This window comes from Myotis yumanensis, unplaced genomic scaffold (genome assembly GCF_028538775.1).
Source record: "Myotis yumanensis isolate MYYU_CA2020_CCGP unplaced genomic scaffold, mMyoYum1.0.hap1 SCAF_1, whole genome shotgun sequence".
NCBI classification, from domain to species: Eukaryota; Metazoa; Chordata; class Mammalia; order Chiroptera; family Vespertilionidae; genus Myotis; species Myotis yumanensis.
Genome location: NW_027223752.1, coordinates 68478542 through 68719422, shown reverse-complemented (window position 1 = coordinate 68719422; position 240881 = coordinate 68478542). Strand labels below are relative to the sequence as shown.

The 240881-nt window shown below is 42.3% G+C and overlaps 6 protein-coding genes, 1 long non-coding RNA gene, 1 other non-coding gene and 4 pseudogenes across 9 annotated transcripts; 7 read left to right on the top strand and 5 right to left on the bottom strand.

Annotated features, from left to right (window-relative positions):
• The first annotated feature begins 3011 nt into the window (after positions 1-3011).
• On the top strand, positions 3012-28264 carry EIF3J (eukaryotic translation initiation factor 3 subunit J). Its single transcript, XM_070423538.1, has 8 exons — positions 3012-3121; positions 3196-3299; positions 16190-16244; positions 16738-16829; positions 20754-20868; positions 23238-23399; positions 26771-26844; positions 27203-28264. The coding sequence occupies exons 1-8, from the start codon at positions 3082-3084 to the stop codon at positions 27332-27334; spliced, it is 774 nt and encodes a 257-aa protein (XP_070279639.1). The 5' UTR covers positions 3012-3081; the 3' UTR covers positions 27335-28264.
• Positions 5484-6089, bottom strand: LOC139003234 (large ribosomal subunit protein eL21-like; annotated as a pseudogene).
• Positions 6150-7231, top strand: LOC139018665 (protein S100-A10 pseudogene; annotated as a pseudogene).
• On the bottom strand, positions 16845-129136 carry SPG11 (SPG11 vesicle trafficking associated, spatacsin). The gene is made up of 41 exons (XM_070423533.1): positions 128884-129136; positions 124492-124676; positions 122962-123186; positions 121374-121575; positions 116721-116858; positions 116120-116568; positions 115433-115578; positions 111587-111719; positions 106857-107012; positions 106287-106462; positions 97810-97986; positions 96175-96246; positions 95764-95891; positions 95270-95445; positions 94358-94571; positions 88620-88823; positions 82245-82351; positions 79916-80061; positions 78078-78239; positions 75506-75572; positions 71297-71462; positions 68958-69163; positions 68588-68696; positions 64402-64561; positions 62501-62773; positions 61672-61872; positions 60485-60592; positions 53477-53639; positions 51485-51699; positions 49609-50362; positions 38103-38242; positions 37021-37219; positions 36489-36626; positions 34124-34257; positions 33446-33553; positions 31805-31973; positions 31274-31362; positions 30923-31078; positions 30097-30248; positions 29306-29481; positions 16845-17544 (listed from the first exon to the last, which is right to left on the bottom strand). The coding sequence occupies exons 1-41, from the start codon at positions 129075-129077 to the stop codon at positions 17528-17530; spliced, it is 7290 nt and encodes a 2429-aa protein (XP_070279634.1). The 5' UTR covers positions 129078-129136; the 3' UTR covers positions 16845-17527.
• LOC139000061 (U6 spliceosomal RNA) lies at positions 39022-39128 on the top strand. The gene has a single exon (XR_011469516.1). It is a non-coding gene; the product is annotated as a U6 spliceosomal RNA (small nuclear RNA).
• LOC139016018 (uncharacterized) lies at positions 128903-130330 on the top strand. The gene is made up of 3 exons (XR_011472587.1): positions 128903-129154; positions 129462-129693; positions 130078-130330. It is a non-coding gene; the product is annotated as an uncharacterized lncRNA (long non-coding RNA).
• A 1316-nt stretch (positions 130331-131646) lies between these two features.
• Positions 131647-142066, bottom strand: PATL2 (PAT1 homolog 2). Its single transcript, XM_070404820.1, has 16 exons — positions 142033-142066; positions 141654-141735; positions 140590-140804; positions 139449-139529; positions 138568-138710; positions 138016-138093; positions 137673-137814; positions 135849-135969; positions 135670-135767; positions 135402-135455; positions 135167-135300; positions 134880-135039; positions 134263-134403; positions 133148-133245; positions 132424-132573; positions 131647-131752 (listed from the first exon to the last, which is right to left on the bottom strand). The coding sequence occupies exons 2-16, from the start codon at positions 141667-141669 to the stop codon at positions 131734-131736; spliced, it is 1650 nt and encodes a 549-aa protein (XP_070260921.1). The 5' UTR covers positions 141670-141735; positions 142033-142066; the 3' UTR covers positions 131647-131733.
• A 9308-nt stretch (positions 142067-151374) lies between these two features.
• On the bottom strand, positions 151375-152890 carry LOC139003221 (tripartite motif-containing protein 60-like). Its single transcript, XM_070404807.1, has one exon. It carries the CDS (start codon positions 152888-152890, stop codon positions 151523-151525), a length of 1368 nt encoding a protein of 455 aa, XP_070260908.1. The 3' UTR covers positions 151375-151522.
• A 9030-nt stretch (positions 152891-161920) lies between these two features.
• B2M (beta-2-microglobulin) lies at positions 161921-167999 on the top strand. 2 transcript variants are annotated; one of them, XM_070423531.1, is made up of 4 exons: positions 161921-162029; positions 165845-166120; positions 166675-166702; positions 167671-167999. In XM_070423531.1, exons 1-3 carry the CDS (start codon positions 161963-161965, stop codon positions 166686-166688), a joined length of 357 nt encoding a protein of 118 aa, XP_070279632.1. In that variant the 5' UTR covers positions 161921-161962; the 3' UTR covers positions 166689-166702; positions 167671-167999. The 2 variants fall into 2 exon arrangements, with proteins under 2 accessions (XP_070279632.1, XP_070279628.1); XM_070423527.1 differs by lacking the exons at positions 166675-166702; positions 167671-167999 and having other exon boundaries at positions 165845-166167.
• A 7622-nt stretch (positions 168000-175621) lies between these two features.
• Positions 175622-179932, top strand: LOC139015963 (E3 ubiquitin-protein ligase RNF4 pseudogene; annotated as a pseudogene).
• A 10059-nt stretch (positions 179933-189991) lies between these two features.
• Positions 189992-212703, bottom strand: LOC139003837 (DNA damage-regulated autophagy modulator protein 2 pseudogene; annotated as a pseudogene).
• A 2313-nt stretch (positions 212704-215016) lies between these two features.
• Positions 215017-226854, top strand: TRIM69 (tripartite motif containing 69). Its single transcript, XM_070406097.1, has 7 exons — positions 215017-215112; positions 217279-217755; positions 218580-218675; positions 220775-221008; positions 222446-222468; positions 222553-222677; positions 226313-226854. Exons 1-7 carry the CDS (start codon positions 215017-215019, stop codon positions 226852-226854), a joined length of 1593 nt encoding a protein of 530 aa, XP_070262198.1.
• The last annotated feature ends 14027 nt before the right edge of the window (positions 226855-240881 follow it).

Below are 240881 nucleotides of genomic sequence, written 5' to 3'. Positions count from 1 at the left end.
TCGAACCTAGGACCCTTCAGTCTGCAGGCCAATGCTCTAACCACTGAGCCAAACCGGTTAGGGCTCTTTAAAATCTTACTCTATCCTCTCCATACCTTTTCCCTCTGGTTGCTCCTTAAATGTTGATATCCTTCAAGGTTTCTTCTCATTCTATTGGGAAAGCTTGGATTAAGGCAGTAGCAAGACATATGGGGGTAATTAAATGACTTCAAGATTAATATTGAAAGTAAATCACAGAACGTAGTGATGGATTGAATTTAGGGGGTGAGAGAAAGAAAGCAAGGATAGTTTCCAGTTTTTGACTGGAGCACCTATAGTTGGGTGTCACTACCACTCATTCCATCTCCAAAGGCATTATCCTCTACTACTTTTCCCACCAACTCCATATCCAATCAGTCACTGGATTAGTCAGAATTATCCATAGAAACAGGACCAGTATGATGTGTGTATTATTTAGAAATTTATTTTAAGGAATGGCTCACGATATTTTGGAGCTGGCTAGTCTAAAACCTGCAGGGCAGGCCAGCAGGCTGGAGACCCAGGGAATACCTGATGCTGCGGAGTCCAAAAGCAGTCTGGAGACAGAATTCCTTTTTTCCTCAGTGTTTTCTTTTAAAATATATTTCTTTATTGGTTTCAGAGAGGAAGGAAGAGGGAGAGATAGAAACATCAATGATGAAAGAGAACCATCGATCAGCTGCCTCCTGCACGCCCCCTACTGGGGATGGAGCTGGCAACCCAGGTATGTGCCCTTGGCTGGAATCGAATCTGGGACCCTTCAGTCTGCAGGCCAACGCTCTGTCCACTGAGCCAAACAGGTTAGGGCTCCTCAGTGTTTTTTCTTTTTCTTTTTTAAAATATATTTTATTGATTTTTTTACAGAGAGGAAGGGAGAGGGATAGAGAGTCGAAAATATCGATGAGAAACATCGATCAGCTGCCTCCTGCACAACCCCTACTGGGGATGTGCCCGCAACCAAGGTACATGCCCTTGACCGGAACCGAACCTGAGACCCTTGAGTCCGCAGGCCGACGCTCCATCCACTGAGCCAAACCGGTCAGGGCTCAGTGTTTTCTTAAGGCCTTCAACCAACTGGATGAGAACCATCCATATTATGCAGGGTAATCTACTGTACTCAGTCTACTTAATTGTTAATAATATATAACAAATACAGCAAAAACCAGACTAGTGTTTGACTAAAAACTAGGTACCATGGACTAGCCAAGATGACACAAAAAATTAACCATCACAGCCATTAAATTGTGTATCTTCATCTTTCAATATTTCTCAGATTGGTTCCTTCTTTTGTTACCATTGCCTTATTTGAGGCTTGTGTTATTCTCACTTAATTAAAAAATATTTAACTATGTATTACACACTGTGCCAAATGCTGGAGATACAACTGTGAATAAAAGATAGATTGTGCTCTAGGGACTTTACATTCCAGCCTTTCCTTGCCGTCTTCTGTCTTGCCTCCTCCCAATACATCTTTGCAAATGGATGTCTGTGATCACTGCCTCTCTCATTTTAATGTGCTGAGTCACCTGAGGGACTTGTTAAAAGGCAGCTTCTGATGCATTAGGTCTGGGACGGCTTGAGATTTTGCATTTCTATCAAGCTTCCCAGGTGTTGCTGCTGGATTAGGAACAAACTTAGAGTAACTGGACTGTAGAGTATCTCTCCAAAGAGATCACCTTTTTAAAATGTGTATCTGTACACTCTCTGAAAAGACACACAAGAAATGGGAAACAATAGTTACCACTGGAAAGAACAGAACGGCCGACAATTGTACATTCCCTTTTATAACCCGAATGATGCACTCAGTCTGTGTGCTACATATTCAAAAACAAATTAAGAAGACAGCAAAAACAAAATAAAGTATCTCCAACTGTTCGCTTTTAAAAACCCTGCCGTGGAGCCCAGCGACCCACAGGTCGGAACGCAGCTTAGCCTCTCCGAAGCCCTTCATTAGGAACAGTTTACCTGCTGAGTTTATCTCCAATTCACCCCTCGGTCAGGCCAGGCACCGCTGGTGTCCTCTCCACCGGAAATGCACCTGAGCAAACTTCACTGGATATTTCCAAACCCCAGCTTCCGCAGCGCTCCTCTCCCGCCTCCTCCCCACTGCCCCCACGGCTAATGTCGCCTGTTTATATGCATTAACCTCACAATGCTGCTGTCTGCCTCAGTCAGCACACTGAGCCAGAACTTATTTACGCGTCTATCTTAGCTCCTTGACTGTGCGGCCCTTGAGGACAAGGCCAGAGCGCACGCCGGGCGCAGACCGCGTCCCGAGGTTATCCTGCGAGAGAATGAGTCCCGCGCCGGCCGCCGGGGGCTCGCAGGAAGGGGCGATCCCCGAGCACCGTGCTCGCTCCGACCCCTGCGAGACCCCGGCCGGGCCGATCTGCCAGGCGCGGAGTCCGCGCACCCGGCAGGGAAGGCGGCCAGGGGCCCCGCCCTCGGCGCTCGCTCCTTCCCGGGCGCGCCGCGCACTCCGGCTTCCAGGCCCAGGGCCCCTGGCCCGGCGCACGGCGGCGCCCTCCGGGGGTTGGGGAGGCCGGTCCACCGTCCCCGTCCCCACAGGCGGACATGGCGTTCAGAGCCCGGTTCCGAGCGTGGGGGTCTTCTTGGCGTCCGCCACCTGCCACCTGCGGCGATCAAAGGGACCGACCGGCCGGGGCGGGGGTGGGAAAGGCCGGGAAGGGAGGCGAGGACCGGCCAGGGCCGGGCGAGAGGCAGCGCTGCTAACTTTCCTGCACTCACGCTCCTTCCGCGGGGCCCAGGCTGGCCGGGCGGCCTCCACGCCGCCTCCTCTCTCCCGCCCCGCGTCGCTGGGCACCGAGTGCCCCGCCACGCCCTCCCGAGCTCTCCGCGGCGCCGCCAGCCACGTCCCACGCCCCCTTCCCGCCCGCGCGCGTGTCGCCGCCGCCAGAGGGGGCGGGGCCGGGCCCGGGCGTCCAGTCAGCCACGGTCCCAGCGTGCCCTGCGCGGGCCAACGAGAGCGAATCCAGTGACTCACCCCCGCCGCGCTCGCTGCTCGCTGGCTCTCCCCTCGCACACGCTCACGCCCGGCTCGACATGGCGGCGGCGGCGGCGGCGGGGGACTCGGACTCCTGGGGTGAGGGGAAGTTCCGGGGCCGGGCGCGGGCCCTCGCCCCGGCTGGCACTAACGCGGCTCGCTCTCTTCCGTAGATGCGGACACGTTCTCCGTGGAAGACCCGGTGCGGAAGGTGGGGGCCGGCGGTACGGCCGGCGGGGACCGCTGGGAAGGCGAGGACGAGGACGAGGACGTCAAGGTGGGTGCGGGCCGGGGCTGCGGGCTGCGCCGTCGCGGGCGGGAGTTGCCCACCGCTGAGCGGGCGGGCGGACTCTGGGCCCAGGGGCGCCGCCCGGGCCTGCGAGCCCTGGGTCGGGCGCGAGCTTAGGGCCCGACGCTGCCCTCTCTCCCTCCGCTCGCCGGCTGTGTGGCCGGGACGGGCAGCGTGGCCTTTCGGATTTCCTCAGCGAGGCGGCGGCCCTGCCCCAGCCCCAGCCCCAGCCCCGGCCCTTTGTCGGTCCGCGCCCCGGCCTGCATCCCACCCGCCAACTGGCGACGGGAGGTGACAGCAGCGGCGGGGCGGCCCACGTGCAAACTTCGTGGTCCGGAGCCTCTGGCCGCGATGAGGCTGGCGACGCGGGGATGGAGCCCCGGCTGGTCCCATATGGGACACCTCGCCACGCGCCCGCCTGTTCGAGCGCCTGTCTCCCCAGAGCCAGTCATTCATTCAGGTCCCCGAAGGCCCGGTTGTAGAGTTGGTACAATTAGACAAGGGAACTATTGTGGCTTAAGTCTAACTTTTTCACGCAAGAGAAAGAGAAATAGTTAAGCGAAATAACTTTTCGCCTCCCTGCCCCACACCCTGTGGTGAAAGGGTGCACTGAGTGCTGAAAGGGCCGGCAGTTACTGACCAGAACCTGGGGAGTCCGCAGCGACCGGAAACCGTGAAGTTGACAGAGTGACATTCATCTTCGCACGAGAGATGGGAGATTTGGAGGCTGGATTGGAGAGGGGCCAGGGCATCCTCTCAGGTGTGACCCAGATTTACCCTCCTGGTTCACTGGTGAGCACCCCTGGGGGCTTAGCATACGGCTTCAGAAACACGACTATGGCGTTTTTAAAAAGTAGCTTCAGAAGTCTCAAGCCCATCGTGTGAAGACTCTTATTCATAAAGTTCTCAAAATTTTTAAATATTTGTGCAGATTAAGTTTTGTATGAATTGGAAAATGGTATTTCGTGGTTTGGGGTTCATTTAGTGAATGTTTCACTCCCAACTTCTACTCGTTGGCATATACTTAATTCTACAAGTCCTTCTGCTTGGGTTGAAAAATTTTAAGCTAGAAAATGACTATTAACTTAATACTTAGTACTGCTTTCTCCTGAGTCTGATGAGGTGAATGTACAATTTCTTGAACAACCTGAGGTTCAGAAATGATGGGAGCTTTACACACATTGGTGTTAATAAATGAGTGTTGTTGTTGTGAAAGTACTTAGACATGGGAATGGATTATGTTAACCCCTTCGTTGCAAGATATAAGTTACTTCCCTACATTGTAGAACATTTTCTGTTTGGAGCATTTAGTTCAGATTTGCCCTTTTAATTTTTCTATGTATACTTGGATGCAGCAGTTAAGATACCTGTTAATGAATATTGGAAATAAATTACCAAATGAGGAGAAAATATTAGAGAAATCTGGACAAAAATATCAGAAAATGAGGTTTGAATGGAGTAATCTGGGCTGATATCATGAAGTAAACTGCCTGAGATTATTGGATCTGTGGTATTAATCCTGATAAATGTAATTCTAATTCTGACCACTTGGAATTAATTTTGGAGATTTACGAATTTAAAGGACTATAAAAGTCATCTCACCAATTCACTCTTTCAATGCAGAATTTCTTTCTTTTATACAAATAGCTTATTTATTTTACATAAACTTTGAAGTTGATCTTGGAGAAGAAAGCTGAACTTGTCTGTTTTATTTCCAAGTTTAAATGTTGGATTATTTGTTGAGTTTCTTCAAGATTCTCATGATAATGATATCCACAGAATAGTTTGACTCCTGGACTCTAGAATGGACAGACCTGGGTTGATATTGTTGCCTTGACATTTTTTATATTTGTGGTCATAAGCAAGTGTTTGATCTTTGTTTTAGTTTTCAATCTGTAACTTGTCATTATGGGAGCTACCTCAGGGGTTAATTTACATTTTAAATGAGATGGCAGGGGAAGCATTAAGCAGAATTGCCTGATACATGGTAGGCACTCAGTAAATGTTAATTGTCTCTTTAAGATACTGTCTTTTTCTGGCTAATGGAATGTATGCTTAGGCTGTTTAGATCTAGTATTGGGGTTTATTTTGTACCACATTTTTTATTTCCTAAGCTCAGAAGGATTAAGTTCTCGCCATAGTGGCAGTTTACTGTGAATTTTATGGGTTGTTTTTTTTTTAAGGTCACAAAGTTTTCTTTAATTATTCTTTGGGGGAAGGGACACCACACTTCTGCTCAATTAAGAGAAACATTTTTATCAGCACAGAAGTCATCTTTATTTTTTCTACTTACAATGCCATGAATTCATAGGGAATGGGTTCCAGCAGCTCAGGCTCCTTCCCATTGGCTCTCACAGAGTGTGCTTCTCTGGGTGGAGCAGGCTGACGCTTCAGTTGAACCCAGGTACCTTTCTCGTTGGCTTCCTTCTTTTTCTGATCATTTTCCTTCACATGTTTCAGGAAGCTATCTTGGCTCTTAGAGTGCCGAATATGCTCAATACGTACATTAATTCTCTTGGCAAGAATCTTGCCCTTAACTTACTTGTTCACAAAAAAGCCAACTGCATGCTGGGTGACATTGTTCACTCTTCCAGTTTTGCCAGGGGAACATTTGTGGGGCACTCCTTTTTGAACAGCACTCATTCCCGTGATGTCCACATTATCACCTTTCTTGTAGATTTGCATATGTGTGGCCAAAGGAACAATTCCATCTTTTCTGAAAGGCCTAGAGAACATATAGCAGGTGCCTCTCCTCTTTCCCTTTGTGTTAGTCACTTTGGCAAATTACTGGAAGATGGCAGTTCCGGCCGAAAGGCTGAATTTTATATTTTGAATGGAATGACCAAGTTTATCAAGCAAGGTTTTGCTTGCTCAAATTTTACCAATCAAAGTTGAATTTTCTCTCCTTGGATGGTAGTAATACCACATATCTGAATTCTAATGTTATAGTACCTAATCCTTTCCTAAGGAGATGCAAACAAGGCTTAGTTTCCATGAGATTGAGTAATCACCGTCCTTAATACAATATGTGAATTTTAAAAAATGTTTTCATTGATTTCAGAGAGAGGAAGGAAGAGAGAGAGAAACATCGATCGGCTGCCTCCTGCATGCCCCCAACTGGTGATTGAGTCTGAAACCTGGGCATATGCCTGACTGGGAATTGAACCATGACCTCCTGGTTCATAGGTCATCCCTCAACCACTGAGCCACACCAGCCAATATGTGACTTTTTTAAAGTCTTCAGAAGATATGGAGAAACAGTAAGTTTTCAGTTTATATCAGTATCTAGTGTTTAACCTTTAAGAATATAGATTTAGACTGGCTGCGCTTCCCAGCAGCCGACGATCCTGCTATGCCTCCCGCCAAGACCTCACCAAAATACTGTCTCAAATGGAACACGCTATGGAAACCATGATGTTCACGTTTCATAAGTTTACTGGGGATAAAGGCTACTTAACAAAGGAGGACCTAAGAGTACTCATGGAAAAGGAGTTCCCTGGATTTTTGGAAAATCAAAAAAACCCTCTGGCTGTAGACAGAATAATGAAGGACCTGGACCAGTGCTGAGACGGCAGAGTGGGCTTCCAGAGCTTCTTTTCGCTAATCGCTGGACTCACCATCACATGCAATGACTATTTCGTAGTACACATGAAACAGAAGGGAAGGAAGTGAGCAGTTATTTTGCCCTGATAAGAGTTCTCCCAATGTGCCCCACAGCTTTCCCCTATATAAGAATTTCATGAACAGATTGGGACCCTTAAAAAAATGTACAAATAAAATCCCACCCCATTGACCAAGAGAAAGAAAAGCCAATAAAGCCAGATAAACTTTTGATTTTTATATTGCTTGTATCCTCTTGCCCCCCAATAAACAAGTTTCTTTTAAAAAAGTATATATAGATTTAATGACATCTGTAATGTCCTGAGGAATGAAAGGAAAACAGGTCTTTGTTACAGTAATTTACTCCAGTAGTTTACTATCTTTTAGTAGACATTATAGCATTTTGCTGCGCTTGACTTTTAAAATAGCTGTCTGACAAATGCAGAAGTGGTTTAGGTAAAACTATGGAATTGTTAATATTAGTGGAGGGAAAGCCTATGTTTCTTCCACTTAAAAAGGTTAGAACCAGGGAGCATACTTTCCTGTTACACTGGCTTTATTTTACTTTTCTTACTGTACTGATGTTATACAGAGGTTGTGGGAGGAATTGTTCGTTTGGTACATATTGCTGGACTCCTTCCCTGTTGCTGGAATGATATGTGGGCTGTGTTGACAAGAAGGCAGTGAGTACCTACCCACTGCAAGCTGGGATAGTACAACTTTTACTGCATTTTACTAGTCTCCCAGCATTTCAGTAGAACAATTAGAAGCTAGATTTATTCAAAGAGTGTACAGTTTGTTTTGAGAAAACTGCTTCTGATTGTGTTCAGCGTCTCAGGCATTTGCTTCTATAACGTTATAGAATTTCTTATGAAGATCCTAGAGTTGAAAACTGCCTGCATCGTCCTACCCATTGAACCATCTGTTAGGATCCTTTATGGGTTGGTAGCTTAAATCTGTCACAGTAAGGACATTTTTCAAGCATTGGAAATAGCACTTCTGAAGCAGGGGATCTATGTTTAGAGAAATGGGAAATTGTTGGGAAATATTCAGAAGGTGAGCATTTTGCCAGGAAATGGGTATCTTGAAGTATGTGTGTAACTTATGAAAAATTCCAAACATATACAGAAGTAGAAAGAAAAGTTTAATAAATTCATGGCCAATCTTCTTTCTTCTATATCCCCACTTACAGCTCTCCTACCCCAACCAGATTTTTTTTCCCCTGACTTGAGGATATTTTTCCATTGATTTTTAGGGAGTGGGACAGAGAGGGAAAGACAGAGAGAAACATCTATGTGAGACAAACACATTGATTGGTTGCCTCCTGATTGAGCCCCGACCAGGGCCTGGGCAGGAGAGGATCCTGCAACCGAGGTATGTGCCCTTGACCGGAATTGAACCCGGGACCCTTTGGCCCACAGGCTGATGCTCTATCCATTGAGCCAAACCTGCTAGGGCCCAACCAGATTATTTTGAAGAAAATCCCAATTAAATCATTTCAATACCCTGGCATTTTTTTAAAAAAAGAATATGTTTATTGATTTTAGAGAGAGAGGAACAGAGGGAAACATAGATCGGCTACCTCCTGCACACCTCCTACTGGGGATTGAGCCCACAACCCTGGCATGTGCCCTGACTGGGAATCGAACCAGCAACCTTTTGGTACATGGGACAACACTCAATCAACTCAACCACACCGGCCAGAGCAATACCCTGACAGGTTTTATAAATGAAAGTTTTTAGTTAGGAAGCATGTTTGCTATTGAAAAATACTTACATACTGTTATTGTAGTGCTGGAACACTGAAAATAATTAAGCTACTTGGTTAGAGTTCAGTGTCTTGATCTAGATCTTGGTTAGCCAGGAATTTAAAGTAGTATTGATTGATAACAGTTCAAAATATTAGACAGGCACTGAGATGGAATTCAGCTGAGTGCTAAACTATGCATGATAGGATGTTAAAAACTTAATGAAATTAAATTAAATGAATGATTTGGTTTCCAGAGACCAGTATAGCTCTAAGATGATGGAAGAATCTTTGAACTTCTTTTAAAAACTGAACTTGGCTGGGAAGTCCAGCCTTGACAGGGGCCATTACAGAGTTCTGAGGCCTCTCAGAGCAGGTTAGAATAGCTTAACAAAACACTAGGTAGGCCCTAGCTGGTTTTGCATTTTATCTGAATTTATTGTCGACATAGGCCTGCAGACTGAAGGGTTGCGGGTTCAATTCCGGTCAAGGGCACGGACCTCATACCTTGGTTGCCGGCTTGATCCCTGCCCCAGTCGGATGTGTGCAGGCAACAATCGATGTCTCTCACATTGGTGTTTCTCTGTCTCTCTCCCTTCCACTTTCTCTGAAAATCAGTGGAGAAAATATTCTCTGGTGAGGATTAATAACAACAAAACACCGGCCAGTGAAAGGCTCTTTTCCTGCAAGAGGTTATGCTTTAATCCAAACTGAAGAAAAGGGGGGAAGAAGTATATGTTAGTGGGCTATGGCTATGGGGCAGAAAAATTTTACTGCTCTTGAAGCTACTTCTGTTTGACGATCTATAAATATATCTTGCTTAAGTTGGAAAGCATTTTCGGCCCTAAATGTGTTCTCTAATTGCATGTGACATTCTGTAGTTGTACATTATAAAAATGACAGACCAACCAACTACTGGCCGAATTGTTATAAATAAAAAGAAAGCAGGGCTTAAAATTTTTGTTTTGTTTTCAGTTCTTAGTTCAATTGGAAGCAGTTTTTAAACTTGAAAAGCAGCCATATCTCTCAGAGAAATGGCTCAAATGATGTTGGGTGTGTGTCTGTAGGAGAAGAGTATAGATAAGCTAGTTGTAGTTTATAAACAGCCTCTGTTCTGAGGAAGCTAGCCATTTTAGGAGATAAATTGTATGTAATAGTTGGAAGATGTATTGGCTACCTAAAATAACTTGGTAAGGAATTTAATTGGATATTGATAGGTAGTCTCTTGAAGCAAATAACCATTTAAGGCTTACTAAATTATAGACTTACTCCCTATTTTAAGTGTTAATTTTTTAGGTCTCTAGGAATCTTTTCTGCATTTTATCTGAATTTATTGTCAGCATTTACAAAGTCCTAATGTTTACAGAAAATTGGGCAGATTTAGACAATTCTACCTTACATTTACTTTTAGAGCACCTGCATATTTTATAACTAGGGAAACAAAAACTCTTTTTAAGTTCCTGGGGAAAGCTACCTGGCCTTTTGCTTCGGGGATTATATCTATTTGGAAATGTGACCAGTTTCCTTTTTTTTTTTTTTTTTTTTTAAGGAAAGCAAGCAAGAATTTATTGACCACAGCAAAAACTCAGGGTAGTGACACAACGAAGGGCATAGAAGGAGCAATAGTGCCTAGGCTGGGCTGCTCTGGCTCACCTGGAAGTCAGAGAAAAGGGGGCCTTGGGGACAGGTTCAGGGGGTTAGCCTGGGACGAGCTGCTGCTGCCCATTGCTCCCCTGGTTGCAAGTCTCATGGGGTCCCTTACGGGTTGCCGTGGTCGGCAAACTGCGGCTCACGAGCCACATGCGGTTCTTTGCCCCCTTGAGTGTGGCTCTTCCACAAAATACCACGTGCGGGCGCGCACATACAGTGCGATTGAAACTTCGTGGCCCATCCGCAGAAGTCGGTTTTCAGCCGGGGCGAGTCTATTTTGAAGAAGTGCTGTTGATATTTGGCTCTGTTGACTAATGAGTTTGCTGACCACTGGGTTAAGAGATACTTGCCTGTGGGGGAAGGGAATGTGGAATTCTGTGTAGTCTTACTATGTCTGGCTGATGAGACAGTTTAACTTGACTGTCTGAGGGAGCAGTGATATGGTAGGGTGGGGATGATGTTTTAATGGGAAAGGGAATCAGCATTGGAAAAAATGCTTTGTTGCATGTTTTTCTCTATTTCGTAGTTATTGGAGTGAGGAACTGCTCATTTTTCAGCCATACTTCTTCCTTCTTAGCCTTTCAGTACCCGAGATGCTAGACTAGTTTCTTAAAATTAGTATAAAATCATCACAGGTAATTTGAGATGGGTAACTTATGTAGTTGTAGCTGGGCATACTTTCTTTGTAGGAACCATACCCTTCTCTTTGAGGAGATTCCAGGGGAGCTCATTCATAACTGATTGAAAGAACAAATTTTGGTGGGGAGGGACCTAGTTCCCAGATAGTTATTTTATATTTCATGACATAGGTTAGAAGTCATGTTTACCATGACACTTTAAAGGAACTTTGGTCCATTCAGAACATGTTCCTTCATTATTTTTCACTGAGATTGTGGGGTAGCTATTTCTGTCTTTGTAAAATGGGGATAACACCATCTTACAGGGCTTTCGTGAGGGTTACTGTGTTACATATTAAGTCTTTGTACAGTGCCTGGTGTGAAGTAAGCACTTAGTAAATGCTACTATTATTATTATTATTATTACTATCATCATCACTATTAGAGTTGTGAATATACACTTCCTGGAAATAAGCAAATGGTCCTCTTATCTGAAGCACTGCCTAAGCAGCATGCCACTCACAGACCCAGCTCTCCTGTATTCTGTGAAGATTAAAGCAACAACATGTCTGGTAGTTAACTTTTATTTTTAGTTCGCTGGTTCCTTTCGTCTTATGGTGTATTGATATAAGGACCTAAGTAAACCAGAAAGGTAATGCAAACATTTGCTCTCTATTTTCTAACTCTGTTATCTCAGATGTCCCAACAATGATTAGCTGGTTTTCTTTTTTTTTAAACCAATAACACAGGTTTAATATTTTATTTTTCAATTACAGCTTACTTTTAGTATTACTTTGTATTGGTTTCAGGTGTACAAACAGTGATTAGACAGTCATATATTTTGCAAAGTGTTCTCCCCAGTATTTCCAGTGCCCCTCTGGTACCATACATAGTTATCAAAATTTTCTTGGCTATATTTGTCTATGCTGTACTTTACATCCCTGTGACTATTTTGTAACTACCAATTTGTACTCCTTCCCCCTCTCCCAAATATATTTTTTCTTGATTTCAGAGGGGAAGAGAGAGGGAGAAAGAGAGAGAGAAATATCAGTGATGAGAAAGAATCATTGATCAGCTGCCTCCTGCACACCCCACACTGGGAATCAAGTTCGCAACCTGGTCATGTGCCCTGACCTGGCTCATAGGTTGATGCCCAACCACTTAGCCACACTGGCCGGGCCCAATTTGTTCTTCTTAATCCCTTCACCTTTTTCACCCAGTCCCCCCAACCCCTAATCTGCTCTTGGTTTGCTTTCATTCTGTGAACTGAGCTATGGGTTAAATTGCCAAGGTAAAGTGATTATAAAAATATTTTTACTTTTATACAAGTTCTTTCTACTGTGCTGCAGACCTCATGGCAACCTTAATTGGGACTTTTTGTTTCTTTGGTGGACATACAGATTTTTATTGAAAATCAAGGCTTGTGAAAAGAAAAAAAAGAAAGAAAGAAGGCTTGGTTGGCTCTACGGCCACCATGTGGTCACAAGCTGGCTGCCCCCATGTGGTCACAAGATGGCTGGCAGGGGAGGGCAGTTGCGGGGGGGACCAGGCCTGCAGGGGAGGGCAGTTAAGAGCGACCAGGCCAGCAGGGGAGGGTAGTTGGGGGCAATCGGGCCGGCAGGGAGCAGTTAGGTATTGATCAGGCTGGCAGGGGCGTGGTTAGGGGCGATCAGGCAGGCGAGTGGTTGGGAGCCAGCAGTCCTGGATTGTGATCAGGGCCTAAATCGGCAGTTGGACATCCCCCCGTGGGAACCTAGATTGGAGAGGGTGCAGGCTGGCCTGAGGCACACACCCCTCCCCCCAGTGCATGAATTTCATGCACCAAGCCTCCAGTATTTAATAAAATAAAAATAAAAATCAAGTTTTGCCCTGGCTAGTGTGGCTCAGTTCAAGCCCTGAAGGGTTGCCGGGTCAATTTCTGGTCAGAGCACTTGCCTGGGTTGTGGAGCTAGATCCCCAGTGGGGGGAATGTGGGAGGTAGCTTATCAGTGTTTTGCTCTCACATCGATGTTTCTCTTTCCATCTCCCTTCCTATCTGTCTAAAAACCAATAAAAAATCTTAAGAAAGAATCAAGGCTTGGTCAGTTTATATATCTAGACTGATTTAGATTTTATGATCTGTCTTGTTATAAAACCAGAAGCGCAGTGTCATATTTAAAGCACATTAGTCAGCCTTTGCATCTTTTAGTAGCGTCAGGACTGCTTGCTCTGAATCTGCCATCCTATGGCTCAAATTCAAATCGTGTGTCATAGTGTGCCTGGTGGTTGCTTAGACAATGTCCAAGCTACCTATATATTAAAGCCCTATTTAAACACAGGGCTGTGTCTATCCTTATTAAACTTAAACCTTCTGAATTCTTTGGAGCCTTTAGAAAATTGTTTGATAATTGGTTTCTTTTTAGCTCAACGACTGTTATAGGTAGAAAAGACAGAATATAGATCTACCTTAAAGTGTCCCACTCAAGTTAGGGAGTGTGTTCCATGAAGCTGTTTATCAGTTCTCGACTCCTCTTAAATATTGAGTATGCAAAAGAGTTCTTGTATTATTTATTTATTGTATTATTTTCCATACTAACAGCTATGAATCTAGTTTTGCCCAACCTTGCACTGTATTTAATTCAGTAACCAGGGTTGTGCTATATGGAATACTGCTTGAAATAATTGAGCCAATGGTTAGAATGTTGGATGTTTTTACATATGGGAAAGTAAGAAGGATAAAGTACTTACATTTTTATTTTAAAACTATGAATTTGTAATGGGAGGGATGAGGACACATTTGTAATACCTTAACTAATAAAGAATTAAAGATTAAAAACACACACAAAACTATGAATTTAAGAGAGGGTTTTAGTTTTGGTTTGGTTGTCCTGTATGATGTTTTTCACTTTTATTTAGTGATGGGGGGGGGGGGAGGGTGGGAGAGGGAGAGAAGGGGGGGAGAGGGAGAGGGAGAGAAGAGAGATAAACACTGATTTGTTGTTCCACTTATTTATGCATTCATTGGTTGATTTTTTTTATGTGCTCTGACCTGGGATTAAACTCGAAACCTTGGCAAATTGGGATGATGCTTTAACCAACTGAGTTACCTGGCCAGGCTTGTGTTTTAATTGTTAATGGAAAAGCTTTTTTTATGGAATTAGACAATTTGATAAGTTAATATGGAAAAAAAAACATGCAAGAATGGCAGGAAAACACTAAAAAATCTACAAGAGGAGACTAGCCCTAGCTTACATAAGAACATACTATAAAGTCTATGTAATTAATTAATGCAGTCTGGTACTGGTGTATGAAGAAACAATAGGTTAATGGGTTAGTATAGAAAGCAGATATAGACCAGATACTATGAAAATATAGTATATTGTAAATGACGGGGCAAAGATGGACTTTTTAATAAATGATGCTGTGACAACTAGGTAACCATTTGGAAAAAGATAAAATAGGTCATATTTCACATCATACAAAAGAAACTTCAAATGGATCAGATATCTAAATGAAAAAAAGAATGAAATCATACACGTTCTAGAAGGAAATTCCTTGCTGTAAGAAAACCAAGAGGCAATAAAAGATTGATAAATTTTAGTGCATAAATGTGGTGGGGTTCATAGCACCTTAAAGAAGATCAAGGCAGTGATACCCATTATCTCTCCTGCTATTCACATTGTGCTCTAGGGGTTTAGCCAGTACAGTTAGATAAAATGAATCAGTTGTGGAGACATAGAATTGGTAAAGAAGAATTAAAGGTATAATAGCTCTTGTTTGCAGATGATATGATAGTATACTTTAAGAACCCTAGAGAATCAATGATAAAACTAAGTGGTAAATTAGTATGGTAGGCTATAAAATTAACATAGCTAACCAGTGTCACCTCAATAAATTCAATTAAAACGTTTTAAAAAAACAAAACCACAAACAAAAACCTACTCTAGCCAGGTAGCTCAGTTGTTTAGAGCATTTGTCCCCACACGCCAAGGGTGCAGGTTCAACCTCCAGTCAAAGCATATACAAAAAACAACCAATCCTATATAATAAAAGGGTAATATGCAAATAGACCAAATGGCAGAACAACCAAACAATCAGAGCGTAATATGCTAATGATATGCTAAGGCTGCTCAACCACTCCCTATGATGTGCACTGATGACCAGGGGGCAGATGCTCTGACCGGTAGGTCAGCTTGCTGCTGGGGTCTGGCTGACTGGGACTGAGCGAGATGGGCCAGACACGCCCTGGAGCCCTCCCTCAGTCCCTCCCTGGCTTGATCGTGCTCCGGTGGGGTCCCTCAGCCTTGGCTGTGCCCTCTCGCAATCTGGGACTCCTTGGGGGATGTTGGAGAGCTGGTTTCAGCCGGATCCCACAGGCCACTCCCCTTGGGAGGGCACCAGACGCAGGACTGATTGGGCGAGAGTCCATGGCAGGCACAGTGGGGCCAGGATGAGCAGGAGCGGCAGGTAGGAGCTGCAGGTGGCGTTGAATTGCAGGTGGGTGTTGAACTGCAGGTTTCGGCCCAATCTTCAGGCCACCCAGAGGGACCCCACCCATGTATGAATTCATGCACTGGGCCTCTAGTGAATGTATAAACAAGTAGAACAACAAAATCAGTGTCCTTCTCACTCCCTTTCTCTTTAAAATAAAAACCAAAACCAAAAACTAATAGTTTTTCTATACACAAATAACCAGTTAGAGGACATAAAAGGGAAAAAAACACAGCCCTATTTATAGTAGTAACATGGAAGATGAAATGCTTGAGAAATGTGCAAAAATAAAATAAAAGGAGAAATGTGCAAAGCCTAAAAGATAAACTTTAAACCAATCCTTGAAAGATACAGAGGTCAACTTGAACAAATGGAAAGATAGTCCTTTTTCTTGGCGAGAACAGCTTAACATAAGATGACAGTTCTCCACTATCAATTTATAATTTTTTAAAAATATTTTTATTGATTTTTTTACAGAGGAAGGGAGAGGGATAGAGAGTTAGAAACATTGATGAGAGAGAAACAGCGATTAGCTGCCTCCTGCAGCCCCCCCACCGGGGATGTTCCCACAACCAAGGTACATGCCCTTGACCGGAATCTAACCTGGGACCCTTTAGTCCCCAGGCCAACGCTCTTTCCACTGAGCCATACCGGCCAGGGCTTAATTTATAAATTTAATGCAGGACCAAAAAAATACCAACAAGCATGTTTCTGTGGAGTTAGACAAGTTGATAATAAAGTTCACATGGAAAAGTAAAAATGCAAGAGTTATTAATGGAAGTTCTTTTCTTTAGGATAATTGGGATGATGAGGAGGAGGAAAAAAAAGAGGAAGCAGAAGTAAAACCAGGTGAGCCACTGGGGTTTCTACATTTTTGGTTTTATGTCTTGGTGAGTATCTGGTACTTAGGTTAAGACAAATGACAAAAAACTCACGAAACTGAAAATTTTGGTATTTAGAAACCAAACATCCTTTCATTCCCACATTATTCTCTTCTCCCTGCATCTCTTCTCTCATCTCAAAACATAATTAGATTAGATACATGCTTTTTTTTTTAATATTATGAGAGAGTAAAGGGTGTGGTATCATGGTTGAATGATCTAAGTCCTGCCTAAAGGACTATGGGAAAATATGAAGGCAGGTGTGTGGATCTTAGGGGTCAGGTTAGAGAGGAAAAGGGGAGAGTTCCAGAACTTTGCCATCCTTATTTGCCAAGAAATCACCATATGAAATTGAAGCTGGGAGAGGGTTGGCTTCTTGAAGTATATAAGTATCATGTCTGTCTCATCCATAAACTGGAAAATATTCAAAATAATTGATTTAAAAATTTCTTTACTTTTAGAAGTAAAAATTTCAGAAAAGAAAAAAATAACAGAGAAGATAAAAGAAAAAGAACGGCAACAGAAGAAAAGGCAAGAAGAAATTAAAAAGAGGGTAAGTACTATTGATTGTCTAAAATATAGAACTCTCACATCAGTAGTAGTACAGTGTCTTAACAGGCAACAGATACTACCTTGCAATTTGAGGGGCTTTGTAAAGACGTTAAATGTACACCATCAATAAGTTAATCCCAAAACTGAATTTGTGGTTTTTACAAAAACCAAACCTAGAAACTTTATGTATTAGAATGCCTTTTAAGTTTTCACAAACATTCGGGAACAGTTATAATTGTGTAATGACCACAGTCATATAAAAAGTGTCCGTTTCTCTGCCAGGTACTGTATGTTTATTTATTTATTTATTTATTTTATTTTTTTAAATTTCTTTATTGATTAAGTTATTATATATGTGTCCTTATCCCCAAATTACCCCTCAAACCCCCCACTCATGCCCTCACCCCCATTGTCTGTGTCCATTGATTAGGCCTATATACCTGCATTGTAAGTCCTTCGGTTGATCTCTCCACCTTACCCCCACCCTCCCCTACCTTCCCTCTGAGGTTTGACGGTCTGATCGATGCTTCTCTGTCTCTGGATCTGTTTTTGTTTATCATTTTGTTGTTCATTATATTCCATAAATGAGTGAGATCATGTGATATTTATCTTTCTCTGACTGGCTTATTTCACTTAGCATAATGCTCTCCAGTTCCATCCATGCTGTTGGAAGTGCTTCTTATTGTTTTGATTTTTGAATCATTTAAATGTGTTTTCTATTTAAAAAAAAAAACAACACAAATTAATACAAGATTCCTGATCTTGTTCCAAATATTCAACAACAAAAACACATAGTTATCAATAGCATGATGAATAATCATACACCTCACAGTTGTTAATATTTCGCCATATTTGCTTCATCTATTTTTTGCCAAAATAAGATAAATATCACACATTATGCATTTTACAATACTTCAGAGCAGCGGTTGCCCACCGGTGGTCTGCAGACCACTGGTGGTCCATGAGGTCCAAAAGGTTGGCGAATGCTGCTGTAGAGGTAATGCTGTGTGCTTCATATTGCTTCACATCACATCAGTAGTCATGTAATGTCTGTCCTATTATTAGTGATGCTAAAATTGATCACTGGGTTAAAGTTGAGACAGCCTGATCCTTCTCATAAAATTAGGTATTTCTTCTGGCAAATAATCCAATTTCACGTTAGCTTCTCACCCAATAGTTTTGTATCACTGATGATCATTGCCTAATTATTTCATTAGATATTACAGAATAGTGATTTTTCTCATTGTGACTTAGCTTCCCTTTTTTTTTGTCTGGCTTTTTTTTCTTCTTTTGCTATTTGGTTCCTTTGGATATGGTTTGTACTAGAAAGAGTAAAAGCTTAATTCTTTTCCTTTTAATTATAAATTTTCACAGTAAAGAGGGATATAATAACTTCATGTGGTGAAAAATGAAGGATTTTGTGGATTTTGAGTAAATTTATGGACTTGGAGATTTTTATAAATTCATTGTGTTTTACTAACATAACAGTAGTTTTTTTGATGGTCAAACTGTCCCAACTTTGGCCAGTAGGAGTCCCTTTAAGTAGTTTCTAACTTTATCCTTTTGACAGGGACCCCATTAGTCTTTGAAAGCTTCCTTGTTTCTGATACAATAAGAAGTGCCAGCCTTACCCGATAAACATTCTTCATTAAGCCTGGAATTAGCTACTCCTCTGAGGTTTCTTTTAGTGGAAAATAATATATAGAGGCCAAATCTAGATGCCTGTAGTACTTAGTGTTACTGTGATAGCCTACACCCCTTTTCGTGGATTAATAAGCTAGGAAAGTAAGGTGTGTATGTGTGATCATTAGTTCATATGATATTTTTTCTTATTCTGACAACACTTTTTTATTATTTCTTTTACAATACCAATATTACTAACAAGGTAGAGCTACTGAATGAATTTTAGGATTTCCTTGCAGTTCATTTTGAGCTTTGAATATGTCCTGCTAAGGATGTATATTTGTCCTGGGTTCTAAAGTCATTTGAATTCTCTTCCCAGTGGCATTATGTCTAGTTTGGTACACTTTTTTGTTTGTTTGTTTTCAGTTTTAAGATATTTATTTATTTATTTATTTAATTCTCACCTGGGAATCAAACCCACAGCCTTTTGGTATATGGGACGACTCTCCAACCAACTGAGCTGGCTATGGCTTAACTTTATTTATTATTTCTTTAAATATATTTTTATTGATTTCAGAGACAAAGGGAGAGGGAGAGAAAGAGATAGAAACATCAATGATGAGGATCATTGATGGGCTGCCTCCTGCATGCCCCACACTGGGGATTGAGCCGCTCCAGCATGTGCCCTGGCCAGGAATGGAACCATGACCTCCTGGTTCATAGGTTGACCCTCAACCACTGTGCCATACTGGCCTCCCATCTATTTTTTCTAATTTTTTAAAATTGTTTAAATTATTACATATGTCTCCTTTTTCCCTGATTAACCCCCCCCCCCCCCCCGCCTCCCGTTGCTACTCCCCACCCCCCAGGGCAAGCCCCCACCACCCCAGTGTCTGTGTCCATTGGTTATGCTAATATGCATGCATACAAGTCCTTTGGTAGATCTCTAACCCCTACTCCCCTGCCATAAATCTTTATTGTTAAAAGTATTACATATGTTCCCTTTTCCCCCTCATTGACCCCTTCCAGCCCGCCCCTCCATCCCAGGCCTTCACCACCCTATTGTCTTTGTCCATGGGTACATACAAATCTAACATAAACCTTACTTTGAATGTACTCAGTTTATCTTAGGCCAGGTATTGAGTTAATATATATTTAGCTTTGATGCAGGAAATACTTGATGTCAACACTTAACTGTTAGACAAATAAGTCAAGATACTTCCCGAAAAGTGTTTGAGATTTCCTAACTTGGCATAATGCACTTTCTCATTTCATCTTCTCCATGAGAAATAAAATGATTATTTCAGAAGTGGACTTCTGAATCAAAATCCTCAAACTGCATAGGCATGGATAATTATGAATGACACAAATTCCCTTCACTTTTCCCACTTGGATAAATATTGTCGCAGATTTCCCCTTATTATAGTAAAAGCAGTGTGTGTGTGTTGTAGAAAATTGTATCATAGCATATAGAAATGTTAACTGTCATCTCAGTGGTGTGTGATTGGGAAATAAGTGTTTTTATGTCTGCATATTATTATCATATGGATATGCCATACTTTATTTAACCATTTGGCTATTGAACATTCAAGTTGGTTCTAAATTTAGTTGAAATTATAAATAAAGACTTGATACTTATTACCAAGTTGCCCTAGGAAGATTGTTTCAGTATACAGTGTTAGCAGCAGAATGTGAGTGCCATTTTCACTCTGTCTACAATCTCAAATCTTTTTTTTTTTTTTTTACAATTTCAATTCTTTAAAAAATATATATATATATTTTTATTCATTTCATAGAGAAAGGGAGAGGGTGAGGGAGAGAGAGAGAGAGAGGGAAACATCAATGATGAGAGAATCATTGATTGGCTGTCTCCTGCACGCCCCCTACTAGGGATAGAGCCCGCAACCCAGGCATGTGCCCTTGACTGGAACTAAACCCAGGACCCTATCCACTGAGCCAAACCAGCTAGGGCTCAATTCTTTATTTTTAGAAAAGGTTGTAGAAATAAGCTCAGTCTTCCTGGATTCGAATCTCAGCTCTTTCCCATTACAAGCTGTGTTAACCTGTTACCATGGGCAAGTTGCTTAACCTCTCTGTGCCTCAGGTTTTTTCCCTTTAATATTAGGATAAGAATATCTAAAATGTTTAGAAGAATGCCAAAATGCAGTATGTATATACTTTTAAGTGTTTGCTATTATTTATGATTACGTGTGCTTATAAAAAAATTCATAGAAAATAGATGTACTAGGTCCACCTATCATGATTCCAGCCCTTTTAAAACTTCACTTCTGTATCATTTTAGTTAGAAGAACCTGAAGAAACAAAAGTACTAACACCAGAAGAACAATTAGCAGATAAACTGCGGCTAAAGAAATTACAGGAAGAAGCAGACCTTGAATTAGCAAAAGAAACTTTTGGTAAGTGGGAGATACTGAAGTTTCAAGTAATTATTGTGAAAATCTTAGTAGTTATGAAAGTTTAGAAAACATCTTTTTTGAAGAAACATATTACTGGCTAATTTAGGTATTAGCAGTTTTTATTCTCTTTATATTTGAGGTTTCAAATGAATTATGGTAGAGTGAGACACATATTTAGATTTTTGAATAATTATGTTTTGAGTATTAAATAAAATATATTTTTCTAAACTATGTTTTCAATTGATTTTTTTTAGAGAGGAAGGGAAAGAGAGAGATAAAAACATCAGTGAGAGAGAAACATTGATCTGCTGCTTCCTGCATGCACACCACCAGGGATCAAGCCCATAACCCAGGCATGTGCCCTGACTGGGAATCGAACTGGCAACCTCTTGGTTCATGGGTTGATGTTTAACCACTGAGCCATACCAGCCACGCCAAATAAAAGATTATTAAGATAAAAGTCATTGGACCCAAATAAAGTCTACCACTTTGTAAAATATATTTATCAACGGTGTGAAATTCGGATGGAATGTGAGGTCTGTAGCTTTGAGATTTAAATACCAAACTACCTGTAGGGCTGTCCTGTTGTCTTAATTAAGTCTGAATAAGACTTAGTATTGCATGCTAGTGCTGGGAGAGAGGGGTGGTGGTGAGAGGGTAGTATTCCACTTTGATTGTGCCTTCTTGTGCTCAGAGTAATTTCTTTCTGCAACCCTTCTTGGCCCTCACCATGCCCTATCTCTACCAGTGGTTCTCAACCTTCCTAATGCCGCGACCCTTTAATACAGTCCCTCTTGTTGTGGTGACCCCCAATCATAAAATTATTTTTGTTGCTACTTCATAACTGTAATTTTGCTACTGTTATGAATCGTAATGTAAATATCTGATATGCAGGATGTGTTTTCAGGGGTCGTGACCCACAGGTTGAGGACCGCTGCAGACGGCTTCCATTCTGTGCGCCATACCTGCAGCTATGGTTAGTGCATGAGATAAAAGACATGTTCAAGGTCCTGTAAATAGATAAGTTCAGAGTGTCCCAGGAGGAGAGTTACATGGCACAGAGGGTAAAAGAAAGGAACATGCCCAGAGAAAGTAAAAGCTCTCATTTTAACCAAGTTTATTGTTGTCAGCTATTGAGTACTTTGTAGAGTAGAAGATCATATTGAAACAAATAACTGGAAATTGAAACCTAGAGCCAAAAACAATCTAGTTTTCCCCTCATTCCTTTTCTTTAAAACAATCAGGCTGACTGTAGTAATCATTTCCTTTTTATGGGAAGTGTGACCTTATCTTTCACTGGGCCACTAGTAATCTCAAGAGATGCTGTTGATGCTCCTGTCTGCTGGAATGTGCTTGCAATGTCTTAACTGCACTCATCTCATCACAGAGGGCACTCAGCCATTCTCTTGTGTCTTCAAGGATGGTAAAAGCTGCCCATGTGTTTATTAAAGAGAAGGGTTTATGTGGTACCCATAAATCCTAATATAGGACACCAATTACAGATTAAAAGGCCAAAACATGCATACATACAGTCATTGTTTGGTTAATAGGATTTCAGTGTTGTGTTTTTCATATTAAAATACTGAATCAGTGGCATTGTTAACAACTAATTTAGACTACTGAGGACACAAAAGTGTACCGACATATTAATTTTTCTATTGGGATTTAACACATGGTTTGCTCCTGCTTAGCTTCTAGAGTTAGTTAGCTGGATACTTTCACAGAAACCATCGTTTTCTTTGCTTTTTTCCTTCTCTCCCCACTTCACTCTGGGCTGTTCTTGGACAGATGCCTTAAGAGCACTCTTTTGTGCTAGGGACTCCTTTGGCATGGCAGTCTGCCAAAGCCTGTGGGCCCCTTTTTAATCTCATGTTTTTAAATGCATAAAACAAAACACACAGGACTTTACTTACAAAATAAATCTTTTGAAATAAATATTGAAATAGCTCTCAAAATATTAAAATAACTTTTGATACAATAATTACATGGTTCTTTAATATATTGAGTAAGACCTAGAGCAGGTCTAATAACTAATGTAATTTTAAAGTAATAATGACTGAATAATGTTTCACGATATCTGAGACAACTGTAATGTGAAAGGAAAGTATCTGATCTCTGTTGGTAACAGTCAGGTTTTGCGTCTGTGATTTGTTGCTGATAATCAAAATGGAAGGAAACTAGAGGTTAGTAAAAATGAAAGCTATAATTTTTTTCTCATCCAAATTCACAGGCCCCTTGAATTCTGTTCAAGGTCCCAGGTTAAGAATTTCTGCTTTAGAATGATGTAGCAGGGTTGTTCAGGTATCTCATTGGTTTATAAACTTTAAAAATATCTTTCTGATATTTGCAGTGCTCCCTTTCTATTACAGGTGTTACTAATACAGTTTTTGGAATAGATGCTATGAACCCATCTTCGAGAGAGGACTTCACAGAGTTTGGAAAGCTACTAAAAGATAAAATTACACAATATGAAAAGTCATTATATTATGCCAGTTTTTTAGAAGCCTTAGTTCGAGATGTGTGTATTTCATGTAAGTAATTCTAATCTCTAGCCCCTGCGGGTGGATTTTAGTAAGGGCACACTCAAGAAGATGGAGGTTGACTTTTTGCGGGGCTGCGAGGAGGAATGCTATAATATACAGACTTAGTATTTACTTTTTATTTTTTTTTAATTAATTTATTTTTTTTTAAATATATTTTATTGATTTTTTACAGAGAGGAAGGGAGAGAGATAGAGAGTTAGAAACATGGATGAGAGAGAAACATCAATCAGCTGCCTCCTGCACATCTCCTACTGGGGATGTGCCTGCAACCCAGGTACATGCCCTTGACCGGAATCGAACCTGGGACCTTTCAGTCCGCAGGCTGATGCTCTATCCACTGAGCCAAACCGGTTTCGGCACTAGCTTATTCTTTTATCTAATTATATCTTGAAAGGGGCTAGGAAGTGTCTTTTGGGGAAAATGCTCTCTGGGCATATAAGATTTTAGAGCTGAGATCACAGCAATTGTATGTTCCTTTTATAAATGAAGAAGCCTGTGACCAGGTGCAAGTCGCTCAACAGAGCTAGCACCTATTCTCTGGGTCCATGGGTGTGGTGCTGTGCCCTGAGAGAGGAGTCAGTCACACATTTCAGAGGCTGGGTGTGGGAGTGACAACCAGGGGTGGTGTAGCACCAATACAGTAAGGGACTGGTTCTGCTAGTATTTACTGTTTTTAACACATTGCGTACCGCATAGAAATCTCTAAGACATACGCCAGGGACCGCACGTTTTTGGGCAAACTGCACGTTTTTTAAATCATCATAATGCACTTTAGGTGTTGTTTTTCAATAATTATAACATTTTTATTTACGAAAACAATTAAACAATTAAAGTTCCTAGTACTTTTTTAACGTATGGTACTGTGTAAAGTATTTTCCTCTATGAAGAGGGACCAAACAAAATTTACATAAGTATCTAGATTCGCTCCTTTTTCCATGGGCGTGAAAAACGAGAACACTCGTGAGCAGTCCTTAACAGATGGCGCGCAAAACACGAGAAAACTCCTGAGCGGTATGAAATGTGTTAAGATTGGGGAAAAGGAATTTTACATAATGGATTTTAAATTGGGTTTTGAGAAATTATTACTAAGTTGGGGGTTATTTGATGAGTTCTATCCCCAGAGTTGGTCTTTTCTGCATATACTATTTTTCCTGTTTTTGAAGGAGCTCCCTAATCAAAACTAGATACTTTTTTGGTAGCTAAAAACTGTTTTCAGCTTAATATTTTTATAAAGATAGGAGGATATATTGTTGTTCACTAAAAGATGTTGTCTCCTGGTAGGACACAGATTTCTGAGATAGCTACTACTTTCATTCTAGTTCCTGTGCTAGAAAATGGAGACTCCAGGAGGTGGGGAGTTGTCATCTGTAGGTTTAAGAATTATTATTCCATGTTCATTCACTGAGCATCAAGGATGTTATGGAAGGGCATGGTTATCTGTATGTTTGGTGGGGAAAGGAGAATAGGAGGGAACACTGAGCTGTAAAGGCACTTAGTTTCTCTTTGGTTAGCATTGGTGTCTTGGTGATAATAGGTCATTATAAAGATAAATTTTTGTTGCTGAGTTTGCCATTTTATTCTATACTAGAGGCCCCACACACAAAATTGTGCAGGGAGGGTCCTAGGGCCTAGCCTCCTGTGATCAGGGCCATCTTCTGCCTGTTTAGCAGTCCCAAGGCCGAACACCACCTCTGCTGCCGGCCGGTCAGACTGTTGGGATCACTAGCTCATCCCGGCTGCTCAGGGGCTCAGGCCTCTGGAAAAGCAGGCGCTGGCGACTTCACCTCCATGTGCGTGCACTGGGCCGGCTGCTGATGGAACACGCTGCCCACTTGGGGCCGCTCATGCGGGCGCCGCCGCTGCTGCCGGGCTTGAAGTCCTGACGGAAGCTGCAGGGCACACCCACGACCTACCCGCCTAGGCCTGAGCGGGCAGTGCGTTCCCTCAGCGGCTGGCCCGGCACACGCGCATGGAGGTGAAGTTGCTGGCGCCTGCTTTTCCGCAGGCCTGAGCCCCCGAGCAGCCGGGGATGAGCTGGTGATCCCAATGGCCTGACAGCCAGCCCAGTCCTCCCGCCACCCACCCCGATTCCCCTGTTCACCATCGCTGATCCATCGGAGCCTGTGGGCCAGGGGCAGGGACCAAGAGGTCAGCCATTCTGCCTGTTCACCAGTCCGTAGTCCCGCCCTGCCCTGCTCACGAGTGGGAGGGTGAGTGGGGGGAGGGACCATCTCATGGTGACCGGTCATTTGGTCGTCACAGACACTGGCTTTATATATATATATATATATATATATATATATATATATATATATATCCTATATAATAAAAGCCTAATATGCAAATTGACTGAATGGCAGAACGACCGGTTGCTATGGTGCACACTGACCACCAGGGGGCAGATACTCAACGCAGGAGCTGCCCCCAGGCCCCAGGCCAGCCAAGGTGGGTACGAGCTGGGGGCCCTCCCCCCAAACCCCCCTCCCCTCCCCTCCCAGCGCCCTACCAGTCAGCCCACAGAGGGAGGTGGGGGGTGGGGCCAGCAAATGGGCAGTGCCAGGCCAGCCAAGGCAGGTGCCAGCGGGACCCCCCCCCCCCCCCCAATCGCCCTGCAGAGGAAGGCGACTGGTGGCGGAGGGCAGGGCCAGTGAGTGGGCGGGGCCAGGCTGGCCAAAGTGGGTGTGAGAGGGGGGCCCTGATCACCCTGCTGGTTACCCCACAGATCGGCCCTGATTGCCGGCCAGGCCTAGGGACCCTACCTGTACACAAATTTTGTGCACCGCCTCTAGTATATGTGATAAAAGCCTAATATGCTAAGTGTCCGGTCGGCCGTTCAACCAATCAAAGTGTAATATGCTAATGATATGCTAAGGCCACACAACAGCTCGCTCTGACGTGCACTGACCACCAGGGAGCAGACACTCCAACTGGTAGGTTAGTTTGCTGCTGGGTTCCGGCCCATCGGGACTGAGGAAGATGGGCCGGACACGCCCTGGAGCCCTCCTGCATCTCTCCTTGACCCCGATTGCGCACCAGTGGGGTCCCTTGGCCTGGCCTGTGCCCTCTTGCAATCCAGGATCCCTAGGGGGATGTTGGAGAGCTGGTTTTGGCCCGATCCCACAGGCCAGGCCAAGGGACCCCACTGCTGCACAAATTCGTGCAACGGGCCTCTAGTTTTTAATAGTTCTGATTTGTATACCTGGCCATATGTCAAACAGGAGAATTACAACCTTTTCAAAGATACTGAAGTTCATGATAGACAAATTAGATTTCTCATAGCACATGGGAAGAATGTATATTTTGCCTTTACTTATTCCCCAAAATGATTAAAAGTTAGTGGCATACTTTTTCTTTTATAGTGGAAATTGATGACTTGAAAAAGATCACCAATTCACTGACTGTGCTTTGTAGTGAGAAACAGAAGCAAGAAAAGGTAAGAGCAAGATGTGTGGGGTGATGTGTATTTCATGAGGATGGTGGTGCAGGCATAACATTCTTGACAAGCCTGGGAAACTTAAAGGTCAAGCAGTTTACCAATACCATTTAAATTGGAATAGAACAGTGTGAGTGTGAGTGACTTTTACTTTTTTTTTTTTTTTCCAAACAAACATGTTCACAGTTTTGGTTTCTGAATTAATAGTAGAAATTGCCCTGGGTTGTCTGGGAATCTCCCTTAGAGAATTGAAGTTTTTCTGTGACCAGAGACTTTGGTGTCTCTTTGAGGGTTGCTATCCCAGATAAGAAACACTTGGTAGATCAAGTCTCATGAATTGACTCTCTTTTATCTTTAGCAAAGCAAAGCCAAAAAGAAGAAGAAAGGTGTGGTTCCTGGAGGGGGATTAAAGGCCACCATGAAAGACGATCTGGCAGATTATGGTGGTTATGATGGAGGATATGTACAAGACTTTGAAGATTTCATGTGACATTTTATCTTCTCTGGTGTCTTCTTTCTGTTGCCCACAATCCCTTCAACATGTAGCACAACTTCCTTTCCTTTCAGTTCTGCCAAATGCTACAATCAGAAGTGCAGTATCTTTTGTGCTGGTTACTTAACCCCTTGACACTTAGGTGCTAATGTGCAAATGAGGGAACTTGGATCTTGCTGCCAAGGGGTTAAAATTGGGAACCTCAGTTGCTACTAAATCATAGTTTTAAAAAACACACAAACTTAATAATGTTGTCATTGTTGCTATCTGATTCTATAGCAGCAGTCACTAAATTGGAAACAAAGGTTGCAACATGACAAGAAATTGTGTAGTATTGACCAGCACCAGTCAGTAATACAGCCTTAACCATACCTCCTTGAACTACTTCATAACTTGTCAAGAAAAGCAGTTTGCAGCAAGGGCATGTGGTGTGCACCTAGTATTAAAATTGCTTTGTCTTAAAATTGAGCGTGAGGATATTAAACATACATTGTGAAGAAGACTGCTTTTGTCAGAGTGAAGATACAGCGGCTGAAAACTACTAGTTTGATACTTAAAAATTGACCAAAACCCTCCACTTTGAAGCTGAAGAAGGTAAACCTCTCCGTTACTGTATTACAAGTTGTGGAATCTCTCGAGTGCACACTATCAGCCTGTTCTACTGATGAATTGCTTCAGATGGGGGAGGGGAACCCTATCTGCTTTATTTGCCTGATTGAAGTGTCTGAGGAACAAATCTCCTTTGTTCTTCTGGGCTGCAATGGAATAACTTTAAACAGGGTTTTGGCATTTCCTTTCCTTTATAAAACATGCTCAGCAAGCTGCACCAGTTAACTAGTTTGGTAAATTGTTATGTTAACAATTATGACATCTGCAATGTTTTATAAAGCAACTAATTTAATAAAATCACTATTGTGAGGACTTAAATTTTGTCTTATCTCCCAAGAGATATTTTTGGAGAGTATAGAGCACAGCTCTTGGGACTAGAGTTCTCTATATACTTAACAAAGCTTAATAAATGCTTGATGAGTAGTTAATAGCTTTAAAACAAAAATGATTTGTCAGGCCCTTAACAGGGTCACCTTAGAGCAACAAAGGTATAGGGCTGCCTTCCTCATTTTATTTATTTGGGGAAAAATTATTGGGTGGTTTAGTTACTATAGAAAGGCAATTTGTATGTAAGGTCTAAGATATCTAGAACTATTTATTGGAGTAATTGAGCTTATAACTCAGGTATGGCTGTGAGCATAGATTGAGTCATCTTTATTACATATATATTTTTAAGCAATTTAACCAAATTTGTTAAATGTTTAAAACTGTCACAGACTCAAAAGTAGGGACAGAACAAAATTTTTTTTAATTTCTCTTACATACAAAGGGGAGGGTCTCAATCAAAACTCTGTAGAGCATTAAGTGGAAGACAGGACCATCCAAATAATTTGAGAAATTAACAAAGCAGTGACTACACAGCAATAATTACAGCCAATAAAAAATTGTTTTAAGGCAGACAAGGGCTAAGATTTCCTTAGCAGTTAATAATGACATGCACTGAATTTAAAATCTATTTTATTATAGAGATCAGTTTCTAACTAATGGAAATGTATCATCTGTTCCTTAACTGTGTAAATAATATTAAATTCCTTTGAAACTGGAATCTGCAGGCACAGGTATTCTTTAATCAATATTATATCATGTCCTAAAGTAAAAGCCATCCTGAGGAAGATGGGAGTTTTGAACTTAATACCAATATCTATATAAAATGGTACAGAGAAACATCACTTTTAAAATAGGAATTTCCTTGTGAAAACTCTCTCATTCTTGACCCACAGAGGACTGGTATGATCAGTTCTGGATTTTATAACTTGGACAACAAAGCTCCCAATGCATTATTCTACTGTAATCACAAACATCTGACAGTACCTCGTTGCAGTATAAGAAAACAGGCATCTGTATCAGAACCCATCTAACCTGCTAGCATGTCCTTTAGACAGCAGCCTGTCTGAGGGTCCTTCAGAAGCATATTCACAACATCATAAAGTTTATGTTCGTATGCCAGCTTGTAATACAAGTAGATATCTTCACAATATGTGAGTAACTTCTTCAGGTTTTTCACAGTCATATCAGTAGGCTGGTGTTGTTTATATCTAGACAAAGAAACAGGAATGTACAGGTTAAGATACTGTATGTATCTTGAGCGAGGGCTATCAGCTCTGACACAATTACCTACAGTGGAAGACTGACATTATTTCTTAAAAACGAGTGCCTTACTGCTTACCTTAATTAGAATAAGTTAATACTCCAAAGTGGACCTCTTGATGTTTAGGATTTTTGGCACCTCAGGCTAGCTGAGTAACTGTCCTCCCATTTTAAGTACAGAGCACCATAAGCAAAGTGTTTTCACTCATCTTTTTGCAAAAAGATCTTCCTGGGGATTCTTGACATTTCTTTGTCATCTCAAGCACAGGGATGGCATGTTATACTTAGCCATAAAATTATTACCCATGCCTTATCCAAATTAGGCATTTTAATACTTTTTTTTAAAAAATATATTTTATTGATTTTTTACAGAGAGGAAGGGAGAGAGATAGTTGGAAACATCGATGAGAGAGAAACATCGATCAGCTGCCTCCTGCACATCTCCTACTGGGGATGTGCCCGCAACCCAGGTACATGCCCTTGACCGGAATCGAACCTGGGACCTTTCAGTCCTCAGGCCGCCACTCTATCCACTGAGCCAAACCGGTTTTGGCAATACTTACTTTTTTGAAATCTCTTCAAATATACTGGTTCTTAATAACCTTTGCTGCTTAAATTCTTCCAAGTAATGAAAGTCTCCTTTAAGAATCACATGTTGGTATAGAATTTCAGCCCAATCAGGAACAAAGTCATAGGCCTCAGCCACAATAGAAGCCTTAAAAGAATGGAGGGAAGAACACCATTAGAGCCTATCTGATGTAAAGTTGAAGGCAGATAGTTCTAGAAAACTTAATGCTGCACACTCATACACTGACTGATCATTATCAATCATACTAAAAGGCTCCGTCTATCAGAATTGGTGTCAGTTTGACATTTTGCTTCCCCTAAAGTCCCAAAACACCGTCTTTTCTTCAGTGGATTAATACTAGTAAAACTGCTGAAAAACATCTTTTTCATACTAAACTGTATAAGAAACAGTGAAAGGGCCAATTTCCTGAAACCATCTCTCATTACAGGACTGAAACCAGGCCCCGAATAGCCCTGATTCCTTGTGCTAACCCCAGTGCACCATTCCATAAAACACTGCGGATAAGAGGTGCTTGCTGAACCCCTAGCAGGGATGTTCCTCTGAACATCAACTAAGGGGCGAAAGTGTCTGCCTCCCTGCTGGCCTAACAATGTGTCTCACCATTCTCCAACCTTTGTCCAAACATGCTAGCAAAAATACTACAAAAAAAGGCAATTTGTATGTCAGACAGCTAAGTCAGGAAAGCTGAACTGTCCTGGTTCTGACACTAACCCTGAGCCTAGACAAGACAATCTTAGCCCCATTAGGTAGCAGGAGAGAGGATGCTGGCAGTGCTGGCTAGATTTTTCTTTCGTGCTTACCTGGTAGAACCGAGGTAGGGACATGATGCAGTCCGTCAGCCTGTGGCGACCTAGGTTGATAAGCATTGTGTTTTGGCCAGTGTTCAGAAAGTGAATCTGCAGTGTTAGCAACTTGGTGAGCCTGTGACAGTGCAGGGCCTGTCGCACGCAGGAATCCTGAGGGACAGGGTGGAGGGATGCAAAAGTGAACTTTTGCCATCATCTCCCAGTGAAGCCTCCAACCACTGAGCCCCCCTCCCCCTTCTGCCAATTGCCCCATGACTCCCTCCCCCTTCACTTGGGAGAGCCCAGGGACAAAATTTCCAAAGGTACCAAGCTGCAAACCAGCCTAAACTAAGGCTCCATGGTTACCTTTGCATAACTCTCGGCGGCATCCAGCATGAGAGTCAGGGCCTTCAGTAGCAGCTGCTTCAGTTGGTGCCCATTCTTGATGCTATCCTCTGCAAAGGAGTAAAAGAAATGGGAGTGTGCCTGACTCCCAAGGCTGGCTACTCCACCGCATCAGAGTGATCACCGGCTGGACTAGAAATATCCCAGCTCGTGTTCAAGGGAGCAGATATGTCTCACTCAGTTAAAGGGTATTGGGCCAGAAGTACACAGTCTAGAATAGAATTTAGTGCCCCATCTAGTTCTTCATTTCTTTCTGAAACATCAAGGCAGGCTTACATGGCATCAGCATACACATTGGTTCCTGACAGATGACCTGGACACTCAGACTACAGGGCAGACAATGCCTTCCAAATCCCCTTATCACTTACCTGCCCAGGTGGGGCAGCATTCAGTAGCTGCTAAACTGAGGTGGGTTTTAGTCAATACAATGAGCTCCTTCCCTTTTAAGCCCTAAGAACCATCCCTGAGGGTGCTACTGTGACCTGTGCTCACCCCAGGGCTGAGACTCAATCAGTTTCAGCTGGATGCAGGCAGCTGCCTCATGGTTCTCCCCGATTTCCCTGCACATGCTGAAGCACAGGGCAATCATGTTGTGCTTCTCACTGTCCCCAGGGCGGCAGCGTTTGATGTAGTCAAGTAGGGCTGTCTTCAGGGTACCACTCTGCCCAGAAAAAAAGGAAACACCAAGGTCTCAACTAGGGACTGCAAGGCAGGCAGGCCTGGCTGAGTCCCTTGGTTCTTAAAGTTCCTTAAACACCCAAGAAAAAGGAAAAGACAAAAATTAATATAAAAGTTTATGCTATCCTGAATATAAGGAAACAGGTACATCCTCTTTGCTGTTGGGAGTATGAATAGTAAAACCTGTCAGAAGAGGGAAGCCTTAAAAATGCACACGTGTTATTCTAACAACTCCATTTCTAGATCCATCCCTAAAGAAATAAGCAGGCAGAAGTGCTAAGATGGATGTAACAAGGATATATAATGGCAAACAATTAAAAATAATGCAGATGTTCAAAATAAGGGCTAAGAAAATACCTTGTAGCCATTTAAATGATGTTGATTTGGGAAATATAACATGTTTATCAAGTGAGAAAGGCAGACTCATATTTGGACAGCATGAAAAAGGCTTTATTTAAAAAAATTAAGTATGTATGTTTATATGTTTGTGAGTATGTATGCAAAGGAAGGGCCTATACTGAAATGTTAGCAGTGGCTATCTCCACATGGTAGACACAGAGGGCTTTTTTCTGTGTTCTGTTTTCCAAGTGTTTTAACTTTGAATATGCATTACTTTTGTAATAAGAAAGTTATTAAAAGAATATTTAAATGTAGAAACAAAAATGCCTCAAAAACAATTTAAATACCCTTTGGGAGATCCTAAAGGTGTTCAGGACTTGTCTCCTGATGACTAGCTGGTCTGTCCTGAAACTCCGCACTGAGGAGAATTTTTCTGCTTTGTCTCTTAATCCTGCGAGTTCCCAGAAGCCAAAAGTGTACTGTGGTTTTTAAATCCTCAGAGGTGAAATGGGCTGAAGCAATGACTCAGCCAAATAAGTGACTTGAAAACAGGCTCTGAGTGACCTGCTGGGCGTCACATAAGCATGCAGAGGACAGACAAGTGCCCAGAGTCCAAAGGCCTGGCAAATCTGGCCTTTGCTTCCAAGCCTCCTTTCTGGTCACCATCATAAACAGCTCCACAGCTCCCAGGCCCAGGCCTTGGCATTCACTTCCTAATAGCTCTCAGCAACACACTCTTTTATGGTCCCCTGAGAACTCCACTGTAAAATTAGCCCTCAGACATGGCCTTCCGAGGTGGTCAATCCATTTCTGCATGGCTCAGAAAAGGTTTTTGCCCCTGTCAGAGCAGACACTAGATAGCAGAGGCAGGTGATAGCTGAGGTGAATATGCACAAACTTATTTTCTTCGCTAGTTAGCATCTGTTACCACATTCACTATCTGGTCTGAAATCTGTAACCTTACACTACTGGTTACAGTATAAATCCTAGGGAGGCCCTTAATTCCCTCCCTGCATATCCCAGGGGTCTACTCTGATTGGGGTTATTTCTGAGAAAGTGTAAGACTCCTGAAAGTCAGTACATATCATCCTGGAGCTCAAAATACCATGCACCTACCGGATCCAACTTCTTCCTCATCAGCACTTCGAAGTAGTGCTTTTTATGCAGCAATTCAAAAATGTATGTCATCTCATTGTACCTTCCAATGCCAGTGAGGAGACGCACCTGAAAAGGAAGAAGGCAGCTTCCATCAGCATCATTTGCAATTCTCTGAGCCAGCCCACTGCCTTCATCAATTGTTTGCAGATGCCAAGCTCCAGGGGTAGAAGGGCTAATGGCCAGGCTGCCTTGCTGAGCTCCCTCTCCCTTGTACCCAACCAAGAGCCGCTTCTGGGGGATTCAGAAACCCTAGTCACACCACTTGCTGCTCTCTCCTCTATTGCCTTTAAAAGTGACTATTTGGGGAGGCATAGGAGGCTTGTGTTGTCAGCTTACTTCAATTCAGAGGTAAGAGGTAGGTCTGAGCCTTGTTTTGGGGAAAATACAGCTGTCTTAGCCTCTGGCAAGGGGGATGACACCCTGGAACATGGTAGGGAACCTCTCGATTTCTCCTTTGGAACAATCTGATTCTGACAGAACTTAGAGCGTGGAGCAGAGGGCTGCCCAGCTGGCTACCAAGTAGGTAGTGGTATCCAGAGCGAATTCCGTAAGAATCAGCCCTGGACTGGCCCCTAGCCTACCTGCTCTCTCAAAGGTTTCCCTAGGATGGAAGGTGGGGATGAGGGATTTACTTACCACCAGCCCATACTCCTCGTTGGGGGCCAAGTGGTTGTCTGTGAGCAGCCGAGCAGCCTGCAGAACTCGGATGATGCCCTCCATGTGGCATGTCAGCGTGAAGCAGTGATGGGCCAGAATCAGCAGCTCTGTAGCTGATTAGGTGGGGTACTGGTCAGATAAGATTGTGAACCCTGGCCACCCACCTACACACAGCCTGGAGAAAGCTCTTCACCAGTCCTCTGAGATCTCTGGCCGCACCAGCTCCAGCTCTGGGACAACTCCCACCCCCCAGGTGATGTCTAAATTCTTCTCGGTGACAGTACAATCTCTCCCCAAAGACAGTCATGTAGTGACTGCACAGTGACATTTTGAGGCCCAGGCACATGAGAACAAGGAATCCTTGACTTCTAATGATGGAGACACTCTGGAGACAAACTGATGGAGTTTATGCCAACATGAACCCGAACCCGAGGGCAGTTTCTATCTCAGTGAAGAGTCCTGGGGCCTAATCAAGAGCCACATGACGTTCTGCACTTCCTCTGAGAGGAAGAGAGAAGGAAACACCCATCTCCTGCATGCATGCTAAACGGGTCGAATCTGCAACCTGGGTATGTGCTCTGACTGGCAATCGAACCCTCCACCTTTGGTGCACGGGTGACACTCCAACCAACTGTGCCATACTGGCCAGGGCAATATTCTGCACTTCTGATGGCTTTCTAGATTAACGAAAGATTTGACTACATACAAATTCCAAACTATTACACATAATCACTGTAAGCGAATTAAAAAGCCAACTGGGGAAAATGTTTGCAATGTTGGAGACAGCAACAGGGTTCCCAGCCTTAATACATGTGCCTTTTGGGTCTTGGTACCTGTGGAACCCTCCCCAAACCTGACTACTGAGCAATCTTGACTACTAATCCTTCAGGCCTTGGTTTGGGCATTTCCTCCAAAAACATTTCTTGACCCTCGTCAGTCTAGCTCTTACTGTGTCACACCCCTAGTCTGGGCTCCAGGGACTGCTGCTTTATGTTCACCACATCCCTGGTTTTTAGAGTACTTAGCACACAGCTGGTACTCTGTACATACTGTTGAACTGGACTGAGAAGAGAAATAGAAAGCTATTTTTAAAGTAAAATTGTTCAACCTTTAAAAACTTATATTTTTATATTTATTTGTTCACTAAAGATCATTAAAATGCCCTTTTTGGGTCTATCAAATTTGCAAAGTGGAATGGGTTCCAGGAAATACTACTTTCACCTCTGCTTAAGTGGGAGTAAGAAGTGAACTTTTTTTCTGGAGTAAAAGTTGACAATATATATACAAGCTTTAAAAACATCATGGAAAGATGTTGATGACAGCACACTTTTGAATCACAGTTCATCTTAGGGAAATAATCATGGGTGTGCACACAGATTTGCTTATAAGGATGTTTGCCAGTATATTAAGACAGAAAATTGGAAATAATATAAAGTCCCACAATAGGGTCTACAATTTTTTTAAAAATTGAGTTTAGAGAGAGGAAGGGAGAGGGAAAGAGAGAAACATCGATGAGAGACAAATGTTGATTGGCTGCCTCCTGCACACCCCTACTGGGGATCAAGCCCGCAACCCAGGCACATGCCCTGACCAGAAATTGAACCGTGACCTCCTGGTTCATAGGTTGATCTTCAACTACTGAGCACACCAGCTGGGGCAGGGTCTACAATTTTTAATTACATATAAGAGAAATACTGTGTAACCATTAAATATGATATAGGATATCCTCGGAAGAGGATACACAACAAGAAATAAATTTTAAAAAATCAGTGTTTTAAAAATGATATAGGAGAATATTCAATGGAAAGATGTTAATGACAGCATATTCATAAATTAATTATAAACAATATGCAAAACTCATTTTTGAAAAATAAAAGCCTATTGATTTGCATAGAAAAAGTTCAGAGGGACACATATTTCTGAATGCCTGTAATGAACTAGACATTGTGGAAAGTGAGTGAGCTTTTAAATCACACAGACTGGGTTCAAATACCAGTTCTGCCATTTAATAGTTAATCAATTTCTCTAAGCTTCAGTCTCCTTCTAAAGTGGGGACAATAATATCCACTTCGTAAGGTAATTTAAGAGTGAAATAAGATAAATATGCCAAATGTTAAAGGTTTACCTTTGTGTGATTTTAAATTTGGGGCTGCTTTTCCATACATACCTTCTAAACTTTCTTTAATGAACTTATGGCTTTCTGCCAAGAACTTATAAACTATTCTGGAGGAGTAGGGGTGAGAGCAGGAAGGATCCAAATTGAGTTTTGGGAAGACTAGCTCTAGAAGACTTCTTGAAGACCTGCTTGGGCCCAAAACATGTGAGAAAATGGCCAAGAACTTACTGCAGGACAATTCCCCATGGGGAACGGAGGAAATCTTTTCCAACAACTTCATGCCTACCAACGTGCGGTCTTGACACAAAGTGGTTAGCTGAAGAAATGCCTGACTTTCTTCTGCTGGGGTGACCATCTGCTTCTGTCCTGTACAGAAAGACATGGAGAAAGGGACTGGTTTACCTGGAGACAGTTGAGAGAAAGGTAAGAGCCCCATGCTGCCCTGGCCTGGGCACCAGGAAGTAATGCTGAAGGAGTTCCCAGTGCAGCTCTTCTCTTGGCCTAGTGGTCAGCTGACACAACAGCAGGAGTTCATTAGCTCAGAGGAAGGCACAGCTACTCTAAGCATAATTGTAAAACAATGAATGAACAAAAAGTGATTACAACAAAATAAACGCAATGCATTCTCCTCTTATGAGTGCAGCAACCTGGCAACTTGAGAGGGCAACATGCAGGACATATGAGCATAACATCCAAATCCTTAACACTAGGTACTTGTGAGAGTTGTCTGAAAAGCTGAGGAAGCCTGAAGGGAGGGTACCTGCTCCCTCTGATGGGGACAGTAGCTCCCGGGTCACCTCTTCGGCCACAAGGTCAGCCACCCTGTCTGGCTCCAGGCCCTGAGTGCTGATGAAGGCTTGGGCTCGCTTGCATCGGTCAGACTGCGGAGAGGCCAAGATTGCTCGGAGTATGGCCTCACCATCCTGAGCAGCAACATCTGTGTAGGAACAGCCCAACTCCTGAAAAGAAGACAAGTCAGTCAAAGCTACTGTTAGGAGCCAGGAAAAAGCTAGCCCCTTCTGAATTCTGATGTGGACAGGCTGCATTGCTTGCCATGAGCAGGAACCTTAAAAGAAGCAAGCACTGTATTCCAGTTCTTTCCACCACTTCACCAATGAGCTGGATCCAAGGAAGAGAGTCTTGTCTTCAAAAAGCATCAGGTAACTTATCTTGTATTGAACCCTGAGTTTTTCAGATGTTATACAATGTGAGAAAGTTGAATAAAAGGCAAGAGCCCCTTCCGTGTTGTTCCCACAACAGCTACATAAGCCTCAATTTCCAAGGAAGCCTCTGAACCTTACCCAAGGCGAATGGCATTACTGCTCCACTCTGTCTCCCGTGCTCGTCCCACTGCACTTAGCATCTACTGTTTTTCTCCTTCAGTCAGCACAAAGCCACAAACAGTTCCTGGCTGCACCACTCCTGTCTTTAGGGTCATCATATTCCATTTTATTTTATTCTAAACTTATTTTGGGCTCCCCCTGACAAGGAAAGCTCCTGAAGCAAGACCTAAGATATTAGGGTCAGAAGGGACTCTCGTGGTCAAGTCACTTATAGATCAAGAACTAGGGTTTAAAGAAGTGAAATGTCTGGCTCTAATTTCTGGTTGGCTAAGCGGTAGCCAGGACTCAAGTCACCATGGCACTTGGGTGGGCATCCTCCCCATTATTTCCAAGAAATGGTTTATATCCTGACAAGAGCTCTACTCCCAGGTCACGATCATCACCTAATGGGCTGACTTGGCAATGTGCAAAATCTCCCTCGAGCTTCACGCTTCCCTCCCTCTCAGAGGGAGGTTCCTGTGGAGCCCCCCTCCCCCCCCCTTTCCCCCTTTGGCACTACCTTGGAAAGTTCATACAGACAGAGGACCCGTCGGCAGTAGTTCTTCCCATGGAGGCATTTGTGTGTCAGAGTTTCCAGATTAGTCACCATTTCATCACTGGGGGGCAGCATCACAAATGACTGACTCTCCAAACTTGAAGCTAGAAGCAAATACAGATGGAAGGTGGTGGGTAGGCGGTGGTGGTGACTAAGCTGGTAAGTTAAGGCCTCTCCTCAGCCCACTATGGCTCTGCCTCTCTGCCCACAACTTACTGCACTGTACCCCCATCAGTCCCCCTGGGTCTGGGTCCACTTGAACTTCTTTCATTGCCTTCTTCCGAGGAATTCCAGGCTGAAATACCTCACAGGCCTCATAGGCTACAAAAGACTCAAAGCCACCTAACGAGCACTCTAGAGATGGTCACCAAACTTGACTGATAGACTCTCCTCCACACCCTCTCCTCCTAATTTCCCTTATCAAATAAGTCACCAGGTCTAGCTGACTGTATCTCCAAAACACCTCTCCATCGCCACCTTAGTTCCAGCCTTCAGCACCCGGCATCTATGAGGCTGTCACTGGTCCCTGCTGCCAGCCTCCCCTTGTCCCCAGGTCAATCTTCCACATACTCATCAGGGTCTTTCTTAAAATGCAAATCATACAAAAAAAGGATCATCTGGATAGATACCTTAAGGGAATAGTAAAATTAAAATCCACTCCTGATTAAAAACAAACAACAAATAAATGCTCTTAGTCTGAAATAGAAGAAAGCTTTCTTATTTTGATCAAGTGTTTCTATTAGGTAAAAAAGTAGATTATTTATATAACACTATTTCTAATCGCAAAAACAAAATTGAAAATTTAAATCTGTATCAATAAAGCATTGTTAAATAGTAGTATATCTGCATAGAATACTCTGCGGCCATTAAAAAGAATGAGGCCGTCCTCACTTTGGCAGCACATATACTAAAATTGGAACAACACAGAGAAGATTAGCATGGCCCCTGCACAAGGATGCCATGAAAAAAAAAAAAGAAAAAAAGAATGAGATCAATCTGTGAACTGAAAAAAAATGTAGAACAATGTAATTTTATTTTTGTAAGAAAGAAATAGTGTGTGTGTGTGTGTGTGTGCATGCGCACTGGCACACACAAGCCCACAAGTAGAAAACAATGCATGCCAAGCAAGTAAATACTTATTTTAGGGAATTTGGTGGGGGTGGTGTTGAATGGGTAAATGATTTCACTTTATGCATTTATGTATTGTGTTATTTGCTACACTACACATGTAATACTTTTGCATTTAAGACATTATCCATTAAAAAAAATACACTGTAGCCCTAGCCACTCTGGCTCAGTAGACAGAGAGTCAGCCTGCAGACTGAAAGGTCCCAGGTTCGATTCTAGTCAAAGGCACATGCCCAGGTTGTGGGCTCGATCCTCAGAAGGGGGCGTGCAAGAGGTAGCCAATCAATGATTCTCTGTCATCATTGATGTTTCTAGCTCTCTCTTCCTCTCACTTCCTCTCTGAAATCAATAAAAGTATATTTTTAAAAATACACTTTAAAGACCAAAGTAAAAAGCAACTCAGACCATGTTATTCCCCTATTTAAAATCCTTCTTCGGGGGTTCCAGTTCTAGGTAAGGAGATCACTCCACCCTTCTCTCCCACTGAACTCAACATAAAACCTGGACACTGCATGCAGCACCATACAAGGACTCTGAAATGGAAACAGTAGCCGGTGGGATGCAGATAACCAGAATTACCACTTTCTTCCCGTCTAGTAACCGCCAGCCTGAAGGCAGTGCCACCTAAAACCCAGAACTGAGCATTAAGGCTCACAGAGAGAGTGTGCTCCCCAGGAAAAGCCCTCTAGTATGGGCGCAAGGAGTAGGAACAGGAACTCCTAATGCTCATTCTCTCTCATCTCAGCTCCTAAGCAACCCTTTGGCCTTGGTGACAGAGGCTGACGCAGCAGGTGGCAAGAACCAAAACTCAGAAAGGAACCTTTGAGGATCAGAGGAGCTCTGGTCTCAAGAGGGTGGAGTGATCCTGTTCCTTTTTGCATTAGCCGCCCCCCCCCCCCCGCCCCCCTAAGGTGGCCCTGGATGTAGTCAAATTCAGGGAAGTGCATGGCAGAATGGGGTAACTAAATTCCAGCTTTTGGCCAGAGGACTGAAAAGGGAAGGCTCAGAAAACCAGAAAGCACTTGGGAGAGAGATTCAGGAAAGCAACATGAAGGTGTTTATAAAACTGAATTAACAGATAAACCACTGCCCAGGTCATAGACCAGGGGTGGGCAAACTTTTTGACTTGAGGGCCACAATGGGTTCTTAAACTGGACCGGAGGGCCGGAACAAAAGCATGGATGGAGTGTTTGTGTGAACTAATATAAATTCAAAGTAAACATCATTACATAAAAGGGTACGGTCTTTTTTTTTTTTAGTTTTATTCATTTCAAACGGGCCGGATCCGGCCCGCGGGCCGTAGTTTGCCCACGGCTGTCATAGATTGACCTGAGGATCGTACACACATGGATGGATCTGAATAGTATCACAAAGAATTTGAAAAGTGCACTGGGTTGGCCCACAGAAAGTGGGTCGGAACCTGTAGCCTAAACCTAACCAGGTCAAATGCCTGCTAAAAAAATATCAAAATTCTTCATAGGATTTAAATTAAGACTCAGAGTCTCATATCATACTATTCAAAATGTTTAAATGCAACACAAAATTACTCAACATACAAATATACAGGAAAATCTCAACTCATGTGAGAAAAGACAACAGATGACAGAGTACTAAAATGACACAAATGTTGAAATTGTCTGATTAAGATTAAAGCAACTAGCCCGGCTGGTGTGGCTCAGTGGTTGAGCATCAACCTAAGAACCAGGAGGTCATGGTTCGATTCCCAGTCAGGGCACATGCCTGGGTTGTGGGCTTGATCACCAGTGCGGTGTATGCAGGAGGCAGTCGATCAATGATTCTCTTTCATCATTGATGTTTCTCTCTTTCTCTCTCTCTCTCTCTCTCTCTCTCTCTCTCTCTCTCTCTCTCTCTTTCTCTCTCCCTTCCTATCTGAAATCAATTCAAAAACAAAAAGATTAAAGCAGCCACTATACAAATGTCCCAACAAGCAATTATGACTGCTCTATGATAAACAGAAAAACAAAGTCTCAGCAAATAAATAGAAGGTGTAAAGAATAAAATGGAAATTTAACACTGAACAATAACTGAAATTTAAAAATCACAGAAATGAAAACACTTAATAGCAGAATAAAAATGCCAGAGAAGTCTGGCTTGCTGGTGTTGCTCAGTGGTTGGGTGTTGACCCATGAACCAGGTCATGGTTCGATCCCCAGTAGTGTGGGAGGCAGCCGATAGATGATTCTCTCTCATCATTGATGTTTCTATCCCTCTCCCATCCTCTCTCTGAAGTCAATAAAAACATTTTTTAAATGCTAGAGAAAACAGTCAGTGAAACTGAAGACAGATGAACAGAAATTATCCAATCTGAACAATAGAGAGAGAAAAAAGAAAAACTGAACAAAGCCTCAGGGACTTGTGAGACACTAATAAAAGTTCTAAGATTCATGTCCCAAAAGGATAGGAGTAAGAGCATGGTGCGAAAAAAGTATTTGAAAAGATAATGTCTTAAAACAACCTAAATTTGGTGGAACTCACAAAACTACATGTTCAAGAAGCTTAGTGAACCCCAAATCAGATAAATACTAAGAAATACATGCCCAGCCACATGATAATCTAACTGCTGAATACCAAAGACAGAAAAACATCTTGAAAGCAACCAGAGAAAAATGCATTATTTATATGGGAAAAAAATAATTCAAATCACTGCACATTATTCATCAGATACCATGGAAGTCAAAAGGAAGTGGTACAAAAGATGGTAGTATAGGTAAACGCTGGTACTCGCTGCCTCCCACAACCACATCAAAATTACAACTAAAATACAGAACAACTATCATTCAGAATTGCCTGAAAGCTGGCTGAATGGAAGTCCTACCACTAGAGGGAAAAAAACAGAAGTCCTGCCCTAACCAGTTTGGCTCAGTGGATGGAGCAACAGCCTGCAGATTGAAGGGTCCCAGGTTCGATACCAGTTAAGGGCATGTACCTGGGTTGCGGGCACATCCCCAGTAGGGGGCATGCAGGAGGCAGCTGATGGATGTTTCTCTCTCATAGATGTTTCTAACTCTCTATCCCTCTCCCTTTCACTCTGTAAAAAAATCAATAAAATATATTTTAAAAAAAGAAAAGAGAGATTTTTTTTTTTTAAAGAAGCCCTACAACTAGACTGGTACGAAGGGTGGAGAGGTGGAATAGGCTGATTTGGCACCCATATGGGCCATTTTTTTAATCCAGAGGGAGATTGTCCCTGCTGAGGCCACCAAGAGGAGCAAGGGGTCCCAGCCCTACACCAGACCCCCAGCCCAGGGTCCCAGAACTAGGAAGAGAAATCCCCGTAACTTCAGGCTGTAAAAACCAGTGAGGATTTTGGCTGCAGGACACGGAGGCTGCTGGAGACCCAGGTGTCCCTCTTAAAGGGCCAGGCACAAATTTACTCAGACTCACTTCCTCTGAGATCTAGGGCCCTGAGTCACTGGGGAACCCAGACACATAGGAGGAGGAACTGGATTGTCTGGCATCAGGACAGGAACTTGGGGGCGGCCTTCTACCAGATGGAGATGCTCGCAGGGGTCATTGTTCCTATGCTGAGACCTCCCCTGTCCCAAGGCTGACTGGCAACCATATCTGAGTCGCCATCAACCTGGAGAACACTGTTTGCTCTACTATGGTGATTCTCTGAGACCCCGCCCCATTCAATTTGCAACCCCACCCAAGCTGTTTGCAGCAGCTTTTCCACATAAATTGCCTGTCCTGGCTCAGACTTCAGACTTTGCTAAATCTCTCAAACAAGCTGCAGCTGGTGTGAGGGTGCCCCAAATCTATCAATAAAAGGCCCAAGACCTGGCACTAGTACCAGCCTACCTTGCTTCACAGCTGGGCCTCACCTGGGCACTTCTTAGCCCAATACAAACAGCAGCCATCTGCAGATCTCTCTGTAGCTCCTGCTGGGTGGCCCTCGGAAGTGACTAACTTTGCACCTCCCTGAAGGCCCTCGAGCCAGTGTACCCAGTGGACAGCTTCAGACATAACAGATTACAACTCTATATATTCACAAGCAACACAACCAAGGGGCAGACTCAGTGAGTACCAAAGCCCTACTGAAGGAAGTCCTGCTCCATAAGGGTGTTTCCTGCATAGCAGCTCTCCCACTGAAGCCACAGCTGGTCCTCACAGCCAATTGTCCTGGAAGTAAATTCCTCCCAGTGATGCCAACAGCAATCAAAGCTCAATTACAAGACTGCACACAGCCCACAGAAGTACATCTAGAGGGCCCAGCTCAGGTGCCTGGAGAGACTGAGACCCTGGGCACTACAGGACACCTACTACACAAGGCCACTCTACCAATTCCAGGAGACATAGCAGCTCTACCCAAACAAACACAGGGAAGCAGCCAAAATGCAGAGACAAAGAAACATAACACAAATGAAAGTAATGGAAGAAAGCAAACTACTGGATACAGAGTTCAAAACCATGGTTATAAGGTTACTCAAGGATCTTCAAGGAACTTAGACTTTCAAGGATCTTAGTGAGAATTCCAAAGACATGGAAAAGGACCATTCAGAAATTAAGCATACACTAATTGAAACAAAGAATAATTTACAGGGATTCAACAGTAGAGTAGAGGATTCAAATCAACAATATGAAATATGAGGAAGCAAAAAACACCCAATCAGAAGAGAAAAAAAAAAGAAAAGAATCCAAAAATATGAAGAGAGTGTAAGGAGCCTCTGGGACAACTTCAAGCATAGCAACATTCGCATTATGGGGGTGCCAGAAGAGAGAGAGAGCAAGATATTGAAAACCTATTTGAAGAAATAATGACAGAAAACTTCCCCTACCTGGTGAAAAAAATAGACTTACAAGTCCAGGAAACTCAGAGAGGCCCAAACTAGAGGAACCCAAAGAGGACCACACCAAGACACATCATAATTAAAATGCCAAGGGCTAAAGACAAAGACAGAATTCTAAAAGCAGCAAGAGAAAGAGAGCGCCCTTGTCAGTTAATTTCTCAACAGAAACTATACAGGCCAGAAGGAAGTGGCAAGAAATATTTAAAGTGATGAATAGCAAGGACCTACAACCAAGATACTCTACCCAGCAAAGCTATCATTTAGAATTGAAGGTCAGATAAAGAGATTCATAGAAAGAAAAAGCTAAAGGAGTTTATCTCCACCAAGCCAGTATTACATGAAAAGTTGAAGGGTATTCTTTAAGAAGAGGAAGAAGAAGAAAAAGATAAAAAATATGAACAATAGCCCTAACCGGTTTGGCTCAGTGGATAGAGTGTTGGCCTGCGGACTCAAGGGTCCCAGGTTCAATTCTGGTCAAGGGCATGTACCTTGGTTGTGGGCACATACCCAGTAGGGAGTGTGCACAAGGCAGCAGATTGATGATTCTCTCTCATCGATGTTTCTAACTATCCCTCTCCCTTCCTCTCCATAAAAAATCAGTAAAATATATATATAAAAAACATGAACAATAAAATGGCAAGAAATACATATCTATCAACAATTGAATCTAAAAATTCAAAATAAACAAATAAGAAATCGATTGAACAGAATAAATTGGTGAATAAAATAGAATCAGGCATGGAAAAGGAACAGACTGACAATTCTCAGAGGGAAAGGGGGTAGGGTGTGGGAAGAGATTGAACAAAGATCTTATGTGTATCTATGCATTACCTATGAACAGACAATGGGGTGGCAAAGGCCTGGGGTGGGGCAGGAACTGGGTGGAGAGGGGAAAAAAAGAGGGACATCTGTAATACTCTCAATAATAAGGATTTAGAAAAAAAAGGAAGTGGTACAGCCCTAGCTGGTTTGGCTCAGTGGATAGAGCACTGGCTCACAGACTAAAGGGTCCTGGGTTTGATTCTAGTCAACGGCATGTACCTTGGTTACAAGCTAGATACCCAGCCCTGGTTGGGGCACATGTGGGAGGCAACCAATTGATGTGTCTCTCTCACGTTGATATTTCTCTCATTCTGTCTCTCCACCTTGCTTCCACTCTCTCTAAAGATCAATGGAAAAATGTCCTCAGATGAGGATTGGGGTGGAGGGGGGGAAGGAACTGGTAAAACATTATTAGGTGCTGAAAAAAATAATGAATTTAAAAATATATATATATCTTATTGATTTTTTACAGAGAGGAAGGGAGAGGGATAGTTAGAAACATCGATGAGAGAGAAACATCTATCAGTGCCTCCTGCACACTCCCTACTGGGTATGTGCCCACAACCGAGGTACATGCCCTTGACCAGAATCAAACCTGGGACCCTTGAGTCCGCAGGCCGACGCTCTATCCACTGAGCCAAACCAGTTAGGGCAGTGGTCGGCAAACTGTGGCTCATGAGCCACATGCAACTCTTTGGCCCCTTGAGTGTGGCTCTTCCACAAAATACCGATTTCTATGCATGGGCCATGAAGTTTCAATCACACTTTACGTGTGTGCCCGCACGTGGTATTTTGTGGAAGAGCCACACTCAAGGGGCCAAAGAGCCGCATGTGGCTTGTGAGCCGCAGTTTGCCGATCATGGGGTTAGGGCAATGAATTTTCTATATCCAGCAAAAAACCATCCATCAGAAATGAAAGTGAAATAGAGACATCCTCCTATATAATAAAAGAGTAATATGAAAATTGACCAAACAGCAGAACGGTCGCTATGACACGCACTGATCACCATGGGGCAGATGCTCAATGCAGGAGTTGCCCCCTGGTGGTCAGTGGGCTCCCACAGGGGGAGCGCTGCTCAGCCAGAAGCCGGGCTCACGGCTGGTGAGCGCAGCAGTGGTGGCAGGAGCCTCTTCCGCCTCTGTGGCAGTGCTAAGGATGTCTGACTGACGGCTTAGGCCCGCTCCTGGTGAGCGGGCCTAAGCCGTCAGTCAGACATCCTCCAAGGGCTCCCGGACTGTGAGAGGGCACAGGCCAGGCTGAGGGACCCACTCCCCCAGAGTGCACAAATTTCATGCACCGGGCCTCCAGTTCTTATATGAAGAAAAACTAATGAAGAAAATCGAAGAGAATCTGTCACTAACAGACAACTCTAAAAGAATTACTAAGAGAACTCCTTTAAACAGAAGAAAAAAGAAATCAGAAGGAAACTTGAAACATCAGGAACGAGGGAAGAACAACGAAAGTAGTAAATATCGCCCTAACCGGTTTGGCTCAATGGATAGAGCGTCGGCCTGTGGACTGAAAGGTCCCAGGTTTGATTCCGGTCAAGGGCATGTACCTTGGTTGCGGGCATATCCCTAGTAGGAGTTGTGTAGGAGGCAGCTGATCGATGTTTCTCTCTCATCGATGTTTCTAACTCTCTATCCCTCTCCCTTCCTCTCTGTAAAAAAATCAAATATATATATATATATATGGTAGTAAATATCTTAGTAAATATAATAAATTATTTTCTCCTTGAGTTTTTAAAATATACTTTTTGGTTGAAAGCAAAATTTATAGAATTGTTTCATGAGTTTCCAATGTATGTAGATATACAATTAGGATATAAAGGGAGAGAAATAAAGTGATCTACATGTGGTAAAGTTTCTGCATTCCAGCTGAAGTGGTAAAATACCAACTTTAGCCAAATATATGGTGAAGGAAGATGATTTGACTTTGGATTGTGGGTACACAATACAATATACAGATGATATATCATAGAAATGTACACTTGACACCTATATGATCCTATTAACTAATGTTGCCCCAATATATCTAATAAAAAATACTGACTTTAAGTAGACTGGAACGTTAAAAATGTATAATGTAATCCCTAAAGCAAACAATTTAAAAGACTATGCAAAAATATAAAGTTACAATAACTAAAATGGAAGACTAAATTTTAAAAAAATGTTTATAATTAAAAATCTTTCAAAACGGAAATTTTAAGGTACAGACTGTTTTACTGGTAAATTCTATTGAACATTTAAAGAAGAAATAACACCAATTCTACACAATGTTTTCCAAAAAATAGAAGAGTTGGAAGAACTTTCCAACTCATGAAACTAGCATTGCCCTGATACAGAAATGAAACAGTAAGAAAAGGTACAGATTAATATTGCTCATAAACATAAATACAAAAATTCCCAAATAGCAAACTGATTCCATTAATATATATCAAAAAGAATAATGCACCTGATCAATTGGGGTTTATCCTGGGAATGCACAGCTAGTTCAATATGAAAAAAATCAATTAATGTAATCCACCATATTAATAGTCTAAAGAAGAAAACATGTGATCATATCAATGGATGCAGAACAAACATGACAAAATTCAACACTGATTCAAAACTCTCAGCAAACTAGGATTAGAAGGAAACATATTCAACATAACAAAGCACATCTTCAAAACATCTACAGCTACTATCATCTACACTAATAAAAGAGAAACATGGTAATTGGCGTACGACCGCTACCCTTCTGATTGGCTAATCAGCGTTTCCTTATGCAAATTAACTGTCAGCCAAGATGGCGGCCGGCAGCCATGCACTGAAGCGAGCAGGGAGGCTTCCTTGCTTCAGTGACTGCAGACTGCAACGTTCCTCGCCTCACTTGCAGGCCTCTGAGCTGGCAGTTTGAAACATTCTAACAAATATAGCCGGCTGGGATCTCAGAGCTGAAGTTATACATTGTTTCGATTATAGAACGGCAAACAAACCAGCAGTGGAAGCCTCAGAGCTAGAGCCAGAGCTAAAGCTGCCCAGAAGAAAAAAAAAAAAGAAAAAAAGGAGTGGTTGGGAGCTTCCCGCCAGCCTGAAAGCAGCCCTCAGCCCCTCACCCAGACTGGCCAGGCACCCCAGTGGGGACCCCCACCCTGAAGGGTGTGTGACCAGATGCAAATAGCCCTCAGCCCCTCATCCAGGCTGGCCAGGCACCCCAGTGGGGACCCCCACCCTGATCCAGGACACCCTTCAGGGCAAACCAGCCGGCCCCCAGGCCTCTATCCTATATAGTAAAAGGGTAATATGCCTCCCAGCACCGGGATCAGCGGAGCAGTGAGGCCTCCTGGCACCAGATCAGCGTGACAGGGGGCAGCGCCCAAACCCCCTGATCGCCCTGCGGCTCTGTGTGTGACAGGGGGTGGAGCCCCAATCCCCTGATGGGCCCTGCTCTGTGTGTGACAGGGGGTGGTGCCCAAACCCCCTCCCCCCCCCTCCACGGGCCCTGCTCTGTGTGTGACGGGGTAGAGCCATAACCTCCCCACTGGCCCTGCCCTGAGTGTGACAGTGGTGGTGCCCAAACCCCCTGATCCGCCCTGCTCTGTGTGTGACAGGGGGTGGTGCCCCAACTCCCCTATTGGCCCTACTCTGTGCGTGACAGGGAGGAGCTCCCCAACCCCCTGATGGGCCCTGCTCTGTGCGTGATGGGGGGGCGAGGGGGGGGCAGTGTCCCAACCCCCTGATTGGCCCTGCTCTGTGAGTGACAGGGGGCAGCGCCCCATCCTCCTGATTGGCCCTGCCCTGTGCGTGACAGGGGGTGGCACCACAACCTCCCCATCGACCCTGCCTTGAGTGTGACAGGGGGCGGTGCCCCAACCCCCCAATCAGCCCTACCCTGAGCGTGACTGAGGGTGGCATCGCAACCTCCCAATCCGCCCTGCCCTGTGCATGACGGGGCGGCGCCCCAACTCCCCAATCAGCCCTGCTCTGAGCCCGACCAGGGGCTGCACTTAGGGATTGGGCCTGCCCTCTGCCACCCGGGAGCAGGCCTAAGCCAGCAGGTCGTTATCTCCCGAGGGGTCCCAGACTGCGAGAGGGCACAGGCCGGGCTGAGGGACCCCCCCTTCCCCCCCGAGTGCACAAATTTTTGTGCACCGGGCCTCTAGTACTTAATAATGAAAGACTGAATGCTTTTTCCCTAGATCAGTAGCAAGGCAAGAATATTCACTCTCACCACTTCTATCCAACATACTGGAAGTCCTAGCCAGTAAAATAAAGCAAGAAAAAGAAACAAAAGGCATACAGATTGGAAAGGAAGAAATAAAATGGTCTCTATTTCATGACATGATTATCTCTTAGAAAATCCCAAGGAATCCAAGTAAACCCCTAAAGCAAGCAAGTTTAGCAAGGTTGCAGGATATAAGGTTAACATAAAAGTTAACCATATTTCTATACACTATCAATGTACAACTGGAAACATGATTATTGTATAGAATAAAGTTCAATGAACTAATTACAAGTCAGATGGAGTCCCTCTAATTTTGATACACAGCTAGTTAAAAGACATAAGTGTTTCTACTTCATCAACTAGTTAATTAACTAGCCTATGGATTACCTAGAAAAGAGTTGTTTAACAGTGTAAATGTTATCTCAAAAGAGACCCTTTGCTTTCTGGAAAGAGTGCCAACACACTGGTTAGGACTGAGGGCAGTTTGATCTCCTTTACTTACTGCTTGAGACTTTCCTTAGAGGAATGCGAGGTTCTTTTTCTTCCTCCAGCAGCTCAGCACTTTGTAGGAGAGCATGGATCTCTGGCTGTAGGTCATCCACACTAGCTTCCCCTGAAGCCAGTGCTCTGCAGTGCAGTACCAAGGCAACATCTTGGTTATAGAAGTGGAAGTACCGGCATACTCGACTGGCTTCATGCACACAGCCATCATCCAATAGGCGCCCAATCAAAAAGATTAGTGACTCCTGCTCCTTCCAATCTAGTCTGTTCTCACAAGTCTCTTTGGATGGAAGGCCATTAAGTGCTAAATATTTTGATGTGTTCAGGGCAGCCAACTTGGAGAATGAAAACTCACTGGCTAAGCTGTCAAAGGAAAGTTCACCACTAGCTGAGATCTGCTGAGAAAATGTGGGCTCTCTTTCCTCCTGGTTTCCTCTGAGGGTGTGCTGGGTGATACGGCAGAGCCAGATCTGCTTCTCCAGCTCCTCCAGCTCCTCCACAGGGACCAGGTCCTCCTGAGCAAGCCAATGCCCTGCCAGGGTGAGCAGCAGATGGCACTCCTCAGTGCTGCTCTGTCCCTCCTCAGTAGGGTACTCACGCGCCACAAGGGCCTGGGCTGTGAAAAAGGAAGAAGCTGCTTTGCTTGAAATGGAATTTTTCTTAAAATTCTCATGGCATTTTTTCCAGAAGTCAATTCTTGTTTGTTTCAGGGACCACTGGTCAATGTGTTTTAAGTTCTGCATTTCCTGTGTTACCTGTGAAATTTAAAAAGTATCATAAATGCTACTGTTCCCTAATTACACCATACTTTTTAAACCCAAGTCAAAGAATATGAGGCATGGCTACAGATGTTCCTGGGTATTTTATCTGGAAAGTTAAGGTATGGAAAACAATTTTAAATTTATCCAACTGAATGGGGTTCAAGGAGAAGCCACCTAAGCTAACCTTATATTTAAAGTATACATTCTTGCCCAGCCAGTGTGGCTCAGTGGTTGAGCATCGACCTATGAACCAGGAGGTCATGGTTCAATTTCTGGTCAGGGCACATGTCCAGGTATCAGGCTTAATCCCCAGTTGGGGGTGTGCAGGAGGCAACCGATCAGTGGTTCTCTCTCATCATTGATGTTTCTATTGCTCTCTCCCTCTCCCTTCCTCTCTGAAATCAATAACAATAGGTTTAAAAAAAAAAAAAAAAAAGAAGAAGTCATTGATGAAATAGTTAAAAAAAAAATAAAATAAAGCATACATTCTTCACCCTGGCCGGTATAGCTGTTGGTTGAGCGTCATCCCATGCCCCAAAGGGTTGCTGGTTCAATTCTCAGTCAGGGCACATATTCAGCTTGTGGGTTCAATCCCCAGTCAGGGTGCATACGGGAGGCAACTGATCGATGTTTCTCTCTCTCCCTCTCCCTTCCTATCTCTCTAAAATCAATAAAAACAATAATAAAGCATACAATATTCAAAAATGGGAATTCTAGGCTCATCCATTTCTGAAACTAATGTGTATCAGAAGTGAAAAAGCCTCATCTCCTATAAATTGCATATCTCATTTGATTTTTGGTTTAATGATGGTTCAAAAAGCTAAGATTTTTTGTTGTTAATCCTCACCCAAGAATATTTTTTCCATTGATTTAGAGAGTAGAAGGGAGGGGGAGAGACAGAGAGAGAGAAACATCGATGAGAGACACATTAACTGGTTGCCTGCTGTGTGCGCCCCAAACAGGGCCAGGGATCGAGCCTCCAACCAAGGTACATACTCTTGACAGGAATCAAACCCATGAACCTTCAGTCCACAGGCCAATGCTCTAACCATTGAGCAACTGGCTAGGGCAAAAAGCCAAGACTTTAAATAACTTAAAAGACTTATGTTACCTCACCTCTTCAATAACCAAGTTGTCCACAGGTAACTCAGCTAATTCTGCTACCCTCTTAGCCAAAGCAAACTGTCCATTTGTCTCCAGTTTTTCCAAAATAGATTTACATTCCTGCTGAAAATTCTGAAGGCTATAGCTGGTAATAATCACATTATTAATGGCTATGGATGTATCCTTCAAAATGTGGCTAAGGATACACAGCTTCTTTACATCTGGACCTGTACCAAAGAGAAAAGGATATAAACACTTCATTAAAAAAAATGCCACTATGGCATTTTTAATTAAATATCAGGAAGGGAAATATGTATATTTAAAATAATAATGTGGTTAAAGGAAAAAAGACCACCTCTTTTTCTAGCTTGGTTGATGAGCAGAGGAAGCCATAGGCAGCTCCTTTATAGTAAGACCTATTAGAGGTTGGCACACGGACTCATCCACACATCTGGCTTTAAACGCAGAGCAGAGGTTGGTGGTCTACTATGCAGTAGCAACTCAAGTCAATCTTGGGAAGATTTGGCCATTCATTCAGGTCAGTCCCATCTCTTTCTGGGTTTTTCTCCTACCTTGAACAAATTTGTTTTTATGATTGTTCACTTGTTCATTCAATGTGGTGTCATGGGTATTAAGACACAGACTTGTAGAGTAGCTGAAACTGCAGCTGGCCAGTAGCACACTGTCTTCAGAATGGACATCACTTGCTCCTCTGGATATCTATCTACTTAACCCAGTGAGACCCAGCTGAGCTCTTCCTGATGTCCTGGGAAATTCTTATCCGCAGTCACATTAAGGATCCTCTGCCAACAACTTATGTGGCTGGGTTTGCCCCCACTCCCAAATAATCTGAGAACCCTATGTGTGCCCTACCATAGGGGAAGAGCATGAAACGCATTCTATAGGAGCCTACTCCAATGTCACCTGCTGGGCTGTGGTCTGATTCAGAGACAGTGAGACATCCTGCACAATAAACACCAGTGTGAGCATGCTGCGTTTCTTTTCTGGCATCATATAAAACACAGATTAAAAAATTTTTTTTTTTCTCTAAGCGTGCGCGCGCGCACACACACACACACACACACACACTATAAAAATAGAAATAAATTAAATTATATGAATAAAAGCATTATAGTAATGTTAACAATCTAAACAATCCTTTTAATTTTTTAAGGATAGAGTAACTCTAGCAAGAAAACAGGAAATTCATTTCTGAAAACAAAATTATTACCGATCAATGAAAACACCAATATGTTAAAAGGATCTATTCTTTTGTCTACAAAGTCATCTTCTATGCCCTACATTTAGGAAACAGGCCTTTCTTCTCCCCGTCATCAGCCCCACAGCCAGCAACAATGGCACTGAGCCCAGCATTCTCTGTGTTCTGTGCAACTCTGAGCTCTCCAGCTGAACATATGTAAGTTTAAATGTGATAAAATAACCCTAAGTAGTGAAAACGTCAGAATCTAGTGTAAAAGAATAACATTATTATTCAACAAAAACTTGAAATTATCACAAGTAGAAAGAAGTTAAGGCAATACTGGTTTTTTCACTAATCAACAGGCTTAGAGACTACCAATTTCTGGAAACACCTGCAAAAAATAAGCGTAATTTGTCTGAGAACTTCAAAACGAATTAGACATTCCTGAAACAAGCCTGTGACTCTGAGCAGTGATGATATGCTAAGCTGACTTGTAAGAGAAAGGCATGACAGTGACAGGGTAATGCAGAGGCTAGCCAGGGGGAACTGGGGCTACTTGACAACTGCTTAGGATGAGTAGATAGTCCTATTACTTCTGTTATATCCTATTGTGCTTTGTTTTAAATGTTTTAACCATGATTGAAGTTTCATAACCGCTCCTTCATATCCTGTTATGAACTTTAAATGTAATGTTATATATATATGTCATATGCATTTTAATTCCCAGAATGCCCTTCTAAAATACTTTCAAGATTAAGACAGCTAACTTCTTAACAGCAACTTAACTGTAAGGACTGTCTTACCCTCAGAGAAGAGATGCTCTATCCCAACAAACAGCTGTAAAAGCTTTCCCAGCTCGTACTGGGTCCTGCACTGCTGCAGCATAAGCTTCAAAAGAAAACACACTTGCTCCTTCAGCCATGGGACAGGGATGGCAGCGTGGACCTTTATGGCTGCTGTTTCAAGCTATAAAAAAAGACATGGTCAGGGAAAGTGGTTTCACAGGGACAACTCAAAACCTCCAAATGTGCCATCCAAAGTGATGATCTGTCACGAAGCAGATGCTTCTTCAGGTCCTCTCGATGGCAGGAAGCAGCAGTGTGCCTCTTTGTGGGGCATCTCAGTGTAGAGAACTGTGTGTGTGAAAGTCAAAGATGGGAAAGAGACCCAGGACTACTTTGGAGTGAACTGATGCAAATACGCCCCCTTACTGACTAACAGCCCTGTGAGTTGCTGTGAAATTAAGCAGACATGTTTCACTTAAAAGCTTCTTCAGAGGATACAGGCTGCCCTTAAATCCAGAAGTTGGGCAATTCACATATGAAAGAACACCTCTTAGGAAGACTTGCTTAACACTGCTGAGCTGGTTCTAATAGTTAGCTTATCCTATATAATGAAAGGCCAATATGCAAATAGACCGAATGGCAGAACAACCGGAACAACTGAACAACTGGTCGCTATGACGTGTGCTGTCCACCAGGGGGCGTGTATGGAACATGGCGGGCGTTGGCCACGATGGGATGGTGGAGCAGGTGAGCCCGGCGAGCCTCTGGTGGTTACTGAAAATTCTTTGCTCCCTTGCGCTGCAGTCCCACCTGCCGCTTGCACCCGTTGCTGGCGCTGGCCCCAATCACTCCACACCGCCAGCAGGTGTGAGCAGGGCTGGTGCCATCAGCGTGTGGGAGTGGTGGCGGCAGGAATGAGGCTGCCCGCAGACAGGGGATGGGGGTGGGGTGCAGCGGGAGGGGCCGGGCAGGGGTGCGGAGGATGGGCTGAGACCTGCCCCTGTGCCTACTGCAGCCTCGTGGCCCACAGTTCCTTTCAAGGTGCACGACTTTGCACTGGGTCCCTAGTCCTATATAATAAAGAGGTAATATGCAAATTAACCCTCACACCCTCACAAGATGGCTGCCTATGACCAGGCCAGCAGGGGGGTTAGTGAGGGACGACCAAACGACTGAACAAGCAGGCTGTGCCGGGCGACCAGGCCGGCAGGGGGGTTAGTGAGGGACAACCAAACAACTGAACAAGCAGGCTGTGTGGGGTGACCAGGCCAGTGGGAGGAGTGTGAGGGGTGACCAGGCCGGCAGGGGGGGCAGTTGGGGGCGACCAGGCAGGCAGGCAGGCAGGTGAGTGATTAGGAGCCAGCAGTCCAGGATTGCGAGATCGGGCCTAAATTGGCAGTCAGACATCCCCCAAGGGGTCCTGGATTGGAGAGGGTGCAGGCCGGGTTAAGGAGACCCCCACACCCTGTGCACAAATTTCATGCACCAGGCCTCTAGTACAGCAGTTCTCAACCTGTGGGTCACGCACGACCCCTTTGGGGGTCGAATGACCCTTTCATAGGGGTAGCCTAAGACCATCGGAAAACACATATATAATTACATATTGTTTTTGTGATTAATCACTATGCTTTAATTATGTTCAATTTGTAACAATGAAATTGGGGGTCACACAACATGAGGAACTATATTAAAGAGTCACAGCATTAGGAAGATTGAGAACCACTGCTCTAGTAGTTTATAATACCACTAGAGAAGATTCTCAATTAAGAAGGTTCTCAGTTATCGTATTTCAAGGAAATCATAAAAAATATTAACAGGAAAATGACCCCAAGTAGCAGGCCTCATTAGTTTGAATTAGAACATGATTTCTTAGTCTTTATTTCTGGTTTACTTACCTCTGTTGCCCTAAGAAGAGAAACTACAGCAGGCAGATGATGGAACTGGTTAAGGAACAAATACATGGGAATAAAGGGTTGAGGCAAGGATGGAGCAGCTGCATTGCCCCTTTGCAAAAGGCTGCAGCAGGAGAAGTCAGGCAAGAATAAGAAGATACCTGGGAAGACCTAAACGTAAAACTCAAACTGATAAGCTGAGCTCATTAAAATTAAAAACTCTCTCTAAAAATCAATGGAAAATGTCCTTAGGTGAGGATTAACAACAACAAAATAGAAGGTTCAACACAGCAAGAAAATATGACAATTATAAACATGTACACACCTAATGACAGACCACCAAATATATGAAGCAAAACCTGATGAAACTGAAGGGAGAAACAGACAGTTCTACAATAACTGTTGGAGACTTTACTACCCCACTCATAATAATGGACAGAATAACCAGACAGAAGAAAACAATGACAAGAAACACATTCTTCTCAAATGCACATGAAATGTTTCAGAACAGACCATATATTAGGATACAAATTAAGTCTCAATAGATTTTAAAAGACAGATATCATACAAAGTATCTTCTCTGACCACAGTGGGATGAAGTTAGAAGTCAGTAACAAAAGGAAACTGGAAAATTCACAAAACTTTAGAAATTAAACAATATACTTTTAACAAGAGAGAAGACTCAAATTACTAAAATCAGAAATGAAAGTGGGGACATCACTACTGATTCTACAGAAAATAAAAAGGATTGTAAGAGAGTATTGTGAAAAAATTATACGCCAAAAAAATGGATAACCTAGATGAAATTGATAAATTCCCAGAAACACAAAACCTACCAAAACTAAATCACAAAGAAATATATCATCTGAATAGACTTATGACTAGTAAAGAGAGTGAATCATCAATCAAAAATCTCCCAACAAAGAAAAGTCTGGACCTGATAGCTTTACTGGCAAATCACACATTTAAAGCACTAATACCAATCCTTCTCAAACTTCTCCAAAAAATTAAAGAGGAGGGAACACTGCCTACCTTATTCTATGAAACCAACATAAGGTTGACACCAAAGACAAAGAAAACTACATACTGATATCCTTTATGAGCACTGATGCAAAAATCTTTAACAAAATACTAGCAAACTGCCCTGACCAGTGTGGCTCAGTTGGTTGGGCATCATCCGGTGCACCAAAAGGTTGCCACTTCAATTCCCAGTCAGAGCATATGCTAGGTTGAGGGCTTGATTCCCGGTAGGAGGCATGCAGGAGACAGCTAACCGATGTCTTGCTCTCACATCGATATTTCCCTCATTTTCCCTTCCTCTCTCTCTAAAAATCAATTTAAAAAATCATTTAAAAAATACTAATAGCCTTAGCCCATTTGGCTCTGTGGTTGGAGCATTGATTCTCAGATAAAAGGGTCCCAGGTCTGATTCCAGTCAAGGGCACATACTTCATCGAAGGCTTAATCCCTGGCACTGGTCAGGGAGCACGTGAGGAGGCAACCAATCAATGTGTCTTTAACACATCGATGTCTCTCTCTCTTTGTCTCTCCCCCTCCCTTCCACTCTCTTTAAAAATCAATGAAAAAAACATATCCTCAGGTAAGGATTAACAACAAAAAAATACTAATAAACTGAATTCAGCAGCATATTAAAAAGATTATACACCATTACAAAATAGGATTTATTCCTGGAATGCAAAAATAATTCAACATACAAAAATCAATCAATGTATATACCACATCAATAGGACAAAAGAAAACACCACATGATCATCTCAATGCAGAAAAAGTATCTGACAAAATTCAACACCATTTCATGATAAAAACACTCCACAAACGAGGAACAGAAGGAAACTACCTCCATATAATAAAATCCATATGTGAAAAGCCACAGTGAACATCAAACTCAATGGCAAAAGACTGAAAACACAACTCTAAGATCAGGAAAAGGCAAGGATTCCCACTTTCAACTCTTCTTTTCCACATAGTCCTGGAAGTTCTAGCCAGAGCATTTTGGGGGAAGAAGAGGGGGGGAAAAGTGATCCAAGTTGAAAAAAAAAGAAGTAAAATTATTTCTATTCAGATGATATAATTTTATATGTAGAAAACTCTAAAGATCCCACACACAAAAACTCAGAATAAATGAATTCAACAAAGTAACAGGAGAGAAAAAGTCACCACACAAAAACCAGTTTCATTCCTATAAACAATTAACAATCTGAAAAGGAAATTATGAAAATAATTCTATTTCTAACAGTATCAAAAAGAATAAAATATTTAAGACATTAATTAACCAAGGAGGTAAAAGATTTGTACAATGAAACTACAAAATGCTGCTGAAAGAAATTAAAGATATAAAAGATGGGAACACATCCCATGTTCCTGGAATGGAAGTCTAATTGTAAATATTATCCAAAGCAATCTACAGAGTCAATGAGATCCCTATTAAAATCCCAATGATGCTTTCACAGAAACAGAAAAACCCATCTTAAAATCATATGGAATCCCAAGGGACCCCAAAGAGCCAAAACAATCTTTTTTTTTAATTTTTATTTTTTATTTTAGAGAGGAAAGGAGAGGGAGATAGAGATAGAAACATCAATGATGAGAATCACTGATCAGCTGCCTCCTGCACACCCCTATTGGGAATCAAGCCCGCAACTTGGGCATGTGTCCTTGACCAGAATCGAATCTGGGACGCTCTATTCCACTGAGACAAACCGGCTAGGGCCCAAAACAATTTTGAAAAAGAACAAACTCATACTTTCTGATTTTAAAACGTATTACAAAGCTACAGTAATCAAAATTGTGTGGCATTGGGATAAAGACAGACATATAGACCAGGGGTCCTCAAACTTTTTAAACAGGGGGCCAGTTCACTGTCCCTCAGACCGTTGGAGGGCTGGACTATAATTAAAAAAAAAAACTATGAACAAATTCCTATACACACTGCACATATCTTATTTTGAAGTAAAAAAACAAAACAGGAACAAATACAATATTTGTATTTGCATGTAGCCCATGGGCCGTAGTTTGAGGACCCCTGAATAGACCAATGGAATAGAAAAGAAAGCCCAGAAATAAATCCTTGCATATATGGTCAAATGATTTTTGACAAGGGTGTCAAGACAATTCAATGAGGAAAGCACAGTCTTTTCAACAAATGGTGCTGGGAAAACTGACTATCCACATGTAAAAAAATAAAGTTGAACACCTACCTAACAAGATATACAAAAATTAACTCCAAATGGACAAAAGACCTAAATGTAAGACCTAAAACAATAAAACTAGAAGAAAACATAGGACAAAACCTTTATAACACTGGATTTGGCAATGATTTCTTAGCAATGACACCAAAGGCATAGATAACAAAAGAAAAAATATACAAATTGGATCTCATGAAAATGTAACAATTTTGTGTATAAAAAGATACTATGAAAAGAGCAAAACAGCAACTCACACAATGGGAGAAAATATTTGCAAATCATATATCTGATGTGGGATTAATACCCAGAATATGTAGAGAATTCCTGAAACTCAACAATAAAAAAACACAACCCAATTTAAAAAAGGGGCTGGGTGGATAGGAGCAAAGGGGAAGAAAATGGGGGACATCTGCATACTGTCAACAATAAAAATAATGGGTAAAGGGCTTAGATAGACATTTCTCCAAAGAAGATACACAAATGGCAAATAAGCACATGAAAAGATGCTCAACATTACTAATCATTAGGGAAATACAAATCAAAACTACAATGAGACACCACCTCACACCCGTTAGTATGATTACTATTAAAAAAACAGAGACCAAGTATTGGTGAGGATGTAAAGAAATAGGAACCCTTATGTAATACTGTTAGGAATGTAAAATGGTAGTCACTGTGAAAAATAGTATGGTATTCCTCAAAATATTAAAAGTATAATTACCATATCATCAAGCAATTCTACTTCTGAGTAAACACCCAAAAGAAGTGAAAGCAGGATCTCAAAGAACTGTTTGTATACCATGTCATAACAGCATCATTCACAATAGCTAAAACGTGGAAGCAACCCAAACGCCCATCGATGAATGAATGGACTAGCAAAATGTGGTGTATACACACAATGCGATATTATTCAGCATTAAAAAGGAAGGAAATCCTGGCATATGCTATGGATGAACTCTGAGGACGTTATGCTAAGTGAGATAAGCTAGATGAAAAGACAACTATTATACAGTTCCACTTATGAGATACTTAAAGTAGTAAAAATCATAAGGACAGAAAACAGAATGATGGTTGCCCGGGGCTAGGGATAGGGGAAGAATGAAGAGTTATTGTTTAATGGGTATAGCTTCAGTTTTACAAGATGAAAAGAGTTATTTTGGAGGTGGATGGTGGTGATGGTTACACAATAATGAGAATGTATTTAATACAACTGTACACTTAAAAATGGCTAAGATGGTAAATGTTATGTATATTTGACCACAAATAACAAAAGAAGATACCTATTAGGGTGCCAAGTCATGGAGAGTTATAGACCAAGGAAATTAATGTCCCTATTTTCTGTGATTTAGAAAACTCAGGCATATTTGAATAACTGATTCTGTATTTTCAAATAATAATCTTCATTACAGTGAAGACTAATGTGATTTGAGAGCAAAAGCCTATACTGAGGTTCCACTGATATAAATTTGTTGTGTAAAATCAGTAAATAGTTTTGTCTTATTTATCATAGAGCTCTTTTGTGGTAGAGAAGGCAAAAGTGCCAAAACTCCAGGCAGGATTGAGGTATATTTCTTTTGAACAGGCTATCTTGAATTGTTAGAATGTGGCCCATTTATCACCATACTCTTCTCTAGCATCCATAGCAGATACCATGAATTCCTTTCCCACTGAGCTTGGCTGCCGCATCAGGATACTGATCACAGTTAGCACATTAGATAAAACCTGTCATCCTTGGCAACTGAGGTGATTTATAAGCAAGGCCACTGACACTCCTACCCTGACTCGCTATCTCTGGCACAGTACAAATGATTTCATTTGAATTACACCACATAACAGCTGTTCACCTACTGTCACATCCCAACTACTAGCAGACAGCAGGCCACTCTAACAAATTTCACATCAGTAAGAAAGAACATATTCTAACTTACAGTTTCAAGGCTCTTCTGGAACTCCAGTAGTTTAGCTTTGGCTTCCTTATAATTCTTGAAGAACATACAGAGTTCATACATCTCCAACATCAGTAGTAATGGGGAATCCTTTGAAGAAGAGTTTGAAAGAAATTACAAAATCCTGCCCGGCTGGCATGGCTCAGTGGTTGAACCTTGACTTATGAACCAGGAGGTCACGGTTTGATTCCAGTCAAGGGCACATGCCCAGGTTTCAGGCTCGATCCCCAGTAGGGGATGTGCAAGAGGCAGCTGATCAATGACTCTCTATGATCACTGATGTTTCCATTCCTCTCTCCATCTCCCTTCCTCTCTCTAAAGTCAATAAAAAGATATTTTTTTTAAAAAGACAAAATCCTGAACTTAATACTATTTTCTCATGAATAATGGCAATATAAGAGAAGGTTAAAGTAAAAGACAAATGTTATTAATAGCAGCTTCATAGAATTAAATTACGTATGTTAAAAAGAAAGGCAGTTACATCTACTCAAAGGTCGGTCCATTTTCTGTCTATCCTATACTTGGTCCAACACACAAGAGCAGGACATAGTCCACTAGATGGTGCTAGGAAACCTTTACATACACTCCCTGATAAAGGGCTCCAGTGACCTGCCAACCTGCCTGTGGCATCAATCCATACAGTTCCATCACTTCAGTGGGAGCTTTCCAGTCAGAGCACAGGAGTCTGGGAATTAGAAAGTATGGATCTGAACTGTAAGTACTCTGCTCACTAAATTACTGTGAGATCCTGCGCATGTTACTTAAGTTCTGTAAACCTTGGTTTATTACTCTGTAAAATGAGGATAAGACCACTTCATAATATCCTAACACAATATTACCTTTTGGGGATTATTGTGTGAATTGACTAAAATAATGTATAGAAAGCACTCTGCTAAATAAATGGTAGTTCTATTATCATTATTTGTTATGGGCTACAAAATAGATTTAGCCGGCTGGTGTGGCTCAGTGGTTGAATGTTGACCCATGAAGCAAGAGGTCACAGTTTGATTCCCAGTCAGGGCACATGCCTGGATTGTAGGTTTATCCCCAGTAGGGGCATGCAGGAAGCAGCAGATCAATGATTCTCTCTCATCATTGATATTTCTATCCCGCTCTTCCTTCCTCTCTCTGAAATCAATAAAAGCATATTTAAATAAATAAATAAATACCTTAAAGAAAAGCTGGAAACCTCTGATGAGAGTTTTGCTCTTCTGCCTTGTTAATAATGTTCTCCAGATGACTGAGAAGTCCTCAAGGTCCCATGTATGGCCCTCCAATGAGTCCTGAATGTGTCCCATTGCTTCAGCTGCAATACTGTCCTCCACAGAAGCGATGATCCAAACACAGAGACAAGAAATAGCACTGGCATCCTACCATTGAATAAAAATTTTTCAAAATAAAATAACAACTGGGCTTGGATTATCTGACAGAGGAAGTTTCCAGCAATGCTACAACTACAGATGGCTATTTCCTGTTCAGGAAAAATCACCTCACTAAATTGGTTAAAATGGCTTGAAAATCCTTCAAAGGTGAAACAAACTCTAATGAACAACCAAGGGACTTTTATAAGCCATCCTGTAGGGTATGGCAGGTGAAAAGGCCAAGAGACTGAGAGGATATATGTGAAAGTCAGGGAAGTACTAGGTATAAGAAAACACACAGAACTGCTGACCAAGGGACTGTCTGGAGTATCCTTCTTCCCTGCTCAGAGGCAATGGTGGTCAGTCCACCAAAGCATCCTTCTCTGTGACTGCCAACCAGGAACCAAGGCTCTGACCACTTAAGCTATTATATGTCAAGGCACAAAGAAGTGCACTGGATGGCCATGCTGGAGAAGCATAAAGAGTTGCAGTGACCTTGGAAACATGCTAGGCTCTAGCAGCTAGAGCCTCAATATCATCATTCTCCCCACACCCTCTGATTATCAGCCTTTCCTGTCCCTCCCCACTTCTTCTATTACTCTCTGGTTCCTTAATTTAGGCTTCTCATGATTCTCACCTGCAGACATGAGGCTAGGACACTAAGAATAGGGGCCTGTTGTTTCACTGCTTCAGCCAGGAGCCAGCACCAGGAGTTTGGCTCCTCTGAGCACCGGAGCAGAATTTCGAAGAAATCAGTTCTCTCTTCTTTGCTTTTCTGGAGTTCCTGGGGGGACTTGTTGCAGACTTGATCACTATCCATTCTGGAGTTGGACACTGAGGGCAAGTTCTCAAAAGCTAGCCTTAAGTGGTCTTGAAGGACAGGGTTGAAATACTGGAGAAGAGATTTCACCTGGAAAACACATTAGATGATTAAAACAGACGACCAAGTTATTTTTATTTCTCAATTATAGTTGACATTCAATATTATTTTATACTAGAGGCCCGGTGCATGAAATTCATGCACAGGTAGGGTCCCTAGACCTGGCCAGTGATCAGGGCCAATCTGTGGGGAGACCAGCAGGGTGATCGGGGGATGGGGAGCCCCCACTGGCACCCGCCTTGGCTGGCCTGGGGCCTGCGAGCTTGCAGGAAGCTCCTGCATTGAGCGTCTGCCCCCTGGTGGTCAGTGCACATCATAGCGACCGGTCATTCAGCTGGTTGTTCTGCCATTTGGTCGATTTCCATATTAGGCTTTTATTATATAGGATTAGTTTCAGTTGTACAGCATAGTGGTTAGACAATCACATACTTTATGAAGTGACCCCCCAATAAATAGTTCCCACCTGGCACCATACGTAGTTACTACAATATTATTTACTATATTCCCTAGGATATGCTTTACATCTCCATGACTATTTTGTAGCTACCAATCTGCACTTCTTAATCCTTTCACCTTTTCACCCAGTTCCCAAACCCTACCCATCTGGCAACCCTCAGTTTGTTCTCTGTCTCTATGAGTCCATTTCTGTTTTATTTATTTTGTTCTTTAGTATCACATATAAGGGAAATCATATAGTATTTGTCTTTCTCTGTCTGATTTATTTCACTTAGCATAATTACCCCTTGGTCCATCCATGTTGTCTAAAATGGTAAGATATTCTTTTATGGCTGAGTAATATTCCACTGTATATATGTGTCACATCTCTTTTTTTTTAAAATATATTTTTATTGATATCAGAGAGGAAGGAAGAGGGAGAGAGAGAGAGAAATCAATGATGAGAGAGAATCATTGATCAGCTGCCTCCTGTACACTCCACACTGGGGATCAAACCCACAACCTGGCCATGTGCCCTGACCAGGATTTGAACCGTGACCTCCTGGTTCTTAGGTTGATACTCAACCACTGAGGCACACCAACCGGGTGTGCCACATCGTTTTTATTCAATTGTCTATTGATGGGATTGGATTGTTTCCATATCTTGGCTATTGTAAATAATGCTGCATTGAACAAAGGGGTGCATATATCTTTTTGAATTTTGTTTGAGATTTCTTCAGATAAATACCCAGAAGTGGAATTGTTGGTTCATAAGATAGTTCTATTTTTAATTTTTTGAGTAACCTCTATACTGTTTTCCGTAGGGGCCACACCAATTTGCAATGCCACCAACAATGCACAAGGCAGATAACCAAGTCTCAATTTCAGCTGGAGCTGAAAATGTTAGAAAAAAGCATAAGCAAAATTGTTCTTTCTCAACCTGAACCTTGTCAGAGGTGACCATATAATTTTACAAAGTTGTTTGCTGCTTTTGAGTGAATTTCCATTTGCAATCTGGAGTCACAAAGTTTTCCTTCATCTCTTTAGTAATAATGACTAGTCCTTTGTCTGAAGCCAACCCACTGAAATTTTAGTAAAAATAATAGTAACATATATTAAAAAAAAAAAAAAAGCCTATGTGTTCACAACAGAAAGGACAATATTTTCACTCTAAGAAGTGTTCCAATATCCTCTTGCATAACTAGCAACAATCAGTGGCTTACCTCATCTGGGTGGTAATTATGGAGCTGGCTGTGAATAATGAACTGTAACCAATCATTTGCTTTGGCACATTCTCTAAGGTAAGACGTGCTCAGTTTTATATTGTGGAGCCTGCAGAACTGTACCACCAATGCCCACTGGATGCTAGATTCGCTGTATAACCTGTAATTGGGGGTGGGAGTGGTAGAGAGAAAAACTTGTTAAAATATTGCTTTAGTTTTAAACTGAAAAATTAAATGAATTTAATTACAGTATATTCTCTAAAAAGCTTTTCAAGCTCAGCTGGTGTAGTTCAGTGGTTGAGTGTTGACCAATGAACCAGGAGGTCGAGGTTCAATTCCTGGTCAGGGTACATGCCCAGATTGTGGGCTTGATCCCCAGTAGGGGGCATGCAGGAGGTAGCTGATCAATGATTCTCTTTCATTGATGTTTCTATCTCCCTCTTCCTTCCTCTCTGAAATCAATAAAAATATATTTTAAAAAATAAAAAGCTTTTCAAAAAATACCAAATATTTATTAGATTGTTTTGAAAAAAACAAAAAAGAACTGTTAACACACAATAGCTTTCTGAAAATAATACAATAAAATTCAAGGATAAATTGTTTCACACTCATAACTGTAAACCTACTTCTGCCCCACTCTGTAAAAGGAGAGGAGCTTTTGTGGATAGAGGATCACCTCAAATTCCAATATCAACTGACATATCAGCAAGAAAACATTAAAGATATCAGAGTCAAATTTTCTGATACCCACCCCACATGTTCTGAAATGATTTCAACATGTAAAATTGAATAGACTTCCTGACCAGTAGGGCAGTGGAGGGGGCAAAGCTCCTCTCCATCTCTTGGAAACTCCATCTCTTAAGAGGGAATCATGACAAGATTAAAAATGGTGGCAGAGTAGGAGGATGCTGCATGGACATGCTCCCAGGAACAAGCTGGAATTACAAGTGAAATACGGAAAGGCTTCCTGAATAATCAACGGAAAACTCACAGGAGAGAACCCTGATACCCAAAGACTGAAGATGGAGACCGCATAGAGACTGGTAGGAGGGGTGGAGGTGTGAAAGGGCTGGCCGGGCACCCACAGACGGCAACTGAAGTCCTGGAAAGTTATCTCAGCTGTGGCGGGGAGCCACTGAGAGCTCTGGGATCTAATCCCAAAGCTGGGCTCCCCAGCAGAGAGCACCAACATGAGGAGGGTACCCACATAACATCTGGCTGTGAAAAGCAGTGGGGTGCTGTCTGCCAGGGAGTGGCAGCTGAAAGTTCGGGCACCCTCTTAAAGGGCCAACACACAAAAATTCCCTGTGGAGCCACCCACCTTGTACTCTGACAGAGAGAGGGTGAAGTGGACTGGAGCTATGAGAACAGAACCCAGGACTGGGGTCTTGGGGGGTAGAGCTCAGAAGGTAGACACCCCAAGTTTCCTGGGCTGAGTCATTCCCTCACACAGCAGAGGACATCTTTCCCACATAGACATCTACCTTGCCTGGGGGGAAGACAGTCAACACATCCTATTGGAAAACACCTTGCCCTGAGTCTACTTAAGACAGTGGTTGGCAAACTCATTAGTCAACAGAGCCAAATATCAACAGTACAACGATTGAAATTTCTTTTGAGAGCTAAATTTTTTAAACTTAAACTATATAGGTAGGTACATTGTTATTAACTTACTTAGGGTACTCCTAAGCAGGCCTTTGCTAAAAACATCCTCAAGCTGATTGAGGTACGTTCGCTGAGGTTGACCCCTTCCAATTCTCCCATCCACACTTAACTTGTGCATGAATTGCGCGCGCCTCCCCCGCGCTGCGTATCCCATGGCCTGCTCTGTGTCTCCCGTCGCCTGACCAACCGACACCCCCCACTTCTTCAAACGCTACTCCTTCAAAATAGACTCGCCCAAGCCAAAAACTGACTTCTGTGCATGGGCCATGAAGTTTCAATTGCACTGTACGTGCACACCCGCACGTGGTATTTTGTGGAAGAGCCACACTCAAGGGGCCAAAGAGCCGCATGTGGCTCGCAAGCCGGGGTTTGCCAACCACTGACTTAAGAGATTAAAAGTAACAATTAGCCCCCGGGCAGAAGCAACTGCCCCACCCTGTTGAAAAAACTCTCACCACACCTGAGGATGATTGCCTGGGGGCAATTCAAGTTGGAATCCTATTAGTCTATAGACAGAGGCGGTTTCTAGAGGCTTTGAGTCTTTGCCTGATCCAATTAGTCAGAAACAGCCTTTAAATCTGTCCTGCACTAGAGATTGAGAGGTGTAGAGGATCTACCTAATACATAGTCACAAACCCAAACAGACAACCAAAATGAGGAAACAAAGGAACCCCAAATGAAAGCATTAGCAAATTCTCCAGAAGAGATAAATGAAGCAGAGACAAGAAATTTATCTGAAACAGAGTTCAGAGTAATGATGTTAAAAATGCTCAACAGTATGAAAAAAGATATAGTAACTATGAAAAAAGAACAGTCTGAAATAAAGAATGACATAACACAAATAAAGAACACACTGGAAGGAATACACAGCAGATTAGGGGAAGCGGAGGATTGAATCAGTGAATTAGAAGACAGAGTTGAAAATATCACTCAATTAGAGAACCAAAAAGGACAAACAATTAAAAAACAGGAGGACAGCTTAAGGGAGCTGTGGGACAATGTGGTGAAATGTAACAATATTAGAATAGTAGGTGTGCCAGAAGAGGCAGAAAGAGAGAAAGGAATAGAAGAAGGTGTTTGAAGAAATAATGGTAAAAAACTTCCCTAACCTGGTAAAGGAAAAAGTCACATAAGTTCAGGAGGCAAAGAGAACCCCAAACAAGAAGAATCCAAATAGACCCACGCCCAGATACATCATAATTAAAATGCCAAAAATTAAAGACAAAGAGAGAATCTTAAAGGCATCAAGAGAAAAGAAAACTGTTACCTACAAACGAGTTCCCATAAGGTTGAGACCTGATTTCTCATCAGAAACTCTATAGGCCAGAAGGGAATGGCATGAAGTACTCAAAGTAATGGAAAGCAAGGATCTGAGACCAAAATTACTATATCCAGCAAGGTTATCATTCAAAATAGACGGTCAAATAAAGAGCTTCCCCGACAAAAAAAAAGGCTAAAGGAGTTCATCACCACCAAGCCAGCATTCCAAGAAATGCTAAAGGAATTGCTGTAAGGGATTGCTGAGAAGAAGAAACAGAGAGAGAAACCTAGCCATACAGAATTAAAATGGCTATAAATAAGTACCCCTCAATGATAACCCTAAATGTAAATGGATTAAAAGCCCCAGTCAAAAGGTGTAGGGTAGCTGAATAGATACAAAAACATGACCCAACTATATGCTGTCTACAAGAGACCCACCTCAAAACAAAAGGCACACAGAGGATGAAAGTGAAGGGATGGAAAAAAATTTTTCATGCAAATAGAAAAGAAAAAAAAAGCTGGAGTAGCAATATTCATATCCGACAGAATAGACTTTAAAAGCATCATGCTAAGCGAAATAAGCCAGTCAGAGAAAGATAAATATATGATCTCACTCATTTTTGGAATATAATGAACAACATAAACTGATGAACAAAAATAGAGACACGGGGGGTGGAGTGGGGGGGTATATTCTAGTATATAATATAAGTAATCCTGTTATTTGCAGATTTTTAATATTTCCTACAACTTTTGTGATATACTATGTCAGTACAGTTTTGGTAATATTATTATAATTAAAATCCTTTTATTCTTGAAATATTAATGTTTATTGCATGTAATATTATATGTAAGATCATTTTTCTTGAATTGTTTATTGCATTTAACATTGTCATATTTAAAATCGTTTTTCTTGAGATATTAATGTTTATTGCATGTAACATTATTATATTTAAGATCATTTTTCTTGAAATATTAAGGTTTACTGCATGTAACATTATATTTAAAATCATTTTTCTTGAAATAAAAAAAAACTGAAAGAAAAAAAAAAGAGGGAATCATTATCTTCACCTTCCTTTTACTGATGGTAAGATGTGATTAAAACCAATATCCATTTACTGAGTATCTGCTGTATGTTGGAGAAATAAGAAGATAAGGTCTGGGGGGTTGGTGAAAACACCTGAGGTACTGGTGGAAAGACTAGGCACACACACTGAGACAATAAAACTTGCTGGAAAAGAGGCTGCGATTGCAACTCACAAACCTTTTTATTTCCTGTTGTTGAATACTGTTCCATATGGCTTCCTCTAAGAGAACAAGCAATTCTTCTGTGGTTGTTTTTTCACCCCCAGCCACTTTAGACAGCTTTTCAGCTATAAGAAATACAAACAACCAATTTGGTCAAGAGAAAGTGTTAAGGAACTGGGCATTTCTGTTTGAAGAGTATAGTTCAGAGCCATTTCAGTATCCAATTAAAAGGCCCAACAAAGTGAGGCAAAGAACAAGCACTGAAGGAAAGGGATGAAACGGGAAGGTAACTGTTTCTTCCCCAACAACTCACAATTCAGTGCCTTAGACCTAATTCATCCTGTGTCCTTTAAACAAACCAACCCACAGAAAGAAAGGTGCTGTACCTAGAGACTCTCTGATAAAGCTGTACTGAGCGTCCTCATTTGCACACCTGTAGCTCAGAATTATATTGGCCACTTTCATATCAACTCTGAGCCTGAGGCTGTCGAGCCCAAGCAATTCTAAGAAACAAACACAGGCAGCTCCTATTGAAGGTATGTGGAAGGAAGAGAGGCCTAAAACATAGGCTTCATTGCCTACTTGCTGGATCCTGAAAGAAAGCAAAATCACATCAGCACATGAAACTATCTCATCATCAGGAAAAACAGATCAGTGATACATGGAGTGTCAGACGAATGTGATTTTTGGCTTCCTCCCCATTCCCTTTTTGTGACCTTTGCTCATATTCATTTAGGTTCTGTAGGTTGGAGGAGTAGGAAGATACGGTCTGGGGGTTGGTGAAAACACCTGAGGCACTGGAAGAAAGACTAGGCACACACACTGGGACAACAAAAACTTGCTGGAAAAGAGGCTGGGATTGCAACTCACAAACCTTTTTATTTCCTGTTGTTGAATACTGTTCCATAAGCCTTCCTCTAAGACAGTGGTTCTCAACCTTCTGGTCCTTTAAATACAGTTCCTCATGCTGTGACCCAACCATAACATTATTTTCGTTGCTACTTCATAACTGTAATGTTACACTGTTATGAATCGTAATGTAAATATTTGATATGCAGGATGGTCTTAGGCGACCCCTGTGAAAGGGTCGTTCGACCCCCAAAGGGGTCGAGACTCACAGGTTGAGAACCGCTGCTCTAAGAGAACAGCAATTCTTCTGTGGTTGCCTTTTCACCCCCCCCCCCCCCCATTTCTTTATATTGGATGTTTCCAAAAAATGTATACACACTTTAACAGCTTATAAGTCACTTGACTTTCACTCCTTTTCAGGTTTAACTGATTTGAAAAAATGGGTGGAGCCAGACTAAGCTTTGAACAAAGGAAATATATCGTAAAGTGCCACTAGACTTGTTTTATAGGGGTACATAAAAGATAAAGTTTATGGTATAAAATCTTCAACAGTCAATGATTGAGGGTGCACAAATACCAAATGAAATGGTTCTTGATGTTTTTAATTCTGTTGCTTTGCGTTTTCAGCAGGGCCTGGACCAGATCAGGTATCAGTTTAAAAACAGGCATTGACCCCCCCAAATTATTCATTTATGTAGATTCTTTTACATTTTGAAAATGAACTGTATGCTAATAAGACTGACTTTATAATAATATAAGTACATATATATATTTTTTGAACGCCCCGTATTTTACCTTCTCCTAAAACACCTACTCACAATCTAAATTATTCTGCTTCCAATTTCATCTAGGGAACAGGGAGTAGAATTTCCAAAAGACTGCCAACTTGTGATCTTGTCAATTACATGTACACAAACTACCAAGAAAATTAATGCCACTTAAAGTTTGATGTCATAAAGCACATACATTTTAAAGGACTCATATGTACTCTTAAATGAAAATTTTTGAGGAAAGACACACAAGAATTTACTATGTAGAATGAGGCTAGAAGACTGAGGGACTTTTTAAAAAATTTATCTTTATTGTTGAAAGTATTACAGATGTCCTCCCCCCTCTTTTCCCCCCATTGACCCCCCTAGAGGGACTTCTATATTTTCATTTTTCATCCTTCTGAGCTACTTGAATATTTTACCAATAAAATGCATTACTTTGTTAATTATAAAACAAACCAATAAAGCAAACCTAACAAAGATCTTAAATACAGAATTCACATCTCATTATAGAACTCTCTCTTTAGCATAATGGCTAACATTTGGCAAGCTCCTGGATCATTTTTTTAAAATATGATTTTAAAAGTTATTTAAAATCTTTTTTTGTTTCCCCCAAACCAGTGTGGCTCAGCAGTTGAGCGCCAGTCCAGGAACCAAGAGGCCACTGGTTCAATTCCTGGTCAGGGCACATGCCCAGATTATGGGCTCGATCCCTGGTGGGGGCCTTGTAAGAGGTAAGCCAATCGATGATGTTCCTCTCTCATCGATGATTCTCTCTCTCTATCCCTCTCCTTTCCTCTCTCTAAAAAAAAATCAATTAAAAATACATTTAAAATATATATACACACACATATATAAAATATATATATATATACACACACACATATATATATATATATACTTTTAATCTTTTTTTCTATTAACAAAAGTAACACACACTATGCCAAAAACTGAGGCTACACAGAAAAACACAAATGGAAAAAAAAATCACCATCCAAATAGAATCACTGTTAACTCTTATACATGTTTTCAGTACATTTTTTAAATGTACAGGTAAAATACACAGATATACCTTTTATTAACAGTATAAATTGTACTTTACTCACAGCTGCTTGGGGGTCTTGCTCTTAGTTAATTCCTGGACCAGAAAAGTACCAAATGCAAATGATGGCCGTCCGTGATATAAATAATAAGCAAAATTCAGACGTTCCACTATAGCATATTTATTAACCAGATCAGGGCTAGAGAAATGTGGGAGATGACTCGATACATCTGGGGGAAAAGTGAAGCGATATTAATGCCCTACACCTCATCATGATTAACTGCAGATCTGTACATGGAAAACGTAAGTCTACAATGGTAAAAGAAAACCGGTTGCTATAATCATTTTGTACCATTATGTGTCACTTTGAACCACCAAAATGTAATAGTTTTATTTTAATGTGGAGAGATGGCCCTCATTTAAGCAAAAATGTGTATCTGAGAAGCTGCATGAAAACTTATAAATTGTGCTTTCCCCCCATGGAACTTACTTATAATTTTATATATTTTAATTCTATATCTCACTTCACAATAGCAATAACCTTTGGACTACAAAATCTCTGCCAAAGATCTGCAAAAACTTTTAATTCATTCATGAAGCTCATTATGCAATAAAATCTCTACCTAATATATTTATGTGTTCTCTATTCACCAAGGCCAGGTCACTGTACCATGCTAATAAATACTTTGAGAAGAACATCTTTTTCTCCATATTAATACCCTCCTCTACTCTCCTTATCACTAGCTGTATTTTCTGATGTTGTATGCACAGAGCACCTTATTATTATCTACATGTTGGTACCATCTTTCCAGCAGAATGATTCCGTTTAAATTTCCAGCCCTAGCCGGTTTGGCTCAGTGGATGGAGCGTCGGCCTGCGGACTGAAGGGTCCCAGGTTTGATTCCGGCCAAGGGCACACGCCTGGGTTGTGGGCTCGATCCCCAGTAGGCGGCGTGCAGGAGGCAGCTGATCAATGATTCTCTCTCATCATTGATGTTTCCATCTCTCTCTATCCCTCTCCCTTCCTCTTTAAAATCAATAAAGAAATATATATATAAAAAAAGATGAATCTTAAAAAATAAAGTTCCTCTGTGCCCATGAAAATAAATAGCCAAGAAGTTTTTTTCTCTCTTTTCAGAGAAATTTAAAGTCAGAAGATACTTGGATGTGAGAAGTTAGTATGCAATAACCACTCCTGTCAAGCCCTAATATTTGACTCTTAACCATTTATTATCTACTAGAGGCCTGATGGACGAAGATTTGTGCAAGAATGGGTCTTCCTGCCCTAGCCGGCTTGGCTCAGTGGATAGAGCCTCAGCCTGTGGATTGAAGGGTCCCAGGTTCGATTCTGGCCAAGGGCACATGCCTGGGTTGCGGTCTTGATCCCCAGTGGGGGGTGTGCAGGAGGCAGCCGGTCGATGATTCTCTCTCATCATTGATGTTTCTCTCTCTCTCTCTGTCTCCCCTCCTCTCTGAAATCAATAAAGAAATATATTTTTAAAAAAAAGAAAGAAAGAAAGAAAAACAAAAAAAACAAAGGGCCTTCCTTCCCCTGGCTGCCAGCACCGCTTCGCTCTGGCCAGAGCCGCCTTTCCGCCTTCCCATGCTGCCCAGAGGCCCGGAGCGGCTGGGGCAGTGTGGAACACCTGCATTGTCGCCATGGCGACGATGCAAGCATCCCGCCCCACCCCTGGCTGTTTGGTGCTTGCGTATGCAAATTAACCCATCTTTGTTGGGTTAATTTGAATAGTCACTCCTGATTGGCTGGTGGGTGTCACAAAGATATGGTCAATTTGCATCTTTATTATTAGTGTAGATTTTTTAAAAGGTGAGCTAACATTCTGAACTGTTAAGAAACCAATTCTGGAAAACAGTGTATGTGTTCTCATTTTCAAAGTTCAAAGCTTATTTCTGAAATAAAGTTTTATCCTCCCATGGAATTATAAAGACTTCTTATATTGTGACTTGGCTCCCACAAAAGAAGACAAAGATCTTAATGGAGTCTCATCATCTTACAAAACTATTACTTAAAAGTACATCCTCTTTGTGATTAAAAAGTAGTCACATGCATTATCTGTATGCTTTGTGAGAGCAGAGTAACTTTGGTCACTTATAATTTCACATAAAACTATTCATTCATTTTTTAAATATTTACTGAGTACATGTCAAGTATATGGTACTTCCAGGTGCCAAATGAGTAAACTTAAGTTTTTTATTAAAATAAGACTCTGATTTTTTGGCAGTTGGGTGATAGTGTTGGAGATTGTGTGTAAGAGAAAATTCTACCCAAATGGAAAATTTTCTCTGACTTGCCATGGAAACAAAGTCAACATGCAGTCGCTTTATATCCCCTTTCAGTGGTAAAACCATGTGAAAAAGTTAGTAAACACTTTAACTAAATATAGCCCTCCAATTTTATAAATCTGTATTATTGTCTTCATAATTGTTTCATTTACATTGTGCTTTAGTTGCTCAAGAAGTTTTAAATGTCTAAAAACCCAGCAGGGAACATGCCTTCAATGTCCTTTTTCTCTACTGTGTACCTACTAGAATGCTCGATCTCCAAGAGGGAGACCAAGACCCTGGCTACAAGATGGAGGTGGAGGTAGAAGAACAGGACAGGGGTTCTGTCTAGTCTCTAGTAACTTTACTGAGATTAAAACACGTGTTTTCATTTGAAAATACAATAAGCACTACTTTTTCAGCACTCAATAAATATTTATTGAACATCTATTATAGGCCTGTAATGGGCTCTGGACACTAGGTAAATTCAATAAATTAAAATGTGAACTTATAAAACTGACACATTAGAAAATTCATTTTTATGTATGTCAGTAAAGAGTCACAGGTTGTATATTTTTTTTTTTAAATATATTTTATTGATTTTTTACAGAGAGGAAGGGAGAGAGATAGAGAGTTAGAAACATCGATCAGCTGCCTCCTGCACATCTCCCACTGGGGATGTGCCCGCAACCCAGGTACATGCCCTTGACCGGAATCGAACCTGGGACCTTTCAGTCCGCAGGCTGACGCTCTATCCACCGAGCCAAACCGGTTTCGGCTCAGGTTGTATATTATGTGCTAAGTACTCTAAGTAGTAATTTGAAGCCAACTTTAGAGTCACTTAGGCAGAGACACCACAGGTTACATGATATTAAAGGCTAACGCTAAATTTAATAATTAAAAAGATAGAAAAAGCAGTGTTTAAGAATAGCATATGTATGTTAACTATACTTTTAAAAAGGCGTGCGCGCGCGCGCACACACACACACACACACACAGAAACAAAACAGAAATTCTTGTAATCTAGAGAGGAAGACAATGTGTGTGTAACTGGTGCTGACTGTGTTAGTAACTGTGTCAGGAACTGTGAGAGGTTGTTAAGTGCCTTTCATTGTCTCCTTTCATTCTCAATGTAACATGTGAGGTGGGCACTATTATTAAACTTATTTTATATGGAATTTAAGGTCCTTGCCCAAGGTCCTACAACTATTACATGGTAGAGCTAGGATTTACCTAATACCAACACTTACACTCTTAACCTTTATAATACTACTAGAGGTCCGCTGCACAAAATTCGTGCACGGGGGTGGGGGGTACCTTAGTCCGGCCTACACCCTCTCCAATCTGGAGCCCCTCGGGGATGTCCACTGCTGGTTTAGGCCCGATCCCACAGGGACCGCTGGCTCCTAACCACTCACCTGCCTGCCTGCCTGATTGCCCCTAACCGCCTCTGCCTGCCAGCCTAATGTCCCTAACTGCTCCCCTGCTGGCCTGATCGCCACCTACTGCTCCCCTGCCAGCCTGGAGGCCCCCTAACTGCTCCCTTGCTGGCCTGATCACCCCTAACTGCCCTCCCCTGCCGGCCTGGCCTCCCCTAACTGCCCTCCCCTGCTGGTCTAACTGCCCTAACTGCCCTCCCCTGCCAGCCTGACTGCCCCTAACTGCCTCTGCCTTGGCCCCTGCCACCATGGCTTTGTCCAGAAGACATCCAGTCTAATTAGCATATCACCCTTTTATCAGCATAGATACTGCTAACAAAGGGATTTTTGGAAAAGAAGAAATGTAAGCAGATAAATACATACTATATTTCCCAGCAAGTACAGCACTAGTGACCTAATACAATATGTTTTTAATTCACTGGAATATACCTTTATTTTTAAAGTAGAAAGCAGTAAAAAAAAACTGGGTTGGCTTTTACATAAATCAACTTCTCCTATAGATCAACATTGTTGAAATGCTTCCAAAGCAAGAAGTACCCATAATGACTTACCTCCTATAGCCAGTGTGTTGGCAGACTGCCAGCCAAACAATCTGCTAGGATCAAAAGGCAATAATGACTGTAAAAGGGGAAAAGTTAAATCAGAGTTAAAAATTAATTGATTCTAACAGCCCTTTGGAGCTCAACCCATAAGCAGCACACTTCAACCAACTACATAATATCCCTAAAAATTTGTTCAGACTCTGCAGATCCCAAAATAAAACTAAAATTAACATGGGAAATCGTGCTTTCAAGGCCTGCAACTCCCAGTCCCCATTAAATACTTCTGTAGATATCCAATAAATAGGAAACTTTTACTTGCAAGCACTTATAGAAATGGGAAGATTTAACTAGAGGTGATATGGACTTAAGATGGCCAAAATGAAACTCTTTTGACACCTAAATCAAATTTTTGCATGCAAAATTAGAAAAAGCCACCTCTAAAATTAAACTGAATGAATGGGAAACTCATCTTGATTGGAAATTAGAAGTTTCTGAGAGGAGCACAGATAAATTCTCTTCTCCACAGGAAGTTAATAAGAACTTGTAGAGCCCATCTCTGAACTAAGGAAGGCTCCTGAAGCTGCTCAATGCCAATGCCCTACTTTTCCCTCTTCTCCAACTGCCCTGCTGTACCCTTTACTTCACTGTCTGGACTTAACTCTCCTTTCCTCCTCCCTCTTCTTTCTCTTCTTACCTCCTCCACCTCAGCTCCCTATGCAGCTCTCTACTGACCTAGGGGACACTCAGAAAACCAGAAAAGCCAGTCTCAGGCAGAGGAAAACCAGTGATTGTACAGAATTAAGGAATTTACCTAAAGATTTCCATGACTTTCTCCAAAAGGAATTTAACTGTTAGAACATGTGATCATGACTATACTGATCTATTTCAATCAGTATATCTACTGATTTGTGGAGCAAAGCAACAGAATTACTAATTAAGAACTGCTGGGAAACTCCTGTTTATTGCAAAAAGCCAGATCACCTTAAGAAGGGTTATAGAAAACTGAAATGGGATTCAGAAAGAGAAAAGAAGCAAGCATAGGCTTGCTCCAAGGACTATGAGAGGGTGTTTCCCCTTTTTACTACTTGTTTAGGAGAAACTGAAAGAAAGGAAATTACTAAGACCCTTGTAGATACTGGGGCTACTTTATCTTTTCTTAACCACACCCAAGGAGGTTGCTTTTTCCCTCCGAGTAAAGCTTCTGTACAAATGGTAGGGGTATCTAATCAACCAAGGCCTGTTTTGATATCAGAACCTGTTCCCTGCCAACTAGGGAATGCTATGGCATAATATAAATTTTTTGCTAATAAAATCTGCCCCAACTTACCTGATAGAACAGGATTTCCTTAAAATCAGTGACACCCACATAACTATTTTCTATATTCATTTAGAACAAAATGAATTTGATTATTAAACCAATTGGGAAAATGATTATTTTAAAGGAATCTCCACAAAAGGAAACTAATCTTGAGGCTGACTGTTTGCTAACCATCTTTTCTTCATTATTAACTTCCATGAGAGCCTCAGGAATGCCTTAACAGGGACCCTGCCTTCCCTCCTAGGGGCAGTGGCCCTCTCCCACCTAGGCCTCTTAAAGGGGAAGGGAGGGGGGAGTAAATTGATTCTAAAGTAAGTAAACAAAATTATATAAAAGGACTTCACAGGCAGTCTGCTTCCCTTCTCCAGGGCAACTAAAAATCTTATCTTTCTGGACATAAATCCTTTGAACATAGCTGAACACAAAAAAGAATGTATGAGACACTTTGCTATTTTAATAAAAATAGAACTGGCTGTGTTCCTTTTAAAGACTCTCTTCACTTCAAATTATGTGTGCAGAGTGCACTCTCTTTTGGTAGAAGCAGCATTAATTATAATGTAAAATGGACTTTAGAAATGTTTTTGGAATCAAAAGGCAAGAGGACTAAGAGGCTAGAATATATTACCACGTAAACTTGACAAGGTAAGCTAAGGCAGATCAGGAAAGGAAGAGTAAGACAATCAGATCAAGAGTTAAAGAAATGTATGTGCCCAGCCAGCGTGGCTCAGTGGTTGAGCGTTGACCCATGAACCAGGATGTCACAGTTTGATTCCCGGTCAGGGCACATGGCCAGGTTGTGGGCTCGATCCCCAGTGGGAGGTGTATGCAGAAGGCAGCTGATCAATGATTCTCTCTCATCATTGATGCCTCTATCTGTCTCTCCTTTTCTCTCTGAAATCAATAAAAATATATTTTTAAAAAATGTATGTGATGATCAAAACATGAACAACAAAGAAAAAAACAGACTAAGGTCAAGTCAGTCAGAAAATTGAGAGCAGGGAGCAGTGGCTGTTTGAAATCTGTCTAGGCCAAAGGTTCAGCAAAGACTATAAACACATGGTGGGAGGAATACAGGAGAAAACAGAACCATTAAGTCAACATTTAGATGTCTAAGGAAAGAGCAGCTTTGATTTTAAATCAAGGGAAAATTTGTGGTCTGTACATTAACTGTTCTCTATTTGAAAGACCCAGAGTGGTTTCTGTTTTCCTGGTTGAATCCTGTCTGATACTCCCAAATACCAGCCACCTAAATAAATACTGTACCTGAATAAGGTGGTAGAGTGTAATATCCGGTGGTAGGACACTAGGGGCAGTGTACTGTGGGAAGAGAGCAGTTTTTAGCTTGGGATAAGGAGTTAATGCCATCTTCAGTAGCTGAGGATCTACTTTTTTCAAACAGTTCTCATTTTCTTCATTCTGAACAACCTAAATAAAAAGACAGATAACATGGTATACAGTAATGTTCTTTTCTTCTCCAAATTTGCTCTTTTGTCACAAAAACCTGTGAAACAAGATTAGCTTGAGAGTACATGGTGGTGAAAATAACATTGGTCAAGGAGTCAGAAGCCACCCAGCCTGTGTGGCTCAGTGGTTGAGCGTGGACCTATGAACCAAGAGGTTGCTGCTTCGATTCCCGATCAGGGCACATACCCAGAGGGTGTGCAAGAGGCAGCCGAAACGTGTTTCTCTTTTAACAATGTTTCTATCTCTCTCTCCCTTTCCCCTTCTCTCTAAAAATCAATAAAAAAAAATTTTTTTTAAAAAGGAGTCAGAGAACAATAGATCTTGTTCTGGTTCTAAGACAAACTACCATGTAATCTCGGGCTAGATATTTAACATTAGGCTTTAGATTCTTCACCTACAAAATTAGGAACTTCAGCTCGATCAGTGGTTTCAAACTGTGTGGAAAAGCTGTTTGAAAAAGGACTGTTACTATATTACTTAAAATATTAAATATTGAATTAGATATTAAATAGTAAATATTTTAAAAGAAAAATAACTACTAGACTAGATGATGCTTGTTCAGCTTTCATGTTACTCTATGACTAATTTCTGAAAGGTGATTAAGAACAGAGAAGTAAATAACCATATAAGTTAAGGTATATTGCAACAATCTAAAAGAGAAATCTTTGAAGATAAAATGTTTAAAAGCATTCTTATGTTCCCTCTAACCAGGCACACTATAATTTTCAAAAATGCAGAGATGGGCAAATTTCTATTGGGTCCCTCAAAAGAGTTTACATAGCTAAAAATTATGACTTCCCTTTTACCTAAGAGGGCAAATAGTACAAAATAATTCCCAAGTCACAGATCTAAAGTATACTTACTCCCAGAAACAATCAGATCCTAATTCAATCCTGAAAATGAACCTAGGACATTAGAAAACAAATAAAAGGGAAAAATAATCTCTCTACAACATATTAGTTCCCTTTCAATTTAAGAGGATATAAAATTTCAAAATTCATCCTTGTTGTATGCTCTTTTAATCTAATAAAATACTTATGAGTGGATATATATATATATATATATATATTGCATGGAATTTCTCTGTTTTAAAATAAAATACTGCTATTGTGGACACCATCCATTAGGGTGACCAGTGTCCCTTTTCTTATTTATTTATCTTTTATGTCTCCTTTTTCCCCAATTGACTCCCCCTGCCCCCCAGTCATTCCCACCCCAGGCAAGCCCCCACCGCCCCAGTGTCTGTGTCCATTGGTTATGCTAATATGCATGCATACAAGTCCTTTGGTTGCTCTCTAATCCCCCCACCCCTACCATCTGTCGCTGGATCTATTCTTGTTCATCAAATTATATTGATCATTATATCCCTCATGAGTGAGATCATGTGATATTTATCTTTGTCCGACTGGCTTATTTCGCTTAGCATAATGCTCTCCAGTTCCAACCATGCTGTTGCAAATGGTAAAAGTTCCTTCTTTTTTATAGCGGCATAGTATTCCATTGTGTAGACATACCACGGTTTTTTAATATGAGTGGTTATATTTGAATACAACTTATTTCTAGAAAATCCATAGATATTTCTGCTAAATTTAAAATCAGTCCTATTTCGCCATAATAGGTAGAGGTACTGTCCATACCTGGCTGACACCACCAGGAGCATACATTGTGGTAGCAAGGGCCAGGAGGGTATGTCCTTCCAACAGCATACTGCTTACACTGGCCTGGTTGCTGGGAATCAGTATTTGAGCATTTGCAAGGCTAGCCTGGAAGATCAGTTTAGGATCTGGAAAATAAAAGAGTATGTTTTTCTCCTTAATGTAAATTAAGAATTATATAATTCTGAGAAAAAAAATTAATTTTAACTCTCTCCAGAGGAAGGACTCTCTAAATTTAAAAGCAATAGGAAAATATCACAAAGAGAAAAATGAAAGATTTGTCTATGTAAAAACAAAACTTATATTAAAAAACTGAAGGGTAGTAATGAACTAGGGGGGAAATTAACAACAGATGACAACCTAAGGATTAATGTCTTTAGCCAAGAGCTTCTACAAAACAATGCCCCAAATACTAACAAATAAATGTACAAAAGAAATAACCATTTTACAAAAGAGAAACTATAAATGTCCAACCATAAAAATATGTAATTCACTAACAATACAGAAATGCACATTAAAATAATTAGATGCCACATATCACCTATCAAAACAGCAATGATTTTAAAAAATAACCATCGTCAATCAGAGAGCTGGACAGGGTGTGTAGAATAGCTGGGACTTATGGTACAAACCCCTTAGAAAGCAATCTGGTCTTATAGCAAGAACATTCAAAGTGTGCATAACCTTTGACCCAGTAATTTCATATCCAAAAACCTATCTAAAGAAATAATCTGGCCCTGGAAGATTTGGCTTAGTGGATAAAGCATTGGCCTGTGGACCAAAGGGTCCTGGGTTTGATTCTGGTCAAAGGCACATACCTTGGTTACAGGTTCCTCCCCAGCCCAGGCCCTGGTCAGGGCACAAGCAGGAGGCAACCAATTGATGTGTTTCTCTCACATCAATATTTCTCTCTGTCTTTCCTTCTCTCTTCCACTCTCTCTGAAATTCAATGGAAAAATATCCTCGGGTGAAGATAACAAAAAAAAAAAAAAAAGAAAGAAAAAATCTGAAACAAGACAAAAATTTCATGTTCAAATATACTTAAGACTATTATTTACAGGAGAAAAAAAGCAGTCTCAATGCTAATAAATGAGAGTAGTAAATTAAGTGACTATATGCATACAAAGAAATATTATGTAAACATAAAATGGTCATTGTTTCCAGGAACACAGGAAACTTCTTATAATTACTATATGGGGGAAAAACAGTATACAAATACACAAACATTTCTTTTTTTAAAAATATATATTTTATTGATTTTTTTACAGAGAGGAAGAGAGAGGGATAGAGAGTTAGAAACATTGATCAGCTGCCTCCTGCACACCTCCTACTGGGGATGTGCCCACAATCAAGGTACATGCCCTTGACTGGAATTGAACCTGGGACCTTTCAATCCACAGGCCGATGCTCTATCCACTGAGCCAAACCAGTTAGGGCCACAAATATTTCTTGTATCCCTAGCATTTACAGACTGTTGAAAGGTAGGAGCTCAATAAATATTTGTTAGATGAATGAAATACTATAGACCAAAAAGAGCATGGAGACAATAACTAGAACAAAATACATTACAATATATCAAGAGCTACCTATAATCTTCCTATCTCCCTAGGCTATCTACCCATGGACATGTTATCTTCTCAATAGTTTCTGTGGCTTCCAATTATTTATTTTTTTACAATGAACATATATTACTTTGTAATCAGCACCAAAAATAACAAACAAAACAAAACAAAAGAACACATTAGGAAAAAATTCTTCATTTGGAAAGAAACCGGACATTACATAAAAGTGAAAGACTGGCTGTTGACATTCCTTGCCCTTTCCCTGGAATAATACCCTCAGGGCTCACAGGGCGGTTCTATCTGATTATAATTAGAGCAATGTTCTCTGTCAGCAGCTCTGCCACAGAAGACGCAAGCCCACACATACTGTGCCTATCTTTTCACTCCATCTGGAGTTCCTTCCTAAGAGACAGACCACTTCTTCATTGGAAAAGGGTGCCAATTTGCCGGAGAGCAGGAATTCAGCCTATAATAAACTGGTAGGAAGAGAGATAGCCAAAGAAAATAGAGCAGGAGAATGAGAGGAAAAGAAAACAACTATATACTGTCTGCTCTGCCTGGTTTTTCTTGGCTCGGGAGAGGTTAACAGTTTTGATCTTCTGCTTCTTAAACAAAGCTTGAGACTAGATTATAGCCAGATATTTGTCTACAGCCAAATGATTTATTTAAAAAAGTTCACAAGTTAAATGCCACTCAATAGACCAGTTACTTATTCAAAGAAATTTTTGTATTTAATACAGTACCCATACCTGTTAAGTTACTAGAAACTTCTCGACACTGAACTAAAAATTCAAACCAAGGGTGAGTTTCATGTAATTCTTTTTTTCCCAAAAAGGAACAATTTGGAGGACTAAGCCTGTATATAAAACAAAAGAAAACAAATTCTCTGATTAACATGCAAGATAAGACAGATAATTACAACCATGTTTGCTCAGGTAATAACTAGCTTTAAAAAAAAGAATCTCAGAATTAAAAAGTAAATATAATATATGTACTCCCATTTGTGTTGTGTTTTACATATTTCTTATGATCTGGAAATAGAGGAAAATTTTAGAGACAGAAATAATAATATTTAAACTGTGTTTACTACCATAATACAATATTACCAGCTTTGTATAAGATTAACAGATAACTTGTACTTTAAAATACTTTGTATTTTGCCGAAACCGGTTTGGCTCAGTGGATAGAGCGTCAGCCTGTGGGCTGAAAGGTCCCAGGTTCGATTCCGGTCAAGGGCATGTACCTGGGTTGCGGGCACATCCCCAGTGGGAGATGTGCAGGAGGCAGCTGATCGATGTTTCTCTCTCATCGATGTTTCTAACTCTCTCTCTCTCTCCCTTCCTCTCTGTAAAAAATCAATAAAATATATTTTTTAAAAAATACTTTGTATTTTATTATCCTATATAATAAAAGAGAAACATGCAAATTAGCCATCCCTCTGCTATGCTGAAGCCACACCCACAAGCCAATCCGAGTGACTATGCAAATTATCTGACAAAGATGGTGGCTAATTTGCATACGCAGGTGTCAAGCGCCCCAGGAGGCGATGGTGACTGTGGCTGCTGGCTCCCGGGACTTTCACCGGCCCCGGGAGGCGAGGCCGTAGCCACGCCTGTGGGCTCCCAGGACTTTTGCCAGTTGGGGAGCCATGGCCACCTGCGCCTAGCCACGCCCACGGGCTCCCAGGACCTTGCCAGCAGAGAGCGGGAGATTTGGAGGACTTGGCAGAGCAGGAGACCGCTGGACATAGAGCAGAGCAAGAGAGAGGGCGGCTTGGAGGGCACAGCTCCCTCTGTCACCCCAGCTTCCTCATCACAGCTGTGGAAACTGACAGCAGGGAGGAGGAAGTCCTACTCCCACAGAATCAGCCAGAATCAGCCATTGGTCAGATAGCTCTCAGCGGCCTGATAGCCAGGACTCTCATTCACCTGCATCTCAGACCATGACAGTAGAGAGGTGGGACTATGTCTAAAGAACAACTGTTGCTATAACATAGCTTTGCAGCCAAAAGATGCCGGCGTTATCGACAGAAAGTGTCTGCAGAGCAGCATGCGTCTGACCTTGAAAGAAGGCGGCGCCTGCAACAAGATGTATCTGAACACCTGCTACTGGAAAAACGTCGCTCTGATGCCGAAAAACACCAGCGTTATCAACAGAAAATGTCTAAAGACCAACGTGCCTTTGAAGTTGAAAGAAGGTGGTGGCGACGACAGAATATGTTGAGAGAACAGTCATCAACAAGTCCTACCAATACTGGTAGGAACTGCCTTCTCAGCGAAAATGGAGTACATGACGATGCAATCCTCGAACATAGTTGTGGTGGAATGACTGTTCAATGTGAATTTTGCCTATTACTCAGTTTCTCGGATGAAAAACCATCCGATGGGAAATTTACTCGATGTTGTAGCAAAGGGAAAGTCTGTCCAAATGATATACATTTTCCAGATTACCTGGCATATTTAAAAAGATTAATGACAAACGAAGATTCTGACAGTAAAAATTTCATGGAAAATATTTGTTCCATAAATAGTTCTTCTGCTTTTGCTTCCATGGGTGCAAATATTGCATCGCCATCAGGATATGGCCATACTGTTTTAGAATACACAGACAAGTTTATCACCGTACTGGAACTTTACATCCTTCGGGTGGTGTTTCTCGGAAGTTTGCTCAACTCTATATTTTGGATACAGCCGAAGCTACAAGTAAAAGATTAGCAATGCCAGAAAACCAGGGCTGCTCAGAAAGACTCATGATCAACATCAACAACCTCATGCATGAAATAAATGAATTAACAAAATCATACAAGATGCTACATGAGGTAGAAAAGGAAGCCCAATCTGAAGCAGCAGCAAAAGGTATTGCTCCCACAGAAGTAACAATGGCGATTAAATACGATTGCAACAGTGACCCAGGTAGATATAATTCTCCCCGTGTAACTGAGGTTGCTGTCATATTCAGAAACGAAGATGGAGAACCTCCTTTTGAAAGGGACTTGCTCATTCATTGTAAACCAGATCCCAATAATCCAAATGCCACTAAAATGAAACAAATCAATATCCTGTTTCCTACATTAGATGCAATGACATATCTTATTCTTTTTCCACATGATGAACAAGGCTAGGGAACAGATATTGCATTAAGACTCAGAGGCAACAGTGTAATCGACAATAATACTAGACAAAATGTAAGGACACAAGTCACACAAATGCAGTATTATGGATTTCATCTCTCTGTGCAGGACACGTTCAATCCTATTTTAAATGCAGGAAAATTAACTCAACAGTTTATCGTGGATTCGTATTAAAAAATGGAGGCCAATCGGATAAATTTCATCAAAGCAAACAAATCTAAGTTGAGAATTGAAAAATATAGTGGTTTGACGGATTATCTCAAATCTAGATCTGAAAAGGACAATGTGCCGATTGGTAAAATGATAATACTTCCATCTTCTGAGGGTAGTCCCAGAAATATGCAGCAGTGATATCAGGATGCTGTGGCAATTGTAACGAGCCCAATTTATTCATAACCATGTAAATATGGCAAGCCCAATTTATTCATAACCATGACATGCAACCCCAAATGGGCAGATAATGCAAACAATTTACAACGCTGGCAAAAAGTTGAAAACAGACCTGACTTGGTAGCCAGAGTTTTTAATATTAAGCTGAATGCTCTTTTAAATGATATCTGTAAATTCCATTTATTTGGCAAAGTAATAGTTAAAATTCATGTCATTGAATTTCAGAAACACGGACTGCCTCATGCTCACATATTATTGATATTAGTGAGTCCAAATTACATTCCTCTAATTAATTCCCTTTCAATGTGCACGAATTTCGTGCACTGGGCTACTAGTTTTTACAATAAAAACTCTCTAACATTTTCAAACTTAAGAGGTTTTTAAAACCCTTTACAGAACTACAGAGAAGCTAGGACTAAGGAGTTAAGGCTCAGAATAGGTCCTTTGAAAATATGGCTTTTAAATCATCTCTTGCCAGTAGCTTTGGGAAAAACATCTCTGTGTGTAATTAAGCCTCAATGATATGAACCAGAAATATACCCGTTTGAATTTCTAGCTTTTACTACACACATTTAAATGTTCTCATTAGCATACTGAAAGTGGGCTCTAGAATCAAACATAAGTAGAGTTAAATCTGACTTTGCCATTTACTAGGTGTGTGCCATAGTGGGACACTTAATCTCACTTGAAGCTTCAGTTTCCTCATCTGTCAAAAAGTAACCATTCATAAGGTTTTTGTGAAGATTAGTAAGATAATCTAAGTGCCAAGAACGTTGTAAGCATTCATATATTAGAGATTACTACTATTATTATTACTGACCCAATAGCAATGAACACTGGCCACAGATATGATTCTGCAAGTTAATCTTAAGTAGGTATATGTTGGTGCATGTCTGTATATCTATTGATCAATCCACCCACCCATCCATCCAAATGTAAATTTTAGAACATATCTAACCTGCAGTGGCTATGAATTCAAAGTTGTTTAACATTTGCCTGGTAATGAACGTATCAAAGAATTCCCAAGTTAACCTTTAGTCTCTTCCTCTCTTTTTAACTTTTTTTTTTTTTAAATTAAATTTTTATTGTTCAGATTACATTTGTTCCTCTTCCCCCCCCCCCCATAACTCCCCTCCTTCCAGTTCCCGCCCCACCCTCCGCCCTCACTCCCCACCCACTGTCCTCATCCATAGGTGCACGATTTTTGTCCAGTCTCTTCCCGAATCTCCCATTCCCCTTACCCCCCCAAAAATAGTCAGTCCATTCCCTTTCTATGTCCCTGATTCATTATAATCACCAGTTCATTCTGTACATCAGACTATTTATTCACTTGATTCTTAGATTCACTTGTTGATAGATGCATGTTTGTTGTTCACAATTTGTATCTTTACCTTTTTCTTCTTCCTCTTCTTAAAGGATACCTTTCAGTATTTCGTATAATACTGGTTTAGTGGTGATGAACTCCTTTAGCTTTTCCTTGTCTGTGAAGCTCTTTATCTGACCTTCAGTTCTGAATGATAGCTTTGCTGGATAAAGTAATCTTGGTTGTAGGTTCTTGGTATTCAGCACTTTGAATATTTCTTGCCATTCCCTTCTGGCCTGCAAAGTTTCTGTTGAGAAATCAGCTGACAGTCGTATGGGTATTCCCTTGTAGGTAATTGAGTCTCTTTCTCTTGCTGCTTTTAAGATTCTCTCTTTGTCTTTTGCTCTTGGCATTTTAATGATGATGTGTCTTGGTGTGGTCCTCTTTGGATTCCTTTTGTTTGGGGTTCTCTGCGCTTCTTGGACCTGTAAGTCCATTTCTTTCACCAGGTGGGGGAAGTTTTCTGCCATTATTTCTTGAAATAGGTTTTCAGTATCTTGCTGTCTTTCATCTTCTGGCACCCCTATTATTCTGATGTTGGTACGCTTGAAACTGTCCCAGAGGCTCCTTACACTATCTTCACACTTTCGGATTCGTTTTTCATTTTGCTTTTCCAGTTGGGTGTTTTTTGTCAAATCTTTGGTTTGATTCTTGTGCTCCTCTGGTCTGCTATTGGGTATAATATTCTTTATTTCAGTCCGTGTATGCTTACTTTCTAATTTCTTTATCGTAGCATCGAGGGTCTCATTAGTTTTCGTGAGGCTCTGCACAAATTTATGGCAAGCCCTCAAAATTGCGATTCTTAGCTCCATATCCTCCATTTCTGTCATGTTTTTTTGTCTCCGCATCTTTTATGCTTTCTTGGTGCACCCCCTTGTGGTCTTTGTGCGCAGTCTTGTTCTAGCCAAGCCTTAATTGTTGTAGTTAACACTAGAGGGATTTGACCACCAGGCCGACTGGCTGCAGGAAACAGCTGTGTGGAAAACGTCTGCCTTCTGGGGAGGCGCTAATCCAGCCTTTGCCTGAGGCGATCGGCAAATGGCTGTGCGCAGGGTTTGGGCGGGGCGGGATCCACAGGGCGGGCAGAGGGAGCAGTTATGGCCGCTCTCAGTCCCGTTCCCAGAGGCTCTGCTTCTCAGAACCCCGGCAGCCGCTGCAAACCTCGGAGAGAAAGCTGCCCTCAGGTTCCAACTGATGCCGGATAATCCCGCTTCTCCCATTTGAGTCTGAGTCCCTAGAGACTCGCCCGGATCTGGAGCCCAGAGTCTGAGACTCCCTCCCGACTGAAAACGACAACCGCGCCCTCAGCCACCAGCCCGCTTTGCACGCACACCTCGGTACCTTTGTATTTTCCACACTGCGCCGCCTCTGAGCCTCGGTTTGCTGTTCTCTTTCCTTCTAGTTGTAGAGTCTCTCTTCAGCCAGCTTTCCTGTGGTTCTGGGTGATGTCCGTTCCGTCTTTTAGTTGTATTTTTGAAATGGTTGTTTGCGGCAGCGGTCTCCGGTGTTTACCTACGCCGCCATCTTGGTCTCTCTCAATACTTTGATGTTGTCAAAACAAGTCATGGCCCTACTTGCTGGTCTTCTTGCCCTCGGGAGGTGGGAGATTTGATGGGGGAAGATTCGTCTGTACCTAAGGAGGGTCCTCCAAATTTTACAACCGTAACTTCTGGGCTCTTCCTTGGCATTAGGGAGACTTTGTAGAGGATGGTGTTATGCCCAAAGACTAGATTACGGTTGACCAAGTATCTCCAGGAGATCATTTCTTCTATGGCAGATTCTTTTCTTTCTCCCACATTGTCCACTCTTCTCACCTCCAGTGGCCGGATGTGCACTCTATGATTGCATCTGGCTTGTGGCATAGGGATTTTCCACCAAGAATCAGCAATGGAATTTGTTTTCTTACCTAACAGAGCATAGATGCCTTGTATCCCCAATAGGATGTCCTCTCTTTTTAACTTTTAAAGCATTTCTTTCACTTCATTCTAATCTCTAATTATTTAAAAGGTTAACAGAGAGCTTACAGATTTAACATCACCAAAAAACAAAACACATGGTAAGCATTTAGTTGAATGTAGCATGAAACTAAAAGATGTACCAAGTGCTGCAGTGAGGGAACTACTTCAGGAAGATCAGTATTCCTCCAGTGAATGCTCAATATTTTGTTCTTGTCACATACAAGTATAAGTGGAAAAGGAAACATGAAGACCTGCTCAAGGACAAATCACTCTCAGTACTTACTTGTAACAGTCGAGATAGACATAAAGAAGATACTGCAGACTGTGTTCCAAACAATAAAGAATGAAGTGAGAATGGAAATCCCAACCTTCTTTGGACTTGTAGTTGTGAACAGGGAGGGTATCTTGCATCACACCCCCAATACGGTTCAGTCTTAGGAGGAAGAGTTCAAAGTCTTCTAGTTCAGATCTAAGAAAAATCCCATTCCTAAAGGGCAGGTTTAAGAGATGGAAAATTTAAGAAGTTGCTAGATTCAGAGCACACCAAACCACTTCCATGAATTTAAGTCTCAGCTACAGAAGTTCCTCACATAATGTTCTTTTGTTTCTCTCAATGCCATTTTGTCATAACTTATAATATTGATGAAATGCCAATGTAACTTAACTCTTGTTTTTATCAAGTAGTCTGTGGTAAAACTGTTTTATTATACGTCGTTTCACTTAAAGTCACAAAACCTATCGACAACGTTAAGTAAGGACTTATTGTATTATTTTTTTAAAAAAGTATTTAAAAATTAAGACTGCCAATTTTTACTCTATAAGTACATTATGAGTCATATTTTGCTGGTTTCCAACAAAGGTTTCTGAATCACTTAGTATTTAAAGGTGGTAATGACAGTCTTGAGTTATCTTAAATATTTCAAAAACCTAAACTAAGCTATCTACATTTTTTTTTGGTTTTGGCTGGAACTATACAATCCAGTATGCAACAGTGGTTAGCTTTTGAAGCTAGATGTTTTAAGCACTGAGAAATTCACCAAAATATACAAACAAAATGATGGAGAAACTGAAGCAGACTAATTTAAATAAACCAACTACCAAACAGTAGAAATTTGCATTGAAATATTACTTTTTACAAATTTACTATTAAAAACATCATATACACCATATAAAGGAATACAGAAAATATATTATATGACCCAGCCGGTGTGGCTCAGTGGTTGAGCGTCAACCTATGAACCAGGAGGTCATGGTTCAACTCCCGGTCAGGGCACATGCCCAGGCTGTGGACTCCATCCCGGGAGGGGGCATGTAGGAGGTAGCCAATCGACATTTCCACCTCTCTGTCCCTCTTCCTTCCTCTTTCTCTAAAACCAATGCAAACATATTAATATATATATATATATATATATATATATATATATATATATTATATGGAGTTTAAAGAAATACCATGTTGCCCTAGCCAGTTTGGTTCAGTGGCTAGAGCGGCCTGCGGACTGAAAGGTCCCGGGTTCAATTCTGGTCAAGGGCTTATGCCTGGATTGCAGGCTCAGTCCCCAGTAGGGGGTGTGCAGGAGGTAGCCAATCAATGATTCTCTCTCATCATTGATGTTTCTCTCCCTCTATGAAATCAATTAAAAATATATACATATATGTATATGTATATATATATATATATATATATATATATATATATACATATACATATATATATATTTTTTAAAGATAAAAACCAAGAGGTTTTAAAAAGATAAAAACCAAAGGTAAAAGCTAATGGCTTTTATCATAAATAGAAGTAAAAAAAAAAAAAAAAGAAAAACCATGTAACCACCACCCAGATTATAGCACCTTCTCCACTGCATCTCCTTTGCTACCTTGACTTTTGTGATAACTATTCCCTTAGTTTTAGTCATAGTTTTAGCATTCATATATGTAATCTCAAATAATATATGGTTTGGTTTTGCCTATTTTAAACTTTATTTAGAAATAAAACATTTGCAAGGTTTGCATGGCTCAGTTAGTTGAGTATTGTCCTGTGCACCAAAAGGTTGCCAGTTCAATTCCCGGTTAGGACACATACCTTGGTTGTGGGTTTGATCCCTGGTTGGGGGCATGTATGGAAGGCAACCAGTCGATGTTTCTCTTTCACATCAATGTTTCTCTCTCCCCTCCTTTCTCTAAGCATGTCCTCAGGTGAGGATTAAAAAACAAACAAAACAAACACATTCTGGTACATTATGGAACATTCTTCTGCTCTACATTATGAAATATAACTATGTTGATACCTGTGGCTACAGTTTGTTAGTCTTGTTATATATTACACTGTATGATTATAATACACTAGAGGCCCGGTGCACGAAATTCATGCACTGGCGGCGGGGGGGGGGGGGGGGGGGGGGGTTTGTCCCTCAGCCTGGCCTGTGCCCTCTCGCAGTCCAGGAGCCCTCAGGGGATGTCCAACTGCTGCTGAGACAGGAGAGGCTCCCACCACCGCTGCTGCATACACCATCTGTGAGCCTGTAGGAGCACACTGACCACCGGGGGAAGCTCCTGCGTTGACTGTCTGTGTGCATCATAGCAACCGGTCATTCCACTGTTGGGCCAAAACTGGCTCTCCAACATCCCCCAAGGAGTCCCGGATTGCAAGAGGGCACAGGCCAGGCTGAGGGACCCCACCGGTGCATGATTGGGGCAGGGAGGGACATGGGAGGTTGGCCAGTCAGGGAGGGACCACAGGAGGGCTCCAGGGCATGTCTGGCGCATCTCACTCAGTCCCAATGGGCCAGACCCCAGCAGCAATCTCACCTACCAGTCAGAGCGTCTGCCCCCTGGTGATCAGTGCACATCATAGTGACTGGTCGACAGGTCGACTGTCTGCCCCCTGGTGGTCAGTGCACGTCATAGTGAGCGGTTGAGTGGCCTTAGCATATCATTAGCATATTACGCTTTGATTGGTTGAACACCCGACTGGCTGCCTGGACACTTAGCATACTAGGCTTTTATTATATAGGATTTTATTTATCTACTCTACCTTTGATGGTCACTGCAGTTGTTCCTAGATTTTTTTGTAAAATAAATTCATGTTCCCATGACTATAAATGAGGAAGAGCACCTTTTTACATGTTTATTGGCTATTTTTGCTTCCTCTTTATGAAATGCCTAATTGTGGGGTATCTTCCCCTTCAGATCCAAGCTCTACTCTTCTCCTGCTCTGTGTCCTTGAAAGCTCACCTGTATCGGTTGCTCAAGAAGACTCCAGTGCCCTCAGGCTTCTGTTTTGGTTTGCCCTAAGGGAGACTCCTACCAGGAGATAAGAGTCAGAAAAAGACGGGGTGGGGATGCCTTAGCTCTCTCTGTGCTGGGTGACTGACACTGTGCAGGTTGGCTGACACTCTCCTCTAAGAGACCCAATTCCTGCCAGGCAGCTCTCTTGATCTCACTAATTGTTCTCTTCCTTTGCCCCTTCAGGCCTTTTAGAAAGCATATACTACTCCCACGGTCATGAACATATTCTTCTGTATCTTCTAAAAGCTTTATAGTTTTACATTTGATATTTAAGTTTAAAAATCTACCTGGAATTGACTTTATGCATGATATAGGCAGAGGGTTCAATTTAACTTTCCCCCATAAAACTATCTTCCAGTCACCCCAGGCCCATTTGGTGAAAAGACTATTCATTCCCCACTGTTCTGTGGTGTTCCCTTTGTCATATATAAAGTGAACATATATAAGTCTGTTTCTATGCTCACTCTTCTGTTCTACTGGTATATTTGTCTATCCCTCCATTAACACTCCCAATGTCTTAATTGCTATAGCTTTAGAATAAGTTTTAATCTCTCAAGGGCAAGTTCTTTTTTAAGGCTATTCTTGACCCTTGGCATTTCTATATTAATATTTATAATCAGCTTATCACAATCCAGAAGAAATTCTGCTGGGATTTTTATTGAGATTGATCTATATCTAAAGATTATTTTGAGAAGAATTGATAACAGGCTTATCTTATTCCAAATCTAAGAGAATGCTTGTGACTTTCACCATTAAGTATAATGTTAGCTAGAAGACTGTTTTTATTTTTTCAATCCTCACCTGAGGGTATTTTTCCATTGATTTTTTAAAAATATATTTTTATTGATTTTTTGCAGAGAGAAAGGGAGAGGGATAGAGAGTTAGAAACATCGGTGAGAGAGAAACATCAACCAGCTGCCTCCTGCACACCCCCTACTGGGAATGTGCCTGCAACCAAGGTACATGCCCTTGACCAGAATCGAACCTGGGACTCCCTCAGTCTGCAGGCCGACACTCTATCCACTGAGCCAAACTGGCCAGGACTCCATTGATTTTTTTTTTAGAGAGTGGAAGAGAGAGGAAAAGACAGAAATATTGGTTGCCTCCTGCATGAACCCCGACCAGGGCTCTGACCAGGCCCTCTCCCAACCTCCCCCCGCCACCCCCCACCCCAGGGCCTAGGCCAGGGAGGAGCCTGCAACTGAGGTATGTGTCCTTTACTGGAACCGAACCTGGGACCCTTCAGTAGACGCTGATGCTCTATCCACTAAGCCAGGGGTGGGCAAACTTTTTGACTCGAGGGCCACAATGGGTTCTTAAACTGGACCGGAGGGCCGGAACAAAAGCATAGATGGAGTGTTTGTGTGAACTAATATAAATTCAAAGTAAACATCATTACATAAAAGGGTACGGTCCTTTTTTTTTTTAGTTTTGTTCATTTCAAACGGGCCGGATCCGGCCCGCGGGCCGTAGTTTGCCCACGGCTGCACTAAGCCAAACCGGCTAGGGCTAGAAGATTGTTTTTTAGACACCCTTTTCAAGTTAAGGGAATTGCATCTATTCTTAGTTTGCTAATGGCTTTTATCATAAATAGATGTTGAATTTTATCAAATGCTTTTGTGTATCTATCAGGGTGGTATTTTTTCCCTTAATCTGTTAATGTAGTAGATCTCAATAGTTCATTATCATAATTCATGTTAAATCATACATATATTAGCTATTTAATCAAATATTAACCAAAATAATTACTAAGCATACAAGTTATATTAAACTTACTTTTAATAGGAGAATTTAATGCAATGGGAAGAAGAATGACTACAAAGACAGGGGTAAAAAACAAATTAAAGCCTGTAAGTACTGGATTGGGCAAAGCTCTTAACTTCTCTGGATTCCACAACTTTAAGTTGGGTAAATAATACAGCTATACTTCCCCAATAAGTATAACTATAAAATAAAGTAATATATGGGAAGTAAGTTTAAGAAACTTAAAAAATTAACACATTTAAGTCTCCATATATTATTTTGATAGCTTAGGACAGTGGTCGGCAAACCGAGGCTTTCGAGCCACATGCGGCTCTTTGGCCCCTGGAGTGTGGCTCTTCCACAAAATACCACGTGCGGGTGCACACGTACAGTGCGACTGAAACTTCGTGGCCCATGTGCAGAAGTCGATATTTTGTGGAAGAGCCACACTCAAGGGACCAAAGAGCCGCATGTGGCTCGCAAGCCGCGGTTTGCCGATTACTGGCTTAGGAAGATAGATTAGGTTGAACAATATGAAATAGCTGATTATTCATCCATTTTTGACCCACACAAATGGCAAGTTCACATGGTTTGATCTAAGAGAATTATTTTTAGAAATTAAAGTTTAAAGTCTTTCCTTACCACTTCAGAAGTCCCTTCCCCTCACTAATTTCTTACTTGAGTAATCCTCTTTCGTTCAAGACCATACATAGCATATGGCTTCAGTGAGAAGAGTGGGAGACATTACAGGATACTAAGCTCTTGCACTTGGTCCCTGTAGCCCCACTGACAGCTTACCATTTCCACACCAAAGCAAATATAGAATTTGAGAGCTTAGTCACTATAATGCTAAAAACATGTGATTTTAAAACCTCAATAATGCCCTTTCAATTTTAAAATACTATGAAACAATGTTCCATTGAATTCATGGCACTGCAAAGGAAACATTACAGAATTATTTCTTATTACTCTTCCCCACAGTTATAGTACCTGGCCAGCTCATCTAAAATTTTATTCCTCATGTTGTTGTTGCAGCAAGTACTCTGATCAATAATATCAATAGTCAGAGGAGGCCATTTGTTCTGCTGAAGTGAAGAATAACTATTCTGGGTTTGAAATTCTCCAATCCACGAGGTAATGCTTAGCCAATCATGGCGAGCTGTGAGGTATCTCCAGAGGGCTTCAGGGGAATATGATTTATATTCTACATTAAGAACAAAATACATTTTAAAATAGCAATGAGTTATGATTATTGACACAAAACTCAACACTAATCAACTGAGTAAATATGACAAAATGGACAAAATTTTATATATGAATATTCAGGCCCTTTTATTCTACTATTTTCCTCTTTTATGTTGCTGTTCATTTTATAATCAGTATTCAGCTGGAGGAAGAGCAAAATGTTGCTTATTAGTACCGTTGTTAAGTAAAACTTGGGAATTAGCTGTCTGTTTCATTTATCTTTTCAGGTCTCTTTCCCCCTTTTCTTTTTCTTAATGTAAATGAAAACTTTGGCTATAATAATAAACATGAATTTGACACCCTCTGAATCACCACTGTTTACCATTGTTAGTTATTCCCTGGAACCCCAACTAATATAGATCTTTAGTTTACACGAGAAACTCAAAGACTATTGGGAAAAATAAAGAATGTCACTTTGAGGCAAATAAGAGAACTCAGCCTTAAAGTCTCAATTTACTGAAACATACAACTTTTTTCTTTCACTATTACAAGTCCCTTACAGAAACCTTGAGATAAGAAGTCTTACTGACTTGCATTTTAAAGCAACTGAATTTTTTCCCCCAAAAGGAATTCTAAAATGGAGAGACACCAAAATATACTACAGCTTAATTTAATACTCATTCAATATGTTCAGATTTCAGGCTTTCTCACACTTGCCTTCTGGATTTATCCTGGGAAGGAGGATAGATTCTTGTGTTAGTTGGTTCCACCACTGAGCCCAATTTAATGCAATTCTGTGGTTCTGTTTATTAAGCTTATCTTTATGATCATATTTCAGGAATGAGTCCAAAACAGACCTGTGCTTGAAAAAGTCTTGCTCCATTATCCAATACCTGAAACAGTGATATAGTTTTTTTTTAATTTTGAAGGAAAAAGCATCATTTCTCTTTATCTGCTCAAAAACTACCGTTCTTTTGGGGAACACATACTTTAATACTCATAATGTTATATTTATTATCTTAAAAATATGTATCTGATTATGTGCATATTGAAAGAACAGGAAATACCTGAGTCTCTTCTGGACAAGTTTTACCTTCATAGGGAATATAAGCTCAGTTCCACTGAAGAAATCTGTGCTCACTAACAATTAAAAACTAAACACGATCTAAAATATTCTTCCCATATTACCAAAAGGGGGCTAATGAGACTACCTGGGAAAGGACTGGATCTGCATATTTTCTTGCAAATGTTCTGAATAAAACTTCTCAACTTGATGGACGAAGTCTATAGTTCTTTTCTCTTTTTCAGAAAAAGAATTTTTTTCTTTTAAAATTTCAACCTTGAATAAAAAGTAAAGCAGTGACCTCACAAACATCAAGTACATTGCAAAACAAATGTCATGAAATTACATGCCACCTAAGAATTGTATTTTGAATTTTTGAGGTAATGTATATATTCACACAAATTTTCCTTTACCACAAAGGCAAAGTGATCATTTAAAAAGATAAAGAAGTTGTCTTACTTTTACTTACTGGATGTCAGTTGAATTTTAAAATAATTTATTTTTAAATTTCACCAGGTTTACTAGAAAATGTAAACTACATAGTCTCACCTTTACCTACCAAAAAGTCCCGTATATTTTTATCAGTTGTATAGAAGCATATCTTGAGCAACTGGTCTTTTACATCAAAGCCCTACAATAAACATAGAAAAAACTTAATTTTGTAATGGAGATATTTTAAATATAAATATATATGTTGTATACAGAAATACTCTGTTATACACATGCATAAAATTCCACAGCTTTCCTGCTCTTGTGAACATTCATTTTCTACATTTATCATACATATTTACTGCCTCTGCCTAAAGTCTTTAAGCATTTTGCCAGAACAAGGGCAGCACATCGAACAATTTAAGGTAATAACAGGCTACCATTGGACCAAAACTACAGGTATCTGCTATGATGGTTCACTTAAAAACAAAAGACAATACAAATAACAACTCTTACGTAGTTTTACTCCTCTACACTTCCAGAAAGTTGCCATGGCTAAGACCCTGACCATGAAGATTAGGGCCACAACTTAGTTTAGTCCAGGAGTCCTACCTCTAGGATTTCTCCTCCTTAAATGAAGTAAAACCATGGAGCACTAAGCAAAGATATAGGCTATTAGAAAATTCAAATGGAGGTGTAAGTGGTCACATGCACAATATAGAATTGCCCCCAGCAAATAATAAGATCCTGTGCAGGCTTGGCCTTGTGTGAAGCCTTCGATGAAAAACACTGCCTACTTCTAACCAAAGTGCTAAGTCTAACAGAGAGCAAATGATGGAAACTTGAATCAAAAATATCTTCAAGAGCCCAGCCAGTGTTGTTTAGTGGTTGAGCGTCAACCTATGAACCAGGAGGTCACAGTTCCATTCCCGGTCAGGGCACATGCCCAGTTGAGGCTTGATCCCCAGAATGGGGTGTGCAGGAGGTAGCCGATCAATGATGCTCTCTCATCATTGATGTTTCTATCTCTCCCTCTCCCTTCCTCTCTGATATCAATAAAAATATATTTAAAATATATATATCCTCAAGAAAGTTCTCAGTACCCAAAAACCATTTTAGTATTACTGTCATTATTTCCTACTAAAAGCTACACAAATTTCTTAGTCTGTGATACAACTATGAATACAGATCAATTCTTTTTTGGGGGGGCGGGGGGTAAAATTTTGGCTTTATTATTTGCTATTCAGTAGGTCAACTCAAGCGCCTGTCTACATCTTGTGGGGTGGGGAAGGCTGGGCCTTGGTCAACTGTGGCCTTTCAAGTTACAAATCAGTAACAGCAGTCCAAAGGTGGCCAACACGTGTTGAGTTCATTGCATCATTGCAAACAGAGAAAAATCTTGTCTCCTCCTGACCAGACACCCAAAAGGTTATAAAAGAAATGTAACTAAGCTCCGATTTGAGCATTTGTACTAAAAAACTGAAGCTTCACCTTGGCCTTTTTAAAGGATTAAGGCCTTCCATGTCATAAAAATGTTCATTCTACCACATCTACATAAAAAGGCTGCACATTCTCATCATGTCAGTGTGTAGTTCCATTGCAACTATGAGATGAATGACTCACACTGGCTGGAAACAAGTCTGATTCCCCAATGACCCGGCAGTCGTGAATAAATTCTTACGTCAACCAGAAACGGTATTAAGTACATAGAGATCTTCTCTTACTTTAGGGACTTTAAGATCAGACAAATGGATCATGTACTCACCATATTCTTTAAAAGTTCAGAGGCTTCCTTTACATTGTTCTTTTTCAAATTGTCAAAGACCAAATCGAGGCCAATTTTAGTCAGCTCTTCGAGTCTTTGAGCAGGGTGACTATTAATCCTGAAGAAAGTTTGTGCCTCTGGTATTTTGTTGTTTAAAATGGCATTGGCAATAACTTCCTAGGAAAAGGGGGGGGAGGGGAATCCGCTTTTTAAGTTCCATTTTATGATTATCAACATGGACTTACACGTTTGAGGACCCACCCACTACAGAACTTTTACTGAAAATCTACTACTACATTTGGGTCTTTGCACGGAGGATATAAAGTTGATTGAAACACAGACCCTGCTGTCCAAGAGCTTTTAGACTAGTGGAAGACACACAAATAAAGTGCTGATTATAGTTCTGTATGATAAAGGAGAGGATACAGGTGTCACCCAGGGTCCTAGAGAGGAGGGTTCAGAAGAGAATCATCTAAATAAGAGAAAAGAGGACAAGAGTTCCGAAAAGAGGGAAAATTATGTGCAGAGGCATAAAGACAAGAAACAGCATCAAGTCTTCAGGGAACTCCAAATTACTCAATAAAATGGGGGGAAGGGGCGGGAAGCTGGGGAGAGTAGCAGATAAACTTGAAAGAAAAGCAGAGGTTCCATCATGAAGCGCATTGTGTGTGAGATGGATTTTATCCTGAAACTCATGTGGAACACTAAAGGATCTTAAAAGGGTGAGATGGTATAATAATATATTAATACACATATATGTATATATATCAGGAAGAATATTCAGGCAGCAATGTGGAGAATGGACTGAAAGGGATTCAAGGTCAAGACAGTAAGGCATTAGGTTACTGCAATAATATGAGTAAGAAGAAATCAAGCATAAATTGAAGGCCTAAACCCAAGAGAGAATAGAAAGGAAGTAAATCCTATTAAATCATGTGCAAAATTGTGTGTATGTGCACACGCATACATTAACGCGTATGTTTTTGGAGGCAGAGTTCAAGTAGTATAGTAGACTATAATCTCCCTCGAAATTAAAAACCAGTGATTTTGAGTAAAAAGAACAGAGGACCATGGATTGAGCCTTGGAAGACATTAAAGGGGGGTGCAAAGTGGGGAAGAGAAGGTGAAACCTGCAAAGGAGACTGGAAAAGAGAAGCCAAATAAAGTAGAAAAAAAATCAAGTAATTTTTGGTTAGAGAATAAATAAGAGATACAGAAAATGCAGTTACACTAGGTACTTTGCTTCCCTATGTCTCCACCCCAAGAACAGCAGTCCTTTGTACCTGGCAGCCTTTCAACCTTATCACTTTCACTCCCTACTGATACTGATCAGCTGGGTTAAGTTATTCTGGCCTTTGACTCTCCAAGTGGTTGGAGGGATTCTTTCAGTCCTAGTCTAGTACACTAGACGAGTTTGGTTGTGTTAAACTCTAGTATAAAAAGAAAGGCAAGCAAATGAGCACAGAAAATTTAACTGGCAAAATACCTTAACTAGAATCTGAGATAGGACTCAAATCAAGTATGCTTTCAGGTGATAATGTCATAAAATAAAAGTTTCCTAAGATTGAATCACCAGCAGCAATTCAGATATCAGGCAGAATGCATAAGTCCAAATGTCAGGCCCTTGCCCAGCCGGTGTGGCTCAGTGGTTGAGTGTCAACCTATGAACCAGGAGGTCACAGTTCCATTCCCAGTCAGGGTACATGCCCAGGTTGCGAGCTTGATCCCCAGTAGGTGTGTGCAGGAGGCAGCCAATCAATGATTCTCTCTCGTCATTGATGTTTCTATCTCTCTCTCTGCCTCTCTGAAATCAATAAAAATATTTTTTAAAACAACAAAAAAAAGTCCAGCTGGCTAGAGCAGAGAGAGGAGAGAAGGGTTTCTTTGGGGTGACAGGGAGTCCATAATTAGTCCCAGCTAAAAGCAGTGCCTGCCTCTCTGATTTTACACTGGATCACCAGATTCCTCCCCAATTCCCCCTACTTTTTATACAAATGCTCTTTGATGACATTTGTAAGAATGGGTGGGAGAGTTCCTGTGGGTAGGGGAGAGAAACAAGCCCCTTTGGGCATAGCCTTAATGGATGGATGGAGCGCACAGGACAGTTTGGGGACAGATTACCACAGGAAATGTGCAGAATGGGATTGGGGGAGGGCGAGGACCCTAGAGATATCCTAATCTAATAAAAGAGAAACATGGTAATTAGTGTACGACCGCTACCCTTCCCATTGGCTAATCAGGGCAAAATGCAAATTAACTGCCAGCCAAGATGGCGGCCGGCAGCCAGGCAGCTGGAAGCGAACATGAGGCTTGCTTGATTCAGTGAAGGAGGACTCCAATGTTCCCCGCCTGCTGCTGCTGGCCTCTGAGCTGGCAGTTTGAAACATTGTAACAAATATAGAAGCTAAACAAAACCCCAGAAACCAGCTTTCAGCCAGCCGGGATCTCAGAGCTGGAGATGATACAGTGTTTCGATTATAGAACCGAAACAAACCAGATACCTGCTTTCAGCAGCAGAGGCCTTGGCCCAGAATAAAAAAAAAAAGAAAAAAAGGAGCGGTTGGGAGCTTCAGTCACCCACCAGCCTGAAAACAGCCCTCAGCCCCTCAGCCAGGCTGGCCAGGCACCCCAGTGGGGACCCCCACCCTGATCCAGGACACCCTTCAGGGCAAACCAGCCAGCCCCTACCCATGCACCAGGCCTCTATCCTATATAGTAAAAGGGTAATACGCCTCCCAGCACCGGGATCAGAGGAGCCTCGAGGCCTCCCGGCACCGGGATCAGCGTGACAGGGGGCAGCGCCCAAACCCCCTGATCACCTTGCGGCTCTGTGTGTGACAGGGGGCGGGGCCACAACCTCCCTATCCGCCCTGCTCTGTTCGTGACAGGGGAAGGCACCCCAACCCCCTGATCAGCCCTGCTCTGTGCCTGATAGGGGGGAGCTCCCCAACCCCCTAATCGCCCTGCGGCTCTGTGTGTGACAGGGTGCGGCGCCCCAACCCCCCCCCCCCCCCCCCGCCACGGGCCCTGCTCTGTGTGTGACGGGGTAGAGCCATAACCTCCCCATCGGCCCTGCCCTGAGTGTGAGAGTGGCGGCGCCCCAACCCTCTGATTGGCCCTGCTCTGTGGGTGATAGAGGGCGGCGCCCCAAAACCCTGATCCGCCCTGCTCTGTGTGTGACAGGGGGCGGTGCCCCAACTCCCCTATCGGCCCAACTCTGTGAGTGACAGGGGGGAGCTCCTCTACCCCCTATGGGCCCTGCTCTGTGCGTGACAGGGGGTGGCGCCCCAACCCCCTGATCCGCCCTGCTCTGTGCGTGACAGGGGGTGGCGCCGCAACCTCCCCATGGACCCTGCCTTGAGTGTGACAGGGGGTGGTGCCCCAACCCCCGAATCGGCCCTACCCTGAGCGTGACTGAGGGTGGCATCGCAACCTCCCAATCCGCCCTGCTCTGTGCATGACAGGGGGCGGCGCCCCAACTCCCCAATCGGCCCTGCTCTGAGTCCGATCAGGGGCTGCACCTAGGGATTGGGCCTGCCCTCTGCCACCCGGGAGCAGGCCTAAGCCAGCAGGTCATTATCTCCTGCGGGGTCCCAGACTGCGAGATGGCACAGGCCGGGCTGAGGGACCCCCCTCCCCCCCCCCCCCCCGAGTGCACAAATTTTTGTGCACCGGGCCTCTAGCACACTAATAAAAGACAAAGATGCTAATTGACTGTACCTTCACTATGCCCATCAGCCAATCAGAAGAGTATGCAAGAGAAACCAAGTTGGTAGCATAGGTAAACACCGGAAATTGCTGCCTCCCACAACAACTTCAAAAATACAACTAAAAGACAGAACGGACATCAACCAGAACCACAGGAAGGCTTGCTGAGTGGAAATTCTACAACTAGAAGGAAAGAGAAAAGCATACCGAGACTCAGAGGAGGTGCGGTGCGGAAGTAAAATACAGAGGTACAGAGGCGCATGCGGAGAGGGCTGGCAGCTGAGGACACAGTTGTCTTTTTCAACGGAGAGGGAGTCTCAAGCTCTGAGCTCCAGTTCTGGGTGAGACTCTGGGGACCCAGACTCACATGGGGAGAAACTGGACTGTCTGCCATCACTTGGAACTCGAGGGCAGCTTTCTCTCAGGGGTGCTTGCAGCGATTGCCGGGACACTGAGAAGCAGGGCCTCTGAGGGCAGGACTGAGGGCAGCGATAACTGCTCGCTCCGCCCTGTTGATTCCCTGGGACCCTGCCCCGCCTAAGCCGTACACACGGAGGCTTTTGCATATGAAAGGCCTGGCCTTTTGCAATTTGATAATTACCTAACAACCTGCAGCTGGCCCAAGGCCCCAGGGCAACTTGCATTGCGTCACAGCTGAACTCCTGCTAGGTAGCCTCAGGCAGAGGCTAGATTAGCACCTCCTTAGAGATCCAGGAGCCAGTGTGCCCGGTGGTCAGAGTGGGACCATCCAGATTGCAGCTCCTCAGATCCATAAAGGACACACTCAGGGGGCAGACTCAGTGAGCACCAAAGCCTCATTGAAGCAAGTCTTGGCCCGGAGGGGTGTCTCCAGCACAGAAGTTCTCCCAATGCAGACACAGCTGATTCTCACAGCCAATTGGCCTGGAGGTCAATCCCTCCCAGAGTTACCTACAACAATCAAGGCTTAACTACAACAAGACTGTGCACAAAGCCCACAAGGGGGTGCACCAAGAGTGTCCACCTCAGGTAATTGGGGAGGCTGAGCCACTGGGCCCTATAGGACACCTAGCACAGAAAGCCACTCCATCGACACAGTGAAGGATAAAAAAATGCGGAGACAAAGAAACAGGAGACAAATGACAGAAATGGAGGAAAGCAAACTACTGGATATAGAGTTCAAAACCACACTTTTAAGGTTTTTTAAGAATTTTCTAGAAACCGCCGATAAACTTAATGAGACCCTCAAGAAATCTAGTGAGACCATCGAGGATATGAACAAGGACCAACGAGAAATTAAGCATACACTGACTGAAATAAAGAATATTATACAGACTCCCAACAGCAGACTAGAGGATCGCAAGAATCAAGTCAAAGATTTGAAATACGAAGAAGCAAAAAACACCCAACCGGAAAAGCAAAATGAAAAAAGAATCCAAAAATACGAAGATAGTGTAAGGAGCCTCTGGGACAGCTTCAAGCGTACTAACATCCAAATTATAGGGGTGCCAGAAGAAGAGAGAGAGCAAGATATTGAAAACCTATTTGAAGAAATAATGACAGAAAACTTCCCCCACCTGGTGAAAGAAATAGACTTACAAGTCCAGGAAGTGCAGAGAACCCCAAACAAAAGGAACCCAAAGAGGACCACACCAAGACACATCATAATTAAAATGCCAAGAGCAAAAGACAAAGAGAGAATCTTAAAAGCAGCAAGAGAAAGAAAGTCAATTACCTACAAGGGAGTACCCATATGACTGTCAGCTGATTTCTCAACAGAAACTTTGCAGGCCAGAAGGGAGTGGCAAGAAATATTCAAAGTGATGAATAGCAAGAACCTACAACCAAGATTACTTTATCCAGCAAAGCTATCATTCAGAATTGAAGGTCAGATAAAGAACTTCACAGATAAGAAAAAGCTAAAGGAGTTCATCATCACTAAACCAGTATTATATGAAACTAGAGGCCCAGTGCACAAAAATTTGTGCACTCGGGGGGAGGGGGGTCCCCCAGCCCATCCTGTGCCCTCTCGCAGTCTAGGACCCCTCGGGAGATAACGAACTGCTGGCTTAGGCCTGCTTGCGGGTGGCAGAGGGCAGGCCCAATCCCTAGGTGCAGCCCCTGGTCAGGCTCAGAGCAGGGCCGATTGGGGAGTTGGGGCGCCGCCCCGTCATGCACAGAGCAAGGCGGATCAGGAGGTTGCGATGCCACCCTCAGTCACGCTCAGGGTAGACTGATTGGGGGGTTGGGGCACCGCCCCCTGTTACACTCAAAGCAGGGTCAATGGGGAGGTTGCGGCGCCACCCCCTGTCACGCACAGAGCAGGGCCAATCAGGGGGTTGGGGTGCTGACCCCTGTCACTAACAGAGCAGGGTCCATCAGGGGGTTGAGGAGCTCCCCGCTCACTCACAGAGTAGGGCCGATAGGGGAGTTGGGGCACCACCCCCTGTTACACTCAAGGCAGGGTCAATGGTGAGGTTGTGGCGCCGCCCCCTGTCACGCACAGAGCAGGGCCAATCAGGGGGTTGGGGCGCTGCCCCCTGTCACTCACAGAGCAGGGCCCATCAGGGGGTTGAGGAGCTCCCCGCTGTCACTCACAGAGTAGGGCCGATAGGGGAGTTGGGGCACCGCCCCCTGTCACACACAGAGCAGGGCGGATCAGGGGGTTGGGGCGCTGCACCCTGTCACACTCAGGGCAGGGCCAATGGGGAGGTTTTGGTTCTATCCTGTCACACACAGAGCAAGGCCCGTGGAGGGGGATTGGGGCGCCACCCTCTATTACCCACAGAACAGGGCCGATCAGGGGGTTGGGGCGCCACCACTGTCACACTCGGGGCAGGGCCGATGGAGTGGTTATGGCTCTACCCTGTCACACACAGAGCAGGGCCCGTGGGGGCGGGGGGTTGGGGCGCCTCACCCTGTCACACACAGAGCAGGGCCGATCAGGGGATTGGTGCGCTGCACCCTGTCACACACAGAGCCGCAGGGCAATCGGGGGATTGGGGAGCTCCCCCCTATCAGGCACAGAGCAGGGCTGATCAGGAGGTTTGGGCGCTGCCCCCTGTCACGCTGATCCCGGTGCCGGGAACCTCACTGCTCCGCTGATCCCGGTACCGGGAGGCATATTACCCTTTTACTATATAGGATAGAGGCCTGGTGCACGGGTGGGGGCCGGCTGGTTTGCCCTGAAGGGTGTCCTGGATCAGGGTGTGGGTCCCCACTGGGGTGCCTGGCCAGTCTGGGTGAGGGGCTGAGGGCTGTTTTCCCGCTGGCAGTTGACTAAAAGCTCCCAACCTCTCCTTGTTTTCTTTTTTTTTTTTTTTTTTTTTATTCTGGGCCAGCTTTAGCTCTGAGGCCTCACTGCTGAAAACATGGATACAATGTTTCAGTCTGCGGGGCAGACTGAAAGCCGCTTTTGTTTAGCTTCTTATTTGCAACATAGTAATAGTTGCTTAGAGTTGCAGTTGAGAGGCGGGGGAACATTGGAGTCTGCAGTCCCTGGAGGAAGCAAACCTCCCTGCTCGCTTCAGTGCATGGCTGCCGGCCGCCATCTTGGCTGACAGTTAATTTGCATAAAGATACGCTGATTAGCCAATGGGAAGGGTAGCGGTTGTACGCCAATTACCATGTTTCTCTTTTATTAGTGTAGATGCTGAAAGGTATCCTTTAAGAAGAGGAAGAAGAAAAAGGTAAAGATACAAATTATGAACAACAAATACACATCTATCAACAAGTGAATCTAAAAATCAAGTGAATAAATAATCTGATGAACAGAATAAACTGGTGATTATAATAGAAAAAAAACAAGAAGAGTATGCAAATTAACCCAACAAAGATAGCCGTTAAATTTGCATACTGCGAGCTGCGGCCTGCCCCGCCGCCATCCAGGCCTGCCATCTGTGACCCGGGGCAGCGGGACAGGACAGCGCGAGCCACCGCCCACCCCGCTGCCATCTAGGCCTGCCATCTGTGACCCAGCGCGGGATCCGGGCCTGCCATCTGCGACCTGGGGAGGTGGGGCAGGCACCGTGGGATCGGGTCTGCCATCTGCCACCCAGGGAGCGGGCCTAAGCCAGCAGGTGGTTATCTCCCGAGGGGTCCCAGACTGTGAGAGGGCCCTCCCTCCCACCCCCCACGCCAGTGCACAAATTTTTGTGCACCGGGCATCTAGTACTATAATAAAAAGGTCAGGTCTCTGCCCTAGCCGGTTTGCTCAGTGGAGAGAGCATCAACCCTCAGACTGAAGGGTGCTGGGTTCAATTCCAGTCAAGGGCACATACCTTCAGTTGCAGGCTTGATGCTCAACCCTGGTTGGGGTGCCTGTGGGAGGCAACCAATCGATGTCTCTCTCACCTCAATGTTTCTCTCTCTCTGCCTCTCCCCCTCCCTTCCACTCTCTCTAAAAATCAATGGAAAAATATCCTTAGGCGAGGATTAAAAACAAACAAACAAAACCCACAAAATAAATAAATAAAACATATAAAAAACAAAGATTTAATGGCCCTAGCCATTCAGGGAGTGTTGCTCATGGGTTTGGGGTTGGGTATTTGTCACTGAAGCCAAGTAGGAGATGTGGCACTAAGAGGGAGCCTATCTGTATTCTGAATTAAATAACAAAGCTTGTAAACATAAATCTGAAGTTGTGCCCAGAGATTTCCAAATCTACAAAACTTAAAGCCCTTGCCAAAGTTTTTGAATCACAGTGTAGAGTCTAAATTCTGTTTCCTCTATTGTTTTCTAAGATCCTATGAATCTGGCAAATAAAAGAAGTGATAATTACTCATATTTACCTCAATGCTGAGTTTCTCCCATATAGTGCTCTCCTTTACTTTGGAGACATTTTCATTTACATCATATTCATCTACAGTATCTGTTAGCTTCCAAGGAAACTTTATCATGAAGGTTCTAAGTTCATTAATGTAGCTGGTCAAAATGTTCACTCCTTTCTGTAGATGTTCATCTAACTCTATGGAAAACACCAACATAACAACTTCATATACATATAAAAATATGTGTGTGTATATATAGAGAGAATATATCAACAGCTGTTATGAAGAATTCTAGAAAATGCCAAAATTCAAACTCAGTGTTTTTAAAATTTCAAACAAAAAAAATCTGAGCTTTTTCCTATTTACAATTAGTTCTGTGATTTAATACAACCCTTCTCACAATTATTAGTCCTTTCTGCCAACTTTCCCAGTGTTAGAGCCCATATCACTTACTCAGCTACATATTGATTTTACCCCACTTTAGTAAATGACACTCCATTGGCTTATGTACTCTCATGCAATACGCTCACTTATACCTCTGTTCTAACACAGGAATAGAAGAATTGCACCCTTCTTTGCTGCTATTCTTACCTTCACTGTGAATAAAAAGCTCCTTTATTTGCTTGTTAAGGAAGGATAGTGTAAGATTAAGTAATTGTTCTGAAAAGTTTTTGCTTTGGGTTTCAGAATTACTTTCTCTAATTGCTGAGCAAAGTAAATCCAATGCTGGTGTCAGCTCTTCCACATCTGAGAAAGAATGAAAGAAATTAATTAACATGAAGAACACCAGGATATTCCCAATAAAAACAACATATCCAAAAATTCCATGTTGCAATATTTTAAAACATAAAATGAGGACCGCCCAGCCAGTGTGGCTCAGTGGTTGAGCACCGACCTATGAACCAGGAGGTCACAGTTCAATTTCCAATCAGGGCACATGCTCCTGTTGTGGGCTCAATCCCCAGTAAGAGTCATGCAGGAGGTAGCCGATCAATGATTCTTATCATTGATGTTTCTAACTCTCTCTCCCTCTCCCTCTCTCTTTGAAATCAATAAAAATATACTTAAAAAAGAAAAAGAAGAACAAGGACTAATGTCTAATTCTCAAAAAAGCTCACAAAACTTTTATAAAATTTTACTATCTGCAAACTTTAGTGATTCTACTTACTACTAGTCATTATTTACTGGTACTGTATTACAATAACTATCATTTTGCCACCTACTCTATCTTAAGTGTTATAAATGCTATATCATTTATTCCTCTCAACAACCTGAGAGGTAAATGTTACGGCTCCATTTCCATAGATGAGGAAACTAAGGTTCAGAAAGAATAAATAACTTGCCCAAGCTAATTTGGAAAGTAAGTAGCAGAGTCAAAATTTGAAGTTAAGCTTGTCTGATTCCAAAACCATTACCTTAAACATGCAGGTGAAAGCAAGGAATATGGGCCCCTGAATCTCCAATTTGTCAGCTACAGGCCCTAATAAAGTGATTCCTGTTTATCTTAGCATCAGCTCTAGGACTTTATCTGCGTGAGTGACAAGGATGGGAAACATGGATTTCCTCTGGGAGAGCAGATAAAGCTATTCCCACGCTCCTTATTTCCCGACTCTTCCCCCTATCCTTTAGGGCAGAGCAACACAGGTGACAGTGAATTGATGAGAAATCACGGACCACCAAAAAGCAGTAGTGTATAACAACCATACAATCACTGATGGTCCATGCCACTCATCTACCTTAATCCCATGTGCCATGACCTGTGAGGCTATCATGGCAGCCAAGGAGGAGCCATGGCAAGAAGAATTATTATTGGCAATACAACCACACACAATTATTGGACTAATACAACATGATAATATTTTTTATGTATTAATCCTGTAAACCAAAAGTATAAATAAACATTATGAGCTGTTTGAACCTAAGGATATTTCCTAAGCATGGACATTTTTTAAAAATATGTTTTTATTGATTTTACAGAGAAAAGAAGGGAGCAGGAGAAAGAGAAATAGCTATGCGAGAAAGAAACGATTGGTTGCCTCCTGCACACCCCCTATTGGGGATCAAGTCTGTAACACAGGCATGTGCCCTAATCAGGAATTGAACCAGTGACATGTTGGTGCATGGGACTATACTCAACCAACTGAGCCACACTGGCCAGGGCAGTATGGAAATGTCTGACAGGATCAAATGTCAAGGACCATTTGGCATGAACCAATATGCTCATGGGAGTTTATGACAGGACCAATTTTCAAGGACCTTTGGATTTGGACCAAATGTCTCTGGATATTTTGGACAGAACCAAATGTTCGCTAATCCCATAAGTAATCAGCATATCTATTATTAACAAGAAAGATGTCTATAATATGTCATCAAGTAAAAAAATTACCTATATATATAAAAGCCTAAGAGACCAAAGGACCGAACGACTGGATGCTATGACGCACACTGACCACCAGTGGGCAGATGCTCAACACAGGAGCTTCCCCCTGGTGGTCAGTGTGCTTCCCCAGCGGGAGCACCAGATGCAGGGCTCACGATTGGGGAGCACAGCTGCGGCAGCATGAGCCTCTCCTGCCTCTGTGGCAGCGCTACCAAGCAGCGGCAGAGGCAGACGCAGTGGGGCTGCAATGAGTGGGAGCAGTGCGGCTCCTTCCCAGCTGCCTGCCACTTCACGCACTACTACATCCCCCGAGGGGTCCTGGATTGCGAGAGGGCGCAGGCCAGGCTGAGGTACCCCACCAGTGCACGAATCCATGCACCAGGCCTCTACTAAGATTATAAACCTTTTGTATGGGGGAAACATACTTTGTTACCCTTGCCTCTGAGGATAGGATCTATATGGCTACCTGGCCCGAGAATAAAAGCTAGCTTTTCTGTTTATTAAAAAGGAAAGCCCAAATCTTGAAAAGCATTGGTAATACAGCAGATGAGTCAGGCTGAAAATTCTTATAACAAATCCCAATCCATAACTCAGCCAGCTGCACTGTCACTGTACATCTCCGCCAGCTCTGCACTCTCACTGTACATCCCAGACAGCTCTGCACTGTCACTGTACATCCCAGACAGCTCTGCACTGTCACTGTACATCCCAGACAGCTCTGCACTGTCACGGTACATCCCAGACAGCTCTGCACTGTCACTGTACATCTCAGACAGCTCTGCACTGTCACTGTACATCTCAGACAGCTCTGCACTGTCACTGTACATCTCAGACAGCTCTGCACTGTCACAGTACATCTCCGCCAGCTCTGCACTCTCACTGTACATCTCAGGCAGCGCTGCACTGTCACTGTACATCTCAGGCAGCTCTGCACTGTCACTGTACATCTCAGACAGCTCTGCACTGTCACTGTACATCCCAGACAGCTCTGCACTGTCACTGTACATCTCAGACAGCTCTGCACTGTCACTGTACATCCCAGACAGCTCTGCACTGTCACTGTACATCTCAGACAGCTCTGCACTGTCACAGTACATCTCCGCCAGCTCTGCACTCTCACTGTACATCTCAGGCAGCGCTGCACTGTCACTGTACATCTTAGCTTTTGCACTCTCACTGTACATCCCAGACAGCTCTGCACTGCCACTGTACATCCCAGACAGCTCTGCACTGTCACTGTACATCCCAGACAGCTCTGCACTGTCACTGTACATCCCAGACAGCTCTGCACTGTCACTGTACATCTCAGACAGCTCTGCACTGTCACGGTACATCCCAAACAGCTCTGCACTGTCACTGTACATCTCAGACAGCTCTGCACTGTCACTGTACATCTCAGACAGCTCTGCACTGTCACTGTACATCCCAGACAGCCCTGCACTGTCACTGTACATCTCAGACAGCTCTGCACTGTCACTGTACATCTCAGACAGCTCTGCACTGTCACAGTACATCTCCGCCAGCTCTGCACTCTCACTGTACATCTCAGGCAGCGCTGCACTGTCACTGTACATCTCAGGCAGCTCTGCACTGTCACTGTACATCTCAGACAGCTCTGCACTGTCACTGTACATCTCAGACAGCCCTGCACTGTCACTGTACATCTCAGGCAGCTCTGCACTGTCACTGTACATCTCAGACAGCTCTGCACTGTCACTGTACATCTCAGGCAGCTCTGCACTGTCACTGTACATCTCAGACAGCTCTGCACTGTCACTGTACATCCCAGACAGCCCTGCACTGTCACTGTACATCTCAGACAGCTCTGCACTGTCACTGTACATCTCAGACAGCTCTGCACTGTCACTGTACATCCCAGACAGCCCTGCACTGTCACTGTACATCTCAGACAGCTCTGCACTGTCACTGTACATCTCAGACAGCTCTGCACTGTCACAGTACATCTCCGCCAGCTCTGCACTCTCACTGTACATCTCAGGCAGCGCTGCACTGTCACTGTACATCTTAGCTTTTGCACTCTCACTGTACATCCCAGACAGCTCTGCACTGTCACTGTACATCCCAGACAGCTCTGCACTGTCACTGTACATCCCCACCAGCTCTGCACTGTCACTGTACATCTCCGCCAGCTCTGCACTCTCACTGTACATCTTAGCTTTTGCACTCTCACTGTACATCTCAGGCAGTTCTGCACTCTCACTGTACATCTTAGACAGCTCTGCACTCTCACTGTACATCTCAGGCAGCTCTGCACTGTCACTGTACATCTTAGACAGGTCTGCACTGTCACTGTACATTTCATCCAGCTCTGCACTCTCACTGTACATCTCAGCCAACTCTGCACTGTCACTGTACAACTCAGACAGTTGTAAGGGCACACAATATTTCAAATAAAAATTTTATTCTATTTTGTATAAAAACCTTCTGAATTTGAAAGAGCATCTCTTCCTTCATACTAAAAATATGAAACACAGTACAGGGCATGAACAATAAACACCCCACTTAGAATGAGAACATTTACATGTTCTCACAACTCAAGTTTCCACCAACTAAATGAAATCTCATGACTGAGTTTCAGTAAATAAATAAGTCATCAGAAAATACAATGATAATTTGGAAGTGATTAAAAAGATAAAATGAGCTGGCTGTGTGCTCAGTAGTTAAAGTGTCAGCTGATGCACTGAAGGGTCATGGGTTTTATTCCTGGTTAAGGGCACACACCTGGGTTGCATGTTCAATCCCTAGCCCCAGTTAGGGCACCTGCAGGAGGCAACCAATCGATGTGTCTTTCTCTCTCCCTCCTCCCCGCTTTTTCTCTCTCTAAAAAAAAATCAATGAAAAAAATACCCTCAGGTAAGGATTAACAACAACAAAAAGGTAAAATACTAAACACAAATGTAGACATCTTTCTTTTACTTACTTCTTAAATATAATTGTGATGGAAAGTGATCAAACTGATCAGGTACAGAAGATTTTGGGGATGGAGTCAAAAGATTTTCCTTGCTCTTCAAAAAGAAATCTACTGTGTCCAGCTGACGATTTTCTATTCCTGCCTGAAATGGGAGAAAAAAATTACAATAGGAAAAAAGGCGGGAAACAAAAAAATATTTTTAAACTTCAGAACTTAAATGTGCTGAGACTGAAGACACAAACCTATCTTTATCTTGTTCCAGGAGTACCTGGGTTCTAGTGAGGATTCTGACAATGACTAATTACGCAATCTGGGGCAAGTGTCTGTAACCTTTCTGAACATTAGTTTCTGCTTCACCAGAAACAGAAGGTTAGATGAAAACACCTTTCCAGCTCTACTACTGTTCTATAATCCTAAAACAATTTAATGCGAGGTACTTGTGAATCACCATTACAATTATGTTATAGTCTATTTAAATTAACATGTTAAAGCAGTATGATATAAAGTTAACTGAAAAGCAGGCTAAAAAAAGACTACCATTTCTGACTAGGTAGCTTGAGGAACCTCTCCATAGAGAATATTTAGAAATCACAGATGTAAAAAATGTGTATGTCTGAATCTTTAAATGTTCAGTTGAACAAGAAAGAGAGAAAAATTCTCATGGGATAAAAGCAAATTTTCCTTTCCCCCTATTACTCAAACATTCTACAATGATTATTTTGCAGTATATAAAAGTAAATTTTTCAACATATAGTCTGGAACATGAAAAAGAATTAAGTTGGGATTCTTCCTTTAAGTTGGATTCCTTCCTTATAACAATACAAAAATTAATCAAAATGCATCATAGACCTAAAATGTAAGAGCTAAAACTATAAAATTCATAAGAGTAAATCTCAGATTAGGCAATGGTTTCTTAGATATGACACCAAAAGTACAAGTGACAAAAAAAAATTTTTTTGACCATCGAAATTAAATAAAAACTTGTGTTTCAAAGAACACCATCAAGAAGATGAAAAGAAAATCCACAGAATGGGAGAAAATACTTACAAATCTTACATCTCATAAAGGTCTACAATCCAGGACATATAAAGAACTCTTAGAGCCCTAGCCTGTTTGGCTCAGTGCATAGAGCATCGTCCTGTGGACTGAAGGGTCCTGGATTCAATTCCAGTCACGGGCACAAGCCCAGGTTGTGGGCTCAACCCCAGTGGGGGGTGTGCAGGAGGCAGCCGATCAATGATTCTCTCTCATCACTGATGTTTCTCTTTCTCCCTCTCCCTTCCTCTCTGAAATCAACAAAAATATGCTTAAAAAAAGAACTCTTAGAACTCAACAATAACACAAATAACTCAATTTAGAAATGGACAAAAGATTTAAATAGACATTTCTCCAAAGAACTAGATATACAAATGGCCAATAAGCACATGAAAACATGTTCAACATCATTAGTCATTAGCAAAATGCAAATCAACATCACAATGAGATACCACTTCATTTTGACTTCGCAACCACTAGGATGGCTATAACACAAAAGGTGAACAGTAAGTGATGACAAGGATGTGGAACTACCATTGGAACCCTCATATATTGCTGGTGGGGCTGTAAAATAGTGCAACTGCTGTGGAAATAGTTTGGTGGTTCTTAAAAAGTTAAATGGCCCAGTCATTCCAGTGCTAACTGTATACCCAAGAGAAATAAAAACATAGAATGACACAAAAACTTACATCACTGTTCATAGCAGGATTATTCATAATAGCCCAAAAGTGGAAACAACTCAAACATCTATCAACTGATGAATGGACAAACGAATGTGACATATTCATATAATGAAGCATTATTCAGCCATAAAAAAGAATGGAGTACTGAAACATACAACCTCATGGATAAACCCTGAAAACATGCTAAGTGAAAAAATGCAATCACAAAAATCCACTTATATGAAATGTCCAGAAAAAGCAAATCCAGAGACAGAAAGTAGGTTCCTGTTTGGGACTTAGGGTCCTTAAGGAATAGGAAGTGACTGCTAATAGGCACAGAGTTTCTTTTTGGGGTGATGAATATGTTCTGGAATTAGTGATGATGACTGCACAACTCTAAATATATTAAAAATTACTGAACTGTAGATGGATGAATTTTATGATATTTAAATTAACTACACTAATAAAAGAGAAATATGTAAATTGAAAATCACTTCGCAACACCCACCAGCCAATCAGGAGTGAGTAGGCAAATTAGCGGGACAAAGATGCCGATGGCCACGGAGCCAGCCTGAGTGGACAGGAAGCTTGGGTTGCCCCTGGTGACAGAGGAAGCCAAGCTTCCCACTCGCCCTGGCCGGCCGCTGAAGAAGGGGCCTGTGGGCAGCTGCCACGGAGCCGGCCTGAGCGCGGGGGGCTTGGGTCACCTGGGCCAGCCGCCAAGGGAGGGGCCTGCAAACGGCCCTCAGCCTCTTACCCAGGCTGGGCACGCCACCATCGGGGTGAGGGTCCCTGCTTGGGGGTGTGGCCAGCCTGCAAACAGCCATCAGCCCCTCACCCAAGCTAGCCAGGCACCCCAGCGGGGACCCCCACCTTGCAGGCAGTTGGAGGCAACCAGGCTGGTACGAGAGGGCAGTTGGGGGTGAGCAGGCCGGCAGGGAGGGCAGGTGGGGGCAAGCAGGCCGGCATGGGGGGCAGTTGGGAGTGAGCAGGCCGGCGGGGGGGGGGGGGGGGCAGTTGGGGGCGAGCAGACCGGCAGGCAGAGTGGTTAGGAGCAATCAGGCAGGCAGGCAGGTGAGCAGTTAGGAGCCAGCAGTCCCAGACTGCGAGAGGGATGTCCGACTGTCCCTGGGGATCGGGCCTAAACCGGCAGTCGGACATCCCCCGAGGGGTCCCAGATTGGAGAGGGTGCAGGCCGGGCTAAGGGACCCCCCCCCCCCTTGCATGAATTTCATGCACCAGGCCACTAGTATCTCAATAAAGCTGTCATTAAAAAAAAAAACTGGCACAGAACATTATTAACTTCTACTTTTTATCCTTTCAGGGCCTGTGTGATATAGTAGAAAGTGCCCTGACTTTGATTCTAGCTCCTGTCTTCATTAGTATGGCTGTGGGCCACTCACTCAACCATTTTGAGCCTTAGGATTTTCATTCATAAAATAAAATGAATGAAAATTACCCAACCCATCTCATGTGGCTAATTTTAGGACAAAATTAGATAGTACAATTAAAAAGAGTGTTTATGAACTAAAATATGCTATAAAAATTCAGGTGATGTTTCTATAGCTGGATTATAATAGGACTACCAGGTAGGAATAAAAGATTACTCCTGTTCAAGCTTTCTATAGCTTGCTTCCACTTTGTTTAGTCTCATTGACTTATTGTTGCTTCTATTTCTTGTACCTTTTGTTTCCTTAAATAGTGTTTATTATAATCTTATATCTTTTAAAGCCAAAAAGTGTACACTGCTAAGCAGAATTAGGGTAATGAAATAACCAGAACTAAGCAAACAGATAGATAAAGACTATAGGGTTTTTTTTGGTGTTGTTTTTTTTATTGCTCCTAGGTTAAGTGAATTCTCCCAAATCTTCAGTCATATAAGAGTACAGTGGGGCCTTCGCTTACGAGTTTAATTCGTTCCATGACGAAGCTCGTAACTCAAATTACTCATATGTCAAATCACTGTGACGTTCACTGCGCCAACTAGCGGTGGGGTATCTGAAGCTGGCTCGTAACCCGAATTTTAGCTTGCAACTCAAAGCAAAAAATCGGCCGAGAGACGGCTTGTATCTTGAAAAACTCATTAGTCGGGACACTCGTAAGTCAAGGCCCCACTGTATATGACAGAATATAAAGTTCTACAGAATTTAATTGTTACCTCTAGTGCATGTATGGGGATTGAGCACCTGCCCCAATCATTGAGATGGCAGAGAGTGTCCACAGTGCTGGCACTTCCATGGATCATTAGTCTATTTAAAAACTCCTCTTGGGTCAAACCAAACAAAATCAGAGAGAGTCCATTTTCTACGTGAAAAATAAAAGTTAGCTTTAATAAATTAGTAGGACTTAGGCTTTAGGATTATGGCAGGAATTAATTTCTAATTATCCAATACTTCAGAACTAATTATAAATATATTTATTGGACACAAGGTACTATTATGACCTTAATTAATTCATCATGATTTTTCAATGTTGTTAAAGTGTTCTATTTTTAAAACACTGACCAAAAGGCAATTCTAGTAAGAACAATGCCGTCTATGAAATAGCACTAAATTTCACTTTTTTACTTTGTATTATCTTGCACAATCAATACCTGGAATCCTTAACTATTTAAAAAGATGTCACATTTCTGGTTTACTAAGTAAAACAATTAATAGCATGCTCTTAACACACAGAAATATATGATTACCAAAAGTGGGATACTAAAGACACAGGGTTAGTTCAATCATAACATTCACTTAGAGAATAGAGGAGGCACTAAAACCATCAGGGTAGCAGAAGTTAAACTAATTAAAAGAAAACACGTCTTCTCAGCAATAGACAAACTGATACAAGACATTCTCACCTGTCAAAACAAGGCACAGTTGCTGGTCTCCACTATTATCTATAGGAATACACCTTTTGCCAAGGGAAAAGCACTGTATGCCCTCGATCTCCAAATCCCAAAGGACGATGGTACAGCCCATCTTTCCTACTGTCCAAGCAAACAGGGCAGTGAATCCTGTCACAGACACACATCTAAGCTCGATGGGTTCCTCTTGTTCACTGATGTGCATTATTTTCCATGCTCTTCCTGGATCACTGGTCTTGGCATGACTTTTCTGTGGAAAACTATACTGACTGTGCATTATGTCCTGTGGAATGAAGTCCCAACCTGGCACATTGGTACAATGGTTATTAGAGTCAGGGTACTCCAAATGCAAAATATCCTGGAACCATGGAGCACAGTGGGAAACCTCCATTGTGGAGCTCTTTATTGTTTCATTCAATGATAATAGCTGGGCTTTCCAAGACCTGGAAGACAGGGTAGAACCCACACCTGATACAAGCGAAAGGCACTAATTAAGTAACACACTGAACAAGGAATAAAGTGCACTTTTTTAAAAAAGTGTCTATTTCTGACAACAATGAAAATAATAAAGTAAATCCAAAAAGGGTTTCTGTACCTATCAACTTGGAAGGAAAACTTGGTCAGTTTCATGTTGTAGTCAGAATTCACAGGATCGTCTTCGTCTATCCCCTTAGCACCTTCAATAGGAATATCTTCTAGAGTTTTTTCACAAAATAGGTGTCCTGGGTGTTGCCTACATTTTAAAATAATAGGCACAGTCAAAAATGATGATCAAATCCAAATCCGTTACTACTGCTCCAGCTAAAAATGGGGGGGGGGGGGGGGGGGGGGCGGGGAGCGAGGTAATCACAGAGAAGGGACAGTGCAGACAGTAAGTTTCTCTAAACAGGACTCCTTCTTATCTCTATTCTTATAGCATAATCATAATCAGCCTTAAGAGTTTACCCTTTTGTAACTATGTATGTTGATGGATGTTAACTAGATTTACTATGGTGATCATTTTGATAGATAGATAGATAGATAGATAGATAGATAGGGTCATTATGCTGTACACCTGAAACTAATATGATGTTTTATGTCAATTTTATCTGAATTTTAAAAAAGAATATGACCCTTAAGAGCAGTTAGCTTTATAAAGATATAAGAGCATTTACTGTCTACTATATTGCAGATGTGATAAAAATTTTATATATATTATCTTATCCAAGCCTTTCAACTTCCCTAAGAAATAAATATGCTCTCATTTTATAGATACATAAACTAAGGCTCAGAGAAACAGTGGAGCTGGATTTGAACCAGGTCAATGTCACTATAAAGGCTTTTAAGCATTCCCTTTATCGACACCACAAAGACAGGGGAAAGGCATAAAAACTAGGAAGACAAAGCAGGAGTGTGGGAGAGTACGTGCAGAGAGAGGGCTGTCATGTTTGAGAAACACAAAGAAGGCTAGGGTGGCTAAAGCATAGTGAATGAGAAGCAAGGTGGTGTGAGATGAAATTGGAGAGGCTGGCAGGACAGATGGTGCAGAGCTTTATGGGTTATTAAGGACTTTTAGTTTTTAGCTTGGGGAGGGGAAAAGGAAGCTAAATAAGGGCTTTAGGCACAGGAGTGATATGGTCAGATGCAGAAGAGTAGCTGGGTTGAAAAAGGGATGCATTTAAACCCCAGGTACTTAGTTAAATTATTAACTATTAGCCCTTTCAACAATTTGAAGGTAGTATATAGACATGGATTTGTCAAGATGATGAAAATAAGTTATAGAAGGAAGGGTGATAGTGAAAAAAAGATGATACATGGAAAAGGTATATACCCTGTCCCCAGATGTTAATACCTGGATATACCTCTTATAAGATTTTAACAACATCACTGATTGCTCTATGGAGGATGGATCTGAGGGGGTAAGAACAGACACGAGGAGACCAATCTTAAGGCTGTTAAGCTAAGTGACAATAGTGGCATGACGACAGAGGAGTTAAGTGAACAGATTTAAGAAACATTTATAACAATAGAATGGCTAGGATCTCATGATTATCTGGATGTAATACTTAAGAGGTTGAGAAAAAAAAAAAGAGGTTGGAAATATAAAAAAGAGAGGAAATGGAAAACGGTCCCTGAGGAGGGAAGAAGTGAGATCCAGAGCACACACAGAGGGATGGGCTTTCATAGGATGCGGAAATCCTTCTATTATAATAGGAGGGAAGACAGACAAGATGGGTAAAGAAAAGAGGGTTTGTAATTTAATGTGAAGAAATTTAATGGGATCTACTCCTTTATAAAGCAGGAAGCAAAGTCACCCAAGAAGAGGTGGGAATAAAGAGATGAATAGAAGGTTTGAAAAAAATGGAAGCTTAAAAACATTGTTGTAAAAAATGGGCTCACAAGACATAGAAGCATAGAACAGACTGTGGAATCTGGGGGGGGGGGGGGGGGGGGGTGTGAGGGGGAGACCTACCAAAGAACTTTTTGCATATATTCATAACCTGTGGACACAGACAATAGGGTGGTAAAGGTGGGGGGGGGGGGGCGGCTAGAAAGGGTCAATGGGGAGAAAAAGGGGACATATGCAATACTTTCAACAATAAAGATTTTTTAAAAACTTAGTTGAAACAAAAAAAAAATATGGGTTCACAAAAAAATCATTGCAAAATTTCTAGGTAATATTGAGAGACCAGTTGAAGGTCCTGAATGTGAACTTACAATGGTATCAATTTTTCTTTGTGATTTTCGCACAAGTGCTTAGTTGCTTGGGTGCAGGGACTACAAAGGCAGAGTTAAAAAAAAAAAAAAAAAAGATTTTGTCAGACAGAGTGCTACCATAGGGCAAGAGCAAGAGTTTAGGGTGTGTGCAAAAAAAAAAAAAAAAAAAAAAAAAATGACTTAAATACTGGGTCACAGGACTACTGCTGAAAAAAATAGGGAAGTGAAGACAGGAGTGGGCTGGAAGGTGGAAGGTAAATTAATTGGAAATTCCAATGAGGTCAGATGACAGATGAAGTGGGAGTACTTGAGTACATGAGCTGGAAAATTTGGTAAGTGTGGTCAATGAGTGAGATGTGTAGAACAGTGATTTGAGGGAAGAGCAGTTCCAAATAATGACAAAGCCCAGAGTATGACTATGAGAGTGGACAGCTAAGGTAAACTGGAAGAAAAAGTCACTGAGAGAACAAACCATGAGTTTGTGTTCTCAAGGAGCTTCCAAGCTCTATTGGAAGCATAAAAAAATTAGGGAAATAATACAAGACTATACAATTAAGTGCTAGATGGTAGTTCAAAACAGAAGCTCAAAGAGGAAAATTACAAAATGAGTATAAAATTACAAGAGGAAGGGATTTTTATTAAGGAAAGGCTTCATGAAAGAGGTAGATAGCAAAGGACTTAAGAAAATGAAAAGAGGGACTAACATTCTGTATCAGGGGAAAGAAGAGCCAGAGCCATGAGGCAGGAAAGACAGAAACACTTTGAGATTTCAGAGCACACTTACAAAATAAAACAAGCAGTAAACTCTAAAGGAGTTATACTAATTAAAGAGCATTTATGTAAATCTATATATACAAAAGCCTAAGCAACCGTTACAACTGGTGGATTGAACGACCGGTTGACCATTAGCTATTGACGCGCACTGACCACCAGGGGGCAGACACTCAATGCAGGAGCTGCCCCCTGGTGGTCAGTGCACTCCCACAGCCAACCTCCTGCAGCCAGCCAACCTCCCATGGTCCCTCCCCCAAGCCGGTCGTCCCCAAATCACTGGCCAGGCAGGATCCCACCCATGTAATTAATAAACAGAAATCAATCGTTTAGCTGGACAGAACAGATTCCTAAATGTACTGCAGGAAACAGGATAAAAGTTGCTCTTACATGGCTGAGTTCAAGGAAATTTGTTCAAAAGGAATGTGCCTGGTGCCCTCTTCAGAGTTCTCTCAGAGTGCTGCCAGAGGAATAGAACCCTACACTCAAGGATCAGAGTGGCTGTGTAGGCTTTCTTCCCTCCACCTGTCAAATTGTTTTTACTGATGATCAGGAGGTAACTACACATACAGGTATGCTTTAGTAAGTAAAAATGGCCTATTAATAAACAAGCACACAATCTGGGAATATGCTAATCATCCCTACTCAAAGATTTTAAAAAATATGTAATAAAATAAATCACAGTGATGAGTTCTGATAGGTATGTAAAAATGAATTTATCATTTTTTTGTGGTCCAATAAGCAATAAAACCCATCAAGGTACATTACAATTACAAGGATTTGTTCATCTCATTCATATTAAGTTAGGACCAAAAATCCTGAATGATTTTGAATGGCCCTAAATACTAAAATTCCTAATTGTGGATTGGCTGACTTTCAGATAAGCAAGTTGCAATATATAGGCTACTCTGTGTTTGTGCGAGCACACACGCACACACATACACACCCCTGTCAAATATTATAAAATCAGAAGCAACTAGAATACTACCTAAATCAAGAAACAACACAAATTAGCACTCAATTTTACTAATATATTAAGATAGCCAAAAGGGTGGCCTCTCCAAGGGAAACACCTGAGGAAATCCTCAGGTGGAGAAAGTTAGCTTACTGCATCTTGTCAAACTACTTTAAGAGGAAAGTAATCCCCAAAGAAGCCAGGATGCTGAGCCACGTTAAGAGTCCTAACACGGGGAAATCCCATTTCTCTTCTACTCTAATGGGAGGCAAGAGGGAAGCAGACAATGTACAATAGCCAAGGGCTTTTAAAATTGTGCTTGATTACTTTTTCTCTTATATAATGACATAAGCCATATATAATAACATATATAAATCAAAATGAAGAATTTTATATACACCCACAAATAAAAAGATAATCAGTGGCCCGGCTAGAGTGCCTCAGTGTTCGAGCATCGACCCATGAACCAGGAGGTCACAATTTGATTCCCAGTCAGGGCACAGGCTTGGGTTTCAGGCTTAAAGTAGTGGGTGTGCAGGTGGCAGCCAATAGATGATTTTCTCTCATCATTGATGTTTCTATCTCTCTCCTTCTCCCTTTCTCTCTCTGAATCAATAAAAACATATTAAAAAAAAAAAAGAAGGTAACCAGTAGTCATTTGCACCCATTATTATACAATAACAACCTGACTATGTAGTAGCTACAATATGACCTAACTGAATAGAGGAAGAAAACTATTATTAAGGAAAAGTTAACAAATACATTTTTAACCTCTTATGGCTCAAATTATTTACCTCAAATTTGAGATTACAGTAATCTACATACCTGAAATACAAGTTTAAGTTAAGAGCAATTGCAGAGTTGGAGGAGCCGACAATCACAACAACATCTAGGTCTTGAGACACTTTCAGTGAAGTAAAGGAAGAAATCTTGGCTGGCTCCTGTTGCTGGTCATCACACATATCTTCTTGGTGAAGTGCTAAATCCACATGAGCTACATGTGTACCACCCACAATGTCGAAAATGTCTTTGAGTTAGAGTTAAAGAAAATGCCAGTCTTAAGTATGCCTAATCATTTAAACCATAGGATGGCTAGAGATCCAACCTTGTAAGTACAGGACACTGAAGGTGCCCATGTCATAGTAACCAGAGGACTATGAAGTTGGCGGCTCAATAAACAACCTGATAGAGTTCATTCAATAATACTTGCTGAATGCCCACTCTGAACAGGCGCTGAGACACTGGTGATATTTTTCCACTAGTGTTCTACAATAGTACTGTCCAAGAAAAATATATGCAAACCACATTTGCCATTGTAAATTTTCTAGTAGCCTTATTTAAAAAGTAAAAAGAAATCTGTGAACCTAATGTTAATAATATAATTTACTTAACTCAATATATCCAAAATATCATCTCACCATGTTATCAGTAAAAAAATTGAGATATTTTACATTCTTTTTTTCATATAAGTGTTAGAAATCTGGTATTTTACACTTAAAGCGTATCTCAATATGGACACTAAATTTTCACTGAAAATATCTGATCTGTATTTAGACTTCATAAAATTTACATTTGAGAACTTGGAACAACCAAAGTTGTTCCAAACATACTTAAAAGTTCTCCAATAGCTGAACCAAGCATTAGCTTTTAACTAAAGTAATTCAATACAATTAAGAATTTAGTTCCTCAATCATACTAGCCAATTTCAAGTGTTCAAAGCCACATATGCCTAGTGCTATGTTGAACAGTGGAGTTCTATAATCTGGCAACAAAAATGAAGTTAATCCAATAATTTGACATTTGTATAAAAAGTTTTAATAGAGGCTGATATATCTAAAAACACACACACACACACACACAACACCTATTCCTTTTAGAAAATAAGGTTCCAAAATCACATAATAGGTCATTTTTTCAAGCCTTTGAAATAATATTGCTGATGACCTATGGATCTGCTAAAGATAAAAAGCCCATATTTTCCAAAAATAAATAAAAGTGGTCAAGCAAATCATATGATTCAATAATATGATGGAATCATTACTTGTGATGAGTGGGCATATTATATCATAAGTGGTCATCTAAAACTTTCCTGGAACAAGAACAAAACAGATATTTAATAATCATATTTGAATAAATGGGTAATACAGAGTATATACAATTTAAAAGGAACACAAATAAGTTAGACAAGATGATTATGACTATGAAAAAACTTGTGTATACAATGAAAAGTATTTGAATGGATTATGAATATAGTTATGTTAAGTTCATGAAGATCTTTTTCCCTGCAGTTTTTTTTACTGAAAAAGTAACCATCAACCTACACCCAAGTTCTTTAAAACTAAAAGCCTAATAGGATTTATCTTTCTAGGTATTCTCCTCCCCTGCACATCAACATTTTTGCCGCCAAGGATACAGATCCAGCCTAAACTACTCAAAACAAAAAGAATTCCTCTGCAGAGCTGCATGTCAATAATACTGTCCACAGCCTGTGCAGGCAAGCGTAATGTGAAATAGTTGAGTACTCTAATCTCAGCATCTTTTCCAGGAAACATGATGTGCAGGATGATACATTTGTTGATGAGCAATAATGATGTGTTATTGTGAAATGACAGAATTCTCAAAGTTAATAAGGAAATACCTATGAAACAAAAGAATAGTATTTCAAACTCATTGGTCACATTGTTACAATGGGCAAATTTGACTTTGTAAAACCTAACAAAAACAGGTAAAACAAACAAAAAACACATCACTGAACTCAATCCAACTCTAGGCAGTTATTATTCATACCTACCTAAGCAAGTGGATATTGAAAGGTAGGTAAGGGGATGAATAAAGATGGTCTAATGTAGTGGTTCTCAACCTTCCTAATGCCGAGGCCCTTTAAGTACAGTTCCTCATGTGGTGACCCCCAACCATAAAATTATTTTTGTTGCTACTTCATAACTGTAATTTTGCTACTGTTATGAATTGTAATGTAAATATCTGATATGCAGGATGTATTTAGGCGACCCCTGTGAAAAGGTTGTTCGACCCCCAAAGGGGTTGCGACCCACAGATTGAGAACCACTGGTCTAATGTCTCTTGTTCCTTGTGTTATGGCCATTCTGACAGCACACCAGAAGTTTCAAAAAGCCTACTTACTACCCATGAGACCCCACAAGAACAATCACAGACTTTTTAAAAAAATGCAAAAGAAAGGTTGGGCCCGTGTGCCTCAGTGGTTGAGCGTCAACCCATGAACCAAGAGGTCACTGGTTCGATTCCCGATAAGGGCACATGCCTGGCTTGTGGGCTCGATTCCCCATGGGGGGCGTGCAGGAGGCAGCTGGATGGATGTTTCTCTCTCATCGATGTTTCTATCTTCCTATCCCTCTCCCTTCCTTTCTCTAAAATCAATAAAGACATATTTTTTTGGGAAAAAAAAAGGAACCTTAAAATCAAAGGTGGCAAATATGCTACTACCTTAAAAATAGAAGCCCAACTGCCTTGATTTCTGCTCCCTGCAGCTCTCAGAATGGGACATAGTAAAGAGCTCTGTAACCAGTCTTAGATCAGCACTATCCAATAGAAATATAATGTCAGCCACAAATGCAAGCCACATGTAGTTTTAAACTTTTTAGTAGTAGCTGCATTGAAAAAAAAAGGTGAAATTAATTTTAATATATATTACTTAACTCATTATATCCCAAAATATTTCAACATATAATACAAAAACCTATTAATGAGATATTTTACTTTTTTTGTACTAAGTCTCCAAAATCTGGTATGTATTTAATACTAAAAGGACAAGTGTTCAAGAACCCCAAGTGGCTAGTGGGTAGTATTGGACAGGCAGGTCTCCCACACTGATTTCACACATATAAGAACCTTTCCTGAAATACACAAAATTACACAGTAATGTCACAGATTTAAATATGTTGAAAGCCCACCTGTAAATACTTACTGACATTTTGATCTTTAATGAGCTTTTGCAAAGTCTCCTCACTACAGTTATACAAAATGGTTCCATCACATCTTCCGTCTTTCAAATTAAATTCATAGATGAGCAATTCATTATTTTCACTAAGAGCGAGCAGTCTGGGCTTGTCTGTTGGTGTGCTGCTGTTGTGAGAATCCTCCCACACAAAGCTAAGGAAAAAGTTTACATTATTTTTTATATTCTCTATCTACAATAATATTTACCCACAATGGTGAGATTGGAAGAGCAGAATGAACAGAGAAAAGTTCTTTAGTTCACCTGGTAGCATTAATTCTACACCCAATTTAAGAGAAAGTAAATTGCATTAGGACTTCCTACCTCTTCCCCCTTTCCCTCCCTACCTCTTCCCCCTCAGGCCCTTCACACCAGCACAAGAATATAGAAGTAGGTGGTGAAAAGGGGGCATGGAGCAAGAAATGACGTTTGCTTTTATTTCTTCATCCTAAATCCTGACATGATATATTTAAAAGAATTGTTATGATCAAAGGTAAATTTCAACAACCAAGTATGTAGATTATTTAAATGAGGTGGTGCTCACAATTAACAAAATAAGTTTTACTAACTTAAATGCTTTCAACTTTAAAAAAGAAAGTGATTATTTGTATCAATAGATCTTAAGACTCCAGAATAGTTCTGTCCAAAAGAACTCTGTGATGATAGAAGTGTTCTATATATCAGCACTGTTCAATACAGTAGCCAACGGCCACATATGACTACTGAGCAGCTAAATTGTGAGTAATGCAACTGCGGAAATGAATTTAAATTTTTAAGTCACATGTGGCTAATGGCTACCATGCTGGACAGAACAGTTACAGAATTTTTAAAGCAGTGCAGTGTCAACATAAGAACACTGGCTAACAAGGATGGAAAGAGACTAATGATGCTTTAGCTTCAAGTTAACCCTTTGCACTCCGAACCATTCTGGACATTGGCTACCAGCTACTCGACGCTACTTTGCGGCGGAAACGTGCATTTACAGACTCTCGTATTATTTAGTATAATTTTGGAACCAAGTAACGTATTATAATGATATTGGACTTATATGAATTGGGTGACATCGAGGAATGTATATTTGCAAAAAACACAATATTTTATTGTTTATAATTTTGTACAGTATGATAAGTTTTGTAACACTCCCCAATATGCATTGCAGGCTGATTAGTGCATGTTTGACAGTAATAAGTGGTTTGACGCCTGCCACCAGGTGTTTTCCTGTTAGAACACACAATGCAGTCCCGTTTTCTTTGTCCCACATCGGGAATATGTAGTTTATTGTTTAATCTGACACAAAACCCGCTGACATTTCTTGTATATATCTTAGTAATTTTACGATATTTTGATTTAATTTCTTGTGCCATTTCAAGATAAAACTTCAGGGAAACATGCATGTCTCAAAAAGTTGCGTTGAAATAACTCAATTCCCCGTAATCACTAATAAACTGCAATGTCCCCTGAGAGGGGACATCCGAGTGATATGCTAGAATTCCGATGTCCCCTGAGAGGGGACAGCGGAGTGCAAAGGGTTAAATATTCAAATTAAATTACATTTAGCACTGGTGGGTGTGCTCAGTGGTTAGAGCATCCAACCTTGCACTGAGGGGTCTGGGGTTCAATTCCAGTCAAGGGCACATACGTTGGTTGCTGGTTTGCTCCCCGCCCCCACTTGGGGCATGTGAGGGAGGAAACCTGTCCATGTGTCTCACATTGATGTTTCTCTCTCTCCACCCTCCTTTCCCTCTCTCTGAAAAGCAATGGAAAAAATATCCTCATGTGAGGATTAACAAAAGTAAAAATTTTTTAAAAATTAAATGATTTTTAAATCATTTAAAAACATCAAAGGGCCCCAATTCTGAAAACAATGCAATGGAATGAGATGAGACTTCCACACTAATAAAAGTCTCATCTTTTTATTTATTTATTTATTTTTAAATATATTTTATTGATTTTTTACAGAGAGGAAAGGAGAGGGAGAGAGAGTTAGAAACATCGATGAGAGAGAAACATCGATCAGCTGCCTCCTGCACACCTCCTACTGGGGATGTGCCCGCAACCAAGGTACATGCCCTTGACCGGAATCGAACCTGGGACCTTTCAGTCCCCAGCCGACGCTCTATCCACTGAGCCAAACCAGTTAGGGCCAGTCTCATCTTTTTAAAAAAGCTTTTTTCTACCAAAGTAGTAAGTTTTATATCTAGAAAAATTGGACTTTGGTGCTATAATGTCCTCATCAGAGAAAAAGATTAACACATTGCATATTTCTAATCCTATAGCTAGACTGATGATTTTTTTTAACAACCAATTCCTGACTGTTTACACTGAAATTTGGAAAACAATATAAAGATTTTGTTGCTTAAACAACAGATATTTATTTCTTACAGTTCTGGAGGCTACAAACCCAGTAACAAGGTGCCAGCAGAGTGGTTTCTGGTGAGGCAGCTCTTCCTGGCTTACTAACGGCCACTTTCTTGCTGTGTCCTCACATGGCTATTACTCCGTGTGCTTGGAGAGAGAGATCTCTGGTGTCCCTTCTTCTTATTATCAGGATGCCGATGCTATAGAATTAGAACCCCACTCTTATGACCTCATTTAACCTTAATTACCTTCTTAAGGGCTCCTCAATCTTCAAAAACAGTCACATGGGTAGTTAAGGTTTCAACATACAAATGTCAGGGAACACACACTTAGTGCGAAAGGCTACCATGCCACGGGAAGGCAGCCAGTTAAAAACATGTCATCTCTCTCATTCTGCCTCCCCAATATAAATGTTGAATATGGAAAACGTTCCACAAATTAAGATACATTTAAAGGGCAGCACACTGTGACACCATTAACATCATTAGCACATGGACTACATTAGCATGTGGGAAGGCAAAATTTTCAATGAAAATATAGAATGTACAGTGATTGCAACAATATAAAAGAACGATGTATACGTTGAGAAAAGTAGGATATAAACCCTGAATACTAAAAATTTGCCCTTATTTTTACTCTGTGAAGTATTTTAATTCAATTGAGTGCAAATAAGAAAGCTTCTCTTGACCTACCCCCTCTACTAATTTCATGCAGTAGCTTATGCATGCCCCATTAATTCAGATGTGCGTGTCTTATCTTCTGTTAAGTTGTCCAACACCTAAAGCGTTCTGCTTTTCACTGCCTCATCCCTGGATTTACAAAGTTCTGTTCACAGGGGACTTAATATTGCTGAATAAACTTACTTCCCCTGGGGAGACTTTCCTAGCAGCCAGAGGTCAGGAAGAAAGAAGGCACACGCCGGACAGATGAAAGCATTGGCCGACTTAACGCCTCTCTACTGTGAGACACTGTCGTGCAGCCTGGAGATCCCCAGGGAAGGCACCTGCTGACTCCTCAAGGCCTTAATGAGCTGCTAGTTTCCAAAACGTTTTCTATGATAAAAAGAGCCCGAAGACTCCGAGGGCACTACCAAACTGAATGATTTAAAAAACTAAGTCCTGGACCGAGGGTCACAAAATGGAAAGTCATAGTACAGGACTGTAACCCTGGTCTTCCCCTGCATTCCTGAACCGTGCCGGCCTCACAGGGAAGAACTGTCTTCCTCAACTAGTGAGGCACGGCCCCGAGGTGACAGCGCACAGGAATGCACGCTGCGCGGATAAGCGATCGGGACACACTACCAGTTCTGTGCAAAAGAGTTCTTTTGCACAGAACTATTCTGGAGTCTTAAGATCTATTAATACAAATAGATCTCAACCTCTGGCCCTTGAAATACAGTTCCTCATGTTGTGACCCAACCATAAAATTATTTTCGTTGCTCCTTCGTAACTGTAATGTTGCTACTGTTATGAATCGTAATGTCAACATCTGATATGCACGATGGTCTTAGGCGACCCCTGTGAAAGGGTCGTTCCACCGCCAAAGGGATCGCGACCCACAGGTTGAGAACCGCTGCGTGACTAGGCTCTCTGTCCTGGAAGAAGGCGGGGGAGCCCGGCGGTGACGGAACTCGCTGTTTCAGGGGGAAGAAAAGGGTCCCAATCCAGATGATCCCAATCTAACATCACCCCAGCTGCTATCGTCAGCGGACTTCACTGGAAGGAGAAAATGTGCAAGATGCTCGGCACAATGACAATTAGCCGAACTTCGCCGAGCGACAAGAGGCGGCGCCGCCCCGCCCACCCGGAACTGGGAGGCGACGGTGCAGACCCGCGGCCGAGCGAGAAAGGTTCCGCGAGGGGACCGGGCGCGCTGGCGGCACTGTCCCGGCCGGCATCCCGCTCCCGCTCCCGCCCTGCCAGAAGGGCATTAGGGCCAGCCAGGCTAGGGCTCCGAACCCCCCGCTCCCCCGCCCCAGCTGCCCAGCCCTTCCGCAGCACTTACTGCCGGAAGGGGCCGTCCAGGGAGCAGCCACCCCCGCCCCGGCCGCCCGCGGCCAAGGAAAGCACTTGAAGGCTGCCTGCGGCGGTCAGGCTCCCCAGAACCTCCTGCTCTCGGTGCAGCTGCGCCCGGCTTCCCAGACGCCCCGTGGCCTCAGCGGGGACCGGCACCAACAACATCGGTAGAACCCGCTCCATGGTGGCAGCGCTGCAGAAGCCGCCGGCGGCAGCACTTCCGGATCACTTCGCCGCCATCTTTGGTCCGGCAGTTTTTGGTGTGTGTGTCGTCCCCACCCCCCCACCCCCGTCCTGGGCATGCGCAGTGGCTAGCCGACCCCGGCTGCCTCGTGACTCCCGCCGCCCCGGGCCAGCGGTCTCTGCCAGACGCCACTCCCTTGCGTGTGGGGTCCGCACCTGTGGCGCCCGCGGACCTGCACCTGCGCTGGCCTCGGGCCGCTCCATACCGGCCGCGGGCTGCAACAGCTGGCTCGCTCTGTGGCGTTACCCTTTGCCGCCTTAATCTAGCCGCCACCTTGGAAGTCCCTGCCCCTTCTCATGGCTTTTCTTATTATTTGTTTACAGCTCTGGGGTGGTGCAAGCAACCCTTAGCAGTGTGGACTGGCCCGTCCTGAGTTGACCCGAATGTTGAAATGCGCAGGGGCAGGGGGTAAGGGGCGGCGGTGTTGCCCCTTGCTCTCCGCAGGGACGTGTGATCCAAGGTCGTGGGCAGAGAGGAGCCGAGGGGTGAGGAGCGGTGTGGAGAAGGCATTTTGGAAAAGGGCCCTAACGCAGTGCCTTTCTCACCCACCATCAGGTGGGCTCACGGGGCTACCGAAGCTTAGCTCCTCCTTTTGCTTTGACTCGAATCCTCCTCTAGTTCTAGGGCTTGGTGTGTACAAAATTCTTTTTCTCCTGCATTGCTTTCTCCCTCTTTATTGGGGTGACTTCATTATCATGCAGACATGCTCTAATATGCGAAACTGGTGGTTCCTTGTGACTTTGGTTAAATTTAGTGTTAAGTCTTGGCTCTAGAAATAATCTCTCTCTATCTATAAGTACACCCCTTAGGCCCAGCCTTTCTTCCTGAATAATCAGCAACCTCTGAATCAGAAGATCGTAGCCCCGACCTGACCCATAGTCACACCGACCAGACCTCTGGCAAACGAAAGGTAACATCTTGACCTAAATTATGTTTCAGTTTTTGAGTCCTATGGTGGAGCAACCCCCTGGCTACTTTCCATGAGACCAGAGGGAGTCTGAAAAGACTTCAGAGCTGTCCTCAAGACCTGAAGAAATGATTCATTACCCTTCTCTCACCTCCGACCAATCAGGTGGCCTATATGATCTGTAACCTACAGGCCATCAAGGATTTCCAGCTTTTAAGCATTAGCTTCCCATTCTCCTCGATAAGGCCATTCGTCAATAAAATAGCCAATATTTCTCTACTGCAATTCTCAGTGTTTAGTATTTGGCTTTGCTGGTGCTGGGTGGACAAACTCTTTCTGTTCTAAAACATGTCATTCTTTTAAAAAGAAAATGACTTCCCTTATCCTACACCAACGGCTACCTACTGTCAAATTTCTGCTTCCCTTTTAGAAAATTCCAAGTTGACTCATCTTGTGGTCAGAAAAGCTCCCTCACCTCACCTCAACCCTCTGATCAGGCTGCCTTCTCCACCAAAACGCTCCCTCAAAATGAATGATCTCTAGACTGCCACAACCAACCTATCATTCCTCACTCCCTTCTTTTTAAAAAAAATATATATATATATTTTATTGATTTTTTACAGAGAGGAAGGGAGAGGGAGAGGGATACAGAGTTAGAAACATCGATGAGAGAGAAACATCGATTCAGCCGCCTCCTGCACGCCCCCTACTGGGGATGTGCCCGCAACCCAGGTACATGCCCTTGACCGGAATGGAACCTGGGACCCTTCAGTCCGCAGGCCCACGCTCTATCTGCTGAGCCAAACCGGTTAGGGCCTCACTCCCTTCTTAACGTCCTTTCTTTTCAACTTTGGTAATACCACTAACAATGTTTGGTAACGTTTTTAGAGTGGTCTTCTAAAAGTGAAATCATGTCACATTACCTTCCTGTTTAAAATCCTGACTTCATCGCAGTTAAAAATCCAAATTTTTAAAAATCATGGCTTACAGGTCTTACACCCTGCCTCCCTCTTTCCAGCCTCATCACCCTCCCCACTTATCTGTGTACTTCAGTCTTTTCCTGAAACACACCAAATTCATTCTCACTTTGGGGGCTTTGTGCCCAGTAGTGCCTCTACATGAAATACTTTTCATTCCAACTTAAATATAACCTCTATTGACAGAGCTTCCACTCCAGTCACTCAGCAGCCAGTTTTGTTTTCACCGTGGTTTTTATCACCACCTGATGTTTGGGGTTAGTCCCTGTCCAAACAATGCGAGTTTCAGAAGAGCAGGGACTTTTTCTTGCTTACCACTGGTGCCCTGACGCCTAAAACGGTGCCTGGTTCATAAAGGCACTCCAGTCTTTGCTGATAACCTTGTTTGTCAAGTTAAACCAAACATTTCAGATCCCCAAAGAGATGTGTATATGTACATTCAACAATCATAGCTCATCTAGGGGTACTTTCTCTTACAAACAAGTTTCAACACATCATTATCTCTTTAATTATACCTTATTATGCCATGCCTTTTTAGGCACATCACTCAGGTTTTTGAAGACAGCTAAGAAAATGTTTTGGGTAGGGTCCTCCAATGTATTAAGGCATAAGAAATGTCTTCAGACTCTTGGATCCCTGTAGACATAGCTCGCACAGCTAGTGTCTGATGATTAAACTTTCCCCACATGGCCGTATTCCAGAACAATGAGATCAGTAGATCCAGGCAAGCCTACAAAGGGAACAGATGTTAACTGCAAGCAATTACATTTTCTAAAGTATTAGGTGATTTAATTAACATATGACTCCAGCAGATGGTAAATTCTGAGGAAAGGGATGGCCTCCGTGTTGTTCGTGTTTATGTTTTTGAATAGTTTTGTCCCTCAAATATTTCTTGAATTAACGATTCAGTTTCTCAAACTAAGTCTTGCCCTCAAATAGCTTGGCATAAGTGACCAAAGCGCCTGGGAATCAATTCAACGGTTTATTTGAAGATACCATAGGGTCCTCACTTGAGGTAGACTCTTGACTCAGTAAATGCCAGTGTCTGGAACTACTTCTGAAAACAAGCTATTCTCGCCCAACTGGCATGGCTCAGTGGTTGAGAGTCAACCTGTGAACCAGGAGGTCACAGTTCCTTTTCTTGTGAGGGCACATGCCCTGGTTATGGGCTCGATCCCCAGTGTGGGATGTGCAGGAGGCAGCTGATCAATGATTCTCTCTCATCATTGATGTTTCTATCTTCCTCTCCCTTGCTCTTTGAGATCAATAAAAATATGTTAAAAAAATAATAAAAGCAAGCTATTGTCCACGCTCTTGGTTTAAAAGAAATAGAGAAGTAAATGATAGACCCTAGATTGGGCTTGAACAAGGAGCAATGACCTTGTTTCTGCCATAACTTACTGCATTGTAGCCTCTAGCTGCTGTATCAATTGTTTGTCCACGTGGCGACAGAACAGGGGAAGGAGGTTGGTGGGGAAGGCTAGGGGTTCAGCCAAAGAGGCTGTAGGCATCTGAGCTATTTCCCAGGCGATCAAAATCACTATGTCTGTCCTGGAGATCAGAGAGGAGGAAATACATCAAAGTATTTGTATTTATGCAGGAAACAGACCCAAAGCCAAGATCCTTATTACCCTTTACCACCACCATCACCCTCTATGCATGTAGCAAATAAGGGAGAACATTTGCACATTTGACATATGCCAGGGCACAGCTTAATGCTTTACACATCATTTTTCTGAATCTTAAGAACTCTAAGGGGCTAGTACTGTCATCCCAAGATCCCTAGTTTGCAAATGAAGAAACAGGCTAAGAAAAGGTTAAGTAACATTCCCAAAACTTAGAGGTAATAAGTAATGGAGGCAAAATTCAAACGTAGATCTGTTTGATGCTAAAGCTTGTCCCCTTAATTACTACGTTACACTGCCTCCCATGGAAAATAAACTCTAGGGGACTATAAGGAGGGGAAAAGGCAGATGGAAAATTCCCAGCTACAACTCTGGGAATTTTCCCTTTGACCAACTTCTTCCCTGATGTTTGAATACACTGCTCTGGAAATGTCTCATCTGGCCCAGCCTATACATCCCAGATGTACTGAAATAATATGTACAGGTCATTATGATCTTACCAAGCTGTATGGTCACTGCTGGGTTCCTCCAGGGATGGATCCAGGGATACCAGCTGTGCCCCATGACTCAGCAGGGTATAGAGCAAAGATATTCCAAACTGCAAGTGATAAAGTACCCAGGGGAAATGAATTCATCCGAGGCATCCGGTGCTTACCTGGCTCTGTCTTCCCAACTAAAAGGACAAGTTTACGTGCACAAATGGAGTCCAACACCCATACAACTGTCAGATTTTACACTGGCTGGCCAAAGAACTCTCAGACCTTTCACTGCTCTGAACTACCCTAAAGATTCTTCTGGGGAGTGTACTAAATGCACACTCATGAGTTCTGCCCCCAGAGTCTGTAAATTAGGAATGGACCTGGGCATCTGATGCAGGTAGTCTGCTGACCCCACTTTAAGAAGCACTGTTTTAGGAAAGATCTTCAGAGAGAGGTTCATAAAACAATCCACTGGCATATTAGAAGATATCAGAACTTCATATCTAGAGTCTCATCTTTTAAAATGTTCTCCTTGTGTATTTATTACGTGCCTAATATTAGTATAGTGTTACATATAAACTACTTATAAATACACACATAGGTGATATGGGTCAGAATTTATTTCTATTAAAACTTTGGTGACTTCTGCTCTAGAGGTCTACAGCAGCACCATCACCAGAGAGCTTGTTAGGAAGGCAGTGTGGGTCCACTCAATGACTCAGGCAGTGGGCCCAAGGTGATCCTAATGCTCACTAGAAGTTGATAAGCACTGGAAAGGATAAACGGAAGAGACTGCAGAGATGAGAACATTCCCTCATTTATTCCTTGCCAGTGATAACAGCCTGGAGACCATCTATGGCAGCGGTTCTCAGCCTGTGGGTCGAGACCCCTTTGGGGGTTGAATGACCCTTTCACAGGGGTCGCCTAAGACCATCAGAAAACACATATATAATTACATATCGTTTTTGTGATTAATCACTATGCTTTCATTATGTTCAATTTGTAACAATGAAATTGGGGGTCACCACAACATGAGGAACTGTATTTAAGGGTCACAGCATTAGGAAGGTTGAGAACCACTGATCTATGGAAAGACAAAAGCCCCCCAGAAAAAAAAAGCCTCCCAGATATATTACCTGATTCTGAAGCACCACAGTGACTGGCCGCTCTGAGGAGCCAGGTGGAAGCAGCGTTAGTCCCTGAAGTCCTTGGAGGAGTTCTTGGAAGGTCAAGTGTCTGATATATTTGCCCAGAGGCTTGAATAACATTTGTAGGACCTACAGGAAGGTCAGTGAGTGCCTCTCTCAGACTTCACAACTTCACCTCCTCCCACCTTGCCTTCCACCCCTTTTCTTGCTGACCTGCCCTGATCACCTACCTGGGCAGGTTATTTACCAGACCTATCACCACTACTGCCTCTCCATCACCAACACTGGTCCTTCAATACCTACTTGTTCTAGGATGTCTTCCCTAAGAAAAGTAGGTACAGGGCTCAATACCTGTCAGGGGGAGTCCTTGTTTTCTCACCCGCCACAGCACACTCACACCTGTATATTTTCTTGTGTTCATTACACTTAAAGATGATCAGCTGTTCCTATAGTTTATTCTGTAACTCCCTCACCTGAGGTGGCAGGGTCGACACCCCTCACTGCCCAGCCTTCTCTGGCATCTCTGGGGGTGGGAACTGGAAGAGGAGAAAAGGTCCCTATCTCATCCATGAAATCATCCTCTTCTCCACTTGGTGCCACAGTACCTGATCAGCTGCATCCCTCTTGACCAGGAGTGGCAGATGGTGGATGACAGCCAGAAGAAGGCTGACGGCTAGGTCCCGGGGCAGGAAGGGGAGCAGCCGGGCCACTAGGGCTTTCCCCTTCCTCACAGAGAGCACCTGCAGGAAGCCATCTGCTGCCTCCCTACGAGTGAGATGGAGTATTTTCGGGGCTGTACGTAATGGAGAGGGCTACATGCCAGAAAGGAGCAGCTAAAGCAAATTTGCCGATCCTCCCCTTCCTGGGCGGAGGGATGACCTCCCGCGCTCACTCCAGATGATCCTGCTCCTGGGTCTTTAAGGCCTGGAAGAGCTTCTCAACCTGGTTTCTCTGCTGCTCAGAGTAGCAGGACTGTGGAGGCCCATTCTTCTGGCCCTCCTCTATCTCTAGTAACTGAAGAAACATCTGGGAATTTGAGGGTGGGAAAAGAGGAAGAGGAGGTCAATTTGAGCAATATCCCATTTTCAAGGAGTAGTTAGGAACTCATCTCTAGGAGCTGATCTCACCTTCTCAATCCAGGACAACACCCGAAGCCTCTGGCTGCTTGCAGCTCCTGTCTCCTAGAAGGAAGAGTCCCCAGCCATCAGCCACACCTCCACAGCAGCAACCCAGGCCTCAGGGGAGCTAAACATTGAGCTGGAAAGGCTAACACGAAGTCTGATCACACTTCTCCCTCTCTTAGGTCACAATCTGAACTCAAGCATGATGATGCTTAAGACTCTTCTCCAAAACAGGGAGGAGAAAAAAAGGGTTCTGGGAAGATAACATTCCTACCGGTTCTGGAGTTCCATGGGGTACAGCATCAATAGCTCTGCGAGGGCTAAAACACGTTGACATGGCCACCTGGCCCAGGGAACCCTCGAATCGAACCACTGCAGGAAAGGAGTCAAGACAGGCATATTTCCCTCTCCTTTCTACCCTCTGTCCACCCAGCAGGTCAGCCCTGGGCCTACCTGACTCGTAAGCCTCTGCCTTCTGAATGTAAGGTGTGACCAGCTTGAGGGACTCCACCTTGCTCCTTTGTCCAAGCAGCTCTTCATCTGCCTCCTTCTTCTCTAGTTTCTGATAATATTTCTGAGAGCCCATGGAATGTAAAAATGTATACAGTACTCATGTTCTGAATTTAGAATTAAGGTTCTCAAGCGCAATGTCTTACCGCACCTTTTCCTATAGCATCTTTTCCAGAAATGTTCCTGGCACCTTAAGCCATATTTGCAATCATTCTAAAGTACCTTAAACACCCTAGGTCTCATGCTACCATTCATGGGATCCTCATACTAAGGACTTCAAGAGCAAGGTACTGGCCAGCCGGGTGGCTCAGTGGCTGAGTGTTGACCCATGAACCAAGAGGTGACGGGTTCAATTCCAGGTCAGGGCACATGCCCAGGTTGCAAGCTCAATCCCCAGTAGGGGGCATGCAAGAGGCAGCCAATTGATGTTTTTATCTCTCTCCCTTGTGTCTGTCTCTCTCTCTCTCTCTCTCTCTCTCTCTCTCTCAAAAAAAAAAAAAAAAAAAAAAAGAGCCAGGCACCACTTCCAGGTCTGATAGAAAGGCAGAGGCAGAGAGAGAAGTGTAGAGCCAGGAAGCAAACCTGTCCCAGCATCGGCAACCTTCCTGCATTCCTTGTTCCCAAGTTATACACTATACATCATATATCCTCCACCTCCCTGTTTTGATTTTGTGATTCTGCCTGTGCTTTCCAAAGTCACTTTATCTGGTGGCATGGAGACCACCAGTAGCTTGAAGTACAGAGATAGCACTATTGTCAATTGGCCAATTTTATACTTCTGAGGATTTTCTCAGCAGCTCTGATATTCTCTTAAAGAAATATATAAAATCCCAAGCTGAAATAAAGCCACTGACTGCGAGACAAACAAGGATTTGAATAAAGCTCCTCTATTTAGGAGAACAAAAAAGGCCAGAATCCCTAACCGGTTTGGCTCAGTGGATAGAGCATTGGCCTGCGGACTCAAGGGTCCCACGTTCGATTCCGGTCAAGGGCATGTACCTGGGTTGCGGGCACATCCCCTGTGGGGAGTGTGCAGGAGGCAGCTGATTAATGTTTATCTCTCATTGATGTTTCTAACTCTCTATCCCTCTCCCTTCCTCTCTGTAAAAAAATCAATAAAATATATGAAAAAAAGGCCAGAGTATAAAACAATTTCACTTTCAGTGATCTTGACAGAAAGAGGGGATTTTTGAAGCAGGGTAGAAAGAAAAAAAGAAACTAAATAGGAAGGAGATAAAAGTGGGAACTTCGGTAGAGGGCTCATGGAGGTTAAGGAGAAAAGTGAAACAAAGCTTTGACAACCCCCAAACCCATAAACAAAGATGTGTCCCATAACAGGGAGTAGATAGGAAACAGGAGGAGGTGAGTCAAAATGTCTGCCATCATTTGTTCAATTCAACAAATCGAATCCTACTATTTCTAAGATCCTTGTATTTTTTATCTAAAATAATAAAGTTAAGTAGATGAATGTTTATAATGACATTTATAAAGACTCACAAAAGTGTACAAAGGTGGAAAAGTCTATATTCTCAGGCTGAATAGGGGAAATTATTGGCAAAGGATAGAGACAAAATCTCAGAGTGTATTTGGGAAATTGTACACAACCCCATTTGGCTGAATGTAGGAGAACAGAGAGGTGAATGGGGTTGGAATGTCAACTTTAGAAATATGGCCCCTATGAGCTGAAGAGAGAACCTGAGAGGGCCCTTGGAGTCCAGGACCTTTCCACCCCAAGGTTAAAAGCTGGGAAGAGCACACAGGGCTCACCTGGTAGTAATAGTCATCCAGGCAGGGCTTCTCACTCTGCAGCTGAACCATCTGCACTTTTATCACCCAGTCCTTCTCTTTGCGGGTCATGAGGTTAGCATAGGCGTCTGACTGCCGAGACCAGGGCTTCTTGGCTGGGGGCCTTTAAGCCAGGAGGAGCATCCCTTCAGACCCACCCACCCTGCCACAGTGAACTTCCCAAGGGAGTGGAGCTGTCTGGTAAGGATGGGAGAAGGTGCAGTGGTGGGCAGCACTATAGGAGTCTTAATTGTGCAGGGACTTGGGGGAAAAACCCAGCGCGAAGATGAGCTGCTTTCAACCCCGCTCCTGGTCTAGGTTTTACCTTGGTGTTCGACTGTGCTTCTGCAGCTGCAAGATCCGTTGGTGTTGAGGGTGGAGCTGGGTCAGATGACTGGGAAGGCTTAGAAAGAAACTTGGGCTGGCTGAAGGCAGGGTCTCAGCTCCCTGCCCCCTCCACTCATTTAGCCTCTGGTAACCTCAGCTGGATATCTAAGGGAACTCTTTCTGGGCCTCCTCAAAGTCAGCCACATGAAACATCACAATCCTCGCTCACATTCTCCTCCAAGATATACTTTTCTGCAATTTGGCTGCAGGAAATCTCAACACAGTAGAAAACCATTGAGCATGGTTGTCTAGAGTTCTAGTCCTGATCTCTGTTCTGCTATGTCAGTTAACCCTGAAGTAAGTTATTTTAGTCTCCCTGAGCCATCATTTCCTCATCTCTGAGGGACTCTACCGCAGACTTTCCTTATTAAGTTTCTATAAGCATATTTCTGTGGTAGCTGGTAGTGTCCCCCACCCCTCCTCAGCCAGGGACCTCTGGAGAACTCAGACTGTTGTGGGTGCTGGGGTGTCTGGCACCCAGAACCAGTACCTGAACCTAGGAGACCATGAGGTTGGTGGGCTGCAGAAGACATATGGGTCTGGTGGGAGCAGTCGAGGTCCAAAGTGCCGCACTGGAGAGCCGGCACTGGGAAGTGTAGGCCGGAAAGGAACTGGTGACAAGTAGTCCAGGGTCTAAGAGGAATTAAAGAGCATCTCCAGAAACAGAATGCTGCTCTTGCTGCCAAGTGCCTTTCCTGCCTCTGCATTCTCACCTGCCTTTTCTCTCAAGACCCTCCCTGGACATTTTGCTGTCGTGGGGGAACTTCAAGCCAACGGTGAGGTCACCAGACTGTGGATCCTGTCTTTGTTTCCAACAGGGTTTCGCCTCCTAGCGAGCAGCTCTCCAGTCCCTGACAATGTGGGGGCCTGTGCTTTTCCTCCTGTCTGGTCAGCCAACGCCTCTTCCGCTCCTCTCTGTGATAGTCTTGTCCCTTCAGCCACTGGGGCCATGCTTAGCTGTCTCTTTTCTGACTCACCTCAGAACCGCAGTTTCCTTCTCTTCTCCCTGCGGTATTTCCTGCATTTCTTCCATCCCAGACCACGTTCTCATGATGCCGTTAACTGAAGGGCAAGTGCTCTTCCTAGTCCTAAGCTCAGTGCTGCTTATGTGCTGAAATGCAGGGACGTGGAAGGAGGAATCTAGCTTGTCCTTTTTCTTGTAAATGGCCAGTTGTCCCAGTTCCATCTGTCACTAAGCTTCCCTGCATGATCAGTGTCTCCCAGCTCCCATGCCTACTTCTCACTTTGGGTGCTTCATCCCCAATCAAGGCCAAGAGCAGACGAAACAACGGAAAGAAAGGACACTCGGCATGCTCCTTCTCAGCACCCAGTCACTTTCTCACACTGTGAAGACTGGAGCGACTGACTCACCTGCCATAGAAAGTGCAAGGAGGCAGGTGACATCCCCAGCACACCAGAGGCCTTGATTCCAGGAGAGCTTGGAAGACCTCTCTGCAATGGGAGGGAAGGAAAGCCAGACTCAAATGAGCCTCTGTGGTGTCTTCTAAGTCTATCTATGGTGTCCATCGAGCAGCGGTTCTCAACCTGTGGGTCGAGACCACTTTGGTGGTCGAACGACCCTTTCATAGGGGTCGCCTAAGACCATCCTGCATATCAGATATTTACATTATGATTCATAACAGTAGCAACATTACAGTTTTGAAGTAGCAACGAAAATAATTTTATGATTGGGTCACAACATGAGGAACTGTATTTAAAGGGCCAGAAGGTTGAGAACCACTGCCATAGAGGGTGGCCACCATTTCCAATACCCAGGACAAAGGCAGCCTGGCCCTCCCTCATAGTCAAAGTCAACTGGGCCAGGGCCCCTGTCCTTTCCTAAGGGGAAGCAAGACCGGTATCTCAGGAGTAGGTTGAAGGAGGATCTGAGTCCCTTCATTCTATATGGGAATCCTTGTCTCTCTCCACTGGTGGTGAGAATCCAAGGGAGTAAATAAATATCAGGAATGGACTGCTGAGACACAGGAGCCCAGGGTCAAAGATGACCCGTCTTCAGCACAGGAGCAGGGCCAGCGCCGATGGATGGTGCCTAGTCCTGATAGGACTCCCCCCCCCCCCCCCCCGGCCCCTCATTATTAATTTTTAGAGAGAGAGGAAGGGAAAGGGTGGGAGCAGGAGAGAGACAGAAACATCAATGTGAAGTGAAACATCGATCAGCTGCCTCCTATACTCCCCTTACAAGGGATCCAGCCCAAAACCCGGGCATGTACCCTGACTTTTCGTGCACAGTACGATGCCCTACCAACTGATCCACACTGGCCAGGGTTAGGATCTGGATTCTAAGATGAAGATAGCATCAGAAACTAAGTGGGTGACAGGAGGAAAGAGAAGGAAAAAGAGAGTCCCTACTCAGGTTCAAGCCTGAAATAGAAAGTATTAACCCAGGACCTATCTTAGAAACGGGAGAAGAAGCGGAGAGAAATGTTAACCACAGTCTGTGAGCCACAAACACGTCAGGCAACCGTCCCTCCGGCCTCTCCTGCCGCGGTACCTGGGTGTTAGTGACAGCACTGAGGATAGCTGGGTCCCCGAGCTCTTCCTCCTCTTCATCTGCTCCCTCCTCCAGGTCCGGGGCTAGATCTGGATCCAGATCCCTCTCTTCCTCCTCATTTTCTTCCTCCTCCTCCAATTGGGAGGCAGACACCAGCTCCTCCTCAGGAGCCACGGGGCCACAGGACTTGTCTGGGCCTTGGTTTGAGTGGGGGCCTGAAGAAGTAAGCGGGGGCGGGGGGGGGGGGAGGGCAGGTGTGAGGAGTCTGGTCTAGAGCAGTGATGGCGAACCTTTTGAGCTCGGCGTGTCAGCATTTTGAAAAACCCTAACTTAACTCTGGTGCCGTGTCACATATAGAAATTTTTTGATATTTGCAACCATAGTAAAACAAAGACTTATATTTTTGATATTTATTTTATATATTTAAATGCCATTTAACAAAGAAAAATCAACCAAAAAAATGAGTTCATAGGTTCACCATCACTGGTCTAGAGAGTGCTTCTCAGTAGCACTTCTGTCCATGAGCCGTCTTCAGCACTACTTTCAAACAACGCCTCCTGTTCTAAGGTTCAGCTCAGCCTCCATACCCCAGAGGACCTCTACCTGTCCCCGACTAAAGCAAACGGAACCTGGCAGGTGCCAGACACCTGACTTTCTACATCCCCTCTTTAATTGCCTCATTAGGCACCACCGCAGGCTTCTCCACCTGCCCTCCTCCACCTAACAGCCCTTTCTGTGCCTCTTTAATCAACCAATTCCCAGCTGTCCTGACTCACTGCAAATTTAACCCTACTGTGTGCCAGAGACTTTCCATGTATATGTCCATTCATCTCTCACAACCATCATACAAGCCTGTTGTTGATCATTTCACTATGAAGGTGAGAAAGGGGGTCCCAGAAAAGTGATTTCAGTCACCCAGCATGATATCGCTAACAAGTAGACGAGTTTAGAATCATTCCCAGTGATTCTGGACAAGCAAGCCCATGTCCATCCACCGAACCAGAACAGTAAGTCTCCGCACCCCCAGGCTTTCTATCCAAATACTATGGCTCCCTTAGTGATACCTTCAAGACATGTCATCTTTGCAGGCTGGCGGACTTCCTCCACGGCTGGTGAGAGAGCACTGTCAGCCTCTGGAAGGCAAACCTGCGACAGGGAAGAGACCCAGAGGCACCGTCCTCCTCAGGAAAGATGGCGTGGCACCCTAAAACCTGGCTGTCCCCCAGCAAGGTTGTCCGGGGAGTACCGGCCCAGGATCTTGAGGAGTGGGGCTGCCTGAAACCCCCAACCTCTGACCTCATCAACCCAGCTCTAGGCAGCTGTCCAGCAAAGGCCGGGAAGGTAGGGACAGGGCTAGGAGTTGGAAAAGCACTCCCACAAACACCACCAGCCTCCCTCTGTGCAGGGAGGGGGCCCCACAGCTGTCTTGCTACTGACACCCACCACCTGACTGTTGCTGTCCTTTCTGCTCACTTTAGCCATGGCAGCCTGGGCCAGTGCTGGCTTGCTGCCCCTGGCTTTAAGAGTCCCAAACCCTCCCCTACTCTCTTGTTAAAGGGCCAGCATCCCCCAAACACAGCATCTTGATAGAATTAATGAGAACATAATCTTACGGTAACGAAAACTCTTGAAAGGGCAAGAGAAATAAACTGCAGTTTCAATCATTCAAGGTTTGAGTTCAGTTTATTGGGATTTATATTTGGGAGCAGATATTTAAAAGAATCCCTGTTTCCCACACCCTTCATAGGAACTTTGTGAGGTTTTGTTTCCTTTAATGCGTAGTGTTGCTCCATCAAAATTGGTTAGGAAAATTGGTGGATCCTGGGGAGATTACCTAACAACCAAGTTCTCGGCGCTTCAGGGCCCTTGTGGATCCCTGCGGCCCACCTGGTGATGCTTGCCCTTTACCTCGTCCCGTCCCCATGAACTGCTACCCAGCTCTGACTGATGAGGGACCCCTGTGAATTTAGAAGCCAGATCTTCGAAATAAAAACATTTTTGCATGAATTACACGGACAATCTTGCATCTTCTTGGCTGCTCTAATGGAAAACTGGTTCAGAAGCTGAGGAGTAAAAAGAAAACAGTAACAACAAAAACGCATATTAGTACTACCAGCAGACAAAACCCAAGACCCACCTGAACATTATCTAACTCCTAAGTGATGCAGATTCTGTGCCCACATCCTGTATTCAGCTAAAACCACACAAGACTTTGTAGAACTTCTGAATAAAAGTTAAAAAAAAAGCTAATTTCTCTACATCGAAAAGGGAAGTTAGGGCCCTATCGTGCTGGTTATAGGACTACGATTCTTTTTTCTTTTCTCTTTTAAAATATGTTTTCATTGATTTTAGAGAGAAAGGAAAGGAGAGGGAGGGAGAGAGAGAAACATCGATCGGTTGCCTCCCACATGCACCCCGACCAGGGATCGAACCCACAACCTGCGTATGCGCCCTAACTGGGAATCAAACCCGGGACCCTTCAGTGCATGGGATCATGCTCCAACCAAATGAGCCACACTGGCCAGGGCAGGACTATGATTCTTGATGCCTTTAAATAAAAATATTTGTTTCAAAAGATTTGCTGTAAGTCAGAACTATATGGATAGGAGGACATTTTAAGGAGCTTGAAAGTTACTGAAAAACTTTTCAAATATTGGAATTGGGTTCAGGCCTTTTGGGTAATGTTATTCAGCTCTCATGTACTTCCTAACAGTTCACTTTGGTATTATTAACAAAAGAGCCAAATGGAGAAGTTCAGTGTTCCAAAGTGAGTTATTGTTATAGAGAGAGAGCCACTTTCTGCATGTTGATTTTTAAAAAATATATATTTTATTGATTTTTAAAAAAAATACATTTTATTGATTTTTTTTACAGAGAGGAAGGGAGAGAGATAGAGACTCAGAAACATCGGTGAGAGAGAAACATCGATCAGCCGCCTCCCGGAATCGAACCTGGGACCTTTCAGTCCGCAGGCCGACGCTCTATCCACTGAGCCAAACCGGTTTCGGCTTTTATTGATTTTTTACAGAGAGGAAGGGAGAGGGATAGAGAGTTAGAAACATCGATGAGAGAGAAACATTGATCAGCTGCCTCCTGCACACCCCTTCCTGGGGATGTGCCCGCAACCAAGGTACATGCCCTTGACCAGAATCGAACCCATGACCCTTCAGTCTGCAGGCCGACGCTCTATCCACTGAGCCAAACTGGTTAGGGCTGCATGCTGATTTTTATTGTGAAGGGACCTGTTGTACCAATGGTACCTAGCAGGTGAAATAGGGTTTAGTCTTCAAGATAAGAGCTTTGCCTTGGCTGTTTGAAATTTCACTTGGGGCCTAGTGGCTTTTGTGAAACTCTCCTACCTTTGCCTGAAGTCATATGTGTCTACCTGCCCCTTACATTTCCTAATCTCCTGCCATAGATTAACTGTGCTACTTAATCTGTGCTACACTTGGGGTACAGCAATGAATAGGCAGATGCCACCCACGGCCTCTTAGAGCTTCCAGAAGAATAAGAACTACAGACAGGTAAACAGGATTGTTGGATCAAAAATACATTAGAGCCCTAGCTGGTTTGGCTCAGTGGATCGAGTGTTGGCCCTCGGACTGACTGGTCCCAGATTTGATTCCAGTCAAGGGCACATGCCCAGGTTGCAGGCTCAATCCCGTGTGGTGCGTGCAGGAGGCAGCCAATCAATGATTCTCTCATCATTGATGTTTCTATCTTTCTCTCCCTCTCCCTTCCTCTCTGAAATCAATAAAAAATATTTTATTTATTTAAATACATTTTATTGATTTTTTTACAGAGAGGAAGGGAGAGAGATAGAGAGTTAGAAACATCGATGAGAGAGAAACATCGATCAGCCGCCTCCTGCACATCTCCCACTGGGGATGTGCCCGCAACCCAGGTACATGCCCTTGACCGGAATTGAACCTGGGACCTTTCAGTCCGCAGGCCGATGCTCTATCCACTGAGCCAAACCAGTTTCGGCGATAAAAAATATTTTTAAAATTACATTAGAAATGTTTACGTTTGCTGAATAAAACACCTAAGGAGTGTCCTACTTGTATGGGGATATTTCTTTTCTTTTTTTTCTTTTTATTTCTTATGGGGATATTTTTAATCCATAGTTTCAGTTTCTTTAATGGCTGTAGATCTTTTCCAGTTTCCAGATCTTTTCCAGTTTCCAGTTTCTTCTTGGGGTTGTGCTATTAAATTATATAATTTCTAGGAATGTGTCCATTTCTTACAAGTTCAAATTTATTGGCATAAAGTTGTTCATAGTATGAGGGTATTTTTTAAATCCATGCTTAAATCTGTACTTTGTCCCCCTTTTCATTCCTAACAATGTTTATTATCCCCTCTTTTTCCTTCTTTCCAGTTTGTCTATTTTATTGGTCTTTAAAAACACACATACATAAGTCAGAGATTTTGCAGGAAGTAGACAGTTCACTCAAATTGGGTAATTTGAGTAGAATTTAATAAAGAGGTATTTATAAAGGTGTAGAAAGAATATAGTACCATTATAAGGAATAGGACAGTACCCTGGGACTCATAATAGTTGGCGGTTACCACTTTAGGTCAAGGGCCAGAGGATGAAGCCATTACCAAAACCTGGGGACAGAGAAGGCTGTCTGGTAGGCAGATAATTTCAACATCTATTTCACATGGACTCTAGGGTGGCAGCCCTCTCCTGAATCATATCCACTCTCTCTGGATCTGTATCTGCTTTCTTCTTGCCTCTTGAGGCCTAGGCGTGGCAAAGGCTCCCCACTCTTGCTAGCACCAGCAGTGCTTCACTTTCCTTTATGAATTCCCCTGAACCCTGCTCACATTTTGGTAAATGTGCCTGTCACCAAATTCCCCTCAGCTACTGACTCAGATGTGCTATTTGTTTCCTATCAGGGCCCTGACGGACACCATCTCCATCTCTGTTGCCAATAAATTTGAACTTACAGGAAATGGACACATTCCTAGAAATTACATAATTTAATGATACAACCCCAAGAAGAAACTGGAATAGATCTGCAGCCGTTAAAGAAAGTGAAACTATTTTCTTTGTCCTTGTTCAGCTTCCTCTCCCTCCCTCAAACATCAGCGCTCTAAAACATAATCGTTGTCCTCAAGTCCCCTGCATGACTCCATCTCTTTATTTTCAGCAGTCACCTCAGCTCTCACGTTATGGTGAAAATAGAGGCCACGTGGGCTGATTTACTTTAATTTATAGTTGGAGGAAATTTAAATGCGTGCAGGCCCAGGCCTCCTCACCTCATTCTAGTCCAGCCTCTTTTTCTGGATCCTGTGCCCTCCGGCCACTTCAGTCAGGCTTCTCTACTCTGTGTCTTCAGTCTCTCTATTTTTCCTTCTTTCTTTTTTCTTATAGCATAGCATAGAAATGTCAGGATGTGTTCATTTTTTACGAACAAAATCCCTTTTTTGTTCTGTTTCTTATTTTCACTGCCCCTTATCTTTCTCCTACCCAACAAGCCAAGCTTCTCCCTTTCAACTCACATAATTTCTTCAGCTACTGCTCTCTGGCTTTTGAATAAATAGGATTACTTAAACAGATAAAAGTAAAGACTTTACTTTCACATTTACACTTGATATTAGCCAAAAGGCCGAAAAGCGATTTTACTTTCACATTTGAATTACATTTGTTTCACATGTAAGACTGCCTGAAAACAAGTCAGAAGAAACTATTAATGATCTTGACTATAACTGTTTATTTCATTTTCAGCCGACTTAAAAAATATAGTTTTATTTATTTCAGAGAGTAAGGGAAAGAGATAAATATCAATGATGAGAGAGAATCATTGATTGGCTGCCTCCTGCAAGCCCCACACTGGGGATCAAACCCACAACCTGGTACGTGACCTGATCAGGAATTGAACTGTGACCTCCTGGTTCATAGATTAATGCTCAACCACTGAGCTACCGGCTAGGTCAGCCTTTTTTTTTTTTTCTTCTTCAACATTAAATAGTTTGGAGTTTTAAGTTCTATTCTACTTACCCTATATAATAAAGAGCTAATATGCTAATTAGACTGAACAGCAGAACGACTGTTCAGACATCCTTCTGAACGACCTTCCAGACAAAGCTGGGGCTGCAAGGGCTGGCTGAGGCTGCGAGCGCCTGCGAGGGCCGGCTGGGGCAGCTGAGGGTGCTATGCCTGAGCCCCTTGCATGAATTTCGTGCATCAGGCCTCTAGTCCTATGTAATAAAAGGCTAATAAGCAAATTGACCCCTCGACTGGGAGTTTGACCTGGAGTTTGACCAGGGGGCAGGGCCAGCCCACCAACTGCCCGCAGCCCCTCCCCCCAGCCAGCCTGGCCTAATTGACCCGATTGGTGGGGGCCGGCTGGACCCCACCCATGCACAAATGCATGCACTGGGACTCTAGTCTTTAAATGAATGAGTTAGCATAAAACTTAAATGGCTGACATCACCACTAAATTGTTTGTGGACCAGAAATATATTAAAAAGCAGCTTCATTGTATATTTCAATCATGAGCTTCAAATACTCTAAGCAGAATTTGGATATGACTACATTTGTTTAACCCTGACTTGATGCTGATGATGGTTCCAGGATATCTCTGGTTTCATATCCAACACATCTGTACCCATAATATATTCCCTCCTATTCTTGCTCCTGTTTCTCCATGTTACCCAGGATTAATGAAAAGAAAGTCACCTTTCAGAAAGGGCAATTAATATTACAGTCATCAACTTCAGTTTCTACCATGGGTACTCCTGATTTACTCTGTTCAAAAGCTGAGGGTTACTTCCTGGAGCGGCAAGACAAAAATCAACACCCTATCCTGCTCTATCTAAACCCTGGTAGTTGATCTCCAGCGAGGCCATCAGGGATACGTTGAGGAGGACTGAGGCTGGACCAGGAGCCAGCTGGCTCTTGTCACTCATTGTGTGCTCTCCTTCAAGCTGGCTGAGAATCTCCAAGTTGCAGCAGGACGGTCACTTTCTGTTCTACATCTCCTCGGCCTCTGTCCCTTCAGGACTCTCTTCCTCCTAACACTTTATTTTGAAAAATTTCAATCCTACAAAAAAAGTTGAGAGAACGATAAAACTAACCTCTGTTCATCCTTCACCTAGCAGCTGATAACATTTTGCTTAACAAATATCCTTCGATAAGCTCCTTCTCTGTTACATCAGGCAGTGTCTGTTTCTAGTGACTAGGGACTTTGGCTGCCAGAACCACAAACAGGAAATTCTGAGAAACATGTGACAAACTGTTCAACCTCACTGCCTTTTTAAAAATTACATAGCAAGAGAAGGAGATACAATTTTTTCCATGATAATATCCCTCTTGGGGCAGGGTGTTGGGAGAGAAGTTCCCTCTGTTATTCTGTCGTGGAATGTAACCTGGCACTAAGTCTGCCGGGCAGTTTCACAGTGTGCAGGATGTTACAATAGGGAAAACCCGGAACTGTCCCCGATACAGATTTCAGTTTTTTTCTTTTTTTTTTAAGTATGGTATATTCATATAATGAATACTATGAAAGCATGAAAAAAACCATATAACTCTCGATAGAAATAAATTGCCCAAGATATATAGGTAAATAAAAATGCTGTTTGCAAAAAAATATATGCGGGGTGCGGGGGGGCGCCCCACCCTCTGCGCTGAGGGCTTCCACCCCGGGCCCTGCAGCCACACTAGCAGCCACCCGGCTGGGCTGTCCCTGGCGGACGAGGGCGTCTCCTGCTCGGTCAGCACCGCCAGCGGCGGCCAGATGCAGGCGGACCGAGGAGTCCGGGCGCCGCGGGGAGCCGGGAGCCCGGAGCCCGGGCTGGGAGCCCCGTGGCCCGGGCAGAGCGCCGGTTGAAGATGCGGAGACGTACGGAGAAGAGCATGGTGAACAGGGACCTATTTCTACAACAAAATAGTCTCTAACTGGGACCATATCAAGACGCTGAAAAAGAGGTGGATAATGAAAGTGGAGGATCACGAGGGAGACGGATCGCAGTGTTGTCGGCTCTGCGGGAGTCTCCTCGCAGCTCGGTTCGCCGAGTCCAGAAAGAGTGGGGCGGGGCGGGGCATCTTCACGTCCAAAGCAGAACTCAGCGTTTTCATACGTGGACTCTGAGTCACTGGTTCAAGTCCTTCCAGAACTGCCCCTCTCACTCCGACTCCATGTTGCTGCTGAATTGGTCCAGGCTGCCTTCCTTCGGTGAAACCGAAGAAAAACGATGAAGGCAAGGGACTAGGCATGCGGTTCAAAGGGCCATTTGGGCCTGGAGGAAAGGGGTCCGCGTTGGAGCTGAAATCTGTGGCTGCTGGTTTACAAGCATGCCCCAAGCCAGGGTGCTCCGTCAGGCTTACTGCCTGTAACACACCGACCTCGGTGTTTGACCACATCCAAAATAACGCATGTAAGAGGCTCTCTGGCTTAGTAATCCAAGTAAGGGCGCTTGTTTCCAGGCTCCTTCCTCTCGGCGTTTACAGCACAGCAAGTGCTGCTGCTGAAGACAATAGAGTAAGCAACAAGCTATGAATTTGGCCAGAATAAACAAAGGCTGGTAAATATATGTATATATATATATATTTGGCAAAAAATGTATACATACTTTAAAAGCTGATAGCTCAATTTTGAAAATGAAATGTATTTTAATAAACACTGCCTTTATAATTATTCAAAGTGTGTGTATACATTTTGGGGGGATACTCTACATATGCAGAATGATTACATATTTGTAAACACATATATCTAGACTTATATCTACATATGAATAGGCAAAATCTGGGGACAGACATTTAATTCATTAACAGTGGTTATCTTTGGGTGGTAGGATAATAGGTGATTTAAATTTTTATCTTTATTCTTACCTATATTGTCTGAACTTTTCATAACAAATATAAAATTTATAATTAGAAAAAATAAAGCTATGTGGACAAGTTTTTTTAAAGTATCAAAAAAAAAATGCCCAAAAAAAAAAAACAACAAAGAAAAACAACAACTCTATCTCCATTGGCCCCTGTATCATGGTCTAAAGTCCATGTTTATTTCCTTGGCACCAAAGTCCTCTGCAGGCTCTTTAACTCCTCCAGGTGGAGGTAGTGGCTTCCCTGGTACCATAATCTATTTATAGGGCTATAAACCAACTCCTTGAGGAAAGCATTTTCCCCAGTACCAGCTCAATGTTCAGCACCTAGTAAGGTGCTCAAGAGAGGTTTGTTGAATGACTGAGTGATTGTGATGAGCACTGAGATTTGACAGATAGGTTAGGGCCAGGCTAAGAAGTAATAAACCAAAGCTTTGAGGAACCTTTGCCCTGGGGATTAGAGGGCTCCTTTTGTTATTCTCATTACCTCTTCAACCTGGGCAAAAGCCAGTGGAGCAAGAGTGGTTTGACTCATTTGGTTCCTAGTGTCTATGAGATAGTCCAGCAATGGCAGTACCATCGGGGGCTGGCCCAACTCAGTGGGGACAGTAGTAGAAGGGAGCGAACCAAGTCTCCTGGTCAGTTCAGGCTTCGGGAAAACTCCTACCCTCTCAGCTGTTGAGCTGATGATAACCCTCCCTCTCAAACGTGAGTGTGTTCAAAATGCTCTGTGTGGCTAGCCTAGTTAACTAACAGGTAAACTTGACTTTGCAAAGGCAAATAATATTCTTCATAGTTGTAATTTAAAAATTCCTCACTTTCCAAACTAAATACAAGATCTCAGAGAGATAGGGACCAAACTTTAACACTGGTTTCTGAGGGGAGGAGAGTGAGATGGGAAGAGACACACAAGGGGAATTTTCACTTTCACTCAGTAGATCTCTAGTTGTTTGCCTTTTTACAGTGGGCATACATTTGTGTGTTAGATTTACAATTAAAAATTAAAAATACTTTAAACACGGTCGTACTACGGTTCTTGACTTCTCCTCACCTTCTCATATGCTTTTAATCCTCATCTTGATCTCCAACCCACCCAAATAAACTCCTTCTATGTACCTCTTCTCAGAAAATGATCTAGTGGAAATTGTGAGGCCTTGGGAATCAGACCAGCGTTTGAATCCCAAATCAGTGTGAATGTGGTTAAGTATCTTACTTCTCTGAGTCTAGTCTCCTTATTTGTGTGGATGGAAGTGACACCTACCTTCTCAATTTTTGTGTAGTTTGGGTCAGCAGCTTTGCTCATTTAATGTGGATGTGAATCACCCGGGATGTTGTTAAAGTGCAGACTCTTGTTCAGTAGGTCTGAAGTGGGCCCCAGAGTCTGCATTTCTAAGAACTCCTAGGTGGTGTTGATGGGAGTGATGCATAGATTATACTTTGGATTGCAAGGGATTAACGACATAACAAATGAGGAAGCCCTGTCACAAATGTCCCACCTACGCTGGTTCCTCTCCTCTTGAGTGGGCCTGACCTTCTGGCTGTTGGAATGAGCTCATCTCAGAAAATTCCCGAGATCCACTCAGGTGCAGCCCAACACATCTGAGCTTTAACCTATTCCTTTTTTATCTCAACTTTAATATTCTTCTTTTCTTCCTAAGTATTTCATCTGTTTTTTGCCTAACAATAATACGGGCATCTGGATTGATAGTTTTTGTTAAAAAACAGCTTTATTGATATATAATTGATATACAATAAATTACACTTAAAGTGTATCATTTAACAACTTCTAATGTACATATACACCTATGAAGTAATCATAAAACTCGAGATAATGAGCATATCCATCACCTCCCATGTGTCTTAATTTTCCTGATGATCCCCCCAGCCCTCAAAACTAATTCGCTTTCTGTTACGTAGATTAGTTTGCCTTTTCTAAAGAGTTTTATATAAAGAATTCATACAGTATATATTCTTTTTTTTGGGGGGTGGGGCTGGCTACTTTCTTTTTTTTTATTTGAATCAGGATCTTTATTATGTTTTCCTTTTAATAACACGGGAGGAAATAAGCACATACAAAATTTCATCCAAATTGTCATCACTAGACTCTGATGATACTGACTGTAAGAGATTCTGAAGAAGATGCAATGGAGAAATAAGGAATAAGTTTTTCTGTAAATTTATCAGCGATTCCATACATATATGACCGTTTATTCAAATTATAAAATGAAATCTCTCCCAACTCATAGTCCAGAAAAATGCCAACCTTCCGTTGTCCTGTAGGGATGACGCCACATGTCCGAGTCAAGAGCTGATGTTGCCAATATCCATTGTTTGCCGATGGTGATATGGGAGTATTTAGGACGAAGGATTCTTTACACACACCTAAGAAACATTCCCCTGCGCCTATTATTTCTACTGCCCAAAAATGCCTGCCAGCATCAACTTCCTCAGAACTCAGGACAGCTGGGGAAGAAGTAAGTGCCTGGGGATTAGGAAGACCATCTGGTCTCCTATAGGTCACACTTTTTCTATCACTTGCCATAACGAGGTCTGGATGGGCAGTTTCAGAATCCAGTGTCAACTCTAGCTGAAAGGTGCGGATCATTTCATGCAGGCCCAAGTAACGTGGGGGGAGAGTGAAAATCTCCTGTAATTCACATGAAAACACTGTTAGGGTCTCTCGGTTTCCATAGCTGTTGTGGATCCTTTCAATACCTGTGAGTAAATCTTCATCTGTCTGCAAACTCTTCTCTTCTGTTTTACTTAACAGACTGCTTAGCCTGAACCTAAGGTGTGAAATTTGCCTTTCATATTCAATTAGTTTTTCTTCAGCATCATTCTCTTCCATAAGTAGATCTTTATCAATTTCACCGTGCTCTACTTCAAAGAAACTCTTCATTTCTTCACATTCATGGTCCAATTCCTCCCTCTCTTTTTCCATCTTTCTCTTTACTTCCCAAGTATTTTCATCTTGTTTTCTATATACAGTTTCAGCATTTTCGAGGTTATTAGTGAAGGTCCCAATGTGCCTTTTGAGGATCTCCCTGTGACTAGCTGCAGCTTCCTCAATGGGGATCAGGGGCTGATCCGGGAGGTCTAAGGAGCCCTTGCACTGGGGACACAGCAGCTCCAGGCTTTTCTCACAGAACAGGGTCAGAACCTCATTGTGCTTCGCACACAGGGGTATTTCTTCCTGCATTTTCCTCTGGCTCCCTGAGGTGGGAATCTGCTCAACAATCTCAGTCACGTAACATAAATGGGTGTTCCTCTTCAAGCTCCTGTCAGGGCAGTGGTGGAGGCAGACAGGACAGGGAAAGGTGCCCTGTAGACCTTCCCAGCGCTGGTGGATGCAGGAGTGACAGAAGTTGTGCCCACAGGCAATGGTCACTGGGTCTCTCAGGTAATCCAGGCAGATGGGACAGCTGGCCGCTGCTTGGAGCTTAGCCAGGGAAGCTGCAAAGGCCATGGTGCAGTGAAGGTGTCTATCAGAAGAGACTCCCTGCAGTTGGTGTGATCCTCCAGGAGCGAGGAAAAGTGAGAAGCTGAGGTCTGCTCAGGCCTCCCTCTCTGTGCAACTCAGTTGGAGCTTCCAAGGACAGTTCCAGTGGGCAGCTGACGTCCAGTCTTCTGTCACCTACTCCTGTAGTTAATGTCAGGTTCCCCAAGTGAAGATCAGCTGTGGACTCTGGTCAAAATCCAAGCACCACCCAAGTCACAAGTGGTTTCTGGAGCCTGCTCCTTTGAGTGAGTCCCTGAAGTGTGTCTCCAAGAGTCTCTGAAGCCAGTCTCCTACCCGTTAAATACTTAGTAATGTGGGCCTGGCCTATATATACCACTAGGAGGGTTAATCTCTTTAAGGCCTCACCCACCAAAGGCTCCTCCCTGGAGGTGAGACACGTAGGCCAGGGTGGGGGTAGGAGGATGTTCAGAAGTCTGTTTGATGTGATCTCCTCTTATTCCTAGAGGGGAATAAGAAGGACTAACCTTGTTAATATGCATAATCTAATTAGCACCTTTGTAATCATCCCTTGAACGTCCCTACACCCTTTAATCCCATTCTACTGAGGAGGAAACTGAAATTAAAGGTAAAATCTTTTCCTGGCTTGTTTGGATCAGAGGATAGAGCATTGGCCTGCAAGTGAAGGGTTCCAGGTTTGATTCCAGACAAGGGCACATACCAGGGTTATGGGCTCAGTCCCCAGAGGGGGGCGTGCAGGAGCTGATCAATGATTCTCTCACATCACTGATGTTTCTATCATTCTCTCCTTCTCCTTTCCTCTCTGAAATAAATAAAATAAATTTTAACAAAAAGTTAAAACAACGGTCCCTCTGAGGCTGAGATGGTCCCCTGAGGCTGTGAGGCTGAGACGGTCCCCATGTGGCTGTGAGGCTGAAAGGGTCCCCATGAGGTTGTGAGGCTGAGAGGCTGAGACGGTCCCCGTGAGGCTGTGAGGCTGAAACGGTCCCTGTGAGGCTGAGATGGTCCCCGTGAGGCTGTGAGGCTGAGACGGTCCCCGTGAGGCTGAGACGGTCCCCGTGAGGCTGTGAGGCTGAGATGGTCCTTGTGAGACTGAGATGGTCCAAGTGAGGCTGGGACAGTCCCAGTGAGGCTGAGACGGTCCAGTGAAGTTGAGACGGTCCCTGTCTGGCTGAGATGCCTGGCTACTTTCCTTCAGCATAATTAGTTAATTTATGTTGTTGTGCATATTGATAGTTCATTCATAGCTTATTGCTAATAGTATTCCATTATATGGATATATACCACAATTTGTTATCCATTCACCTGTTGATGGATGTTTATATTATTTCCAGATTTGGCTATTACAAAGTTGCTATGAATTTCTGTGTAGAAGTCTTTGTATAGATCTATGTTTTCATTTTCTCTTGGGTAAGTACCTAAAGTGGAGTGGCTGGATCATGTGGGCACTGTATATTTATCATAAAAAAACAACAACCAAACACCTGTCACACTGTTTTCCAAAGTAGCTGTACCACTTACATTTTGTCAACAAAAAGTCACTGCCACCAATCTAATACCAACAGGGGTCCCCAATCTGGGGTGCAGTAAAAGGAGAAACTTTATTCAGGTAAACAGTTTGCAAACTGTGGAGATGCAATATCCTGAGGAAGCCAAAAACACTCCAGACTAAAGAAAGGCTGCTTTTATTTGTTTATTAACTTTATTTGTTTTTAAAATATGTTTTTATTGATTTCAGAGAGGAAGGAAGAGGGAGAAATAGAAAAAGCATTGATGAGAGCGAATCATCTATTGTGTGCCTCCTGCATGCCTCCTACTGGGGACCCAGCATGCAACCCAGGCATATGCCAGGACCGGGAATCGAGCTGATGACCTCTTGGTTCCTGGGTCAACACTCAACCAACGGAGCCACACCTGGCTGGGCTATTTATTGACTTTAAGTAATTTTTTATTTTTTAATTATAGCTGACATAAAATATTATGTTACTCTCAGGTATACAACCCAGTGATTAGACATTATATAACTTACTAAGTGATCACCCCGATATATCTAGTACCCATCTGACACCATACATAGTTATTACAATATTATGGACAATATTCCCTATGCTGTACTTTACATCCCTGTGATCATTTTGTAACTACCAATTTGTACTTCTTAATCCTGTCATCTTTATCATCCTATCCCCCAGTCTCCCTCCCCTCTGGCATCTATCAGTCTGATCTTTGTATCTTTAAGTCTGTTCTATACTGTTTGTCATTTTTTTTTTTAGGTTCCACATATAAACAAAATCATATGGCATTTGTCTTCCTCTGTCTGACTTATTTCACTCAGCACGATACTCTCTAGGCCCATCCATGTTGTTGCATCTGGCAAGGTTTCATTCTTTTTTTATGGCTGTGTCATTGTATATATGCCAATCATCTATTGATGAACACTTAGGTTGTTTCCACATCCTGGCTATTGTAAGTAATGCTGCAATGAACATATGGATGTATATGTCTTTTTTATTTAGTGTTTTGTTGTGTGTTTTTTTGGAAGTGAAATTGCTGGGTCCTTCTTTGTCTCTTGTTATATAGCTTTTGTTTTAAAATCTACTTTGTCTGGTATAAGTACTGCTATCCCAGTTTGTTTCCATTTTCATGAGATACCTTTTACCATCCCTTTACTTTCAGTCTATGTGTTATTGTTGTTTTTTTTATCTGAAATGAGTCTCTTGTATGCCGGGAGCCGGTCCATCCTTGCTGTTTCAAGGGACCTGGCATATATGGCATACTGTTCTTAATATGTTTGCTCACCTTCTTGGCGCTATGTGTTTTAACCAAAGGTTGTTTCCCCGGCTAGGGATTTTTCCCTGAGGTTAGGGAGGGGATAAAACCCCTTAATTAAGTGCCAGGCGGGTAGTTAATCACTTTAACTACAAACAGTCACACTTAAGCTACATAATCTTTACTCCCTTGAATGGAGATAAGAAACGCCCTAACCGTTGGAATAGAAATTGATAGGTTTAAAATCAACTGGTATAAATACAGATGTAACAGAGACAGAACCTAGAGACAGAACCTAGACACAGAACCTAGAGAGAGAACCTAGGGAGAGAACATGGCAAAAGATCCTGGACAGAACCTGGCTACAGAACTTGGCTGGAGAACCTAGACAGAACATTGCAAGAGAACCTAGACAGAACTTGGCTGGAGACCCTGACAAGAGAACCCGGCTATGATGATAAACTGAACGCTGTCTCTGTGTCATTCCTTCTTCGCTGACTCCGTCCACACCTTTGGGAACCCCTGGACCTGTTGGGGTTGGAGCCCAACACTTGTAGACAGCATATGTAAGGGTCTTGTTTTGTTATCCATTCAGCCTCCATGTGTCTTTTGATAGAAGCATTTAATCCATCTGCATTTAAAGTAATTGTTGATAGACATGTACTTATTCCTATTTTATTATTCATATTTTAATTCTTCTGCTTCTGCTGCTTCTGCTGCTTCTTCTTTTTTCCCCCTCCCCCGCCTCCTCCCTCTCTTCCTCTTCCTCTTCCTTCTCCTCCTCTTCTTGTTCCCTTTCTCCTCCTGCTCCTCCTACTACTACTCTTAGTTCTCCTACTTCAAAAAGGCCCTTGGGCCCTAGCCTGTTTGGCTTGGTGGATAGAATGTGGGCCTGCTGACTGAAGGGTCCTGGGTTCTATTTCAGTCAAGGGCACATGCTAGGGTTGCGGGCTTGATTCCCCAGTAGGGGGCATGCAGGAGGCAGCAGCAGATCAATGTTTTTCTCTCACATTGATGTTTCTCTCTCTCTCTTTCTCCCCCTCTCCTTTCCTCTCTCTGAAAATCAATAAAATATTTTTAAAAATTTGCTGTTTGTCCATTTCTAGAGTATTGACCTCTAGGCAAACATTGTTCTTGTTTATTTTTAATAACATATTTTTATTGTTGATAGTATTATGGTTATCTCCCATTTCCCCCTCCCTTATCCCCCTCCTTCCAGGCCCTACCCACACCCCCAGGTCTTCACTACCCTATCGCCCGTGTCCATGGGCTATGCATATCTATACTAATAAAAGGGTAATAAGTTAATTAGACTGGACATCCTTCCGGACAAAGCCATGGTGGCAGGGCTGAGGCAGAGGCAGTTAGGGGTGATCGGGCCAGCAGGGGAGAGCAGTTAGGGCGATCAGGCTGGCAGGCAGGTGAATGGTGAGGAGCCAGCAGTCATGGATTGTGAGAGGGATGTCCTGGATTGGAGAGGGTGCAGGCTGGGCTGAGGGATACCCCCTCCTGCCCGTGCATGAATTTTATGCACTGGGCCTCTAGTCCTATATAATAAAAGCCTAATATGCAAATTGTCCCCTGGGAGTTTGCTTTTAACCAGTCACTATGATGCACACTGACCACCAGGGGGCAGACGCTCCAACCGATAGGTTAGCTTGCTGTGGGAGCAGGTGGACTGGACTGGAAAGTGAGGTGTGAGGTGAGAGCTCCCAGGGTTTGGCCTGAGCCCCAGTGGAGGTGGGTGGGTGTGGGAGCCAGGAGAGACTTGGAGGCTGCTACATGTGATCCAAGAGCCATGGACTGCACAGCCCTCTGCAGCCTGTGTCATTCTCAGTGTGCAATTTATAATCTTCAGAGCTGCTTCTTCTTATTTGTTAAGTTTCACTACTCCAGGAGAGTGGGTAGCACCACTGGGGTTGGGGGGGACATGCCAGGTGTGCCTGCCCAAGGCCAAGGGGTGGCCTTGGGCTCCCAGGACGCAGCAGAGAGGGGGGCGGGGCTGAGTCAGCGAAACCGAGTCCAAAACTTAAAAGGAAGTGGGAGGTAGCAAGGGGCGGAGGGTGACAGCTGCACAGGTGCCTAGAAAAGCTACTGGGTGGGGGCAGCCAAGGAGCCCGGTGCCTCTCCCATGGGACAGGCTCCATGTCCTCCCTCTTCCTCCCCATGACCCGTCACCCCAGATCTCCTCCGAGGCCCCACCTGGGTTTGCCCCTACAGCTCCACACTGGCACTGCTGTGTGGCCTGCACAGGCCTCCCCCCCCCCCCCCCCCCCCCCCCCCCCCCCCCCCCCGGCAATGCCTCGCCCACACTGCCCAGCCTGCTCAGAACAGCCCTGCCCCACCCCACACGGCCCTGCCCCACACAGCCTTTGGGGAGCTCCGTCCCCGGAGAAGAAAGGGGGAGGCTGCAGCCAGGAGGTCGCAAGAGAAAGGGGCAGAGCAGGACCCACCAATTTAGATGGAGGGGAGGGAGGGAGAGACCCCACAGGACTGGAGACAGAGATGGGAGGGGAAGGAGGGCCATGTGGAAGCATCACCCATTTTATAAACCTTAACAGAGTGTGTATGTGGGGGTGGGGGGCAAAGACATAAGAGGGTGTGAGGGGACTGGATGGATGGAGAGCAGCGACATTTGATTCATGGCCTATTTATTTTTATTAATATGTTTTTTATTGATTTCAGAGAGGAAGACAGAGAGATAGAAACATAAATGATGAGAGAGAATCTATCTGCTGCCTCCCACATGCCCCTATTGGGGATTGAGCCTGCAACCCAGGAATATTCCCTTGACTGGAATTGAACCCAGGACCCTTCAGTCCACAGGCTGTGACTCTATCCACTGAACAAAACCAGCTAGGGTAACACATGGCCAATTAAAACTGCTGCAGTAGGCTGAGCAGGGGTCTTACCACAATGGTGTTACCTGATAATGAGGGTTTCTCTCCGTATGTTGGGGTAATCAGAACTGCAGCAAAGTAAAGACACACCCATGGAGCCTGCAAAGGGTTTCCAAACACATGAGGCAATTTACTTCATGTGGCAGCTGAAGAGGGTGAGCAGAACCTTGGAAGGACGTGAGGTCTCCAAGAGCAGGGGCTGGAGGGAAAGTGCATGCTGAGCATTCCACACCGTGAGTTACAATCTATATATATAAAAGCCTAATATGCTGTGTCCAACCAAGCAGTTGACCAACCGGTCACTATGACATGCACTGACCACCAGGGGGCAGATGCTCTGACTGGTAGGTTAGCTAGCTGCTGGAGTCTGGCTGATCGGGACTGGGTGATACGGGGCCAGGCATGCACTGGAGCCCTCCCGTGGTCCCTCCTGTGGTCCCTCCTCGGCCATTGGCCCTGATTGGCCCCGATTGGGACTGGGCGAGATGGCCTTGATCTCCAGCCAGGTGGAGGGACCCCACCCATGCACAAATTTCATGCACCGGGCCTCTAATCTACATATATTTAAAAGCCGAAGCAACCATTTGACAGGTAGCTATGATGTGCACTGACCACCAGGGGGCAGACGCTCAATGCACAGGCATGGAAACATGGAACAGACTGGTGAATCTCAGAGGGAAGGGGGAAAGGCGGAAAGAGATTAACCAAAGATCTTATATGCATACTAGAGGCCGCGTGCATGGATTGGGCACCTGTGGGGTCCCTCAGCCTGGCCTGCAGGTAATTGGGCTGAAACCAGCAGTCCGACATCCTCGAGGGGTCCCGGATTGCAAGAGGGCACAGACCAGGCTGAGGGACCCCATTGGTGCACAAATCCATGCATCGGGCCTCAAGTAAGTATATACATTCTTTGGTTTATCTCTTCTCATCCCCCCCATCCTCACATCGAGGTATGTCAGTCTGTTCCATGCCTCCATGATTCAGGTCTTATTTTGTTGGTCAATTCATTTTGTTCATTAGATTCCACAAATAAGTGAGATCATATGATATTGGCTTATTTTACTTAGCATAATATTTTCCAGGTCCATCCATGCTGTCTCAAAGGATAAGAGATCCCTCTTTTTTACAGCTGCATATTCCATAGTATAAATTTCCACAGCCTTTTTTATTCATTCATCTGCTGATGGGCACTTGGGCTGTTTCCAAATCTTAGCTATTGTAAATAATGCTGCTATGAACATAGGGGTGCATATATTCTTTCTGATTGGTGTTTTGGGGTTTCTAGGATATATTTTCAGAAGTGGGATTGCTGTTCCCTTTTCTTCACATCTTCACCAGCACTTGTTGTTTGCTGATTTTTTTTATGCTAGCCATTCTGACAGGTGTGAGGTGATATCTCATTGTACTCTTGTTTTTTTTTTAAATTTTATTTTATTGTTTAAAGTATTACAAATAGTAGTAGATATGTCTCCTTTTTCCCCCCATTGGGTGCTCTTGTCTTTTAAAAAATAGTTTATATCTCTTTTTCACCCTCACTATTCAAAATATGTTCTAAATGGAAATCCAAGAAAAGTACAGGGATTCTCTAAACACAGAATATTGAAAAATATACTTTGTCTTCACTATATGGTTTTATTGCTTTTAAAATTGGCTTCTTATTAAGTAGGTCAGAAACTATTTTTGACAAATACAGTTTTTCTCTGTGATGTAGTAGACAAGGACTTTAGAGGTGAAAAATGGCCCAGTCTCTTCCTATACTCCCAGGTCAGTGGAAAATATTCAACACGAACATTTCAGGCCTTGAGAGACCTAAATGAGTTAGAAAACAAACATACAAACAAATGGGAGAGGCAGGAATGTCACTACTTACAACTTTATACACAAAATTTTTTCCTAATTTCAAGAGTAATATAGTAGAAAAACTAGGTAAATAACAACAGTAAGCACAAAACAATTGTTAAATAGTTTACATATTCGTTACTTGTTAGGAACCCTGTGAGGCTCTCTGTGTATTAACTCATTTCATTAGGCTTGTGGAGAATATTCGACTTTCTGTAGTTTAGCCATGGCTTCCACAATAGGGATTATTAAAAGGTCTAAAACTCTGTGAATGAAATCTAGAATTCATTTGTTGTGCTCCTTGGGGAAGCGCAATCTAACGTCCTTCAACTGAAAACCGTGGTGATTTCCCCGGTCTCTGCCCCTCCCCACCCCCATGGTTCACTTCCTCTTCTCACTGTTGCATGAAGGCTCAGCAGCCATTTGCTGGCAGCATCTTTTTGTATGTGATCGCAGGAGGGTAAGTTTTCTTAAAGAATCTGTCTAAAATAGTCTTGCTCTTATAATCGGTAGGTTTAACCTCTTTGGCTGGGAGCAATTTAAATTCTCACTAAAATTGCCATGCCCTTTGTCTTCTAAGTGTTGGAAGCATGAAGGCCAATGGAATCAGGCCAGAGTTTGAACACTAGTCCCTTAGCCTCTGTCTTCCCTCATCCATAAAAATGAATGAGGGAATTCCTACTTCCTAGAGTTTATTAAGGTGTTCGCTCCCTCTTTGCTTCGTTCATTCACTCATTCCGTTTACCGATACTTACCACGTGCCAAGCCCCATTCTAAGGCACCTAAAGAGGTCTGTTACACTCTCAAGTTCAAAGTAGTTACTATCAGTGGTCGTTTTCCCCACAAAGCAACAAAACAATCACCTAAACAGCAACGGGGAAGATACAGAAAATTCCTTGGCAAGGAGCTTTACAAAAAGAAACTATTCCCGGAAGGGATTCAGGAGGCCAGGAGGGCCCCCTTCACCCCGAACAGTTCTCTGAGCTCCTCGAGGTCCCTGGGCTATCTTTCTCGCCCCGCACATCCAGAAACCTACAGTGTATTCCAGGCTGTAATTATTAACACTAGTTCTTGTCCTGCCCGGCTCCGTTCATCCTCTAGCCACGCACTGAATCTTTCTGGGCTTCCATTTTTTATTTTTATTTTCAAATGAACACCCCAGGTTCCAGGCTCCTAACTTGTTGCGAACGGTAAGCAAGTGACCAGCATCTCGGGCTGGGTTGGGAAAGCGAGGGCAGTGGACAAAGGTGCGGTCCAGGCTCAAGTTCGAGGACGGGCGGTCAGCGTCCCAGGCTCGGGACGCACCCACGATCGGAGGGCGCCCTTTTACAGACAGCGAACCCGCCCCGTCCAATCCATGCCTTCTTTCCTACATCACGAGGCTTTATAGGAAAATGAAACTGAAAATGCGAGTCCCTTTCCTAACCTGGTCCAGCACCTCCAGCTAGGAAACTGGTGACGGGCAGGGTTCCTATTGGCGGTTCACTCGGGGGATATAAGCCAAGACGCCAGGTCGCGCCCTCATTTTGCGCCTCTCACTCGGGTGGTGGCAATGGCTCTCACCGTGGCTGTGGTCCTGCTCGGGCTGCTCTGTCTGTCTGGCCTGGACGCCGAACATCGTGAGTGCCTTCTCCTCCGCTTTTCCTCTGAGGGCCCTTCCTCGCCCGCGTTGGCACTCTCTCTGCACCACCCCGGTTCCCCAAGTGCTCTTTTTGGCCACGGGACGGGGCCGGGGGGGGGGGGGGGGGGAGGGGGGGGACGGTGTGGGTTCCTTCTTGCTCTGCGAGCCGGGGTGGAGGGTGGGTGGGGGTCCCGGGGGAGACCACCGGCACGCCGGGGGGCCGGGTAGCTAGGGACAAAGTTTCGGCGTGTGGGTAAGCTCCGCAGCGGCCCCGGCGAGGGAGGGTTTCGCTACCGCCCTGTCGCGGGTCCTCTAGCGCCCCGGGCGCAGCTGGAGCGGAAGGCGGGCAGGCTGGTTTCGTGGCGCTGAGCTGGGGACTGCTGGGTGGGGACAGGCCTCTGGGGGAGGCCCGCGGGGTCAGTCTGCCCACAGCAGCTCTGCTTCGCTGGGAACCGCTGGGCTCCGGCTTCCCCCCTGCGCCTGCCCGCTTCACCTGTCCCTTCGCACTTTCCCATGGACGTGGACTCAGACCTTGGCGGGTCTGGCGAATGCTTTGGGGGTGTCCCCGAGCGCTTTCACATCGCTGTTAACTCACTCGCTCCCATGACATGTCGTTTTTTATCGTCCTAAGGCGCTAGCTGTTTTTGACAAACTCACAGGGTGCGGGGGACGCTGCGTGCTTTCTGTCCTTTAAGTTTCAATGCAGCTACGATGTTAATACGAAGGTTATTAGCATTTCACAGAGGAGGAAACTGAGGCGGCTAGAGTTTAAGTGACTTAAACACAGGGGATTCATGGCGGACAGTCCCTCCTGACTGGAGCATGATGCGGAGGTGGAAGCCTTTGGGCTGTAATTCCTTTTTCAGAACCGCCTCGTTTAGGTGTGAGATCGTGGAGCTGGGCGGCCGTGGGCCCCTGTTGGCCTTTGCTTTCCAGAGGGCTCTCTCTTTGGCTCCTTGCCTGGTGCTTTCCAAGATGACCTAACTCAGCTTCTACTTTCAGTTTTGAAAAAGCCAAGGTTAGTCAGTTATAGCGGTTATAAAACCAGTGATAAGGGCAATCGGAGTGATTACCCAGCTGTCGGGTGGGGACCCCAGGACATGGAGCACGTTCCAAATGCCCTGTAATACACTGGATCCTCATCTCCCCCCCTAAAGGCCTTTGTGAAGTGTGGTCTTTTGATCACGAGAAAAATGTATTTAATTTATAAGTTACTTACAAAATAAAGCATGATGTCTGTTGTTACTATTATTGATATTTGCTGCTGACTGTAGAAGCCTTTTGAAAAATAACAAGCTGATATTTTAAAAAATTTCCAAACTGATATATGCCCTGTGTAGATCATTTCTGCAAGATACACAAGACATAGGTAATGGTGATTGCCTTTGGGGGTTAATTTTCTGCTCTGTCCCATGTGTGGGTTTTGTTTGCTTCACTGTTAGCATAAGTTAATCTTTTAATAAGAGGCTGGGTCCAGATTCAAATCCAGGCCTGGCTGATATTGGCCCCCTTCTTAAAAGAGATTTTCATTATGATTTTGCAAAACCCCACCCAGTTCCCTCAAAGTGAGAATTCCAGGCCAAATGAACCCTGCTTTTACTCCTTGGCATTTATTATATTCTAAGCATTAGAAGCTCAAATACAAAGAGCATTTTGATTTATCTTCACTTTTAACTTTATGGAAATAAACCAGGGCTTCATTTAGGATACTCAGTCCAGCTCTTGTGGACTTTTCTTTTCTTTTTTTTAAAATATATTTGTATTGACTTCAGAGAGGAAGAGAGAGAGAGAAACATTAGTAAGAAACATTAATGATGAAAAAGAATCATTGATCGGCTGCCTCCCACACGCCACCTACTGGGGATGGAGCCTGCAACTCCGGCATGTGTCCTTGACGGAAATTGAACTTGGGACCCTTCAGTCCGCAGCTGAGGCTCTATTCACAGAGCCAAACCAGCTAGAGCTCTTATGGGGCCAAACCAGCTAGAGCTCTTATGGGGCCAAACCAGCTAGAGCTCTTATGCGCTTTTGATATTTTCTTTTCTGGTGACCTTTCCTTCGACGATTGAGTGTTTCTAAGCATTCAGAGTGGCCTGGTACTTCTCTTCCCCACTGCCTTCTGGACCTGGAGAAGCAGCTGCTCTGTAGTAATCATGAGCCCTGAATGTATATATGTATTTTATTTTTAAAAAATATTTTTATTGATTTTTAGAGAGAGAGGAAGGGAGAGGGAGAAAAACATCAATGTGAGAAACATTGATCGAGTGCCTCCTGAACGCCCCCTACCGGGGACTGAGCCTGCAACCCCGCATGTGCCCTGACCCGGAATCAACGAGCAACCTCTGGGTGCACAGATGACGCTCAAGCAACTGAGCCACCCAGCCAGGGCCATATATGTTTTAATTATACACATGCATTAGTGTCAGTCTGTATATTTAGTAGCAGAATACTTCTCTTCATTTGGATGAAAAATATAGAAATAGACTTTATATTTTATTTCTGCACCTTCAGGGATGGTCTAGTCATGCATCCCCTTTTGGAAACCACTGTTCTGCAGCATTATGCAATGTATTTTGAACCCAGCTAGCTATAGAAATCATTTCAGGGTGCTGATTAAAATGCAAATCCCATTTTCATGCATTACTCTACTTGGTCATAATGGAGAGTATGTTCTCCCCCATTTGCCAGAGTCCTCACCCTATCCTATTTTCTAACGCAGCCATTGTTTCCTATTGTTCTCACTCATTTAAGCTATTTGCCAGCTTCTGTCGGCATATAAACCTTGTCGCCCATGAAATCAGGTTCAAAAGCAGATAGGGGCTCGGTGTATAAACCCTGGGCAGGATGTAGTGGTTGTGTTTTGTAAAAACATACTTTGGGTTGACTCTTTTAGTAATCTGAGCAACTAGTAATAATAACATCCGCCATTTACAGAGCCACCTTACTAGACACTACACACAGAGAAGTCAGATGGGTGTCGATCTAGGCAGGAGCAGGAATAAAAAAAAGAAAGATGTAACATGAGTTTTTTTTTATGTGGATTCTGTGAAGGGTGTGTGAGGTGAAAAATGAAGTTTGAAAAGTAGGTTAGGGCCAAATCATGTGGACTTTTGAGTGACGTGTTAAGGGATTTTATGGGTGCTAAGAAGCCATCGAAATAATTGCCAGATAAAGAAGTGATCAAATCGAAGCCGGTTTGGCTCAGTGGATGCAGCGTCGGCCTGCAGACTGAAGGGTCCCGGGTTCGATTCCAGTCAAGGGCATGTACCTGGGTTGCGGGCACAGTCCCCAGTGGGGGATGTGCAGGAGGCAGCTGATTGATGTTTCTCTCTCATCAATGTTTCTAACTCTCTATCTCTCTCCCTTCCTCTCTGCAAAAAATCAATAAAATATATTTTAAAAAAAAAAGAAGTGATCAAAGACAATATAGTAAAAAGAATGTGCTCTAGCCCTAGCTGGTTTGGCTCAGTGGATAGAGTGTCAGCCTGTGAGCTGAAGGGTTTGATTCCGGTCAAGGGCAGAAGCCGGGGGTGTGGGCTCGATCCCCAGTAGGGGGCATGCAGGAGGCGGGCATGCAGGAGGCAGGCGTGCAGGAGGCAGCTGATCAATGGTTCTCTCATCATTGATGTTTCTCTCCCTCTCCCTCTCCTTTCCTTTCTGAAATCAATAAAGAAATATTTTTTTAAGTGCTCTAGAGCACTATTAGGCAACAAATTGATAAAAATAATGTATTACCCTTTCTGGATTTTGACCAAGGTAGCCCCAAGTGAAATACTGTGCAATTTTCATTTGTCTTTCCCTGATGTTCCTCAGGGAAACCGAAGGTGCAGGTTTACTCGCGGCATCCACCAGAGAATGGGAAGCCAAACTTCCTGAACTGCTTTGTGTCTGGGTTCCATCCACCTGAGATTGAAATTGATTTGATGAAGAATAACGAGAAGTTGCCAGTGGAGAAATCAGACCTGTCTTTCAGCAAGGACTGGTCTTTCTACGTTCTGGTGCATGCCAACTTCACTCCCAGCGCAGGAGTTGAGTACAGCTGCACGGTGAACCATGTTTCTCTTTCTGAGCCTATGAAAATTAAATGGGGTAAGTTTTCAAGTTCTTTCCTTAGCTGCTGACAGTTGTGTCTGAGTAGCGACACAGCATAAGGCTGCTTTGATATTTTTTAAAAAATGCATACCGGGATTGTCAGGAAACATTATTAAAGCTCTGATAAGTGGCACCTTCTGTGACGCCTCTGCACAGCGTGGTCCTGGAAATGGTAGTTTTCCAGAGGCAACAGTAAGGATCAGCAATAGCACTTGCACAAATGCATACTCACTTCCAACATTTCTTACGGACTGGCTTCCGTAAGCTTTCCTGACAGCCTCAGGGATACTGAGGACCAACAAGAGTCTCAGGGAAGCCTTTGTAAGTCTTGCTCCGCTAGCTCCCCGCAATCCTGGACTCCTCCAGCAGCACTCTGACTGGGTTGGGATCTAGGCTAGTAGGCAGAGTTGGGTCCAACTAGGTCGTTCTAAACAAGGTACTCATGGTTAAGGACAGCAGGCTATTCTGTCAGACATTTGTTAATACATAGTATTTTGTATTATAAAACTTACTGTTGTTTTTTTTTTCTTTCCCTGTTTTCTTTTCCATAGATAAGGACAAGTAACCAGCATCATGGAGGTATGTTTCTAACTTTTTTTTTTTAAGTTTCTTTTTTGTTTTGTTCCATTATCCTGGGGACTATTTCCAGGTAGCCCTAATCTGGTAACCCTTAGTCTATGGAGGACATTCATTGGGGTGGCATGTCAGCAGGCAGAGAAGAATCCTGCAGGGTCACATTCCCTTTTCCTGTGGAGTGGCATGAGGGAGGTGTGTGGCCCCCGCTGTGGCTCTGCGTGCATCACCCGCCCTCTAAGGGAAGTCAGGGGGGCTGCTGGTGTGCTGTGACAGGATAGAGCAAACCCACACCACCTGCAAGGGTTTGCTCTTTTTTCTGCCATTTCCACAGGGACTATCTCTGGGCCTTCAAAAACGAACCATTCTCTTCTCTTGCATAGCAGTTGCATTATTATTCAGTCAGAAGAGAGGAGTGGCATGGTTCTGAAGATGTCCCATTCCTTCAGTCTCCTGTTGAGCCTTCGCTGTGGGCACCGTGTTTGCCTCCTAGAGGCTCCCAGTCCGATAGAGGAGAGAAATGGAAACATTGTTATAATAATGTAAAGATACTAAAATGGATGTAACTACAAGGAGCTTCAGCAGCATGAAAGAGGGAGGAACTGGACTTCTCTGCCTCTTTGGACAGAGTAGAAAACCTCTTCAAATGTCCTGTTATATTTTAGGACAAGGAAATTAATCCAAGAGAGCATTAAAGAAGCTGGGTGACCTGACCAGAGTCACACAGTAGCTGAATGATAGGGCCAGAATCTGAACTGTAATGCCAGCAATTCCTTTCTCTTAGGTTGTGGGAGAACCACTGGGATAAACTAAAGGGAAATGCTCTTTGTGATGGGTCTGGAAAATTGTCTGCAGCTACTTCCTTTACAAATGGTGTCGTACACAGCAAAAGTTAGACAAGTTGGGTGGTGTGATCTGTAATCCAAACGAAATAAGTATACTTGCTAACAAGACTTTCCTCCCTCTCCCCTCAGGTTTGAAGATGCTTGCCTCATTTGGATTAAACTAATTCAAAATTCTGTTTTCTTTTTAATACACATATGTTATTATGCTTTATGCACACAAATTAAGGAGCAACATGGGATTTAACACAAATATCTGCTTTATAATTTTACTTTGGGTTTTATGTCTTCTTGGCTGACCTATCTGGGCAGAAGGTTGCTGGTGGCTCAGGACAAGGAGGGGAGAATTCTTATGTTCAAGATTACCATTATGAAAGGATTTTTATAGAAAATTTACATTTAATCAGTGTTGCAAATATTTTAATATTTTTGCTTCATTAAATAAAACTATGGTAAAACTTGATGTGTTCAGTTTCTTATATCTCTCTCCCTCTCTTACCGTTTTGTTTTCAAAAAGGGAAACAATCTTCAAGTGTCACTTGAAGAAGAGTGTAAATCCCTGTTCTATAGGGTTTGGTTCATGGAGGAAGGGGCCTCAGTGATCTGCATTTTACAGATGAGGAACAGGGTCCCAGAGAAATTAAATGACTTAGTCAGAGGGACACACTGTCTGCTAAAGACCAGGCTCCCATCTTTCAGTCAGAGTTCTGTTCCCTGGGCCAAGACCTCCGGAATGTCTATACTCAAAGAGGGAACAAGAGTGTCTGGAGAATTTCATATTTTAGGAAGCAGTAGATAAACTTGGAATGAAAAATACTAGACTTTTCAATTTCAAGGCATAGTTTATACATGATGACCCTCTTGGTGCACTTTTTTATTTGACCAAAAATTTCAGTTAGCTAGTGCTAGGTACTGACAAGATGAATAAAACACAACACTGCTCTCAAATTGCTCAGTTTAGTGGAGTGGCAGACATGCACTCAAACAGTTAATGCATCCTGATAAAGAGTATAGGCAGCATAGGTAAGCCCAAAGAACTAGGTCGTAGGAAAGTGTGCTCAGGGAACAACAAAAAACTTGAGGTAGGTGTTAGGGAAGCTGCCGTTTGCTGGAGCTGAAACTTGATGGAAAGTGGTTCTTCCTGTTGGTGAGTGGGGCTTGGGGTGGTCAGGCAGGGGGAAAACTACGAGATGTATAGAGGTATGACAGGTGTGGGTTATTTCAAACAGCAGAATAAGGGTACCTGAGGGAAAATCTGTAGGAACTTAGCTGAGAAATTGAAGGGTGACTTAGACCAATAACTTTTCACCCCTGATGCACAGTAGAATTATGTGCTACTTATTAAAACATAGCAGCTCTTGCCTGGCCAGTACAGCTCAGTGGTTCAGTGTCGACCTATGAACCATGTGGTCATGGTTTGCTTCCCAGTCAGGGCACATGCCCAGGTTGAGAGCTCGATCCCCAGGAGGAGGCATGTAGGAGGCAGCTTATCAATGATTCTCCCTCATCATCGATGTTTCTCTTTCTCTCCCTCCCCTTCCTCTCTGACATTAATAAAAACATTTTAAAACACACACACATACCAGCTCTAAAAAATAAAAATAGAGTCCATTAAAAAACCCCAGCTTTCTAGGTTCCAATCCAGAGCAACTAAACCAGTCTCTAAAGGTGGAGCCCAGACACACAGCAGTATTATTATTATCTTAAATTAAGCCCTTATGTTTTTAGAGCAGTTTTAGGAAAACAGCAAAATTGAGAGGAAGGTGCAGAGATTTCCCATATATTCCCTGCTCCCCACCAACCGGAGCCTCCCCCATTACCAACATCCCTGACCAGAGTGGTACATTTGTTACAACTGATGACCCTACATTGACGTATCATTAGCACCAAAGTCATAGTTTACAGTATGGTTCACTCTTGGTGTGTTGTATGTTCTGTGGGTTTGGACAAGTGTATAATGACATGTATCCATCATTATGGTATTATACAGAGCATTTCACAGTCGTAAACATCCTCTGTGCTTCCAATATTCACTCCTCCTCCTCGCCCCCACAACTTGAAGCAACCATTGATTTTGTTACCCTCCTCAGTTTTGCCTTACCCAGAACGTCATATAGTTGGACTCATGCAGTATGTAGCCTTTTCAAATTGGCTTCTTGCAGTTAGTAATATGCACTTATGGTTCATTCATGTCTTTTCATGACTTGATAGTGCATTACTTTTTACTGTTAAATGATATGCCATTGTCTGGGTGTACCTCAGTCTATTTATCCATTCAACGAATGAAGAACATAATGGTTCCAAAATTTAGCAATTATGTTTAAAGATGATACAAAAATCATGTGCAGGCTTTTGTGTGGACATAAGTTTTTACAATATTGTGGGTTTTTTAAAAAAATCTCTAATGTGTAGTAAAGGTTGAGACCCATTGAGTTAAATCATAAAGGACTTCCTGTCCCATGTCATTCAACAGAACTATTTTGTGAAAAGCTTGTTTGCTGGCTAATGGTCCCATGTAATACTCCTCTGGACCAGGCCTCAGTTGCCCATTTCAGAACTAGGAACTGATCAGAGAGGAGGAATACTGGGGCTCAACTGTGCTCATTAAATACAATTGTGCAATGCAAATTAAGCAAAAATCTCAGTGTCGATAATGAAGAGTTAGACCTTAGATATTGACAGAAAAGTAACCATGCTATATTGCTGAAAAAAAAAAAGTAACTTCTAGAAAAATGTCATGAATTATATACTTGTATCATACACAAAAGCAGATCTGTAAATTTTAGTATCTTTATGTTAGTATAACAATGTTTCTATTTCTCTCCTCTGTCATGCCCGAAATTACCGTTAGTGGTTACTCAAAGAGAAGGGTAAACAAAGAAAAGGAAGCTGATTAGTCTGTAAGGAAATTAATTTGCTAAAAGCCATTTGGCTGAGTATCAGTGAGCATTTTCCTGTGTGTGTGTGTATGGGGGAAGGGATTGGGGGAGGGTTGGGAGTGGAGGAGTGATGGTGAAACAGTACAGGCTCATATCTTTTTTTAAAAAATATATTCCATTGATTTTTTACAGAGAGGAAGGGAGAGAGATAGTTAGAAATATCGATGAGAGAGAAACATCGATCAGCTGCTTCCTGCACAATCCCCACTGGGGATGTGCCCGCAACCAAGGTACATGCCCCTGACCAGAATCGAACCTGGGACCCTTCAGTCCGCAGGCTGACGCTCCATCTACTGAGCCAAACCAGTCTCGGCAGGCTCATATCTTAAGCAGTGGTATTTCCCTCCTGCTGCTCACCATCAGTGTGGCCCATGTTCTGCCCTTCTATATACTAGGGAATGTAGGAGCTGAGCCAACCATCACCTACCATGGCCTGGCCAAATGGAAGGAGGCTGGAAACTGTAAGACTCTCCCACTCTCCCGGGCAGAAGGCAAGCTGTTTCTCAACTTGAAGCAAATTGATTATTTGAAGAATTATTTGGCTAATTAATATATAAAACTTTTCTTTTAGAAAATTTATTGTAAAATTGTTTTTAAAATTGTCCTCATCAAATAATGAAAGTAAAGAAAAATATCATAAATGTTTGCAATCTCTTACAACAGAGATGACCACCTTTTGGACCCCACTGGATTTTCTCAGTGTACCCATCACTCTCCATTTTATATTATGGCATTTATTTATTTATTTTTATGGAAACCAACATTTTATTGAGCTCTCCTCACTCCTCAGAAATCTACTCCAGCAGATTCTCTCTTGCTGTGTACATCACAGGCATGGGGTGTGACCAGCACTCCCCCCACCGCCTGCTACATGACACACCCAAGAGAGGAAGGCTCCTTCTGGGGCCAAGAGAGCAGTTAACCATAAAGACCCCAGAGGTATAATTCATTTCTCTTACAAAACAAAAAACAAGTATGAAACCTCAGGAATGTCCTAGTGCTCAGAATATAAATGTTAAAAAGGGCCTGGCTGGCGTGACTCGGTGGTCGAGCGTCGACCTATGAACCAAGAGTTCATGGTTGGATTCCTGGTCAGGGCTTATACCTGCCTGGTTTCCAGCTGGATCCCCAATAGGGTGTGTGTGTGTGTGTGTGTGTGTGTGTGTATAGGCAGCCAATCAATGATTCTCTCTCATCACTGATGTTTCTATCTCCTCCCTTCCTCTCTGAAATCAATAAAAGTATTTTTTAAATATATTTTATTGATTTTTTACAGAGAGGAAGGGAGAGAGATAGAGAGTTAGAAACATCGATGAGAGAGAAACATCGATCAGCTGCCTCCTGCACATCTCCTACTGGGGATGTGCCCGCAACCCAGGTACATGCCCTCGACCAGAATCAAACCTGGGACCTTTCAGTCTGCAAGCCAACACTCTATCCACTGAGCCAAACCGGTTTCGGCAATAAAAGTATTTTTTTTTTTTTTTAAAACCAAACTATTCTGACACTTTGGAGAACTACAAAAAGGGCTAATAGAAAAAAAAAAAAAACCTCCTAGTAAATGTAATTAAAAAATAACAGTTTGACCATGTATTAAGCACTTACTATGCACTAAATTCCATACACCTTCTCTCATTAGTTGGATGCACAGCTATTTGTCTTCTGTGGTCCTCCACAATATAGATAATTAAAAAGTCTATGAAACGGAAGAGATATTTTTATCTCTGTAGCACCCAGGCCTAACTGATGATGTTCAGGCTTCCCCCTTTCCCCATGGGCCACTTCCTCTTCGTACTGTTTTCACTTAGAAAAACAAGAGAGGACTCCTGTTGACACACAGTGCCATAGTGCTATCTGAAGTGGTTTCCTCGGTATCTGTAGCTAGGAAACCGAAGGCAAGTGCGCATGCCATTTTTATCACCTGAAGAGTCAGTGAGTGTCTCAGGTAGAGTTCTCACAGCAGCAGGCCTGAGCCGAGGATTCGGAGGCAAGTGACTTACTGAGAAAGGGCTTGCAGGAGAAACCAATAAGCGAGTGGGGGTAAAGGGTACAGAATGGGAAGAAGCCAAGGGAGGGTGTGATTTCAGAAGTCCCACACTCAGCCTGTTCTCAGGGTGAGCTCTAGAACAAGAACAAACCTCAGAGTTTGTTTTGTCTCGAAGCGAAGGAGCTGGGCTTTCCTGTCTTAGGCCACAAGCTGCCCAGGTGAAGTGGGTGAAATGTAAAACTCCCAGGTACTTCCAGTTCACTTCAGTGCCTGCGGGTAATCTGAGGGCTAGAGATAAGGTGCAGGTGCTAGTTGTTGGCAGCAAAATATGAAAAAGCTGGTGATGGGATCAGTCTGCTACTGTGAGTTTCCTGTTAACATCCTCTGATAGGAACATCTGCTGAGCTCACAACACATGCCATCCCAGACTTCTGTTAAAAGTTCCAAGTTTCTAAGGGGCTAGCATGAAAGCGTGAATGCCTCTGAACTCAGACCTGAGTTTGCATTCTAATTCCACAAAAGGAATGGGAAAAGTCATACTCCTCGCTTGGCTCTTCATCATCGTATTCATAAAATGGGATAATTATGCCTACATCATAATGTTCATTCACTTAATCATTTGTTCAATAAATATGGAAGTCTAGTCTATGCCAGGCACTGTACCAGGGATGTTCTGACAAGGGGAAGGTGGTAAGAAGGGCACTGTGAAATGTAAAGCTCTAGGTATCTGCTTTTACTTCCAGTGGTTCTTCGTTTTCACAGCTCACGAGAATGTACAATAATCTAAAACCACAGCAAGGAGGTAGATACAAGGGAAAACTTCTTGGCGCTTAACTGGGGGGAAAGAAAACCCCACAAACGGCTTGGGTAGAATTCCTTTCCCTAAGGGGCTTAAGTAAAAGATGGTCCTCACTCTGGACAATTCCTCCAAAGGTTAATCTGTAAGCAGAGCTCTTTTTTTTTTTTTGGCAGTCTCGGGGTTTCTGAAAATGGTTTTTCTTTCTTTTCTTTTTTTAAAAGGCTTTTATTGAGAAATCAGTTATACAGAGAGAAGTTTCACTTTAAAAAAAATGATTTTAGAGGAGCTCTCTCTGGAGCACACCCACACCTTTCTTCCCTCTTAGGTATTCATCTTCACTTTTCTCTCCTAAACTCTAAGGGACCCCACGTGACTTGCAACCAGGGGAGCAATGGGCGGCAGCAGCTCGTCCAGGGCTTGCCCCCAAATCTGTCTCCAAAGCCTCCTGTTCTCTCACTTTCCAGTGAGCTGACCGCAGCCCTGCCTTGGCTCGCTTCTCTCACTGTGACTTTTACTTCTCAGTGAGTCCATGCAGCGCCCTGTGGCCCACTTCTTTCCTATGATGTTTTAGAGCCAAAGCAGAGCACTGCCTCGTCTCTCCTGTTGCTTCTGCCTCTCTAAGCCCTTCCTTTGTTTCACTGTCCCAGCTTTAATAAACATCCCCTCAAAGTAAAAACAACAATGGTTTTAGAGAGAGAGGAAAGGAGAGGGAGAGAGAAACAATAACGAGAGAGAAACATTGATCTGCTGCCTCCTGCATGCATCCCATTGGGGATAAAGCCCACAACTTGGGAATGTTCCCCGACTGGGAATTGAACCTGTGGACTGACAGTGTAGCAGATGACACTCAACCAACTGAGCCACACCAGCCAGGTTGCCTTTGTTCTCTTAATTGGAACACTATTTGGATTTCTGCCTGAATCAGGGCTCCTGATTTTTTTTTTAAATCTCAAAGATATGGCCGAACCGGTTTGGCTCAGTGGATAGAGCGTCGGCCTGCGGACTCAAGGGTCCCGGGTTCGATTCCGGTCAAGGGCATGTACCCTGGTTGCGGGCACATCCCCAGTGGGGGGCGTGCAGGAGGCAGCTGATCGATCTCTCTCATCAATGTTTCTAAATCTCTATCCCTCTCCCTTCTTCTCTGTAAAAAAATCAATAAAATATATATATAAAAAAATAAATCTCAAAGATATGCTTGTTGCCACTCACTATGAAAGGCCTTTTATTTTTAGGTTAGCAGTCATAAACATCTTGAAACAACTGCTACTTGGACTTTCTGTCTCTGTCGTTTGCATACTGGAACTAGCCAATCCCTGCGAACCTAGCCAGCAGGCATTCATTTGCATTTTGTGGTTTTTGCCTTTATGGACCCTGCCTTCTTTGTTCTCTCCAAAGTGCAGTTGGAGTTGCTACCTGAATCTATGTCTCTTGGATTGCAATCCTTTGCTCAAATAAGTGCTTTTTGTTTCTTATTATAGTCTAAATCTCTTCTTTGGTTAATAGAACCATGACATTGAAGACTGAAAGTTGCACTATATTGATGGCTCAGATTCAGATATGGTGTTGCTGGTTGTGGTGTGATTCTCTGAATGGTGAATATCTTTAAAACTTGAACAACAAACAAAACTTGGTAGTTGCATTTCTGAAAAATTCAGTGTGTATGGGCCTGGCATAGTAGTCGATAAATATTCAAGGAATAAATTAAAATAATTGAAAAATCAAGCATGTTTTTACATGTGATTGTAAAGCCCAGATTATAAGCAGGTTTTTCATACATGTGTGCGCATGTGTGTAGGGTGGGACTCCTGTCCTTCAGCCTCTAATACAGTGGTTCTCAACCTTCTGCCCTTTAAATACAGTTCCTCATGTTGTCACCCAACCATAAAATTATTTTCGTTGCTACTTCATAACTGTAATGTTGCTACTGTTATGAATCGTAATGTAAATATCTGATATGCAGGATGGTCTTAGGCGACCCCTGTGAAAGGGTCATTCGACCGCCAAAGGGGTCGCGACCCACAGGTTGAGAACCGCTGCTCTAATACCTGCAGTGACCCCATTATTGAAACAACCAAAAGTAAGTCTTATTAATTTACCAAATTCCTCTTTAAGAAACATACTGCCTTAATTGACAACCACCCTTTAGAGTTGCTGATCCAATGACTACAGAGGAGGCGGGACAACCCCAAACACAACAACCCCGCCCTTCCCGTTTCTCGGAAAGCATGAGACTTTGGAGAAACAGGAAACTTAAGACTGGAAAGTCCCGTTTTCTAACCTATAACAGCACTTTTTGACCAGAGACCAGTGACGAGCACTCTGGGCTCGAGTTTTGATTGGGCCGTTGAAAAACTAAAACAGCGAGTTAAAAAGGGGAACACCCCAGTGCTTTCCGCCGCCCGGTTGGTGGGAATAAGTGCCGCGACGCCTCGCTGGGTGACTTGGGCTCTGTTCTTCGCTGGGCACTGCTGCCAGCCTGGGCGCCTTCAAGGTGTGTACCCCCTCCCGCGTCACCCTCTCCCTCTGCATCTTTCTCTCTCTTTTTTTTTTTTTTTTAAAAAAATATATTTTATTGATTTTTTACAGAGAGGAAGGGAGAGGAATAGAGAGTTAGGAACATCGATCAGCTGCCTCCTGCACACCTCCTACTGGGGATGTGCCCGCAACCAAGGTACATGCCCTTGACCGGAATCGAACCTGGGACCCTTCAGTCCGCAGGCCGACGCTCTAGCCACTGAGCCAAACCGGTTAGGGCTGCATCTTTCTCTTTACCTGCCGGTTCTTCCTGGCCCTTTGACTCCGGTCATCCCCGCCCAGGTTCAGCTCGTTCAGGCTCCTTCGGGATTAGAGAAGGAAGCCATGGAGAGTCGGGAGTGTGGCCCACGGTTGGATAGCTACCTGGGTAGGGGGAGAGGAACAGCACAAAATATATAGGTTTTTGATGAGCCCCTGGGCGCGTGAGTGGGGCTGGGGGTGGTGGGCACTGCTTCCCGGGCTGCCCAGCCTGCTCCCAGAGGGTTCGCTTTCCCTGGGCGCATGAGAAGGGGGAGAGGCCGGTGGGTCACGAAAGGCAAACACATAGGTAGTTGAGAGTGTCAGCATAAGAAACAGTCAACCCTGTAGAGAATTTTGTGAGTTCATTTGAGCCAATCTGTCAACAATTGCTGAGAAGCAAAATCTCTACGGATTGAGAAAACGGTCCAGAGAATAGCAGTTTTGCATATTTTTTTAAACATTACAATCAAAAGAGGAGGCATAAGTGGGTTACATGAAACCCATTGGTGATAGATTAGGGAGGTAGGAGAAAGCAAGTGGGGGGACCTCTGGGACTGGATTAAAAGTAAAATGATGGACATGTCTTTTACATAGGTGGGTAAGGATAGTTAAAGGTCTGCAGTGAACCGTCTGCAATGAGCGTGGTCACAATAACAATGAGAGGATTTGTGGTCCCCGGCCCTGGTGCATTGGCTGTGCCCTGAGGGGTCTGGAACCCGGACCTTACCCTGACATTCCAAAGGTATGTTATGGAAGATGCAAAAAGACAATAGACAGGCTTAATTAAGGTAAAGATTGACTTTTGTCAGGTAAGAGTCTAGCCTAGGACATGACTATCTGCCACAAACTGCTTTTAGTTAAAAAGTTTTAATTTCAGACCATCCTATGTGGTTACTTTAGGCCATTGAGTTTGTGAGGCTGCCATGCAGGCCTTCCCTGGGCTTGTCAGGTTTAGTGTGTGGCCCCTTTTCATCCACAAGGGTAGTGATTGGTGAGAGGCAGGTGTCTGTGGGGCCAAGAAAAGTATTGCCTAGGTAAGTATGTCAGTGCTTCTGATGGAGTGCTGAGCCCTGCACCCTCTTCTGGGCTCACCCCATTTTCCTCTCGAGCTCCATACCTCCTCAATCAGGTTCTAAGACTTGTGTCTCAATCTAGATTGTGTCAGCTGTTTTGTATAACATTTCTATGACAGCTTTTGTGTTTATTTTGGCAAAAGCCTTATTGAGATATAATTCACAAACTATACAATTTACCTATATAAGTATATAATCCAGTGGGTTTTAATATATTCACAATGTTGTGTAACCATCGCTTCAATTTTATTGATTTGTTTTGTTTTTCAGAAAAAGAGGAAGGGGAGAGAGAGAGAGAAACATCCATGTGAGAGAAAAACATCCTTTTGGTGTATGGGAGGACACTTCGACCAACTGAGTCACCTAGCTAGGGTTCATCACCTCAATTTTAGAACATTTACATCAACCCCAAAAGAAACCCTATATCCATTAGCAGTCACTCCCATTTCTCCCCATGGATTTGCCTATTATTGACATTTCATATAAATGGAAGCATACAGTAAGTGGTCTTTATGATTGACTTGTCACTTAATATGAAGTTTTCAAAGGTCACCCATACTACAGCAAGTATCAGCATTTTATTCCTTTTTGTGCTAAATAGTTCTCCATTGTCTGGATATGCCACATTTTGTTTATCCATTCATCAGTTAATGGGCATTTGAGTTGTTTCCACTTTCCATTATTATGAATAATGCTGTTGTCAATATTCATATACAAGTTTTCCACGTGAACCTACGCTTTCAATTCTCTTGGATATAAACCTAGGAGTGGAATTGCTGGGTCATCTGGTAACTCTATGTTTCACATTTTGAAAAACTTCCAAACTGTTTTCCAAAGCTGTCACACCATTTTGCATCCCCATCAGCAGTGTATGAGAGTTCCAATTTTTCTGTATCCTTGCCAACACTTATTGTCTTTTATATTATTGCCATCCTATTTGCTGTGAAATGGTATTTCATTATGGCTTTTATTTGCCTTTTCTTAATGACTAGTGATACATTATTTTAAAATTACAAAATAATTTATAGAGCTTTCATAAAGTTTTGAGAACTTTAACCATCTAGGCCACGTACCCAAAAGCCACAGAGAGTAGACTCAAACCAAACTCTCTGTGATGAGTGCTTGAACTCCATCCCCTCTTTCCTAGAACAGAATCTGGGCTAAAACTCTTCAAAACTCCACTTGCTGCCTCTGTTTGAAAGAGAATTCTGGGCAAGATGAAGCTTTTGTACATGACCTCAATAGTTCATTTCTTAGTTGCTATTAGAAACTCAAATATGCACAGAACTTTTTGGTCTCTCCATTTTTACTTTGTAAAAAAGTGTATCCTGGAATTCCTCCTAATGGATCTTGAGTGAAGTCGTGACCCTTTCTTGGTGTTTATGATTGTGTGCCCTTCTCCCCCTACCGTCAGGACATGGAATAAGGAGGGACACAAAGCTTAAGCTTTGTTTAAATGCGTAACTATAAAAAATGTTTGATATGCATTTTCGCTATATATCTTTACATTTTTTTCCTACTGTCAATCTTATTTTAACTATTAATAAAGCTTACTTTTTTTCTCATTTTTCAGTTAAAAATTCAGTTTTATAAGTGGCTCCCAGAAGATTCACACCCCCGTCACCCCCGTGGGAACACAGCTGTTGTGGAGGTGGAGCCAGGACTGGAACCAGGATCAGTGTTCAGATAGACTCGAAAATCTGGACTTTAAATTCTCATGTAAGTCAGAGAGTGACTGACCATCATCTGTGAGACGCTGAGGACTTTTAACATTCACTGTAAACTGAGGCCTGGATCCAAGAAGCACAATGAATGCAAGTACATGCTATGGTAGGGTGGTGCATTCTAGACAAGCTCGAGAATTTTGTACAGCTCGGGGAGGAGGCCCAACTCCTGAGGTGGTCTTGGAATCGGAACCGATAGAACTCGGAGAAAGCGAGGAAGTGGTTGACCTCACCTCTGACTCTCTCGAACCCGCAGTGATTGACCTGACTCACCATGACTCTGTTGTGATGACTGAGGAAAGGAGGAGGCCAAGGAGAAACAAAAGGCCACTCCATGGACAAACTGGCATCTGTGTGCTGAGCAGTGAAAAGAAGGGGTCGATGAGAGACAGAGATGTATATGCCCTGGAAAAAGAAACTTTTAGGTGCGCGCTACCTGGTTATGTCCAGTGCCGGATTTGTATGGACGGGTACTTGGAGATTGAATTGAGTAGACGGCATATCTATTCTACAGAATGTGGCCACATCTTCTGTAGTCGGTGCCTCTGCACTTTCCTTAGAAATACTAAAAATTGCCCAGTTTGTTTGAAAAAAATTGACCGCCATCAGTATCACCGAATTTATATATAACGTGTGCTTTGTTGCTCAGGATACACAAACCCCCTGACTGGATTTTTTCACGTCTTTGCGCAGAAACTATGGAATTGTTGGTATCCAATGCTCTGAGCTCCGAAAGTCTGATTTTAAACATTGTTCTCTTGAGTGTATGAAAACTCTTTTATTGCTCACAAATGACGAGGCTGCTTTTTTTATTCCTTTGGCTTCATGCTGCAGGCCTGGACTTTTGTTGCTATAGTGAATCAGAAACTGGTGGTTGTCCTCAAAGCAATTTTCCTTTTTTTTTTTTTCTCATAGTAATCAATTTTTAACTGGTCACATGTGGGCATTTTGGATCATGTAAATAAGAGCAACACCCTAGAGACGGGGAAGTAAGTAGATGGAAGGAAGCTGGGAGACAACTCTGAAAACCAGAGCCACAAATACAAGTTTGGACTTTTATGAGATAAATAAATAAACTTCATTCTTTAAGCAACTATTATACTGGGTCTTGTTTAGAGCAATCGAGCCCTTATTTTAATTAATGGACTAGGCAGGGTGCTGTCTCTGGGTTTCTCTGGATTTCCTGATTCCACTGAGTGGAAGGAAGTCAGTCCTACCTGTCCAACCAGCAGGGTGAGTCGGGTATTACCATGTGTAGGCACCAGGTCCTGCTGGGACTAGTGGCTTTCAAGGCCGGCCTGGGGAGTTGCCTAAGCACACTGAAATCTAGAGTTGTGGTTCTGTGCTCTCTGACCTGCTGAGCCAGAGAGTGGCTGCCTTCCCCCTGGCTTTTCAGGTATGCCTGCCTCCTACCACACTGATGAGCTAATCAACAAGTTGGCACGCTTCTCTGAACAAACACATCACTGCCTCACCATCCCAACTGCTCCAGCAGCCTGGCTAGGTCACAGGCCTTGGGAAGACCTCCTCCCCTCCCCACCCCAAACACACACACACTAGCTTTTTCCTTTTGCAGAGAATCACTTAGCACAGTTCAGCTTGCACTTAGAATTGGAGAGGGTGTGATTTCCATGGTGCTCTTACCTTTTCCTTCAGAATGAAATGTGCAGTGAAGTTTGTTCCTTACTTACAATGGTGGTAGCCGTGTTGCTTTCTCCCACGGAGGCTCAGTCTTACCAATGGAGCAGTGCCCATCCCTGCATCATGACTGTCTACTCACTGCAATCTCTGGAATGTCCTGTACTCCAGACCTCAGTTGCTTGACTTAGCATAGGATATGCAAGATAAATGTGGTATACTCCCTTCTGTGGGTTCTTTTGTATGTTCTGGAAGGAAACGAGGAAGAAGAACATGAAAATGAAAAGTAATAGAAGAAAGTTCTAAGTATTATCTTCTTACATTTCAATAGGCCATCTTATGCATCTCACTTTGGAGAGTATTAATTGCTCTGTGACATAGCACAGTGTATCACATACCATATTTTTCTGTGAATAAGACGCTCCCATGTATAAGATGCCCCCCACTTTTCCAACCCAAAATTAAGAAATCAATATTTTAAACATAGAACACATTTTTTAAAATATATTTTATTGATTTTTTACAGAGAGGAAGGGAGAGGGGTAGAGAGTTAGAAACATTGATGAGAGAGAAACATTGATCAGCTGCCTCCTGTACACCTCCTACTGGGGATGTGCCCGCAACCATGGTACATGCCTTTGACCGGAATCAAACCTGGGGTCCTTCAGTCCACAGGCCGATGCTCTATCCACTGAGCCAAACCGGTTAGGGCCAGAACACATTTTTATTTAGTAATTACCACAGGTAATGATTACCTACCAGTACTATGATGTTACGCAGCACATCACTTTATTCAGCCTCTGTTGCATCACTGCTCTCTTCATCACTATTAGTTCCAGTCATATCAAGTTTTTCAACTTCTATTGTATCACTGCTGTTTTCTGAGTCACTGTCTATATATGTGAGATCACCTCATAAACTGGTGGCATTTTCTGAGCTAACTTTGTTCGTGTTCTCTTGACCAACCCTTCTCTCCTCATGAAATTGCCTTTCCTGTAAAATCAACAATGTTCATTTTGCTTGCAAACATTCTTGCCTGACATTGAATAAGCTTGGTTGACACACATAAGCCGCTCTGGTGCTGCTCCACAATCCAAGTCTTAAGCCTCTGCTCCAAGTTTGCCCATTTTGCTGGTTTTCTTCCTTTTAAGGTCTTCTTCTTTTTTCGAATCTTAAGGAGTTGTTCTTCCTGTTTTTTCCACTATCTGATCATACACTCAGTGGGAGGAGGTCCAAATGATCTCTGCAGCTCTATTTCCATGCTCTTCTGCATAGCTGATTACATTCAGCTTGAATTTTGCAGAGTAAGACAATCTCTTACCGGTATTTATCTTTTTATTTTGTTGACATCTTTATGGGCTCAGAACGCACTGATCCCCATTGTATCTGTGCACTCTCCACCTCAGTGACAAGGCTGGTGATTGGAGGAAGCCTGTTTGACAAGGTATGGGCAGCTCTGCACCTGCCCGGCTTCCTCCTTGGCTGCCTTCCATATATAAGATGCCCCTCGATTTCAGTCTAACAATTTTAGAAAAAAATAGTGTCTTATACATGGAAAAATATGGTAGTTGACCAATAATCAAAACACCTGAGGTGCCTATTAAACACAGATTCTGCTCCTGCATGTACTGTCCATGTGACCCAGATAAAGAGCACACCCTCTCTAATTTGGAAGCAGCCCTCAAATCTCCCTATGGTATTCTACTCAGCCCACTACAAATTTACCTCACCTGCCAAGTTCATGTAGACATTTGAGACTTTGATATTTGATTTAAGGTGAAAAATAGGCTTCTGACTCTAAATAATAAAGATAAATTTTACAGACAGCAAAATGCACTAGTGTATAATTAGATGAATTTGAGTTAATATACACATTCATATGGCCAACACCAAATAAAAATATAGAAAAATGCCATCATTCCAGAAGTTTCCTTATGCCCCCTTCTTGTTAATTCCCATCCCCAGATGCAACCACTGTGTTGAATAGTATCACAATAGTATGTTTGGGGATACTGACTTATTACTTCATGGTTTAGCCCAGTTTATCAGGGACAAAAATTTGATAGGGATTTGGAGTATAAGTACTAGGGTCAAGTGTTTGTTTTAGTGGGAGCACAATATATTCTCTTAAGAATTAAAGCTAGCCCTGGCTAGATAGCTCAATTGGTTCGAGTGTCATCCCAATACAACAAGTTTGCCAGTTTGATTCCGGGTCTGGGCACATACAAGAACCAACCTTGGCTGAGATGTGTAACTCCTCTGGGTGTCATTTCTTCCATCTGTAAAATCTGAATTCCTAAGACTTCCCATCTATCTCTAAAGTTTGTGATTCCAAAACCTACATAGCAAGAGGTCCCAAATTTCACAAGGGGGCATTTAAAATTTTACTTTCACGATTTAAAAACAAAGTTGGGGGTAGAGAGTGGACAGTTATGCCTAAGAAACTACATCCGGTTTTACCACATAATCGGTGGAGGGGGAGACAAAGTCATAAACCAAAGTTGCTTTCTTTTCCAAGCCTCAATTTTATCATCTATAAAATAGAAACGGTAATACCTACTTCATAGGATCATTGTGGAACAACAAATTGATGTTTCTCTCCCTCTCTTTCTACAATCAATTAAAAAGGAAAGAATTGAAGCAAGAAGGTATTCATAATGACACCTGCTATTTTTGTGCAATAGCTGTGTTCCAGGCACAGTATTAGGCACTTCACACATCATGGGCAAAGTATACACTTAGGCAAGAACAGGAACCCAACATAATGTAGGAGCAGAGGTTGAAGAGAGCTGCCACATGGCACTTAATGTGAATACGTTGGCTACTAGTGTACATGGTTATGAGAAGTGAGAACTAAAGCTACAAGGGAAGATTAAGGCCACATCATGAGCACTGTGTGCTGTGTTATGAAGTTTAGATTTTATTCTACAGGTGCTAAGAAGTCATTAGAGGCTTGGGAGCAGACCACCCAGAGAAAGATTCTTAAGGATTTGGCATGATCTCAGTGAAAGCAGAAGATACTGTTTCAAAGTTGAGGAAAATATATGGAAATGGAATAAAGAAGGAAAGACCCTGGTGTTGATTCTCCTCCAAAAATAGAAGTGTATTTTATGAAGCGTATAAGAAAAAGGAGGAAGTAACCTTGGTCTAAGGCAGTGGTACTCAACCTGTGGGTCGAGACCCCTTTGGCGGTTGAACGACCGTTTCACAGGGGTCGCCTAAGACCATCCTGCATATCAGATATTTACATTACGATTCATAACAGTAGCAACATTACAGTTATGAAGTAGCAACGAAAATAATTTTATGGTTGGGTCACAACATGAGGAACTGTATTTAAAGGGCCAGAAGGTTGAGAACCACTGGTCTAAGGAATTTAACTGGTACTGTCCGGCCCTTGGGTGTCTAACAGTTTCATTTCAGCATAGCCAGCAGAGCTGTGCAAGCCTTTGAGCTATGGTAGCTCTTGAGAGATTGTCGTTGACCTGAGGTGGCAATGATAGGAGTCCAGAGGGACAGCCATGGCAGTTTGGATTTAGCTTTCAGGTAAATAGAAAAATGGATGCTCCTTTGGCAGGAGTGGAAATAAGATTAGGTGAGGCAGACAAATTTATCCACTTGATGCCTGATATAGCTTTAGGCCCAGTTAGTCCCACAGTGGAATAATTTGGCAATTTCCATTTGTCATTTCCTGATGTTCATTGAGAGGTTACAGCAGAGAATGAAAGCTAAATCAGGGCAGCATTTGATATGGGTCCTTTTCTCTTCCCCTAGCTTTAAGCAGGCAAACAGATCCTCCAGGGCATATTCCCTTCTCCTGTGGAGTGACTCGAAGAAGGCATGTGGCCTCAGGTGTGGCTCTGCCAGCATCACTAATCCTCTAAAACAGTGGTTCTCAACCTTGGCTGCACATTAGAATCACCTGGGAATCTTTTTAAAATCCTGATTTCTGGGCCTCATCCTCTGGAAATTCTGTTTCTTTGTTGTGGGGTGGGGCCACAACATTAGTAACAAAGAAACACAATTTCCAGAGGATGAGGCCCAGAAATCAGGATTTTAAAAAGATTCCCAGGTGATTCTAATGTGCAGCCAAGGTTGAGAACCACTGCTCTAAAAGGAGGGCAGAAGAGCTGTCAGTGGGTGTGACAGGATAGGCAATCAGATACCCACATCATTTGCCTTCCCTGCTGAGAAGAGAGCCTTCAAGGTACTAACTTCTCACTTTGTTGCTGAACAAGCCCAAGCCACTGAAATAGCACCTTCTCTGTTCTCCAATAAGAAAAGAAAAGGTGGCCGAAACCGGTTTGGCTCAGTGGATAGAGTGTCGGCCTGTGGACTGAAGGGTCCCAGGTTCGATTCCGGTCAAGGGCATGTACCTGGGTTGCGGGCACATCCCCAGTGGGAGATGTGCAGGAGGCAGCTGATCGATGTTTCTCTCTCATCGATGTTTCTAACTATCTATCTCTCTCCCTTCCTCTCTGTAAAAAAAATCAATAAAATATATTAAAAAAAAAAAAAAAAAAAAAAAAAAAAAAGAAAAGAAAAGGTGTTCTAGCCGGTGTGGCTCAGTGTTTGAGCATCGACCTGTGAACCTAGAGGTCATGGTTTGATTCCCCGTCAGGGCACATGCCCGGGGTTGAGGGCTCAATCTCCAGTGTGGGGTGTGCAGGAGGCAGCCCATCAATGATTTTCTCTCATCATTGATGTTTCTCTCTCTCTCTCTCTCTCTCTCTCTCTCTCTCCCTCTCTCTCTCTCTCTCTCTCTCTCTCTCTCTCTCCCTTCCTCTCTGAAATAAATAAAATATATTAAATGAAGAGAGAAGGTGGCGTGCCCTCCCTGGGGAACATCCACTCACATCTCCTTTTTGAGTAAATGTTCTTTCTCCTAAACTCTTAAGAATCCCCACGAGACTTGCAACCAGGGGAGAAATGGGCAGTAGCAGATTGTCTTGGGCTTACCCCCTGAACCTGTCTTTAGGTCCCCTTTTCTCTGACTTCCAAGTGAGCTAAAGAAGCCCCACCTTGGCTCATTTCTTTCCTATAAGATTTCTAGACAGCCAAAGTTGCATGTCTAGTCTCCTGTTGCTTCTTCTGTCATAGGCCCTTCCTTGTTTCCTTATCCCCAGCTTTAATAAATGTACTCTAAAAAAAGAAAAAAAGTGCAATGCATTGCAGGGCATCAGTCATTCATTAATTCATTCACTCACCTGCTCATTTATCTGGTATTTATGAAATTTTGATAGTGTGGTAGGCCTGTGTAGTTAAAAACATGAATAAGACAATCTTTTTCTCTAAGAAGCTACCAGGTAGTGGGGAAGAGACATGAAAACAATAGTTATAACACAAATGAAAGAAATAATGCAGTGCAATAAAAGCTATGATAGAAATATCTGCTAGGTGCTGCATAAAAGAAGCATAAAAGAGAAGTAATTTTTTTTGGTAATTTTCTTGGAGTCTAGAAGATAGAAAATTGAACTTTTAATTTATATTCAGCTGTGTTGGAGTCAATAAAGATTAATAGCTACTTATATCTCTTGTTTTAAGTTAGAAAGTTAATTTGAGGGAGAAGTTCTGTAAACGATTTGCTATACAAATGTTAGTACAATAATAATAATAGCTATTACCATTTATTGGGTTCTCACTATGTGCCAAGAACTGTTAAGTACTTCACGTATATAATTTCATTTAATCCTCACAATGATCCTATGAAGTAGGTATTACCGTTTCTATTTTATAGATGATAAAATTGAGGCTTGGAAAAGAAAAGCAACTTTGGTTTATGACTTTGTCTCCCCCTCCACCGATTATGTGGTAAAACCTGATGTAATTTCTCAGACATAACTGTCCACTCTCTACCCCCAACTTTGTTTTTAAACAGTGAAAGTAAAATTTTAAATGCCCCCTTGTGAAATTTGGGACCTCTTGCTATGTAAGTTTTGGAATCACAAACTTTAGAGATAGTTGGGAAGTCTTAGGAATTCAGATTTCACAGATGGAAGAAATGACACCCAGAGGAGTTACACATCTTAGCCAAGGTTGGCCAGTGCTCTGATAGGTGACAAGGCTTTTGTCTTCTAGGACAGTATTCTCCCTCCTGGGCTAAATGCTCTAGAGCAGGGGTGGGCAAACTTTTTGACTCGAGGGCCACAATGGGTTCTTAAACTGGACCGGAGGGCCGGAACAAAAGCATGGATGGAGTGTTTGTGTGAACTAATATAAATTCAAAGTAAACATCATTACATAAAAGGGTACAGTCTTTTTTTTTTTTTTGTTTTATTCATTTCAAACGGGCCGGATCCGGCCCGCGGGCCGTAGTTTGCCCACGGCTGCTCTAGAATGTGTAGACTTTAGGATTTAGTACAATCATATTTACTAAACATTGCAAAACATTCTAGCCAACAACAAAATTATTCAAGATGAAACCAAATTTTTTAACTTAGGAACATAGTTTCCAGGTGATCATCAGCATTTCTTAGTCACTTACTTGACAGAAATTTGATTTAATGAATGCCATGTACTGTCAAAGTGAGCAAGACACAACACACCCAGCAGTTCACAATTTAGTGAAGGGGAGACATGCAATAAAAGATTAAAACAATTATGTCCAGGTATGCACAAAGATCTAGGGTGCTATAGAAATGTGTAAAGCGGTGGTTCTCAACTGGGGGTAGGTATTACCTCCAAACCCTCAGCAGATATTTGGCAATGTCTGGAGGCATTTTTGATTGTCACAAATTAGGGAGTTGCTACTGGCATCTAGTGAGCAGATGCTAAGCATCCCAAAATTCACAGGATAGCCCCCCCACACACACACACAACAAACACTTAACCAGTCCAAACAATCAATAGGGCTGAAGTTGAGAAACCCTGGTATAGAACCAGCAAAATCTTTTCTACAAGGAATAGGGGGAGGGTAAAGTTTGGGTGCTGGTTACAGCAGAGTTTAATGAAGAGATCATGATGGTTCAGGGATGGGTGATCTCAGCAGAAGGGACAGCATGTGCAAAGCCACAGAAGCATGGCATATTTGGGCAACCCCAAACACGAGGGGAAGAATTGTGGGCATTAAGATTGGACAGCTGGGCAGGACCTAGATATTCAAGAAAATATACTGAGTTAGAGGAATTACAGTAAGAAAAGCTATGTGGTTCTATGGTGGTCACTCAGGAGCACAGTCTAGCCATGTATCTGTGAGCTAACACTGACGAAGCTTTTGAAATAAGGCTTTTCTCATCTTGCTTCCTTAGGGCCTGGGGTTTTCTAGGCATTTGTTACTTTCTCAGACAATGTGAACTCTGAGAGATGGAAGAGCTCTCTATTAAAGCCACTTAGCTGGGTCTCAATGCTGTGATGGGACCATGAGGGGCGAAGTGGTTATTTCTCATGTATTATGCTTATGGACAGATGATGATTATTTTTTATTTTGTAGAGCACCCTAGTTCAGAAATGGAGATAAGTGAACCTTAAGAATAGACTGCCAAATAAATAAACAAATATTAGACTGCCACCTGACATCTAAATGAGTTGCTTTCCTCCTTCCCCCACAAAAAAAATGTGGGCGGGTAGGCCATTCCAGTCAGGGTCTCTCTTTTTCTTAAGCTAATGATGATCAGAGCAACTGACAAACTGCCACGGAATCTGCCAGACCTCAGCCTGGCCTTGCCCCTTTTCCCCGGCTCCTGAGTTTTCTCCTCCTCCTGTCATGCTCTGAGCCCGTTCTTAGCAAGCTTCCAGGTCCTGGTCTCCTGGTCACAGCCTTCTGAGCCTGCTGGGCTCTGGTTCACACGTCTGCCTGTGCCCCTGGTGGCCTGATGACAGAACTTAATGGAGGTGAGTTACTCTTCTAACTCAGCTGGCTTTCTAGGTATAATTTGGAAAACCCAATCAGAAGGGGGTATGCATTTTAGAACATGAAAAGATATTCAGGGAAATATTTAACCATGACAGCTTATAGCTTCTATACTCATCCAGGTCTTGGAATAACTGAGAATTTAGATAAGAGAGATTGTAGAAAAGTAATGAAACCTACCATAAACTTTTGAGAAAAATTAAGTTAAATGCTACAAAAATTTACTTTCCTTATTAATGTATCACTTTATTTTATATTGAAAAAGATTATTATGTATAACTTGGTTTGCTCATAATACTATCACACTTAATATTTTATATTTAAAACAAAGCTGATTTTCAGAGGTTAAACATTTTTAGTAGAGTTTCTTTAAGATCCATTCAAAGCTAAAATAAAGGAAATAATATTCTGAATTAACAGTTCTCTTGATAGACAAAAGAAAATGTTTGTTTACTATAAGAAAGCTGGAAAAACTCACTAAAATTCATCAACAAGAAATTTTAACACAAATTCTTATGTAATGAGCTATCATTTCCATCAGTTTCCACTTCCTACAAAGTGTGATTTAAATTAATATTAATCATTAACATGAGGTTATAATTTCCTCGATTATGGGATATTCTCTTCCTCTTCTCTGTCCTTAACTGTTGAAACAGTTATAAGTATTATTTTAATAATTTCTAGAGAAAAAAATACACTGTTGCCTATTCCTACCACACTCTGAAAAGCAAAACATGACCTAAAATATGCAACAATGCCCTTAAAAAGCAACAGATCCCCTTAAATATTTTAGTATTCATGATTTCAAAAGTTCACAATCCAAAATTTCTCAGGAAAAATCCCCACAACTCTGGGAAAAATTAGGTATTTCTTCTACAGGTTTCCAAGAATTTCATTGCTCTACTTCTTGCCTTTTCTCTGCTCTGTGAGAATGTACAAGGTTAATGGAAGAAGGTGGATGTGCTTCTTCAGAAGATGATTCCTGCAAGTCATAGGCTTTATAAGGACAAATATTAGTCCTTGACTTGAATTTCCCTCCCTATCCCCTAAGGTTAAGCTTTCACTAAGGGGCTGGCAGTGGGTGTGATTTCTTAAAGTTTCTAGGTAGAGAAATTTCAGAATCTTCTTTGGTTTCCAATTCTATTCCTCCCTCTAGAGAGCAGTGGGAAGTTGTTCTAGTTATTTGCCTCACAAAGTTGGTCCATTTAATAAACTCAATTGCAGAAAACATTGATTGGTTCTCTGCTGACTCAAAGATTAGGGTAATGGACTCTAGGGTCAGATAAATAGTTCAAATTCAGGCTCCTTCACTTAATTCCTGAGTGACCCTAGCAAGTTATGTAACCTCCTTAAGCTTTAATTTCCTTAAAAATGGCATAATCATACCTATCTCACAAGGTTGTTATGAGGATTTTTTTTTAATAGTCCGTTGGTTTTATTTTTCTGGGATAAAAAAGTATAAGCATAAATGTTTTTACATGGTCCTAATGAAGATATCCTTTAAAATAATTTATGAAATAGTTCAATTCATGACTCTTGATTATCGGTATCCAACAATGTCACTGTTAGCCTTGATTAATTAGTTGAAAATTTGAGATCAGAAGAAGTGATTTATGAATATTTCCTCAACCCCTTAGAAACATAATCACAGAAATAAGTTATAACTTCATCATAAATTTTTGGAAAGTAGACGTGTTCATTCATTATTAATAGGGCAAAGATCTGTGTCACAAAAGATTAATCTGTGTAAACTGGCTTCCACCAGTAAAGACATTTTCTGAAAATCACAGATATGTCAGGAAAAAAAAAAAGGAAAATGACAGGTTTCTGGTCAAGATGGCGGTGTAGGTAAATGCGGCATTCACACATCTTCCCACAACCACTTCAAAATTACAACTAAACCACAGAACAACCATCTTTCAGAACTACCTGAAATCTAGCTGCCAGAAGTCCTACAGATAAGGATATAAAGACTAGCACAGTGATGGCGAACCTTTTGAGCTCGGCATGTCAGTATTTTGAAAAGCCCTAACTTAACTCTGGTGCCGTGTCACATATAGAAATTTTTTTGATCTTTGCAACCATATTAAAACAAAGATTTATATTTTTGATATTTATTTTATATATTTAAATGCTATTTAATAAAGAAAAATCAACCAAAAAAATGAGTTCGCATGTCACCTCTGACACGTGTGTCATAGGTTCGCCATCACTGGACTAGTAGGAAGGGCAGGGACACTGAAAGGGCTAATCCCACATCCATGTGTGATGGATAAGAATCAGGAGGGATATCTGGGCTGTGGAGGTCCCCCCTGAGGAGCAAGGGGTCCCAAACCCACACTAGGCCCCCCAGCCCAGGGTTCCAGGGCCAGGAAGGGAAGTCCCCATAACTTTTGGCTGTTATAAACCAGCCTCCCTGTGTTTGTTTCTGTGTATTAGAGCTGCTACATCTCCCAGGCTTGGCAGAGTGGCTTAATGTAGTAAGTGCCCTTAGGGTCCAGTGGCACAACCTCCCTGTTCACTCAAGCTGGGCACTCCAGGCATGTCCCCCCCATGTGGGCTGTGTACACTCTCCTGTTGTAGTTGAGCCTTGATTGCTGTTGGCTCAGTTGGTTGGAGCATTGGCCTAGACACCAAAATGTTGTGGGTTCGATTCTTGGTCAGGGCACATTCCTAGATTGTAGGTTTGATCCCCAATTGGGCGGTATATAGGAAGTAATGGGAAGTAATGGGAGGTAATTGATTGATGTTTCTCTCTCCCCTGTCCCCCGCACCTCTCTCTCCCTCTTTTCCTCTCTCTCTAAAAATCAATAAACATATCCGCAGGTAAGGATAAAAAATGTTATTACTCATTATTGAAATAGAACTTGTTGAAAATAGTACTTGATTTCTGCGGTCTTTTTTTGCAAAAAATCACAATACTAGGGTAACCATGAGGAAAACATCTAATGAATCCAAATTGAGAGACATTTTACAAAGTATCTGACCGGTACTCCTCAAAACTGTTAAGGCCATCAAAAACAAAGAAAGTCTAAGAAACTATGACAGCTCAGAGGAGCTTAAGCAGACAAGACAACTGAAAAATGCAATGTGATAGCTTGGATGAGATTCTGGAACAGAAAAAGGATATTATGGAAAAACGTAGGAAATCTGAATGAAGTATGGAGTGTAGTTAACAAAAAAAGAAAGAAAGAAAATGACATAGACCATTCTGCTGTATTAACGATCACGTGAAACAACATAACCTTTGTCCTCGGAGTTCCAGTGCAGCTTCTGTACTACATCTGTGCCAAAACTGCCACCGTGCAAGACTGACAAGCAGGTCACATGCTAAATGCACTTACTCCACACCAGATAACCAACAGTAGTCTGAACCAGATTTGTTTGCCCTGAATTTTGGGTTGTATTCTGTAGGAAAGGATGGTCTAAATCAGTGATGGCGAACCTTTTGAGCTTGGCGTGTTAGCATTTTGAAAAACCCTAACTTAACTCTGGTGCCGTGTCACATATAGAAATTGTTTGATCTTTGCAACCATAGTAAAACAAAGATTTATATTTTTGATATTTATATATTTAAATGCCATTTAACAAAGAAAAATCAACCAAAAAAATGAGTTTGCGTGTCACCTCTGACACGCGTGTCATAGGTTTGCCATCACTGGTCTAAATAAACATAGCTAATAAGTCCATACCAAAGGTGAGCAATGCTCTACATATTTGTACAGGGTGGGGCAAAAGTAGGTTTACAGTTGTTCTTATGAAAATAATACAATAATTATAAATACTAATACAAGAATAAACTGTTTTGCATACTTACAACTGTTCTTATGAAAATAAGAACTGTAAACCTACTTTTGCCCCACAACTAAAAAAGTTTGTTTGCTGGAAGTTTGCCACAATACAAAGTCCTAAACATCACAGAATCCAAGCTACAAGACCAGCCTTGTTTAATCTGATGATACAATTCCCTTTGGGATTCAGAGAGTGAATTTATAACAAAGGCAAACAGCAACGCCATAGAACTGCAGTGAAATATAACATTGTCTCAAGCAAGCATTCTTTTGGAGTTACTGTACCACTGATATAAGGCAAAGCAGGGCCAATATGGTGGGGAGTTATGAAAGTACTGTATGAGAGGGTTGGAAGATGGCGGCGATATAGGCAGACGCGTCCCAGGTCTTGTCCCGGAGCAAACGGAGTAAGCAGCTGAAACTAATAACACCCACCCCGAATTGGCAAATTTACTCAGCTGGTGAGACGGCTTGCAGCCTGGAAGGGCAGACCTCCCCTGGAAAGGTTAAAAACCAGGGATCTGGGCAGGAAAGTCTGCCAGACCTGAGCCCAGAGGGTCGGAGGGAGACCGCATGGCAGACAGCCGCGTCTCTTGGGACAGACACAGACCCTGACCAGGGTAAGGAGTTCCGCGGGTTTGCTGGCGCCAGGAGATTTGAGATTTGGATTTTGTGACTGCGGAGAACTGAGACTAAAGGGGGCATCCTGAGGAACTGATCAGACCATGCAGTGCCCATAAGAGAGGAGCGTTTCCCAGACCGCAGATCCAAGCAACAGCAGCCCCCTGAGCACCGCAGCCTCCTGATCACCACAGCCTCCTGATCACCACACCCTCTGTCTGTGGAACAGCAACTGTACTTGAAGCCTCCCCCTACCAGCCAGAAGAGCCAACACAGCTGTGAACAACACCCACCAGAGGAGCTGCTGCCAACTGGAAAGCAGCTGCTACCGCAACCATCTGAGCAGCAACCACAACCCAAGGAGCCCCTGCCACCCAGGGAGCAGCCACTGAACATCTCAACATCTACATATGTCAGCGAGATCAAACATGGGTAGGCAAAGAAACCCCCAAAGGAAAGAAAAGGAGGACTCCCCAGAAAAGCAGCTAAGTGAGACAGAGATATGCAACATGACGGAAAAAGAATTCAGAATAAGGTTCCTAGAGTACATGCACCACATGTTCAAGAAGCAAGAAGAAACAGATGAAAAACTCAACTACTTATGCAAGAAGCTAGAAGAAACAGATGAAAAAATCAACAACTTAAGTAAGTCCCAAGAAGAAATGAAGAGTGACATAGCTTCAATAAAAAACTCCATTGAAAGTATCAACAGTAGACTGGGAGAAGCGGAGGACCGAATTAGTGAATTAGAAGACAAGGAAGCAAAACACACTCAAACTGTACGGCAAATGGAGAAAAAAATTAAAAGACAGGAGGAGAGCCTAAGGGAGCTTTGGGACAACATGAAACGAAACAACATACGAATAATAGGGGTGCCAGAACAACAGAAAGACGAACATGGATTAGAAAACCTATTCGAAGAAATAATATCAGAAAACTTCCCTGAGGTGGGGAAGAAAAAAGTCACACAAGCCCAGAGAGTTCCAAACAAGGTGAACCCGAAAAGACCCACACCAAGACACATCATAATTACCATGGCAAATGTTCAGGATAAAGAGAGAATCTTACAGGCTGCAAGAGAGAGACGGAAAGTAACATACAAGGGATCTCCCATTAGATTATCAAATGATTTCTCAACAGAAACACATCAGGCCAGAAAAGAATGGACGGAAATCTACAAAGTGATGCAAAGCAAAGGACTGAATCCAAGAATACTCTATCCAGCAAGGCTATCATTCAAAATTGAAGGGGAAATAAGAAGCTTCACAGACAAAAAAGGGCTAAGGGAGTTTATCACCACCAAGCCAGCCATGCAAGAAATGCTAAAGGGACTGGTGTAAAAAGAAGAAATATCAAGCTCAGAAAGAAAACAGCCACATACACACACACAAAAAAGAAATGGCTACAAACAAATACCTTTCAATAATAACTTTAAATGTAAATGGACTAAATGCTCCAACCAAAAGACATCGAGTGGCTGAATGGATAAAAAAACATGACCCATACATCTGCTGTCTACAAGAGACCCACCTCATTAGAAGGGACTCACACAGACTGAAAGTGAAGGGATGGAAAAATATCTTTCACGCAAATGGAAAGGAAAAGAAAGCTGGGGTAGCAATACTTATATCTGACAAAATACATCTCAAAGTGAAGGCCATAACCAGAGATAAGGAAGGCCACTTCATAATACTAAAGGGATCAATACAACAAGAAGATATAACCCTGGTAAACATATATGCACCCAATGCAGGAGCACCCACATACATAAGAAAACTTCTGGAAGATATCAGGGGAGAGATCGACAACAATACAATCATAGTAGGGGACTTTAATACACCACTGACATCACTGGATAAATCCACTAGACAAAAACTCAGCAAAGAAACAGCAATCCTAAATGACTCACTAGATCAGATGGACTTAATTGACATCTTCAGAACACTTCACCCCACAGCTGCGGAATATACATTCCTCTCAGGTGCTCATGGGACATATTCAAAAATAGACCACATATTGGGTCACAAGCAAAGTCTCCACAAATTCAAGAAGATTGAAATCATAAAAAGCTTCTTCTCAGACCACGATGGCATAATGTTAGAAATAAACTACAATAAAACCAACCCAAAATACTCAAACACTTGGAAGCTGAATAGCATGTTATTAAATATTGATTGGGTTACCGATGACATCAAAGAAGAAATTAAAAACATCCTGGACACTAATGACAATGAAAACACAACAATCCAAAACCTCTGGGACACAATGAAAGCAGTCCTGAGAGGAAAGTTTATAGCTCTACAGGCCTATCTCAAAAAACAAGAAAAAATGGTAGTCAATCATCTAACTCTACAACTCAAAGAATTAGAAAGAGAGCAACAAGAAAACCCCAGAGTGAGCAGAAGGAAGGAGATAATAAAGATTAGAGCAGAAATCAATGAAATAGAGACCAAAAAAACAATACAGAAAATCAATGAAACCAAGAGCTGGTTCTTTGAAAGGATAAACAAGATTGACAAACCCCTAGCCAGGCTCACCAAGAAGCAAAGAGAGAGGTCCCAAATAAACCAAATCAGAAATGATAGAGGCGAAATAACAACAGACCCCACAGAAATACAAATGATTGTTAAACAATACTACGAGCAACTCTACTCCAACAAACTGGACAACCTGGAGGAAATGGACAAATTCCTAGAAAAATACAACATTCCAAAACTCAATCAGGAAGAATCTAAAAACCTCAATAGGCCAATAACTATGGAAGAAATTGAAGCAGTCATCAGAAAGCTTCCAGCAAACAAAAGCCCAGGGCCAGACGGCTTCACAGGGGAGTTCTACCAAACATTCAAGGAAGAACTAAAACCTACCCTCCTCAGACTACTACAAAAAATTCAAGAGGAAGGAACGCTTCCAAGCTCATTCTATGAAGCCAGCATCACCCTAATACCAAAACCAGGTAAAGACATCACAATGAAAGAGAATTACAGGCCAATATCCCTCATGAACATAGATGCCAAAATCCTCAACAAAATCTTAGCAAATCGGATCCAGCAGTACATCAGAAGGATCATACACCATGACCAAGTAGGATTCATCCCAGAGATGCAAGGATGGTACAACATCCGTAAATCAATAAATGTGATACATCACATAAACAAATTGAAAGAAAAAAACCACATGGTCATATCAATTGATGCAGAAAAAGCATTCGACAAAATCCAACACCCATTTTTGATAAAAACTCTCAGAAAGGTGGGAATAGAAGGATCATACCTCAACATAATAAAAGCCATATATGACAGGCCCACAGCCAACATCATACTCAATGGACAAAAACTAACACCATTTCCCCTAAGAACAGGAACAAGACAGGGATGCCCACTCTCACCACTCCTGTTCAACATAGTACTGGAAGTATTAGCCATTGCAATTCGGCAAGAAGAAGGAATAAAAGGCATCCAAATTGGAAAAGAGGAAGTAAAACTGTCCTTATTTGCAGATGACATGATATTATACATACAAAACCCTAGAGACTCCATCAAAAAGCTACTAGACTTAATACATGAATTTGGCAATGTAGCAGGATACAAAATTAACCCCAAGAAATCTGAGGCATTTCTATACACCAATAGTGAACTTTCAGAAAGGGAGATCAGAAAAACAATCCCATTTACCATCGCACCAAAAAAATTAAGATACCTAGGAATAAACTTAACTAAAGAGGTTAAAAACCTCTACTCAGAAAACTACAGGACGTTGAAAAAAGAGATAGAGGAAGACATAAACAGATGGAAGAACATACCATGTTCTTGGATTGGTAGAATCAACATCATTAAAATGTCCATACTACCCAAAGCAATCTATACATTCAACGCACTTCCCATTAAAATACCAATGGCCTTCTTCACAGATCTAGAACGAACTCTCCAAAAATTCATCTGGAATAAAAAAAGACCCAGAATAGCTGCAACGATCCTGAGAAAGAACAAAGTAGGTGGGATCTCAATGCCAGATATCAAGCTGTATTACAAAGCCACTGTTCTCAAAACTGCCTGGTACTGGCACAAGAACAGGCATATAGATCAGTGGAATAGAATAGAGAGTCCAGAAATTAGCCCGAACCAATATGCTCAATTAATTTTTGACAAAGGAGGCATGAACATACAATGGAGCCAAGATAGTCTCTTCAATAAATGGTGTTGGGAAAATTGGACAGACATATGCAAGAAAATGAAACTAGACCACCAACTTACACCATACACAAGAATAAACTCAAAATGGATAAAGGACTTAAATGTACGACAGGAAACCATAAAAATTCTAGAAGAATACAAAGGCAGCAAAATCTCAGACATATGCCAAAACAATTTCTTCACTGATACAGCTCCTAGGGCAGTTGAAACTAAAGAGAAACTGAACAAATGGGACTACATCAAAATAAAAAGCTTCTGCACAGCAAAAGAAACCATCAACAAAACAACAAGAAAACCCACCTCGTGGGAAAACATATTTGCCAACGTCATATCTGATAAGGGCTTAATCTCCAAAATTTATAGGGAACTCATACAACTTAACAAAAAGAAGATAAACAATCCAATCAAAAAATGGGCAAAGGATCTAAATAGACACCTTTCAAAAGAGGACATTCAGAAAGCCAAGAGACATATGAAAACATGCTCAAAGTCACTAATCATCCGAGAGATGCAAATCAAAACAACAATGAGGTACCATCTCACACCTGTCAGAATGGCCATCATCAACAAATCAACAAACGACAAGTGCTGGAGAGGATGTGGAGAAAAAGGAACACTTGTGCACTGCTGGTGGGAATGCAGACTGGTGCAGCCACTATGGAAGGCAGTATGGAGGTTCCTCAAAAAATTGGAAATGGAACTCCCATTTGACCCTGTGATCCCACTCCTAGGAATATATCCCAAGAAACCAGAAACACCAATCAGAAAGGATATATGCACCCAGATGTTCATAGCAGCACAATTCACCATAGCTAAGATCTGGAAACAGCCTAAGTGCCCATCAGTAGATGAATGGATTAGAAAGCTGTGGTACATCTACACGATGGAATACTATGCTGCTGTTAAAAAGAAGGAACTCCTACCATTTGCAACATCATGGATGGAACTGGAGAGCATTATGCTAAGTGAAACAAGCCAGTCAATGAAGGAAAAATACCACATGATCTCACTCATTCATGGATAATAAAGACCATTACAAACTTTTGAACAATAATAGATACAGAGGCAGAGCTGCCTCAAACTGATTGTCAAACTGCAGTGGGAAGGCCAGAGAGAGTTGGGGGACAGGAGGGAGGGGAGTAAGAGATCAACCGAAGGACTTGTATGCATGCATATAAGCATAACTAATGGACATAAGACACTGGGGGGTAAGGGAGGGTAGGGGTTTGTCAAGGGGGGGGGGGAAAGGATACTTATGTAATACCCTTTGTAATACTTTAAGAGAAAAATTAAAAAAAAAAAAAAAAAAGAAAGTACTGTATGAAAATATGGAAAACAGCAACCGTCCAAATTACATGGGCTGAAGGAAGGAAACTAAGGCCTTGCTGAAGCCACCACATCTCAAGCAGGTCTTTGTTATCTGTTTGATTCTATCTTCCTCCCTAAGCTTTAAGTTTTGTGAGAGCAGGAATCAACTATGTTGTTCACCATTATTTTTCCAGCTCCTGTTATAAAGTTCACAAAATATCAGGCTTCAAATCTGACAAACCTGCACCTTTTGTAAATCCTATGTTCTCTTGCTTTCTTTGATGATCCATGAATTGGACTACAGTTACAATTTTTAAATTTCACAAATATTTAAATGCCACTACTAATGAAATGAATTCCTTGGCTGTCTCCTCTCAGTGGGGACTGCTGGCTAGGATGAGCCACTAGGGCTGACTGCTGGGTCTGGGGCCTGTGGGCTGGACTGCTATGAGAATTAAATAAAATAATGTGCATGAACCATTTTTCACAGTAAATGCTCAGTAAATCTTAGCTAATATGATTTAAATAATCCCTTATTTTATAGCAGAAGCCATATTCTTGAAAGTCAGGGAAACTGGCAAAACCTCAAGCAGCAAGATGAATGAATATAAGCCATAAAAACAAGTGGTAATGTGAAAATTAAGCACAATTAATTTTTGTGAAAGATTCAGCAGTCAGTACACTTATTTAGGTTTTCAAAGATATGTTATATCTACCACAGTAGAAATAAAATGATTCCCAGCTCTGTATTCTCTTAAAATAAAAAAATTTAAAAATCTAAAAGAAGAAATAACAATCATGTAATATCAACAATCAATAACACTAAGTATATATTTTCATAAAATAAAATTCACCCTTTTAAAGTATATCCTTTAGTGATTTTTAGCATTGTCACAAACTTGTACAACCATCACCATCATCTAATTCTAGAGCATTTCCATCACCTCAGAAAGAAATTCCATGCCATTAACAATCACTTCTCATTTCCCCCTAACCCCAGCCCTAGAAACCACTAATCAACTTTAAATATATTTTAAAAACACATTCAATAAAGTTCCTAAATGTCATCTATTTCCAAAAGGTACTACATTCACTAGGATTAAAAACTGGCTCTGCTAGGCAACCCTTTTCTTTATTTTATTTTATTGACTTGAGAGAGGAAGGGAGAGGGAGAAAGAGATAGGAACATCAATGATGAGAGAGAATCATGGATCAGCTGCCTCCTGCATGCCCTCTACTGGGGATCGAGCCTGCAACCCTGGCATATGCCCTTGACTGGAATAGAATCTGGGCGCCTTCAGTCCACAGATTGATGCTTTATCCACTGAGCCAAACTAGCTAGGACTAGGCAACGCTTCTCTTAAAATCACTCTCAATTGGCCAGGTTCTCCCACAAGTTTTATCCTATACAGAATGCATCTGATTTTAAAGTTTTCAAGATAGCCTGATAGGCTTAAAATGCAATATATGTGGTACTTGACTATTCACTGGCATATTTTTCTGAGTTTGATCTTCTAAGCACATATCGAGAGGGTGGAGAATAAATAGATTTTCTCCTTTCATTTTTTTTTTTTTTTTTTTTTTTTTTTTTTTTTTTACAGAACAAATTTTTACTTTTAATCATTAGTGCCAATACAATTCACAACTTTGTTGCCATGTTTTTTTTTTTTTTTTTTTTTTTTTTATTATTCGCTTAAAGTATTACAAAGGGTATTACATAAGTATCCTTTTCACCCCCCCGCCCTTGACAAACCCCTACCCTCCCTTACCCCCCAGTGTCTTATGTCTATTAGTTATGCTTATATGCATGCATACAAGTCCTTCGGTTGATCTCTTACTCCCCTCCCTCCTGCCCCCCAACTCTCTCTGGCCTTCCCACTGCAGTTTGACAATCAGTTTGAGGCAGCTCTGCCTCTGTATCTATTATTGTTCAAAAGTTTGTAATGGTCTTTATTATCCATGAATGAGTGAGATCATGTGGTATTTTTCCTTCATTGACTGGCTTGTTTCACTTAGCATAATGCTCTCCAGCTCCATCCATGATGTTGCAAATGGTAGGAGTTCCTTCTTTTTAACAGCAGCATAGTATTCCATCGTGTAGATGTACCACAGTTTTCTAATCCATTCATCTACTGATGGGCACTTAGGCTGTTTCCAGATCTTAGCTATGGTGAATTGTGCTGCTATGAACATCTGGGTGCATATATCCTTTCTGATTGGTGTTTCTGGTTTCTTGGGATATATTCCTAGAAGTGGGATCACAGGGTCAAATGGGAGTTCCATTTCCAATTTTTTGAGGAACCTCCATACTGCCTTCCATAATGGCTGCACCAGTCTGCATTCCCACCAGCAGTGCACAAGTGTTCCTTTTTCTCCACATCCTCTCCAGCACTTGTCGTTTGTTGATTTGTTGATGATGGCCATTCTGACAGGTGTGAGATGGTACCTCATTGTTGTTTTGATTTGCATCTCTCGGATGATTAGTGACTTTGAGCATGTTTTCATATGTCTCTTGGCTTTCTGAATGTCCTCTTTTGAAAGGTGTCTATTTAGATCCTTTGCCCATTTTTTGATTGGATTGTTTATCTTCTTTTTGTTAAGTTGTATGAGTTCCCTATAAATTTTGGAGATTAAGCCCTTATCAGATATGACGTTGGCAAATATGTTTTCCCACGAGGTGGGTTTTCTTGTTGTTTTGTTGATGGTTTCTTTTGCTGTGCAGAAGCTTTTTATTTTGATGTAGTCCCATTTGTTCATTTTCTCTTTAGTTTCAACTGCCCTAGGAGCTGTATCAGTGAAGAAATTGTTTTGGCATATGTCTGAGATTTTGTTGCCTTTGTATTCTTCTAGAATTTTTATGGTTTCCTGTCGTACATTTAAGTCCTTTATCCATTTTGAGTTTATTCTTGTGTATGGTGTAAGTTGGTGGTCTAGTTTCATTTTCTTGCATATGTCTGTCCAATTTTCCCAACACCATTTATTGAAGAGACTATCTTGGCTCCATTGTATGTTCATGCCTCCTTTGTCAAAAATTAATTGAGCATATTGGTTCGGGCTAATTTCTGGACTCTCTATTCTATTCCACTGATCTATATGTCTGTTCTTGTGCCAGTACCAGGCAGTTTTGAGAACAGTGGCTTTGTAATACAGCTTGATATCTGGCATTGAGATCCCACCTACTTTGTTCTTTCTCAGGATCGTTGCAGCTATTCTGGGTCTTTTTTTATTCCAGATGAATTTTTGGAGAGTTCGTTCTAGATCTTTGAAGAAGGCCATTGGTATTTTAATGGGAAGTGCGTTGAATGTATAGATTGCTTTGGGTAGTATGGACATTTTAATGATGTTGATTCTACCAATCCAAGAACATGGTATGTTCTTCCATCTGTTTATGTCTTCCTCTATCTCTTTTTTCAACGTCCTGTAGTTTTCTGAGTAGAGGTCTTTAACCTCTTTAGTTAAGTTTATTCCTAGGTATCTTAATTTTTTTGGTGCGATGGTAAATGGGATTGTTTTTCTGATCTCCCTTTCTGAAAGTTCACTGTTGGTGTATAGAAATGCCTCAGATTTCTTGGGGTTAATTTTGTATCCTGCTACATTGCCAAATTCATGTATTAAGTCTAGTAGCTTTTTGATGGAATCTCTAGGGTTTTGTATGTATAATATCATGTCATCTGCAAATAAGGACAGTTTTACTTCCTCTTTTCCAATTTGGATGCCTTTTATTCCTTCTTCTTGCCTAATTGCAATGGCTAATACTTCCAGTACTATGTTGAACAGGAGTGGTGAGAGTGGGCATCCCTGTCTTGTTCCTGTTCTTAGGGGAAATGGTGTTAGTTTTTGTCCATTGAGTATGATGTTGGCTGTGGGCCTGTCATATATGGCTTTTATTATGTTGAGGTATGATCCTTCTATTCCCACCTTTCTGAGATTTTTATCAAAAATGGGTGTTGGATTTTGTCGAATGCTTTTTCTGCATCAATTGATATGACCATGTGGTTTTTTTCTTTCAATTTGTTTATGTGATGTATCACATTTATTGATTTACGGATGTTGTACCATCCTTGCATCTCTGGGATGAATCCTACTTGGTCATGGTGTATGATCCTTCTGATGTACTGCTGGATCCGATTTGCTAAGATTTTGTTGAGGATTTTGGCATCTATGTTCATGAGGGATATTGGCCTGTAATTCTCTTTCATTGTGATGTCTTTACCTGGTTTTGGTATTAGGGTGATGCTGGCTTCATAGAATGAGCTTGGAAGCGTTCCTTCCTCTTGAATTTTTTGTAGTAGTCTGAGGAGGGTAGGTTTTAGTTCTTCCTTGAATGTTTGGTAGAACTCCCCTGTGAAGCCGTCTGGCCCTGGGCTTTTGTTTGCTGGAAGCTTTCTGATGACTGCTTCAATTTCTTCCATAGTTATTGGCCTATTAAGGTTTTTAGATTCTTCCTGATTGAGTTTTGGAATGTTGTATTTTTCTAGGAATTTGTCCATTTCCTCCAGGTTGTCCAGTTTGTTAGAGTAGAGTTGCTCGTAGTATTGTTTAACAATCATTTGTATTTCTGTGGGGTCTGTTGTTATTTCGCCTCTATCATTTCTGATTTGGTTTATTTGGGACCTCTCTCTTTGCTTCTTGGTGAGCCTGGCTAGGGGTTTGTCAATCTTGTTTATCCTTTCAAAGAACCAGCTCTTGGTTTCATTGATTTTCTGTATTGTTTTTTTGGTCTCTATTTCATTGATTTCTGCTCTAATCTTTATTATCTCCTTCCTTCTGCTCACTCTGGGGTTTTCTTGTTGCTCTCTTTCTAATTCTTTGAGTTGTAGAGTTAGATGATTGACTACCATTTTTTCTTGTTTTTTGAGATAGGCCTGTAGAGCTATAAACTTTCCTCTCAGGACTGCTTTCATTGTGTCCCAGAGGTTTTGGATTGTTGTGTTTTCATTGTCATTAGTGTCCAGGGTGTTTTTAATTTCTTCTTTGATGTCATCGGTAACCCAATCAATATTTAATAACATGCTATTCAGCTTCCAAGTGTTTGAGTATTTTGGGTTGTTTTTATTGTAGTTTATTTCTAACATTATGCCATCGTGGTCTGCAAAGAAGCTTTTTATGATTTCAATCTTCTTGAATTTGTGGAGACTTTGCTTGTGACCCAATATGTGGTCTATTTTTGAATATGTCCCATGAGCACCTGAGAGGAATGTATATTCCGCAGCTGTGGGGTGAAGTGTTCTGAAGATGTCAATTAAGTCCATCTGATCTAGTGAGTCATTTAGGATTGCTGTTTCTTTGCTGAGTTTTTGTCTAGCGGATTTATCCAGTGATGTCAGTGGTGTATTAAAGTCCCCTACTATGATTGTATTGTTGTCGATCTCTCCCCTGATATCTTCCAGAAGTTTTCTTATGTATGTGGGTGCTCCTGCATTGGGTGCATATATGTTTACCAGGGTTATATCTTCTTGTTGTATTGATCCCTTTAGTATTATGAAGTGGCCTTCCTTATCTCTGGTTATGGCCTTCACTTTGAGATGTATTTTGTCAGATATAAGTATTGCTACCCCAGCTTTCTTTTCCTTTCCATTTGCGTGAAAGATATTTTTCCATCCCTTCACTTTCAGTCTGTGTGAGTCCCTTCTAATGAGGTGGGTCTCTTGTAGACAGCAGATGTATGGGTCATGTTTTTTTATCCATTCAGCCACTCGATGTCTTTTGGTTGGAGCATTTAGTCCATTTACATTTAAAGTTATTATTGAAAGGTATTTGTTTGTAGCCATTTCTTTTTTTGTGTGTGTGTGTGGCTGTTTTCTTTCTGAGCTTGATATTTCTTCTTTTTACACCAGTCCCTTTAGCATTTCTTGCATGGCTGGCTTGGTGGTGATAAACTCCCTTAGCCCTTTTTTGTCTGTGAAGCTTCTTATTTCCCCTTCAATTTTGAATGATAGCCTTGCTGGATAGAGTATTCTTGGATTCAGTCCTTTGCTTTGCATCACTTTGTAGATTTCCGTCCATTCTTTTCTGGCCTGATGTGTTTCTGTTGAGAAATCATTTGATAATCTAATGGGAGATCCCTTGTATGTTACTTTCCGTCTCTCTCTTGCAGCCTGTAAGATTCTCTCTTTATCCTGAACATTTGCCATGGTAATTATGATGTGTCTTGGTGTGGGTCTTTTCGGGTTCACCTTGTTTGGGACTCTCTGGGCTTGTGTGACTTTTTTCTTCCCCACCTCAGGGAAGTTTTCTGATATTATTTCTTCGAATAGGTTTTCTAATCCATGTTCGTCTTTCTGTTGTTCTGGCACCCCTATTATTCGTATGTTGTTTCGTTTCATGTTGTCCCAAAGCTCCCTTAGGCTCTCCTCCTGTCTTTTAATTTTTTTCTCCATTTGCCGTACAGTTTGAGTGTGTTTTGCTTCCTTGTCTTCTAATTCACTAATTCGGTCCTCCGCTTCTCCCAGTCTACTGTTGATACTTTCAATGGAGTTTTTTATTGAAGCTATGTCACTCTTCATTTCTTCTTGGGACTTACTTAAGTTGTTGATTTTTTCATCTGTTTCTTCTAGCTTCTTGCATAAGTAGTTGAGTTTTTCATCTGTTTCTTCTTGCTTCTTGAACATGTGGTGCATGTACTCTAGGAACCTTATTCTGAATTCTTTTTCCGTCATGTTGCATATCTCTGTCTCACTTAGCTGCTTTTCTGGCGAGTCCTCCTTTTCTTTCCTTTGGGGGTTTCTTTGCCTACCCATGTTTGATCTCGCTGACATATGTAGATGTTGAGATGTTCAGTGGCTGCTCCCTGGGTGGCAGGGGCTCCTTGGGTTGTGGTTGCTGCTCAGACGGTTGCGGTAGCAGCTGCTTTCCAGTTGGCAGCAGCTCCTCTGGTGGGTGTTGTTCACAGCTGTGTTGGCTCTTCTGGCTGGTGGGGGGAGGCTTCACATACAGTTGCTGTTCCACAGACAGAGGGTGTGGTGATCAGGAGGCTGTGGTGATCAGGAGGCTGCGGTGATCAGGGGGCTGCTGTTGCTTGGATCTGCTGCGTTGATTTAAAGGCACAAAATACAACAGAGCAAGGCACAACGTACCAGGCACTGAACACAAGTATATTCACAATATTAATAACCCCAAATAAAGGTGACCACCCGAATTAAGAGAATTAGGGGATAAGGGAGAAAGAAGAGAAGAAGATAAAAGAGAGAACAGAAAAGAAAAATAAGAAAAAAAACAAACAAAAAAGGAGTGCAAAAATAGAATTGGGAAAAAAGAGGGGGGAAAAAAAGAGAGTGAAAAAAGAGAATGAAGTAGAAGCGGGGAAGAGACTCCCCGTATGAGGAGCAACCTCCAATAGAACTGCCACTAATCTCAACAAATTCCAGCAACAGATCCCTGGAGATGAATGCAAACTACAAACCACCAATAATATCCAGAGGGGTAAGGGAAAACAGAAGCACAAAAATAACTGGGGTGGGGTGGGGGAGGGAAGGGAAAAACCAGCAGAAAAAAAAGAAAAAGAAAAAGAAAAACAACCTCACAACCAGTCCTAAAAAAGAAGAAAAAACACAAAACAAAACAAACAAACAAATTAAAAAAAAAAAAAAAAAGCCCAATATATTCAACAATCAAGAAAACAATAGAAAGATAAGAGAGAAAAAAATGGTTGGAAAGTGAAGAAGGATAAAGAATAGGTGTATAAGGATTTAGAGCAGTAGATTGGAAATAGGATGTATAAGTAGGGTGGAATTAGACAGGGGGTAAAAAGAGGGAATTGGGAAAGTCTGGAGCAGGAATAGGGTAGGAGAAACAGGACACCAAAAGGGGAAAAGTAAGGAAGAGGGTTTTAGCAAAGAGGTGGAATTGAGATAGGGAAAATTAATGCTAAAGGAACGATGAAAATAGAATGGAGAACACTAATCCCAAAAGAAAATAAAGAGAAAATAAAATGGCACTTTAAAAAATGGTAAAATGGTAGCAGTAATAATACTGGTTAAAAATAAAAATGTGGTAATTTAAAGGGTAAAATCAGGTGATGGAAAAAGAAGAAAAAGAGAAAAAAAAATTGGTTTCTTAGTAAAAAGGTGAAAAAATTAAAAAGAAAAAGAAAAAGAAAAAATTTGCAGTAGTGATGGTCTTTCGGTTCTTCTACTCTTCAGCCTGGTTCGCCTTAGTCCTGCCAGGTATTTAGGAGAGTGTTGAATTTGCCTGCATTACACTGTTCCTCTGTGTTGTAAATCACAGTCCTGATTTTAAAGCAGGCCGTATTTGTGATCCAGTCTGCCTTAATTTGTATTCCCCTAAGAGTCAGTTTGTGGCTCAGCCTCTGGGTGGCAGTGTTTTTGGGTTGGCCTCTGAGGCTATACAGCTTCTCTATCCTTTTTTAATCCTTACCCTGCTCTGTGTTGTTGGTGGGACTGAAAATCCCTCTATAGGCCAGACCCTGGTAACTCCCAGGGACTAATCAGCTTGTTTTAGTCCTTTATCTCATACAGGGTGGAATCTGGGTGTGGCTGTGCTCCTTGCCTGGGGGGCTGGGGGGAGGAATTCCACCCTCTGGAGGAATGGCTGCCCCAGTCCTGGGCCCAGGGGGGTCTCAGCACTCAATTCGCTGCCACCTCCTCCGGCTCCCCCTCTTTCCTCAGCCTCTCCCCAGATTCCCCTCGTCTGCACCTTCACCCTCTCTTCAGCACAGGTGAGTGTCTGTATCCGAACTGTCCTATGAGCAGGGTTCAGTGAAAACAAAGAAACAGACAAATGCCGGCCGGCCGCGGAAACGCTCCTCTCTTACCGGTCTGGGAAACGCTCTTCTCTTACCAGCACTGCATGGTCTGGGAAACGCTCCTCTCTTATGGGCACTGCATGGTCTGATCAGTTCCTCAGGATGCCCCCTTTAGTCTCAGTTCTCCGCAATCACAAAATCCAAATCTCAAATCTCCTGGCGCCAGCAAACCCGCGGAACTCCTTACCCTGGTCAGGGTCTGTGTCTGTCCCAAGAGACGCGGCTGTCGGCCATGCGGTCTCCCTCCGACCCTCTGGGCTCAGGTCTGGCCGATTTTCTCCTTTCATTTCCACAGAATTGCCCACTCAGTCTAGCACAAAAAATGGAATAATCTCTTTTTAAAATGTTTTGTTTAAATGGAACTTAAATGAGTTATTAATATATAAAAGGATGGTAAATTAGAATTTTTTGATGTGCAACAGAACCAGGGGAAATAAGACTATAAATATGAGTTTGCAACATGTTACAGAGAATTCTGAATTCTTGGACCCTTTGAAAAAACCCCAAACCATTTGGTAGGCTGTGGGAAGCAACAGAAGATTTTGGAGGCAGAAGAGGGTTAGCAATGATTATTAACTGGACTTTACAACTGAGTAGATGATGGGGAAGGAAGAAGAGAACACCCAAAGATAAAACTGGGACATTGGTGGTGCAATAATATGGAAGACGGGAGAAGGAACTGATTTATTAAGAGACTAGGGGCCTGGTGCATGAATTCGATCGGAGCTGATTGGGCCGGATCAGCCAGGGGCAGGTGGGGTGGATGCAGGAGGTTGGCCAGCTGGCCCCACCTCCAATCACGGTGGAGGGGCTGATGGGGAGGGGGTGGCCGGACAGGGGGAGGGGCTGCCAGCAGTTGGCTGGCCAGTCCTGCCCCTGATTGGAGTTGGGGGGGGGGGGGTGATCAGGAGCAGGGTCGGCCTGGGAGAGGGGCCACTGGCAGTTGGCCAGCCTGCTCTGTCCCTGGTCAGGGGGGAGAAAAGGGGGGTGCCAGCTGAGGGGAGGGGCCGCAGGCAGTTGGCCAGCCAGCTCCACCCCCTGTTTGAACTCCCAGTTGAGGGGATAATTTGCATATTAGCCTTTTATTATATAGGATATGAGTTCTATTTCAGTCTTGTTCAACTTTCAAGGATCCAGTTGTGGGCTCAGAGATATAGATTTGGGAGTCACCTCTATGGAGGTTGTACATGAAGTACTGGGAATGAATGGTTCACTTGGTAAGAAGAGAGAATAGAGTTATAATAGAGCTGAAGACAGACCACAGTAATTGTTTACACTTAAAGTGAGAAGAGGAAGAGAAACCAGCCAAGGCAGAGGAATGAATGGTCAGAGGCAGGTGAACTAGGATAGTATTGCATCATAAGACCAAAGAACTGATTCAATAAGTCAAAGAGGATGAAGATTGAGTGCTTAGCAAACTCCACAGCAAGCTTTAAGCAGTTTCTATCGAGTTCTGGGGTAGAGGATCTGTTATAAGAGCAGAGATTCTGACAAGTTACCTTCAGCAAAGAAGAAGATAAACATCCTCTTCCAACTCACACGGCAAGGCATTATGCATAGAAATCCAGGAAGAGCTGCGGTTAACGTTACACTGCCACTCTCCCCATTTGTTTTTCTATAATTCTTATCTCTACCAACTAACTCTCTCCACATTACATTTCTGTATTTATTCTGCCTTGTTTAAAATTAAGCTCCTAGATTGTGTCCTTATACTTCTCCATGCCATGATAACCTTTCATGTCCCAAATTCTACCTCATGCCAATCTTTAAATGACTACTTCAACTGTTAATTTCCTGATTATCTATTTCAGAGTTAAATTTACAAGAGGTTCTAGCTTGCCAGATTATTATTATTTTTTGTATTAGGTCACATCATGGAATGTTGAACCGTCAATGAATAGGTCAGAAGCCCATCTGTATTTTAATCACCTGTGGCCTGGGAGATGGAGTGGAGGCCACATAGTTAGTATATGTAGGCTTGACCTTCAGTGTGAACTATAGGAATGACAGCAACTATGAGGAACATATCTAGTAGGCATTGGGGATGAAAGTTTAAAAACCCACGTTTGCCTGGCCAGTGTGGCTCAGTGATTGAATGTCAACCCATGATATTCAATTCCCGGTCAGGGCACATGCCCGGTTGCAGGCTCAATTCCCAGTAGGGGAATGTGCAGTGGGCAGCCTTTAGATCAGTGATGGCGAACCTATGACATGTGTGTCAGAGGTGACATGCGAACTCATTTTTTTGGTTGATATTTCTTTGTTAAATGGCATTTAAATATATATAAAATAAATATCAAAAATATAAATCTTTGTTTTACTATGGTTGCAAATATCAAAAAATTTCTATATGTGACATGGCACCAGAGTTGAGTTAGGATTTTTAAAAATGTTGACACGCCGAGCTCAAAAGGTTTGCCATCACTTCTTTAGATGATTCTCTCTCATCATTGAGGTTTCTGTCCCTCTCTCCCTCTCCCTTCCTCTCTCCTAAGTCAATAAAAAACATATTTAAAAAAACAGGTTTGCAAAGAATAGTCATAAGCCTTTTCTATAATGCTGCTTAATATTGATGTTGACTCCTCATTCCTGTAGGCTAGAGGTAAATTCAATTTGTTATTTTTAAGGAGAGGTATACACACTGATTACTGCTGAAACTATGTTACCCAACCTGGTCAAGATGGTGTATGGAGGACATATTGAAATATCTCTATCCTCTCCCCACCTTCTCTAAATACATAAAAATATTAGACAAAGTGCCATATATAATTTAAGCTTTGGTTTTCAAATAGTAGAAAACTGTGATTTTTTTTTTCTCCTTCTCTCGGAAACTCATCATTGTTTAACTCACACTACAAGGAGTATGAAAAATAGACAAACTCTATTTGTAGTGTAACTAGAGACATCTGTAAGCCTGGACTATAACCTATAAATAAATAAATAGAGACTGCCCAATGTCAAAGTCAAATTGGAATCTATATACATATAAAAGCCTAAGTGACTAGAACGACCAGAACGACCGTTGCTATGATGCGCACTGACAACCAGGGGACAGGTGCTCAATGCAGGAGCTGCCCCCTGGTGGTCAGTGTGCTCCCACAGCCAACCTCCCTTGACTGGCCAACCTCCTGCAGTGCCTCCCCCAGCCGGAAGGCCCCAATCACCCAATCAGGGCTGGCCCCAGGCTGGGATGGGGAACCAGGGGTGAGTGGTGGCAGACATAGCCCCTTTACCAGGGAGACCAAGGGCTGGCTCCCTCCTCGGTGCTGGCGGCCATCCTCCCATGCCCCATTCCTCCCCCCAGCTAGCAGGCCCCTATCAGCCCACCATCCGCCTGCCGCCTGCCCACCACGGTGGTGCACAGCAGCAAGGGAAGGAGGAGCGGGGGAGGCGGGGAACCACATGGTGGCAGAGACCATCTCCTCCTCTCCTGACCCAGCTGGGGTCTTCGGGCCCTGGACTGAGATGGGGAATCTGGGGTGGGTGGTGGCGGACTTGGCCCCTTTCCCAGGGGGACTGAAGGCCGGCTCCCTCCTTGGGGCCGGTGGCCAACCTCCTGTGCCCTGTCCCTCCCCCTGGCCAGCAGGCCCCAATCAGCCAGTTGCCTGCCTGCCATGGTGGCAGCATGGAGGAGAGGAAAGGACGAGGGGGGAGGCAGGGAACCGTGCGGTGGCAGGGTGCCAACGATGGCAGTGTCAGCGACTGTCGCCTCCTCTCCAGCCCGGCCCTGATCGGCCTGACCTGGATCAGCTCTGATTGCTGGCCAAGCTTAGGGAACCTACCTGTGCACAAAATTTGTGATAATAAATGCCTAGGCATGCAGGTATTATACAAAGCAAGAGTGACCTAGCTCTCCAAAGAAAGTGTCTCAAGAGGCACAACCCCTAGTACAGAACAACGAGAACAGGCAAGGCTGAAATAGAAGCTTTCCTACACCTATTTGTCACAAATATTTGAGAAATTAGGGAAAGTGAAGTTGAACAAGGGCAAATAAGCCATATTTGCGGGAAGAAGTCTGTTGGTGAGGAAGAATGGAGGATATAGACTCTACATTGTAAGCAACCCTGCAGTGCTATCATGGGGGAAAGTAAGGGCTATAAAAACTCACACACATCCTATCTAATAAAAGAGTGATATGTAAATTAGCTGTCACTCCATGACAAAGATGGCGGCACCATAGTGTCTGGGGCAGGACACTGGCTGCATTGCCCCAGCAACGCGAGCCCAGCGTCCACGCCCCGGCCACGCAGAGGGAAGGGAGGGGAGGGGCCCCGGCCATGCGGAGGGAGGGCTGGGACCTCGGGCTGGAGGCTGGGGTAAGGGACACTGGCTTCATTGCAGGCTGGGCTGAGGGACCCTCCCCCGACCCCATGCACGAATTTTGTGCATCGGGCCTCTAGTTGTTTCCTAAAGAAAATAGCCTCAACTGTGGCCCTGCCTCAACCTTCTTGCAAGTCTCTTGAAAATAGCTGATTCAGTAGAAACTCACCTCATTCAAAGATGTTTAAAGAAACAAAATATAAGTAGCATCTATGAAACAAGAATGGGAGAAAATGTCTAGAACAAAGCACAGAGAGCTATGGAGTTAGAAAATATGAAGAGGAAACTACGAACAATGAAGGTAGAGTGAGATGCTTTGATGTTTGTCTGATAGGAGTTTCAGAAACAGAGACTGGAAAGAATGGTGGAGAGATAATATTCAAAGGGAAAGTGGCTATATTAGGTCTAGGCTGGCAAGATCCAGGTTTGGGAGATAAGATGTCAGGGATAAGGAACACAGGCAGTGTGGGGAACTAGGGAGCAAATGCTTGTTCCCCAAGCTAGAATAGACCTGAATATGAGTGGAACTAAGCCCATGAATAGAGGCAAATACAAACTTCTAACCGGGAATAGAGCAGTGGTTCTTAACCTTGGCTGCACATTAGAATCACCTGGGAATCTTTTTAAAATCCTGATTTCTGGGCCCCATCCTCCGGAAATTCTGTTTCTTTGTTATGGGGTGGGGCCACAACATTAGTAACAAAGAAACAGAATTTCCAGAGGATGAGGCCCAGAAATCAGGATTTTAAAAAGATTTCCAGGTGATTCTAATGTGCAGCCAAGGTTGAGAACCACTGGAATAGAGGGTTAGGAGTAAGGAATAAAGTAGTTCTGAATACTCAAATTCTCCAGGGCATGTACAGCAGATGGGGATAGCCCTGGTTTTAGGGTTGGAATTATTTGGATTCTCTTAATTCCACCATTGATTTGAGTGTCAGAGCAAGTTTTGAATCTTGTTTCCCTTTCAAGAGCATGAGAATAACCCTTGGACCAATCCTTGGGGATTCTGCCTCAGAATAAGTTTTCTGTCTATTATTATTTTCAAAAATATATTTTTATTGATTTCAGAGAGAGAAAGGCACAACGAGAGAGATAATAACATTAATGAGACAAAGATCGGCTGCCTCCTACATGCTCCCACCAGGGACTGAGCCCACAGCAACCCAGGCATGTGCCCTAACCGGGAATTGAACTAGTGATCTCTCAGTGCATGGGTCGATACTTGACCACTGACCCACACTGGCCGGGCTATATTTAAGTTTTTTATCCTTTAGGAGGCATGGCATACAAATTGAAAAAATAGTATTTGTACATTTAACATTTTTTTCTCCATAATAATCTTCCTCACTTTCCTCTGCTGACAATCTGATCTTTCAAGTGCCATGTTAGACATCCTAGATGGGATGTCATCCTTGACAACACTCCCTAGTCAAGTGTCAGGGACCCATCTATTATGCTTTCCTGAAATATACTTATCTACATGATAAAAATTGTCCTGCTATTACCCTGGCCAGTGTTGCTCAGTGGATAGAGCATCGACCCACACACTGAAGGGTCGTGGGTTCAATTCTCAATTAATAGTACACACAGAAAGCCCTAGCCGATTTGGCTCAGTGGATAGAGCATAAGCCCATGGACTGAAGGGCCCCAGGTTCGATTTGGGTCAAGGGCATGTACCTTGGTTACAGGCTCAATCCCCAGCCCCAGGTCAGGGTGGATGCAGGAGGCAATCAATTGATGTGTCTCTCTCACATCAATATCTCTCTCTCACCCCCTCCCCTCCACTCTCTCTCTAAAAATCAATGGAAAAAATATCCTTGGGTAAGGGTCAACAACAACAACAAAAAATTGTCCTACTCTGAGGTGGTCTCATCTCAGTCCCTCTTTTTTTTTAAAAAAAAATCTTTATTGTTCAGATTATTACATTTGTTCCTCTTTTTTCCCCCCATAACTCCCCTCCTTCCAGCTCCCACCCCACCCTCCACCCTCACTCCCCACCCACTGTGTTCATCCATAGGTGCATGATTTTTGTCCAGTCACTTCCCGCATCTCCCACACCCCTTTTCCCCCCAAGAATAGTTAGTCCATTCCCTTTCTATGTCCCTGATTCTATTATAATCACCAGTTCATTCTGTACATCAAGTTATTTATTCACTTGATTCTTAGATTCATTTGTTGATAGATGCATATTTGTTGTTCATAATTTGTATCTTTACCTTTTTCTTCTTCTTCCTCTTCTTAAAGAATACCTTTCAGCATTTCATATAATACTGGTTTGGCGGTGGTGAACTCCTTTAGCTTTTCCTTATCTGTGAAGCTCTTTATCTGACCTTCAATTCTGAATGATAGCTTTGCTGGATAAAGTAATCTTGGTTGTAGGTTCTTGGTATTCAGCACTTTGAATATTTCTTGCCATTCCCTTCTGGCCTGCAAAGTTTCTGTTGAGAAATCAGCTGACAGTCGTATGGGTATTCCCTTGTAGGTAATTGAGCCTCTTTCTCTTGCTGCTTTTAAGATTTTCTCTTTGTCTTTTGCTCTTGGCATTTTAATGATGATGTGTCTTGGTGTGGTCCTCTTTGGATTCCTTTTGTTTGGGATTCTCTGCGCTTCTTGAACCTGTAAGTCCATTTCTTTCTCCAGGTGGGGGAAGTTTTCTGCCATTATTTCTTGAAATAGGTTTTCAATATCTTGCTGTCTCTCATCTTCTGGCACTCCAATAATTCTGATATTAGACTGCTTAAAGCTGTCCCAGAGGCTCCTTACACTATCTTCACACTTTCGGATTCTTTTTTCATTTTGCTTTTCCAATTGGGTGTTTTTTGTCGAATCTTTGGTTTGATTCTTGAGCTCCTCTGGTCTGCTATTGGGTATAATATTCTTTATTTCAGTCCGTGTATGCTTACTTTCTAATTTCTTTATCGTAGCATCGAGGGTCTCATTAGTTTTCGTGAGGCTCTGCACAAATTTATGGCAAGCCCTCAAAATTGTGATTCTTAGCTCCATATCCTCCATTTCTGTCATGTTTTTTTGTCTCCGCATCTTTTATGCTTTCTTGGTGCACCCCCTTGTGGTCTCTGTGCGCAGTCTTGCTCTAGCCAAGCCTTAATTGTTGTAGTTAACACTAGAGGGATTTGACCACCAGGCCGACTGGCTGTAGGAATCAGCTGTGCGGAAAACATCTGTCTTCTGGGGAGGCGTTATTCCAGCCTTTGCCTGAGGCGATTGGCAAATGGTTGTGCGCAGGGCTTGGGCGGGCGGGATCAACAGGGCGGGGGGAGGGAGCCGCTATGGCCGCTCTCAGTCCGTCCCCAGGGGTTCTGCCTCTCTGTCCCAGCAACCGCTGCAAACCTCGGAGGGGCCGTAGCCAGACAGTCCCGCTTCTCCCGTTTGAGTCTGGGTCCCTAGAGACTCGCCCGGATCTGTAGCCCAGAGTCTGAGACTCACTCCTGATTGAAAACGACAATCGCGCCCTCAGCCGCCAGCCCACTTTGCGCGCGCACCACCTCACCACCGCACCACCGTACCTTTAAATTTTCCACACTGCGCCTCCGCTGAGCGTCGGAATGCTGTTGTTTTTGCTTCTAGTTGAAGAGTCTCTCCTCAGCCAGCCTTCCTGTGGTTCTGGTTGATGTCCGTTCCGACTTTTAGTTGTATTTTTGAAGTGGTTGTTTACGGCGGCAATCTCCGGTGTTTACCTATGCCGCCATCTTCGATCTTTCAAGAACTGTTTTTCCTCAGTCCCTCTTTATATACTCTTGAACCTCTACCTTTTAGCTTTAGCATCCAGGAGAAGGTAAGAATACAAAGCTGGACATGGTATGTGCTGGGGACAATGGATGCTGGCATTTCAGAATCTGGGGTGGGTAAGGTCATTTCAGGAATTCTGGCAAAAACAAACAAACTAGAAAGCAGAGTCCAGAATCTGATAATCTGGGCAATCAATGATGATTACAAGCTCCTCCACACAGCTGAATCAGACACGCCCGTGGGGTCCCTGAGACCTCAGGAATTTCGTTCTGGTAAAGGTGTGGCCTGTGAGATGAAACTCCAGACTTGCTTTCAGGGCAGCCCCTCCTAGCTGATTCCAGAGCAGAGACAGTCCTAACCCAAGGACGGTGCTCAGATGAGATAGGATAAGGGTGAGTGAAATGGAACAAAAAGGCATTACCGCCCTTAGACCTGGGCAACACAGGTCCCTTTCCAGAGGCTCCTACTCTGACCCTCCTCCAGCTATGTTCCTGTTTACAAGACAAAGAGTCCATGAGACCAAGGAGCCTAATCTATCTCTGACTTTAAATCATACGCTACAGGTCCAGGACTCTCAAATTCTCTTCCCAAAAGATTCTGAGCCAACTACAGGGCCTCCATTGCTCTGTAAGCAGCTGTGTGCCCAAAGAGAAGTTGTGTGCAGGTGTGTGCATGGTGTGTGTGTGTGTGTGTGTGTGTGTGTGTGTGTGTGTGTGGTGTTATGCTTAAAAATAAAAAAGTTCAAAAATAATTTTAAAATTTTGTTTATTAAAAGATATCACTAAGTAAGTGAAAAGGCAATCCACATAGTGACAATAGATATTTGGAATATGTGTATCTGATAAAGAACTTATTTCTAAAATATGTGAAGAACTCTTGTGAATAAATAAAAAGACAAATTAACAATAAAATATGTGCCTTATATGGGCACTTCACAAATGGGGAAATGCAAATGGACAATTAACATCTGAAAGTGGTCCCAATATCCACAGTCTTCAGGCAAATGCAGATTAAAGCCACAATGCAATACTACTGCATACCCACCAGAATGGCTAAAATAAATATAGGGTGTCCCCCCCAAAAATGTATATAAACCTTGGATAATTATAAAGGCAGTGTTTATTGAAGTACATTTCATTTTCAAAATGTAATGGAATCTACAGGTATTGTGTGTATACACTTTTTTGGGATACCCTGTATATCTACTGTTGATAAAGATATGGGACAAACCTAGGGGCTGTGTAGAAAGTTTGGCATTATATACTATATGCCAATCCTATGATCCACTTCCAGGTGTATAGCCAAGAGAAATGTGTATATTTGGAACAATATGAATAAATCTCACAAATATAAGGTTGACAAAAGAAGCCAGCAACAAGAGTACATGTCACAAAATTTATATAAAATTCAAAAATAGGCAAAACTAATGTTTAGTGTTGGAAGTCATTGAACTGTACAAGTAAGATTCTGCATTTTTCTGTATAAATGTTATTTGTGTAATTTTTCTTAAAGGAGGGCAGGCCCTGGCCGGTGTGGCTCAGTGGTAGAGTGTAGGTCTGTGGACCAAAAGGTCATGGGTTCTATTCTTGGTCACGGGCATGTACCTGGCTTGCAGGTTCTTTTCCCAGCCCTGGTTGGGGCATGTGCAAGAAGCAATGAATTGATGTGTTTCTCTCACATTGATGTTTCTTTTTTTTCTCTCCCCCCCCCCCCCCCGCCCCCGTCCCTTCCACTCTCTCTAAAAATCAATGGGAAAAAAATATCCTTGGGTGAGGATTAACAAAAATAAAAAATAGAGCAGGAGGCCTGAATGATACTATGCCATTGACTGAGGAATCTGATTGATCTTCTAATTCTTTGTACTTGACTTCTAGAACGCAAAACAAAAAAAGGTAATAACTAGGAGAACAGAAGTTGAAGGTAAAACTTTCAACTGATACATAAAAAAAGTGAGTGGAGGGGGGATGTACAACAAAACATATTTCTTTGGTTGAGTATTCTTTCCTCTATCTTGGTTCTCTACTAAAGTTTCAATGGTGTTGAAAGTAGTAATAAATGATGATGTTACAAAACTTATCAGATCATTTTCAAAGAAGAGATTATGGTGCTGTTACTTTGGCTGCACCAATTCTCAACTTCTTTAGGAGTGCAGTCCACTATCCTGGAGTGGATAGCTAGAAAGAGAACTCATTTTAACTGCTCTTTTCCAAAGGTATCTCCCAAAACCTCCTCCAACACTGACCAAGGCAACTACATTGAAGCAAATGATTTGATCACTCAGATACCCTCTCAAGTGCAGATACAAGATATTACTAAGGAGCTACACTGTCTACTGTGTAATGACTGGTTCCGGGATCCACTTATGCTAACCTGTGGCCACAACTTCTGCCAGGCCTGTATTCAAAACTTTTGGAAGCAGCGAACAAAGGAAACATTCTGTCCTAAGTGTAAGATGATGTGTCAATATGCCAACTGTGCATTCAACCTTGTACTGGAGCGGCTGGTAGACAAGATTAAGGAGCTACCCTTACTCAAGGGCCATCCACAGTGCCCAGAACATGGAGAGAACCTGAAATTGTTCAGTAAGCCGGAAGGGAAGCTGATCTGCTTTCAGTGCAAAGATGCTCGGTTGTCTGGGGGGGAGTCTAAAGAGTTCCTGCAGATCTCTGATGCTGTCCATTTCTTCACGGTAGGTGAGCCTTGAACAGTCTGTTAGGAGAGCTGGGGAAAATATTTTCTGTAGGACTTCTCTCTTCCAATTTCACCCCTTTACTCAGATGATTATTAGAAAGACCAGAATGCTCAGAAAATATAATATATCTTACAATGTTCTTTCTCTAGAGGTGTTAATATGGGAAAGGAGTATGGAGAAGCTGTAGCCTACTATCCAATTAATCAAATATTTACCGAAACCCTGCCATGACAGTGCTCTATGAGACACCATGCAGAACGTGAATGCATACAATATTGCTCTTGTTATAAAACTCTTGAAATTTAGTCAAAATGAAAAAAAACAACAGAAGTAATTTTAGAGTTTACTATTGAGAGCTAAATTTTGTCACACTAGTAATTCATAAATGTTTAGAATTTCAGAAAAGATTAGAAAAAATTGAAACATTCAGGTGATGTATGGTGAAAGAAAGTTTGAATGGGAAAATCATTTGGATTTGGAGGGACAAAAGGAAGAAATAAGTAGTCTAAGTGAGAACAACGTGAATAAAGGTACAGTTAGAACAGTGTAACTAGGGTAGAAAATGTATAGAGTTCTGTTACCTTCCTCAAACCCCTGTAGTTAACTAAGAAGGTAAAAAGAAAAAAACCTAAGTTTTTCTGCCGCTTGTAATTTCCTTCACTATTCTTGGAAGAGACAGGGACTATGACATGGGGGAAAGGAAAGACTTTTGCAGCAAGAGCTGGCTTTTTTTTCTGACATACTAGTGCTTTGGGGGAGATGTCCCTTATGGCCCTTCATCTCCCAAGTCAGTATGGGTTGAATTTATGCGGTATCCCCAGGAGGAGTTTATCATCATTAAGGATCAACTGGAGGCAACCCTGAAGGAACTTCAGTCCCTGAGGAACAGGCAGAGAGACGCTATTGCTGCTTACAAGGTGAGGAGCAGGGTAGGGGTTTATGAGATAGAACTAGAATATACCCTCCTTATAACCTTAGCTATTAGGGTGGAAAGGTAACTATACATATAGTGTTAATACACTAAATGAAACTTGGGTTATAAAATTAAAGAATGGACACAGTAGGGTGGAAAGGAACATAGCAGTAGAGCAAGTTTCCTATAGTTGATAAACAGGGAGAATACAATGGCCTTTCCCCTAATATGCTCTTCCTTTTGATGGTTCAGTCGTAAACAGCCTCAACATATGCTTTGGAGATTAAAAAAATAATAATCTGGATGGAGTGATTTATTAGATGTTAGGTGTGAGTGTAGCTGTCAAATAGACAGTTGGATATAGAATGAGAAGGAAAAAGAGCCCATAACAGAATATCAAGTAACTATAGAACTAACAAGTAAGACTAAGAAATAGCGGTGAAAGGAAAACTAAAAAAGTATGAGCTAGAGCCATGGTTGGCAAACTGCGGCTCGAGAGCCACATGCAGCTCTTTGGCCCCTTGAGTGTGGCTCTTCCTAAGCCTTAGAGTACCCTAATTAAGTTAATAACAATATACCTACCTATATAGTTTAAGTTTAAAAAATTTGGCTCTCAAAAGAAATTTCAAAAGAAAAAAAAAAAAGAAATTTCAATCATTGTACTGTTGATATTTGGCTCTGTTGACTAATGGTTTGCCAACCACTGAGCTAGAGGAAAGAGAGAGTTAAGACTATTTTAAGAGTACAATAACAATGATGGACCATAGAATCCAAGCTAGATAAAAAAGGGACATAAAGACAGAAGAAGTTGAAGAAATAGAAACGAAGGGGTCAATACACAGGTTTCAATGAGACCCAAAATTGCAATAGGGATACCTGAGTAAAAAGTTAATTTTGGAGATGGTGAAATTACTGGGGATGATAAAATCCTCAGTGTAACTAAGAATCTACACTAATAAAAGACAAAGATGCTAATTAACCATACCTTCGCTACACCCCATCAGCCAATCAGAAGAGTATGCAAATTAACCCAACAAAGATGGCCGTTAAATTTGCATACTACAGGTGGGGTTCCCCGCTGCCATCCGGGCCTGCCATCTGCCACCCGGGGAGCGGGCGTAAGCCAGCAGGTGGTTATCTCCCGAGGGGTCCCAGACTGTGAGAGGGCACAGGTTGGGCTGAGGGATACGCCCACCCCCCCAGTGCACAAATTTTTGTGCACCGGGCCTCTAGTTAATAGATAAAGGTGGAAATCACTAGAAATGAGAATAAGGAATCAAGAAGCCAGGATATCAGATGACTCACCTATGAGGATGTTGAGGTCATCTAAGAAAAGAGCTGCAAGTATGTCAGTTATCAATTTTAGTGCTTCAAACATTTCCCAACTCTTCTTTTTTTTTAAAAAAAAATATTTTTGTTGATTTTTTTAGAGAGAGGAAGGGAGAGGGAGAGAGAGAAACATCAATGTGAGACTGGAACTTCAATGGGCTGCCTCCTGCATGCCTACAACCTGGGCATGTACCCTGAAAGGGAATTGAACCAGCAACCTTTCAGTGCATAGAACAATGCACAACCAACTTAGCCACTCTGGCTAGGGCTCCCATCTCTTCTTTTATATTGTCTTGGCAGCAGTAGTGCCCCCCCTGCCCCCCCCCCCCCCCCCCCCCCAGTTCTGATGTTTTGATTTCTCGAGAAGGATATTTCTTTCCACTTCCTTATGACCCCAGTCTAACAGTATCACTTGGTAGATATTGGCTTATACTTGTGGGTAGGAGAGTATTATCATTCATTCTAGAATGTTTGATTAACTCAGAGTCTTATTTCACATGGCAATGGTTACCACCTCAGTACTGCAATAGGAACCTGCAGGTTACTTTTGACTATTTCATCCTGAATTGCTAAACTAGCTGAGAAAGATGGAGTAAGTCTCCCCATCTGCCACAAAAAAAGGCTCCTTTTAGTATGGCTCAATGTTGATACTGCATTTTTATGCATTTTCCTATTATGGTATTTCCCAAGTTGTGTGAGTATTGTTGGTGTGGGCCCCCATCCCCAAGAGCTAGTCTCAGGAATTACCCTGGTGATGATCATGGAGGTTTCCAGGACAACAAGCTACATCTGCAGCAGCACATCTCCGTGGAGTTTCTAAAGCTGCATCAATTTCTGCACGGCAAAGAAAAGGACATTTTAAATGAGCTTCGGCAAGAAGGGAAAGCTTTGAATGAGGAAATGGAGCTGAATCTGAACCAGCTTCAGGAACAGTATCTCCTAGTCAAGGAGATGTTGGTGAGCCTCCAGGCACGGATGGAAGAGCAGAACTCCTTCAACTTTCTCAAAGTAAGACTCCATATCAATGTCTGGGTACGCTACTAGGGGAAAGAGGGCCAGAAAGGATATAGAAGCAGCTTTTCCCCACAATGAAGGGGAAAAAACCTGCCAGGGGTGGTGGAGGGAGGCAAAGGGGGAAATGCGGGACATCTGTAATAATGTCAACAATCAAAAAAAAATTTAAAAAATTCTCTGGGAGAAAAGCAGGAAGCTACTCTTGCCTTATACTCAATAGAAAGCTTTCCTTTCACCCTCCTAGAAAAGAAGACAATAAAATTCCAAAAATAACCGTATGTATTAATATTTTAATATTTCTTCATAAAGAACTTTTGCAGCTCTATTTCTTAAAAATAAAATGTTGCAACCTAAGCTGTATCTTTGGTTCTCAGAAATCATACATTGATCTGTTTGAAAAGCTATTTGTCAATATTTGGTCATTGAAAGTTCACTTCTAATGTGGCATTGGTTACGTACTTCAGCATTCAGTAGCTTAACTAGCCAGAGTAAGGAAAAGTGGCCTTGGGGTGAGAATACCTACTGCAAGCATGTCAAACTCAAAGGCTAACACGGGCCAAATAAACAAGGTTTAAGTTGATGTGGGCCGCAAAAAAAACAAAAACTTCAATTTTCATAGAAATGTAGGTTTATTTCGATAGAAACATGCTGAATACAAAGGGCTGAAATGAATGAATAATCATTAACATAAAATAATAGAACATTTTAATAAAAATTAATATTTTTTTCTTGAACATTAACTTACCAGGTACTGAATAACTGCACAAATTAACAAGTGTAACACAAATAAACCTATTTTTCTTGCTCTCTGTAAGCGAAGTATTTCCTGTTGTGTACACCAAACAAGTCAGTACAAGACTAATGATGTGGCAATCGGGTGCTAAAATATTCGCTGCTAGTATTAGTGGAGAGAAATGATGCGCCTGTGTGTAAGGCGAGTAAGGGAAATGAATGCAACACGATTATAGTAATCAGTCATTAGCAAACATTGTAGTTCATTATTAATTATGTATAGCAGGATATTATAAAAATTAAGTTACAAAATTTTTATTAAAACGTTTCTTACATACTGTTATATTGGCTGGGCCGCAAAAATATTCATTGTGGGCCACATGTGGCCCGCGGGCCGGGAGTTTGACATGCTTGACCTCTTGTATTCTCCTGAGATTATGGCAGTATAGGGAAATGTAGCCTAACCTTAACTTCTCTCTTATTCCATGTAAAAGGGAGCTAGAAAATAAGAGCAAGATAAGACCAGTTTATCTTGGGTTAGATGAAGGAGGCAGGTCAGAAAACACATATGGAGGATGAGAGGTGGTGATGGGTCCCAGTATTGACAATCAAATTCCAGTGATGGCCAGTATCACCAAAGAAATTTCTGCAGTTGATGAACAGGCATCTAACTTCTCTATTTCTCTTTTCCTCTTCTAGGACATCACACCTTTCTTAGATAGGTAAGTGGTATTTCCATATGGTATTCTTACCCTATCTTCAGTCTCTGGAGAATATCTAAAATAAATTATTTATGTCCCTTGCAGCTTGGAGAAAGGAATAAAAGTGCTGACACCCAGAGAGCTTATCTCCAGAAACCTGAACTTGGGCCTGTACAAAGGTCCCATCCAGTACATGATGTGGAGGGAAATGCAGTCCATTATCTCTCCAGGTATCAGTGGGTAGCAGCTATTGGTTCCTGGGGGTCCTAATGTATGTTTCATCTGTGGGACCTCTTCTGTGGCCCTAATTAGTACCTTAGAGTCTGGGACAGGGGGAAGAGTAGAGTTTAGCAAAAGAAAGCTAGTTGGTATGACTGAATTTCTTCTGGTACCATGACGTAAGAATTTATGGCTTTTTGCTGGTAAACAGAGTCTAATGTCAGAATTACCTCTCAGCCTATGATTTTAATTGTTCTATCAAATGTGACAACTAATATTTTATACTGTTTTGCTAAATCAGTTATATAAATCCCTGAAACTTTTCTGCCCTGAAGGAGGAGTTTATTATATATACTCTTTGAATGTAATAGGGTTTTTATAGGTCCTTTTTGTTTGATGTTCATAAAATGGAGTATAATATCTTAGAAGATTGTTTAGAGATCTTCAGTGCTTCAAAAAACAACAACAACAACAACAACAACAAAACACCCAATAATTCAAATAGGTGTGCCTAATATGAACTCTAAGTTTTTGTCATCCTGCAGATACCGAAGAATTGAGCAGGACAAAAGAACACAAATGGCATTTCAAGAACATAAAATTCTAAATAAAAATATTTATATAAATACAAAGTTCTAAAAATTTTTTATAGAAAAACTTTTTAATTATTATTAGTAGTTACTGACTTAGTGAAAATCACAAATCTATCCCTGTTAACAATTTTTCCAGATAATTGACAATGAAAAATCAGCTTTACTAAGACATAATTAACATAGAATAAAATCATCATTTAAAATTTTATTGAATTTATTGGGGTGACATTGGTTAATAAAATTATGTAGGTTTCAACTGTACAATTCTATAATACATTTTACTGTATTCACCACACTAGGCAAGTATCCTTTTGTCACCATTTATTCCCCCTTTATTCTCTTCTACTTCCCTCAACCCCCATTTCCCTCTGGTGATCACCATACTGTTGTCTGTGCCCATCAATAGATGAGTGGATAAGAAAGCTGTGTTACATTTACACAATGGAATACTACTCAGCCATAAAAAGAAGGAAAACTTACCTTTTGCAACAGCATGGAAGGCCCTTAAGGGTATTATGCTAAGTAAAATAAGCCAGCCAGAGAAACACAAATACCATATGATTTCACTTATATGTGGAATCTAATGAACAAAATAAACAAACAAAATAGGAATAGAGTCTAAGATATAGAGAACAGACTGACAGCTATCAGAGGGGAGGGTGTTAGGGGACTAAGTAAAAAAGGTGAAGGGATTAAGCAAAAAAAACCACCTTATAGATATAAACTCATCATTTTAAGTGTACAATTTGATGAGTTTTGACAAATATATATATACTTATGTAAACATCTGCAAAATCAAGATATAAAAAATTTCTACCATCCTAAAAAGTTCCTACGTAGCCCTTTACAGTCAATCTCTTCCTTCTATCCCTAACCCCTGAGAGTCACTAAATCTGCCTTTTTCCACTTGTGTCTTTTCTAAAATCTCATGTAAGTGGAATTACATATTCTGTAGTCTTTTGTGTCTGGCTTTTTTTTATTAAAAATATATTTTATTGATTTTTTACAGAGAGGAAGGGAGAGAGAGATAGATAGTTAGAAACATCAATGAGAGAGAAACATCAATCAGCTGCCTCCTGCACATGTCCCACTAGGGATGTACCTGCAACCAAGGTACATGCCCTTGACCGGAATCGAACCTGGGACCCTTCAGTCCGCAGGCCGACGCTCTATCCACTGAGCCAAACCGGTTTTGGCTGTGTCTGGCTTTTTTCACTTAGAATAATGCTTTCTGAGATTCACCTATGTTGTTGCATGTATCAGTAATCATGTTTTATGGATACATTGCAATTTGCATATTCATTCACCAATTGATGGACATTTGGGTAGTCTCTAGTTTATGGCTCTTATCAACAAATTTGCATAACATTTGTTTACAAATATTTGTGCTTTACTTTCTTTGGGGCAAATACAGCTGCCTGTTTTGTAAGTAAAGTTTTATTGGAACACATCACAAGCACATAGAAGTAAAAGACATAGTTTCTGCTCCCAAGAGACTACAAGACAAACTTAGAGTTTGCAGTAGCCATCTAGGTGAAAATTGTTAATATCTAAACAAAGGCCTGGGAGGGACTAGAAAATAAAGAATGATTCCGGAGAAGAATTCCAGGAGTGATTTGGATGAGGTAGTAGTGAAATGAATAGGTCACTCATTTGAGAAGTTTCACTAAGTAGGGAAGATGTGAGTGTGGGAAACAGAGTAAAAAGAGGAACATCTGAAACATGAAAAGGACGTAGCAGACAGAAATGTATGTGTGTGTGTATATATATATATATATATATAGAGAGAGAGAGAGAGAGAGAGAGAGAGACTAGAGGCCAAGTGCACGAAATTCATGCAAAGGTAGGGTCCCTAGGTCTGGCTGGCGATCAAGGCCAGTCGGGGCCTTCCTTCATTCCACGCTGCCCCCTGGTGGTCAGCGCACATCATAGTGAGAGATCGAACTCCCGGTCTCCTGGTCGAACTCCTGAGGGGACACTTTGCATATTGGCCATTTATATATATAGATATACAATAGTCAAGTATTGTTGGTACATAATTTATGGTTGCTAATATGGGTAAACACCCATGAAATGATTAGGATTACATTTAAGAAATCCTATATAATAAAAGCCTAATATGCTAAGTGTCTGATCATCCAGTCGTCCGTTCAACCAATCAAAGCATAGTATGCTAATGATATGCTAAGGCTGCTCAACTGCTTGCTATGACATGCACTGGCCACCAGGGGGCAGACAGTCAACTGGTTAACCAGTTGCTATGACTGCACTGACCACAAAGAGGCAGATGCTCTGACTGGTAGGTTAGCTTGCTGCTGGGGTCCTGCCAATCAGGACTGAGCAAGATGGGCTAGATACGCCCTGGAGCCCTCCCGCGGTCCCTCCCCAGCTGGCCAGCCTCCTGTGTCCCTCCCTGGCCCCGATCGTGCACCAGTGGGGTCCACAGATTATGGACCACATTCTGATTAGCAGTGGCAAACCATTCTAGATCTCAAAAGTCTCATTATCTAAGAAACCAAATATAAACTTATTGTCCTCTAAAGACTCTATCAGTTAGCTAGATCTTGACTGATTCTAACAGGCAAGCCCTTATGTTCTCTCCCACATAAGCTACTTGTTTTTAACCCATTGCTTTTTTGCCTCTGTTTACCCAAAGCATCCTGAATACATTTCATAGATGTTATATCACAATGGAAATAGTTATTGTCTTTAGAAAGCTTTCCTAGGACAAATTTACCTAAGTGTTACCTCTTCAGCATTTGTATTTTCTGACACATACTAGTACAGATTTATATTATTTGTATTGTTTTCTTTATTAGAGAATAAATTGCTTCAGAGTACAGTCTAATTTTTATCACAAATATAAAAATGTCTAGAATATAGCCACATAGATACCAAAACAGTAACGAGTATATGTAAGTAATTACCTGCCTAAGAATATATGTGCATGGGGAGAGAAATTATTGGTATTTATATAAATACTGACTTCTACTATGGGAATATGCATTCACCCCTTTTCTCCCATGCCCTGCTTTCTCTGATTTTCTTACTAGGCTTATTTCCATTAACTCTGGACCCTAAAACCGCGCACCCAAATTTGGTGCTGTCCAAAACCCGAACCAGTGTGTGGCATGGTGACATTAAGCAGGTAATGCCCGATGATGCAGAGAGGTTTGACTCAAGTGTGGCTGTGCTGGGCTCAAAAGGCTTCACATCTGGAAAATGGTACTGGGAAGTAGAAGTAGCAAAGAAGACAAAGTGGACAGTTGGCGTTGTCAGAGAATCCATCATTCGGAAAGGCAGCTGTCCTCTAACTCCTGAGCAAGGATTCTGGCTTTTAAGATTAAGGAAACAAAATGATCTAAAGGCTCTGGATTTGCCTTCTTGCAGTCTGAATCTGACTAATGACCTTGACAAGGTGGGCATATACTTAGATTATGAAGGAGAGCAGGTGTCCTTCTACAATGCTAAAACCATGACCCACATTTACACCTTCAGTAGTACTTTCACGGAGAAACTTTATTCCTACTTCTGCCCTTGCCTTAATGATGGTGGGGAGAATAAAGAACCACTGCATATTGTGCAGCCACAGTAATTAGCCATACTATTGTATAAATTCAGAGCATTATTAAAGAAGTATTGAAATAGTTTACCAGTCTCACTGGTTTCTCTTTCCAATTTAATAATGAATACTGAAAAAAGGGTTCACAAATTAAATTCCATTCTCAGTGGCCTAAGTGGATTTCACCGGAGTCCTTCAAGATACTCTAATTCACTAGGGGCTTCTGTGACACAGGAGCCTCTCTCATGAGAGTGATAATCATGCTATTGTTACTGAAGCAAACTGCAACTTGAGTTTGTGATGCTTGGGTACCCTTTTCAAATGTGGCCAGAAATTGTATTATGCTGTCATTAGTCTAGCATAATGACTCTGCATTAGATGAATTTTCAGAAGTATACTCTTCTTCCTATTTAATTTTCTTTAAAAAATCCTCACCTGAGGATATTTTTTTAAAATATATTTTTATTGATTTCAGAGAGGAAGGGAGAGGGTGAGAGAGATAGAAACATCAATGATGAGAGAGAATCAATTGGCCCTCACTGGGGGGTGGAGCCCGCAACCCAGGCATGTGCCCTTGACCAGAATCCAACCCGGGACCCTTCAGTCCACAGGCCAATGCTCTATACACTGAGCCAAACCAGCTAGGGATGAGGATATGTTTTTCATTGATTCTAGAGAGAAAAGAAGGGAGAGGGGGAAAGAGAGAGAGAAAGTGTTGGTGTGAGAAACATCGATTGATTGCTTCCCATACATGCCCCAACCAGGGACTGAATCCACAACCTGGGTATGTGCCTGATTAGGAATCAAACCCGTGACACTTCACTGCATGGGATGATGGTATAACCATCTGAGCCATACCAGCCAGGGCTTAATTTTCTTTTAATATAACTTTTGCAACACATTTCTTTTCTAGAACTTGTTACTGTAATTTTTAAAAACTGCTCCAGAGATTTAAAGAAAAAAAGAAAGAAAAAAGTCTGGGCCAGTTTATAATCTTGTCTTGAATTATCTCAAGATACTTTTTAGTCCAGTGAATCTCTGACTCTTTTTCAGAGGCCCTTTTCTTGCTTTATCTATCTACTAGAGGCCCGGTGCATGGATTCATGCACTGGTGGGGTCTCTTGGCTGGCCTGTGCCCTCTCATAATGGCCCCTCAGGGGATGTTGGACTGCCTGTTTTGATCCGATCTCCGCAGGACAGGCCAAGGGACCTCACCAGTGCATGAATCCATGAACTGGTCCTCTAGTATGCATTTAAGATCTTTGGTTAATCTTTTCCCCCCCTCCCCTCCGCCACCCCCACCCCGACACACACACACACATTTCCCTCTGAGATTCATCAGTCTGTTCCATGTTTCCATGCCTGTGCATTGAGTGTCTGCCCCTTGGTGGTCAGTGGCATCATAGCTACTAGTCGAACAGTCGGACGGTTACTTAGGCTTTTATATAGAGAGATGAGGTGCTTGTTTTTCTGTATTCAAATACATTTAAGCATTTCCATCTGCTATGTCCTTTTTATCATTCTTGTCTATAATTTAAATATCAGTGTTTTTCATCTTGTACTCTCTAATATACTCATCCTCCAGCTTGATCCTTTTTTAAAGTCTAAAGTGCTTAGTAGCATTGATATTAGCAGTACTTTTGATGAACCATCTCTATTGCCTTTCCTTGGAAGTCGCATATAACTGGCCTTCATTCTCTACATCTGACAGGGTTGTTTTAGGGGAGGGGAATGGGTATTTAAGACCTAAAGCACTGGCCATCTAAAATTACAATTAGCACAATTCTTGCACAGGGTGAAAGCCTCCTATCTGTCATAATGGGAAAGATACACACATATTACAGGTAATAGTCATGTATTGTTGGCAAATAATTTATAGTTGCTAATTTTGGTAAACAGCCATGAAATGATTATGATTACATTTAAGAAATTACTTTTTAAAAATGAACTCACTTTGTCCATGATCCTGGCATGTGCCCTGACCGGGAATTGAACCAGCACACTCTCAATGCATGGGATGACAGTCAACCAACTGAGCTAAATGGCCAGGGCAGGGCTTGTTTTATGCCCGGACCCTTGCAAGATGTTTGAAAGGAAGCAAAAGAAGTACAAAAAGAAAAAAGATTTCTCCAGAAAGATTTCAAAGAAATTCAGATGCTTGGACCTCATCCAAGACCATTAAAGCAAAATCTCCAGCAGAAGATTTATAGTTTCTAAAGGCTCTCATGTGATTCTAATGTGCTACTAGGTCAGAGAATCATTGAACTAAAGGGATATATTTTCTCTAAAATTTTTAAAAAATTTATACAGAAAAATTGCACGTTTGGAAGATAAACTCCAAGGTACTCTCCACCTAGATTCACAAATGATTAACATTTTCCCATATTTTCTTAGTCACCCCCACATCCACTCCATATGATTTTTTTGTATACACAGACACACACACACACACACACACACACACACACACACACTCTAGAGGCCTGGTGCACGAATTTGTGCACCAGTGGGATCCCTAGGCCTGGCCTGTGGGATCAGGCTGAAACCGGCTCTCTGACATCCCTGAGGGGTCCCAGATTGTGAGAGGGTTCAGGCCAGGCCAAGGGACCCCACTGGTGCACAATCGGGGCCGGGGAGGGACACAGCTGGGGAGGGACCACGGGAGGACTCCAGGGTATGTCTAGCCCATCTTGCTCAGCCTGATTGGCAGGACCCCAGCAGCAAGCTAACCTACCAGTCAGAGCATCTGCCTCTTTGTGGTCAGTGCAGTCATAGCAACTGGTTAACCAGTTGACTGTCTGCCCCCTGGTGGCCAGTGCATGTCATAGCAAGCAGTTGAGCAGCCTTAGCATATCATTAGCATACTATGCTTTGATTGGTTGAACGGACGACTGGATGATCAGACACTTAGCATATTAGGCTTTTATTATATAGGATTTCTTAAATGTAATCCTAATCATTTCATGGGTGTTTACCCATATTAGCAACTATAAATCATGTACCAACAATACATGACTATTGTATATCTCTCTATATAAACAGCCAATATGCAAAGTGTCCCCTCAGGAGTTCGACCAGGAGACCGGGAGTTCGATCTCTCACTATGATGTGCGCTGACCACCAGGGGGCAGCGTGGAATGAAGGAAGGCCCCGACTGGCCTTGATCGCCAGCCAGACCTAGGGACCCTACCTTTGCATGAATTTCGTGCACTGGGCCTCTAGTCTCTCTCTCTCTCTCTCTCTCTATATATATATATATATACACATTTCTGCCTACTATGTCCTTTTCATCATTCTTGTCTATAATTTAAATGTCAGTGTTTTTCATCTCGTCCTCTCTAATATACTCATCCTCCAGCTTGTTCCTTTTTTTAAGTCTAAAGTACTTAGTAGCATTGATCTCAACAGTACTTTTGAAGAACCATCTCTATTTCCTTTCTTATATATGTGTGTGTGTGTATAAATATATATGTATACGTATATATACATACTATATATATATGTATACATATATATATATAACCCTAATATGCAAATAGACTAAATGGCGGAACAATTGAACAACCGAATAACCAGTCGCTATGATGTGCACTGACCACCAGGGGGCGTGCACGGAACATGGTGGGCATCAGCAGCAGGTGGCAGAGTGCGGAACATGGTGGGCATCGGCCGTAGCAGGATGGTGGAGCAGGTGAGTGGGGGCACCAGATCAAGGTGGGGTGCTGGTCACTGTCATCAGGGTGAGCTTCTGGTGGTTACTGAAAATTCTTTGTTCCTGCACACTGCGGTCCTGCTGGGCGCCTGCACCTGCTGCTGGTGCTGGCCCTGCTCATACCTGCTGCTGGCACCAGAACCACTGCTTGCACCCGCTGCCAGCACCCGGCACCGGTCCCAATCGTTCAGCGTTGTCAGTAGGAGCAAACGGCAACTGCTGGCCCTGATTGCCTCTCAGGTCTTCTCCACCTTCCCCTGCTCCTGAGGTGTGTCTCTTATGGATGTGAAGAGTTGTAATCTGGTATAGTCTCACACTGACCACTGGGTACAATGGCTCTTGGATCTCCAAGGAGGTGCAAAGTCAGCCACTACCTGAGGCCACCCAGCAGGAGCTACAGAGAGATCTGTATATTCCTCCTCTTTGTTTGGGGTTTGGAAGTGCCCAGATGAGGCCCAGCTGTGAAGCAATGCAGGCTGCTGCTGCTGGGCCTTAGGCCTTCTTTTGGAAGCTTTGGAGCTCTCTGACCCAGCTGCAGTTTGTTAGGTTTTAGGTTGCAAAAGGACAGGCTATTCATATGCAAAAGCCACTGCGCATGGCTTGGGTGGGGTTGTAAATTGGGTGGGGCGGGGTCTCAGAGAATCACCAGGGTGGAGCAAATGGCAATGGCTGCCAGTCAGCCCTGCCTCAGAGAGGTCCCTGGGCCTCTGTGTCCTGCGGCCCCGTGCAGGAACAATGATCGCTGCAAGCACCTCTGAGAGAAAGCCGCCCTGTGTTCCGGCCCGATGCAAGACAGTCCAGTTTCTCCCCGTATGAGTCTGGGTCCCCAGAGTCTCGCCTGGAACTGGAGTTCAGAGCAATCAGGAGCTTGTATCTTTCTCCTGATTGAAAAAAACAACAACAGCGCACCCAGTTGCCCACCTGTTTCGCGCTGCCTCCACACCTCCGCACCTCCTACCAGTCTCAATGTGCCTTTTTCTTTCCTCTAGTTGTAGAACTTCCACTCAGCTAGCTTTCCCGTGGTTCTGGATGATATTTGTTTTGTCTTTTAGTTGTAGCTTTGATGTGGTTGTGAGAGGCAGCAAGTACAGGTGTTTACCTATGCCACCATCTTGGTTGTTCCCATTTTTCTTTAAAATGATTTTTTGTGTGGTGATGGTTGCATAGCTATATAAATATACTAGAAATTAGTGAACTGCACATTTATAATGGGCAGATTTTACCAGTTGTAAATTATACCACAATGAAGCTCTTTAAAAAAATTTTTTAAAAGTAAGGTTTTATTCAGATCACCAGGAGAAAAAGGGCAGACCACAAATGTATACAAATTTTCTACTATCTACATATGTCTACCTTAATACTTACTTTGACACACTACCTCAGCTCTCCAGTATTTGCCTTAACATTTAGGTGACCAAAATTTATTTTCTCATAGTTTTTCCAAATAATTGGTTAGTCTATACTGAATAATTTAAACAATCCCTCTACTTAGAACTCAGATTATAATCAAAGGCAGGAATCCTTCTAATGCAAGCAGGTCGAACTCGCTGCCCACAGGCTGCATGCGGCCCACAACAAGTATTTTTGCAGCCCAGCCAATATAACGGTATGTAAGAAATGTTTTAATAAAAAATTCATAGCTTAATTTTTACAATATCCTGTTATACATAATTATTAATAACGAACTACAACGTTTGCTAATGACTGATTACTATAATCGTGTTGCATTCATTTCCCTTACACACCTTAAGCGCAGGTGCACCATCTCTCTCTATTATTACTAGCAGCGAATATTTTAGCAGCCAATTGCCACATCATTAGTCTTGTGCTTGTTTGGTGTGCACAACAGGAAATACTTCGCTTTTGGAGAACAAGAAAAATAGGTTTATTTGCATTATACTTGTTAATTTGTGCAATTACTCAGTGTCTGGTAAGTTAATGTTCAAGAAAAAACATTAATTTTTATTAAAATGTTCTATTATTTCATGTTAACGATTATTCATTTATTTCAGCCCTTTGTATTCAGCATATCTCTATCGAAATATACCTACGTTTCTATGAAAATTGAAGCTCTTGTTTTTTTGCAGCCCACATAAACTTAAACCTTGTTTATTTGGCTCGTGTTAGCCTTTGAGTTTGATATGTTTGTTCTAATGAGTATGAATCATAAAACATCAATGTGGGACCTCTCTGCTAGATACAGACACTGAATGATAATTCATTAAGAAGTATGACTGGGATTATCATACATTGTTTATCTGAGGGTATAGGAAATGAGGCTGATAGTGACAAAAATATCCTTATATCAAGTCGAAGATAAAAGAAGTCCCATTATGTTAGAATTCACTGAGGCAAATGCCTTGCACTTTTCTTCAACTAATTGGACATTTATAATAACAGAGGTAATATCATTGCACAGTTGCATAACATAGATGAAATACAGAAGAAAAAAATAGTAAATCTGGATTGCCAGGTATTTTCAGGGTAAGAGATGCCCTGGATAAATTAATTTTTCAGATGAATAAACATGGTTTATTCAAGGCCTTTTTATTTATTTATTTATTTATTTATTTATTTATTGTCTAAAGTTTTACATATGTCTCCTTTTTCCCCACTTGACACCCCCTCCCAACAGTCAGTCCCTCCCTAGGCAAGTGCCCACCGCCCCAGTGTCTGTGTCCATTGGTTATGCTAATATGCATGCATACAAGTCCTTTGGTTGTTCTCTAACCGCCCCCTTCCCTGCCATTTGTCTCTGGATCTATTCTTGTTCATCAAATTATGTTGATCATTATATCCCACATATGACTGAGATCATGTGATATTTATCTTTCTCCGACTGGCTTATTTTGCTTAGCATAATGCTCTCCAGTTCCATCCATGCTGTTGCAAATGGTAAAAGTTCCTTCTTATTTATAGCGGCATAGTATGCCATTGTGTAGATGTACCAGGTTTTTAATCCACTCATCTGCTGATGGGAACTTAGGCTGTTTCCAAATGTTAGCTATTGTAAATTGTGCTGCTATGAACATAGGGGTGCATATGTCCTTTCTGGTTGGTATTTCTGGTTTCTTGGGATATATTCCTAGAAGTGGGATTACTGGGTCAAATGGGAGTTCCATTTTTAACTTTTTGAGGAAACTCCATACTGTTCTCCACAGTGGCTGCACCAGTCTGCATTCCCACCAGTAGTGTACGAGGGTTCCTTTTTCTCCACATCCTCGCCAGCACTTGTCGTTTGTTGATTTATTGATAATAGCCATTCTGACAGGTGTAAGATGGTACCTCATTGTCGTTTTGATTTGCATCTCTCAGATGATTAGTGACTTTGAGCATGTTTTCATATGTCTCTCAGCCTTCTGTATGTCTTCTTTCAAAAAGTGTCTATTTAGGTCCCTTACCCATTTTTTGATTGGATTGTTTATCTTCCTTTTGTTAAGTTATATGAGTTCTCTGTAAATTTTGGAGATTAGGTCCCTTGCCCATTTTTTGATTGGATCGTTTATCTTCCTTTTGTTAAGTTATATGAGTTCTCTGTAAATTTTGGAGATTAAACTTTTATCTGAAATAGCATTGGCAAATATGTTCTCCCATGCAGTGGGCTTTCTTGTTGTTTTGTTGATAGTTTCTTTTGCTGTGCAGAAGCTTTTTATTTTGATGTAGTACCATTTGTTTATTTTCTCCTTAGTCTCCATTGCCCTAAGAGCTATGTCTGTAAAGATATTGCTATGACACAGGTCTGCTATTTTGCTGCCTATGGAGTCTTGTAGGATTTTTATGGTTTCCCGTCTTACATTTAAGTCCTTTAGCCATTTTGAGTTTGTTTTTGTGTATGGTGTAAGTTGGTGATCTAGTTTCATTTTTTTGCATGTATCTGACCAAATTTCTCAACACCATTTATTGAAGAGACTGCCTTGACTCTATTGTATGCTCTTGCCTCCTTTGTCAAATATTAATTGAGCATAATGGCTTGAGTTGATTTCTAGGTTTTCTGTTCTGTTCCATTGTTCTATTTGTCTGTTTTTGTGCCAGTACCAGGCCGTTTTGAGAACCGTGGCTTAGTAATATAGCTTTGTATCTGGCATTGTGATCCCTCCAATTTTGTTCTTCTTTCTCAGGATTGCTGTGGTTATTTGGGGTATTTTTTTTATTCCAGATGATTTTTTGGAGAGTTTGTTCTAGATCTTTGAAGTATGCTGTTGGTATTTTAATGGGGATTGCATTGAATCTGTAGATTGCTTTGGGTAGTATGGACATTTTAATGATGTTGATTCTACCAATCCATGAACATGGTATGTTCTTGCATTTGTTTATGTCTTCCTTTATCTCTTTTTTTTAAATGTCCTATAGTTTTCCGAGTACAGGTCTTTTATCTCCTTAGCTAAGTTTATTCCTAGGTATCTTAATTATTTTGGTTTAATGGTAAATGGGATTTTTTCTTTCAAGGCCCAGTATTTGATTAACTATTTATATAAAATCCTCCTAAGTTGACATACCTGACTATTTTTTAAAAATTAAAATGTAAAATACATATGTAAGAGTGTATGGAATATATATGTACGGCTTATACTACAATGATCAAGTACTCATTGACCATCTAGCTTTGGAAACAGAACAGTGTTAAAATCTCTGTGTACCTCTCTCAGCTCTGAGGTGATCACCAATCTACATCTTATATCTGTTTTATTTTGTTTTCCCTTTTTGAAAATGATTCACAGACCTGCTTTCCCAACAAATATATTGTTTAGTTTTTTTCTATACTACATATATAAGTATAGTTTCAAAACTTTAAATGAATGGAATCATGTTGTATGTCTTCCTCAGTTTTTTAAAAATTCAAAATTATGTTGTGTTCCACTGTATAAAAATAAAACAATTTAAATATCCAAAACACTGTTTATAGATAGTGGTTGTTTCTAGTTTTTGTTGTTGTTGTTGTTTTGCTATTGTTTTAACAACAATGTTGCCATAAGTATTATTGTATATATGTATTGGTAAATAGGAGCAAGGGTTTCTCTAGGTATCTACACTAATAAAAGAGAAACATGCAAATTGGTGTCACTCCGCTACACCCACCAGCCAATGAGGATGACTATGCAAATTAACCCAACAAAGATGGCAGTTAATTTGTATATGCAGGCGCGAAGCGAAGACTGAAGACAACTAAAGACTGAAGAGGCTTGGCTTCTCTGCTGTGACTGGACCAGAGGCCTGGGTCCCAAGTGCCGGAGTAAAACCGGTGCCGGCAGCCAGGGGAAGGAAGGCCTACTGCGTGAATCTTCATGCAATGGGCCTCTAGTATATCTGATAAATGCTGGGACATACAGTATGCATATTTCCAAGTAAGTAATGCTAAATTGTTGGTCAAAGCAATTGTGCCAATTTACATCCTCACAAGCAATGGGAGTTCCCATTACTGTCTTTGCCAATTCAAGTTTTACCAGTAAGGTGGACACATAATTGTATCTCATTTTAGTGTTAGTATGCATTTCCCTAATTACCACTTATTAAACTTTTCATAAGTTTACTTGCCGTTTAAGTTTCCTCTTCTATGAAATTCCTATTTAGGTGTTTGCCCATTTTTTCTATTGGGTTATTTGTCTTGTATTGATTCATAGGGTTATTTGTAGGTTCTGGATAACCAGTCCTTTATTGGTTATTTCCTCTGAAAATATCTTCTCCTACTGGTTAATACTTGTGTCTCATTTAAAAGATTCTTCTCTATTCAGAGGCCAGAGAGATATTTTCCTGTGCTTTATTCACATGCTTTAAAAATTTGCTTTTCATATTTAAATCCCTAATAGTTCAATCAACTAGAAAGTAACAAGTATACATTTGTAAGCACCTAACATCATAATTTCAATATATATATAAAGCAAAAATTAACGAAAAGAAATCAATAAAACTATAATTAAGTATATTTTAGCATGCTTCTTTCAGTAACTGATAGAGGAATCAGACAATATGAACATTCTTTAAACACACACAAAACTCTAACCATATGCTTCAATCATAAGGATAATTTCATAAGGATAATTATCACACAAGCTATATTCTTTGATCTTAGTGCATTTAGGTATCCAGAAATCAATAGCAATAAGGTAAATAAATAATCCCATGTATCTGAAAATTTTAAAATATTTTAAATAACCCATGGATCAAATAACTTACACTGGAATTCCAAAAATACTTTAAATTGAACAATAAAAATGGCATCTCAAAAACTTTGGCATACAGTTTCAAGGAAATTTATAGACATATGCACATTTTAGAAAAACAAAAAATGAAAATGAGTCATCTCAAGACATTAGAAAAAGAAAAGCAATCTAAAACCAGGGAACTTATAAGATCAGAAATTAATGGTATAGAGAAGAGATATATGAGAGTATGAAGCCAGAAGTTTCTTATTTGAAAAGGCTAAGAAAATTGACAAACCTCTGGTGAGACTAAGAAATAGAAAGGCACAAATAACTAATATCAGAAATGAAAAAGAAGCCATTACTACAGAACCTTGCAGACATTAAAAAAATAACAAAAGTTTTTATGAACAGCATTATAATAGTACTAGAACCTGGAGCATGAAATTCATGCACAGCTGCAGTCCGTAGGCCTAGCTGGCAATCAAAGCGCAAGCATCTGGTGTGGAAGAGCAGATCCCAGCTGACTTCTGCTCCGCCCTGTTGATTCCCTGAGAACCTGCCCCACCCAAGCTGTGCACAGAGGCTTTTGCATATGAATGGCCTCGTCTTTTGCAATCTAAAATTACCTAACAAACTGCAGCTAGGTCAGAGAGATCCAGAACATCCAAAGAGGGCCCAAGGCCCCCCCCCCAGGCCCCCATGCACCCCCTTCTGCCTGAGTCATCGGGTCCCCTGCCACCACCGCTGGTCACCATCTGTGGGGCAATCAGTGGGGTGATTGGGACCTGCTCACACCTACCATGGCCTGGCGCCACCTGCTCACCTGCTCCACCATCCTGCTGTGGTCCCGCTCTCGTCGGGGCCCATTGGGGCCGGCAGCACCTCCACAGCTGCCCGCTGCCAGTGCTGTGTCACTGATGCCTCCATGTTCCACGCTGCCCCCTGGTGGTCAGCACACATCATAGCGAGCGGTTGAACTCCTGATCGAACTCCTGGTCGAGGAGACAATTTGCATATTAGGCTTTTATTATATAGGATTCTTGAAATTTTAGATTAAATGGGCCCAACACCAGAGAATATAGCTTATCAAAACTGATCTAAGGAGGGGGGCGGATACTGTAAAAGGAAAACATAATTTTGAGAAAATTGGAAATTTGAACACTCATGATATTTGACTGTATTAAAAATTATTATTTTTAAGTGTGATGATGATATTGTGGGTTTTTTTTAAAGTCCAATTAAAACATTTATAGATGAAATGGTAAAATGAGTTTGCTTCAAAATAATACTTGATGCTACAATTCCCACTTCTGAGTATTTAACCAATTTGAAAAGACATATGCATTCCTATGTTCATTGCAGCATTATTTCCAATAGCCAATATAAGTGTTTGTGGATTTTATAAATGGATAAAGATATGGGGTATATATATATATATATATATATATATATATATATATATATGCAATGGAATTTTATTACTCAGTCATAAAAAAGATTAAAACCTGCTGGGCCAGTGTGGTTCAGTGGTTGAACTTTGACCTGTGAGGTCCCTGTTCCTTTCCCGGTGGAGGCACATGCCCTTTCTGTGGGCTCAATCCCCAGTGGGGGTCGTGCAGGAGGCAGCCAATCAATGATTCTCATCATTGATGTTTCTGTCTCTCTCTCCCTTCCTCTCTGAAATCAATAAAAATATATTTAAAAATAAATAAAACAAATGAACAAATAAAACAGAAACAGACTCATAGATACAGAGAACAAACTGGTGGTTGCCAGGAGGAGGCAGTAGCAGGGGTGGGTGAAATAGGTGAAAGGGATTAAGGGTACAAACTTCCAGTTAAAAAATAAGACACAGGGGAAACCAAGATGGTGGCATAGGTAAACACCTGAAATTGCTGCCTCACACAACCACTTCAAAAATACAACTAAAGACAAAATGGACATCATCCAGAACCACAGGAAGGCTGGCTGAGTGGAAATTCTACAACTAGAAGGAAAGAGAAAAGCACACTGAGACTCAGAGGAGGTGCAGAAGTAAAGTGCAGAGGTACAGAAGCGCACGCAGAAAGGGCTGGCAACTGAGGACGCTGTTGTCTTTTTCAATTGGGAGGGAGACACAAGCTCCCAACTGCTCTGAACTCCAGTTCTGGGCGAGTCTCTGGGGACCCAGACTCATACGGGGAGAGACTGGACTGTCTGGCATTGGTGGGAACTCGAGGGCGGCTTTCTCTCAGAGGTGCTTGCAGTGATTATCACGGAACAGTGAGACTGGGGGCCTCTTAGGGGAGGACTGAGGATCAGCCATAGCTGTTTGCTCCGCCCTGTTGATTCCCTGAGAACCTGCCCCACCCAAGCTGTGCACAGAGGCTTTTGCATATGAATGGCCTCGCCTTTTGCAATCTAAAATTACCTAACAAACTGCAGCTGGGTCAGAGAGACCCAGAACATCCAAAAGAGGGCCCAAGGCCCCACAGCAGCTTACATTGCTTCACAGCTGGGTCTCATCTTAGAACCTCCAAACCCCAAACAAAGAAGAGGAATCTGCATATCTCTCCATAGCTCCTGCTGGGTAGCCTCAGGCAGAGGCTAAATTAGCACCTCCTTAGTGATCCAAGAGCCAGTGTACCCAGTGGTCAGAGTGGGACCATCCAGATTACAACTCCTTAGATCCATAAGGGACACACTCAGGGGGCAGACTCAATGAGCACCAAAGCCCCACTGAAGCAAGTCTTGCCCCATAAGGGTGTCTCCAGCACAGAAGTATTCCCACCATAGACACAATTGATTCTCACAGCCAGTTGGCCTGGAGGTCAATTCCTCCCAGTGATACCAACAGCAATCAAGGCTTAACTACAACAAGACTGTACACTCAGCCCACAAAGGGGTGCACTAAGAGTGTCCACCTCAGGTAATTGGGGAGGCTGAGCCACTGGGCCCTATAGGACACCTAGCACAGAAAGCCACTCTATCAACACAGGGAAGCAGCCAAAATGTGGAGACAAAGAAACAGGTCACAAATGACAGAAATGGAGGAAAGCAAACTACAGGATATAGAGTTCAAAACCACAGTTATAAGGTTTTTCAAGAATTTTCTAGGAACCGCCGATAAATCTAGTGAGACCCTTGAGGATATGAAAAAGGACCAACTAGAAATTAAGCATACACTGACTGAAATAAAGAATATTATACAGAGATCCAACAGCAGACTAGAGGATCACAAGAATCAAGTTAAAGATTTAAAATACGAAGAAGTAAAAAACACCCAACAGGAAAAGAAAAAAGAAAAAAGAATCCAAAAATATGAAGATAGTGGAAGGAGCCTCTGGGACAACTTCAAGCAAACCAATATCTGAATTATGGGGGTGCTAGAGGAAGAGAGAGATATTGAAAACCTACTTGAAGAAATAATGACAGAAAACTTCCCCTACCTGGTGAAAGAAATAGACTTACAAGTCCAGGAAGCACAGAGAACCCCAAACAAAAGGAATCCAAAGAGGACCACACCAAGACACATCATAATTAAAATGCCAAGGGCAAAAGACAAAGAGAGAATCCTAAAAGCAGCAAGAGAAAGAAAATCAGTTACCTACAAGGGAGTACCCATGCCACTGTCAGCTGATTTCTCAACAGAAACTTTGCAGGCCAGAAGGGAATGGCAAGAAATATTCAAAGTGATGAATGCCAAGAACCTACAACCAAGATTACTTTATCCAGCAAAGCTATCATTCAGAAGTGAAGGTCAGATAAAGAGCTTCACAGATAAGGAAAAGCTAAAGGAGTTCATCACCACCAAACCAGTATTATATGAAATGCTGAAAGGTATCCTTTAAGAAGAGGAAGAAGAAGAAAAAGGTAAAGATACAAATTATGAGCAACAAATACACATCTGTCAACAAGTGAATCTAAAAATCAAGTGAATAAAAAATCTGCTGAACAGAATAAACTGGTGAATAAAATAGAATCAGGGACATAGAAAGGGAGTGGACTGACAATTCTCCGGGGGGAAAGGGGTGTGGGAAGAGACTGGACAAAAATCGTGCACCTATGGATGAGGACAGTGGGGGGTGGGTAAGGGCAGAGGGTGGGGTGGGAACCGGGTGGAGGGGAGCTATGGGGGGAAAAAAGAGGAACAACTGTAATAATCTGAACAGTAAAGATTTTTTAAAAAGCTAAAAAAAATAAGACACAGGGGTTATAATAACTGCAGA

Bases quoted from the DNA above. Each gene is read 5' to 3' on its own strand.
- EIF3J (XM_070423538.1), top strand. From the start codon at position 3,082: ATGGCGGCGGCGGCGGCGGCGGGGGACTCGGACTCCTGGG. The intron at 3,122-3,195 runs GTGAGGGGAAGT...TCTCTTCCGTAG, and splicing joins GGGGGACTCGGACTCCTGGG to ATGCGGACACGTTCTCCGTG. The intron at 16,245-16,737 runs GTGAGCCACTGG...CTTTACTTTTAG, and splicing joins GGAAGCAGAAGTAAAACCAG to AAGTAAAAATTTCAGAAAAG.
- SPG11 (XM_070423533.1), bottom strand. From the start codon at position 129,077: ATGGAGCGGGTTCTACCGATGTTGTTGGTGCCGGTCCCCGCTGAGGCC. The intron at 75,573-78,077 runs GTACAGTATTTA...CCCCTTTTACAG, and splicing joins CACTCTACCACCTTATTCAG to TCATTATTGCCTTTTGATCC. The intron at 60,593-61,671 runs GTATTTATTTAT...TCTTCTTCAAAG, and splicing joins GTTTCCAGCTTTTCTTTAAG to GATTCCCCATTACTACTGAT.
- PATL2 (XM_070404820.1), bottom strand. The intron at 133,246-134,262 runs GTAATATATCTG...TATCACTTGCAG, and splicing joins CTGTGGTGCTTCAGAATCAG to TTTGGAATATCTTTGCTCTA. The intron at 132,574-133,147 runs GTAAGATCATAA...TCTGATCTCCAG, and splicing joins AGCAGTGACCATACAGCTTG to GACAGACATAGTGATTTTGA.
- LOC139003221 (XM_070404807.1), bottom strand. From the start codon at position 152,890: ATGGCCTTTGCAGCTTCCCTGGCTAAGCTCCAAGCAGCGGCCAGCTGT.
- B2M (XM_070423527.1), top strand. From the start codon at position 161,963: ATGGCTCTCACCGTGGCTGTGGTCCTGCTCGGGCTGCTCTGTCTGTCT. The intron at 162,030-165,844 runs GTGAGTGCCTTC...GATGTTCCTCAG, and splicing joins TGGCCTGGACGCCGAACATC to GGAAACCGAAGGTGCAGGTT.
- TRIM69 (XM_070406097.1), top strand. From the start codon at position 215,017: ATGCCGCCATCTTCGATCTTTCAAGAACTGTTTTTCCTCAGTCCCTCT. The intron at 218,676-220,774 runs GTGAGGAGCAGG...GGAGGTTTCCAG, and splicing joins ACGCTATTGCTGCTTACAAG to GACAACAAGCTACATCTGCA. The intron at 222,469-222,552 runs GTAAGTGGTATT...TGTCCCTTGCAG, and splicing joins ATCACACCTTTCTTAGATAG to CTTGGAGAAAGGAATAAAAG.